Source organism: Petromyzon marinus, chromosome 21 (genome assembly GCF_048934315.1).
Source record: "Petromyzon marinus isolate PM22_M1 ecotype Great Lakes invasive population chromosome 21, UKy_Petmar_22M1.pri1.0, whole genome shotgun sequence".
NCBI classification, from domain to species: Eukaryota; Metazoa; Chordata; class Hyperoartia; order Petromyzontiformes; family Petromyzontidae; genus Petromyzon; species Petromyzon marinus.
In genome coordinates, this window is record NC_133687.1 from 6995613 (window position 1) to 7216197 (window position 220585).

Sequence of the window (220585 nt, forward strand, 5' to 3'; positions counted from 1 at the left end):
TTTGTCTCTGTATGTGTGTTCACGCGTCACTTGATTCTCCGTGCTGATCGCTGTAGCCTCGCAATAGCACTGTGGAATTTCCACCACTGACTCAATGATGTCGATCTCTACTTTGTGTCTCTGACTTCCTCAATCTCTCGTCAGAATGGAGTGGCTTGTGTGTGCGTTGTGTGTGTGTGGTGTGTGTGTTGCGTGTGTGTTGTGTGTGTGTGGTGTGTGTGTGGTGTGTGTGGTGTGTGTGTTATGTGTGTGGTGTGTGTGTTGTGTGTGTGGTGTGTGTGTTATGTGTGTGGTGTGTGTGTTGCGTGTGTGTTGTGTGTGTGTGGTGTGTGTGTTGTGTGTGTTGTGTGTGTGTTGTGTGTGTGGTGTGGTGTGTGGTGTGTGTGTTGTGTGTGTGTGTGGTGTGTGTGTTGTGTGTGTGTTGTGTGTGTTGTGTGTGTGTTGTGTGTGTGGTGTGGTGTGTGAAAGGGGGAGCGGTAGTGTATCGGTTAGCGCGCTGCGATATGAACCTGGCGACCCGGGTTCGATTCCCGCTCACGGCCAACACCAGTGACGATTATCTGAACCGGTCCTGGGCCTCCCCTAGGTCGACTCAGCCTCAAATGAGTACCTGGTGCGGTGTGTAAACATCGTCACTAGGGAGACAAAGGCGGTCTGGCGTGGCGCTGGCCACCCACCCCTTCGTGTACCGTTCCGGCCTTCATAGGTGCTCGCTAACAGCACTTGCCCCTACAGTCTGTTAAGGCGATACGGGGGATCTTTTTATCTTTGTGGTGTGGTGTGTGTGAGTGTTGTGTATGTGGTCTGTGTTGTGTGTATGTTGTGTGTGTGTGTGTTGTGTGTGTTGTGTGTGTTGTGTGTGTTGTGTGTGTTGTGTGTGGTATTGTGTGTGTGGTATTGTGTATGTTGTGTGTTATTGTGTGTGTGGTATTGTGTGTGTGGTAGTGTGTGTGTGGTATTGTGTATGTTGTGTGTGTGTTGTGTGTGTGTTGTGTGCGTGTTGTGTGCGTGTTGTGTGTGTGTTGTGTGTGTGGTATTGTGTATGTTGTGTGTGTGTCCATGAAAAGACCGTGTTTTTACGGTTGTGGCCACAAAGACAAAAAAAAACAGCCGTATGTAATTGCTCGACTTTTGGGGCAAGTGCTGTTTCCGTGATCAGCGCCAAAGCGGTTGTCGTGACCATCGCTACGCCCGTCCGCCTTTGTCTCCCCCACCGGCGATGTTCACACAACCCGCTCATTCCAGGCCGACTCCAGCCAACGGCTCAGGAATATTCCCCATCGGTGTTGCCCGCGACCTAGAACCTACATCTTAATTAAGTTGTTTATTGTAAAAGTCCGGTCACAGTCCCTGTGATCACTGTTACGTTGCCATTATGGCTTTATTTTTTGGTGATTTCGAAAACGTTTTCTTTGGTTTGGACATGTTTGTTTTGTTATAGTACGGAGTTAGTCTGATGGCCTTAATCTAAGTTTTCTTGTGGTTGTTGTTGTTATTGTTGTTTGACTTGCATCCCACTGGGATGTTTTGCACGCAGCGTTGGTGTACGTTGCCTTTTTTTTCAGGAATATTTTTGCTGGTTTTTTTTGTCATGGATTTTCTGTTTGCACAGTCACACAAAGTCACTTTAAGATGTTGTTCTTGTTTTTGTTTGTTTGTTGTGGCTGCACCCAATTCAAGAGCCGAATGGCTCACAGGGCTACACCAAAATGAATAAACTGAATGAAGAAACTGCATGCGGGGACCCCCTTTGAGCAGAGAGCGTTGGGGCGAGCGATGTCTCGAGCAGGACCGGGTCACGGCACGTCGGGCTTCAAGGAGCTGCAGCCCGGTTGGCCTCAGGCCAGCTGGACGGGGCCCCTCCAGAGATGAAGTAAAACGTTTTTTTGCCCTTGTAAAAAAACTTTTTTTTACTTTTGAAAATATTACGGGGGGGGGGGGGGTGTGGGTGGGGGAACCTCACGGTACCTGTAGCCCAGGGGTGCCTACAAAAATCTTAATCCGCTCCTGTTAGCGAGCACCTATTAAGGCGGCCCACGGGCACACGATGGGGTGGGTGGGGTGGGTCACCAACACCACGCCCGGCCGCCTTTGTCTTTATCTCCCCAGTGCGCGATCTGCTCGTTTAAGACTGCGTCGAACGAGATGAAGACCCCCCCCCCCCCCACCACCAGCATAACGACGCCGGGTTCCACTTATTGGCGCCGTGAGCGGAGCATGGAAATCTCGGCTCTTCGCCTTGCTCGAGTTCGTCGTCAGCGCCGTTAGCGGCGCTAACCGCTGCGCCACCGCTCCCCCCCGCATGCGCGCGCGTGCGCGCCGATCGGAAGTCACGTGAGCGGCGGCGCGCAGTATAAAGCACGTGGCGCCACGAGGTGATGCGAGTGAAGGGTGAGTTGCTGCTGTTGGTGTTGGTGGGGGGGTGAGCCAGGGAGAGAGTTGAGGAGTTCGCGTCCCGAGTTCCACGGAGGCGAGATGTACAGCGCTCATGAGTTGACGCGCGTGAGTGTTACACTCCTCACTCTCTCTCTCTCTGACGCACTCACCCACACTGACCCACTCACACTCACCCAGCCACTCACACTCACCCAGCCACTCACACTGACCCACTCAGACTCACCCAGTCACTCACACTCACCCAGGAACTCACACTGACTCACTCACACTCACCCAGTCACTCGCACTGACCCACTCACACTCACCCAGCCACTCACACTCACCCAGCCACTCACACTCACCCAGCCACTCACGTTCACTCAGTCAAGCCACACTCATTCACTCACTCACTCACGTGAACTCACTCACCAACTCACACTCACCCAGTCACTCACACTCACCCAGCCACTCACACTGACCCACTCACAGTCACCCAGCCACTCACACTGACCCACTCAGACTCACCCACTCACTCACACTTACCCAGCCACTCACACTGACCCACTCACACTCACCCAGTCACTCACCCAGCCACGCACACTCACCCAGCCACTCACGTTCACTCACTCACCAACTCACACTCACCCAGCCACTCAGTCAACCCACACTCATTCACTTATTCACGTGAACTCACTCACCAACTCACACTCATTCACTCACTCACATGAACTCACTCACCCACTCACACTCACCCAGCCACTCAGTCAACCACACTCATTCACTCACTCACGTCCACTCAATCACCAACTCACACTCGCCCAGCCACTCACGTTCACTTAGTCAACCCACACTCATTCACTCACTCACGTGAACTCACTCACCCACTCACACTCGCCCAGTCACTCACGTTCACTCACTCACCAACTCACACTCACCAACTCACACTCACCCAGCCACTCAGTCAACTCACACTCAATCACTCATTCACGTGAACTCACTCACCCACTCACACTCACCCAGCCACTCACGTTCACTCAGTCAACCCACACTCATTCACTCTCTCACGTTCACTCACTCACCCACTCACACTCACCCAGCCACTCACGTTCACTCACTCACCAACTCACACTCATTCACTCACTCACGTGAACTCACTCACCCACTCACACTCACCCGGTCACTCACGTTCATTCACTCACCAACTCACACCCATTCACTCACGTGAACTCACTCACCAACTCACACTCACCCAGCCACTCACGTTCACTCACTCACCAACTCACACTCATTCACTCACTCACATGAACTCACTCACCCACTCACACTCACCCACTCACACTCACCCAGCCACTCACGTGAACTCACTCACCAACTCACACTCATTCACTCACTCACGTGAACTCACTCACCCACTCACACTCACCCGGTCACTCACGTTCACTCACTCACCAACTCACACTCATTCACTCACTCACGTGAACTCACTCACCCACTCATACTCACCCAGCCACTCACGTTCACTCACTCACCAACTCACACTCATTCACTCACTCACATGAACTCACTCACCCACTCACACTCACCCACTCACACTCACCCAGCCACTCACGTTCACTCACTCACCAACTCACACTCATTCACTCACTCACGTGAACTCACTCACCCACTCACAACTCACCAACTCACACTCACCCAGCCACTCAGTCAACCCACACTCATTCACTCACTCACGTGAACTCACTCACCCACTCACACTCACCCACTCACACTCACCCAGCCACTCAGTCAACCACACTCATTCATTCACTCACGTCCACTCACTCACCAACTCACCAACTCACACTCACCCAGCCACTCAGTCAACCCACACTCATTCACTCACTCACGTGAACTCACTCACCCACTCACACTCACCCAGCCACTCACGTTCACTCACTCACCAACTCACACTCATTCACTCACTCACATGAACTCACTCACCCACTCACACTCACCCACTCACACTCACCCAGCCACTCAGTCAACCCACACTCATTCACTCACTCACGTGAACTCACTCACCCACTCACACTCACCCACTCACACTCACCCAGCCACTCAGTCAACCACACTCATTCATTCACTCACGTCCACTCACCAACTCACCAACTCACACTCACCCAGCCACTCAGTCAATCCACACTCATTCACTCACTCACGTGAACTCACTCACCCACTCACACTCACCCACTCACACTCACCCAGCCACTCACGTGAACTTAGTCAACCCACACTCATTCACTCACTCACGTGAACTCACTCTCACCCACTCACACTCACCCAGCCACTCACGTTCACTCACTCACCAACTCACACTCATTCACTCACTCACATGAACTCACTCACCCACCCACACTCACCCACTCACACTCACCCAGCCACTCACGTGAACTCACTCACCAACTCACACTCATTCACTCACTCACATGAACTCACTCACCCACTCACACTCACCCAGCCACTCACGTTCACTCACTCACCAACTCACACTCATTCACTCACTCACGTGAACTCACTCACCCACTCACACTCACCCAGCCACTCACGTTCACTCACTCACCAACTCACACTCATTCACTCACTCACATGAACTCGCTCACCCACTCACACTCACCCACTCACACTCACCCAGCCACTCACGTTCACTCACTCACCAACTCACACTCACTCACGTGAACTCACTCACCCACTCACACTCACCCAGCCACTCACGTTCACTCACTCACCAACTCACCTAGCCACAACGCATACTTTAACAACGCTTACTTTAACAACGCATACTTTAACAACGCATACTTTAACAACGCATACTTTAACAACGCATACGTTAACAACGTATCGGCAGTGTACATTCCCACCGCATCAAATAGCCTTACTCGAAAATCGTTGATATCCCCGTGGACGGCTGGGCAGCCGAAACGTCGGACCCGTCTCGCTTGCTTCGCTCAGTGTTTGCAACGCGTGACCGTCAGTATATAGGGTACACCACGCATATATATATAGGGTAAACACATATATAGGGTAAACACCACACATATATAGGGTAAACACGACACACATATATAGGGTAAACACCACACACATATATAGGGTAAACACCACACACATATATAGGGTAAACACCACACACATATATAGGGTAAACACCACACACATATATAGGGTACACACCACACATATATAGGGTAAACACCACACATATAGGGTAAACACCACACACATATATAGGGTAAACACCACGCACATATATAGGGTAAATACCACACATATATAGGGTAAACACCACACACATATAGGGTAAACACCACACGCATATATAGGGTAAACACCACACATATATAGGGTAAACACCACACACATATATAGGGTAAACACCACACACATATATAGGGTAAACACCACACACATATAGGGTAAACACCACACATATATAGGGTAAATACCACACATATATAGGGTAAACACCACACACATATATAGGGTAAACACCACACACATATATAGGGTAAACACCACACACATATAGGGTAAACACCACACACATATATAGGGTAAGCACCACACACATATATAGGGTAAACGCCACACACATATAAAGGGTAAACACCACACACATATATAGGGTAATCACCACACACATTTATGGGGTAAATACCACACATATATAGGGTAAACACCACACACCTATATAGGGTAAACACCACACACATATATAGGGTAAACACCACACATATATAGGGTAAACACCACACGTATATAGGGTAAACACCAAACATATATAGGGTAAACACCACACATATATAGGGTAAACACCACACACATATATAGGGTAAACACCACACACATATATAGGGTTAACACCACACACATATATAGGGTACACACCACACACATATATAGGGTAAACACCACACATATATAGGGTAAACACCACACATATATAGGGTAAACAACACACACATATAGGGTAAGCACCAAACATATATAGGGTAAACACCACACATATATAGAGTAAACACCACACATATATAGGGTAAACACCACACACATATATAGGGTACACACCACACATATATATAGGGTAAACACCACACACATATATAGGGTAAACACCACACACATATATAGGGTAAACACCACACACATATATAGGGTACACACCACACACATATATAGGGTAAACACCACACATATATAGGGTAAACACCACACATATATAGGGTAAACAACACACACATATAGGGTAAGCACCAAACATATATAGGGTAAACACCACACATATATAGAGTAAACACCACACATATATAGGGTAAACACCACACACATATATAGGGTACACACCACACGTATATATAGGGTAAACACCACACACATATATAGGGTAAACACCACACACATATATAGGGTAAACACCACACACATATATAGGGTAAACACCACACACATATATAGGGTATACACCACACACATATATAGGGTAAACACCACACACATATATAGGGTATACACCACACATATATAGGGTATACACCACACATATATAGGGTAAACACCGCACATATATATAGGGTAAAAACCACACACATATAGGGTATACACCACACATATATAGGGTAAAAACCACACATATATAGGGTAAACACCACACACATATATAGGGTATACACCCCACATATATATAGGGTAAACACCACACACATATATAGGGTATACACCACACACATATATAGGGTAAACACCACACACATATATAGGGTAAACACCACACACATATATAGGGTAAACACCACACACACATATAGGGTACACACCACACATAAATAGGGTAACCACCACACACATATATAGGGTACACACCACACATATATAGGGTAAACACCACACATATATAGGGTAAACACCACACACATATATAGGATAAACACCACACATATAGGGTAAACACCACACACATATATAGGGTAAACACCACACACACATATATAGGGTATACACCACACACATATACAGGGTAAACACCACACATATATTTTAGGGTATACACCACACACATATATAGGGTAAACACCACACACACATATATAGGGTAAACACCACACACATATATAGGGTACACAGCACACATATATAGGGTAAACACCACACACATATTTAGGGTATACACCACACACATATATAGGGTATACACCACACATATATAGGGTATACACCACACACATATATATAGGGTAAACACCACACATATATAGAGTAAACACCACACATATATAGGGTAAACACCACACACATATATAGGGTACACACCACACATATATAGGGTAAACACCCCACACATATATAGGGTAAACACCACACACATATATAGGGTATACACCACACACATATATGGATAGTAAACACCACACACATATTTAGGGTAAATACCACACATATATAGGGTAAACATCACACATATATAGGGTAAACACCCTACACAAATATAGGGTAAACACCACACACACATATATAGGGTAAATACCACATATATAGGGTAAAGACCACACACATATATAGGGTAAACACCACACACATATATAGGGTAAACACCACACATATGTATAGGGTAAACACCACACATATATATATAGGGTAAACACCACACACATATATAGGGTAAACACCACATACATATATAGGGTAAACACCACACACATATATAGGGTACACACCACACATATATAGGGTAAACACCACACACATATATAGGGTACACACCACACATATATAGGGTAAACACCACACACATATATATGGTAAACACCACACACATATATAGGGTAAACACCACACATATAGGGTAAACACCACACACATATATAGGGTAAACACCACACAATATATAGGGTAAACACCACACACATATATAGGGTATACACCACACACATATATAGGGTAAACACCACACATATATTTAGGGTATACACCACACACATATATGGGGTAAACACCACACACACATATATATATAGGGTAAACACCACACATATATAGGGTAAACACCACACACATATATAGGGTATACACCACACACATATATAGGGTAAACACCACACATATATAGGGTAAACACCACACACATATTTAGGGTATACACCACACACATATATAGGGTATACACCACACATATATAGGGTATACACCACACACATATATAGGGTAAACACCTCACATATATAGGGTAAACACCACACACATATATAGGGTAAATACCACACATATATAGGGTAAACACCACACATATATATAGAGTAAACACCACACATATATAGGGTAAACACCACACATATATAGGGTACACACCACACATATATATAGGGTAAACACCACACACATATATAGGGTAAACACAACACACATATATAGGGTATACACCACACACATATATATAGAGTAAACACTACACACATATATAGGGTAAATACCACACATATATAGTGTAAACACCACACATATATAGGGTAAACACCACACACAGATATAGGGTAAACACCACACATATATAGGGTAAACACCACACACATATATAGGGTAAACACCACACACATATATAGGGTAAACACCACACATATGTATAGGGTAAACACCACACATACATATATAGGGTAAACACCACACACATATATAGGGTAAACACCACACACATATATAGGGTAAACACCACACACATATATAGGGTATACACCACACACATATATAGGGTAAACACCACACACATATAGGGTAAACAACACACATATATAGGATATACACCACACACATATATAGGGTAAACACCCTACACATATATATGGTAAACACCACACACATATAGGGTATACACCACACGCATATATAGGGTAAACACCACACATATATAGGGTACACCACACATATATATGGTACACATATATACATATCATACACCACACATATATACAGTACACACATATATACATATCGTAAACCACACATATATACAGTACACACATATATAGGGTACACACACATATATACAGTACACACATTTATAATAATAATTATACCATATGTATGTGGGATATTACCTTCATAGGCACTTGGGTGAAGTCGTTTGGATTTGGATAGATACACGCCACGTGTCAGTGTTGTACGTGATGGGAATATCGGCGCTTTATGTTTTTTTTTATATTAACGCGAACGCAGTAAGCTCATCCCGTTACAGGGTAAGACCCCGTTTTACGTCGTTTCGCAACTACGTCGTCACTTGACGAACAATAACACCGCTCCGACCCGATATGCGTCGCCACAGCCCCCCACAATCACGGCGCTGACAGCGTCGCTGTCCGTGCTGCCTCGTACAGCGTCGTCTGTAAGTCTTCGCCTCCACCCACCCATCAAACACAGCCGTCAACCCCGTGTCAATGCCCCCTACCTTAGTACAGACCAAGTCAGACCTTACTGGACACCACGTTGCCCCGTATGAATCTCAACGTTCACCCTACAGAGTCATCATCACAAGGGAGGAATAGAGACAAATAGACACTCGCCACTAGTACACTCACCACGAGTACGCTCACCACTAGCACACTCACTTGTACACTCACCACTAGTACACTCATCACTAGTACACTCACCACTAGTACACTCATCACTAGTACACTCACCACTTGTACACTCACCACTAGTACACTCGCCACTAGTACACTCATCACTAGTACACTCACCACTAGTACACTCATCACTAGTACACTCACCACTAGTACACTTGCCACTAGTACACTCACCACTAGTACACTCACTAGTACACTCACCACTAGTACACTCACTTGTACACTCACCACGAGTACACTCACTTGTTCACTCACCACTAGTACACTCACCACTAGTACACTCGCCACTAGTACACTCACCACCAGTACACTCACTTGTACACTCACCACTAGTACACTCACCACTAGTACACTCACTTGTACACTCACTTGTACACTCACCACTAGTACACTCACCACTAGTACAATCGTCACTAGCACACTCACCACTACACTCACCACAAGTACACTCACCACAACACTCACCACGAGTACACCACTTGTACACTCACTTGTACACTCACCACTAGTACACTCACCACTAGTACACTCGCCACGAGTACACTCATCACTAGTACACTCACCACGAGTACACTCACTTGTACACTCACCACTAGTACACTCACCACTAGTACACTCGTCACTAGCACACTCACCACTAGTACACTCACCACTAGCACACTCACCACTAGTGCACTCACCACTAGTACACTCACCACTAGCACACTCACCACTACACTCACCACTACACTCACCACTAGTGCACTCACCACTAGCACACTCACCACTAGTACACTTACTTGTACACTCACCACTACACTCACCACTACACTCACCACTACACTCACCATCCGTGAAACTTTGAAAAATATCTACACACACACACGGGCACGTGATCATGATGAGCTCGAGCAACGCCCGTCTGTCCATCATCAGTGGTCATTGCGTGTGGACCCATCACGTGTCCACGCTGTGTCTGTGTCTCTGTGTGTGCACCAGCCACGTGTCCACGCTGTGTCTGTGTCTCTGTGTGTGCACCCATCACGTGTCCACGCTGTGTCTGTGTCTCTGTGTGTGCACCCATCACGTGTCCACGTTGTGTCTGTGTCGATGTCTCTGTGTGTGCACTAGCCACGTGTCCACGCTGTGTCTGTGTCTCTGTGTGTGCACCCATCACGTGTCCACGTTGTGTCTGTGTCTCTGTGTGTGCACCAGCCACGTGTTCACGCTGTGTCTGTGTCTCTGTGTGTGCACCAGCCACGTGTCCACGCTGTGTCTGTGTCGATGTCTCTGTGTGTGCACTAGCCACGTGTCCACGTTGTGTCTGTGTCTCTGTGTGTGCACCCATCACGTGTCCACGCTGTGTCTGTGTCTCTGTGTGTGCACCAGCCACGTGTCCACGTTGTGTCTGTGTCTCTGTGTGTGCACCCATCACGTGTCCACGCTGTGTCTGTGTCTCTGTGTGTGCACCCATCACGTGTCCACGCTGTGTCTGTGTGTGTGCACCAGCCACGTGTCCACGCTGTGTCTGTGTCTCTGTGTGTGCACCAGCCACGTGTCCACGCTATGTCTGTGTCTGTGTCTCTGTGTGTGCACCAGCCACGTATTCACGCTGTGTCTGTGTCTCTGTGTGTGCACCCATCACGTGTCCACGCTGTGTCTGTGTCTCTGTGTGTGCACCAGCCACGTGTCCACGCTGTGTCTGTGTCGATGTCTCTGTGTGTGCACCAGCCACGTGTCCACGTTGTGTCTGTGTCTCTGTGTGTGCACCCTTCACGTGTCCACGCTGTGTCTGTGTCTCTGTGTGTGCACCCATCACGTGTCCACGCTGTGTCTGTGTCTCTGTGTGTCCACCCATCACGTGTTCACGCTGTGTCTGTGTCTCTGTGTGTGCACCAGCCACGTGTTCACGCTGTGTCTGTGTCTCTGTGCGTGCACCCATCACGTGTCCACGTTGTGTGGATGTCTCTGCGTGTGCACCCATCACGTGTCCACGCTGTGTCTGTGTCTGTGTCTCTGTGTGTGCACGCGCCACGAGTCCACGCTGTCGGTGTCTCTGTGTGTGCACCCACAACGTGTCCACGTTGTGTCTGTGTCGATGTCTCTGTGTGTGCACCTATCACGTGCCCACGATGTGTCGGTGTCTCTGTGTGTGCACCCATCACGTGTTCACGCTGTGTCTGTGTCTCTGTGTGTGCACCCATCACGTGTTCACGCTGTGTCTGTGTCTCTGTGTGTGCACCAGCCACGTGTCCACGTTGTGTCGATGTCTCTGCGTGTGCACCCATCACGTGTTCACGCTGTGTCTGTGTCGATGTCTCTGTGTGTGCACCCACCACGTGTCCACGTTGTGTCTGTGTCTCTGTGTGTGCACGCGCCACGTATTCACGCTGTGTCGATGTCTCTGTGTGTGCACCCATCACGTGTCCACGCTGTGTCTGTGTCTCTGTGTGTGCACCAGCCACGTGTCCACGTTGTGTTGATGTCTCTGTGTGTGCACCTATCACGTGCCCACGTTGTGTCGATGGCTCTGTGTGTGCACCAGCCACGTGTCCACGCTGTGTCTGTGTCGATGTCTTTGTGTGTGCACCTATCACGTATTCACGCTGTGTCTGTGTCTCTGTGTGTGCACCAGCCACGTGTCCACGTTGTGTCTGTGTCGATGTGTCTGTCTGTGTGTGTCTTTTGTCTCACGCAGCTGGTGGGCCTGGATACAGACTTTGAACTCCAGAGATTCTCGGACGAGGTGGATTTATACGGCAGCGGTAGGATCATCATCAGCACCACCACCAGCACCATCACCACCACCATCATCAGCATCACCACCATCAACAGCACCACCACCAGCACCATCAGCACCACCGCCATCATCAGCATCAGCACTATCAACACCACCACCATCATCAGCATAACGACCATCATCATCAGCAGCACCATCACCACCATCATCAGCATCACCACCATCATCAGCACCACCACCAGCATCATCAGCACCACCATCATCAGCACCACCACCATCATTATCAACACCACCACCATCATCAGCACCACCACAATCATCAGCAGCACCACCACCAGCACCATCAGCACCTCCACCATCATCAGCACCACCAAAATCATCAGCACCACCAGCAGCACCATCACCACCACCACCATCATCAGCATCACCACCATCATCAGGACCACCACCAGCACCATCAGCACCACCACTATCATTATCAACACCACCATCATCAGCACCACCACTATCATGATCAACACCACCACCACCATCATCAGCACCATCACCGTCATCAGCAGCACCACCACCAGCACCATCAGCACCACCACCATCATCATCAGCACCACCATCATCATCAACACCATCATCAGCACCATCATCATCAGCACCACCACCATCATCAGCACCACCACCACCGTCATCATCGTCATCATCGCCGCCGACACAGTCCCATCACCAGACAACTCAACACAACCGCGCCTGTCACGTGCTCACACCGCAGCTCCCATCCCCTTGGAGTGCCACGGTGGCTAGGAGATGTTGACTACCTCGCCTGGTATACAGGAGGTCGTGGGTTCGATCTCGACCCTGATGCCTGCTGTGTATTTGGAGTCTGCGTCTCTCTCTCTCATCATCATCACGGTGACTAGGAGATGTTAACTACCTCGCCTGGTATACAGGAGGTCGTGGGTTCGATCTCGACCCTGATGCCTGCTGTGTATTTGGAGTCTGCGTGTCTCTCTCTCATCATCATCACGGTGGCTAGGAGATGTTGACTACCTCGCTTGGTATGCAGGAGATCGTGGGTTCGATCTCGACCCTGATGCCTGCTGTGTATTTGGAGTTTGCGTGTCTCTCTCATCATCACGGTGACTAGGAGATGTTAACTACCTCGCCTGGTATACAGGAGGTCGTGGGTTCGATCTCGACCCTGATGCCTGCTGTGTATTTGGAGTCTGCGTGTCTATCTCTCATCATCATCACGGTGACTAGGAAATGTTAACTACCTCGCCTGGTATACAGGAGGTTGTGGGTTCGATGTCGACCCTGATGCCTGCTGTGTATTTGGAGTCTGCGTGTCTCTCTCTCATCATCATCACGGTGACTAGGAAATGTTAACTACCTCGCCTGGTATACAGGAGGTCGTGGGTTCGATCCCGACCCTGATGCCTGCTGCTGTATATTTGGAGTCTGCGTGTCTCTCTCTCATCATCATCACGGTGACTAGGAGATGTCAACTACCTCGCCTGGTATGCAGGAGGTCGTGGGTTCGATCCCGACCCTGATGCCTGCTGCTGTATATTTGGAGTCTGCGTGTCTCTCTCTCATCATCATCACGGTGGCTAGGAGATGTTGACTACCTCGCCTGGTATACAGGAGGTCGTAGGTTCGATCTCGACCCTGATGCCTGCTGTGTATTTGGAGTCTGCGTGTCTCTCTCTCATCATCATCACGGTGACTAGGAGATGTTAACTACCTCGCCTGGTATACAGGAGGTCGTTGGTTCGATCTCGACCCTGATGCCTGCTGTGTATTTGGAGTCTGCGTGTCTCTCTCTCATCATCATCATCACGGTGGCTAGGAGATGTTAACTACCTCGCCTGGTATGCAGGAGGTCGTAGGTTCCATCCCGAGCCTGACGCCTGCTGCTGCTGTATATTTGGAGTTCGCGTGTCTCTCTCCGCCCGTGATCGCGTGGCGTTGTCTCCGGCTCCTCCGGGTTTCCCCCCCCCACATTTAGAAATCAACATCACAACGCGTTTAGAGTACTGGGCTGCTATAAATGGTCCACGTGACAGTAAGCCACTTCGCTGAGCCAACCTTCGTGGTCGCTTCTGAATACGAGCTACACACCACAGTAGGGCCTTACCTGGCTCGTGAAGGACGCTGCTGCTGCTGCTGCTGCCACTGGGCAGTTGGAGGCAGTCGCCCTCCAACAACAACGGTAGGAGGAGGAGCGACGCTCACAACAACGAGTGGAGCGCCGGGTGGCTAAAGCACAGCAGGTTGGCACAGTAGGGGGCACAGGTGGTGCATCGTCCAGTCATCTCAGTCAGTCGACCCGTGGCACCTGCTGGGTCTGTCACGTGACCTCCTGCCAGCGGGCGTTCGACACTTCACGTGGCCTCAACGTGCACTTAGCCTGGCACAAGCGTCGTGGCGAAAGGGGGGAGTGAAGGGGGGGGAGTGAAGGGGGGGAGTGAAGGGGGGGGGAGTGAAGGGGGGGGAGTGAAGGGGGGGAGTGAAGGGGGGGGGCAAGAGGGCGTTGGGGCAGCCATCGGCGGATAATAATCTCGCCCGCGTTATTTTGCAATTGCGTCAAAAGTTCCCAGGCCTTGGATAACATCGACGCCTGTGTGTGTGTGTGGCACACAGAGAGACACAGAGGGAGAAAACACATAACGGACATCCGGATTCGCGATTTGAGTTTCCCCAAAATGTCTCAACAGGAGAGAGGCGGGATTGGGGGGCGGGTCTGGAGCTTCCTTCCCGTCCGATATGAATCTTACATTTGACTGCTATGAAGTTCCCATGTGGCGATAAGCAACCGCATTGAGCCGTCAGTAACGCGCCTGGCCAGCCACGGTCGCTTCTCAGAAGAGAGACAAAGAGACAGAGAGAGAGAGACAGAGAGACTTTGTTGACTCTTAAACAACTTTTATTGCCGCCAGCAGCAACAGCGCCGGAGGCGATTCCGCATACGAAATACACAAAGTCACCAGCAACACAAATACACAAAGTCACCAGCAACACAAATACACAAAGTCACCAGCAACACAAATACACAAAGTCACCAGCAACACAAATACACAAAGTCACCAGCAACACAAATACACAAAGTCACCAGCAACACAAATACACAAAGTCACCAGCAACACAAATACACAAAGTCACCAGCAACACAAATACACAAAGTCACCAGCAACACAAATACACAAAGTCACCAGCAACACAAATAAACAAACGCTACAAATCCACGCGCTGTGGTGGCGCTAAATGCGCCGCGCACAACTCAACAGAAAAGCCACGTGGTGGTGGTGGTTGTGGTGGTGGTGGTTGTGGTTGTGGTGGTGGTTGTGGTGGTGGTGGTGGTTGTGGTGGTGGTCATCGAGCACGCCACGGTGACGAGCGAGCGCTTCAGAAGGTGAACACGTGGGGTCCCGTCCACGCTGGTACAGAGAGGGGCTTGCCCGGCTCCCCAGCGTTCGAAGAAGACGTGCTGCACATCACCGGCACGTGTGTGTGGCACGTGGCGTGCTCCAGCCGGAGCCGCGCCTTGAGCAGGTGCGGGGGCTGACGCCCTCCCTCCTCCTCCTCCTCTCCCTCCCTCCTCCTCCGCCCCTTCTCGCCAGGCTTTCGCCGATCGAGTGATCGGGCCTCCCTGCGCCAGCGTCCTCTCTGTGGGACATGGCTAGTGGCTGGCTCCCCACCACCTGGAGTTATCCCACACACTCCCCACGTACACCACCACTAATGCGGGGGTAGCTGCGTGTGCGCGCCCCCCCCTCCCTGCTCACCACGGCACGCGCTAAAAATATCCGTATGAATATGCACGCGTCCCACCTCGGGCTTTAATCCGCTGTGCAAACATGCACGGCGGGCAAAACGCCGGCCGGGTTGACGAAAATATTCGCGCGTTCCACCGCCAAGTGGCTATCGTCGCTACGTGAAACACACTGCGTAAAACGCGCTGTGTAAACACGCATGCGAACGAGGTTTTAACTCAACCCTCCCTCGCCTTATTTCTCGCGTGCCTCCCACACACCCGCTCGAATTACGCGTGGGTTCGTGTGGGGGGTGGGGGTGGGTGCTAGGGGATAGCAGCGCTGGCAGTTTCCTCCGTTCCTGTGGCACCACGCAGGCCCCTGAACACTGGAAGCACGGAGCAGCCGTCAGTGTCACCTTGCGGCATCTTTTTCCTCGATCCGTACACAGCCATCTTCGCCCGAGCACAGGCGAAGTTGGCGAGAGGGAGACAGACACACACAGAGAGACAGAGAGAGGCACACAGAGAGACAGAGAGAGACAGAGAGAGGCACACAGAGAGACAGAGAGAGACACACAGAGAGACAGAGAGAGGCACACAGAGAGACAGAGAGGGACAGAGAGAGAGAGAGACAGAGCGAGAGGCTAAGAGAGAGAGAGAGAGACGTAGAGCTCAGTTGGGTGTGGGCTTATCTGGTTAAAATTATACAGTAAAACCTTGGATTACGAGGAGCATAATTCGTTCCGGAAACGTGTTTGTAATCCAAAGCACTCGTATATCAAAGCACTCGTATATCAGTTGTGATCACGTGACGCTCGGCAGACAAAGCGCGTAAACGTTACTACTCGTATTGCAAGACCTCGTTCGTTTATCAAATTAATAATTTATTTAAAAATGTTGCTCGTCTTGCAAAACACTCGCAGACCAAGTTAATCGCAATCCAAGCTTTTACTGTATTTGACAAAAGATATCGTTTTAGTTTATTTTCCTCGATAGAACAACAAAATGTGTGCACCAAGGCTGGGTTGCGGATGAGATGGATCCGTGGGTAATTGTTTGGCGAGTTCCCTGCAAGAGCAACGCAATGTGACTTACAAACTTTAAACAATGACAACAGCAGAGACACAAACATTGCCGAGACAGCGGACATGGTAGTTGTGATAGTGTTCATTAACTGGTCCCTGCAGGGTGGGCTGGTAGGAACATTGGAATTTTGCGCAATTTGATGACATTGTTACGTAAAATTGTGTAAAACATCCCCAAAAGCGAAGTTCGCAAATGAGATAATGTGACTTCCAAATGTTGGGTGCAATAAGACATATCAAGTCTCTGCGCTGTCTATTGCTGATTTTACACCCAACAGCACGAGATTTCACTTCGTTAAAGTATTGAAAGGGGACGGACGGACGGACACATTAATCGATTGCAGGCTGGTACACTCAGTTTACAACTTCGTTCCTACCAGTAATAGTGTTAATTGTAGTAGAGATAATTGTAGTAGTGATAGTTGTAGTGATATTTGTAGTAGTGGTAGCTGTAGTAGTGGTAGTCGTAGTAGTGATAGTTGTAGGAGTGATATCTGTAGTGATAGTGGTAGTAGTGGTATCTGTAGTGTTGGTGTTAGGAAATGGACGACACGCAACGTATTGGTGTTAGTTTATTTTGTTTTTAACATTCTTCACAAAGACTAATTCGCAGTACTGCGGTACCTGTTGTCGTTATTTAATGGTAGGCAAATTATTTAGCGGAAGGCAAATCGCCCACTTCAGCTCGGCTCGATGGCAATGCCGAAAGGCATTCATCAGATCGGGACCCTACCGCTCGCAGATCGTTGTCCTTCGTGTCCCAGCAACGTGCGGCAAGCATTTTGTACCTCCGATAAGCACGGCTGGCGACGTACGGTGCGAAAGAAGTTCAACGTACAAAACACAGATGAACACGGACACATTTAAATATTTTAATTTCTATCGTGGGAGGAAATCACAGCGCCCGTAACAACCCCCACACATACGGGGGTGGGGTGGGGGGTGTTACGGTTGGTGGGAGCACGTCACTCAAATGCCCGCACAGCAAAGGGGGTTAATGAACCCAGCTGAGCTCTTCTGCCACCTCTGTCGCTACCTTGCCACTTGACGGGTTCAGGATTTCGCGAACCAGCAACGCCTTCCGTGACCGGCGCACGCAGTCCCCCGGCGCGCGCGGCTTGGCTACGCACGATGCGAGATAGGTTGAGCGTGCGTGCGTGCGAGAGTGTGAACCGCTCGCGCTAATTGGAAGCGGGCGTGGAGAGTTACCGGTACGGGAACAGCCAGATTGTCACGTGTCCGGCTCCTTTTCACGTCGTTTCGCAACTGCGTCGTCACCGTACTTGGGTCGCCCCGAACCCGCGCGCTCTCACGTCGCTCGCAGCTTCATCGTCATCGTCCCCCCGCCCCGCCTCTCTCTCTCTCGTATCCCGTCGCCTCTCAGCGTTCGCCTCCACCCACTTACCCACCGCTGCCACCCCGTGATAATTATCGTAGTTTCGATGACATTTGATTAACGGCGTTTCGATGACATTTGATTAACGTCGTTCTTCGCGTTCTACAGATGTAGATGCCACTGGTTCTTCACGTTCTGCATATGTAGATGCCACTGGTTCTTCACGTTCTACAGATGTAGATGCCACTGGTTCTTCACGTTCTGATGATGTAGATGCCACTGGTTCTTCACGTTCTGGAGATGTAGATGCCACTGGTTCTTCACGTTCTGCAGATGTAGATGTCATTGGTTCTTCACGTTCTGCAGATGTAGATGCCACTGGTTCTTCACGTTCTGCAGATGTAGATGTCACTGGTTCTTCACGTTCTGTGGATGTATATGCCACTGGTTCTTCGCGTTCTGCATATGTAGATGCCACTGGTTCTTCTTGATCTGCAGATGTATATGCCACTGGTACTTCACGTTTTGCAGATGTATTACTAACTCATTACTTACTAACAACTCATTACTTACACCTCCTGTTGTATTGGGACAAAGGGTAAAAAAAACCTCGTTCTTATTTGTATTCATAGCGGACAGCTCTTACGCAATTGAGACGACGCTCCCGTATTCGTGACGATATGTATCCGGTGAGAGACGTCATTAGAGGTGACGACATCCCCACGTGGTGTCACTGGCGGAGCCAGTGGGGGGGGGGGGGGGTTGGCACGTGCCCCCCCAATGATCCGATCGAAATCCCTAATTTCGATCGGATCATTGGGGTTAGTAATAAATCGGCATTTTGCGACCCCCGCTGCCACTGTGTAGCAGATTATTACGTGCCAAGGACTCTGTGAGATGATAGGACAATAGTCTGGGTCAATAGTTGGCAATAAGTAACGGCAAAGCAGTTATAAGTGACTCAGAATTGTGCGCAGTTGCGTATCCAGTCCACGACTTGCCTGAAGGCATCGACACCTCCAGCGAGCGAGATGCCGATCGCACCACGCGGTTCGAACTCGACACCTCGCCATCGCCGCACACGCGTCGGATAAACATCAAGGGGCAAGTCCTTACTTACTAACAACTCATTACTTACTAACAACTCCTTACTAACAACTCCTTACTTATTACTAACAACTCATTACTTACTAACAACTCCTTACTTATTACTAGCAACTCCTTACTTACTAACAACTCCTTACTTATTACTAACAACTCCTTTCTTATTACTAGCAACTCCTTACTTACTAACAACTCCTTACTTATTACTAACAACTCCTTTCTTATTACTAACAACTCCTTACTTACTAACTCCTTACTTATTACTAACAACTCATTACTTACTAACAACTCCTTACTTATTACTAACAACTCCTTACTTACTAACAACTCCTTACTTATTACTAACAACTCCTTTCTTATTACTAACAACTCCTTACTTACTAACTCCTTACTTATTGCTAACAACTCATTACTTACTAACAACTCCTTACTTATTACTAGCAACTCCTTACTTACTAACAACTCCTTACTTATTACTAACAACTCCTTTCTTATTACTAACAACTCTTTACTTACTAACTCCTTACTTATTACTAACAACTCCTTACTTACTAACAACTCATTACTTACTGACAACTCCTTACTTATTACTAACAACTCCTTACTTATTACTAACCACTCCTTACCTACTAACAACTCCTTACTTATTACTAACAACTCCTTACTTATTACTAACAACTCCTTACTTATTACTAACAACTCATTACTTATTACTAACTCATTACTTACTACTAGCAACTCCTTACTTACTACTAACAACTCATTACCTACTAACAACTCCTTACTTACTAACAACTCCTTACTTACTAACAACTCCTTACTTATTACTAACAACTCCTTACTTGCTAACAACTCCTTTCTTATTACTAACTCCTTACCTACTAACAACTCCTTACTTACTAACAACTCCTTATTACTAACAACTCCTTTCTTATTACTAACAACTCCTTACTTACTAACAACTCCTTACTACTAACAACTCCTTACTTATTACTAACAACTCATTACTTAATACTAACAACTCCTTATTACTAACAACTCCTTACTTACTAACTCCTTACTTACTAACAACTCCTTATTACTAACAACTCATTAATTACTAACCACTCATTACTTACTAACAACTCTTTACGTATTACTAACTCCTTATTACTAACAACTCATTAATTACTAACAACTCATTACTTACTAACAACTCTTTACTTATTACTAACAACTCTTTACTTATTACTAACAACTTCTTATTACTAACAACTCATTACTTACTAACAACTCATTACCTACTAACAACTCATTACTTACTAACAACTCCTTATTACTAACAACTCATTACCTACTAACAACTCCTTACTTATTACTAACAACTCATTACTTACTAACAACTCCTTATTACTAACAACTCATTACCTACTAACAACTCATTACCTACTAACAACTCCTTACTAACAACTCCTTATTACTAACAACTCATTATTACTAACAACTCATTACTTACTAACTCCTTACTTGCTAACAACTCATTACCTACTAACAACTCCTTACTTACTAACTCCTTATTACTAACAACTCATTACCTACTAACAACTCCTTACTTACTAACAACTCCTTACTTACTAACAACTCATTACCTACTAACAACTCCTTACTTACTAACAACTCCTTATTACTAACAACTCATTACCTACTAACAACTCCTTACCTACTAACAACTCCTTACTTACTAACAACTCCTCACTAACTAACTCATTACTTACTAACAACTCATTACCTACTAACAACTCCTTATTACTAACAACTCCTTACTAACAACTCCTCACTAACTAACTCCTTACTTACTAACTCCTTACCTACTAACAACTCTATAATTTGTCATTGCTGGAGGGGTTGCCCCCCCCCCCCCAACCTGAAAATCCTGGCTCGGCCTTTGCGCGGTGGTGTCACGTGGGCGTGTGGGTGACCCCTCCCCCTGTCCCCTGTGCCCCCCCCTCCTCCTCCCGCCCCTCAGCAGTGAGCGACACCCCCGTGCTGTCGGGGTCGGAGGGTCCCCTCTACCCGGGGGTCTCGGCCTTCCTGGGGGACCCCGCCTGGACCCTGGCCCAGTCCCCCTACAGCTGCGGGCCCCCCTCGTGGACGGCCCTCGCCAGCCCCCACCCTCTCACGCAGCTGCACGGCTCGCTGCCGGTACGGGCACGGGGGGTGGGGGGAGGGGTAGTGGGTGGGGGGGTTAGGGGTGGGGGGGTAGTGGGTGGGGGGGTTAGGGGTGGGGGGGTAGTGGGTGGGGGGGTTAGGGGTGGTAGTGGGTGGGGGGGTTAGGGGTGGTAGTGGGTGGGGGGGTTAGGGGTGGGGGGGGTAGTGGGTGGGGGGGTTAGGGGTGGGTGGGGGGTAGTGGGTGGTGGGTTGCGCAGGGAGCACGGGTGGGGGGGGTAGTGGGTGGGGGGTTAGGGGTGGAGGGGTTATGGGTAGTGGGTAGGGGGGTTAGGGGTGGTGGGTGGTTGGGTGGTGGGGGAGAGGGTGGTGGGGGGGTAGGGGGTTGTGGGGGGGGGCAGGGTGAGAGTAGGGTGGGAGGGTAGTGGGTGGTGGGTTGCGCAGGGAGCACGGGTGGGGGGGTTGGGGGTGGTGGGGGGTAGGGTGGTGGGGGGGCAGACTGCAGGAGCTGTGGGCAGCGCCAGGCCAATTTGGGCCGCCCTGCAGACAGTCACCCCTGGACGTGACACGCACTTTGAGAATCCCTGTCTTGCGAGCTGCCTCTCCACAACCCTCTCTGTCTCCACAACCCTCTCTGTCTCCACAACCCTCTCTGTCTCCACAACCCTCTCTGTCTCCACAACCCTCTCTGTCTCCACAACCCTCTCTGTCTCCACAACCCTCTCTTTCTCCACAATCCTCTCTGTCTCCACAACCCTCTCTGTCTTCACAACCCTCTCTGTCTCCACAATCCTCTCTTTCTCCACAATCCTCTCTGTCTCCACGATCCTCTCTGTCTCCACGACCCTCTCTGTCTCCACAACCCTCTCTTTCTCCACAATCCTCTCTGTCTCCACAACCCTCTCTGTCTTCACAACCCTCTCTGTCTCCACAATCCTCTCTTTCTCCACAATCCTCTCTGTCTCCACAACCCTCTCTGTCTTCACAACCCTCTCTGTCTCCACAACCCTCTCTGTCTCCACGACCCTCTCTGTCTCCACAATCCTCTCTGTCTCCACGATCCTCTCTGTCTCCACGATCCTCTCTGTCTCCACAATCCTCTCTGTCTTCACAACCCTCTCTGTCTCCACAACCCTCTCTGTCTCCACGACCCTCTCTGTCTCCACAACCCTCTCTGTCTCCACAACCCTCTCTGTCTCCACAACCCTCTCTGTCTCCACAATCCTCTCTGTCTCCACAACCCTCTCTGTCTCCACAACCCTCTCTGTCTCCACAACCCTCTCTGTCTCCACAACCCTCTCTGTCTCCACAATCCTCTCTGTCTCCACAACCCTCTCTGTCTCCACAACCCTCTATGTCTCCACGATCCTCTCTGTCTCCACAACCCTCTCTGTCTCCACAACCCTCTCTGTCTCCACAATCTTCTCTGTCTCCACAACCCTCTCTGTCTCCACAACCCTCTCTGTCTCCACAATCCTCTCTGTCTCCACAACCCTCTCTGTCTCCACAACCCTCTCTGTCTCCACAACCCTCTCTGTCTCCACAATCGCAAGCGACGACTGAAGCCTAAACCCATAACCCCCGCCCCTACAGTTAACCCCAATCCATGAATCTTTAGGGGATTGCCCGATGCACCGAGCCCTGTGGTCCATGGCAGTGAATGCCAACGGGCTCCAACGATCCAACCACCATCACTACCACCACCACCAACACCACTACCACCAACACCATCACTACCACCACCGCTACCACCACCACCATCACTACCACCACTACCAACACCACAACCACCTCCATTATCACCACCATCACTACTACCACCACCAACACCATTACCACCACCACCATCACTACCACCACCAGCAACACCACTACCACCACCACCATCACTACCACCACCACCATCACTACCACCATCACTACCACCACTACCAACACCACTACCACCACCACCATCACTACCACCACTACCAACACCACTACCACCTCCATTATCACCACCATCACTACTACCACCACCATCACTACCACCACTACCTATTACCACCGCTACTACCACCACCATCACTATCACCACTACCACCACCACTACCAACACCACTACCACCACCGCTATCACCTCCATTATCACCACCATCACTACAACCACCACCACCACTACCACCACCATCACTACTGCCACCATCACTACCACCATCACTACTACCACCATCACTACCACCACCACTACCACCACCGCTACCACCACTGCTACCACCACTACCACCATCGCTACTACCACCACTACCACCATCACTACGAACACCACTACCACCACCATCACTACCACCACCACTACCACCACCACCGCTACCACCACCACTACCACCACCAGTTAGCCGTGGCCAGGAGTCAGCAGCATGCACCACAGGAGGCGCGTGCGGCTGTGGCTCTTTTAACGAGGACCGCCACCGCAGTCGCTTGTAGTTCACCCACAGTGCAGTGCGGCTCTTGTTGTTGTTAGTTATTTATACGGAATTCGACAACAACAACAACAGCAGCGGCTCTTCTTGTTCCTTTGGTTGCACGACCCTGGCCATGACCGACAAATTTAATCCGTGGGCTCTCACCCTGTGTGAGACGCAATTCTGCGGAAGATGAGGCACCAGCGCCGACTATTGGTAGAGGTTAGTGCACGTGTCTATGGCGACTCAATAAACACTACGTAACGCGATTTTTGTTCCTGGGTAGTAAGTGTTAGTTTCAAATTTTTGATTTAAAGCTTTCGTGACTGCAGTGATTCATATTCTTGGTTCTTTCGGTAACGTGACTTTACCGAAAGAACCAAGAATACGTTATTTTCTAATAATGCCTCAAAAGTACAGAAGACGGCTATTATTATTCACAAACTTTGATTTTGGGACCAGGACTTAATGTGTAGGAATGACACAAATGCACACCACGTGTTCTCATTGACAATAGGTACATTTCAAAATATCACTGTCCTGGTCACAAAAGAAAAGTTTGTGGGGGATAATAGTCATTTTCTGTACTTTTGAGGCATAAGGAACTAGGAAAATAACACTTACCACCCAGGGACAAAAAATTATATATTTTTGTTACGCAGTGTTACAATCGAGGCGTTTTTTGTTAATGTGTTAGATCACGTTAAATGTGTCGTGAAAGCCGCCACCACCTGACCGCGCAGCCGATCGGTGATGGTCTTCCACGTGACCAACACGTGGCAAATGTGTTACTAGTTCAGCACACGGGCTGTGTGTTGGAGAGTCAAACCCCCACGGCAACGTCATCAACTCGTAGCTTCGTGACGTTTCGCCAGTAACTACAACAACCAGCGTTATCGGGCGGACAGCCGGGAGTCGTGGAGAAATCTCCGGCTGTGTCGGGTGGTGGCGGGTTTAACGACACAATTACATTTGCGCGATACAACCCCCCCCCCCCCCCAAAAAAAACCCCAACCTCTATTGTGGATTAAAATTTGGTCACGAAAGCCTCCGCTGCGTGTACACAAACTATCTAGGGTACCGGTTTTTTTTGCGTGCCGGAATTCACGTGGTGAACATGCACCACATGCATGTATGGTCAATGCAGACATGATTCCCTGCTAAGGTTTCAGTTTGGTGTTTTAACATCTTAACTCAACTACTTTATTGCCAGAAAGGGGAACCCCCCCCCCCCCCCTATTATCAAAATCCAATACTGTCAGAACGCGATCTAACTCCCTTAAACAAGAAAGACCCTCTATTATGGACAATGTTGGTCGCCAAAGCCCAAATATGACGGCTGACTTAACAGATTGAGCCCCAGCCGCGTCGTTCACGCGCGCGCGCGATGTGCGTCTCGACACGGGGAGCGATTGATTTTTGTTTGTTGTTGTTGTGGTTGTGGTGGCGATGATGGTGGTGGTGGCGGTGTTCAGGACGGCGGCGACCCCACGCTGGGCCTCCACCTGGGAGCCTTCCACTCGTTCGAGGCGTCGCTGCTCCAGGAGCAGATCGTCTTCCCGGCCGCCGCGACCTCGACGGCACCGCCGCCGACGTCTTCCTCATCGACGTCGTCGTCGGCGGCGTCGCCGGCGGCGTCGTCGTTAGCGGAGCGTGCGAGCCCAGGGGCCACGCCGCCTCACCAGCACCACCACCACCACCAGCAGCAGCACCAGCAGCACCAGCACCACCAGCACCACCAACAACAACAAAATCATCACAGCCATGAGCACCCCAACACAACACCGCCGCCCACGTTAACGCCACCGCCGCCGCTACCCCATCACCACCACCACCACCATCATCAACATCAACAACAGCAGCAGCATCATCATCATCATCACCACCATCATCAACGGCACGCGCCACAACCGCACTCCGGGGGGGCCGTCGAGCAATTTGGGAACATCATCGTCGCGACCGTCACAGCCACCAGCTCGCCACCGCCGCAACCGCCGCCCTTCTACTACCACCACCACCACCACCGCCACGATGACGACGACGACGAGCGCGCCGGGTCGCCGTGCACCTCGTCCGGACGCCGAAGCCCCGGGCACCGCGGCTCCCCGGGGCCGCCCGCCGCGCTGGACGCGCGTCCTCCCCCGGCGGCGGCGGCGGCGTCGTCGTCCCCGACGCCGTACGCCACCGTGTGCTACTACCCGCAGCGGCTGCTGCCCGCCGGCTCGCAGCAACAGCAGCAACAGCAACAACAGCAGCAACAACAGCAGCAGCAACAGCAGCTGCTGCTGTCCGACTCTCAGCTGCGAAGCCTCAACGGAGCCGAAGCGTCCCAGCGGCACCCGGGTCGAGGTGCGGGGAAGGGGATGGCGGAGCCGGGGGTCACTTGTTGCGTGCGTCGTGGTGTGCTGCACCCCCTCGCGGGCCACAGTGCCGGCCTTCATAGGCGCTGCTTCGCCAACAGCAACTTGCCCCAGCGGTCTGTTAAGGCTACACGGGGGGACTTTGTCTTTGTTGTGTGTCGGGAGTGTAGCGGTCAGCGCTCTGCGCCGAGTTCGATTCCCGCTCACGGCTACCAACACCAATGACGATTATTTTGAGCCGGTCCTGGGCCTCCCCTGGGTCGACTCGGCCTCAAATGAGTAGCTGGTGCGGTGTGTAGTAAACATCGCCACTGGGGAGACAAAGGCGGCCGGGCGTGGTTGCTGGCAACCTACCGTACCGGCCTCCAGAGGTGCTGCTACTCGCTCAATTGGCATTTCTCTCTCTAACCTCTCTCCTTGACATCCTCCGACCTCTCCCCCATGACCTCCCTCTGACCTCTCCCCCCTGACCTCCCCCTGACCTTTCTCTCCTCTCTCCCTAGCCTCCCCCTGACCTCTCCCCCCTAACCCCCCATGAACTTTCTCTCCCTAACCTCCCCCTGACCTCTCTCTCCCCGACCCACTTCTCCCTCCCTGACCTCCCCCTAACCTCTCCCCCCTGACCCCCCATGAACTTTCTCTCCCTGACCTCCCCCTGACCTCTCTCTCCCCGACCCACTTCTCCCTCCCTGAATTCCCCCTGACCTCTCCCCCTGACCTCCTCCTGACCTTTCTCTCCTCTCTCCCTAACCTCCCCCTGACCTCTCCCCCCTGACCTCTCTCCCCCTGACCTCCCCCTGACCTCCTCCTGACCTTTCTCTCCTCTCTCCCTAACCTCCCCCTGACCTCTCCCCCCTGACCCCCCATGAACTTTCTCTCCCTGACCTCCCCCTGACCTCTCTCTCCCCGACCCACCTCTCCCCCCTGACCTCCCCCTGACCTCTCCCCCCTGCCCTCTCTCTCCCCGACCTCCCCCCCCGCCCCAACAGAGCCGCGTGCCCCGCGTCGCCCCCGTCTCTACGAGTTCCTGCTGGAGGCGCTGTCCGACCCCGCCATGCGTCACGCCGTGCGCTGGGTGAGACGCAGCACAACATCGACACTCACCACCACCACTCACCACCACCACTCACCACCACTCACCACCACCACTCACCACCACCACTCACCACCACTCACCACCACCACTCACCACCACTCACCACCACCACCACTCACCACCACCACTCACCACCACCACTCACCACCACCACTCACCACCACCACCACCACTCATCACCACTCACCACCACCACTCACCACCACTCACCACTCACCACCACTCACCACTCACCACCACCACTCACCACCACTCACCAACACCACTCACCACCACCACTCACCACTCATAACTCACCACCACCACTCATAACTCACCACCACCACTCACCACCACCACTCACCACCACTACCACTCACCACCACCACCACCACTCACCACCACTCATAACTCACCACCACCACTCACCACCACTCACCACCACTCACCACTCACCACCACTCACCATCACCACCACTCACCACCACTCACCACCACCACCACTCACCACCACCACTCACCACCACCACCACTCACCACCACCACTCACCACCACCACTCACCACCACCACTCACCACCACCACCACCACTCACCACCACTCACCACTCACCACCACCACCACTCACCACCACCACTCACCACCACTCACCACCACCACTCACCACCACCACCACTCACCACCACCACTCACCACCACCACTCACCACCACTCACCACCACCACTCACCACTCACCACCACCACTCACCACCACCACTCACCACCACCACTCACCACCACCACTCACCACCACTCACCACCACCACTCACCACCACTCACCACCACCACCACTCACCACCACTCACCACCACCACCACTCACCACCACCACTCACCACTCAACACCACTCACCACCACTCACCACCACCACCACCACTCACCACTCACCACCACTCACCACCCCTCACCACCACCACCACTCACCACCACTCACCACCACCACTCACCACCACTCACCACCACCACCACTCACCACTCACCACCACCACTCACCACCACTCACCACCACTCACCACCACTACCACTCACCACCACTCACCACCCAGCACCACCACTCACCACCACTCACCACCACCACTCACCACCACCACTCACCACCACCACTCACCACCACCACCACTCACCACCACCACCACTCACCACCACCACCACTCACCACCACTCACCACCACTCACAACCACCACCACTCACCACCACTCACCACCACCATTCACCACCACCACCACCACTCACCACCACCACTCACCACTCACCACCACCACTCACCACCACTCACCCACCACCACTCACCACCACCACTCACCCACCACCACCCATCACCACCACTCACCACCACCACCACTCACCACTACCACCACTCACCGCCACTCACCACCACCACTCACCACTCACCACCACCACCACTCACCACCACCACCACTCACCACCACTCACCACCACCACCACTCACCACCACTCACCACCACTGCTACCACTCACCACCATTCACCGCTCACCGCTCACCAACTAATCCGCGCCAGATCACCGCTCACCATCAACCTCTCTCTCACCTTCCACCCCCCCCCCCCCCCCGCCAGGTGAGTATCCACGAGGGAGTGTTCGCCTTCTCGTCGCGGCACAAGGAGGAGCTGGCTCAGGCGTGGGGGCACCGGAAGGGCAACCGCAAGGCGATGACGTACCAGAAGATGGCGCGCGCGCTGCGCAACTACAGCAAGACGGGACGCGTGCGCAAAGTGAAGCGGAAGCTCACCTACCAGTTCGGGCCCGAGGCGCTCTGCTAAAGTGGGGGGGTAGGGGAGGGGGGCAGCGTTGCCCCCCACCCCACCCAACAACTGGAAAGGACGGGGGGGGGGGCGGGCAAGTGGTGTTTGGGGTTAGGAAGGGCAGCGGTGGGTTGGCGGGCGGGCGAGGGTGAGCTGCTGCGATGGGGTTGGTGGAGAGGGCGGTAATGGGTGGGGGGGGGGGCAGCGTGGTGAGGGGGGGGGCAGCGTGGTGGGGGGGGCAGCGTGGTGGGGGGGGGGCAGCGTGGTGGGGGGGGGTAGCGTGGTGGGGGGCAAGGGCAGCGTGGTGGGGGGCAAGGGCAGCGTGGGAAGGGCAGCGTGGTGGAGGGCATTATTGTAGGGGAGCAACATAGTGGTTTGGGGGCAGCAGGGTGGTGGGGGGTGTCAGCATGGTGGGGGGGGGCATCATGGTAGGGGGGCGGGGTGGGCGGCATAGTGGGGGGGTTGGCAGCATTGGTGGGGAGGGGCAGCATGGTGGAGTGGTGGGCAGCATGGTGGTGGGGGGGAGGCAGGTGGTGGGGGGGAGGCGGTTGGGGGGGTGGAGTTCTGTCTCCTGTTCATCGGACTCGAGGGAGCCGTCGCCATTCATCGTCAGGTGGAGCAGTGAGGAGCGAGTCTGTGGGATGTGATGGTGGAGTAGTGGGGAGCGAGTCTGTGGGACGTGATGGTGGAGCAGTGAGGAGCGAGTCTGTGGGACGTGATGGTGGAGCAGTGGGGAGCGAGTCTGTGGGACGTGATGGTGGAGCAGTGAGGAGCGAGTCTGTGGGACGTGATGGTGGAGCAATGGGGAGCGAGTCTGTGGGATGTGATGGTGGAGCAGTGGGGAGCGAGTCTGTGGGACGTGATGGTGGAGCAGTGAGGAGCGAGTCTGTGGGACGTGATGGTGGAGCAATGGGGAGCGAGTCTGTGGGATGTGATGGTGGAGCAGTGAGGAGCGAGTCTGTGGGACGTGATGGTGGAGCAGTGGGGAGCGAGTCTGTGGGACGTGATGGTGGAGTAGTGGGGAGCGAGTCTGTGGGATGTGATGGTGGAGCAGTGAGGAGCGAGTCTGTGGGATGTGATGGTGGAGCAGTGAGGAGCGAGTCTGTGGGACGTGATGGTGGAGCAGTGGGGAGCGAATCTGTGGGACGTGATGGTGGAGCAGTGAGGAGCGAGTCTGTGGGACGTGATGGTGGAGTAGTGAGGAGCGAGTCTGTGGGACGTGATGGTGGAGCAGTGAGGAGCGAGTCTGTGGGATGTGATGGTGGAGCAGTGAGGAGCGAGTCTGTGGGACGTGGCGCGCTCCGCAACGCTCCGTGGGATTCCTGCCATGAGCACCGTGCACCGTAACTCTTGTTTCGAGGTTGGTTACCGCCCTGTGTGTGTGTGTTGAACGTCTTTCGCACCGTACGAAGCCGAACGTGCTAATCGGAGGTGCTGGGCGCGGGGTGGGAGGGGCGAGAAACAGCAAACTAAACGCAAACATCAGTTCTGGAGCGCGTAGCTCCCAGCGGCTTCCAGAATATCGGAAGGGAAGAGCGTTCCAGACGGCCGCAGAAGCGCTTCGGAAAGCGCCGCGCGACAATGGCGACGACGATGATGACGACGACGACGACGATGATGACGATGACGACGATGATGACGATGACGATGACGACGACGACGATGACGACGATGATGATGATGACGATGATGATGACGACGATGATGACGACGATGATGATGACGATGATTATGACGATGACGACCATGACGACGATGAGAGACCACCACCGTCTTAGTTCGGTGGCTTAGCCAGAAGCAGCCCCCTCCGCCGCCGCTGCTGCTGCTGCTGCGAGGATAACGGGGAGGGGTGGCGGTGTGGTGGATGTAACAACGCGGCTGGGGCCGGCTCTGAGCTGTGGTTTGCTTGGAGCAGGCGCAGTTTGCGTCTCTGGCTTTAGCAAGGTCAACTTCTTGCTCGCACCCCCCCCCCCCTACCCACCCATACCCCCACGCCCCCCGCTCTATTCGCCGATATATATTCAGTGCTAAGTTATCGACCCTCCTTTAAGTTATAATTCACTCTGTAACAAAAAAAATTTTGTTATCCTGGGTAGTAAGTGTTATTTTCTAATTTCTTATGCCTTCAAAAGTACAGAACATGGATATTATTCCCCAAAAGACTTTGCTTTTGTGACCAGGACAGTGATATTTTGAAATGTACCTATTTTCAATGAGAAAACGTGGTGTGCATTTGCGTAATTCCTTCACGCAAAGTCCTGGTCACGAAAGCAAAGTGTGCGGGGAACAATAATAGCCAGTGTCTATACTTTTGAGACGTAATCGATTAGAAAATAACACTTACTTCTGCAGGGACAAAAAATCGTGTTACGTGGCGCGCCCAGTTTCGGCGTTGAGAGCGCTCCTCCTCTCTCGCCGTTTGCGGCGTTTCTTTGTCTTGTGGATTCGCGTGGCCTCTCCGGCGTTAGAGGTCGCCAATATTTGTGCTCTCCGAAGTAACTTTTTTTCAGAGTTGATTTAAAAAAAATTGTTATTGTTTTTGTTGTTTTAAAGGAATTTTTTTTAAAAAAATTGTAAGAAGCGCATTCAGTGTTTTAATGTTGCAAATTGTGCAAATCGTATTGAAGGGTGAAAAAGAGAAAATAGCCACAACTAATGTGAATGCCATTCCGTTTGGAGTCTGGAGCAAATTAAGAATGTGCTCGATTAAAATACCATACATACGGCTCGAAGCTGCGCCCACCTTTTTATCGGCGTTATGGTCACACTCCGCTAAGTAGCGACGAAGTCGGCACCGCGCTTGTGCCAGGCCGGGTGCACTTTGAATGCCACGTGAAGTGTCGAAGGCTCGCTGCTGGCGGGAGGTCACGGCACACACCCCGCTTGTGCCAGGCTGGGTGTACTTTGAGCGCCACGTGAAACTGACTTGAGATTCACCACCAGTTTGTGTTCCTCGCTTGTGCCAGGCTGGGTGTACTTTGAGTGCCACGTGAAACTGACGTGAGATTCACCACCAGTTTGTGTTCCTCGCTTGTGCCAGGCTGGGTGTACTTTGAGTGCCACGTGAAACTGACGTGAGATTCACCACCAGTTTGTATTCCCCGCTTGTGCCAGGCTGGGTGTACTTTGAGTGCCACGTGAAACTGACGTGAGATTCACCACCAGTTTGTGTTCCTCGCTTGTGCCAGGCTGGGTGTACTTTGAGTGCCACGTGAAACTGACGTGAGATTCACCACCAGTTTGTATTCCCCGCTTGTGCCAGGCTGGGTGTACTTTGAGTGCCACGTGAAACTGACGTGAGATTCACCACCAGTTTGTGTTCCTCGCTTGTGCCAGGCTGGGTGTACTTTGAGTGCCACGTGAAACTGACGTGAGATTCACCACCAGTTTGTGTTCCTCGCTTGTGCCAGGCTGGGTGTACTTTGAGTGCCACGTGAAACTGACTTGAGATTCACCACCAGTTTGTGTTCCTCGCTTGTGCCAGGCTGGGTGTACTTTGAGTGCCACGTGAAACTGACGTGAGATTCACCACCAGTTTGTGTTCCCCGCTTTAGCCAGCCGTCTCGCTGCGTTGTATCCTCCCGGAGCTCCGTTCGTTGTTGTGAGCGTCGCTCCTCCCCACCACCCCCCGTCGCCGTAGTTGGGAGGTCGGCTGCCTCCAATCCTGCCCCAGCGAGCGTCCTTCACGAGCCTCCTCCAGGAACAAGACGAGACATCGACCCACGGCGACGTCCCCGCGGCGATCTCGCCACGCTCGGTGCACTTTGAGTACAGCGTGGAGGAGCCACGCAAAAAGACGAAGATCCCCCCGGTGTAGCCTCAACAGACTGTTGGGGCAAGTGCTGTTAGCGAGCAGGACCTATGAAGGCACGGCACGGGCGCACGACAGAGGGTGGGTGGGTGGCCAGCACCACGCCCGGGGCCGCCTTTGTCTCCCCAGTGGCGATGTTTACTACACACCGCACCAGGTGCTCATTTGAGGCCGAGTCGACCCAGGGGGAGGCCCAGGACCGACTCAAAATAATCGTCATTGGTGTTGGTAGCCGTGAGCGGGAATCGAACTCGGGGGGCCGGGTTCAATAGCGTAGAGCGCTGACCGCTACACTCCCGACACACAGCAAAGACAAAGATCCCCCGTGTAGCCTTAACAGACCGTTGGGGCAAGTTGCTGTTGGAGAAGTAGCGCCTATGAAGGCCGGCACGGCACACGCCTACATAGACACACAACGGGCACACACAACAGACGCAGGGGGGAGGTGATAGGTGCGTCTTGTACTCCAGATAACGCGAGTAGTATTACCTAGTGATGGTGTTTTTGTCGTTGCTGTAGTAACCGGGTTTCTATGGTGTCACCAGGTCCCCGTGGAAAATATTCAATGTACTTACCAGTGGGGTTTTACCTGTGCCAGAATAGAACCATGACTTAAAGCTTTCGTGACTGCAGGAATTCATATTCCTGGGTCTGTCGGTAAAGTCACGTAGATAGGTTCAAAGAAAATAACAAAAAATATAAAACAAAAAAACTACGACGTTTCGATCGCAACACAAGCAGTCGTCATCAGGAAAAAAAGGTAAAAATAAAGTCGGGAGTTTTTGTTATTTTCATTGAACCTATCTACGTGACTTTACCGACGGACCCAAGAATACGAGCACACCGTATATTATAAATCGGGCCACATGAGAAAGTCAGTTTTAATTACTCGGGAATCCCAGGTGACAAGAGTAGGAGGCACAAGGAGCCCTTATAAACAAAGCTGTTTGTTCTTAATAGAGGGCGGAGATCGCGTAAATATATAAATGTGTCGTTAAACCCGCCACCACCCGACACGGCCAATGAGTGAGGTTTAGTGTCACGTAAACGGAACGTGGCCAATTCGTTATTGGTGTCATGGGTTTCGATTGAGGCGCACACTCAACTTGGAGGCAACACTACGTATTAACACGTAACATTAACACGGACACTACAACATAAGGTGGTGACCACGGTTCCTACTCTCACTACCACTCGGGGAGCATTACACAGCGTGACCCAGGGCAGGGGGACGGCTGCTTGGTCACGAACGACGATCGGAGACTTGAGGACCTCTCACGGCGTCTTCGTACCGGAGAAGAACAGCCCCCCAGCTCCCCGTTCACGCCCCGCACCGGCGTGGCAGGCTCCGCCCCAGGCCACGCCCCCCTTCTCGATCCTTCGGGAAAGCCCGGTTCCCCAACCACGTGACCCCCAAGCTTCCCCCTGGGCTCCCCCCCCCCCCCTTTGTCCGGTCACGTGTCCCGTTGGGTTCACGCAAAGTGCCACGACCTGACACGACCCCCGTGACACCCGACCGCAGAGCCCCCGTACCGAGCCGACACGGTAGTGACGTCATATGTCCCTACGCTCGTACAGTCACGACATAGTAGTGACGTCATATGTCACGAGACCAGTACAGCACACCGGTGTGTTGGAGAGCAAAGCCACAACATTTACAATTGTGGCTGTACTAGTAACGAATTGTCACGTTCTGTTTACGTCACACTAAACCTCACTAATTGGCTGTGTCGGGTGGTGGCGGGTTTGACGACACATTTAACGGCACATAATGACGAGACTTCAAATCTAGATTTAACGACGCATTTATATATTTACGCGATCTAACCCAACAAAAAAAACACCCTCTATTATGGATGATATTGGTCGCGAAAGCCGACTGCGTTTTCCAGCTGTGCGTGCCTCGCTGTGGGTGGAGCGGCGTTCTTCGTTGCAAGGCCCACGGTCCCTGACGTGCGGCCTCCCCTACAATACACAAAGAGTGACAACAACATCAACAACACCATCATCATCGTCGTCGTGCTGCTGCTGCTGCTGTCAAACCGACCCAATGGTTTCAAATGTGTGACGGTCTTCGTCACACTGATGGTGCCTTATCGGCTAATTAAGTGAAGAACTCCGTGCCATGCGAAATACTACTATACACCACTCTATACTACACTATACACTACACTATACACTACACTATACACTACACTATACACTATACTATACACTACACTATACACTACACTATACACCACTCAATACTAAACTATATACTACACTATACACTACGCCACACACTACACTATACACTACACTATACACCACTCTATACTAAACTATACACTACACTATACACTACACTACACTATACACCACTCTATACTAAACTATACACTACACTATACACTACACTATACACTACACTATACACCACTCTATACTAAACTATACACTACACTATACACTACACTATACACTACACTATACACCACTCAATACTAAACTATACACTACACTATACACCACTCTATACTAAAGTATACACTACACTATACACTACACTATACACTACACTATACACTACGCCACACACTACACTATACACTACACTATACACCACTCAATACTAAACGATACACTACACTATACACTACGCCACACACCACTATACACTACACTATACACTACGCTACACAATACACTATACACTACACTATACACCACTCAATACTAAACTATACACTACACTATACACTACGCCACACACTACACTATACACTACACTATACACCACTCAATACTAAACGATACACTACACTATACACTACGCCACACACTACACTATACACTACACTATACACTACGCTACACACTACACTATACACTACACTATACACTACGCTACACACTACACTATACACTACACTATACACCACTCAATACTAAACTATACACTACGCTACACACTACACTATACACTACACTATACATTACGCTACACACTACACTATACACTACGCTACACACTACACTATACACTATGCTAAACACTGCACTATACACTACACTATACACTACGCTACACACTACACTATACACTACGCTACACACTACACTATACACTACACTATACACTACGCTACACACTACACTATACACTACACTATACACCACTCAATACTAAACTATACACTACTATACACTACGCTACACACTACACTATACACTACACTATGCACTACGCTACACACTACACTATACACTACACTGCACACAACACTATACACTACACTATGCACTACGCTAAACACTGCACTATACACTACGCTACACACTACACTATACACTACGCTAACCACTGCACTATACACTACACTATACACTACGCTACACACTACACTATACACTACGCTAACCACTGCACTATACACTACACTATACACTACGCTACACACTACACTATACACTACGCTAAACACTGCACTATACACTACACTATACACTACGCTACACACTACACTATACACTACGCTACACACTACACTATACACTACGCTAAACACTGCACTATACACTACGCTACACAACACGCTACACACTTCACTACACACTATACACCACGATGCACACCACGCGACACACTACGTGACACGCTACAATATACACTACACTATACACTACACACTACACTATACACTACACTGTACACTACACTATACACTAGACTACACACTACACTATACACTACACTACACACTACACTATACACCACGCTAAACACTGCACTATACACTACACTATACACTACGCTACACACTACACTACACACTACGCTACACACTATACACTACCCTACACACTACACACTACACTATACACTACGCTACACACTACACTACACACTACACTATACACACTACACTATACACTACACTATACACTACACCAATGTTGTCCATTGCAACGCCCCCCCCCCGGGCCACTGGTGGCCACCGAGGGTGGCCTTGAGTGCGGCCCCGTGACAAGCCACAAAGAGTGGCAGCACCATCCCCCATCACCGTGGTCATGGTGCAGCTGCCAACCACAACAGCAACGGTGGTTTCAAATGTGTGGCGAAAACCTCAATCACACTGACGATGTCTTATCGGCTAAAGTGGCACCCCCACCTCCTCCCCTGAAAAAGAGTGAATAACACCGCTGCGGGGTGTCGTGGTGCGTTAATCGAAATAAATAATCGATCTCTTAGTTGCAATACGTAAGCAGACGATACGACACTTTTTTCTCCCAGATGTGTTTCCTTCAACTTCAAAAAAAAAATCAGTTTACCGGTAAACTTGACCACGATGGGATTGATAAAAGCGATCTAAGGGGCCGTCCATAAATGACGTCACGCACCTGGGGGGGGGGGAGAGGGGGGGGTCAGACATTTGTGACGATGTGTGACGAGGGGGGGGGGGTAGAGAAACGTGACGTCACATCAAAATGCGCAACTTTAAATAAATATAGACAACACGTTCTACTTAATTAAATAGACTTTTTAATAAATGTTTTCTACCTACAACATCAGAGTGCAGCGCCACATTAAATACGCACTACAATGACAATAGTTTTAAGCGATTTGAAGCGTGTTTCATTTTTTTTGGGGGGGGGGCAATGCTTTGTGACGTAATATTTTAGGGGGGGGGTCTGACTTTTTGTGACGTCGTGTGACGATGGGTCAAAAAATCGTCCAAAATCGCGTGACGTCATTTATGGACGGCCCCTAACTTTTAACTTCATTCAGTGTGTCGCATCGGCAGAATCCAGGCTCGCTTAAACCAAATGCCAGCGAACTGCCAGATGTTTGTTGACCGATGAAACCACTCTGACGCATAGACATCGGATCGAGTTACATTTGAAAATTCCACAACGGTTCCATCTGTTTAGTGAGTTTTTACCCAGGGGGGGGGGGGGTAGAGAGCGATCGTAATTGCGACAGCCGCTTTGGCGAAGGAGTTGGATGAAAATCAGCGCGAAAGGGGAAAAATTGTACAAACTGACGGAAATGTATTCGGCCTCCAATATAAACAAACACTAGACATGTTATCATTATTATTTTTTTTAATATGTTTAGCTCTTTCGGTAAAGTCACGTTGAAGGGAAACAATAAAATAATAAAATATATATATAAAACAATAAAAAAAATTCTCACGACGTTTCGACCATAACGCAAACGGTCATCATCAGGTGTTATTTTTTACTAAATGTTTTATATATTTTTTATTGTTTCCCTTCAACGTGACTTTACCGAAAGAGCTAAGAATATGAATTACTGCAGTCACGAAAGCTTTAAATCAAAATTTATTATTTTTTATTCAAGGATTTGCCAAACTCCAGTCTTTGCAAATTTGAACGCGTAGGCATTTGCGACCGATATTATTCATAATAAAGGTTTGTTATGGGTTTGATCACGTAATTATAATTGTGTCCGTTAACCCTCCACCACTACTCGACACAGCCAATTGGTAAGCCTTGTCACTCAAACAAACCGTGACAAGTTCGTTACGACATCAGCACACAGGCGTGTTGAAGAGTAAGCCGACGCTGTCGGCGTGAATAGAGAGTCGAATTCAGTTTGGGGGTCTCTTTGATCGCGCGCGCGTTGCGCGTTGCACGCTCCGTCTTAGCACGTTTAGCAATTCACTCCCCATTCAAATACAATTTAACTCCTTCGACGCTGCACGCGCCCGATGATTGTTAAGCGCGTCCGAATGATGAGCAGGAGAGAGCCGATAGAGAGCCGATAGAGAACCGATAGAGAGCCGATTCAAATTAATGTCAATTGATTCAAGGTCTCAGTGCGCACGTGCTGCCCGTTAGTGTGTGTGTGTGCCCACGTGCGTAGCGCTTAGCGCTCTGCGCTACGAACCCGGCGACTCGAATTCGATTCCCCGCTCACCGGCCAACACCCAGTGACGATTATCTGAAACGGTCTTGGGCTTCCCCTAGGTCGACTCAGCCTCAAGTGAGTGCCTGGTGCGATGTGTAAATATGACCACTGGGGAGACAAAGGCGTGGTGCTGGCCGCCTACCTCCTTGTGTGCCGTGCCGGCCTTCATAGGTGCTCGCTGATAGCGCTTAGCCCAACATTCTGTTCGGGCTATACGGGTGTTTTGTGTGTGTGTGTCTTTGTGTTCCACGTGACGCAGGCATCGTTTATTACATAGCGCGTCGCACGGGGTGTGTTTAACCATCATCGGGCGCGTGCAGCGTGGAACGAGTTAATTTGGATATGGAGAGTGAATCGGTAAATGCGGAATGACGCAGCGTGGTAGTGAGGTCGCGAGGACTGGAGTTTAGGTAACCCTTATATTTCATTAGACCTTCTTTGCCAGTACCAAAATGTAATAATAGGGTTTATCCACTTTTTTTCTTGCAACAAAACTGAAACCTTTTTACGAGGATTCATTTAGGCTGTACGCCTTTTGGCGTCATCTGGTCGAGCACCAATTGGGTCGAGGCTCAAAATAAAGCCGTCACTTGGTGTGGACCAATCAGTTTCAAGGACAATACATATATTATCATAGTATGTTTTTTTGTTTGCATTTTGACTGCAGGTATTGTGGTTAATGCAGACATGAATACTCGTAAAAAAATATGTTGCTGCAAATGCTATCGCAAAAACAAGGTCATCGTTTAATCGGATCGACAATGGCTAAAAAATGTACGCGGTTTAATACAATAACCGCTGGGCCATGGAATCGTTACATGTCATGGATTGCCTCATGCGCTTCATGCTTTATTTATCGAGGTTTGTTGTTGTTGTTGCTCTCGTCGTTTTCAGTGACCCGGGTCGCTAAATGAGAATCGACCCTTGAGTACGCTTCCAGTGAAAGGTAATACAGGAACTCCTCTACTTACGAACACTCGACTTACGAACGTTCAGAGATGCGAACAAACCTTTGTCCCGGACGCCCAATTGCCTGTTCGGACCGAGAGTCGTTAAGGTCAACCGTCGCGGAATAGACGGCGGTGGTGGCATCTGCATCTGCAGAACGTGAAGAACCAGTGGCATCTACATCTGCAGAACGTGAAGAACCAGTGGCATCTACATCTGCGGAACGTGAAGAACCAGTAGCATCTGCATCTGCAGAACGTGAAGAACCAGTAGCATCTGCATCTGCAGAACGTGAAGAACCAGTGGCATCTACATCTACAGAACGTGAAGAACCAGTGGCATCTACATCTGCAGAACGTGAAGAACGAGTGGCATCTACATCTGCAGAACGTGAAGAACCATTGGCATCTACAGAACGTGAAGAACCAGTGGCATCTGCAGAACGTGAAGAACCAGTGGCATCTACATCTACAGAACATGAAGAACCAGTGGTATCTACATCTGCAGAACGTGAAGAACCAGTGGCATCTACATCTGAAGAACGTGAAGAACCAGTGGTATCTACATCTGCAGAACGTGAAGAACCAGTGGCATCTACATCTTCAGAACGTGAAGAAACAGTGGCATCTACATCTTCAGAACGTGAAGAACCAGTGGCATCTACATCTGCAGAACGTGAAGAACCAGTGGCATCTACGTCTGCAGAACGTGAAGAACCAGTGGCATCTACATCTGCAGAACGTGAAGAACCAGTGGCATCTACATCTCCAGAACACGAAGAACCAGTGTGGCATATACATCTGCATAACGTGAAGAACCAGTGGCATCTACATCTGCAGAACGTGAAGAACCAGTGGCATCTACATCTACAGAACGTGAAGAACCAGTGGCATCTACATCTGCAGAACATGAAGAACCAGTGTTATCTACATCTGCAGAACGTGAAGAACCAGTGGCATCTACATCTGAAGAACGTGAAGAACCAGTGGTATCTACATCTGCAGAACGTGAAGAACCAGTGGCATCTACATCTTCAGAACGTGAAGAACCAGTGGCATCTACATCTTCAGAACGTGAAGAACCAGTGGCATCTACATCTGCAGAACGTGAAGAACCAGTGACATCTACGTCTGCAGAACGTGAAGAACCAGTGGCATCTACATCTGCAGAACGTGAAGAACCAGTGGCATCTACATCTCCAGAACACGAAGAACCAGTGTGGCATCTACATCTGCATAACGTGAAGAACCAGTGGCATCTACATCTGCAGAACGTGAAGAAACAGTGGCATCTACATCTTCAGAACGTGAAGAACCAGTGGCATATACATCTGCATAACGTGAAGAACCAGCGGCATCTACATCTGCAGAACGTGAAGAACCAGTGGCATCTACATCTACAGAACGTGAAGAACCAGTGGCATCTACATCTGCAGAACATGAAGAACCAGTGTTATCTACATCTGCAGAACGTGAAGAACCAGTGGCATCTACATCTGAAGAACGTGAAGAACCAGTGGTATCTACATCTGCAGAACGTGAAGAACCAGTGGCATCTACATCTTCAGAACGTGAAGAACCAGTGGCATCTACATCTTCAGAACGTGAAGAACCAGTGGCATCTACATCTGCAGAACATGAAGAACCAGTGACATCTACGTCTGCAGAACGTGAAGAACCAGTGGCATCTACATCTGCAGAACGTGAAGAACCAGTGGCATCTACATCTCCAGAACACGAAGAACCAGTGTGGCATCTACATCTGCATAACGTGAAGAACCAGTGGCATCTACATCTGCAGAACGTGAAGAACCAGTGGCATCCACATCTACAGAACGTGAAGAACCAGCGGCATCCACATCTGCAGAACGTGAAGAACCAGTGGCATTTACATCTGCAGAACGTGAAGAACCAGTGCATCTACATCTGCAGAACGTGAAGAACCAGTGGGATCTACATCTGCAGAACGTGAAGAACCAGTGGCATCTACATCTGCATAACGTGAAGAACCAGTGGCATCTACATCTGCAGAACGTGAAGAACTAGTGGCATCTACATCTGCAGAACGTGAAGAACCAGTGGCATCTACATCTACAGAACGTGAAGAACCAGTGGCATCTACATCTACAGAACGTGAAGAACCAGTGGCATCTACATCTACAGAACGTGAAGAACCAGTGGCATCTGCATCTGCAGAACGTGAAGAACCAGGGGCATCTACATCTGCAGAACGTGAAGAACCAGTGGCATCTACATCTGCAGAACGTGAAGAACCAGTGGCATCTACATCTGCAGAACGTGAAGAACGAGTGGCATCTACATCTGCAGAACGTGAAGAACCAGTGGCATCTACATCTGCAGAACGTGAAGAACCAGTGGCATCTACATCTGCAGAACGTGAAGAACCAGTGGCATCTACATCTGCAGAACGTGAAGAACCAGTGGTATTCTAAATTTGAAGGTTTCGTGACTGCAAGAATTCATACTCTTTGGTTTTTTCGGTAAAGTCACGTAGGTAAAATAAAATAATATAATAATAAAACAACTAAATTAAATCACGACGTTTCGGAGGCAACACAAGCTTCCATCTTCAGGTGGAACAGTCACAGCAAAATAGCTGCATCAAGTGAGTAGCTCTGAGACACCCGAGACTATATACAGGTTAGGGGGGGGGGGGGGGGCGGAGGAGCCAGGAAGGGAACCATGATGAGGTGGAGGGCTAAGTTAAGTCGCCTTTTGTTATGATGAGGGTTTGGGGGATGCGGTGATTCACTGCACGAGTGCAATGGAAAAGGCTGTACACTTCTAAGGCAGCTATTTTTTAACTTGGTTTATGACATCTTTCCAGTGGTTGCTCAATTTAAAACCATCCTTTCGGTTGAAGTTGTGTCTAAGTTTGTATATCTGGATGCCTTCATGGACAAATCTTTGGTAATAACTGGGAGGTTTGCATAGTAATTTAGTATCGGAGAAAACAATGTCATGAGAACCCGCTGTGTTGAAACAATGATCAGCCACGGCCCAAGAATTCGTTCTGCCGTGTTTCAAATCTGAATTGTGCTCGCGAATTCGGTCAGAAATATGTCGTTTCGTCTCCCCGATATAGCAGTCACCGCAGGTACAACTCAATTTGTAAACACAGGGGTCCTGTAAGTCAGAAATGACATCCTTTATGGAGGGTATCAGATCACGGATTTTGTGTACTGTATTGAACCGAACCTGGATCTTGTGTTTGTTTAGAATTTTGGAAATCTTTTTGGTAACGCCTGCTATGTATGGCAGTGTGATGATTTTGATCGAAGTATCAGGTGGTTGTTTCTGTATTGTGGGAGAAACAGCTTGGCGGATAGTACGGTCAGAGTAACCGTTCATCTTGAGGGCCAGATGTACATGTTTTAATTCACTGGCCAGGTGGTGTTGGTCAGAAATGCAATGAGCCCTATGGTATAACGTTTTGATGAGATAATTATTTTGAGCCGGGTGGTGGTGGAAATCAGGCTTCAAGTAGGAATCTGTGTGGGTGGACTTCCTGTGAACAGAAACTATCCCAAAATGGAGGACGGATGGCTTTTTGGGACAATCTGTTTACAGAAAGTCCACCCACACAGATTCCTACTTGATGCCTGACTCCCACCACCACCCGGCTCAAAATAATTATCTCATCAAAACATTACACCATAGGGCTCATTGCATTTCTGACCAATACCACCTGGCCAGTGAATTAAGAATGTACATCTGGCCCTCAAGATGAACGGTTACTTTGACCGTACTATCCACCAAGCTGCTTCTCCCACCATACAGAAACAACCACCTGATGCTCCGATCAAAATCATCACACTGTCATACATAGCAGGCGTTGCCATAAAGATTTCCAAAATTCTAAACAAACACAAGATCCACGTTCGGTTCAATGCAGTACACAGAATCCGTGAGCTGATCCCATCCGTAAAGGATGTCATTCCTGACTTACAGTACCCCGGTGTTTACAAATTGAGTTGTACCTGCGGTGACTGCTATATTGGGGAGACGAAACGACATATTTCTGACCAAATTCGCGAGCACAAATCAGATTTGAAAAACGGCAGAACGAATTCTTCGGCCGAGGCTGATCATTGTCTCAACACAGCGGGTTTTCATGACATTGTCTTCTTTGATACCAAAGTACTATGCAAACCTCCCGGTTATTACCAAAGATTTGTCCATGAAGCCATCCAGATATACAAACTTAGACACAACTTCAACCGAAAGGATGTTTTTAAATTGAGCAATCACTGGAAAGATGTCATAAACCAAGTTAAACTTTAGCTGCCTTAGAAGTGTACAGCCTTTTCCATTGCTCTCGTGCAGTGAACCACCGCATCCCCCGAACCCTCATCATAACAAAAGGCGGCTTAACTTAGCCCTCCACCTCATCATCGTTCCCTTCCTGGCGCCTCCCCCCCCCCCCCTTAACCTGTATATAATCTCGGGTGTCTCAGAGCTCCTCACTTGCTACAGCTATTTTGCTGTGACTGTTCCACCTGAAGACGGAAGCTTGTGTTGCCTCCGAAACGTCGTGATTTAATTTAGTTGTTTTATTATATTATTTTATTTTACCTACGTGACTTTACCGAAAAAACCAAAGAGTATGAACCAATGGCATCTACATCTGCAGAACGTGAAGAACCAGTGGCATCTACATCTGCAGAACGTGAAGAACCAGTGGCATCTACATCTGCAGAACGTGAATAACCAGTGGCATCTACATCTGTAGAACGTGAAGAACCAGTGGCATCTACATCTGTAGAACGTGAAGAACCAGTAGCATCTACATCTGTAGAACGTGAAGAATCAGTGGCATCAACATCTGCAGAACGTGAAGAACCAGTGGCATCTACATCTGCAGAACGTGAAGAACCAGTGGCATCTACATCTGCAGAACCTGAAGAACCAGTGGCATCTACATCTGCAGAACGTGAAGAACGAGTGGCATCTACATCTGCAGAACTTGAAGAACGAGTGGCATCAACATCTGCAGAACTTGAAGAACCAGTGGCATCTACATCTGCAGAACGTGAAGAACCAGTGGCATCTACATCTGTAGAACGTGAAGAACCAGTGACATCTACATCTGCAGAACGTGAAGAACCAGTGGCATCTACATCTGCAGGAGATTATACAACTTTTTAAAGCCATTCCCCGTGTTTAGTGTACACGCCGTACACCGTGATTAGAATTGACGGGAGTAAAGTTGTACTTATGAACAAATCGACGTGTGAACAGACCTCTGGAACATAACTCGTTCGTAAGTAGAGGAGTCCCTGTGAACGTGACCGTATCAGTACGCCAAACGGCCAACGTAATAAAGATCGGCGTGTTTGCTCACATGACGATTTTATTTATGCGTCCGTACCGGGTGGAGAAGGGTGCACGACACACATTGCCATCTGACCCAAAAAACACCGAATGCGAACGATTTACCGCTGCAAAACTTAAGCACAAGGCTGTGGGACTGATGGGTTATGTGTAGAGACAGACACATATGTGATGGGGAGGGGGGGGGGGCATTTGCTTATCTATTGCATAACTTTTACTCTCTATAAAGAAATGCATTGTTTTTGTGTGTTCTGTATTGTCTAATGTTGGGTCGAGCTAGGACCCATATCTGAAAGAGAGGGTGCTTCTGTATGACATCTGGCAGTTCACCAGCATTGATTCAAGCAAGTCTGACTTCTGCCGATCACACACCGTAATTCGATAATGGTCCAGAGTTTGCCTGTACTGAATGAGTACTGCTGAACCTAAACTACGTTTTTATTTCACGACGAAAGACCCGCTGCGGTATAAAGTATTTTTTTATGAAACGACCTGGCCACAAATTATAGCTCAACAAAGTGGCTTATCGCGTGGAAATGTGTACCAGCCAAATACTCTAAACGCGTGATGTTGATTCCACATGTGAAGGGGGAAAGCCGGAGGACCCATAGAAAAATCCACGCGACCACGTGGTAGAGAGACACCGCAAACTCCAAATACACAGCAGGCTTCAGGATCGTGATCGAACCCACGACCTCCTGTACACCAGTCGAGGTAGTTAACATCTCGCCACCGCGGAGCCCATTATATAACTCACAGAAGGCCGTGTAGTTCATGGGTTGTGTCATTTTTTTGCTTTGAGACAGACTTTTGAAGAAGGCGGTTAAGTATTTGCACATATATTTTATGAGTTATTTTCTCCACACTTACTATTATTTTGTGTTATAGCCTTTCTCCACCAACCCCGACCGAGACACCCCCCCCCCTTCCTGGAATCGAAGGGGGGTCCACAATGGAGGAAAGGCGGGGGGGGGGGTAGTTGGATGGAGAGTAGGGTGGTGGTGGTGGCGGTGGTGGTGGTGGAGGGGTTGGGGTTAGTGGAGGTGGGCAGTGGTGGTGGTGGCGGTGAAGGGGTTGGTGGTTAGGGGGGTGGGCAGTGGGGGTGGTGGTGGTGGTGGTGGAGGGGTTGGGGTTAGTGGAGGCGGGCAGTGGTAGTGGTGGTGGTGGAGGGGTTGGTGGTTAGTGGAGATGGGCAGTGGGGGTGGTGGAGGGGTTAGTGGAGGAGGGCAGTGGGGGTGGCGAGGGGGGTGACAGAAAGAACCCAAAACAAACACCCAGTGAATTCCTTACAGGGAGAGAGGGGGCGGGGGTGATGATTGGTGGTTGTGGTGGGGGGTAAGGAGGGCTGGAGGGGGATAGGTAGTTCCGCCCACATTCCACACCTCCCCCCTTCTCCAATTCAATTTCCCCTGCCCCCCCCACCACCACGTCCCCACGGCAGCCCCAAGACCATTGTGGTGGTGTTCTATGTAAAGCCATATACAGTAATGTTGTGGACCCAAGCGAGAAGACGGGTGTCAAGTAGCGTACGCGCCACTGTGGTGAGCGCGGGTTGTCTCGCACCGGTTCAGAAGTCGCTCATCCGCTGCTGTTGGGTCATTGGTCGGGAATCGAACTGGAGTCGCCGGCTTCACAGCGCAATGTCATAATAAAACCACAGTGTCCTCAATGTGCATTGAGCATTGATTGGATGGTTGTCCGTTCCTTACCCAAGCCAGTAGGGGAATTTCCACATTCACTATGGTGGGATCTTTGAATTCCACTGTGAAGCATACCGACAGTGCAGTAGTTTGTGGTTTATAAACGTGAATTATTAATCAGGGCGGTCTGCCGGATTCGAACCACGAGCCTGTGTCAAGCGGCGAACTCGCTGGGCCAGGTCACTCGCCGTCCCGTTCATCTGGACTCTTGAATAATTATTGGTCTGAATTCACTCTGGGTAATAAGAATGAGTCTGTTTTGGTCATAATAATATCCCAATTACCATCATTCATTGGTCTGAATCATTTTTTACGATGATCTAAACGTTTCGCTGTCAATTAGCAGACGACATCCTTCAAATATGTCTTTCCACATTATATAACATAAACATTTTTTACACTTCCCGTCAATCACGAGGCCTTCTGGGAGAGTATAAGCCACAGCGACACCAATGATTATTCTTCTTTAGTGGTTAAACTTTTTCACTGATTACTCTGATTTCCACCCCCCCCCCCCCCCCCCAATTATTGGTCGTATTATTTCGTTTGTTGACCTTGGAAAGTCTGAGTCTCAAGAGAAGGAAGGTCCTGCCATGTTTTCGCAGTAGGGGACGATGTTGCCATGAGCAATCGAAATTGAGTGATGTTTGCAGCTAAATTTTTGTATGGGGTATTTCTAAGCTATCGGAGGAAATACCGATAATTCAGGGGAAACTCGCTCAGAACAGGAGAGGATCTTATAAAACTCCACACGGAAAGGCAAACCGAAGTCAGGAATCAAACCCAGACCAGAATTGGAATATTTATTAACACGGGAGAAATCCGATGAGCTACAAAGCTCTTTTTACCCCCACAGATGTGTCGTTAAACCCGCCACCACCCGACATAGCCGATTAGTAAGGTTTGTCTCGCGTGATCGATCGGCAATATAGCCATTCACCATCGACGGGTAAAATTCCTTCTCCGCTCTGGGATTTCGAATGCCCTCGATTTTTTCCGAGATTTTTTTTTGGGAGTGAGTTGACTGACGAGTGACGTCAGACGATGGAGAGACTCCGCCCCCCCACCCCCGTCGATTATTCACCATCGAATCGCCCCCCCCCACCTCGTTCTCACCGCCGCCGTTCTCTGATTGGTTGCGCCCCATTGACCAATCGGGTGCACCCAAAACAAACGCGGCGCGCGCGCGCGCTCTTACGGGAAATCGAGCGCCACGCAGAAAATAATCCCGTCTCCTCCTCCTCGCCTGAAGCACAACCTTTTCGCTTTTCGCTCGCAACGTATTTAAAAAATAAATACATTTTTACGTGCGACCGAAAAACGACCAAATAACGTTGCGCGCGGCGCTTTTCTCCCTTCCACCCCCCCCACACCGCACGTGTGGTATCGCTCCGCGGGGTGGGAGGGCTTGCAGACTTGTTAATGTGGGGGGGGTGGGATTGGTGGTGATGTGGTGGGGGGATGTGTGGTGATGTGGTGGGGGGATGTGTGGTTGATGTGGTGGGGGGATGTGTGGTGATGTGGTGGGGGGATGTGTGGTGATGTGGTGGGGGGATGTGTGGTGGTGGTGGTGGTGGGGGGGAATGTGTGGTGGTGGTGGTGGGGGGGATGTGTGGTGGTGGTGGTGGTGGGGGGGGATGTGTGGTGGTGGTGGTGGGGGGGGATGTGTGGTGGTGGTGGTGGTGGGGGGGATGTGTGGTGGTGGTTGGTGGGGTATGTGTGGTGGTGGTGGGGGGGGATGTGTGGTGGTGGTGGTGGGGGAGGATGTGGTGGTGGTGGTGGGGGGGGGATGTGTGGTGGTGGTGGTGGGGGATGTGTGGTGGTGGTGGGGGGGGATGTGTGGTGGTGGTGGGGGGGGATGGTGGTGTGGGGGGGGATGTGTGGTGGTGGTGGGGGGGGGATGTGGGTGGTGGTGGGGGGGGATGTGTGGTGGTGGTGGTGGGGGGGTGTGTGGTGGTGGTGGGGGGGATGTTGGTGGTTGGGGGGGATGGTGGTGGTGGTGGTGGTGGGGGGGTGGGTGGTGGTGGTGGTGGTGGGGGGGATGTGTGGTGGTGGTGGTGGGATGGATGTGTGGTGGGGTGGGGGGGGATGTGTGGTGGTGGTGGTGGGTGGGTGGTGTGTGGTGGGGGGGGATGTGTGGTGGTGGTGGTGGGGGGGATGTGTGGTGGTGGGGGGGATGTGTGGTGGTGGTGGGGGGGTGGGGATGTGTGGTGGTGGTGGTGGGGGGGGGGATGTGTGGTGGTGGTGGGGGGAGTGTGGTGGTGGGGGGGATGTGTGGTGGTGGTGGTGGGGGGGGATGTGTGGTGGTGGTGGGGGGGGATGTGTGGTGGTGGGGTGGGGGGGAATGTGTGGTGGTGGGGGGGAGATGATGGTGGTGGGGGGGGGGGTGGGGTGGTGGTGGGGGTGGTGGGGGTGGGGGTGGTGGGTGGGGGGGGGGGGTGGTGGGGGGGGGGGGATGTGTGGTGGTGGTGGGGGGGATGTGTGGTGGTGGGGGGGGGGGGGTGGGGGGGGTGTGGTGGGGGGTGGTGGGGGGTGGTGGTGGGGGGGGGGGGTGTGGGTGGTGGTGGGGGGGGGGGTGGGTGGTGGTGAGGGTGGGTCGGTGGTGATGTGGGGTGTGGGGGGGTGTGTGGTGGGGGGGGGTGTTGGTGGTTGATGTGCTGGTGGCGGGTTGTGGTGGTGTGGAGGGAGTTGGTGGTAGGGGGTGTGGGGGGTGATGGAGGGGGTGTAGTGGTGGTGGTAGTGGTGGTGGTGTAAGGGGAGTTTGTGGGTGGTGGTGGGGTGGTGGTGGTGTAAGGGGAGTTTGTGGTTATTGGTGTGTGTGGGGTGTAGGGGTGTGTGTGTGTGTGGGGGGTGGGTGTAGGGGTGGGGGGTGTGTGTGTGTGGGGGGTGTGTGTGTGTGGGGGGGTGTGTGTGGGGTGTAGGGGTGTGTGTGTGTGGTGGGGGGTTGGTGGGTGTAGGGGTGGGGTGTGTAGGGGTGTGTGTGTGTGTGTGGTGGGGGGTGGGTGTAGGGTTGGGGGCACGACGACGTCGTGGGGGGGGTGCCAAACGAAGGAGCGGGCCAAGCGGCTCACAAACTTTTCCTCATTTTTAAACCTCTCCCCCCCACCACCACCACTCCCCTCTCCCGCTCCCACTCCGCTCAATATAAACTGAACGGAGCAGACTGCCGTGGACCTCTGCGTTGGGTTCCGCCGCGACCATGGTGGTGTGGCGAGCGTGCGAGCGGTGACGGGAGTCGACACCGAGGCAATGAGTGCGGTGGGCGCACCGAGGCGGAGGCTGACGCCGAGGGAGGCTGCCGCTCGCCGTGTGCTGCTGGGCCGGCCTCCTGTCGCTCTCGGCCGGTAAGAGGCGCTAGGCAAGAGCGGGGGTTGGCCGAGGCGCCCCGTGTTTTTCCTAGGCCCGCGCTTGCTAGCGCAATCGTAAATGAATTAATAATTAAATCTCTGCTTAATGCAGTTGAAGGTGATTATTGTTATTCGCGAGTGTCGGGTTGTTTAAATGTAATATAATAATGGTTATTAGAATGTACTTGCCGTGTGAATGTGGGTGGATGTTATTGACCTGACGGTTACGTTGGTATTTTTTTTGTCATGCAATAGAATGCAATGATTATAATGCTGTATTGCAATTACAATGCGGGTGACAGTAATTATTACTCTAGTATTGCCTGCATTAATATTATAGATAAATAATAATATAGTTACATTTATAACACAGTATAACTATTTTTAGTGAGCTGTATCGACTATGTAAACATCATACTATGATCATACCATGATCCAATTCTGTACGGGTTTTCAATAAATGTTAGCATTCTATGATTGCAAGTGCACTTCTAGGGATAATGATAATTTACGTAATACTTGCATGTCAAATGTCCATGGTTTTGCCCGTTCGTATTAATGATACCCGTGACCACAATCGTGTTACTACTTATTTTAACAGTCGTGACAATCGCGAGGCATTTATCGATCACGGTTAAGATCAATGGCGCATTCATTGTACTGTGTAGGAACCTCCTGGTGACACCAACAGCCCACAGGGGATTATTGTGTCCGTCCGTCCGTCGTGCATCCAAAAATGGGAGGGGTGGGGCTGGGTGGGGAGGGGAGGGGCTGGGTGGGGAGGGGAGGGTGGGGGGTGGGAGGGGCTGGGTGGGGAGGGGCTGGGTGGGGTGGGGCTGGTCACCCCGTGGTGCCCTTATAAAACTCAACGTTTAACCTACTCATTCCGGCTTGTGCCCGCCCCTCAGTCGGGCATATTGTACTGAATGCACCACGTGGTGGTGCCGCCGTTGTTGACCCTGGCCATTGACCGAGCAACCCAACGTTCCTACCAGCTCCTCCCTCCGCAGGAGAATGTGTTTGACGATCAGTGATGTTTTACCTATCTTGGCGTGAATACTGACGCTGGTGGTAACAACCACGGGGATTGTTGGGTGATCGTAACGTGGCAAGACACGTTCTTCGTAGCGTCTTCACAACTTCAGTGAAATCGCGGATGTTTCGCAGTTGTTTGCGGAACAAAAGGTTGTTGTTTGTGTAAGGGATCTTTAGAACGTAACGAGGACCGCTGCCTTTGCAAGTTGAAGGATTTCAGTTTGTTTTAAAGAAAAAAGATGAGTGCTCGCGTTCAGCAGCAATAATAAACAAAATAATCGGGATCGTTACAGATATTGATAATATATAGGTTTTTGGGGTTGGATCGCGTAAATATATAAATGTGTCGTTAAACCCGCCACCACCTGACACAGCCAATTAGTGAGGTTTGTCACGTAAACAGAACGTGGCCAGTTCTTTACTAGTACAGCACACCGCTGCTGGTGTGTTGGAGAGTAAATCCCACAACATTTACAATCGGAGTACGACGTTTCGCCTGTAATTACAACCAGCTTCATCAGGCTGTCGCCTTATTTATTGGCTGTATCGGGTGGTGGTGGTGGTGGGTTTAACGACACACATTTACACGATTTCTAACCCCAAAAAACCTATTACAGATGATTTTGGTCGTGAAAGCCTACCGCGTGTCTAACCGTTAGGGAGATGTTTAAAGTCCTGTCGTGGAGATCTGACACCGTTAAATTCGCCTAATTTGTGACCTTTCCAAGTTTTTGTGATTTTATTTTCTAATTTCCCATACACGGCGGTCGCCAATTGGCATCTGCGGATGAAATACGCCTTTGCAAAATGTCAATTATCATGACGACTAGAAGCTTCTGCATGGGGTGAAATTGTCCCTTTGAGAAGAGGGTGTCCCCCACACTCGCATCAGGATGTTTTTGGTCGGTTAATTTTATTTTCTAAAGTAAATCGGCTATTATGCACCTTTTGTAACGGGCAACAACGAGCGTGATAATGATATTACTTTGCTCACGTGACGTCCGATGGTGTTCTTCCCCTTGAGTGTTTCTCCGTCTTCAACCGCAGTTTAATTTGGGCACCACACAATTTTATTTTCTAAAGTAAATCGGCTATTATGCACCTTTTGTAACGGGCAACAACGAGCGTGATAATGATATTACTTTGCTCACGTGACGTCCGATGGTGTTCTTCCCCTTGAGTGTTTCTCCGTCTTCAACCGCAGTTTAATTTGGGCACCACACAAATCCCAGTTGTATTCGTGCCTGATGGTGAGGAGGCAGCCTCACGAATGTACCAGACTAACCATGCAGGTGGGCTCTGGAAACCAAACGTACACGTTGCGTATATACACCCGGCATTGTTTGAAAAGTGGCTTGTAACTAAATATTATGGACCGCGGTGTCAGCCCTTCGGCTGATGATCATTATTCGGCGCAGATAAAGGGAGTTTGGATCTGTGTTTGTGCGCGGCTGCAAGTGCGGTTCCTTGTGAATGTTGGATTTGAGAAGCGACGTTACAATATTTTCACACTTCTCTCAAACGCAGTAGCACTTTATGTTCGTGTTTTTTTTAGTTTAGTTTAGTGTCGTACGTGCAGGCATGAACAAAAGAAATGAACGCGAGTGACCCTTTTGTTAGCTCATCGAGTACTTTTGAACGGATAGAGAAGAGGTGGGGGGGGGGTGGGTTTGTGCCGCAATAGACGTTGGCGTTATATCACGGCCGGTGAACACTGAGTACGACGTTTTGTCAGTTGTTCCTAGTGACGAATTGGCACGTTCTGTTTACGTGACAACCCCTTACTCGTGGGCTGTCGGCTGGTGGCGGGTTTTAACGACACATTTATATATTTACGCGATCTAACCCCCAAAAAAACCTCTATTATGGATGATATTGGTCGCGGCAGCCTACGTGTTAAACAAATCCTACTTATGCCATTAAAAGAAAAAACCCTAATTTAAACTACAATGTAAATATACAAATATAAGCAGAAGAAAGACCTCCCTCCTGGTTAAGTAGGCTTATTCTGCAGAAGTCAACTAAATAATAGCCACTGGATTTCAAATTACTTTACTGGGCAAGAAAAAATATTATATTTTCACGGGGACATATCTGCAATTTGTCAATCGCTGCACTGCGTAGCATAATAAAGGATGGCTTCATATTTTCATTTTTTTTTACAGAATAACCTTTTTAAAGGTAAATATTTAATATCAAACCTACATTTTAGCAACCTTTACACAAATAAAATATCTTACCACAGCAAAAAAATAGTTAAATACTTGCCAACTAGAGATGAATTGACTGTTTCAGCTGAGTTTACTGACAAATGAACTGGGGTTACTAATTACAACTCACTGCCGACAGCACCAGTTTCTATATTTGAGAAACCAAGAGACATAAAATGCAGCATTTTGCACGATTGGGCCATCAATTTCTGTACTTTTAATACTAAAGGTTTTTGGGTTAGATCGCCTAAGTATAAATGTGTCGTAAACCCGCCACCACCCGACACAGCCAACCAGTAAGGTTTGTAACGTAAACAAAACGTGCCAGTTAGTTACTACTTCAGCCCACCGGTGCGTTGGAGAGTGTAAATCCACAATATTTACAATTTGAGTACGACGTTTTGCTGGCAATTGCATCCAGCATCAGCGGCATGGGTTAACGGCACATTTATACTTGCGCGATCTGACCCAAAAACCTTTATTATGAATAACATTGGTCGTGAAAGCCTACGTGTCAAATTTCTGTACTTGTTACCGCGTTCATTTGTGAGTGAACCAAAGTTCACTTTTATAACAGAAGACAGTCTTAGACGCATCCCTTAATCATCATCAACATAAACAAACACTGTCAAAATATCTTAAGCTGCATGTAAAGTTCACGAGTAGACTAATATTCCACACTGAAGATGGACCGACCCACCATTCGTTCTGTCGCGAAGCTCTCGTGTATGCTTTTATAGCACTTTCCCCTTCGCTTGTGTGGCAGTGTTAATGACGGCAGCAGTCAAAGGTATTTGGAGCTTACACGTTTACACCAGTTCTCGCACAGTCCCTCGAAGTTTAATCGGCGCCCATTTCCATTGCATTCCGATTGGGCCCCCTCTTTTTTGTGTGCCAGCTGTGTGTGTGTTTTTTTTTAACCAAAAACCCCCACCCTCTATATCCGTTTTGGGTCGGTGCTTGTGTTCAGCATTTTGCAAACGCACGCACCACCCCCCACCCCCAAAATTGTCATTTCAACGTGCGTTAAGTTGAAGTGAAAGCGTAATGTTTTTACTCCGTGAAATAATAATTGCATCCACGTTCGGGAGCGAGAGGTTTCGCTGTGCTCAGCTCCCTCGGTGGTCCCAAAACCCAGTGGTGGGTTTGCGTATTCCACGTTCCTACGGTGCTGTAGGAAGGCGAAGTTCCTCGTCTTTTGATGTTGGTTAGTTTCATGCATCATCGGGTTGGATATACGACGGTCGGATACGCGACGTTGTACTCGTACTCCTCGTCACCAATGTGTTCGGCTGGAAATCGAACCCAAGGTTTGCTGAGATCGTGGCGCTGTCATGAACCCCCCACTGTGCCACAGTGTACATAGGACATAGACTATACAGGAAATATTTTAATGGGAAAACCATGGCTCGCTGGATACGCTGAAAATACTTTTCCATTACGGTTATTTAATGCGCTCCATAACAGAAAATTATTTTTTTTTGCCTTTTTTTAAAAGCAGATATTTGGCTGGAGACTTATAGTTGGAAAAGTTGTATGGCTTTTCTGGTAAGATGACATTTTGAGCTGGTTGACATTTGGAGATAATGTTGTTCATATAATGATATAAATATAGTAAATATACAGACCATTTTTTTCAATCCACAGCTGGATGAAAGCCTTCCGAACTCGGTGAATTTTCATGGGAGTCGCTTGGTGGCAATTTGCGCTAGTCAAGTGGGTTTTGGGGAAAAAGGTGGGCGACCCAGGACCGGCTCGGATATCACTCGCCGCTGACGTTAAGTTGTGGCCAGGAATCTAACCCGGCACACTGTAATAGAGGTTTTTTTGGGGTTCGATCGCGTAAATATAAATGCGCCGTTAAACCCGCCACCACCCGACGCAGTCAATGAGTGAGGCTTGTCATGTAAACATGCAAATTAGTTACTGTTTTCAGCACACCGGTGTTTTGGAGTGTATATCCACGTTATTGTTCGCGAAAGCCTGCGTGTGAAAATCGGGACACCATGTTGACAGCTTGGCGGGCCAAATGCCGCACCTCCAATCTACCCCCACTGATGATGTACAACACGGTTTTATAGCAGCATATATAGATTAACAAACTGTAAACAAAAAGTTTTGGTGAATTAACTTTCATTAAGTAAATTGCATGCTTTGTACCTGCGAATTTTAATTACTGTTAGTGTGTTTTATTTGGGCTTTGCTGGTGTTAAGTATACTGCATCTACGTATGTTTTTGTATTAAGTCAGAGATATCTTGGAAAATGTAATATCGCACACGATTTTAGAGCTCTTGCCAACTTCATCATGATCATGCCAACTTCATTGGAACACAATTCCATTTTTCATAGGATATATTGTATCATCTCCCCAAGAGAGTGAATAATTAACTTTTTTTAAATCCAATAATATATCAATTTCCAACAGTACCTTACTTTCTGGACAGTAATCTTTTGTGGCTTCGTACGGTTTCCATTACACTTCTCAAATTGTCAAATGCAGTTCGAGAAACTGGATAGTTCACATATTCCGATTCGCCAGACAATGTCACGTCGCATGTACATCCTGATTTCGGTAACCTTTTACGGCGCCGCCAATTCTCGAGATGTTAATTTGCCTCGCCTGGTATACAGGAGGTCGTGGGTTCGATCCCCACCCTGACGCCTGCTGTATATTTGGAGTTTGCATGTTCTTTCCCCCGTGGTCGTGTGGATTTTTCGCTGGGTCCTCCGGTTTACCCCTCCACATTTAGAAACGTGCTTTCAGAGTAATTGACTGCTGCTATAAATGTGCACGTGATAAGCCACTTAGTTGAGCTATCATTTGTGGCCAGGTCGCTTCTGAAAGAGATCTACATCACTCGGTGGCCATTACCCAGTCAAAAAAATATAGTTGTAAATATATTCTTAGCTCTTTCGGTAAAGTCACGTTAAAGGGAAACAATAAAATAATAAAATATATATTTTATTGTTTCCCTTTAACATGACTTTACCGAAAGAGCTAAGAATATGAATTGCTGCAGTCACGAAAGCTTTAAATCAAAATTTAGTTGTAAATAGTTCAGTTTTTTCGAACAGGGAGATGCTTTTACTTGACTTCTGAATCCATGTGGCAATGATTGTTGACATCAACAATAGCTTGTATTTGTGGAGCAGCAGCATCGTTCTATCATGAAGTGAGGACCCCCAAAGGATTTGACTTGCTGGCCTTAACTTGTACACATCTGTTCGTTAGAATATAGACCATGGCCGGGGTGGAACCTTTTTCTTACTGAGGGCCTAATAGAATCGTTTGCATGCCTCAAGCGTGCAACACACGAGCACGGACTGTAGCGTTATCCACTAATAACTTGAGAAATAATAATTGTGGCTTAACTTTTGCGGGCGAACCCAAAATCCATGGTGTCGCCAGATCGAACACGTTCACCGATAGTGCCCGCCATTAGTGTGGCGAAGATGCTCTCGGTAACGGATAAAAGTAGTTTGGTTAGGGTTTCGAAATGTTTTGCCTCGTGGCCATTGGGACATATTCAATGAAGTCGCGGAGGCTTTGGGTCCCCCCCACCACCCCACCCCTGCTGTAGACAATGGAGCATTCTCCAAGTAAGATCAATGCCCTCGTGTTGAATACAACGAAACTTAGCACGCAGCCGATTGGTATACAGGTCACAAGAGAAGTGTCGATACTCGGCCAATGAGGCTTTCTTTGATATACAAAAAAACAGATATATTTCGTGAGATTATGAAAGGCCAACTAGGCGCAATTGGGATTTTTTGTTTGTTATGTAATAAAAAAAAATTGTATACCTTGCAATAACCACCTTGAACATCTCCTCCAGCACACTCGTGCAGGAACTACCGATTGAGCACGCCTTGATGTCGGAAAACAAGCCGGATGAAGACAGGCCTTTAGGCACTCGCATTCTTTGCATGTGTACGCATGTACGTTCAGAATCTGAATATGTATTTGTACTGGAGGAGGAATCCGATGAGCTATAAAGCTCTTTCACAGATGGCCAGTGGGGGCGGGTGAGAAAGTTGCAACAGGAAACGATACAAAAATCACGATTGGAGTGCAAAGTATAGGAAAGGTCAAATCTCGGTGTTTGCAATGACCTCGTTAAATCCATATCGACTTATCGGCCGATCAGTGATGCTTATCCTTGGGTAGGAAAATCTAAAACGCTGACGCTTGTCCACCAACAGGTGAAGAGGCATTTCAGGTTTTGCTCAGAGTACGTAGCCACGAGAATTTCCATTCCCGTTAGAACAGTAACAGTTGTCGGCGCAATTAGTTTTGATCCCACAGAGCTGGCCTATAGAAAACAAAGCCACACTCGGTGTACTTGCCTAGCCAGCTGTCGCTTTCAGCGTCCGTGGCCACGTCTTAATCTTGCCGCCAAATTCGCGCAACTTTTTAAAGACGCGTAGTATTTTTTTTTCCGCACGCGCGTGGAAAGCGTGGCGGTAGAGAGGTATGAACTCTCCCCCACTCCACCCCCCCCCCCACGTGTTATTTTTTTTCGTTTTGTTTAGCCTGCATCGCGTCACGGTATTTGGGTAAAAGTATGTGTCGTATGTAATGGGAAGCTGAGCCGGAGGTGGTGGTGGTGGCGGCGGCGGCGGCGGTGTACATGTCCTGGGCGTGGAGTTGGTGCATTTTTTTGGACGGGTTATGCAGACGCAGCAGTACAAAGACAAACATCGCCGCCTTCCCCCCCCCCCCCATCTTTCAATTCATCAACTGTTTGAGCTAAGTATTGTTAGGGAGAACTTGTTCAAGTTGACCAGGCACACGAGAGGGTGATGTGGACAGCATTGTGCTATTGCACACCCTTTGTTCGCCCCCAGTACTGTTCAGAATCAGAATATTTATAGATGCCAGGGGGTTGGAATCCGATGAGCTATGAAGCTCTTTTTCGCAGATGTCCAGCAGGGGCCACGGGGTCAGACCCCGTTACATCAACAAACATTGCAAAAACACGGCAGGAGTGCAAAAATATAGGAAAGGCAAGCAAATCACTCCAATAAATATACGAAAAAAACTACTAAACAATTTTATTTTACTAGGGAAAGCCCCAATGAGCTATTGGCTTGTTTTTTTTTTTTCAGAAGCGACCTGGCTATCAGCAATGATAACTCAACGAGGTGGCTTATCACATGGACATTTATAGCAGCCAAATGGTCTAAATAAAATCTCCCTGCGTGTTTTCTTAATGTGGAGGGAAAACAGCCGGAGGACCCGGAGAAAGATTCCACGCAACCATGGGGGGGCAGGGGGGGGGGGGGGAGAGACGCGCAAACTCCAAATTTACAGGCCTCAGGGGTGGGATCGGGATCAAACCCCCGACCTCCTGCAAACCAGGCGAGGAAGGTAACATTCACATCACGCCATCGTGGCGCCCCTGTTTGCACTCATCACATGGTACTCATTTAAGGCCGAATTGACTCTCAAATTTAGGGCGGGGGGGGGGTTGCTCAACGTAGGTTTGTTACCTTTTCCCACTGATGTTATCCGTGGTTGGGTATCGAACCCAGGCGCTGGAATCACAGGGCAGTGTGCTGAACACGGCATCAGCCTATGTCATCCATCTGACTCTGAAAGGCTCGCCAAATCAAAATAAATAAATGTCGCCCACCACTGTTGTGGGATATTCCTGGATTACGTCCATCCCCTTTAAAAGTTATTTAAATATAACCCCTTTTGGCATCATTCTCAAGAATGAAATTAGACATTTGAAAATGACCCCACAGCCAGGCTCAAAGAGCGATTTGACGTAACGAGCAGGGTGACTGCAGAGCGTCTCGTTCTCACTCCTGCTCGTCAACTCTCTCGTCGGTTTTTACACGGGGGTTAAGAGTCGGGTTATCTTTTCTCCGCGTCGCCTGCGGTGTATTTTGACGTCGCCAAGCGTGCCCGTCGGGCGGACGTCGGAACAAGGCCTAATGTGAAATAACTGCAACGTTGGTCAGGGTGCTCGTGTTTTAAGATTTCTCAAACGCACCATTTGCCAATGGAAAGTTCTACCACCTACTTAAGTTAAGGCCTCCTCAAAAGAGACGAATAGTTTAGTTGATGATCGGCGACTGCGCCCATGGTGCCCTGGATTTTCAATTTAACTCGGCGCCCCCCCCTAATCCTTTGCTCAAAGGGGGGCAAGGGGTCCCCACCATCCCTACCTCTCTCCCCCGCCCCCCCCAAACAGTCAAAAAAACGTAATTGATGGGTGGTTTTGAGTTTGCGACTGGAATCGAGTAGTTCCTTTGTCTGTGAGAAGAGTAGCCAGGCTGCCAATGGCAACTGGGCTTAGCGGAGGGGAGCGAGTAAGTTTTTCTAAAAGTAGAAACTGAATGTGCTGAGCATTGTTCGAAGGAAGGTGCACCCCAAGTTCGAAACAATTGTGCGTGTTTTTTTTTTCCCTCTTGCTTATCGCCAAGGAGAGATTGAAACATCGGTTTACGAGATGTCTGAACTCGATTCTCAGGAGATTTCACGATGCTCGCACATTGCGGCTTAATTTGACCTCATCGTAACGTGACCGGGGCAGCGTTCCCTCCGATTAAAAAGGTTGTCGTGCAGACAGGAGAGAGGGGAGCAAACTGGTGGACTGGTGTCGGTGGGAAAACCACGTTTTCTCTGGCACGCTTACGAATTTGAGTCGAGCCGATTGTTATTGCTGCGTACAGCTGGGATGGCAATTATCCACGCGGGCAACGCAGAGAAAGCCACCGGTGGTAATGCTGCGCCTGGTTCACGCAAAGTGGAAGCTTGCCATACCATTAACTTGTGGTGATGCACCAGTGGCTTGTGGAAACCGTAATTATTAACCGTTGCCCGTTCCGAGACGCCTGCAAGTTACGAGGTGTGGGTGTTTTGTTCACCGCTGAATCTCGGAGCGCGCAAACGGTTCAGCGTTAATTTGATTTGCAACGGCGTAGCACCGCTGTTTTTAAAGACGTTCTACTGAACTCGCCGCGGAGAACCTTGGCGACACGACCGCACTCTACGATAGCTGGCTCCAAATTGTGCCACGCGCCCTCCCGCACGACCTTTTACTTCCGATTCTGTTGGGAATCGACTCCGTTCCGACGACGTAGACGTACATCTTGTGACGGCGGCAAGTGACGGGATGGAAACGTGACGGGAGTGCGAGGTGAGACAAAAACAAGAGTTTGTTCTTCAATCGAATCGTGACCCCGAATCGTGACGATGCACCGCCAATGTGAATCTGTTGCCGACTTTGTAATCCACGTTCCGGTACTTGGACGGAGCGGTTCCGTGCTCGAGTCGCATGGAGGAACGTCGTCACAGCGGTCACTTTGTCTGACACTTATTTGGAGTATGAGAAAGTAAATGAAAAACCTAAATTGTTTAGCGGAAAAATATCTATAAACAGAAAAGTTAGAAAAATAAACTCATGCCGGTGCAAAAAAAAAAACCCTCCATAATTATTGAAACAAAGCTGACAAATAAAAATTATAAGATATTAGAAAATTACCAGCATTTAAAAAAAAAACATATTCTTAGCTCTTTCGGTAAAGTCACGTTGAATGGTCGAAACGTCGTGAGAATTTTTATTGTTGTATATATATTTTATTGTTTCCCTTCAACGTGACTTTACCGAAAGAGCTAAGAATATGAATTACTGCAGCCACGAAAGCTTTAAATAAAAAAAAAGAACCATCAACCTTAAACACGACAGCTGAACGTATCTGCGTAGCAAAGTCGAATAATCCCTGAATCTATGAACTGGCCCACTTGCTGGTTTGAGCGTTGCTCGTTTGGAAGTTACTTTCCATTATACAAGCCCCTGACTGGCAGCGGAGTGATTTTTTTTGATTGGCAAGAATCATCAATATATCCTGTTGCTCGTTTCTCGACTCGCTCCTTGGCTCGGGGCCTGAGCACAGATGAATTCGGTGCAGGCACCAGTTACAAAATGGGACGAGGTGTTTTGGACAAGTCTTGATGACTGCAAGCTACATCAAAGTTGATTGGTAACACGGAATAAGGTTTTAATTTCATGAGCCCTCCGCAAACCAAATACATTTAACCTTGGGAGACGACATGTCATTTGCAAGGATAGATGGATAAACATTGAAGACAATGGGCCATTGTGGAATATTTTAACAATTTAGTCGTCACCGCTTAAATATTGCATTTGAAATGTGATCTGGAACACGGGTTATATTACAGTTTTTAACATCCACAATATTGCATGTTTTTAATAATCATCAGCCATGATCTATTTGCTGCTGGATTAAGGCCACACAAAGCTGTCGCCATCTCTCACTGTCTTGCAACGCAACAATCCACGCAGTGCCTTACATCAACTATATTTCAATGCCCCTACCTCCTCTGTGGATCTCCTCACAGGCATCTTGTTCCCTCCTTTTGTCATGACTCCTCCCCTTGCATCAAATCGTTGGTGTCCCCCTCCCCCACCCACAAAAGCTGTGGCTGAGTGGGAATTGCGCACGGCGGTGGGAAACTGGGTTCTCGGCCGTTGTAGCTTATGCCTGCGGGAAGGACACGGAGCTTATGCCAGGCCAAGCTTTTAACCCTTTCCCATTTGGAAATGACTGCGAGTTGCAGGGCGCGGGTGTCCCGTTCACCGCTGAATCTCGTGAACGCGCGAGTGGTTCAGCGTTCATTTGATTTTAAAGAGGCGTAGTCGCGCCGTCGATTTGAAAGAACGCTTCGCCCGGCGTGGAGAACCATGGCGAGGTGACCGCCGCACTCTACGACAGCTTGCACCAAACTGCCGCACGCCCTCCCGCGTGGCCTTCAGTTATAAAGTTATTTTATTTTAGGCTTTCTTCCGGTTCCGTTCCGATGACGTGCACGGACGTACACGGACGTACACAGACGCCACGTTCCCACAGCAAAACCCTAAGAGTGCATTTTCAGATCCCTCGAAAAACCTTTAGGGCCCGCTTCTCTACTCGTTGACCTGAACTGGTCAGCGATTTAAATAAGATACGTGCCGCTTGCGTATATTTAAGCTTGCCAGACGTGTTGATGTATTCTTTTTTTATTGCAGTTTTTATGTCAACTCAACTCGAGCCCGGTAACGAGCATCGATCACAGAACAAGAAGGTGCGGGGAGGGGGGGGCGGGGTCAGAAGTTACGTGAACAAAATCCCGAGATCGGCGCGGCAGGGCTTAGTGAAGTGGGGAGGGGAGATTGGGCTCACTGCCCCACCCAGGTCGGGGACCACTCGCGGAGAAGTGACTGAAAAAGTCTTAAACTAACCATGGACTTACCGCATTCATTGTTGACGAACACCAACTTTTTAAAGGCTGCTGTCTTACCCCCCCCCCCGGCCTCCCCCTACCCACCACCGGGGAGGTGGGGGGGGGTAGGGAGGGGCGGCAGGAACGAAGCGGGAGCCCCGGGGCCAAGCCCCACAGAGCAGCGTGGGGACACCTTCCCGGTGCCCCCCGGGTGCTCGCTCCTGGGCCGGAGCTAGGAGGCAAGTGCTGGGTCCGCAAATCCAAAGTTTCCCAGTGCCCTTGCACGTGCCCATGTTGAACTTCTTTCGCTCCCTGCGTAGCCAACCGTGCTATTCGGAGGTGGTCGCGGGAGATGGGTCGGGCTCGTTTCTCGCCGTGGGAATCTCCGCTCGAGTCGGCTGGCCGACCCAGACGCTGTTATCGTTCGCCATCTGCCCTACGAATTAAATGATTCATTTACTTTGGCTTTTCGCAAGTAGGCTCGCTCACTTATAATAAACTTCGCGCGCCTGTTGCTGTTGCGCTGGGGGCGGATGTGATGGAGTGTGCGACGGGCTGCTGCTGCGGCTGCTGCTGCTGCTGCTCGTGGTTTATAGCTCTGTTTTTGTTTGTTATGGCTTGCTTGTCATGGCTGCCGAAGTGAACATGCTCTCCTCCCCCCCACCGCCGCCACCACCACCACCTCCTCCTCCCTTCCGCACTGACGGATGAGCGGCAGAAGCCCGCTGTTGTGGAGTTTAATGGGCGCACGCAAACAAATACGCACCGCAGGCCAGAAGCCGACTAGCAGATGCCCAACGTAAACATCGCGCGGGACTGCCGCTAGCGGCGCGCAGTTGCGGTTTGCGTGCCCGTCCGGTTTTGTCCGCGGATTTTTCAAGTCGGCGAAGTATTTGGGGGAACGACTTTTAAAAAGGGGAAGAAGCTATTGCCCCGCGGTTTGAGTCGCTCAAAGCGGTGCACGGCTTGGCGTTCTAAACTCCAGAGTTGATCCAAAAATGGAAGCAGGGCCGCGGTGTTGAGGTTAAGTTCGGCTAATGAGGACGCTTGTGATGGTTTCACAAAGTGCACATTTCTCTCGCCTCCCCCACAGCCCTCTCACCCAGCCTGTCCGCATGACCCACAACAGCTGCACTCGCGACCAAATTGAGTCTCTCAGAAACACGCGCGCGCGTGTTTCTGAGAAGGCTACGACTTGAAGTGTGAGAACACCGTTCGTAAAATGCACGTGCACGTGCGTGTGCAATAACAACGCTTGAAACCGTGCACTTGCGTGTATGCAAACTCCCACGCACGCACACTTGAGATGTTTACTCGCATGCGCGCAATTCATTGGTTTTGCTTCTAAACGCTGACAGTATCATTGTCCGCTCGCACACGCACAGAGATCCCTTGTATAGCCACTTGCACACCTAAATTGGGCAGCGTTCATCATTCACGGTTTGAATCCGGCGGCCTGCCTTGGTTATTCCTTGCGGGTGCTGTGACCCGTAATGATACGTGCCGTGTAATAACACACAGCAGTGGATAGGGCAACAGAAGTAACTGACAGGGCGACACCGGAGCGGTGAGCCAGCGCTCGACCGAGATTCTGATTTCAAACCCGGGCCGGCGTCCCATCGTTGCTTCCAGGTTGTCGAGTGTAATGGGAGATCCACAGTTTCTCCGGCGGCATGAAGGAGTTCCGTCTCGTGTTGACAACGGGACAGGTCTGTGTGCGAATGACCAACTCGTGCGCGCGGAGTCACGGCTTTTATCTTCTGGCGAAGTTTCCCGCCGTTTATGCCGTGCCGACCGGGGAGCAGCAGGAGGATCTGTCTTCGTCTCGCGAGTAAACTTTCATTTTCAGCTCATCACGAAAAAATGACAGGCCGCAGCCCCCAACCCTAGCAGTTTTGCAAACCTTCAGACCAGTGCTATCCGTCATGTCAACTGAAGGCATCGCAATAAATGTATCGACCAAAACCGTCGCCATTGCCCTGTCACCTGAACCCCAGGCATAGCCCCGAAACTTCACTCTTACTTTTCCACACGTGATAACGGTCACGAAGCAGTCCTTAAAGAGCCACATACGCTTCCCGGAGCGTCAGGCCGGTGACCCCCTCTTCCAGTCTAAGCGTTAGTCTTTAACCCTACACCAGTAGTTGTTAACCTGGGGGTGCGAGATGCCCTTTCTGGGGGTGCGAGACACGGCCAGATTTTATATTGACGGTAAATCATCGAAAACGCAAATCAAGCACGGGCGACGCAAGCGCAACTACTTTTGTTTCATCAAACCCGATTTGTATTTATTGACGTTATACATTTTTGTAACAATTGAGAACTATACCCCAACCTAACTCTGGGCCCACGGGCAAACTCTCCTGGGCCCACGCCAAACTCTCTTAATTATTTTTTTTTTAAACCTAAGGCAACGAGTGCCTCCTCTACATGGCATTGATTCGTCGCGCATGGCAGAGCGCGCTGGCGTGCCGGAGCGCTTGGAGAGAGAGAGAGAGGAGGGGGGGTGGGGATGACGCGCACACGTACTTTTTTTGTTGGCCACGAGCGTCGCGTCTTGGCGTTTTCTGTGCGGTTAAGCGCAAGCCCGGGGTATCGGCACGGAATAGTATCTTGCCCGCTGGCGCTGTTGCGGCACTTTTTTAACCGAGCGCGCGCCCCTTTGCTGACCAGAAGCACGTGCCATCGTCCGTGGTTGGGTTGCTGGAGCTGAGCGCTTCAGTTTGGGTTTTCGTCTGTTCGTTAATTAGGGAAGCGTTTGGCCAAGACGATGTCTGTTTGTACAACGAGGGGTGGGGGGGAGGGGGGGGTCCCTTGGAGACGGTGGAGGGATGAGAGAGTTCTACTTTTTATTTCGTTTTTTTTTAACTTGTTATTTATTTACATTTTCGATAGGGGGTGGCTGGGGCACCTCGGAGGTCAAAGTGTCGAGGCCGGCACCGCTGAGACCCTGCGTTCGAATCGAGAGGTTTTCATCCCCCCCCCCCCGACCTCCTGTGTGCAGTGAGTTTGAAGGCCTCAGCCCCATTTACAATGATTGCACGCACAAAAAACTCCTTATATTAAATTAGTTCCCCCCCCCACCACCACCACGGCCAGCCATAATTTGGCTGAATTCCAGCTCTGCGAGTTAAACTCTCACTTTGGATGCCATGTGACACACACTAATCTCCCGAGTGGAGTGCAGTGTGGGAAAGTGTGACACTTGTGTAGAGATGAAAAAAAAGAGAGAGACCCACTTGAAAAGGTTTTCCAGAAGAAGTTTAAAAAAAAAAAAATCTTCTCTCCCGGTCCTTCCCGGTCACACGGAGTTGCACCGCTCCGTGAGGTTTCCACATTCGTTACGAGTCTCGCGATACCTTGCCGATAGCGCACCGGGAATAACATTGGCGGGAAGCAATCGAATGCGTCGTTAGACCTGTACTTCTCTGCTTCCACATCTACGTCACCCACCTTTTAACCAACCCCACACTTAACCAGCCTGATGAAGTATGGTCAAATAGCCATAATAGAGGATTTTGGGTTGGATCACGTGACTGTAAATGTCTATTCTGGATAATATTGATCGCGGAAACGTCTACGTGTTCAACTATGGTGAAATAATTACCACAGTTCGCTCCGGTATGGGGAGGCCCTTGTCCAGCAGTGGATCGTCAAAATGGCTGCACATATATACAATAATGCCTGCGTAGCGAGTAGAATAATGTATTTAATATACTTGGATTGTTGCATGCTTACAAGCCACCAGCTGGATTAATTCAACCAGTTCACCCTGCACTGGGGTGCTCGCTATTCAACGTGAAACATGCGTGTGGGTAGCTGCGGCGGGGGGGGGGGGGAGTTCAGTGAGAGATCGCATCTGCCATCGCAGGGCCAATTTGGAATAACAGCTTAATTTTACGACGGGTTCCTGAAATTCGGAACCGCTAGATCGATTCTGAAAGCAGTTACCGCTTTGACCAGTTGGTTGTTTGTTGGTGTTGTTGTTTAACAACCTCCCCCAGTTCAGCCATGATCAGGGGTCTGCAACCAAAATAACGAGCCATTTAAAAAAAAAATCGCTTTTAAAACTCAATCTTTCAGGAGCCGCAATGCACCGTGTGGTGAATACACAACGACGATCCCTTAATAAGTAACTGTCATGGAGCAGCCCTTAAAGATCCACAGCTTGCCAACCCCCCCCCCCCCCCCCCGGCCACGATCAATCCGTTGCTGGATAATGACTTAGTTTGGAATAATGGCTTGATTGGAATACCAGTTCCAGAATTTCAGAACCGGTAATCGATTCTGAAAGCAGCTACCGGTTTGAGCGGTGGTCGCTTAACCCTATCTCAGCCATGTTCAGTCTTTTGCTGGATGTGGGGAAAAAAACCTAAACTAAACTCTTTTTTTTAATTTTAACAGGTAAGGCCCCGCCGAGCCTATGCAGCTCTCTTTCAGAAGCGACCTGGCCGTCACGCATGATAGCTTAGCATATTCGCGAATCATGTTGAAATTTATAGCAGCCAAAATACTCTGAAGCACACGTTGATTCTACACGTGGGAGGGACAAACCGGAGGACCCGTAAAAAAATCCACGCGACCATGGGGAGAACATGCATACTCAATATGCAGGCATCGGGGTTGGGATGGAACCCACAACTCCCTGAATACCAAGGGGAGGGAGTTAACATCTGACCACCGCGGCGCTCTAGGACGACTGTGACTGCCCTCGCCATCACCGTCTCTCGCGGGCCTGCGATGCAACAGTCCACCTCACACCTGCAACACGGGCCAATTCCATCGCTCAGTCTCCATGGTGAGACATCCTCACGAGCATGTTTTCCTTTACTTCCCTTGAGCTGCCATTATATTTGGCTACTGCTAAAATTTCCATGTGATGGATAAGCCACTTCGGTGAACTATCATTTGTGGCCAGGTCGCTTCTGAAGAATGGCTATATAATATTGATTTGAAGCTTTCATGACTCTAGAAATCCATACACTTTGGTTCTTTCGGTAAAGTCACGTAGGTAGAAAAATAAAATAGAAAGTAAGATATCGCGACGTTTCGATCGCAGCACAAGCGGTCGTCCTCAGGCGGAAAAAGTAAATCAGCAGTGGAACTGCTGAACCAGGAAGAAACACGGCGAGAGAGCTGTTACAGCAAGATGTTATATATGTGGCGAAGGGCAAGCAGGCCTTCGGGCTGCCATCAAAGATTTGTCCATGAAGCCATCTGGATATATAAACACAGAGACAATTGCAACCAAGAAGATGGGCACAAGCTGAGTAATCATTGGAAGGACGTTGTTGACCAAGCAAAGTCGTAACTTGGTGTGGTGCTTCCATTCTTCCCTGCCGTTTGGCTGTTATCTCCGACTCCCTGAGTTGCATTGCCCTGTTGGGTGCCTCTGCATTAACGGGCTGGGGTCTCACTAACATGGCCACCTCTGCTCTCTTTTTCTACCTACGTGACTTTGCCGAAAGAACCAAAGAGTATGAATAGCTGTATCGCTCCGTGGGCTTTACCTGGTAAAGTAAAATAGTTTTGTATATTTGTTTACCTTTCCTATACTTTGCACTCCAATGGTGTTTTTCTTATTGTTTGTTGTAACGTTCCGACCCGCCCCTTACTGTACATCAATAGGGCTCCCCACGGCATTCTGGGGGTTGAATAATGGGCGCCACGGTGGCTAGGAGATGTTAACTACCTCGCCTGGTATACAGGAGGTCGTGGGTTTGATCCCGACCCTGACACCTGCTGCTGTATATTTGGAGTTTACGTGTCTCTCTCTCCCCCGTGGTCGTGTGGATTTTTCTCCGGGCCCTCCGGTTTTTCCCCTCCACATTTAGAATCAACATCACAACGCGTTTTAGATTATTTGGCTGCTCTACATTTCCCATTTCCACGTGATGGTGATAAGGCGCCACTTCGTTGAGCTATCATATGTGGCCAGGTCGCTGATTCCAGTGTTCATCTCGATGTGTTCTGTCCAAGCCCACTTTCATAAACCGGAGATATGACGTTCCATCCCTGCGTCGGTTGTTCAATGGGATTCTGTTTCTCTCGATGTGTTACGTTCCACTGGAGCGAGCTTCTCGCGCTTCTTCTTTGTGCGCTGCTTCTTTGCATCGTCGACGTTGCTGTCCGTGTTTTCCCCGATCCATGTTGTCGAAGCGGGGGGGGGGTAAGGTGACGTGCACTTGTCCAAAGTGTCCATCTTCGGGCACAGTGTGTGCACGCGCATTGCGTTTTTCAAATGCAGCGCGCTGGCATTTTGTATTGCTTCCCATCCGCATGATTTGTCTGCATGCATTTGTCACGAAATCCGAATCGGGAAGCATTTAAGTTGGAAGCATACAGGCGGAATATGCAACCACGTATAATTATACTTAATTATTGAGTGCTTCATCGAATTGCCGAGACGACAAGAACATACTATTATTTACCTCGGAACTTGCCTCCAGTGCCGGAGGTATATTTTTAACCATTATTAAATTGTGGTTGCTTTTTAATCGCAAACTTATGTCGTTGCCATTATTATATAAAGACAAAAGGTCCCCCCCTGTTAGTCTGCGTAGACTGTTGGCGCAAGTGCTGTCGGCGAGAACATTAACGTCGGCGCAGTGCACGAGGGGGTGGCATGTCCCAACACTGCACCCAGGCCTCCTTTGTCTCCCCATTGCGGATGCTCACTCGCCGCACCGTCGTGCCAATCAAAAGGGGTTCGGTTGACCAAGCGGAGGCTTGGGACAGGCTCGAGTGCAAATTGTTGTCGAAGTTTCGCATGGTCGGGAATCGGAACTCGGCACGTGCGTACGCACACGCTTGCTGCTGCCCTTCCGGGCTTGACTGTGAATCACAACATCGTATCGCGTTACTACAACTTCGGGCCAATGCCTTGCCAACATTGAGACCTTGCCAAAAAAGTGACTTGGGGCATTTTCATGCCGGCGATCAATCGGTGCCCATCAATTTAGCAGTTTTTTTTTTACATCCCTCGAAATCATTCAACTAAAACCACAGCCACGCGGGTGACCTCGGTGGCGGATGCTCGCGTGTAGGTAATTTCAAATCCCTGCGGCGGCACTACTAAGTTTTTTTCGATTTTTCGAACCCGGGCCGGTGTCCCGTTGTTCTGCCTGGTTGTCAAGTGTAATGGGTTGATGTTTTCATCGAGCTCTGGGTGCATTTTGTTTTTTGACATCGGGGAAAAAAAAAAAAGCGCTCCTCCCGGCGGGCAGGAGTTCACCTAATGTTGACATGAGAAGCCCCCGTTGAATGTGGCTCACCACGTTCGTAGCGCAGCGTGCTGTGCTAAGCAGATCTGCCGCCCGTTCACCACTTTTAGCGATTGTGACCATTGGTATTTGGGATACTTCAATGAAATTCTTAAGATTCAAAGTGATTTGTCAAACAAAAGATGCAGATTCCCCCTGTGTAGCCTTGACAGACTGCAGGGGTGAATGCTGTTAATGAGCACCTAATGAAGGCTGGCACGGCACATGAGGGCGTCGGTGGCCAGCACCATGCCCGACCGCCTTTGTCTCCCGAGGTGACGATGTTTGTATATCACATCGGGTACTAAGGGAGTCCCAGGACCGGTTCAGATAATCGTTACATTGTTGTTGGCCGTGAGCGGAATCGAAGTCGTGTTGCCGGGGTTCGTAGCGCTAACTGCTACGCCACTGCCCTTAACACACACACACAAACCGTGTGCCCCTGTCCGGCAACTTTGAGCCGCCAAAATCCGGCCACCCGAGCGTGCCGAGGGCAAATCTGCGTTCAATGGGTGAGAGAGCGTTCAGTCGTTGGCCGCCCCCGGTCTGAAAGGGACGCTCCGTCAGTCGAGGTTTTTAGGACTCCTACAGAAAACCACGTTTATTGTCTCTTGCGTATCCCCGTCTGTGTAAGGGGGTTGTTTTCTTCTTGGTTTTAACTTTAAGGGTTTTTACTGACTGGGATTGTGTTGGAAAGTGGTGTTGTGGCCTTGTATGAATGGCACTATGTACAACTGAGGTTTACTTGCTTACTAGCAGACCTTTACACCTACCTAATATTATGTTGTTTATTTTTTATTATGCTTGAGGTGACTTTAACATACAGGATATGAAAACAAAAATGTCAATTTGTCCTCTGCACAAAAATATACTCCTCCACTCAATTGTAATAATAATTTAAGTAGATAAAGCGCCCTCAAGCAGTCGTTCTCAGGGCGATTGTGACGGTACGTTCGACCAATTGTTTGTATTTAAAATCACGGGCAGCGCAAGTTCGGAGTGTTTACAAGGCTGTGCCGAAAATGATGAAATCTTGCAGGAAGAAATCAGATTAGTTTTGACGAAAATGCGTGCAGGTTATCTCTCTGGAAAGCAGTTCTATTCAGAATAGCAGGGTCAGGTGCCTGAGATGGAATGCACATTGAAGAAGGGTGTAACGTGTGTGTTACACCTATGGCTAATGCACAGCGAGTGTTCCCCGTCACATCTCAGAAGCTAAGCAGCTTTGAGCCTGGATAGTGCTTGGATGGGTGTCTGCTACGCACAAACAGGTTGTGTTGCAGGGCTATCTGGTGATCAGCAGAGCGCAGTGCAGGAACATCCATTACTGTGCTGTATGTTTATACTTCCAGGTACAGGCTGTTCTCCGATAACGCGTGTTATTGTTTTTTTCATGACGCGAATTGTATATAGTGGCATGATGAATGGGTTGGGGAGCAAATTTTTTACGACGCAGAAGGAGAATTGGATATAACGCGATTGAGCGAACAGAACTATGTCACGTGAGAGGGGGGATGAAGTGGTTGAACGGCTCCCTCGGCGTAGCGTCATCACACAGGGCGTTGGGATGCTGCTGGATGCTTCTGGACGCTACCCACGCGCCTCAGTTGTTCGGCCTGTGTACGCATATCGCGTGTTACCACGGACTGTGCTTCGCCCTATAGTATATATTATTTATTATCGTAACGCGATTTTTTTCCATAACGCGGTGTTCTTCAGGGACGCAACTACCGCCGCGTTATAGGAATAACAGACTTTGTATATCCCGTCCACACCCCCCCCCCCCTTTTGCCAACCCGCACTGACCAACTTGGTGAAGTATGGTCGCAGTAACCCCTCGTATGGCATGCACTGGGCTTGCCCAGTAGTGGATTGACAGCAGGACTCTACGCGCACGGCCGTTGTTTCACTCCCAACTTCCATATCCGTGTGGCACACGGCGGGACGAGGGAGCCGAGTCGAGGGTACAGTGTACGGGGAAAAAAGGTAAGGGGAAACATAAATGAAAATGAATGGGAAATGGGAGAAAATGATGGAAAGGGGGAACGGAGAAGCGGGGTCCCAAGGGGTCGGGAGAGACGAGAAGAAGGGAGAGGTGGCCGCATGAGGGCCTTGACGCTGCTGCACGACTCCCGTCGATTCCTGTGAGAGCAGGGAGTCGGCGGCGGGGACAGGGGCGGGATTCTGAGTGGGTGTAGCCCACACGAGGGAGGGAGGCTTGAGCTGATGCACATCTACAGGCGGACGCATGAAGGCACGGGCTCAAGATTAACGCAGCGGCCGAAAACATTTAATTTCATCGACTTGGCGACCTGCCCCATTTGTTGGTATTGGTGACATAGTAACGGTCTGTTTCGTTACAAATATAAGACGGATAAATATTCGCTGTCACAGGCTCTGATTTGGTAACACTTTCTTCCTACTGTTATTCTCTGACAGTGTGTTTTGCGCGCCACTCTCGAATTAGCATTTCAGGATGGGTGCAAAAGATTGCGATGTAAATGTACGGGTCTCAAATGTTAGTCATGGAGATCAGTGGTTCCCAACCTTGCTGAAGTGCGGACCACCACATGCTACTACAGGGACTCCTCTACTTACGACGAGTTTGGTTCCAGGGAATGTCTTTAAAAGTTGTTTAGTCTCCTGTAGATGTAGATGCCACTGATTCTTCACGTTCTGCAGATGTAGATGCCACTGGTTCTTCACGTTCTGCAGATGTAGATGCCACTGGTTCTTCACGTTCTGCAGATGTAGATGCCACTGGTTCTTCACGTTCTGCAGATGTAGATGCCACTGGTTCTTCACGTTCTGCAGATGTAGATGCCACTGGTTCTTCATGTTCTGCAGATGTAGATGCCACTGGTTCTATACGTTCTGCAGATGTATATGCCACTGGTTCTTCACGTTCTGCAGATGTAAATGCCACTGGTTCTTCACGTTCTGCAGATGTTGATGCCACCTGGTTCTTCACGTTCTGCAGATGTAGATGCCACTGGTTCTTCACGTTCTGCAGATGTAGATGCTACTGATTCTTCACGTTCTGCAGATGTAGATGCCACTGATTCTTCACGTTCTGCAGATGTAGATGCCACTGGTTCTTCACGTTCTGCAGATGTAGATGCCACTGGTTCTTCACGTTCTGCAGATGTAGATGCCACTGGTTCTTCACGTTGTGCAGATGTTGATGCCACTGGTTCTTCACGTTCTGCAGATGTAGATGCCACTGGTTCTTCACGTTCTGCAGATGTAGATGCCACTGGTTCTTCATGTTCTGCAGATGTAGATGCCACTGGTTTTTCACGTTCTGCAGATGTAGATGCCACCTGGTTCTTCACGTTCTGCAGATGTAGATGCCACTGGTTCTTCACGTTCTGCAGATGTAGATGCCACTGATTCTTCACGTTCTGCAGATGTAGATGCCACTGGTTCTTCACGTTCTGCAGATGTAGATGCCACTGGTTCTTCACGTTCTGCAGATGTAGATGCCACTGGTTCTTCACGTTCTGCAGATGTAGATGCCACTGGTTCTTCACGTTCTGCAGATGTAGATGCCACTGGTTCTTCACGTTCTGCAGATGTAGATGCCACTGGTCTTCACGTTCTGCAGATGAAGATGCCACTTGTTCTTCACGTTCTGCAGATGTAGATGCCACTGGTTCTTCACGTTCTGCAGATGTAGATACCACTGGTTCTTCACGTTCTGCAGATGTATATGCCACTGGTTCTTCACGTTCTGCAGATGTAGATGCCACTGGTTCTTCACGTTCTGCAGATGTAGATGCCACTGGTTCTTCACGTTCTGCAGATGTAGATGCCACTGGTTCTTCACGTTCTGCAGATGTAGATGCCACTGGTTTTTCACGTTCTGCAGATGTAGATGCCACTGGTTCTTCACGTTCTGCAGATGTAGATGCCACTGGTTCTTCACGTTCTGCAGATGTAGATGCCTCTGGTTCTTCACGTTCTGCAGATGTAGATGCCACTGGTTCTTCACGTTCTGCAGATGTAGATGCCACTGGTTCTTCACGTTCTTCAGATGTAGATGCCACTGGTTCTTCACGTTCTTCAGATGTAGATGCCACTGGTTCTTCACGTTCTTCAGATGTAGATGCCACTGGTTCTTCACGTTCTGCAGATGTAGATGCCACTGGTTTTTCACGTTCTGCAGATGTAGATGCCACTGGTTCTTCACGTTCTGCAGATGAAGATGCCACTGGTTCTTCACGTTTTGCAGATGTAGATGCCACTGGTTCTTCACGTTTTGCAGATGTAGATGCCACTGGTTCTTCACGTTCTGCAGATGTAGATGCCACTGGTTCTTCACGTTCAGCAGATGTAGATGCCACTGGTTCTTCACGTTCTGCAGATGTAGATGCCACTGGTTTTTCACGTTCTGCAGATGTAGATGCCACTGGTTCTTCACGTTCTGCAGATGTAGATGCCACTGGTTCTTCACGTTCTGCAGATGTAGATGCCACTGGTTCTTCACGTTCTGCAGATGTAGATGCCACCTGTTTCTTCACGTTCTGCAGATGTAGATGCCACTGGTTCTTCACGTTCTGCAGATGTAGATGCCTCTGGTTCTTCACGTTCTGCAGATGTAGATGCCACTGGTTCTTCACGTTCTGCAGATGTAGATGCCACTGGTTCTTCACGTTCTGCAGATGAAGATGCCACTGGTTCTTCACGTTCTGCAGATGAAGATGCCACTGGTTCTTCACGTTCTGCAGATGTAGATGCCACTGGTTCTTCACGTTCTGCAGATGTAGATGCCACTGGTTCTTCACGTTCTGCAGATGTAGATGCCACTGGCTCTTCACGTTCTGGAGATGTAGATGCCACTGATTCTCCACGTTCTGCAGATGTAGATGCCACTGGTTCTTCACGTTCTGCAGATGTAGATGCCTCTGGTTCTTCACGTTCTTCAAATGTAGATGCCACTGGTTCTTCACGTTTTTCAAATGTAGATGCCACTGGTTCTTCACGTTCTGCAGATGTAGATGCCACTCGTTCTTCACGTTCTGCAGATGTAGATGCCACTGGTTCTTCACGTTCTGCAGATGTAGATGCCACTGGTTCTTCACGTTCTTCAAAGGTAGATGCCACTGGTTCTTCACGTTTTGCAGATGTAGATGCCACTGGTTCTTCACGTTCTGCAGATGTAGATGCCACTGGTTCTTCACGTTCTGCAGATGTAGATGCCACTGGTTGTTCACGTTCTGCAGATGTAGATGCCACTGGTTCTTCACGTTCTGCAGATGTAGTTGCCACCGCCGCCATATTGCGTGCCGGTTGAACTTACGGCTCTCGGTCCGAACGGGTGACTCGACGTGCAGACAGGTTTGTTCGTATCTCTGAAAGTTGGTAAGTTGAATGTTCATAAGTAGAGGAGTCCCTGTACGAGTTATTTGAAATTGTACATTTCCTCAGTGAGGATGTTACTATTTATCCTTTCCGCGGGCCCACACCCCCCCCCCCCCCCCCCCCCCGTAGTCTTCGCCTCGCAAGACCGCCAGGCGTCCGCGGAACCAAGGTTGGGAACCTTTGATGTACATTTATTAAATATTAAAACAAGGACCACTCTGTTTTTGGCAGTGATTTGTAACGTAGCCGATAGGATACATATTACAACGGCTGGAAATATCGTGTCCTTCCGTCTCGGCGTGTATTCACAAGGACTCAAACCCTAAGGCCAGCCCCCGTACGAAACTCCGCACACGGATTGTTTGAAGCTCAGAGTTGTGCAAGTTTTTTTTGGGGGGGGGGGGGGGTTGGGGGGGGGATTGGGCAAAAACTTTTTTTTTTACAAAAGGTTTTTTTTATTTTCAGAAAAATGATTGGCATTTATTTGTAAGGCACCGTCCACTAATGTCTCAAGGCGCCTTGTTAGGATAAGGAAAGGGTCAAGAGAGACGAAGCTAAATAAAATAAACTGACTTTGGAACATTTCGCTTTAATGCGTAGGCTTTCGTGACCAATATTATGCAAAGGAGGTTTTTTGTTGGGTTAGATCGCCCGATCTAACCCAAACAAAAACTTCTATTATGGTTAAGAAGATGTGGTTTTAAGACGAGACTTAAGAGTGTCCGAATTATCGGATGAACGAATTTCCAACGGTAGCGAATTCCACAAACCGTGGCGCAGACACGGCGAGTGGCCTCTCACCCCCAGGAATGCGGCCGGGATCGAGGCGCGCACAGAAGGCCCAGAGTCTGCAGATCTTAACGCCCTTGAGAGGGGGTGGTACGGATTAATTGACTCGCGAATGTTTCAAAAGTAACATTACGTTGTCGATCAAGACTATTAGGACACGTATATGTGGGTGTAAATTTAATACTTAGGCTTTCGCGACCAATATCCATAATAGATGTGTTTTTTTTGTGTTAGCTTGCCACCACCAAACACAGCCATTTAGTAAGGTTTGTCACATAAACGTAACATGCCAATTCGTTACTAGTACAGCACACCGGTGTGTTTTAGAGAGTAAACCCACAACTTTCACTTATAATTACTGGCGAAACGTCTTACTCAAATTGTGAAAATGTTGTGTGTTTACTCTCCAACACACAACCGGTGTGCTGAAGTAGTAACTACTTGGCACGTTTTGTTTACCACACACAGCCTTTACTAGTTGGCTGTGTCGGATGGTGGCGGGTTTAGCGACACATTTATGTTTACGCGATCTAACCCAAGACAACCTCAGTTATGTGGGTGTTAAGTTAGTTTGCCTGCCTTGTGCTCATTTGCGTTTCTGGGCGCAGATTTCTTTGCATGGTTAAAAATCCCCTCGAAAATCGGGAGGCTCCCTTAATCGACTGGCCTGCCGACTTTTTTTGTTTACCCAGGGACGATTTATGTTTTTGCAGAATGGCTCGTGCTGAAAGAGCAGGCCCATTTGCCGAACATTCCGAAACATGTTTCCAAGCCGCAGATCTCACCAGAACGTTTCATAATGTGGAAAACTTTAACGTTGAAATGGATCATGTTGAGAAAATGTTGTAAAAAATGCCGTGCAATCTCTTGCAATAAGATAAGTTTCACTATGCTTTCAATTTGGTCTTCATTGGAACATTTATTTACGTAGGGCGAAAGACTTGTCACCGTGTGGTTACTACACAAGGTGACACAGATAAGTGCCAGCAAATACACTCCAATGTAAATTGTGTAAATGATACTTAGTTTAATATTGCCACCACCTCGCATAATTTCACTTTCCAATTGCACAAGAGAGGCGTAACAATTATAAGTGGGCATTGCCACAATCTTTTACGTGCATTTCAAACGTTTTAAAGGTGCGCGTACTCATTATTAACGCTTTGCAACTAAGGTTGAAAAGCGTTGCGGTATTGCACTATAGCTCTGGCTATCCGTAGTGGGTCATTGTAATTGTCATATTGATAATCTCATGGAAATAATCATCATCAAGATCCATGGGCAGATAGCCTGTAGTTGTCCACTGCACATTTCTATATTTGTTTACACTTTCCTCTCTGTCTTGTAGTGCCAATACACTCAAGTAGTGGTCACATCTTTCTGGCACCAATCTCTTATGTCATCGTCATCAAGCCATTCTCTGTCAGGTCTTCCTCTCTTTCCGATTCCTTCCTTATTTACGAACAACAACAACACTTTTATTTTCCTGTTGTTGTTCATCCTACGTTTAGTCCAGTTTTCCTTCTCATCACTGCCTTGCATCATCGGGTCTTCTTCTATGTGCAACATTTTTAAATAATAGGTCGGTATAAAGTTTGCGTTGCTATCAGGAAGTCAACCCAATTGGTTATTGGCCGCTGTTCGGGTTAACCAAAGTCCACCATTATTGCTTTTAACGCCTCGGATGCAAAGCGCAATGTTTATATCTTAACTGGATCGGAGCGGCAACCGCATCAATTTTTTTGGGGCGGATTTTCGTTGGGTTTTGGCCAACTCTGCTTGGCCATATAAGAGGCTTACCCTTTGAGCAAACCAGGTAAAAAAATTATGGCGTGATTATCCAACGTGTCGGCCGCGCTTCATTCGTCACACGGGGTGTTTTCGATTCTGCGTGACGTCGCGCGCCTTGGCTGGTGATGTCACTGATGATGTCACTGATGATGTCACATGTCTCGCGGCGTTACACTCCACAAAGGCCTCAACCGTATTTTACCTTGACAATCGAAACTTTATTCTTGGTTCTTTCGGTAAAGTCACGTAGAAGGGAAACAATAAAATGATGAAAATATGAAACAATAAAATTCTCACGACGTTTCGACTGCAACACAAGCAATCATCATCAGGTTTCCCTTCTACGTGACTTTACCGAAAGAACCAAGAATATGAATCCCTGCAGTCACGAAAGCTTTAAATCGAAACTTTATTCCACGCGACGTAATTCCGTTTGCAAATAAATTATCTTTAAACATCCATGCAGTTGAGGCCTGGTGGCCCCCTAGGGCCAGGCCTGCCTCACCTGGTTTCCCTGCCTGGATCCCCGTGCCTCTGCAAGCAAGGGAATCCCGGGAGAAACCTGGGTGGGCCCACGTCACTGATTGTCATCATCAGCCAGGGTCTCTCTCCGCTGTTGGAAGGAGATCAGTAAATACAATGCCTCCGATTTGTTCTTGTTTCCCGATCCACCGCGTGTTCCTCTTTCTCTCTCTGGCCGTGTAATTCCTTGCATGCATCTCGCCATGCTTGTTATCACCTCCGTCATGCTCTATCCACGGCTTCCTGAACATCAAAATGATGTCGTTAAGCCCTTGTACGTTCTCCAATCCATGTGCTCCGCTTTCCATCTTCAGTGTAATTCAAATTGTTCATCTCTCCGTGCCTCTTTGAACGCTCTCCGTTATCTGCACAATTGCTGTTCTACCTCCTCGATGTCCATGTTTCTGATCCATGTCATAGCAGGAAATATTAATGAATGATAGAAGAAAAACGCATGTGAGTGTTGGATGTACTAAAAAAAATACGTTTCATCCTTGCTGGGATTGTAATGGACATTCAGTTACGTACACGAGTCAAACCATTGACTTGTTCCGTGATTAAAACGGTATATAATCAGGTTTAACTTACACCCAAAATTTATGATTTAGTATTTTGAATGTGAGGTTTCCCAATGTTTGAAACTGGCCTCATCATTATTAAAAGATTTCACATCCTTCACAATCGTACATATGCTCATTCGTGCCTCTGCCAAACATTGAACGCACAGCTGCTGCGGAAATCTCTCGGAACCAAACAGCCATAACCTGGCATTCGAACGACGGCGGCAAATTCATAAACTCGACCCCCAAGCAGTTTGCGATTGTAGCAAAGAAAAACGTTACGGTGTTGCTTCCCCGCCCGCCCGCCCGCCGGTGCGAAGAAAGACAGCATTGTTGGGCGCCTTGCGGTACAGTACCCGCGTAGGTGCGAGCGCGCCGATGCGTTCTTGCGGTGCCCGCTAAAAGGCGCAGGTTTTGGCAACCCGCGGGCTCGCACAAAGCCCCGGGGCTGTGGGAGGCTTTGGCCTGCGATTGCAACGGTCTGATGCGCCTCAATGGCAGCGTGACGTTGTGCGCGCCGCCGCTCTGCTGACCAGGGTGGTGGGGGGGTGCTGGCCCCGGCAGGTCGGGGAAGTTCACCGGGGCAGATGCAGCCGTGAGGTCCTCTGGTGGGTGGATCTTGGTGTCCTCATGAGCCGCGCGCCCGTTTGTGTGTCAGTGTGTGTGTGTGTGTGTCTTGTGGGGAGCGGTAGTGTAGCGGTTTGCGCGCTGCGCTATGAACCTCGGCGACCCGGGTTCGATTCCCGCTCACGGCCAACACCGGTGACGATTATCTAAACCGGTGCTGGACCTCCCTGAGGTGGTTGACTAGGCCTCAAATGAGTACCTGTTGCGGTGTGTAAACATCGCCACTAGGGAGACAAAGGCGGTCGGGCGTGGTGCTGGCCACCCACCCCCTTGTGTGCTGTGCCGGCCTTCATAGGTGCTGCTCGCTTAACAGCACTTGCCCCAACAGTCTGTTAAGGATACACGGGGGATCTTTGTCTTTGGTTGCCGAGGCATGTCTTTAGGTGTGGGACACTTTGGAACTCCCGACCCCTCGCTCCTCACGCTGATTTTGATGAATTGTCACAGGTCGGGGTTGTGACTGGATTTAAAAAAAATTTAAATTAGTAATGGCACGAATCCATCTGGGTCACGTTGATTCAAACCTGAATTTCGGTCTGAATCTTTACTTGCTCGAGTTTAGAAAAGCACAAAAATCAAATCAAGTGACAAATGTTGCGACGATTTTTTTTTTTTTAGCGCTAAGACCCCTACCAGCTATAACTGCAGCCGCATGAACCCAGCGCATTGTATGTCAAGGATACAATGCGCCCCGTAATGTTCAAGCGTGCGAATGGAACCGATACTTCAGTGCATTTGATGTACACAATAAGCTGCATGAGTGCTCGGGAACATTCAAAGTGTAAATTTAAACACGGTATCCATGCATTGATACATCCCCCAGCTGTGATGTGGTGGGAGCTGTTGCCGGGTGTAGCCATGGTGTACGCTGCGCCATCGGCACCACGCTCCTCCTTGCAAATTCGCTTCCGGATTCGCGTGCGCAAATTTTGAGTTTCGTTCAAAACCCGAAATGGGGATCTGTGTTTTGGAGGTGGGGGCTGGTGGCGTGGTGGTATCCTTTGCCGTAAATATTATGTTGATTACCCTATCAATCCAACCGATAATGGATATCCGTTGTAATTTATATGCATACATTAACTCCCGCCACACCCCCCCACATTTATCCCCCCCGTCTATTTAAGACCGAAACAGGAGGAGGATTTCTCCACAACTCTCCGCCTGATGATGCTGGTTGTTGTAATGACTGGCGAAACGTCACAGTTCTCGAATTGTAGATTGTTGTTGTGGCTTTACTGTCCCAACACACCGGCGTGCTGAACTAGGAAGGAAATTGCGCGTTTTGTTTACGTGACAACACCGTGCTAATTTGCTGTGTCGGGTGGCGGCGGGTTTAACGACACATTGTACGCGCCCTAACCCAAAAACCTCTAACTATGGATAATGTTGGTCGCGAAAACCCACGCCTCGAATCCTTTTGCCTGTGCGCACGACAGCTTGGCCGCTTCTCCTCTTCGCCAACCGGCGGGACATCCGCGTGGTGGACGCGGCGGCGGCGGCGGCGTCGGCGTCGGCGCGGGGTGGTGGGCGAACGGCTCGGGCCAACGTCTCCGTGGTGCTGGCCGGCCTGGAGGACGCGGCGGCACTGGACTACGTGTACGATGAGGGCACCGTCTACTGGAGCGACGTCAGCGACGAGGCCATCAAGCGCGCGCAGCTCAACCGCTCGCTCGTGGTACCGCACGCACGGGACGCGCCCCTCGGGGCGGGGGGGCACGCACGGGGGGCACGCACGGGGGGCACGCCAACGCGGGGCACGCGCGGGACACGCACGGGACACGCACGGGACACGCACGGGACACGCACGCGCGGGACAAGCACGGGACAAGCACGTGTGGGACACGCACGGGACACGCACGCGCGGGACAAGCACGGGACAAGCACGTGTGGGACACGGGCGGGACACGCACGCGCGCACGTTGGCCGATGTGTACCGCCGGCATTGTACGGCGCGTCTTGTAATCGCCGCACAAGGCGCATTTAGTTGCCGCCAGGCGGTTTTCATTCTCCGTGCGTGTGACACGCGAGGAGTTGATGTGTATTTGCCCGTTGTGTTGATGCTTTTTGAGATTGAGGTTATTCGATTTGTTGCACGGATGATCGCGTTTAGCCATTATTCCCGGCCATTTTGCAAGGGAGAAGATAAACAAAAGGCAAAGCCGCAAACATTTCAGAGAACGAGTGCAACTAACAAAAAGAGGTGCAGTGTGTAGCATCGTTACCATCATCATTATTATTATTCGTGTTTCACCACAATGTATTTGTATGCACCTGAATCAATCCTTCTGTGTCACCGGAGGAGTTGTCGAACGGCAGATGCGCATCACGTGAACAACTCGGAGCTTGTCGCAGTATCAAAATCGTACACGTGCCGCGCATATGTGCCAGCCATTGCGGTCACGCGTTCGTGCAATTAAACACTTTGGAGCGCTGCTCTTCCGATTATTAGGAAGCTACTGGAGCTACGCACTTTTTAAAATCGTCCAGATTGAAAACCCGTTTCTTTTTAGAACTGCACGTTGTCGCGTTTAGTTTGTTCTGCCGCCACGCCTCTGATCAACTCATTTGGCTACGTACGGTGCGATAGATGCTCTGCATACATACGCGGGTGTACGTATATATGTATGGCATGTCACGCTAACCAATTTATACGTGGTGTTTGTGCACATGGAATTGCAATGGCGGCAACACGCACCGCGTTACATTTCAATTCCTCTGCGTAAGTGTACACTTAAGAAACGTGTATATTGATTTACGGTTGCACACACGTGCATGCCATTCATCGCAACCGTTCGGTTAACTTGGACCGCCCCAACATAACAACAACAACAACAACAACGACGGCCGGCACGACGTGACGGTGATGTCACCATAGCGCATGTGCCAGTCTGCGTGCGCTTTTGAGAGCTCGCGCAGTGTGTAGACGTCGCGCGCGAGCGAGCAGGCCTACGGGACAAGGCCGGCCGTTGTGTGGGTACAATCGACTCGCGCGACTGGCACATGCATCACCTGCGGGCCAGCCCACTTTGCCAAAACAGGCGCGCACAGAGTTCGTCTCATTCATTAACGTTGGGGGGGGGGGGGTCGTGTGAACGGACTCTTGACAACCGGCTCCCTTCACCACAGTTGCCCGCAGAGGCCCGGCTCCTCTCTCTCTCATCGCATGCCCCGCGCCAGCAGAGACAACAACAAAACCAAGCGTCATTGGCGCGCCCCCCACTCCTCCTTCCCCACCCCCCCCCCCCCTTGCTCGACCGGTTTTGGAGACGGCAGCAGGCCGGGGCGCTCAGACAGTGCCGGCCGCCGCTCTTCTCCACTCTCCGTGCCGCCCGTGTTGAAGTGGTCCATGCAGAACGGGGGGCCTCTGTGGCGGCGGGGTGGGGGGGGGGGGGGCGTTGGTCGGGGCGGTGGCGCGCGTGACGTACCCACGTACCCACATACCACGTACCCACGTACCCACCACGTACCACGTACCCACGTACCCACATACCACGTACCCACGTACCCACCACGTACCACGTACCCACGTACCCACATACCACGTACCCACGTACCCACCACGTACCACGTACCCACCACGTACCACGTACCACGTACCCACGTACCCACCACGTACCACGTACCCACCACGTACCACGTACCCACGTACCCACGTACCCACGTACCCACGTACCCACATACCACGTACCCACGTACCCACCACGTACCACGTACCCATGTACCACGTAACCACGTACCACGTACCACGTAACCACGTACCCACGTACCCACGTACCCACATACCCACGGTGCGGGCACGTTTCACCTTACAACTGCTCAATTCATTCATTCCCAGTTTCCCGTGACAAATAGTTTCGCCTTTGATTCCTCGAGGGGTTTCATTTCTGTCGCGGCTTAATGACTCAAAATCAAGTTTATTTAGTTGATGATGTCCCTGATTGCAGCATTCGGTTTGTTTGTGTGCGTGTGTGTTTGTCTGTCTGTGTGCGAGCGGCAGCGCAGTGGTCAGCGCTGCGCTGCGCTACGAACCTGGCCACCCGAGTTCGATTCCCGCTCATGGCCAACACAAGTGGGCGATTTTTTTTAACCGATCCTGGGCCTCCCCTAGGTCGACTTGGCCTCAAATGAGTACCTGGTGCGATGTAAAAACAAAAAAATCGCCACTGGGGAGACAGACGGGCTGGGCGTGGTGTTGGCCACCCACCCCCTCGTGTGCCGTGCCGGCCTTCATCGGTGCTCGCTAACAGCACTTGTCCCTACAGTCTGTTCGGGTTACACGGGGGATCTTTTTCTTTGTGCTTTTGTGTAGATGTCTTGTCCACACTGCATTGTACAGTCGGTGTAAACAGGATTAGTTTGTATTGGCTGTAATTTTTATGTGGATAGGCTGGCTCTGACTGTACTGTGCATAGGACATCTGCACATCTGTGAAAAAGAGCTTTACAGCTCAACGGATTCCTCCAGTATAAATACATATAATGATTCTGAGCTTGGATTCTGGTGGTGGTGACGCAGTGGTTAGAGCATTGTGCTATGAAACCGGTGACCTTGAGTTTGAGTTTAGGCCCCGTTTAATACCATTGCCGAGTTATTTCTAAATCGGTTTCAGGACTTTAACCTATCCGCAGGGAACCTACGTGTGGTAACGTCTGGTCGACAACTACTCCCATGACCCACAACGAAGCTTGGGGAGGTTTTCAAGCAGCAGTGGATTAACGAGAGATGTAAATTGCGGTCAACATAAAGTTAACTTCTCGATCGATGTCAATTAGACGAAGGTTATTCTTGTCGGCAAAGAGAGCATCCAAACATTGATATTTTAACCAAATGAAGAACACCTAGCGGAATTACAGAATGTTGCGGAGTTTCCTTATGCAAGGTTATAGAGTAAGGAAATTGTGATGCAGGCACAGAGTAGGCAAAAACAAATTGCACACATGCATAGCTTGTGTACTGCTTTCCAACATGCATTTTTAGTCGGAAGAAATTAGTTTTTTTTTTTAATGCGTCGAATGCGCTTTACCTACCGTGACACGGATGTGAATGTTAAACGAAGAAAATGGAAAGTGTTCAGATTATCAGGTAGAAGGTACGCACTTGGAGTCGCATTAACAGCGACGGAAAGAGGAACGCGTGGATTAAAGAACCGCCGCTGGCTTTTTTTTTTTCCCCCCCCCTGAATTTTGTTGTTGTGGTTTTGTTATTGGCGCCGGAGCAGGGCGGCTCTCCGACTGTGGTGGTGTCGGGCCTGGCGTCGCCGGATGGGCTGGCGTGCGATTGGCTGGGCCGCAAGCTCTACTGGACCGACTCGGAGATGAACCGCGTGGAGGTGGCCGAGCTGGACGGCTCCCACCGGGCCGTGCTCGTGTGGGGCGAGCTGGACCAGCCCCGTGCCATCGCCCTGCATCCCGTCAAAGGGTACGGACGCGCAGACGAACACGTTTCCCCCGCGCGGCCGTACGCACTGTAAGGGGGGGGGGGGGCAAGTTGCTGTTGGCGGGGCTCGCTTCGTATTCGATGGTAAAGTGTTGGAGAATTCCGCCGAGAGTGGGAACACCCTCGCTTCTCGGGGGCGGTCGAGTTGCCTTTTTGGGAGAAGTATATCGAGCACTTTTTTTTTTGACCCATTTGCTTCGCGGGCTGTTGTTGTTGTTGCTGTGTTGCTGGCTGTTTGGTCATACCCTGCGGCGTCCTCCTAAACGCAGAAATGCCCACCTAAGTAATTTACCCAATATCCCAAGCAGTATCTTCCGGGTGAGGTAATCAGACTGGGTGATGCAAACAAAACTGCTCATTATTATTAAGCAGTTTGTGATGTTTCTGCAGTAGGTTATTGCTCTGCTTTACATTTACTTGACATGTATTTTCATGAACAATACAGACAGGTCTCCCCACTGCTGCGTAAAGCGATTTGAAACGTGTCCTCGAATCGGTCCGTTGACTCGGGTGTTCGGGCACGCCGTTTGTATCCGCTCGCGCACCGCGAAACGATTCGGATGTACTGTACGATGGACGGCGATTGATGCCGTTGGCTGTCACACAGCTTGTTGAGTTAGGGGCGTTGGCGAGGTTGGCTTGTCGGTCGTTTAAGCCTCCGACTGTCGGGGATTGGATCGCATGGCTGTTGCGTCCATACGCATTCGAATATCGGCCTGCAGTGCGACGTGAATGACGTCGCTTCATTTGGAGCTTCCTTAAGATACCGGAGTAACTGGAACGCATTAGTTGGGTGGTGTGATGGTCGTCCTCTTTTACCGTTAAAAAGTTCAACGCATTGAGGCAGCTCCGAGCGCCTCCAGGCAGCTCCGAGCGCCTCCAGGCAGACGCCCAACACGTTACGAGCTGTCGCACTTTCCCGACTTTTCATCTCTCGTCGATTTGGGATAGCACCATGGGGGGGGGGGGGGCGGTGCCCCTTTTGTAGGCCCGCGGTCGAGCGAAAACAACGTTTCCAGCGGCCGATTGGCTCCGTATTGCCGTGCCTTAGCGATTACACCCCCCTCACTTAACCCAGCCGTAAGCATTGGGCTAACCCAGCGCTCACCCCACTCCACGTAGAATACTTTTCCTTTTAAACATAATCATAGGGAGTCCCAACCATTGCCTCTAATGCCTGCTGTCATCCTTCACCCAAGTCGTAAGGGTTATGCTAGCCTTAACCCTACCGCCAACCTATAGTCTAACGCTGCTTGCGAAGGGTAAGTATTATGCATGCAACCCCATCCCGTAACCCCTGGGTTACATTATAGGGTTTGACAGATAGCCAAACAATTAGGTTTTTTTTCTCTCTCTCTCTACACACACTGTTTCTGGTTTGCCGATGGAGTTTTTTATTGTTGTAAACATGTTGTACATAATCACTTCTCCTTGTCCCGCGTTCGATAACGGTTATGGGCGTGCGCACTCGCTCATCGGAGAGGACCTTGCACCCCCGCCCCCCCGCGGCTCCTACCGAAGCCGTGGTCCACGCTCATCCTCGCATGCCGAGCCCCTGTCGCTGGCAGTCCCATAACGGTGCTCTTGTTTAGCCGTCCCTCCCCCGAGGGTTGGTTTGGGTCGGTCGGTCGGTGTGAGAGGGGGGGGGGTTGGAGGCTGAGCCCGGTGAGCTGTGGTGCAGCGTCGGTAGTGGCGGTGTTTGGATCGTGATGGGGAATTGGTGGAATGAGATGATGATGATGTTGGTGACGGGCGTCTGTCGTGAATTGTTACGGTTAAGTTGTTGGTGGCCCGGGGCGGGGGGGTGTGAGGGCATGCCGGGCCCCCCCATTACTCTGCGTTGTATTTTCAGTCGACGCCTTGTATTGGCACAATTTCGATATTTTGTATCGGGCTACATTTTTTATTTTTTTTTCCCCCCCCTGTTGGGCATTTGTTACGTGAACCTAAATTCGAAAAATTACCCCTCCGAATTTTCGAATTTCCCCAATTCGGTGGAATACACGGAGCGATCATTGCTCCCCTCCCCCCTACTGGCAGATCGACGCCCCCCCAGGTCGCTCTTGCAAGTGAGACTCATCCCGGTCTCTTGAGTTCTCACCCGGTTAAACAACTTGAAACTTGGAACTGTTGTTGTTTCTTTAAGTTGAATCCGAAGTGTAAATAAAACAATCACATTTCGATTTAAAGCTTTCGTTACTGCAATGATTCATCTTCTTTGGTTCTTTCGGTAAAGTCACGTAGAATGAGAAGAATGCTGAAATTTGAGGGCGCTTTGTTCCTCTCACACAGCTTAAAGGCCGTGATCTGAACGTGGCTCTTTCACTTCAGCGCTGTCCTACCAGACAGTCTCGCCCCTTCACCTGATGAAGGCCGCTTGTGTTGTGGCGTGAGAATATTATTGTGTTATTTTATTTTATCAATTTATTATTTTATTCTCATTCTACGTGACTTTACCGAAAGAACCAAAGAAGATAAAACAATCACAACCTGAAACTTTAAAATCACCTTTTGGCATCAAGGAGTTGACTAGATTGAGATGTTGGATAGGTCTTTGTGCAAGCCACGCGATAGCCGACACATCAACGTGAGATTTCGTTTTGACGTGGGACGCCAATTGGCGTGGTTAGCGAGTTGCATTCGGACCCCCTCGCAACCCGAGTTGGATTCCTAGCCAAGGCTAGCATCGGTGGCGGGGGTGATATCCGAAGCGCGCTCCTGGTCTCTCCCCCGCGTTCGTAAACCACCTGTCCGTCCCCAAAAAGATTGCCAAAAAAATCCTTACGACTGACATGGCCCCGGGAAGGGCCCCCTCCCCACAGGCTTCCGGAGTAGCCGAGAGATGGCAGTGAAGAAAGTCAGCTTTGTGAGCCCATCTGTGTGGCCCCTTCTGTGTCGTATGCCTGCGTTTTCTCCCCGTACTTCCGCGTGCCAAATGGCCCTTAAAATGGAATTGATCAAACACCCGCCAGAACAGAACTCTCCTGAAATAGGCCCTTCAGATGCAGGCATGCTCTCCTGAATAAATATATCGCAGTTGATTATCGATTATCCGCCTGCTTCCAACATGATCCGGCAGTCCCCGGGCCGATCCAGCAAAACCGCTCCCAAGGCTGTAACTAGTCCGGCGATGAGCAACACGTGCGTGACAAAAACAATGTAGCTACGCTTGAATTCCGTGTCAAGTCGTGTATACAGTACATTATACACTACATACAATTTAAACAGTGAAAATACTGCACGTATATACATCACCCCGTGCAGAGTCTTCGAGATTGGAGTGGTAAGTACGGTGCAGTAAATAGTGTGACTTTTTACACGAGGGTATTTATTTTTGTCTATTTGTATGTTCATGTATGCCAATTTCTAATAGTAAACAAATTTAAAACACACAAAAAACATAACAACAACTAAAAACATAATGTCATTCAAGAATGTGCAAAAATTATCTTTTTAAAATAATAATGTCGTGGTTATCCGGCGTTTTTTAAAATCCGGCACTCCCTCCAACCCGAAGCCAGTGGATATTTGCTCGATCTACTGTAAATTGTATTTTGATTATTAACTTCTGGTGTGGACTCGGTACCCTGACTCAACCACCAGTCCCCAAAGCTTCCCAAGCACTTCCGATTTTACGATATTCTCCTTGGCTTAATCATGGTTTTCTGATTAAGCCAAACATTTCCTGTTTCATCCTCTAGGGCATCACCAGTGGGTTGCAGCTGTGCTCGGCTTAGTCCGAAACTTCCATAACGCTTGAGCGTTTTATTCTTCCTTTTTTTTTCACCAATGGGTGAGTTGCAAGCGAACGCCGCCCCCCCTCCCACCCCCCACAACATAAGTATCCATTTGCAGCGCGCTAATACCGGTGCAATCGGTGAGCACCTATTTGAGGATACCGGCACGTCACAAACTCATTTCTTTAGGACTGCTTTTTGGTGTTTAGTTTGTTGTCCTTCCCCGCGCCTCCGTTTCGCACGGTGGGCTACGTACGGTGGGAAAGAAGGTCGGCGTACATTCGCGTTGCGCCTGGGCCCACCCACCTTTGTGTCCCCGCGAGTTGCTGCGAGCAACAGGAACCTATATCTTAGACCAAGTTGACGTAAGGAAGGCTCGTGCCGGATACAGACACAATTTTGCCGTCGGTGCTGATGACAAGTGAGTGATTGCAAGTCGCTGGGATTTTACTCGAGTGAGTTAGCCATCATTACTCTGTTCCCGTGCGTTTCTCCGCGTGCATCCCCCCACCCCGCCCCGCCCCGCTCCCGAACAAAGACAAAGATCCCCCCCGTATAGCCTGAAGAAACTTTTGGGGCAAGTGCTGTTAGCGAGCACCCTTTGAAGGCCGGTAGGGTACACGAGGGGGGTGGATGGGCAATGCCACGCCCGGCCGCCTTTGTCCCCCGAGTGGCGATGTTTTACACACCGCACCAGGCTACTCATTTAAGGCTGAGTCGACCTAGGAGAAGCCCAAGACATGTAAAAAAAAAATCGTCACTAGTAGTGGCCGTGAGCGGGATTTGAACTCGGGTCGCCGGGTTCGTAGCGCAGCGCGCTAACCGCTACGCCGCCGCTCCCCAGCGAACACAGGTGCACGCACACGCCGGCTTGCACAGGCTATAATCAATCACCGCTTGCGTAGACGCCCAACGATTCCAGAGACGCACACGGACAAACACACGACGATTATTAAATAATTTGGTTTATATTATCCAGCTGCAAGCAAAAAACCTAGAGGAAGGATTTGGCACGTGCGAACGGCAACAAACAAACAAAAAACCCGCCCCGTGGTGCACTTGCGTCTGAACAGAAATCACCGCCGTCTGTCTGCTCGCAGGCAGGGGCAACCTGCTGGCGTTTTTGTTTTTTTAACAGGGCCCCGGGTTTAAGAGCAAAGGGGTAGGATATAGTTACGGCCTTGTGGGACGATCGCCGAAAGGGGGGGCCTGGTGGAGTGGGAGGGAGGTGGGGATTGGGCGGCGGGCGAGGGAGCGGGGGGGGAGGCATTCCGATGGCCCCAGCAGGCGTTGGCAATCACGCCTCATTCATTAGGCCACACGGCGGTGACGGGGAGCGGACAAAAGCTTTTCTGCTGCTGCTGCGACGGCTGCTGTTGCTGCTGCTACAGTTGGCGCTGCCTCCGGGCCCCATCAGTCACACATGTGGGATTGTTTTCCCGGTGTCTAAACATCCGCCTCGGCCACTGCGCCTCTGAGCGGCTGGTTCGTACGTCTTGGGAGGATGGAGGGGTGGGGTGTGGGCGCGCGGTGCACGTGCGCACGAAGATGGTTTTTGTCACGTGCGGTTGGTGTTCGTGCGTGCGACACGCGGCGCGTGTGCTTGGCGTGTGAGCATTGTGCGCTGTAACAAGTTTGTGTTGGTGTTGCGTGTTTATTGTCTTGTAATGGGGGGGGTGGGGGGGGGGGAGCGGGTATTGGCGCTGGCGCAGTAGTGAGTGAACTGCACCATGGCCCTGGAAGCATGAGTACGATTCACCATTTGAATTACTCATCACCCCCCACCCCCCCACCCCCAACCCAGGCCTTCACCAACTAGCACTGACCAGCATGGTCAAGTATGGTCATTGAACCTCTATGAGCAACACAACTTACTTCATGAGTATTCGCGTGTGCGTGTGCGATCAGCAGGAGTGTAGTGGAGAGTGGTAGGGTAGCGTTGGTGCATTGTGCTGCGAACTCGGCGACCCGAGTTCGATTCCCGCTCAGGGCCAACACCAGTGGGCGATTATCTGATGAACCAGTCCTGGGCCTCCCTTCAAAGCAGCCAGGCTTGTTGCTGGCCACCCCACCCCCTCATGTGCTGTGCCGGCCTTCGTAGGCGCTCGCCAACGGCACTTGCCCCAGCAGTCTGTTGGTGCTAAAACGAGGGATCATTGTCTTTGTGTGGGGGGCAGCATCACCTCACAGAAATCTCGATGAGCTTGCTGGGGGATCGAACTGCTAAACCGATGAAAGCAGCCTCGGTGATTACCACGCTGGTCACTATGTCGGGGTTCGGGAGAGCAACTACTCTGAAAGGTTGTTTTTACCTTATCTGCAAGTCTTGTAATAGACTGTGAACGGGGGCTGCCGCACTTGCTTTTGACGGCCCTGGGGCCGCGTGGTTGTGGGGGCGTCTGTTCGGAAATGTCACGGCCTACGTGCGCGTGAGAAAAGCCGCTCAAAAAAGAGTGCCAGATGATAACAATAATAATTTTACGTTAATTTGTAAGAGGGCGCCTTTCCCTAAGGCGCCTTGTAAGGAAAGGGTGAGGAGAGCACGAGGAGCCAAATAGTAGAATCAACTGAATTTTGATTCACATTCTTGGTTCTTTCGGTAAAGTCACGTAGAAGGGAAACAATAAAAATATAAAACAATAAAATTCTCACGACGTTTCGACTGCAACACAAGCAATCATCATCGGGTGTGAAAACCACAGCAAGAAACAAAATTCATAAAAGATTTTTTTTTTAAATTTTCTTGCTGTGGTTTTCACACCTGATGATGATTGCTTGTGTTGCAGTCGAAACGTCGTGAGAATTTTATTGTTTTATATTTTTATTATTTTTATTGTTTCCCTTCTATACGTGGTGACTTTACCGAACGAACCAAGAATATCTAATCAACTGACTTACGAAAATGCGTTTTTAAGAGGAGACTTTAAAGTATATCCACATGATTCGTGTTGGGTGACCGGTTGGGATTTCCCCCCCCCCCACGGAGCAGGAAAATGAAAAATAAAACTAAGTTGAGGACCAAACGTTAAGCGATTTGCTGTTTTGCGTCACCTTTGCCTATCGGGCCGAACCTAACCCCTGCTCGGTTATACCTGGGGACTCGTTTTTTGTTACCGTTTAATGGCACGATTCTATTTTTAAAAAATTGCTAATGCGAACCGAACCGAAATTCACATTGTATGCTTTTTTTTTAGTCATGGGGTTAGGGAAAATTGGGAAAACCCTCAGAGGAAACCGACGCAGAACAGGGGAGATAACTTACAAACTCCACACGGAAAAGGTTCCCGAGTTGAAAAAATCGATGACTCGGGGATTTCTCGTTGCCGTGAGGCTGCAAGTATTACCGCTGGGCCAACCAGCCCGCCCCCCCCCCCGAAAGAATCCGAATCAGATTATTTAGTTGTACTGCAGGGGGAATCCGATGCGCTATGAAGCTCTTTTTCATGGATGTCCAGTAGGGGCATGGGGGTAAGAACATTACCACAAAAAAAATAACACAAAAACACGATAGGAGTGTAAAGTACAAGAAAAATGAACAAATCACCCAAACTCCTTGGTTCTTTCGGTAAAGTCACGTAGGTGTAAAATAAAATAAATCGCGACGTTTCGATCGCAACACAAGCGGTCGTGCTCGGGCGTAAAAAAAAATATCATCCAGCAGTGGAACTGCTGAACTAGCGAGAGAGAGCAGCTACAACAACAAATCGCCCAAACATCTACAAAAAAATTTAACCATCCCCATCCTACCAGGCCAAGCCCACTGAGTTATTAACGTATTTTTTAAGCGACCTGGCCAACAAATGACAGCTCAACAAAGTGGCCCCATCATTTGGACATTTATAGCAGCAACATAAACGCATGTTTCTAAATGTGGAGGGAAAAAACCGGAGGATCCGGAGGGGAAATAAAATCGACACAACCACGGGCAGAGAGAGAGAGAGACACGCAAACTCCAAATATACAGCAGGCATCAATGTGGGAATGAAACCCGCCGACCTCCTGCATACCAGGCGAGCAAGATAACATCGCACCACCGTGGCGCCCTTTAAATAAGTAAAGAGCTACGGGCCGAAACGAAATCATCCAGACTCAATGCGATTGCTGAAAAGTTGATTGTGTTTTCGTCTTGTTTTGTTGTAATAACTTTCTGACCCCCCCCCCCCCCTCCGAGCCCCTACTGCTCATCTGTGCAAAAGAGCTTTATAGCTCGTCGGATTCCTCCGTAACTAAATAAAGATTCTGATTCGACGGCATATTGTGGGTTTGACGCACGCCGCTTAATCCGTCATCTTTGAAGTGGGGTCGGTAGATTCTGATTTTGTCCCTCCACGTTTTAGAAACGTGCATTGAGATTATTTTGCTGCTATACATTTGCACGTGATAAGCAAATTTGTTGAGCTGTGTCAATTGTGGCCAGGTCGTTTCGAAAAAAAATAAGTTAATACCTAGGTGGCCTTTACCTGGTAAGATAAAAAAGTGCTTTGTCTTATTTTTTTTAAGTGATTTGTTTACATTTCCTATACTTTGCACCCCTATCGTGTTTTTAATGCTCTGACCCGCCTCGACTGGACATCTGTGAAAAACTTCTTTATAGCTCGTCTGATTTTTCCAGTATAAATAAATATTTTGATTCTGAATATATATGGAGCTATGACATGCGATTTTGTGTTTCTTTCCTTCCCCACACCCACTGGGTATTGGCAAAATTGCCCCGTCGTTGCCGCGGAAATTGAACGAAGGGTCACATTTTCCATTATGCGAATCAGGCCGTGAACGTGTTTAGTGTGACCAGCTTGTGTTTGCATGCGTGTGGTGCATCTCCACGTCATCTCTGTCGGTCAACCCGTGACACCTGGATCTGTCCTGTGACCTCCTGCCAGCGGGCGTTCGACACTTCACGTGGCCGTAAAGTAGGCAACAGCCTGGTACAAGCGCCGTGGTGACGTCACCGCCACTTAGTGACGAATGGCTGTTGTTGTTGTTGCCGTTGTGTGCGTGCCCGAACAGCTACATGTACTGGACGGACTGGGGCGAGGTTCCCAAGATTGAGCGGGCTGGCATGGACGGCACGGCACGTTCCGTCATCGTGGACACCAACGTCTTCTGGCCCAATGGCCTCACCATCGACTATGAGGCCTCCAAGCTGTACTGGGCGGACGCCAAGCTCAGCTACATCCACCGCGCCAACCTCGATGGCACATTCCGGTGAAGGGGCTGCTCGTGCAAGGGAGACGCGCTCCCAAAAAAAAAAACGCCCAACGCCTTTCGTTGTGCGGTTACCGATTAACCCTTTCCCGTTACAAGACGTCTTCAAGTTGCCGGATGGGGAACTGGGGGGTGGCGGTCCCGTTCGCCGCTGAATCTCGGAATGAAAAAGGGTTAACCAATACGAAAAAATAAGAATAGGCTTTTACCCTCTCTGGCAATAAAACAGTAGGTGTTAAGATGTTCATGCATCAAATAGACAACCTATTTCAAAGCATCAGTCTGCATTTGCCACACTTGCTCGTGGCAAAACGAGTAAAAACGTGCGTCCCAGTATGTCGCCGTGACACTAGTGATGCGTTTTATAATATTTGGCTGCTATACATTTTCCACACGGTAAGCCGCTTCGTTGGGATGCCATTTGTGGCCCAGCTCACTTATGTGAAAGAGCTACAATGTAGCTCGGTGAGCCCTTACCTGGTAAAATAAAAATAGTGTCGTTGAGTTTACCGATACATTTCCATTGAGAAAGCTTCAAGGCCATGCCAGACAAGCGCGGACACACAGCTCGTTTAAGGATTATAGATTCGCGTTCGTTTGGAGAGACCACTTTTCTCCGGTGATAGGTTGCTTTAAACTCGGTTCGGGGGGAGAAGACTGTGGTTTTTTTTTTAGACCACCGGTGAATTTTACGTTGAAGGAAAATAACAGGTTCTGCGGAGACCTTTTTTGCAAGCGTTTCTTTAAAAAGAATAAACTTACATCCCCGGTGGTAGATTATTTTTTTTTCTGCGATTAGCTTTCCCCACTGTACGCAGCAAAGTTTTGCCGATCTGTTTTTTTGCCGTGAACCGGTTTAGACGTTTTCCTTTCATGTCGAAAGTGCCACTATCTCGAGATCAAAACAAGTCACGTTGTTTGTGGCATCGCCCCGGTGTGCTTGCATTGGTCAGCGAGCAACGTCTCGGATTTTAATCACGTGTATATTGTGTGGACCCTGGAAGAGAAATGTCAGCCACATCGCGATGCGCGCCTTGCGGCTTTCCATTGTGGAAAGTGTGGGTGCAATCGACAAACTAAAATCTTGTCCGTTTTTTGGGAGAAATTGCTTCAAACCGTAAGTGCGGTTTGCTGCACCTGTAAAGCTTCGGCAGACAAATATGTTAACGACCTCGCCCGGTATACAGCAGTACGTGGGTTCGATCCCGACCCTGGCGCCTGTGTATTTGGGAGTTTGCGTGCGTCTCTCTCTCTCTCTCTCTCCACGTGGTCACGTGGATTTTTCTCCCGGGTCCTCCGGTTTTTCACCTCCACATTTAGAAACGTCACGCGTTCGGAGTAATTTGGCCCGATATCAATTTGCACGTGGATCAGCCCACTCCGTTGAGCTTATCATTTGTGGCCAGGCCGCTTCTGAGAAAAAAAACCATGTCGGTGGGCCTTATCTGGTCAAAGAAAAGTAATAGTAGTAGTTTTGTCTGGGGCTGGCACCAAGTGGCTGCCCTCTTTACCAGCACGTTTAGAGCAGCCACGACCCACGATCCCTCACGCTTCCATATCGGTACCGCGACGGGGGTCAACGTGGGCTTTGGGTCACCTTGGCCCCGGGAAGACTGTGCCAGAGAACTACTTGTCAAGTCCCTTCATTTGCCCTTCATCCCCCTTCTCATTGACACGCGTTTTTCTTGTTTACGTGCCCTACAAAGGACGTTCGTCGCATGTCAATAAAACCAAAGCTTTCGGTGCCCCTTCATGTACTGTGGCAAAGTAAAAACCTGATGATATGGTTTTTAGGCACAATGTAATATTTGACGGGGCGGCGGGGGGCTGTGGCTGTGTTGGGGGTGGCAGTGGGGGAGAGAGCAAAGCATTTGAGAGCGTGGGATAACCCCTACCGCATCGGCGGGTTTGTGTAGAAGTCGAGGCCTCAAACGTCGTCCCCCGTGGCGCGAGCAGGCAGGTGGTGATCGACGGGTCGTTGTCGCACCCTTTCGCCCTGACGCTGCTCGCCGACTCGCTCTACTGGACCGACTGGCAGACGCGCTCCGTGCACGCGTGCTCCAAGCTCACGGGCTCCGACCGACGGCAGGTCGTCACCGACATGTACTCCCCGATGGACATCCACGCGTACAGCCCTCTTCGGCAGCCCGCTGGTACGTACGTACGTAGGTGGGTGGATGCTTGCCGAACGTCTTTCGCACCGTACGTAGCCAACCGTGCGAATCGGGGGTGCGGGGGAAGGACAGCAAACTAAAGACAAAAAGCAGTTTTATTGAAATTAGTTTGGCAATCTAGATGATTTAAAAGGGCGTAGCTCTTCTTGGTTCTACTCGGTAAAGTCACGTAGAAAGGAAATAAAATAATAAAAATAAAACACGATCAAATGAAATTCTCACGACGTTTCGGCCGCAACACAAGTGGCCTTCTTCAGGTGAAGGAACAGAACTGTTGAGACGACAGCGCTTCAATGAACACTGCTAAGCTTCGCAGCGTCTTTTAAACTGGGTGGGAGGAGCAGAGCGCCTTGACAAGGGAGTTTACATATCAACAGAATAATTTAGCGTTGAAATAGCTGTGTTAAAGTGTTGGATTAGCAGGGTGTTAAAGTCAGAAATGAGCATGTAACTGGGAGATTAGCATGATGTTAATGTGAGGGATTAGCATGTAACTGGTCACGGAAGTAGCTATGTTAAAGTCAGAGTTTACATATCAACAGACGCATTTAGTATATTGACGCTAAAGAACTGCAACTACCCAACTATGATACAAATAAGCCGATGTGAAAGAACTAAGTATTCATTATATAGTGTAGTGTATGCCCACTTACTTTATGTTAATAGCTCAACTTATTGAAGAATATATTGAGTACATTTATTATATTGATGTAGTTTATACTTAGTTTTTTCACATCGGTTTAGTGTATGATAGTTGGGTAGTTGCAGTTCTTTAGCGTCAACATACTAAATGCCTCTGTTGATATGTAAACTTTGACTTTAACATAGCGACTTCCGTGACCAGTTACATGCTAATCCCTCACATTAACATCATGCTAATCTCCCAGTTACATGCTCATTTCTGACTTTAACACCCTGCTAATCCAACACTTTAACACAGCTTTTTCAATGCTAAATTCTTCTGTTGATATGTGAACTCCTTTGTCAAGGCGCTCTGCTCCTCCCACCCAGCTTAAAAGACGCTGCCAAGCTTAGCGGTGTTCATTGAAGCGCTGTCGTCCCAACAGTTCTATTCCTTCACCTGAAGAAGGCTACTTGTGTTGTGGCCGAAAAGTCGTGAAAATTTCATTTTATTATGTTTTATTATTTTATTTCCCTTCTTACGTGACTTTACCGAAAGAACAAAGAAGATGAATCCCTGCAGTCACGAAAGCTTTAAATCGAAAAAGTGCATAGCTCCTCGTGGCTTCCTAATATCAGAAGGAAGAGCGTTCCAGACGGCCGCTGAAGCGTGTTTGAAAGCACGCGATGCGGTGACCGTCTTTGTTCGATGGCCAGCCAAAATCCTCCGCTGCGAGGATGACCGGAGCACGCGTGATGGTGTTTATGCTCCTTGACGAGATCAGCAGCGAGGTGTTGTGGCAGGCACTTTGTGTGCAATGAGTACGACTTCATCATGCGTTCGTTCAGCAACCGGAGGCCGATGCAGCTCAACGAGCGCTGGACGGACCACGGTCGGTACGCGCTGTGCTAGTTGCAACAAGAAAGTGGGGTGGTGGTGGTGGTGGTGGTGGTAGAGGGGGGGGTACGGGGGGGGGGGGGGGGGTACACATTTTGCCGCGCTCGCCGCCGTCTCCTCCCCAGCGGGGGGCCGCCGCACGTCGACGCCCGCGGAATAGACGACGCGGTACCCGAGAATCGGCGACGGTTCGTCAGATCGCGCGCGCGCGTGGCAGACGCGGGCGGGCACGGCTCTGGGTGTGGCGAAATCGTCACCCTACCTCGGTGCCTGGCAAAGCACACACGCACACACACACGCACACACACCGCACCCCCCCTCCTTCTGCGTGCGTGCGTGCGTGCCCTATCCTCCTATGCAGGCCGGAACCCTTGCGGCGACGACAACGGAGGCTGCTCACACCTGTGCCTCATGTCCCCGGCGAAGCCGCACTTCAGCTGCGTGTGCTCGACGGGCGTGCAGATCCTTGCCGACAACAAGACCTGCCGGCAGGGTAAGCGGGCGCCGCCCCCTCCGCCCCCTTCGCCCCCTTCGCCCCCCCCCCACCCCCGACAGACACCCGCTCTCCGCTCTCCAAGCTCGCTCGCCGTGGCTTCCTCGCGTTAGCCCGCCGCGCGTCGGTGTCGTTTGTGCAGCCGCCCCCCCCGGTCATCCGGCCGGTTGGCCTCTTGTGGCTCCGGCAAGTCGGCATGTCTCGAGTTCAACAAATTCTGATTCGGTGTTGTCCCCCAGCCCCATGATCCCTCCCCAGGTGAAGCACGACGATAAGCCGCTTCATTGAGCCATCGTCCGTGATGGCCAGGTCGTGTTACTGAAGAGAGAGAAAAAAAAAAAAAAAAAAAGAGAGCTACACAGATCAGTTGGATCCTTTACCCTGGTCAAAAAACAAAATGCAAATTTTCAGCGGACCCGTGTCCAGCAAGCCTCGCGTGCCGCCGGGCCTCCGCTTATCGCCGGTCGGACACCGAGCCCCCCCCCCCCCCCCCCGCGGCCCGCTCCCGCCCGCGTCCTTGACGTCTCGGCATGCCCGTCGGCAAGCGGAAAGCGCGCCTTGTCCTGGCAGGCGCGCAGGAGGTGCTGCTGCTCGCACGGCGCACGGACCTGCGGCAGATCTCGCTCGACACGCCCGACTTCACGGACGCGGTGCTGGCGGGCGCCGGCGAGGTGCGCCACGCCATCGCCATCGACTACGACCCCGTGGAGGGCCACGTGTACTGGAGCGACGACGAGCTGCGCGCGGTGAAGCGCGCGTCGCTGCGAGCCGCCGGCGGTGGCCCTGCCGACCCCGCGACGGGTAAACGGTCGCCGAGCGTCCCCCTTCCCCGTTGTCGCCCTTTGAAGCGTGACGTCGCATGGTTGAAGAGCTTGTTGATTTTTTTTTTTTTTTTAAATCTGCTTATCAGACGAGAGAGGAGGGGGGGGGGGGGCCCTTGTGTCGTCGAAACGACACCGGGAGAAAAGCTCAAATCGAATCGCTTTATTTTGGTACCGAGGCTCCCCCCCCCCCCCCCACCACCCCCGGCAGGGGCACGCGGGAGGGTGCGCAGCGCCGCTTTTGGCGCCGGCTATCGTCGGGTGCGGCGGTCGCGTCGCTGCAGGGTTTCTCTGCGGTGGGTAACGACGTCTTTTAAAAAAACAACGGGCGCTACGCCTCCCTCTCTCTTTTTCAGAGGCCAAGGCGCCTATCGCAAACGGGGCGACGGTTTCGATTCGAGACTCTACGCTATTTTTTTTTTCGTTTGCGGCGTCTCGTTCGTACTTGGTGGAATAATTTGCGTTGTCCGCATCGGTTACGCCGTCTTTGTTTTAGACGGTGTCTCGTCTGCGCTCTCTCATTCGACGCATAGACTGAACTACTTTTATTTCAGCTGGCCACCCACCCCCTTGTTGTGCCTTACCAGCCTTCATAGGTGCTCGCTAACAGCACTTGCCCAAACAGTCTGTTGCAAGCTATGTCGGGGATTACATGGGCGCTATTCACTAACAGCACTTGCCCCAACAGTGTTTAATAGGCTATCCGTGTGTGGGGGGGGGGGGGGTGATCTTTGTCATTGTTTATCTGTCTGATGTGACCTCTCTGATATTGATTCTTCAACAACATCAACAACAACAACACGAACCAACAGAGGAGACACTAATATGGACGGAGGTGCAGCACCCGGACGGGCTGGCGGTGGACTGGATCGCCCGGAACCTCTACTGGAGCGACACGGGCACCGACCACATCGAGGTGGCGCGTCTCAACGGCTCTTCGCGCCAGGTCCTTGTCTCCGAGGACCTCCAGGAGCCCCGGGCCCTCGCGCTGCACCCGCTCGCCGGGTACGCGCCACGACGTTTGTCGGCCACGCTGCTGGACGAGGGACTACCGCGCCGCGTAGCGGTTGTTACGTGCTCGCGTAGAACTTCTTTCGGCGCCGTACGTTGCCGACAGTGGAGGTCGGGCCGCTTTGCCGTAGCTAGAAGGCAACTACAGCGGCGCCAATGTACAGGCCCATTAATAATAAAAATATATATATAAAAATGACTCTTTAAGTTGAGTTTTGGGGCTCTGCGAGTCAGCGCTGTCTTCTAGGCAACGATGTGTGTGGCCATTACCCGCAAGTCCTCGAAAGGTGAGCCACAAATTTTTCCCCGGTGGTCCTGGAACCTCTGCTCATAGTTGTACGTACGTCGCAAAATCTTTCGCACGGCCAAAGGACAACAAACTAAACGGGCAAAGCAGATTCGAAAGAAATTAGTTCGTCAATCTTAGACGATTTAAAAGTGCGTAGCTCCATCGGCTTGCATAATATCGGTACGAAGGGCATTCCAGACGGCCGCAGGAGCACTTCCGAAAGTGCCAGTTAGTTGGACTTACTTCACTACGTTGGTCAGTGTGGTCGGTGGGTGGTCGGGAACTCGGGACCGTTAAAGTTAACATTCAGTTGACATCAATGAGGCCTTGTACCTTGTACAGTCAACCTTTTGTCAATCCGCTGCTGGATGAGGTTCTTCCCCACGTTTTTTAGGTCGTGGGAGAGGCGGGGCTAGGGGGTTATTCGATCGCAAGTAATGCTGGCCAGTGCCGGTTGGTTAAATTGGGGAGCCGTCGATCTGGGAAGCATAGAAGTGCGGTACAACAACAGCGTGTTTGCTGCTCTGACACCCAGCCTTTTGGCCGTCTCCTGCAGCCTGTGAAACAGCCTGTCGTGCCTAGTGGGCACTCATCCACGCTTGGCTTCCGAGATCTGACGAGATCGGGCGCATTCCCGGGCTGTCTGGCCATAAGCCCAACAGCTCGTAGTTTGTAGGCGCCTACCGTGCTGTGTTGCGGTGTGCCGGTGTCGAGGTTTTGTAAGTGCGAGAGAGGAAAAAAAATATATCGTTGCAAGTTGATGTTTAGGAGCGCCTCTGTGGCCGCGCCCTCTACTGACGGGCGCTGCCACCGTGACTGGCACGCAATTTGAATTCGGCAGCAGTTTGTGGGTCCACGGTGGGAGCTGACCGCTCCATACTGTGCGTCGCAAAACGCGGAGCGCGGTGGGGAGCGGTGGATTGAAGATTTCGTTTTGGGCCTTGGGTTGGTTGGTGGGTTTGGCTGCATCAATTTCCAGAGTCGGGCGAGTTCGCGGCGTCGCCGAGTGAGCTCGCACGCGTGTGCCGAATGGATTGTGAGACGTAACGATGGTTTACGTACGTACGCACGTACGTTTGTTGAGCCTCTTTCGCACCGTGCGTCGCCAATCGTGCTAATCGGAGGTGCGGAGGGAAGGACAACAAACTTAGACACCAAAAGTAGTTCGAAAGAAGCGCGTTTGTCAATGGAGATGATTTAAAAGCGCATAGCTTCCCCCCCAGTGGCTTCCTAATATCGGAAGGAAGGGCGTTCCCAGAGGGTCGCAGAAGCGCATTCGAAAGTGCGCGATGCGGTGGACCGTCTTTGTTCGTCTTTGTTCGACGGCTTAGCCAAAAGGCCGCCGCTGCGAGCATGACCAGAGTTTGGGTGGTTGGTTTATGCTCCTCGACGAGATCTTCGGCAAGGCATTGCGCGGTTCATCGGCTAGGCATTGCCTGGTTCATCGGCAAGGCATTGCCTGGTTCATCGGCTAGGCATTGCTTGGTTCATCGGCAAGGCATTGCCTGGTTCATCGGCTAAGGCATTGCGTGGTTCATCGGCTAAGGCATTGCCTGGTTCATCGGCAAGGCATTGCCTGGTTCATCGGCTAGGCATTGCTTGGTTCATCGGCAAGGCATTGCCTGGTTCATCGGCTAGGCATTGCCTGTTTCATCGGCAAGGCATTGCCTGGTTCATCGGCTAGGCATTGTGTGGTTCATCGGCAAGGCATTGCGTGGTTCATCGGCAAGGCATTGCCTGGTTCATCGGCTAGGCATTGCCTGGTTCATCGGCAAGGCATTGCTTGGTTCATCGGCAAGGCATTGCGTGGTTCATCGGCAAGGCATTGCGTGGTTCATCGGCTAGGCATTGACTGGTTCATCGGCAAGGCATTGCCTGGTTCATCGGCTAGGCATTGCCTGGTTCATCGGCAAGGCATTGCCTGGTTCATCGGCAAGGCATTGCTTGGTTCATCGGCAAGGCATTGCTTGGTTCATCGGCAAGGCATTGCCTGGTTCATCGGCTAGGCATTGCCTGTTTCATCGGCAAGGCATTGCCTGGTTCATCGGCTAGGCATTGTGTGGTTCATCGGCAAGGCATTGCGTGGTTCATCGGCAAGGCATTGCCTGGTTCATCGGCTAGGCATTGCCTGGTTCATCGGCAAGGCATTGCTTGGTTCATCGGCAAGGCATTGCGTGGTTCATCGGCAAGGCATTGCGTGGTTCATCGGCTAGGCATTGACTGGTTCATCGGCAAGGCATTGCCTGGTTCATCGGCTAGGCATTGCCTGGTTCATCGGCAAGGCATTGCCTGGTTCATCGGCAAGGCATTGCTTGGTTCATCGGCAAGGCATTGCTTGGTTCATCGGCAAGGCATTGCATGGTTCATCGGCTAGGCATTGTATAGTCCCAGCGGTGCGATCGATCGTGGCTTACGACGACGACGCCGCCGCCTGTGGAAAACTTTGACGCAGAGCCAAAGCGTCTCGCCCACTGTGTGCTGTCTGCCGCGCGTTCCTGTGCCGCGCGTCAGGTACATGTACTGGACGGACTGGGGCGAGCGGCCGAAGATAGAGCAAGCGAACCTGGACGGCTCGGAGCGCGTCGTGCTCGTTAACACGTCCCTGGGCTGGCCCAACGGGCTGGCGCTCGACCTCGCTCTGGGCACGCTCTACTGGGGAGACGCCAAGACGGACCGCATCGAGGTGAGCCACCCCCCCCCCCCTCCACCGTCACCGTCACCGCGTCCGTCACGGGAAGGGGGGGGCGGACGCGCGGCGCCCGCGATCGAGTTTTTTTTAAAGTGCATAGCTCCAGTGGCTTCCTAATATTTGGAAGTAAGAGCCAATCACTCTGTATGTGCGCGTGTGGGTGTTGTGTTAACGCGACCTACATCCGGCCTGCGTGGCTTTAAGTACAAGTAATATTTTGATTTAAAGCTTTCGTGACTGCAATGATTCATATTCTTGGCTCTTTCGGTAAAGTCACGTTGAAGGGAAACAATAAAATAATAAAATATATAAAACAATTAAATTCTCACGACGTTTCGACTGTAACACAAACAGTCATCATCAGGTGTTACAGTCGAAACGTCGTGAGAATTTTATTGTTTTATATATATTTTATGATTTTATTGTTTCCCTTCAACGTGACTTTACCGAAAGAACCAAGAATACAAGTAGCATGTAATGATCGTTTTTGAATTGGCGCATTCGTGACCCGTTGGCCCAACGGTGATGATTTCATTTTTTTTACTCTTGTGTACGTAGTGCATTGAGCCGTGAGTGTAAGATGCTCGATAGATTATTTGGCGACGCTGCTGCTGCTGCTGTTGCCGAGTTTGCAGCGGTGCACAGGCAGACTTATTGACCGAAGAGACCTTAACACGTTCGTCAATAATGTCGCCTTCTTTTGAAGGCGGCGTTATTGATGAATGCAGTGAGCTTTTACGTACAGATATTGGTCATTTTAGATGAGGTGAACGTTTTAGATAAGGTGAACATTTTTTTTGAGGTTAGTGGAATGAACGCGGCTAAAACGGGGTGGACGGTGCAGGTTATATGGGGTGCCACGATTACGAGATGTTGTCTCCCTCGCCTGATATGCAGGAAGTCGTGGGTTCGATCCCGACCCTGACGCCCTATATATTTGGAGTTTGCGTGTCCTCCCTTTCGTCGCGTGGATTTTTCTTTCCCCGGGTCCTCCAGTTTTACCCTCCACATTTAGAATCGACATCATGCGCTTAGGCCATTTGACTGCTCTACATTTCCACGTGATAAGTCCACTTCGTTGAGCTGTCAGTTGTGGCCAGGTCGCTTCTGAAAAAGAGCGACTGTACAGCTAATTAAAAATTTAAAAAACCCAGCCTGAGTTGAAAGTCGCAAGCTCGTGATTGTGGGTCAAGGGCTCGAATCATTGTCCTCTCTATTAAAATAAAAACTCGGAACCGCTGATGTTTCGAAGTTTGAACTTTTAAAGAGTGAAACGTTACTGAGCGATTTAACGTGGAAGAGGAATGAAAAAAGTAAAAACGGCGGTCACTTCCGTAACACACTCTTTCCTCGCTACTCGCTTCATCTCAATCTCACGACGTGATCCCATAATTAAAAGACATTCAGAGAAAAAAAAAATACCAATTACCAGTTCTTCATCAATCCACTCTGGGATGAGGTCCTCCACACGCGTTGACACTCGTGACGATCTCACCCCCCCCCAAAAAAAATCTCTTTTTTAGATAATATTGTTCGCGGAAGCCCCACGTCGGTGTTGTTTGACCATACTTCACCACGCTGGTCAGTTGGGGCTTGGTGAAGAGGGTCCTAGGACCCCGTCCAGATACTAGCCCATGAGCCCAGATCGGATCCCTCTCTTGTCCAGTACCACTAGAGCTGGCATAACAATTTCTACGTGGTCAATAACAGTAAATGATGCAATAGCAATTTCAAATGGTCAGATGGTTATCTTGTAATTCACCTTCATTGGCGATGTAAGTAAATGGGTTGTACTCAAGATGCGCTACCCTTCGGTGATACCAATTACTGCTCTGACCTACGGACTACTACACCACTCGCTACTCAATGAAAGTCGTGACCCGGGGAACTGAACTCGAGTCACCGGGTTTCACGGTGCAGTGCGCTATCCACTCCGCCAACTCGCCTTCCAAATCACATGAAAGTGAATTTACTATCATTCTGTAATTACAGGAAAACTCCATTCAATTCTGGTGACCCCCCCCCCTACTCCCTACTTTAGAATCGAATTTTTTTCCCTCCAGACTCCCCGCCCCCCACCCCACCTCCCAACCCCCGAAGCTGTGATCACTAAGTGGGATGAGGTTCTGCAAACATACAGCACTGTGCCGGTCGGTCGGTCGGTCGTGTGACGGTTGGTTGAATTTTTGTTTGGCGAGTATTTTTTTCTTTTTTTTTGCCACCGTGATGTGGCACGCCGTTTGAGCCCGTCTGCTGTCTGGCCGCACGAGAGTTCACGCGCTGACGCGACAAAATTCCTGCGTGGTTTCGCAAGCCGGTTTGCTGTTTTTTTTTTTAAAGGATTTAAGAGTGGTGGGGCAGTGATTTTCTTAGCAAACCGGTCCTCGGAGATAGCCAGCCAGCCAGCCAACGCCCCCCCCCCCCCCCACAACGCGTCGTTTTGTTTTTAAGTGAATAATAATCATCACGATGATGTGATGTTAAATTGGCAATAAATTGCTGCGCGACCCATTTGCATGCAAAGGCCTGGTCTTGCAAAAACGCTTAAATCGTCGACATCTTACGCGCTCGTCGGAAAGGACACGTAATCCGATCGATTTTAATCACACTGTCCAGTTCAAAACTCGGTCTCTTATTAATCTCCACACGAGAGAGTTCCCCATCTGAAATGTTTTATTTTTGCCACGAACCGAGCTTGACTGGAACCAGTTGTGCAGTGTGCACTCTGCCACTTATTTGGCGCGGCGTGAGTCGACATCACTGCCAAATCCCCCCCCCCCCCCACTCCCCCACTCCCCCACCCCGCTGTTTTCGAACGTGTGAGATGCATCTAATTTGGACAGTCTGCGAGTTGAACGCTTTCGCCGGTTCTACACACACGCACTTGTGCATCGGCGCCTCGGCTGGACATGTCCGATTTGGTGGACGTATCAACATTGTCCGGTGGACGGTCACAACGACGGTCAAAAACCTTGGCACGCGCAGCAAATAGATTCGAAGCTTTACATTTGATCTCTTTCATTTAACATTTTATTTGATTACATTTTTATTTTATTTTTTGAAACGTGTATGACCCGCCTTTTTTTTTCGTCTTATCCACAAATCCTTTTAATCTTCGGGGTCCAGGGCATCCGCTCTATTTATTTGTCCACAGATGCCACTGGTTTTGTAGACGTTTATTTTCGCCTGCTTCAATTGCTGCACAGCTAGGTTTCCCGTGGCCCGTGGTGGGGAACTAAAAATGTTATCGGTTCGTCGATTTAAAAATTGGTGACTTGGACCATCAACTCGCTTCCACATGCAGCGAGTTCCCGCACCTTTGCTTAGCAAGGTTAGCTACGTCACGGCCAGCTGCCAGGATTCGAAAAACCAGGATTTCATTGGTCCCAGCTCGGCGCTCTGACCCACGAACCACCTGCTGCTCTGTTTGAGCGTGGTTGGCTACGTGCCGTCGCGAAAGAAGTTCAACGTGCGTACGTATACACACACGCACATGCGAACCAAGTCCTGTCATGGCCAGCTTCCAGGATTCCAAAAACCAGGATTTCAACGGTGCCAGCTCAGCACTCGCAAACCCACCCGCGCGGTGCGTTCCCGCACCTGCCGATTAGCACGGTTGGCCACGCGCGGTGCGAAAGAAGTTCAACGTGCATACGCCCAGGGCAGCGACATCCCAAGTCGGCCCCGTGCTTGCGATCGATCTCGTCCTAACGGTGTGTGGCTGCCCACCTCTCTCGTCGCCAGATGATAAAGCTGGACGGCTCTGGCCGCCGCGTGCTCGTGGAGGACAAGCTGCCGCACATCTTTGGCCTCACGCTGCTGGGCGACTTCGTCTACTGGACCGACTGGCAGCGGCGCAGCGTGGAGCGCGCCCACAAGCGCACGGGCGAGCGGCAGGTCCTCATCGACCAGCTCCCGGACCTCATGGGGCTCAAGGCGACCGCCGTCGCCGCTCCGTCAGGTACCCCGCGCCGGAAGGGCGCGCGACGCGGTGGCCGCCTTTGTTCGACGGCTCCGCCACAACCATTGACGCGCTTATTTAATCGTCCGTCTGTTTTTTTTCTTCGGTGTCCGGTGCCCTTCACCGCGCTGCTCTCCCCGCCCGCCTTCGCCCCCCCCACCCTCCCCGCCTGCCACCGCTCGTGCCGCCGCCGGCTACAGGCACGAACGCCTGCGCCGGGGAGGAGAACGGCGGCTGCAGCCACCTGTGCCTGTTCCGCCCGGGGGGGCCCCGCTGCGGCTGCCCCCTGGGCCAGGAGCTGCTGGCGGACGCGCGCACCTGCGTCGTGCCCAAGGCCTTCCTGCTGTTCTCGCGCCGCGGCGACATCCGCCGCATCTCGCTGGAGACGAACGCCCGCGGCGACGTCGCCATCCCGCTCGCCGGCATCAAGGAGGCGTCGGCGCTCGACTTCGACGTGGCCGACAATCGCATTTACTGGACCGACATCGGCCTCAAGGTCGGAGCGCGCCTTGCGTGCACGCAGGGGGGTTCAGGTGTTTTGCGTTTCGCTAAGGCGACGTCCGCCACGCCGGCGGTTCGCAACCTTTTCGAGTGCGCGGAACCCTTTGCTCGGCGCCGAGGTTGCTAGGAGATGTTAACTCCCTCGCCTGGTGTACAGGAGGTCGTGGGTTCGATCCTGACCCCGACGCCTGCTGTATATTTGGAGTTTGCTTGTCTCTCTCTCTCTCATCATCATCACGGTGGTGTTGAGATGTTAACTCCCTCGCCCGGTACGCAGGAGATCGTGGGTTCGATCCTGACCCCGACGCCTGCTGTATATTTGGAGTTTGCTTGTCTCTGTCTCTCTCATCATCATCACGGTGGTGTTGAGATGTTAACTCCCTCGCCCGGTACGCAGGAGATCGTGGGTTCGATCCTGACCCCGACGCCTGCTGCTGTATATTTGGAGTTTGCGTGTCTCTCTCTCTCTCTCATCATCATCACGGTGGTGTTGAGATGTTAACTCCCTCGCCCGGTACGCAGGAGATTGTGGGTTCGATCCTGACCCCGATGCCTGCTGTATATTTGGAGTTTGCGTGTCTCTCTCTCTCATCATCATCACGGTGGCTAGGAGATGTTAACTACCTCGCCCGGTACGCAGGAGATCGTGGGTTCGATCCTGACCCCGACGCCTGCTGCTGTATATTTGGAGTTTGCGTGTCTCTTGCTCTTGCCGTGGTCGTGCGGATTTTTCTCCAGGTCCTCCGGTTTTTCCCCTCCACATCTAGAATGAACGTGCCTTTACAGTTACTGCATTTGGCTACATTTCCACGTGATGAGACACCTTTTTTGAGCTATCGTACGTGGCCAGGTCACTTCTGAAAAAGAGATTACTATATAGCTCAGCGAACCTTACCTGATGAAATGAAAAAATCGTTTGCAGGTTTTTTTTTTTTGTCCCCGCGGACCCCATGTACTAGCCTCGCAGAGCGCCGGGGGGTCTGCGTATCACAGGTTGGGAACAGCTGCACCAAGCTATTGCTCCCGCTCCCGTCGCATCTCGGCATTCTTTTGGCGAGCGAAACCCTACTCTGCCGCACGTGTGTTGCTCCTTCGCAGGCTATTCGGCGACGTAAAATTGATCGGGGCCCCTACTTTTCCTTTGTTGGTTTGTGTTCGGTTTTTTGTTTACGTCATTTGCAATGAAACCTCCGTCGTTTCCGCAGACGATCAGCCGCGCGTACATGAACGGCAGCGCGATGGCGACGGTCATCGAGTTTGGGCTGGACTACCCCGAGGGCATGGCCGTGGACTGGCTGGGCAAGAACCTGTACTGGGCGGACACGATGACGAACCGCATCGAGGTCGCGCGTCAGGATGGGGAGCACCGCGCGGTGCTCGTGTGGAAGGACCTGGACAATCCGCGCGCGCTGGCACTCGATCCTGTCGAGGGGTAACGCCCCGCACGCGACGTTGCCCGCTGTCCCCCACCCCCCCCCACCGCCCCGTTTAATCTTGGGGAGACTGCCGGGATGGAGGGCGCCTGGGCATGACGCGCCAAGGGCCCAGGGGGTGGGTCACAACGGCCCCGTGACTTAATTTCGTGAGCGGAAGGGGCCGTGATTAGTTTCGGGGATTAATTTCCTGCGGTCCGCGCCACGGAACCGGAATATTTATTTGTGCTGGACGAATCCAATGAGCCGTGAAGCTCTTTTTTTTTCTTCGCAGATGTCCAGTAGGTGCGTGGGTCCGACCATTACAACAACAAACAATACAAAGACACGACGGGAGTGCAGAGTAGGGGAAGAGTAAACAAATCACTTTAAAAAAAAATATATACCAATGAAACTAAACTTTTTTAAAGCCCCCCATTGAGCTCGTGGGGGTTATGCAGCTACCGCTGTACTCGAGCTGCAGAGGGAGCCACGGTGGCAAGATTTTAGCTACCCCACCTGCTTTCCATGATGCCTCTTGAGTTCGATCCCGACCCTGACGCCTGTACAGTAAAAACCTTGGATTGCGAGTAACTTGGTCTGCGAGTGTTTTGCAAGACGAGCAAAAATTTTAAGTAAATATTAATTTGATAAACGAGCGAGGGTCTTGCAATACGAGTAGTAACGTACACGCTTTGTACTGCCGAGCGTCACGTGATCACACAACTGATATCGGGTGTTTTGATATACGAGTGCTTTGGATTACAAGCACGTTTCCGGAACGAATTATGCTCGCAATCCAAGTTTTTACTGTATATTTGTAGTTTGCATGTTCTCCCCCAAAGTCGCATGGATTTTCCTCCGGATCCTCCGGTTTTTTCCCCTCCACATTTAGCATCAACATCACGCATTTGAGAGTATTTGACAGCTTTACTTTTCCACGTGATAATAATCCACTTCATTGAGCTATCATTTGTGGTAGCCAGGTCGCTTGTGAATAAATAAGTAATATTTTTTAAAACTTTTTTAAAAACACGCTTTAATGAAATGTTCCCGTACTAGTAATGTCAGAACTCCACGACTCCAGGAAGTGGCCCCGAATCTTGCCATAACGTAAGGGGCCGTGGCCAATTACAGCCAACGTCAGCTGACCGTGGACAATTAGGCCTCAAGCCGAAACATAACATATAACAAAATAATGTTTGAAAATATATATTATTTTTAATGATAGAATATAGTATTGTCATCAGTACGACATACGTATACCAAGTTTGCAGTCGATACCACATTGGGAAGTGGGTTAAAATTGAGTTACAAGATTTGAGGATACGACAACAACAACAACAACGGACAGAGCGAGTTAAATGAAGGCGTGCAAAAAGAGCTCGGTGGATCTTCATCATCAACATCATCACAATCGTAGGTGTCCACTGCGCATTTCGCTATTTGCTTCCACTTCCCTCTGTCCTCGTGCCAAGTGGTGCACCGTCTTTTTGGAACCAGTCTCTTATGTCGTCGTCAAGACATTTGCCAGGCGAGTTGGGGGTGGGGCCTCACCCCCGGTTAAATAAAACATAGCTTATATTTTGGTTTAAAGCTTTCGTGACTGCGACGATTCATATTCTTGGTTCTTTCGGTAAAGTCGCGTTGAAGGGAAACAATAAAATAAATACGAAACAACGAAATTCTCACGACGTTTCGACTGCAACGCAAGCAGTCATCATCAGGTGCGAAAACTGCTTGTGTTGCAGTCGAAACGTCGTGAGAATTTTATTGCTCTACATACATATTTTGTTATTTTCTTTGTTTCCCTTCGACGCGACTTTACCGAAAGAACCAAGAATACGTGGCTTGTGGTTTCACGTGCTGAGGCTTTCTTTGAGCTGCGTGCCCCCGTCCCGTGTGCGGCCCTCTCCCCGTTGGCGCGCGTGTTTCAGCTACATGTACTGGACCGAGTGGGGTGGGCGGCCGCTCGTGGAGCGTGCCTGCATGGACGGCACGGAGCGCCGCGTGCTGCTCGCCAACGTGGGCCGCACCAACGGCCTCACCATCGACTACGCGGCGCGCCGCCTCTACTGGGCCGACCTGGACACCTACCTCATCGAGTCTTCCGACTTGCTAGGTTGTCCTGGCGCTCGTACAAGTTCTCCTAATAAACCAGCAAAGCTTAAATCGGTCTCAAAACCGTTTACCCATAAATGCTCGCCAGTAATGCGTAAATCAGTCTGTTGTTTTCGGTAAAGTCGTGTAGGTAAAATAACATGAATGAAAACAACTAAATGATATCACTTTTTTTAATTGTATTTTACCTACATGACTTTACCGAAAAAAAACAAAGAGTGTGAATCCATGCAGTCACGAAAGCTTCAAATCTAGAATAGTCTGTGTACAATGTGGCTTTCTTTGCATTTCATTGTTTTGATGGAATACTCTTGCCAATAACATCTGATAACCCGGCAGCTTTTTGCTTACAACGGCATTTTTCATTGCAAGGCCACCACGGGCCACTGGCAGCCCCTGGTGGCCTTTAGTGCGGCCCCTTGACGTGTTGCCCCCTGACAACACGCAGATAGTGAAAACACCCCCCATCATCATCATCATCGTGCTGCTGTCAAACCCAGCGGTGGTATCAACCGTGTGGCGGCACCTCACACTGATGATGGCTCATCGGCGAAAGTGGCCTCCCTCTGACAATTAGCGAAGAACACTGATTTAAAACAATCCCGACTGAGAGTAATGATCATTGGCGGTGGTGGTGGTGGCGGTGATATCCAACCAGGAGAAAACCGGGGCGTGATCGCGGACGATCTGCCGCACCCGTTCGGCCTCACCCAGTACCAGGACTACATCTTCTGGACGGACTGGACGCGGCGCAGCATCGAGCGTGCCAACAAGACGGACGGCAAAAACCGCACGCTCATCCAGTCGCAGCTCGACGACGTCATGGACATCCTGGTGTTCCACTCGAGCCGGCAGGTGAGCCGCGGCGAGCGCACTCGCGCAGCCACGGACCGAGCAACCGCTGAGCACTCCGGACAGGTGGACACGTGCCAGACACAGACACTCTCTTGCACAGCAAAGGCGAAGATCCCCCACCCCCGTATAGCCTGAACAGACTGGTGGGGCAAGTGCTATTAGCGAGCACCTTTTTGATGGACGGAACGGCAAACGGTGGGTGGGGGTGGGTGGCCAGCACCACGCCCGGCCCGCCTTTGTCTCCCCAGTGGCGATGTTTACACGCCGCACCAGGTACTCACATTTGATGCTGAGTCGACCCAGGACCTGTTCGAATACTTGTCGCCGACGTTGGCCGTGAGCGGGGATGGAACTCAGATCGCCGGGTTCGTAGTGCAGCCCGCCAAAGTGCCACGCTACCGCTTCCGCACACTTTTTGCACACACACACACACACAGGTGTGTACCGGGGGCAAAACACATGGTTGTACGCACACACGCGGTCGTGTACTGTGAAAGTGTGTAGCCGTACGCACTCGCAGGCGCGAGGACCCTTATCCATAATAGAGGTTTTGGGGTTAGGTAGCTTAAGTATAAATGTGTCGTTAAATACACCACCATCCGACAGCCAATCGGTACGGTTGTGTCACTTGAACAGAACATGCCAATTCCTTACGAGTACAGCACACCGTTACTAGCTGTACTCATAACGAATTGGCATGTTCCGTTTACGTGACAAACCTTACTAATTGCCTGTGTCAGGTGGTGACGAGTTTAACGACGCGTTTTATATTTACACCATCAGACCCAAAAGAACCTGTATTGTTGATGATATTGGGTCGCGAAACTCAACACAAAAAGCAGGTTGTGTAGAAAAATTTGTTTTCAATCTACACGATTTAAAAGTGCCCAGCTCCAGTGGCTTCCTAATATCAGAACGAAGAGCGTTCCAGACGGCCGCAGAAGCGCACCTGAAAGCGCGCTATATGGTTGACCGCCTTTGTTCCAACGGTTAGCCAGAATCGTTTGAGAGAACCTACGTGCTAACTTGTCGCGTCGCGTCGCGCTCGCTCGCTCGGCAGGGCGGATGGAACGCGTGCGTCATGGGGAACGGTCAGTGTTCCCACCTGTGCCTGGCGCGCCCCGGTGGGAGCTACGTTTGTGGCTGCCCGGCTCACTACACCCTCAACGCCGACAACCGCACCTGCTCGCGTGAGTTATCTCCCACTCCCCCCCCCCCTTCCCCCGTGCCCCGGATGCGTGCGGGAACCGTGGTTCGTGATAATGATTTGCCGCCGCGTTTGCTCTGCTCGAGTGTTGCATGTTCCCTCCATCCTGCGATGTCCCGTATGTACGTACGTTGAACTTCTTCCCCGCCGTGGGAGGAAGGACGACAAACTAAACACGAAAAGCAGCTCTAAAGAAATGCATTTTCAATGTGGATGATTTGAAAGTGCATAGCCGCCAGTGGCTTCCTCATAGCCAACTGTGCCAATCGGAGGTGCGGACCGTGCTAATCTGTAACTGCCGCCCGACGTGTGGAAGCCCTAGCGACAGGTCGGCGATGTTGCATTCTCACCGTGCCTTCTCGCCTCCCCCACCGTGCACCGTTGGCCACCAAGCGCCCACGTCGTTCCTGCTGTTCAGCCAGCGCACGGCCGTGAACCGCATGCTGCTCGACGACCTGCAGAGCCCCGACATCGTGCTGCCGCTGCCGTCCCTGCGCAGCGTGCGCGCCATCGACTACGACCCCCTGGACAAGCTCATCTACTGGGTGGAGGGGCGCCAGGGCACCATCCGCCGTGCCCGCGAGGACGGCACCCAGGTGGGTGCTCGCCGCCCCTGTCTTTGCTTGGCCTACAGGGGCTCCCCCGCTTACAGGACATTCGACTTGCGAACTTTCAGGAATGCGAACAAACTAACGTCCCGTTTGCCCAGTTGCCTTTTCGGACCGAGATTCGTAAGTTCAACCGCCGCGCAATAGAATGGCGGTGGTGGCATCTGCATCTGCAGAACGTGAAGAACCAGGTGGCATCTACATCTGCAGAACGTGAAGAACCAGGTGGCATCTACATCTGCAGAACGTGAAGAACCAGCGGCATCTACATCAGCAGCAGCAGCAGCGGCTTTTTGGCGAAGCCACCTGACAAAGACGGTCACCGCGTCGCGCGCTTTCGGACGAGCCTCTGCGGCCGTCTGGAACGCGCTTCCTTCCGATATTAGGAATCCGCTGGAGCTACGGCACTTTTCAATCATTGTCTAGACTGACAAACTCATTTCTCTTAGTACTACTTATTGCGTTCGTTGTTTGTTGGCCTTCTCCCGCACCTCCGATTAGCACGGTGATGCGAAAGAAGCTCGGCATGCGTACAGGTTGCGTGAAGTAAATAAACGAGTGTCGCTGTCGACGGACGGCCGTCCGGCGAAGGAGCACACGGGATTAGCCAAGTTTCCGCGAGGGGCAGAAAGCGCACAAAACGCGTTGCGTGACAGCGCGTTGGGCTGTAGGCCTTAACCGTGTAAGACAACGGTGGCCTTTGCCGTACTGCCCTCTGCTGCCCACAATGCCTACTGCAGCTGTCTTCCAGAACATAGCGGTCACCCATCCAGTCGCTGTCCAGGCTCAAACCTGCTTGGCTTGCGAAGTCTGGTGGGATTGAGCGCATTCGAGTTGTAGGTACAGTATTTATATGGACAGTAGGGATATTTGCCAAACGGTCAAAAAGTGTCGATAGCAGTATAATAGAAATAGATTGAATACTTATGTAATGGGTTCAACTGAGTCACAGATGTAGTAGACTTGGAGGCAACACATGTATTCAGTTCCAACACCCGGGGTAACTTCCCCTTGACAGAATATCAACCTAAGGTGGTGACCACCCGGCTAGCTACACTAGTCACTACGCAACTGGTGTAGTTAACCGGGTGGTGACCACCAGGTGAACTACACTAGTTACCACGTGACTGGTGTGACCACCAGGCTAACCACGCTAGTTACAACGTAACTGCTACTACACTAGTTACTACACTAGTTACTACACTAGTTACTACGTAACTGCTACTACACTAGTTACTACACTAGTTACTACGTAACTGCTACTACGGACCGGGACGAATGACTTCGGCCCCGGTCCACGTGTTGGAGACTCGTTGAACGGAGAACGTAGACAAAGGGTTTCTTCCAGGATGAACAACAACGCCGGTCCCTCTCAGGACCCGGCTGATATTCTCTGCGGCGTGGCTGGCTCCGCCCTTGGCCACGACCACCTTCCAGAATCCTCGGAAAGGATCTGGGTCCCAATCACGTGACCCCCCCCCCCCCCAGCCCCCTCTTGGGGCCCCTCTGTCAACTTATCCGGTCACGTGTCCTCCCGGGTCAACCAGAGTGCCATGGCCTGACATAACCCCATCCTTCGGCGGGCACCCACACACCCTGTCCTGCAGGGTCGGCACTGCATGCCAAGCGTGGTGCCATCTATCGCTATCACTCAGCGCTCACCGGGCCCCTCTAGGGCCGGTACTACACCCACAGTCTGTTGACGTCCAGCCATGTCACTACACTTAGGCAGAGGCGGAGCCAGGATTTCAGGCCGGGGTGACATTTCAACAAATTTTAATTTCAAGAATGATTAGAGAGTCAGGCTGTTGAGCCAGACGCCATCGGTTGGCGACACACTCTGACTAATGCAGTTGCACGGAGGCCGCCAGACCGAGTGTCGTACACTTATACGCAGAATGTCACCCCTGTCACCCCCCCCCTGGCTCCGCCCCTGCACTTAGGCATTCACGACCAATATTATCCATAATTAGAGGGTTTACTCTCCAACACGCCGCTGTGCTGTACTCGTAACGAATTGGCACGTTCTGTTTACGTCACAACCCTTACTAACAGACTGTGTCGGGTGGTGCCGGGTCTGACGACGCATCTATATATTTACGCGCTCTAACCCAAAAAAAAAAAACCTCTGTTATGGATGATATACATAGAGTAAGGCCCGTGGTATTTTACTGCACTTATGCGACATCGCCATGGGTGTTTAAACAAAGTTGATGAAGCTGGGTTTATAAAAGAACTCTGCAATGTTTATTGGAGAAACCTTGCTTTCATTAATCTTGTCAAACAGTTTTGACCGCCTGCCATCCATCTGTGTGCATGTTTGTGTGTGTGTGTGTATATATTTAATGTGATGTACCGGTTATGGGGTGGGGGGGGTGGGCGACAGTGTGTTAATGTTGTATAATATTGCGTGCGTGCGTGTGTGTATATCATGCATAGTGTAGTGGGGAGCGTGCTGCACTACGAACCCGGCGACCCCGAGTTCGATTCCCGCTCACGACTAAAAACCGGTGACGGTTATCTGAACGTGTCCTGGGCCTCCCCTAGGTCAACTCAGCCTCGAAATGAGTACCTGGTGCAGTGTGTAGTAAACATCGCCATTAGGGAGACAAAGACGGCCGGGCGTGGTGTTGGCCACCCACCCCCTCGTGTGCCATTCCGGTCTAACAGCACTTGCCCCAACAGTCTGTTCAGACTATGCGGGTGATCTTTGTTATATTTAAATTAAACCTCGTCGACTCCTGTTTAGACTCGTTCGCTTGAGTCCACTGCTGCAAAACATCCCCGCTGACTTAATCTTGGGGGTGGTCAGCTGTACTGCGAAGAGCCGTGTAAACATTGATTCTGCACCGACTCCTACATCTGGAACCGCGGTAAACATGTATCTGATTTTCAAGTGGTGCGCTTTTAAGGGCATTCTCTTGCATTGAACTGCTCGATATCGGCCATGGGGGTACGCGCGGTACTGCTTGTGTCTGCGCCACGATGTCAAGATGTCAACTACCTCGCCTGGTATGCAGGAGGCCGTGGGTACGATCCTGACCCTGACGCCTGCTGCTGTATATTTAGAGTTTGCATGTTCTCCCCGCGGTCGCGTGGATCTTTCTTTCCGAGTCCTCCGAGTTTTTCCCATGCGCGTTTAGAATCGGCATCACGTGTTGCGAGGATATTTGGCTGCTATAAACGTCCACTTGATGAGCCACTTTGTTGAGCTATCATTTGTGGCCAGGTCACTTCTTGAAGGAAGCTAATAACTCGGTCAGCTTTAACCTGGTAAGATTAAAAAAAAAAAAAAACTGGGTTAGTTTTATTTGTGTATATTTTTTTTTATTTTGCACTGTTTCTGTATTTTTGCATTGTGTTGTTGTTGTAACGTTCTGACCTGTGGCCCCCACTGGACATCTCTCAAAAAAAGCTTCATAGCTCAACGGATTCCTCCCATTATAAATAAACCGCACACACGCGTGCGTGCTCGCTCGCTCGTGCGTGCTCGCTCGCTCGTGCGTGCTCGCTCGCTCGTGCGTGCTCGCTCGCTCATGCGTGCTCGCGTGCAGCTGTGGACGCTGGTGGCGGCGTGGGGTGGTGGCTCACAGCCGTTCGACCTCAGCCTGGACGTGTACAGCCGCGCCATCTACTGGACGTGCGAGAGCACCAACGTGGTGAACGTGACGCGCCTGGACGGGCGCCCCGTGGGGGTGGTGCTCGGCGGCGGTGCCGATCGGCCACGCTCCATCGTCGTGAACCCGGAGAGGGGGTGAGTGTGGCCGGGGTGGGGGGGGTGGATTGGTGGTGGTTGGGGGGGAGTTGGCGCTTGGCAAGGTGGAGCCGAGTGGAATTTCCCGATGACCGGTACCAGCGGTGTCATCAAGGTCGGCCTCTGTGGAGGAGGCTCGTGAAGGACGCTGCTGCTGCTGCTACTGGGCAGTTGGAGGCAGTCGCCCTCCAGCAACAACGGAGGGCCGAGGGGCGACGCTCACAGCAACGATGAACTTGGCAGAGTAGGGGGCACAGGGGGTGCAGCAGCAGCCAGTCATCTCAGTCATCTCAGTCGGCAACTCGTGGCACCCTGGGTCTGTTCTGTGACCTGCCAGCGGGCGTTTGAACTTCACGTGGCCTCGACGTGCACTTAGCCTGGCACAAGCGCCGTGGTGACGTCACCGCCACTTGTTGTCATTGTAGACGAGGTGCACGCGGAAGAGGGGAGCGCGGGTCGTTTTGGCTCTCGGCGTGATTGAGAAAATCCCAAACCTCGCCCAGCTGCGACGTGGCCGGGAAGTGGCGGCACAGCTCCGTGATCTCAGAATTGCGGCGGTGGCAACGCATCACGAACCTCCAGGACCGGGCTCCACGTATCGAGCGCGCCTCCCTGGACGGCACGGAGCGGGAGGTGCTCTTCACCAGCGGCCTGAGTCGCCCCTCCGCCCTGGCGGTGGACAACGCGCCCGGGCGACTTTACTGGGCCGACGCCGAGCTCAAGCGCATCGAGTGCAGCGACCTCAACGGTGCGTTTGACCCCACCCCCCCCCCCCCCCCCCGAGACCCCCCCGCTGAGGCGCTGTGCATAGTGGCCCTTTCTCAGTAGCGACCTGGCGATCACAAATGATGGCTCGACGAAAGTGACGGCTTTTTTTCGTCGTCGTGTGGAAATTTGATGGCGGCCAAATGCTCCAGACGCGCGATGTCGATTCCAAATTGCGGAGGGACAAAACCGGAGGACCCGGAGAAAAATCCACGCGACTGCGGGGAGAGCGCGCAACCTCTAAATATACAACGGGCGTCGAGGTCGAACCCACGACCTCCTTGATACCAGCAGGCACAACTAACTAACCAACTAACCATCCCGCGTTCGTCTGCCGGAGAGCTCGTGTTAAGATCAACACGCGTTCTGCGTGGCAGCATCGTTAAAAGGCACCGGTAACGAGGCCGTGACCGCATTTGTACGTCGAGGATCGGACTCGTCTCCATCCAGAACAGAACAGGGGAGGATTGGGAACATTTCTCAAAATATCCTGCCCGGAGAATGAACGTCAACCGGAAGGAATCGGTGGGATAAAAACACAACTGGCGCGCGCGCGCACACTTGAAACGCTTTGAAGCGAGGTATCATCGCAAAACCGGAGTCCCCAGAGGTAAACCCACGGGGAATGAAGAAAGGCGGACGCCAGTGAAATGTCCGCACGGACGGGCGTCACGGATGTGTGTGTGTTTTTTTTTTTCACTTCACGTGGAGGGGACGGCTATCAGGAAGCCACTGGAGCTCCATAGCTCAGTGGGCCTTACGTGGGAAGGAAAAACAAAAAATAGGAGTTTGGTGCGCACAATATTCCTGAAGCGTCCCGTACTACTCGGTCCTCTGCACCGTCGACGATTTTGTTTTGTCGCTGCGGTGGTTCTCGCGCACCACGGATGTCTCCGTGTAAAGCAGCCGGGCAAGTGGACAAAGAGGACCATGGGCAGTGTGACGAATCAAAATAAACTTGGGACCGCGGCGAGCGCGAGTTGCTGTGCCGGGTCGTCGCCGGGGGGCGTGGGAAAGGATGCGCGGGCTTTGATGTTATTCCTGGCGACGGCGTTGTTGCGACCCTAGCCGCGGCGGGTGGCCACGTGGCACGCCAGGATTTTCCCCCCTTGTTTGTGAAATCAAGAGGTCTTGCAGATATCTCTTAGCGTCAGGAGAGTTGAGAAACCCCCCCCCCCACCCCCCCACCACCTCTCTCTCCACGCCCCGGGTGACGTTGCCAAACTGACGACGCCGAATCGATTCTTACGAACCGCGTTGAATTGTTTGTTGAGGTTTGAGTACACGTCGTTTGTGCGAGTGGTCCCGCAGCTCGATGTTGAACTGTTACGTTAAGGCTGGTTGAGCGGACGAAACCGTACAAACTGACGAGAGAGATAGAGAGAGAGAAAAACATGGGTTGTTGAGGTCTGATCGCATCCTCCACTCGTGATAATTCATTGGATCGTCTGTTGGTGGGGTGGAAGGGGGCCTGGGGGGGTGCGGGGGGGGGGGGGCCGGCCCCGCCCGCCCGCCCCCTTCGTGTGCCCGTGCCGGCCTTCGTAGGCGCTGCTCGCTTAGCAGCACTTGCCCCAACAGTCTGTTAAGGCTGCACGGGTTGGGGGGGGGGGGGGAGACCTTTGAGCTTTGTGTGCGCGTGCGTCCGCCCCTTGCTCTGACACCGCCGCCGCTGCTGCTGCTGCTGCTGCTGCCGCTGCTGCTGCTGCTGCCACCGCCATCGCCGACCGGCGCAGGGGCCAACCGCATCGTGCTGGAGGAGTCGAACATCCTGCAGCCCGTGGGGCTCGCCGTGTTCGGCGCTCACCTCTACTGGATCGACCGGCAGCAGCAGCTGATGGAGCGCGTGGCCAAGGAGGGCGGCGGAGGTCGCACCAAGGTGCAGGGGCGCATGCCCTACCTCACCGACGTGCTGACCGCTCACGAGATGCCCCTCGCCCATTACCGTGAGTGACACCACCCCCCCCCCCCCACCCCACCAACACCCCCCCCCCCATGATCCGTGGATCAAACAAGTCGCTCGAGACGCCGGTGTACAGCAGCGGCAAGGGCAGCTTACGCGAATGCCATCATCGCAAGAGGTCACACGTTTGACTGCAACGGCCATTCGCCGGCATTCCTTCCGCCAGTTCGCCCTCCTCACAGATTCATCCCAGCTCAACCGCGTGACCCTGTGCGACCAAAATGACAAAAGCAACAACAACAAAAAAACTCCCCAAAGTTACACCAGCAGGGTGACGGTCGATTTTACGGACCAAACTCGACGCCCCGTCGCGTGGCTTGGTGCTCCTCCGTCTCCCGCTCGCCGCGTCTCTGTTGCTCTTCGCTCACCCGTTGTGCCACCCTCTCCCCCGCCTGTCCCCCCCGTCCCCCCCGTCCCCCTGCACCCACCCCGTGGCTCGGACCGCAGGGAGCCACCCGTGCTTTGGGGACAACGGCGGCTGCTCCCACATCTGCATCGTCAAGGGGGACGGCACCACGCGGTGCTCCTGCCCCGTTCACCTCGTGCTGCTGCAGAACGAGCTCACGTGTGGGGGTGAGGAATGCCGCTCTCGCTCGCGCGCGCGATGGAACGGAAAGTTCCACACGCAATGATGACGACGGTTCGGTTCTTCTTCCTCTTCCTCCTCTTCCTCCTCTTCCTCCTCTTCCTCCTCTTCCTCCTCCTCTTCCTCCTCTTCCTCCTCCTCCTCCTCTTCCTCCTCTTCCTCTTCTTCCTCTTCTTCCTCGTCTTCCTCGTCTTCCTCGTCTTCCTCTTCTTCCTCTTCTTCCTCCTCTTCCTCTTCTCGGTTAGATCGAGCAAATACGGCAACGCGCGTGGAGCATTAGGCCGCGACAAGGCCACGCCGTGCCGCGCGGTCTTTGGCAGCTTTCCTCCGCTTCACCCCCAAGACAGGCCCCAAGGGCTTTCGCCGGTCTTGAACGGTGCCGCCACCAGGTGGTCCCTCGGCCTGCCCCGCGGTGGGGGGGGGGTCTCTCTCCTTCTCGCGGTGCCCCCCACCGTAGGGCAGCTATCGCTTATGGACCCGGCTTCCCGGCACGTGCCCCAGCCACGCCCGAGAGTCTTCTCTCTGCTGCGTCCCGCGTCGTGCCCCTCGCCCCACAGCAAGGCCTCTGCCGCGCCCCTTTCGAAGCGCACGTGGCCAACCGTTCTAATCGGAGGTGCCCGTATTCGATACACGCGCGCGTGTATATAGATGTAGCGGTGCACGCAGAGCACCGCTACATCTATATACACGTGTGCGTGTGTACATAGATGTAGCGGTGCACGCAGAGCACCGCTACATCTACATACACGTGTGCGTGTGTACATAGATGTAGCGGTGCACGTAGAGCACCGCTACATCTATATACACGTGTGTGCGTGTGTACATAGATGTAGCGGTGCACGCAGAGCACCGCTACATCTACATACACGTGTGCGTGTGTACATAGATGTAGCGGTGCACGCAGAGCACCGCTACATCTATATACACGTGTGCGTGTGTACATAGATGTAGCGGTGCACGCAGAGGACCGGCCGCTGCACCCATCGCTCGCCGCCGACGAACAAATGAGCCCCCCCCCCCCCCCTCTCCCCCCCCCCCCCCCGCCCCCCCCCCGCACGTCGCCCACGCAGAGCACCCGACGTGCAGTGCGGAGCAGTTTGCGTGCTGGACGGGCGAGATCGACTGCATCCCTCTGGCGTGGCGCTGCGACGGCTACGCCGAGTGCGACGACCAGAGCGACGAGCGCGACTGCCCGCTGTGCTCCGACGCCCAGTTCCAGTGCCGCAGCGGGCAGTGCGTGGACGCGGCGCTGCACTGCAACGGCGACGCGGACTGCCAGGACATGTCCGACGAGAGCAGTTGCTACGGTAACGGGCCCCTACCCTCACCTACCCCCCCCCCACCCCCCGCCCGCCCCGCCCGCCGCCATATAGTGTGTGTAGCACGTGTGTGTTGCACGTGTGTGCAGTACGTGTGTGTAGTACGTGTGTGTAGTACGTGTGTGTAGTGCGTGTGTGTAGTGCGTGTGTGTGTAGTACGTGTGTGTAGTACGTGTGTGTAGCACGTGTGTGTAGCACGTGTGTGTAGCACGTGTGTGCAGTACGTGTGTGTAGCACGTGTGTGTGTAGTACGTGTGTGTAGCACGTGTGTGTAGCACGTGTGTGTAGCACGTGTGTGTAGTACGTGTGTGTAGTACGTGTGTGTGTAGTACGCGTGTGCAGTACGTGTGTGTAGCACGTGTGTGCAGTACGTGTGTGTAGTACGTGTGTGTTGCACGTGTGTGTAGTACGTGTGTGTAGCACGTGTGTGTAGTACGTGTGTGTAGTACGTGTGTGTAGCACGTGTGTGTAGCACGTGTGTGTTGCACGTGTGTGTAGTACGTGTGTGTAGCACGTGTGTGTAGTGCGTGTGTGTAGTGCGTGTGTGTAGTACGTGTGTGTAGTACGTGTGTGTGTAGTACGTGTGTGTAGTACGTGTGTGCAGTACGTGTGTGTAGTACGTGTGTGTAGCACGTGTGTGTAGCACGTGTGTGTAGCACGTGTGTGTAGCGCGTGTGTGTAGCACGTGTGTGTAGCACGTGTGTGTAGCACGTGTGTGTAGCACGTGTGTGCAGTACGTGTGTGTAGCACGTGTGTGTGTAGTACGCGTGTGTAGTACGTGTGTGTAGTACGTGTGTGTAGTACGTGTGTGTAGCACGTGTGTGTTGCACGTGTGTGTAGTACGTGTGTGTAGTACGTGTGTGTGTAGTACGTGTGTGTAGCACGTGTGTGTGTAGTACGCGTGTGTAGTACGTGTGTGTGTAGCACGTGTGTGTAGCACGTGTGTGTAGCACGTGTGTGTAGTACGTGTGTGTAGCACGTGTGTGTAGTGCGTGTGTGTAGTGCGTGTGTGTAGTACGTGTGTGTAGTACGTGTGTGTGTAGTACGTGTGTGTAGTACGTGTGTGCAGTACGTGTGTGTAGTACGTGTGTGTAGCACGTGTGTGTAGCACGTGTGTGTAGCACGTGTGTGTAGCGCGTGTGTGTAGCACGTGTGTGTAGCACGTGTGTGTAGCACGTGTGTGTAGCACGTGTGTGCAGTACGTGTGTGTAGCACGTGTGTGTGTAGTACGCGTGTGTAGTACGTGTGTGTAGTACGTGTGTGTAGTACGTGTGTGTAGCACGTGTGTGTTGCACGTGTGTGTAGTACGTGTGTGTAGTACGTGTGTGTGTAGTACGTGTGTGTAGTACGTGTGTGTAGTACGTGTGTGTAGCACGTGTGTGTAGTACGTGTGTGCAGTACGTGTGTGTAGTACGTGTGTGTAGTATGTGTGTGTAGCACGTGTGTGTAGTACGTGTGTGTAGCACGTGTGTGTAGCACGTGTGTGTAGTACGTGTGTGTAGCACGTGTGTGCAGTACGTGTGTGTAGCACGTGTGTGTAGTACGTGTGTGCAGTACGTGTGTGCAGTACGTGTGTGTAGTACGTGTGTGTAGTACGTGTGTGTAGTATGTGTGTGTGTAGCACGTGTGTGTGTAGTACGTGTGTGTTGCACGTGTGTGTAGCACGTGTGTGTAGTACGTGTGTGTAGTACGTGTGTGTGTAGTACGTGTGTGCAGTACGTGTGTGTAGCACATGTGTGTAGTACGTGTGTGTAGCACGTGTGTGTAGTACGTGTGTGCAGTACGTGTGTGTAGCACGTGTGTGTAGTACGTGTGTGCAGTACGTGTGTGTAGCACGTGTGTGTAGTACGTGTGTGTAGTATGTGTGTGTAGCACGTGTGTGCAGTACGTGTGTGTAGCACGTGTGTGTAGTACGTGTGTGTAGTACGTGTGTGTAGCACGTGTGTGTAGCACGTGTGTGTAGTACGTGTGTGTAGTACGTGTGTGTAGCACGTGTGTGTAGTACGTGTGTGTAGCACGTGTGTGCAGTACGTGTGTGCAGTACGTGTGTGCAGTACGTGTGTGCAGTACGTGTGTGCAGTACGTGTGTGTAGCACGTGTGTGCAGCACGTGTGTGTAGTACGTGTGTGTAGTACGTGTGTGTGTAGTACGTGTGTGTTGCACGTGTGTGTAGCACGTGTGTGTAGTACGTGTGTGTAGTACGTGTGTGTGTAGTACGTGTGTGCAGTACGTGTGTGTAGCACATGTGTGTAGTACGTGTGTGTAGCACGTGTGTGTAGTACGTGTGTGCAGTACGTGTGTGTAGCACGTGTGTGTAGTACGTGTGTGCAGTACGTGTGTGTAGTACGTGTGTGTAGCACGTGTGTGTAGCACGTGTGTGTAGTACGTGTGTGCAGCACGTGTGTGTAGTACGTGTGTGTAGTACGTGTGTGCAGTACGTGTGTGTAGTACGTGTGTGTAGTACGTGTGTGCAGTACGTGTGTGTAGTACGTGTGTGTAGCACGTGTGTGTAGCACGTGTGTGTAGCACGTGTGTGCAGCACGTGTGTGCAGCACGTGTGTGCAGTACGTGTGTGTAGTACGTGTGTGTAGTACGTGTGTGTAGTACGTGTGTGCAGTACGTGTGTGCAGTACGTGTGTGTAGTACGTGTGTGTAGTACGTGTGTGTAGTACGTGTGTGCAGTACGTGTGTGTAGTACGTGTGTGTAGTACGTGTGTGCAGCACGTGTGTGCAGTACGTGTGTGTAGCACGTGTGTGTAGCACGTGTGTGCAGTACGTGTGTGTAGTACGTGTGTGCAGTACGTGTGTGTAGTACGTGTGTGCAGTACGTGTGTGCAGTACGTGTGTGCAGTACGTGTGTGCAGTACGTGTGTGTAGTACGTGTGTGTAGCACGTGTGTGCAGTACGTGTGTGCAGCACGTGTGTGTAGCACGTGTGTGCAGTACGTGTGTGCAGTACGTGTGTGCAGTACGTGTGTGTAGTACGTGTGAGCAGTACGTGTGTGCAGTACGTGTGTGTAGTACGTGTGAGCAGTACGTGTGAGCAATGGCGGAGCCAGGATTTTCAGGTAGGGGGCGGCGGCAACCCCTCCAGCAATGAAAAATGATGGAGTTGTTAGGAAGTATGGAGTTGTTAGTAAGTATGGAGTTGTTAGTAAGTATGGAGTTGTTAGTAAGTATGGAGTTGTTAGTAAGTAAGGAGTTGTTAGTAATAAGTAATGAGTTGTTAGTAATAAGTAAGGAGTTGTTAGTAAGTAAGGAGTTGTTAGTAATAAGTAATGAGTTGTTAGTAATAAGTAATGAGTTGTTAGTAATAAGTAATGAGTTGTTAGTAATAAGTAAGGAGTTGTTAGGAAGGAGTTAGTAATAAGTAAGGAATTGTTATGAAGGAGTTGTTAGTAATAAGTAAGGAGTTGTTAGGAAGGAGTTGTTAGTAATAAGTAAGGAGTTGTTAGTAAGTAATGAGTTGTCAACAAGTAAGGAGTTGTTAGTAATAAGTAAGGAGTTGTTAGTAAGTAAGGACTTGTCCCTTGCTTGTTACTCGGCGTGTGCGGCGATGGCACAGCCATCGATCGAGGGTCGAATTCGAACCGCGTGGTGTGATCGATGGCGAGGTGGCGAGTTCGAACCGCGTGGTGTGATCGATGTCGAGGTGGCGAGTTCGAACCGCGTGGTGTGATCGATGGCGAGGTGGCGAGTTCGAACCGCGTGGTGTGATCGATGTCGAACCGCGTGGTGTGATCGATGTCGAGGTGGCGAGTTCGAACCGCGTGGTGTGATCGGCACCGCGCTCGCTGGAGGTGTCGATGCCTTCAGGCAAGTCGTGGACTCTGTAGACGCAGCTGCGCTCAATTCTGTGGTCACTTAGAACCGCTCTGCCGTTACTTATTGCCAATTGTGGACTCAGACTATTGTCCTATCATCTCATAGAGTCCCTGGCACGTAATAATATGCTACACAGTGGCAGCGGGGGTCGCAAAATGCCGATTTTTTTTTTACCAATAAACTCCAATGATCCGATGGAAATGAGGGATTTTGATCAGATCATTGGGAGGGGGGGGGGGCACGTGCCACCCCCCCCCCCACTGGCCCCACCAGTGCGTGTGTGGATGTTGAACTCCTTTCGCCACCGTTGTCGGGGTTGAGCCTGGACGGTGGCGGGTTGAGTGACCCGCTGTGTACTGAACACGTGTGCAGTGGGCAGCAGAGGGCAGCAGAGGGCAGCAGAGGGCAGCAGAGGGCAGCAGAGGGCAGCAGAGGGCAGCAGAGGGCAGCAGAGGGCAGCAGAGGGCAGCAGAGGGCAGCAGAGGGCAGCAGAGGGCAGCGCAACACAGGGCACCGTAGTCCTACACGGTTAAGTCCCGCGCCCACTGCGCTTTGTGCCCCTCGCGGAAGCTTGGCCAATCCCGTGTGCTCCTTCGCCGGACAGCCGCCCGTACGCGCGTTGAGCTTCTTTCGCATCACCGTACGTAGCCAACCGTGCCAATCGGAGGTGCGCGCGGGGGAAGGACGACAAACTAGACGCACAAAGCGGTTTTCAAATTATTGAGTTTTGTCAATCTAGACAATTTAAAAGTGTGCAGCTCCCAAGTGAACCTCCCAATATCGGAAGGAAGAGCGTTCCAGGCGGCCACGGGAGCGCATCCGAAGGCGCGCGATGACGATTGCGTTGACCGTCGTCTCTCGTCGATGATTTGGCCAAAAGCCGCTGCCGGGATGACGACCGAAGTCAAAAGGGGAGGGGTTAGGGGGTGGTATGTATGGATGGCACCCCCTTCACCTCGTGCCGGCGATGGGTGACGGGACGCGCACGATGAGAAGTGATGACGGCGAGAACCTACGAAAGCTGCCACGGGAAACGCGAGAGGAGGTTGGTGCGGCCAACGCTACGCTTCTCCTTTCTGCGCGGAGTAAAAGTAAAAAAAAAAAAGAAGCCAGTAATTGAGTGCCCCCTTTTATTTGGTAAGCCATTCCGCGGCGTCCCGGGTCGTCGCTGAGCGGAGTAGTCCGCTTGGTCAGCATTTAAGGGGGGCCCTGCTTGGTAAAATAACAAGTGCGTCGTATCGTGAGCCGAGTTTCAATTGTCCTTCCACGTGCGGGCGATGTGCCGTGGCCGCTGCGTTGGCGTGCGAGCGCCGCGGTGAAGTCGCCGCCGCTTACTGGCGAAAGACGGTCGACGTTGTCGCTGTGGGCTGTGCTTGTTTGTGGCGGCAAGAGTGCCCAGGGGACATGTTCCAGTGCGGCAGCGGGCAGTGCCTGCTGCGACGGCAACGCTGCGACGGCGCCGCCGACTGCCCGGACGCCTCCGACGAAGACGCCTGCCGTGAGTTCGGTGGCGGGGTCGGCGGCCGCGGTTTGGGGTGCGACAGCAAATCGCTGGGAAGGTTGACGGGGGGGCGGGGGGGGGCTTCTTTGCAGGCATTCTCGCATGCAGTCTCAGGGACGCAAACCACACCTCTACCCTTGCCCCCTGCTAGCGAGATGGGCTGCCTGCCACAAACGGAGCGAGCGCGCGAGCCATCTTTTTCCCCTGCCTCCCTTGATCGTCGGGCGACGGACAGTTCGGCAGCGCTTGCAGGCCACCGCTTGGCCGTCCGCGCGCGAGCGAGCGTGACACCCGTGTCGCTTTCTTTCAGCGCTGACTCCGCTGCCGCCGTCCAGCCACGTGCCGGCCGGCTACACCATAAGCTCGGTGGTGGGCGTGGTGTTCCTCGCTCTCGTCATGGTTGCCGGCGCCTGCTTCGTGTGCCAGCACCTGCTGTGCCTGCGCGGGCGGCGGCGGCGGCGGCGCGGCGGCGGCGGCGGCGTCGTCGGCGGCGTCGGCGGCGGCGGCGGCGTCGGCGGCACCGCCGGGGTCATCGTCGGCGCCGACCTGGGCCCGGGGGGCCACGCGGGTGGCTTTGGGGGCGGCGCGGGAGGGGGGTTGCCCGTCCACACCCCGCTGGCCTTCATGCCCCGCTCGGGCGCTCACGGCGGTTGCCACATGGGTGAGTCGGCCCGGCTCGCTCGCTCGCTCCCTCACGGGCTTTGCGGCCCGCTTGCCGGGCTACGAGTTCCCACGAACTCCCACGAACTCCCACGAACTCCCACGAACTCCCACGAACTCCCACGAACTCCCACGAACTCCCACGAACTGCCACGAACTCCCACGAACTCCCACGAATTCCCACGAACTCCCACGAACTCCCACGAACTCCCACGAACTCCCACGAACTCCCACGAACTCCCACGAACTCCCACGAGTTCCCACGAACTCCCACGAACTCCCACGAACTCCCACGAACTCTCACGAACTCCCACGAACTTCCACGAACGCGCCTTTGAGGTTTTTTTCCCATTAAGCTATCCCACACGCCCGGATAAATGGTAATATCAATTGCACGGCAGTAAAAACACACTTCAATTGTGACATTTAGCCATGCAGTAAAAGGCCTGGCTAGCCAGACCCTGGCTCGCCAGGGATTCTTACTGCATTGCGTGTTTCTTTTTTGTCAGTGATCTTATTTCGTTCAGTGGTGGGGGCAGGTGGGGGTGGGGGGGGGAGCCCCTTCTTCTCGATAGATTAAAACACCTCGTGGCACACCCATTGCTTTACGTGAACCGGCGTACCGTAACGTATGTACAATATGTTGAACCTCTTTTGCACCGTAGTAACTTAGCCAACCGCGTTAATCGGAGGTGCGGGGGACGGGGAACGGCAGCAAATTAAACACAAAAAGTGGAAACGAAACAGGTCCTTGTATACGGGCTCCTCGACTTACGAACATTTGACTTACAAACTTTCAGAGATACGAACAAACCTCGTCCCGTATGTCCAGTTGCCTGTTCGTACCGAGAGTCGTAAGTTCAACCGCCGTGCAATAGATGGCGGTGGTGGCATCTACATCTGCAGAACGTGAAGAACCAGTGCCATCTACATCTGCAGAACGTGAAGAACCAGTGGCATCTACAGAACGTGAAGAACCAGTGGCATCTACATCTGCAGAACGTGAAGAACCAGTGGCATCTACATCTGCAGAACGTGAAGAACCAGTGGCATCTACAGAACGTGAAGAACCAGTGGCATCTACATCTGCAGAACGTGACGAACCAGTGACATCTACATCTGCAGAACGTGAAGAACCAGTGGCATCTACATCTCCAGAACGTGAATAACCAGTGGCATCTACATCTGCAGAACGTGAAGAACCAGTGGCATCTACATCTACAGAACGTGAAGAAACAGTGGCATCTACATCTGCAGAACGTGAAGAACCAGTGGCATCTACATCTGCAGAACGTGAAGAACCAGTGGCATCTACATCTCCAGAACGTGAATAACCAGTGGCATCTACATCTGCAGAACGTGAAGAACCAGTGGCATCTACATCTCCAGAACGTGAAGAACCAGTGGCATCTACATCTGCCGAACGTGAAGAACCAGTGGCATCTACATTTGCAGAACGTGAAGAACCATGGGCATCTGCATCTGCAGAACGTGAAGAACCAGTGGCATCTACATTTGCAGAACGTGAAGAACCAGTGTCATCTACATCTGCAGAACGTGAAGAACCAGTGGCATCTACATCTGCAGAACGTGAAGAACCAGTGGCATCTACATCTCCAGAACGTGAATAACCAGTGGCATCTACATCTGCAGAACGTGAAGAACCAGTGGCATCTACATCTCCAGAACGTGAAGAACCAGTGGCATCTACATCTGCCGAACGTGAAGAACCAGTGGCATCTACATTTGCAGAACGTGAAGAACCATGGGCATCTGCATCTGCAGAACGTGAAGAACCAGTGGCATCTACATTTGCAGAACGTGAAGAACCAGTGTCATCTACATCTGCAGAACGTGAAGAACCAGTGGCATCTACATCTGCAGAACGTGAAGAACCAGTGGCATCTACATTTTCAGAACGTGAAGAACCAGTGGCATCTACATCTGCAGAATGTGAAGAACCATTGGCATCTACATCTGCAGAACGTGAAGAACCAGTGGCATCTACAGAACGTGAAGAACCAGTGGCATCTACATCTGCAGAACGTGAAGAACCAGTGGCATCTACATCTGCAGAACGTGAAGAACCAGTGGCATCTACAGAACGTGAAGAACCAGTGGCATCTACATCTGCAGAACGTGACGAACCAGTGACATCTACATCTGCAGAACGTGAAGAACCAGTGGCATCTACATCTCCAGAACGTAAATAACCAGTGGCATCTACATCTGCAGAACGTGAAGAACCAGTGGCATCTACATCTACAGAACGTGAAGAAACAGTGGCATCTACATCTGCAGAACGTGAAGAACCAGTGGCATCTACATCTGCAGAACGTGAAGAACCAGTGGCATCTACATCTCCAGAACGTGAATAACCAGTGGCATCTACATCTGCAGAACGTGAAGAACCAGTGGCATCTACATCTCCAGAACGTGAAGAACCAGTGGCATCTACATCTGCCGAACGTGAAGAACCAGTGGCATCTACATTTGCAGAACGTGAAGAACCATGGGCATCTGCATCTGCAGAACGTGAAGAACCAGTGGCATCTACATTTGCAGAACGTGAAGAACCAGTGTCATCTACATCTGCAGAACGTGAAGAACCAGTGGCATCTACATCTGCAGAACGTGAAGAACCAGTGGCATCTACATCTCCAGAACGTGAATAACCAGTGGCATCTACATCTGCAGAACGTGAAGAACCAGTGGCATCTACATCTCCAGAACGTGAAGAACCAGTGGCATCTACATCTGCCGAACGTGAAGAACCAGTGGCATCTACATTTGCAGAACGTGAAGAACCATGGGCATCTGCATCTGCAGAACGTGAAGAACCAGTGGCATCTACATTTGCAGAACGTGAAGAACCAGTGTCATCTACATCTGCAGAACGTGAAGAACCAGTGGCATCTACATCTGCAGAACGTGAAGAACCAGTGGCATCTACATTTTCAGAACGTGAAGAACCAGTGGCATCTACATCTGCAGAATGTGAAGAACCATTGGCATCTACATCTGCAGAACGTGAATAACCATTGGCATCTGCAGAACGTGAAGAACCAGTGGCATCTACATTTGCAGAACGTGAAGAACCAGTGGCATCTACATTTGCAGAACGTGAAGAACCAGTGGCATCTACATCTGCAGAACGTGAAGAACCAGTGGCATCTACATTTTCAGAACGTGAAGAACCAGTGGCATCTACATCTGCAGAATGTGAAGAACCATTGGCATCTACATCTGCAGAACGTGAATAACCATTGGCATCTGCATCTGCAGAACGTGAAGAACCAGTGGCATCTACATTTGCAGAACGTGAAGAACCAGTGGCATCTACATTTGCAGAATGTGAAGAACCAGTGGCATCTGCAGAACGTGAAGAACCAGTGGCATCTACAAAATGTGAAGAATCAGTGGCATCTACATCTGTAGAACGTGAAGAACCAGTGGCATCTACAGGAGATTATCCAACTTTTAAAGCCATTCCCCGTGTTTAGTGTACATGCGGTTCAACGTGTTTGGAAACGACTAGAGTAAAATTTGACTTACGAACAAATTGACTTACGAACAAATTGACTTACGAACAGACCTCTGGAACCTAACTCGCTTGTATATATTTTTTTGTGTGCAGTTTTCACGCAGCGACAGTGCCGACCGGCCAGCCGGCCGGCCGATTTTTTTTGTTTTATAAACACCATGGCCCCCTTCGGCTTCCCCCCCCCCCCCGCCCTCAGGTGGCTCGCGTGGAAAGTCCTTGATGAGCTTCGACAGCCTGATGGGGGTGGGCGGCGGCGGCAGTAACGGGGCGCCACCCTACGACCGCGCGCACATCACCGGCGCGTCCTCCAGCAGCTCCTCCAGCAAGGGCACGTTCTTCCCGCCGGTAAAAGCCCTGGGCGGCGGCGGGAGGGAAATCCCAACGGCCGCGCGCTCCAGTGGTGGCGATTCTCCAGCCGCTGTCTCGAATGGGCCGTTGAGGGAATCGGTGCTCGTTATCGCCGGTTGTGATCCCTGCGGGGCCCAGTGCTGGAAGATTCTCCAGCCGCTGTCTCGAATGGGCCGTTGAGGGAATCGGTGCTCGTTATCGCCGGTTGTGATCCCTGCGGGGCCCAGTGCTGGAAGATTCTCTAGCCGCTGTCTCGAATGGGCCGTTGAGGGAATCGGTGCTCGTTATCGCCGGTTGTGATCCCTGCGGGGCCCAGTGCTGGAAGATTCTAACTGGATTATTTCTTATTTTACTTACCAAGTAAAGGCCCAGCGAGCTATATATATATAGCTCTGTATTTTTTCAGAAGCGACTTGGCCACAATTGATAGCTCGACGACACGGCTTGTCGTTACGTGGAAATCAGTGTTGGCCGATTGTTCTAAACGCTTGTTGATGCTAAATCTCGAGGGGGAAAAAAACGGAGGACCCGGAGAGAGAGAGAGAGAGACGCGCAAACACCAAATATACAGCAGGTGTCAAGGTCGGAATCGAACCCATGTCCTGCCAGCCTTGATAGGCGCTCATTAACATCAACTTGACCCAACAGTCTGTTAATGGCTATACCGGGGGGTGGGGGGGGGGGGGGAGGATGGGCGGGAACTTTGTCTTTGTCTTCTGTTGCAGAATCTCAACCCTCCACCCTCGCCTGCCACGGACCGGTCTCGCTACACCGGGATCCCCAACTACAGCAGCACCCCATCCACGTACAGGGCCTACAGGTAGGCTGTCTCCCCCCACCCCCCCACCCCACTGCCTTCACCCTCGTCAAGGCTGTCGTTGTTGCGCCCTTCTGCCAAAGTGTCGCGTGGGTTGGCTTTCGGGGCAGCGGCAGGAAGCGCCTGGGTTCGATTCCCGACCCCCCGGGTGCCCTTTGCGCGAGAGCGGGGTTCGTACGTGTCCTCGCCCCCTCGTTCTGCGTTGCGGCTGTGCCTACTTACGTAGCCAAACCGTGCTAATCGGAGGTTGGGGGATCGGACGTTCCGTTTACCCCCTCCTCCGTGTCATGCGGTTTCGTCCCACGGCCAAAACAAACGGACAGTGTCAACTGGTATTGGCCAATCAAAAACAGTCCTCCCAAAAAAATGTAATATATATATACAACACAGGTAAATTGCCCAATAGGGAATACACACAGGAGCAACGTGGCCCGCCCCCACCCACCCCACCAGACCTCCCCCCCCCCCCCCCCCCCCCCATTAAAGCCATAAGAGCGCCGCATGTGGCTCCGAAGCCGCAGGTTGCCAACCCCTGCACATGGTGAACTGGACTTCCACGGTGAACTTGAATGTGCTGTGTCCAGCTGCGACGGCGATTTCGGTCACGTTTTCACCACCTGTCGTGTGTCACGGCACGTTTGGTTTTGGACGCTGTGTTGCGCAAATGATCCTGGTGTGTGAATTCTGTTCCTGTGGCCGTCCCCCACCTCCTTTCTTTTACGCACCACTGCCACCCACCGTCGTGCAATACACGCACTCGCCGTGCTCACAATCACACACACTGCACGCACGCACACACACACACACACTGCTCCACGCACACACTGCTCCACGCACGCACGCCCACACACCCACACACCCACACACACACACACACACCACACACACACACACCACACACACACACCGCTCCACCCACACACCACCCACACACCACACACACCACACACACCACACACCACACACACCCACACACACACCGCTCCACACACGCCCACACACCCACACACCACACACACACACACACTGCACGCACGCACACACACACACACACACCGCTCCACGCACACACACACACCCACACACCCACACCTACACACTACACACACACCACACACACCGCTCCACGCACGCCCACACACCCCCACACCACACACACCACACACCACACACACCACACACCACACACACCCACCACACACCACACACGCCACACACACACCGCTCCACCCACACACACCACACACACACACCACACACACCACACACACACCGCTCCACGCACGCCTTCGCACGCCAGGCATCAGAAGCCGCACGCCGTGGCCCCCCCGACCACGCCGTACAGCACGGACGTGTGCGACAGCGACTGCCCCGTCGTGCCGCTCGGCCCCGCCCGCGGCTGGCGCCCCGGGCCCCGGCACGCCGCCCACGCCGCCTCCGGGAGCGGCGTGGGCGGCGTGGGCGGCGTCGTCTGCGCGCCGCCCCCGCCGCCCGTCGCTCTACCCGGGCCGCCACCGACGGCGGCGGCGCCGCCGCCTCGCTACTGCGGTGACGCTGCCGCGGCGGCGGCGGCGGCGGCGGCGGCGGCGGCGTACGACTCGGAGCCGTTCGCGCCGCCGCCCACGCCCTGGAGCCAGTACCTGTCGGCAGAGGACAGCTGCCCCCCGTCGCCGTCCACCGAGCGCAGCTACTTCCACCTGTGCCCTCCGCCACCGTCACCGTGCACCGACTCGTCGTGAACGACCGCCCGCCCGCCCGCCCGCCCGCCTCCTACCCGGCTGAACTGATTTGGCCAGCGGTGCGCCTCGGCTAGTTGTGTGTGTGTGTGTAAACTAAAAAGTACGATTATGAGCTATGTAGTGGCTTCTTTTGCGGAAGCGACCTGGCTTGCCACCAAAGACGGCCCAACGGAAGTGGCTTATCGTCGCATGGAAATGTATAGCAGCCAAATCCTCTGGAATTGCACGTTGATTCTAAATGCGGGCGGAAAAGCTGGACGACCCGGAGAAGAATCCGCGCGACCACGGGGAGAACGTGCACGGGCAGGATCGAACTCACGATGCCCCTGCACGCTGGGCGAGGTAGTTAACATCACGCCACCATGTGCGACTTCGTGTGTCGGAGGTTTGCCGGCTGGCCGGGTGTCCGCTTGCTAGTCGCGCGAGTGTGGTTCGCGTGGCCGTGAGCTGTGAATGGCCTCGTTGCGGCTTGCCACGTGCCGGCCGGCTGGCTGGCGAGTTATACAAATCCGGCGGCGGCCGCTTTTAATTTCTATCGGTTTGGTTAGGTGGCTTCTGGTTGGCTAAAATTGAGTTGGCCCCTTTAGCAGTAAATGTTTCGGCGAGATTGGCAAGCGATTTCTCGCCCCGGTTACGAGGTTTTAGCTTGTTAGAACATTACAGAGCTGCCGTGAACATCCTTTTTTTTTTTAAAATACCAACCGATCCCGCGTGCGATCCCGCATGCTCCGAAGTGGGATCTGTTACCGATTCCAGATACTGACTCACGTGGGTTCCTTCGCGACTTTTGTTCGTCCGCGCTTAACAGGTTTTCTTGCTTTTGCCGGTCGTGTGTGTGTTTTTTTTTTTCGCGGGGTTATTGCACCACACCTGAGGTGTAGCGGCCGGCTCTCCCTCTCTCTCTCTCTCTAAGTTTGCGGGACCGTTGATGACGCTGTACCGCTCGGCCACAACTTTTTGTTCGAGCAAGTACGAAAGCACGCCGGTCCACGCACGTGGCACGGCCGCAGCCTCCGTCGTTGCCGGCGACACGGTGGGGGGGGCGGGGGTTGGGGGGGGGGGGATCGTTTTGGTGGTGTAAAGGGGCAGAAGGTCAGCGACATCCCTCGCAGGGGGAGCGACGTTTGGGCCCTGCGGCCGAGCGCCCAGCGGGGAGCGCCGCTCTCGCGACGGAGCACGCGCCGAGCAAGGGCGCCCATCTCTCCGGTTCGCGTCAAAATGTCAAAAAAACCAATCAGGCGGTGGGCACAAATTTGATGGCAACCGTCGTCAGCTGGAAAATCCAATTTCTCGTCGCCCCTCGAAACTGTTTGTGAACATTTTAACGTGAAGAGAATTCTCTCTACTTCAAGCCTTTTAACGTGTTTGGGTATTTTTTTTCCCGCTCGAAATTTTCCGGAGGTTTTTTTTTTTCTGGATTGGATCGCGTAAATATATAAATGCGTCGTTAAACCCGCCACCCTCCGACGCAGCCAATTGGTGAGTTTTGTCACGTAAACAGAACGTGCCAATTTGTTAATAGTGCTTTATATTGCCACGTACTTCCCTCCCCTCGTCTGTCACTCGCCGTCTCTCTAAAGCGAATCAAATAGCCTACAAAGCCCCCTTTTGCCGAATGCACTTACCCGCTATATATTCTCTCGCATAAAGGTGCCAACAATATTTACGTCGCTCCTGACCCGGCGTCCGTTGAGTCGTTTTTTGACGCAGTTGCGTTTCAACTCTTGCCGCTTTTTTTTTTTGCAATCGTGTTGTTGTTGTTGTTAAACGAACGGTGCGGGGGGTTTAGAACTCGGCGGAGATTGTTCATCACCCTCGCCGTGTTTTCTGCCTTATTGCCTCGCGCGCGGGGGGGCGAGCCATCGTTGCCTTCGTGCCCCGCTGCGTTGCCGAAACCGATTTTGGCTTTCGCAACTTTGAAATAAGCATCTCCAAGCCGCTAGAAACCAAAGTTTATGCTCGTGAACGGAGGGTGCGTGGAAAAGTAACTCGGCAGGGGCGGGGGAAAAAAATTACCGCACGTCTTACGTTCGCGTGCCCGGCCATCACGCGTGCCCGGCCCATCACGTGTGCTGTGTCACAACGGTTGGCTAGAGGGGAGTTTAGAGTAGTACATCTCTCTGTGTTATTGCCACTCGCAAAGCAGTGGCTTTTTGGGGTCACCCCTAACATTGCCTCTGTCCAGGAGCGAGCGAGTACACTCCAGCGAGAATGTGTCCCTCTTGCACGTCGACTCACGTACGCATTCAAACCTCCTTGTTGCGCGCGCGGAAGGGTTCGTTATTATAACAAGACCCTAATGCCAGACGATGGGATGCTGCAAGGGCAGTCCTCGAAGGTCAGATGTCGACCCCTCGACCTCTTGTGTGGGGATCAGGCAGAAGGAAGGAGGCGGTGGCGGCGGCACCACCGCCGCCGCTTTCTAACTCCGTCGTTCAAGTGGCGACGTTGAGACGCCCGCTAGTTGGGTCGATCGCCGTTCCCGCGTAGCAACTTTGAGCCCCAATGCGGAGAGGGGCAGCCGTGGGCGGGGGGGGGGGTACGTGAAGGAGCAGCGGTATTTGTGGACTATCCCGCGGGAGAGAGCTGCTTTTGTGGACAGCACGGCCGTATTTTATTTTGTTTGTAAACGATGTCAGATTCTTGTTTTTGTCGTCGTCGTCGTGATTGTGACGTTTCCGACGCTTCCGTTTGCGTCACACCACGGATCGGGGGCGGGGTGGGGGTGGGGGTGCGGGAGGCGATTTTAGCTGCCAAGCGTTTTTCTTGACGGCCGCGTTGAAACGTCTCGGATATCCGGCTCTTTTTTTTTCCCTCATTATTTTGGACGCGTCACCCCCGCCCCCTATCCACCCACCCACCCACCCCCGTCTCGCAAACTCCTGCGGCAAGTTGCGCACCCCGGTCGCGCGGGTCGACGTTCCATGCGGAGTGCGGCGGAGCCCTCGGAGAAGTGGGGCAGCCCTCCCCGTGGCCGCCACCACCACCACCACCACCCCCCTCCAGCCCCCCCACGTGATCCGCGGAGATCAAACAAATCATTCTCTCTGCTTCTATCGGTAAAGTCACGTAGATATAATTAGTGTTTTTTTTTAAAGAAAACACGACGTTTTCGGTCGCAGCACAAGCGTCCGTCTTCAGGTGAGGATAAAAAAAGAGGATCTGTCGTGGCTTCATGTAGACACGGAAGGTGGGGGGGGGGGGGAAGGAGTTTGGTTGTCGGAGTTCACAGGGGAGCGAGGACGGGGGGGAAGGGTTTGTGGCGTGCGTGGACGAGTTGGTGGCTGGAGAAATGAGCAAGTACTTTACCGAAAGAAGCAGAGAGTATGGATCCCCGCAGGCACAGAAGCTTCAAATCAAGATTGAAACGAATCGTTCGCGACGCCGGTGTGTACGGCAGCATGTGGTGGGGACCAGGTTGCTTCGTATGCGAACGCTGCCGCCGCAAGAGGTCGCGCGCTTGGCGCTGGATGGATATCCGTCTCCGTTTAGGAGGAAGGATATTATACAGGAGGGTGCTTCAGAAAAATGTTAACACTCCCGAGAACGTCTCCACAATAACCACCACGTGACACGTGCTGCTGCCTCGGGGCTCTGAAGACCACCCGGAGGGGGAGATTCCAGGCCCACGCGTTCACAACGGTGGCGAACAAAGTTGGGGAGACTCTTTGAAGCTATTGACATGACATTTGTTCTCACGTTACAGTGTTATTGTCCGTTCTTTTTCCCCATTTAATAACGATAGTCCCATAAAAAAAAGTGTTAACATTTTTCTGAAGCACCCCGTGTGTCTCTATATGCACACGCAGATATACCTTGCGTTGGCCGCGTGAATCTTCAGGTCCAACCGTGCACGCGCGTACGTTGAACTTCTTTCGCGCCGTACGTAGCCAGCCGTGCCACTCGAGAGGTCACCTTGACAAAGTGCCGGCGGTGACGTTCAGAGGGACGGCACAATCGCTCGCCTCTGGGCCAGTTAAAGGGGGTGTCGTCTGTGTGTGTGTGTGTCCCCCCCCCCCACACATCCTCCCGCCAGCGTGGGACCATGGTCATATGCTCCGTGCGACATTGACAACGCAACAACAACAACAAGAGTGTACGACGTTAAACAAAGAAAGGTTGGCGTCGAAAGATCGCGGGCGCATCGCTGCTCACGGCGCCTTGCTCCAGAACACGATAGGACAGCGTGCGTGCGTGCGTGCGTGTCGAGCTGTTCATCTTGTACTCTGTTCTGAAGGACTCTGGACTGTCGCCCCAAGCATCATTGTTTTATATTTAATTGTCCTGTTACAGGGGGGGGGGGGCGGGCGGTGGGGTGAGGGCGACAGACAGTGTGTTAATGTTGTATAATATCGCGCGCGCGCGTGTGTGTGTGTGTGTATATATATCATGCATAGTGTAGTGGAGAGCGGTAGTGTGGTGGTTAGCGCGCTGCACTACGAACCCGGCGAACCCGAGTTCGATTCCCGCTCACGGCCGACGCCGGTGACGATTATTTGAACCGGTCCCGGGCCTCCCCTAGGTCGACTCGGCCTCAGATGAGTACCTAGTGCGGTGTGTAGTAAACATCGCCACTGGGGAGACGAAAGTGGCCGGGGCGTGTTGTTGACCACCCACACCCCCTCGTGTGCCGTGCCGGCCTCCATAGGTGCTCGCTAACAGCACTTGCCCCAACAATCTGTTCAGGCTATACGGGGGGGGGTCTTTGTCTTTGTATATCATGCATAGTTAGGCAGTGCGTGGCTACGTCCGGAGCGTTATCTCGTCTCGGCAGGTTTGGCTTTTTGGGGAAGTGCTGTCTGACGTTGACACATTGACCACAGTGGGATTGTGAGAGGGTGGTGGGGGGCTAAATCTTGTACATGGCAAGCAAACCAGCAGCTGTGCAACCGTCTGTAGGCCAACACTCCGCTAATGCTGCTGCTGCTGCAACCATCAATGTCAAGTTCTCAGCCTTGCCAAACACACTAAAGCACGTTTATTGGTCGTCAAACATCGCCGTTAAAGCGCCGCCGCGAGAGAGTACTCGAAAAGAGTTTGACAAGTAAGTATGTTGAACTTCTTAAGTACGGATGTTGAACATACGTACTTAAGTGCGTATGTTGAACGCCTTAAGTGCGTATGTTGAACGTCTTAAGTACGGATGTTGAACTTTTTTCGCTCCGTACGTAGCCAACCGTGCTCATCGGAGGTGGGGGGGGGGGGGGAATGACGACAAACTAAACGCGAAAAAAGCAGTTTCGAATTGTAGTTACGGCAATCGCCATTTTCCAGTAATAATTCACAGCCCCCTTTTCATCAATCCACTGCTGGTTGGGTGAAAGACAAAGCCAGAAAATGGGGTCACGGTGGCTGACCACCCACCGCCGTCCTGGTCATTGTGTCCTTGTGAAGGTCAGTGTGTCCTTGTGAAGGTCAGTGTGTCCTTGTGAAGGTCAGTATGTCCTTGTGAAGGTCAATGTGTCCTTGTGAAGGTCAATGTGTCCTTGTGAAGGTCAGTGTTTCCTTGTGAAGGTCAATGTGTCCTTGCGAAGGTCAATGTGTCCTTGCGAAGGTCAATGTGTCCTTGCGAAGGTCAATGTGTCCTTGCGAAGGTCAATGTGTCCTTGCGAAGGTCAATGTGTCCTTGTGAAGGTCAATGTGTCCTTGTGAAGGTCAATGTGTCCTTGTGAAGGTCAGCGGCAGTGCAGCGTTCAGCGCTGCGCTACAAAACCCGGCGGCCCGAGTTGGATTCCCGCTCACGGCCCACACAACCAGGGTGACAATTATCCGAAGCGGTCGTGGGCCTCTTCCCTTGGTCGGCTCGCCCCCCAAATGAGTACCGTGGTGCGGTGTGTGAACGTCGCCACTCGGGGAGACAAAGGCGGCCGGGCGTAGTGCTGTCCGCCCCACCCCCTCGTGTTGCCGTGTCGGCCTTCACAGGTGATTGCTAACAGCACTTGCCCCAACAGTCTGGCCAGGCTATACCCGGGGGGCTCTTTGTCTTTGGAGTGGCCTCACCGGTTCACCAGCGAAGTTTGTCGTGGGCCAGGAATGAAGCTCTCAGAACGACCCCCGGGTTCGTGTCGTAGAGCAAATCGCTAGGCCACAAACCCCACGGCTCCCTCACCTTAACCCCCCCCCCCCCCAACATGGTCATCATCATTGTGCTGCTGTCACAAACCCAACAATGGTTTCAAATGTGTGGCGGACCTCACGCCGGTGATGTCTTATCGGTGAAAGCGTCCGCTTGTCCACGTTGGGAGTTTGCTTCGACAATGTGAGAGAGAGAGAGAGGAAAAAAAACAATCGTGTAAATAATTGCTATACATACAGATTTTAAATAAAAACTATTTTATTACAGATCGCACCGCGGCTGGTTTCTTGAGACTCGTCCACGTGGGTTGAACGACGCTCCCAGATCTTGACTTGAAGCTTTCGTGACTGCACGAATTCATATTATTTGGGTCTTTCGGTAAAGTCACGTAGATAGAAAAAAATGTATATTTAAAAAAATAACGCCGTTTCGATCGCAACACAAGCAATCGTTTTCAGGTGATTTTTTTTGTTTTTTATAATTTTTTCTCTACGTAACTTTACCGAAAGACCCAAAGAGTGAGAGGATGCTCCCAGATGTTGCAAATGAAATGGAAGAGAGGCGATACTTGCGCCTGGATTTCCAACGCACTCAAAGTTACGCGTGGGGAGATTGTGAATTCGGAATGCGTTGTATTGTTATTGTGTGAGCTTTTCGCGCGTGTTTGTACAATGCGTGCGCGAATATAATTGACGATAAAACATTATTTCTGTTGCGTTAAAACACGTGGTGCCGATATTGCATCTCGACTCAAAAGGTAACTTCCATTCGCCGAATGTTTACGGAGCGGAGGGTGGGGGGGCGCCGCCAGAATTTTTTCCAAATCTCGGGGGTTCTCTTGCTCGTCGTCACCCATTGACAAAGGGAATCTAGTTTAAAATGTTGAGTGTTTATTTGCGTTAGCCCTTGCCTGTCGTCGCCAAACTAAATTCGTCATGTCGCAGGGCATTGTGTAAAAGTGTATCCCGATTTAATCTTTGCGTGCCGAATTACGGTGTGCAATGGCGAGTGAAAAAGCGTAGAATTTATATCTCGGGAATGCCCCAGGCTCTTTAAGGGGCGGCGTGTATCGCACGTGCGTTGAAACTTCTTTGTCGCCGTACATAACCAACCGTGCTAATCGGAGGTGCAGGGATTCCCAACTGGGAGCGGTGATGCCCCCCTACCCCCCACCTTCGATTAGCACGGTATACTACGTACACTGCAAAATAAGCTCAACACACACACGTACATTCCTGGATTGAACAGCAGGACATTTGCAGATCGGCTCAAGACACTGAACCTTGTTTCGTCTCGGAATAAGGAAGAACGTGCGATTTTAATTTTTACATCCAGGTATTGGAAATAATATTGTGACCCTCCCACCAGGTCGACACGGGACTACTCGCAACCACTTGAAGCTAGACGCGGCAAACAAGAGGCCCACAGGCACGCTAGTGGAAGTTGGATAAGTTGAAGACCGAAAACGTGCGAGGTGGTTCTTCTAAAGAAATGGCTCGAGATACCGGGATTGAGAGAAGTGCACCAACAGCTAATATTGTGGCTAACCGTTCGAACAAAGATGGTCACTTTCAGATGCGCTTCTGCAGCCGCCTGGGACGCTCTTCCATCCCATGTTAGTAAGCCACTGGAGCTGGTCTTTAAGTCAGCTAGATTGACAAAACTAATTTTTGTTGCATAATTGCTTGTTTAGGTTGTCTTTCCGCCCCCCCCGCACCTCCGATTTTAGCACGGTTGGCTCCATCCGAAAGAGGTTCCAACGTACGTACCATGGCCGACTTACCACACCCCTACCCAACCCTCTGTGGCATTGATTCTCAGTCCACCGTTTGACGTGCATTTACAATTCCAATGCTGCCCGTCGTCTCATCTCGATGTGTTCCATTGCACCGTCCAGTTCACACCGTCACGGGCACTCCCAAACGAAAAGCAGACATGTTAAAACAATCTCCATCCATTTACAACTTTATTAAAAGCAACGCAAATATTTGATACCACACACATTCTGAATCTGCATTTTTTTTAATTCTCAACTAGCCTTCAAAATTACATCCTTGCCTCCGGGCCATCCGCTCCACTACCTTTATACCATCCAATTAAATCAAAGACAGGGCGCAGGGGTAAACAAAAAAAAACGATTCAGCCAGCAAGCACGTATTGGTGTGTCCAGGAATCACGGCTGGGCCACACACACACGTGACAGTGAAGCAGCACGTCATCAGCACAAGGTGGCGAGCCTCCGCCACGTCGTTCCACGACAAATTAAGCGAGCTGGGGAGGGGGGGGGCAACGTGTGCTCTCGCTGACATCCGGCGACGATAGAAGTTCAACACACACACACACTGCCGTCAAGGCAGAATTGCAAAAGCAGCAAGTCCTTAGGATGTAATGCGTTGGCGACGGTTTCTTTAGCGACTGTAGCTCCCCACGTGGGGAGAGACACTCCCGGTTGTTAAATTCTCACCGTGCCAAGCTTGCCATCGTCAAAACGGGAATTACCATCCCACGAAACGCTCCCAAGGTAATTGTGGCATCGCCAAGATGCAGTGGCATGGATCGCCTAACAGCCACGAGCCTTGTATGTGTTGGGGAAGACGGTGGGGATCAGTCCAACCGCCACTTGACAAAAAATAAACACCCAATGTGGCTTCCAGGCGCAAGATGCCGTCACTGGAAACGTTGCATTTGATTCACAAGCCCAGAAAAATGAACGTGCAGGTTTTAATCGCGGGTACAATGTGCAGCTCGCTTCAAAAATGTCCCAAAGCACGGCAAAAACCACCACCGATTTGAAAAATGGTGAATGAATGAAAACATTTAACAAGAAAAAAACACAGTAGTGCAAAGGGCAGTTAAGGACTTGGAGCCGGATGGGTGGGGCAGACTGTCAACCACATCGCTGTCACAAACGTCCGCGGGACCAAGACAAAATCGGCGTTGCAGAGCGCCGTCCAATCAAGAAGCACTTTGTGGCAGGTCGGTGAGGAACGGCGCACGGATTGCTGCGACACTGAAGGGGTGTCCCGGGCCTGTCAAGTTTGAAGTCTAGCGAGACTGTTTTCATTGTTTTAATCTGTCATGCTACGGGGGGAGGGGGGGTGGGAAGACAGAGAAAGCTCAAGTTGCTTTTCGCTCCATCTCTGGCAAAACCTTCAGGCGACAGCCGCTGGGGGGGGTTGGGTCGAGGCCAGGAAACTAAGCCGTTTTGCGCCAATTCATCGGCATACTTTAAAATCCGAGCGGTGGCCTTAAAGTCAAGTCCCGAGCTCGGAACCGAGACGCACTTTGGCTCAAGGGCCTTTGGTGCAATGCGCCGCTGAACAATAATTGGCGCGTGCTGTGCTCCCGAACCAAGGGCCCGTTACACTGGGTAACCGGACCGATTGTTGCTGGAGTAAATTTTTTTTTGTTCATTCAACTTGTTCACTGGCTGCCTTCCTCGCACGTGCGAAACCGCAACACGAAACTTTTTTTTTCCAAAATTATTCGGTCAAGGGGCACGCGCGCTCTGGAAGTTTACTTCGACCGCTTACCTTCGACTTCGATCAGCGGCTCTTAACCTTTACTGCGGTCTTGCGCCCCCCCCTCTGGTTCTCAATCGATTGTTACAAAAATGCACAATGTTCATAAACACATCGCGGTTTGATGAAACAAAAGTAAGTTCTAAATTACGTTTGCCCGTGCTTAGTGTGTTTCGTTGATTTCCCTTCTAAAAAAAAAATCTGACCATGTCTCGCACGCCCAGGAAGGGTGTGTCTCACACACCCACAGGGAGGGGTTTGGCGTGATGGACCCCCAAGTTAAGAGCCACAGACTGAGCGCGAACATTTGCGGCAATGGAAATAGCGCAACTGTGAAAGACAAAGTCGCGTTTCGTCCAGAAGCGGGCGAAAGCGCGACCGGGAACCAAATTGGAGCCGATTTTCCCTTCTGCCCACCCCCCTCCCACCGTTGCCCACTCACCATCGCCCATCGGCATCGTCGCCGTGGCCAACCAAGAGGTGTGAAGGGCGGCTGTGGGCCACGGAGGAGCCCTGATGGGGCCCCGAATCGGAGAACGTTCGAGAAAACGGTAAGCTGGCCGAGCTAAATGTTTCGTCGTTGTGAGCAGTTTTATTCTGGCGAGTCTCAGGATTTTGCCAGGATTTTCTTTGTAACAACTGAAATGAAAGTCAACAAAAATCTGCCAGGTAAGATATTTAAAAAAAAAATTATGACGCAGAAGTTTCTTATAACATCCGGTTAATCTCAAAATTATGGAATTATGAGCACGGGGGTGAGGGCAGGGGGAGACTGGACCTGATGCATCACAAAATGTAATGGCACAGGGTCAAGCAAGGGTGCGGCAGTACGCTATTACGCTACGGGATTTTTTTTTTGGCGTTCTTAGGTACAAGTACGGTACACGTCGGTACGTCATTACGGAACGAAATCCGAGTTAAATATCGCACTGCCACCCAGGGGTTCAAGTCATATCGCCGAACAGGCGGGGCAGGGAGGGGGCGAGTAGGGTGGGAGACTTGGGGGCGGGTGGGGGACAGGCCTCTGCTCGGTCACACGGCCTCGGCGAATCCCACGCGGTTGTTGTCGCGGTCGAAGACGGTGTAGTAGGGCCCGATGAACACGTCGCCCAGGATCCAGAGCGGGCCCGCCGGCGGGGGGATGTCCATGCCGATGAAGCCGCTCAGGCACACGGTCTGGCCTGCCTGGCTCACCTGCGAGAGAAGGGCACGCCGGGGAAGGTAGAAGGAGGGGGTTAAAGGCCCGCCTGGCTTACCTCATGTTAACTACCTCGCCAGGTATGCAGGAGGTCGTGGGTTCGATCCCGACCCCGATGCCTGCTGCTCTATATTGCCCCCCCCCCCCCCCCCCCCCCCCCCGTGGTCTCGTGCATTTTTAGCTCCGGGTCCTCCGGTTTTTCCCTCCACGTTTAGAATCAACATCACGTGTTTTAGAGTATTTGGCTGCTGCTATAAATTTCCACTTCGTTGAGCTATCATTTGTGGCCAGGTCGCTTCTGAAAAATAGCTACTGTATAGCTCAGTGGGGGCCTTACCTGGTAAAATAAATTTAAAAAATTGTTCAGTTTTAGTTTCGAAGAGATTGGTGCCATAAAAGATGGTGCCACTTTTCGAGCATATTGGCAAACGACAAGGGAGGAAAGTGGAAACAAATGACAACATGTGGAGTGGACGCCTCCGGGCTACCTGCCCCATCTAGCGCGATGGTGAAACGCGCAGCCCTGCAATTTGCTCTGCGCCGGCAAGGAAGTCTCCGCAAGAGGGACTTTTAAAACTTTGGCTCCAAGCCCCCCCCCGCCCCCCCACCAACCCCCGCCCTCGAATTGTGCGTCGCCGTTTCATTCGTCAAGTGTTGCGCGCGTTACGGATTGCTCTTCTTAGCATCCGCACTTGGGAGCGTACGCCTCCTCTGCATGCCCCGAGAAAATATTGCCCCCGTCCGATTCGGCCGCCTGACCTCGGTGATGCCGACGCTGTCCATCGGGGAGAAAGCCTCCCCTCCCCCCCCCCCCCGAGCCCGGCGGCGAGCGCTCACCTTCATGACGTACTGCTCGCCCGTCAGGCTGTACTTCTTGCCGCCGATGGTCAGGACGATGATGGGCAGAGTGGGGACCTTGTTGCAGTTGATCATGTACTGGGGGGGGGGGGGGGGGGGGGTGGGGAGGCCGTCACATTAGCGAAACGGGACTAAAACAAATCTTCAGACTCGGCCACTGGCCTCGCAGTAAGGAGTTAATCGTCCGACTGCGTTAAACAAACAAGGTGCATCTGCCAAAGGCGACTTTATCGCTGTTTGCGGTACGAGCATCATGTCGTGAGACGCAGCAAGCCAATCCACGTTGCGGAATGGTGTCCCCACCCCCCCCCGGAAGCAGACACCATGGAGCTACTTCCGAGTGTCCTATGGGCCACACGTTAGAAGACCGCATTTTAACCACCCGCCCCGCCACTTGAGAGAGTTGTTTGTTGCGTGTCCGTTAAACCTGGTGCTTTTGATCCTCAAGAGCTGGAAATGAATAACCAAATGTAATAAGACGTGGGGTGGGGGGGGGGAGGGGTTTAGTGTTTGTGCTACGCATGCAAGTAAGACCGTCAAACTCGTCTACACACGGACACGGTTCAATCACGAGGTCGCCGCCCAGGTTCGAGCCCAGGCCCTCAAACGGCGCTCTCGACCTCCGACCTACACGTGCACCTCACTGCGACTTGGCATTCATGCGGTGCGACCGCACGCACAGGACGCAGACGAGAATCGACGACTCGGGTCGACGAACTAAACTCCTAGCAAGCGGGGCGGAGCGTCGGTGTGAGGAGCGTGATGTCGGGCCGGGGTGGGGGAGGGGGGGGATGGATGTCAGGGGTCAGGGGTCAGCGCGGGCGACCCACCTCTCCCATCACGAGCGGAATGGCGCCGATGGCCTTCTGCAGTGCCTCCACCTCCTTGGTGGGGCCGGCGATGAGCGAGGTGCCCGTGTCCACGATGGCCGCACAGCCGCCGCTGCACAGCGCCAGGCCGCCCTCCACGTTCAGCCTGCGACACCGACGGCACCCCCGGGGGGTTTACAAAGCTTCCGGGCCCACGCCCCCCTCCCCCACCCAGCGGGGCCTGTTACCCATATACCGTCGGCATTAACAACGCGCGCGTGCGGTAAACTTCTTTCGCGCCGTGCGCGTGGCCAACCGTGCTAATCGGATGGTGCGGGCGGGGTGAGGACAACCACCAGCTCCAAGGGGCTCTTGCGAAGTTACAGAAGTTCGCCAAGGCATGGGGTGTCCGCAACGTACGTTCCCCCCGTTACAATTCCTCCAAAGAGGCAATCACTCTTTTACCGCAACATTTTTTTTTGTTTTTCCCCACCGCGGTAAATGTCGACCAGCCTGGGGACTACACCAGGTGCTGGCACTCACCCGTCCATCTGGATCTGCCAGTAGGCCTGGCGCGTGACGGGCACGTACGATAGCTCCCCTTTGTAGTACTTGGGGTCGGCGCCGCCCAGCATCAGCTCCCCACCCATCGGGGCCTGCGGGTCCCTGCAACGGCAATGGTCACGGGGGTCGGGGGGGCTTACCAAGCAGAGTCTTGCAGCTTCGAATCCGGCAGGCGGCCCTGGTTAATACCGCGGGTGCGTTTTATTACGTAACGCGCGCACGCACGCCGTCTGCATCACAGTGGACGTTAGACCCGCTATTTTTATTTTACATTTTACCAGGTAAGGCCCACTGAGCTATATAGCTGTGACAACACCGCCACTTAAACTAAAACTTCGTAACAATTTTTTTTTTTTTAACCAGGGAAGACTCACCGAGCTGTGTAGCTCTTTCGGCAGAAGCGACCTCGCCATCGCAAACGAGAGCTCGATGAACCGGCTTATCGTGTGGAAATTAATAGGAGCAACCAAACTCTAAACGCGTGATGTTGTTGATTTTAAATGTGGAGCAAAAAACCGGAGCACCCGGAGACAGATCCACGTGACCACGGGGAGAGACACGCAAACTCCAAATATAGAGGTGTCAGGGTCGGGATCGAACCCATGATCCTCTTGTATACCAGGCGATTGTAGTTAACATCTTGGAGATGCAGTGAAATCGTTCAAAGAGTCATGCCACTGCATGCACGCAAATTCTCACAGTGACCTCGCTTGGGTCGCTAGTCGGCAATCCCTTTCGGCACCTTACACAGACGTCACGTTTGGTTCCTGCGAGTTCGCTCGTGACTTAGCAAGGCCGGCGTTTCAACGACACACACACACGCACGCACACACACCCTTCCGCAGCAGATAATCGCACGCACACAGTGGCCTGAAGGTAACTCCTGAGATCCACACCCCGTCTCCTAGCTGGGTGTTTACCTGGGTAACGGGTAGCCGTCACGAGCAACTCCCACGGCGGGCTCGCCGGCTCACCTGTTCAGGTAGAAGGAGAAGACGTTCTTGTCGACCAACTTCTGGGCGATGACGCTGTCGAAGACCGGGGTGACCTGGTCGACGGCGATGGAGGGGTAGGCCATGCCGAGGATTCCGTCGAACTTGGCGGCGATGAAGGTGATGCCCGGCTGCTTGATGGCCTCACCGAACACCTGTTTCTTCACCGAGAGGTCTCCGATCTGCAGCAGCAGGGAGATGCTCAGTCATCTTGTACACGCATATATAGCGTCTTCATTCAGTGATCGAATGCATACATTATAACGGTAAGGCTACGTACGGTGTGAAAGAGGTTCAACATGCACTCGATGCATTCAGTGATCTTCTAAATACATATCGCATTGATTCAGCGATCTAAAACATATCACTCGTTCAGTGATCTAATATATATTAGCACGGTTGGCTATGCATTCATTCAGTGATCGTGTATATATCGTGTTGATTCAGTGTGGGGGGTGGGTTGGCAGTCACCGTGGTGGTGTCCTGACTCAGGTACCCCGACAGGCTGCCCGTGCCGTACTGGATGGCGAAGTCGCGGCCGTCCTTCACGTAGGAGCTCGACTTGGACGAGTCGTACTTGTGGTGGAGCACTGCGGACGCCCGGGGAGCCGGCGAGGCCACGCGGACGCAATAGAAGACGTTCATCAATAACCCGTGGCCCGGGGGGACGGGGGACGGGTTTATCCTCCAATGACGCATACGCACGCCCGCTCGCTCACTCACTCACGTCTGAACTCGCTCTCTCGCTCGCTCACTCGCGCACACCCGCGCACACCCACCCTCGCGCTCTCTCACTCACTCACGTGCCCGCTCTCTCTCCCACTCACACACGTGTGAACTCGCTCACTCGCGCACACCCACCCTCTCGCTCTCTCACTCACTCACCTGCCTGCTCTCTCTCCCACTCACACACGTGTGAACTCCATCTCTCTCCCACTCACACACGTGTGAACTCGCTCTCTCTCCCACTCACACACGTGTGAACTCGCTCTCTCTCCCACTCACGCACGTGTGAACTCGCTCTCTCGCTCTCACTCGCTCGCCCATTCGCAGTCCGTCAGCTCCACTGGGAGCTGCCGCGAAGTGGCGCAATCGGCAAGCTCAGCGAAGGTTCGCGTTTCAGAGTTTACCTGCAGCCGCGGCGAACTATCGACGGATAGAGTAGTAATAATAATAAACAATAATAACAATAATACAAGTCATGAGCGTGGAGCCGCCCAATCGTTCGCTAATTTTGAGGGTGTATGGCGCCGACTTTGTTACACGTCACGTGCTGTTGTTTATTTTTAGTTTTTGTTTTTAAATAAAATCCGCTTTTGTATTATGGCTTTTTGAATGACAAAAACATAAAGTTTTGTTTTAAGCCACGGTTCGTAGCTAACGAGCCGGCCCCTAGCGGTTTCCACTTAAGAACGTTTTGCCCTCGCCGAGTGGAGTGGGGGGGGGGGTGGGGGGGTGGGAGACTCACAGCAGGCGATGTCGAGCAGCGAGCAGTGGATGGACGGCACCCACAGGTTGGAAGAGCCCGTGTCGAAGATGACCGTGAAGAGCTGCGGCGGGGTGCCGATGCCGATCTCTCCGTAGTACTGGGCCTGCACCACGCCGAAGACAAAGGACCACCCGCGTAGCCTTTAAACACCGTCTGGGGCAAGTCCTGTTAAGAGAGCACCGATGAAGGCCGGCTTGGCACACGACGGGGGTGTGTGGCCAACGCCACACCCGGCCGCCTTTGTCTCCCCAAGTGCGCGTGCTTACACGCAAAAACGACGCCCCCATATATCAGGCCGCGTTGACGAATGTCCCTTGGGCACTATTCCTGCCTGCACCTCCCAACGCGTTCTGTTCCGCCGCTGCCCCCGTTCCTAAGGCCGGATCGCTCCGATGTTGTCGATCTCGTTCCATGACGACGACGACGACGACGCACCGCGGATTATTCCTCGCGAAACTCAGCTGGGCACAACGCCGGCGAAAATTTTTTGGGGCGTTTCGTGTGACGCACAAAACGTCGACGGATTTACAGGGGAGGCCCAGGACTGGTTGAAACGTGCGCCACTGTTGTTGGCCGCGAGCGGGAACCGAACTCCGATCGCCGGGTTCGCAGGGCACCAAACGCTTACACGCGCGATTGCACGCCAATTACAGACACAGTGAAACCTCGTCATTTCGGCAATTGATCGTTCGTAATTGGGGACAATTCGGCACGGCTGCACTTTCGGAATATATATATACACATATATACGGCGTGTTAGAAATTCGCCACGAGGCGAATTGCCGTACGGAACGGTCCTCGTGTGGCGAGCGTTCGCGCAGACCCGTCGCTTTGGACTTTAGCTTGTTTGTTGTGCACTCTGTGCAAGCCAACCCTCGCAGAAATGGCGTCTACACCCACATGAAGAAGTAACGGAAAGGGACCAAAGTATAAATGCCTTAGTCTGTGGGGCAAAACCAAAGCTTTGGATAGAACTGATGCAGGGTGCGTGCCCATGTGCATGGTGTGTGAAGCGTTTGGGTTCCCCGATCCCTGTGTGGAGGCCGTGCGGTCACTTCGACCCTTCGACCGTTCTCTCCCCCGCGCTCGTTGGCACGGGTTGGCGAAAGGGGGGGGGGGGGGGGTCAGACTGGACGCGCAAGGATAGAATTAAAGAATTAAGACGTATGATGCAACGGTGGATTTTTCCGCAATGTCCCCCCTACTGCATGCTAACGGGGGGGGGGGGGGCAGGGCACGCACGCCAACACATTCACACGCTCTCGCAGCAGCAGCGGCAGCAGCAGCAGCTCGTGCGTGCCTGTAAACGGTAAAATCACCAAGGCAGCAGGCCCGAAAGCCCTGCCGCCCTCGTGGAAAAGTCCCCGGGACACCGATGGTTGGTGAGCCATTAACCCAGGAGAGATATTTTAATTGCACAGCGACTGGTAAACATGAGCACGCAGTGCAGTCTTCTCAGCGGCTCTATAAACCGAGCCGGAGAATCTCACGGAGGTGGTGGGGGGGGGGGTCACAGAGTTCGGTGGCTGCAGTAAAAGCGAAGCAAATTGTTTTCCCAGGCAATCTCTTCACGAAAGTTAAGCGACCACACGTGTGTGTGCGTGCCGTACGGGGGGGGGGGGGGGAACGCACTAATATCACAGATCCTATTGTCCATGGGGTTATCCGCTGTTGCCTTATCCGTGAGATAAGGTGCAGTGTCACAGGGTAGAAACATGTAGGGACGGGCAGGGTCACAGGGTAGGGACGGGCAGGGTCACAGGGTAGGGACGGGCAGGGTCACAGGGTAGGGACGGGCAGGGTCACAGGGTAGGGACGGGCAGGGTCACAGGGTAGGGACGGGCAGGGTCACAAGGTAGGGACGGGCAGGGTCACAAGGTAGGGACGGGCAGGGTCACAGGAAGGGACGGGCAGGGTCACAGGAAGGGACAGGCAGGGTGACAGGGTAGGGACGGGCAGGGTCACAGGGTAGGGACGGGCAGGGTCACAGGGTAGGGACGGGCAGGGTCACAGGGTAGGGACGGGCAGGGTCACAGGGTAGGGACGGGCAGGGTCACAGGGTAGGGACGGGCAGGGTCACAGGGTAGGGACGGGCAGGGTCACAGGGTAGGGACGGGCAGGGTCACAGGGTAGGGACGGGCAGGGTCACAGGGTAGGGACGGGCAGGGTCACAGGAAGGGACAGGCAGGGTGACAGGGTAGGGACGGGCAGGGTGACAGGGTAGGGACGGGCAGGGTCACAGGGTAGGGACGGGCAGGATCACAGGCTAGGGAGTGAGCGGGAGGGATGGCCCTTACATCCATGTAGTTCTTGAGGGCCTCGGGCGTGGTGCCGTTGCGCAGGGCCGGCGCGCTGTACTTGAGGTGGCGCTCGTCAGCCACAAGCCGCTCGATTTTGCCGCCGGCGCCTGCCATCGTGTGCCGCATCGTCGTGAACTTGCGCAGCGGAATCCTGGGCAGGGATCGCGCGGACGACAACGACGCAACTCGTATAACGACCCTGTCGCTATCGACGGTGGCGAGGTTGATGTTAACTACCTCGCCCGGTATACAGGAGATCGTGGGCTCGATTCCAGACCCTGTGAGATGTTGACTACCTCGCCTGGTGTACAGGAGGTCGTGGGCTCGATTCCAGACCCTGTGAGATGTTGACTACCTCGCCTGGTATACAGGAGGTCGTGGGCTCGATTCCGACCCTGACGCCTGCTGCTGTATATTTGGAGTTTGCGTGCGTCTCTCTCCCCCGTAGTCGAGTGAATTTTTCTCCGTTTTTTCCCTCCACGTTTTGAATCAACATCACACGTTTAGAGTATTTGGCTGATGTAAATTTCAACATGATAAGCCACTTCATTGAGCTATCATTTGCGGTAGCCAGGTTGCTTCTGAGAAAAAGAGCTACGTAGCTCAGTTTGGGCCTCGCTTGGTAAAAAAAAAAAATGTTGTTCATCATCGCCGCCGACTCGTCCGTCACCACTGCCACCATCGCCACCATCGCGACCAACACATTATCTTAAATCGATCTTCTTTCATCCGTCCATCCTCGCAAGTGATTTTTGTCAGGAGACACAATCCGCGGTTGTCATGAGCCGCCTTGCTAATCACGGGGTTTTTACTCTAAACGTATAAAAGTCAAACGGGTCTCCCCCTTGCTCGAGCAGTAGTGAAGCCACTGGTGCTCCCTCCACTCCTGTTTTATACTCCGAGCCAGCGGTGAAAAGTCCATGTTCCTTTCCGATTGGGAACCGCAGGAGGGGAGGGTCATGCTGGCCGGATTATCCGTCACCATCTCTATGCAACGCGAAGTACAAATCGGCAAAAGTCGAATATCCATTACCAAATGCAGGGCAACAAAACAACAACAGCAGTCCCAGACCACACCAACACAACAACAGTCCCAGACCACACCACACCAAGACAACAACAGTCCCAGACCACACCACACCAAGACAACAACAGTCCCAGACCACACCACACCAAGACAACAACAGTCCCAGACCACACCACACCAAGACAACAACAGTCCCAGACCACACCAAGACAACAACAGTCCCAGACCACACCACAACAACAACAGTCCCAGACCACACCACAACAACACCAACAACAGTCCCAGACTACACCAAGTCCCAGACCACACCAAGACAACACCAACAACAGTCCCAGACCACACCAAGACAACAACAACAACAACAGTCCCAGACCACAAAAATCCATCAATGTCATTACTGCTTCAACTACTAAACACTTAAGCCACCCCCCGCCCCGCCGCCACATCTCCTCCCAGGGACACATAACGTGGGAGCTGCTGCTTGCTGAGTCACGCTCAGCTGCTGGCAAGTGAAGCTGACGGCGAGATCGGCAGCTAAACCCTCCCACGGGGTTCTAAGACCACGTGGGAGCGCGTGCGGCCGCGCCCCTCGCTCGTTAAAGATCGTGGCCACAAATAATCACGCGGACCACTTCCGCAAAAGCTGTCCCAGCCAGCCGGACTAATTGGTGTGGGTGGGAGGGGGGGCCGTGGGTTTAAAGCCTCTGCGGTTACGGGGGATGCCGTGCATACTGCAAGCGATTTAAATAAAGAACGTTAAAAATTATATTGTGCATTGACACACCAAAAGGCTTGTAGTAATCATTATAGTAACAGCTGTGTGTTTACGGTTGAATCCGTGACGAATCTCCACTACTTCTTGATCAAACGAACGCCGAAGCCATGAGCTCGTATTCCATTTACAGCACCCCCCCCCCTGCCCCGCGAAGAGTGGAAATTCCAGATTCCCATGGCATGTCGCCACCTCTGCCGTATCTCGCACCGCTCACGCCATCCGTCTGGCTCCTGCGGGCGTCCGTCTCCAAGGTGGCTGCACTCTCAGGCACGACGAGTTCCTTTCAAATCTGACCCCGTACGAGAAACGGTTGAATTCATCTCTTAGGGTTTCATACTGCGCTTGTGCGTGACATTTTTCGGGGAGAGGTAGCGTGACGGCGGTTAGCGCGCGCTGCGCTACGAACCCGATGGCCCGAGTTTCAGTTCCCTGGTCCAGGGCATCCCCTACGTCGACTCAGCCCGAAATGGGTACCTGGTGCGGTGTGTAAATGTCGCCACTGGGAGACAAAGGCGGCCGGGCGTGGTGTGCCGGCCACCCGCCCCCTCGTGTGCCATCCCGGCCTTCACAGGTGCTCGCTGACAGCACTTGACGGCTTGTGCACCAAATCTTAATTATTCACGATGTACTTACAACAAAAATCCGCAGACTACCTGCTGGATTCTAGATTTAAAGCTTTCGTGACTGCTAGGATCCATACTCTTTGGTTCTATTGGGTAAAGGCACGTAGGTAAAAAATAAAATAACAAAAATCACGACGTTTCGGCTGCAACACAAGCGGCCTTCATCAGGTGAAGGGACGAGACTGTCTGGAGGACAGCGCTGGAGTTGAAAAAAGCCACGCTCAGATCACGACCTTCAAGCTGTGCGAGAAGAAACAAAGCTCCTTGACAAAGGATTTAGTATATAATTTAGCATGCTGGATCTCCTCTCTGTTTCAAAGAACAAATTTGACCTCAGGTCTTCGCTCATCTACCAGCTTCACATTCCCTATTGCCGTACAAAAACCGGAGGAAGGGCCTTTGCTATTGATGCCCCCAGGGTCTGGAATGCTATTGCCAATAAACTGCAACTTGAATCACTACCTATGAGATCTTCACTCAAAACTGCTCTAGAGGAGTTGTACACCCCTAGCTGCCACTGCTATTCAGTGGCCTAAAATAAAATAGAATGTTTCGATCCGGATGACCGCTGCAAAGTATTATCTGTATTTTGATTTAGTGTGCTGATCTTAAAGGTGCATTGAAAAATGTGATACTCCGACTGATGCTCCTGTTGTTTGTGGAGTGACTCATGCAGCCAGCTGTGGCTCTAGGGTTTGGTGTTACATGTTATTTATGTAGTTTATTGTAAAAAATTCGGTCACAGTTCCTATGATCACTGTTACATTGCAATTATGGCTTTATTTTGGTGATTTCTAAAAGTTTTTTGGTTTGGCCATGTTTTTGTTTATTGTAGTATGGAGTTAGGCTGATGGCCTTAATCTAAGTTTTCTTGTTGTTGACTTGCATCCCACTGGGATTTTTGCACACATCGTTGGTGTAAGGTGCTATTTCAGGAATATTTTGATATTTTTTCCTGGATTTTCTGTTTGCACATGCACAAAGTCACTTTAAGATGTTTTCTTGTTCATGTTTTTGTTTTTTTGTTTGTTGCGGTTGCACCCGATTCAAGAGCCGAATGGCTCACAGGGCTATACCAAATAAATGAAATGAAAATGAAATGAAACTTTCCCCAAGTTCGTTGGGGCTACACGGGAGAACTTTGTCATCTTTAGGAGCCTCGGGAATGGAAAATGCTCTGCCCCCGTGCGTCTTGGCACGAAAAGTGCTCCGTCAGGATATATCGTCTAATAAAAAATATATATATGCACACCGCCTGTGCGGCAGAGCGACAAGTCAAAAAGCAACACAAGTGAGGCAAGAGAGTGTGGTACACCATGTCACAGTGTCAGCTATGCAAAGCAGAAGCAAAAACAATTGCAAATTAAGCGTTTCCACTGAAGCATAGCGGACACACAAACCACTACACACACAAAAACACCTGATGCCCAATCGCATTTGTTCCGACTGCGCGTTTAAAAGAAATGCGACGCTTGTCGAAAATGCGCACCATGCACGCGCGCGAGCGGGTGCGGTTAGCGCGCCGAGCTACGAACCCACACGGGGCCCTGTGTTGATTCCCGCTCACGGACGCTATGCAAGTTGAACGTCTTCCGCGCCGTACGTGCCCGGCCGTGGCCAATCAGCGGTGACGATCGTCCTGGGCCTCACCGAGGTCGACTCGGCTTCAAATGAATACCCGGTGGCGCGATGTGTAAGCATCGCCACTGGGGAGACAGAGGCGGCCGAGCGTGGTGCTGGCCTGCCCACCGCCTCGTGCGCCGTGCCGGCCGTCACAGGTGCTCGCCAACAAGCACTTGCGGCAAAGAAGTCTGTAAAGACCGATACACGGGGGAATCTTTGTGTGTGCTCAATAATAACACGCACCTCTCTTTGATAGTCTATACGATAGCTGCGTTCTGCACCAAAGGGGAAATTCTTCGTGTTTTGAAATCGTCATGTTGGGTGGAATTCAGACAGGCCAAGATATCCTTATATCAGCGGTACACGGGGTCATTCGTGATTTAAAAGTGGGGATAATGCCGTTCTTAAACAAAGATTGATCTTAAAGGCCTTGAAATGCAGGCTCGTCTGTTTGCAAGGTTATCGTTAAAGGCACCGCGGGGGCTAGGAGATGTTAACTCCCTCGCCTGGTATGCAGGAGGTCGTCGGTTCGATCACGACCCCGATGCCTGCTGTATATTTCTAGTTTGCAAGTATCTCTGCCCGTGGTCACGTGGATTTTTCTTCAAGTCCTCCGGTTTTTCCTTGTACATTTAGAATCAACATCACGCATTTCAATTTCCACATGATAAGCCACTTTGTCGATCATTTGTGGCCAGGTCGCTTCTGAGAAAGAGATGTACAGTAAAACCTTGGATTGCGAGTAACTTGGTCTGCGAGTGTTTTGCAAGACGAGCAAAAATTTTAAATATTAATTTGATAAACGAGCGAGGTCTTGCAATACGAGCAGTACGTATACACGCTTTGTACTGCCGAGCGTCACGCGATCACAACTGATATACGAGTGCTTTGGATTACAAACACGTTTCCGGAACGAATTATGCTCGCAATCCAAGGTTTTACTGTATATAGCTCAGCGGGATTTTGCTGGTAAGATAAAATTTGTTTAGTTTTAATAAGAGAAACAAGGAAGTGGGGATCGGTGGATCGCACGCAACAACAGCTGGTGCGAAACAGAACATCTGGTGGAGACAATGGCACTGTGGGTTCCCGCACTGCGCCCTGAAGCCCAACAACAAACGGATTGATTCCTGGCCACGGCTGACATCAGTGGCGAGTGACATCCCGAAACGCATGCTCAGGAACTCAGCCGTAATATTGAACAGGAATTCGTTTCAAAAGAGAATTCATGCATGCATTCTTCTGATTGGAAGCCGGCAACTTGCTCTCACCCGTGAGCTTCAAAAGCTCATCAGATTCTTCCGGAATAAAGGTTCCGGTTCAGCTTGAACGTCTGTTCAAGGAAAATGAAATGACCCTACGACCTGACCGTGTTGAAACAAACATAAAATAACCCTGTGTGTGTGTGTGTGTCCTGCCTGTTGGGCCATCCGTTAACTATCGTTGGGGTAGCTGCTTACCGTGGGACTCACTGCTGCCATTCGTTGCATTTTTACAAAACAGGTTGTGCGGAGGGCGTGCTGGAGAAGACCGCTTGCTTGCAGGCGACAGTTTGATGTGCGCAACACAAGCAGCGGTAGAGAGTTCGCCGTCTGCAGGCCGCCCTGGTGAACGCCGTGGGTGCATTCACCACAAAATACGCGTGACGTCCGGGCTCCCAATAGAATCCCCGACCCACTGAGACTTTTTTTTTTCAGAAGAGTGGTGCTAAGTTTTTTTTCTAGCAGGGAACGAGGACTGCTTCGTGTGATCCCAATTAAGTAATCCCGCTAAATCTAATTTTTGCCCACTTTGCAGCAAGATGCCGGCACACAACGGCCTTCCCATTCTCTCTTCTCGAGCGACGCCACGGAACGTGTTTTGCGCTACGTCCGTCGCGAAGCGATGCGGCGGGCACAATTTTTAGGCTTAACACCCCCTTGCAGCGTTCACCAGGGTGGCCCGGCAGATTCGAACCGCCAACCTCGGCAAAACAAAGCAGCTCGCGCATCGCCCCGGGGGTTAGCCACGAGGTCTGCCACGGTTGACCGCGACGTAAATATAAATACCCCTGGAGTCAATCACAACCGCGAACCATGAAAATTCAACTGCTAATCGCGGCGATAGCTTACAAAACACAATGTGGCCCGCCATCCTCTTCTAATTCTTCTTCCACGCGTTTGTTCCGCTCATGTGGGAGTGGTCCGCTCTCCACGCCGGCCTGTCTCCACGCCATCTCTTTCCGCTCCTTGGGCCATCACGTCCGATCGTACCATATTCCTCCCCACACCTCTTCTTCCGGCGTCTCCTCTTACCTCATCTTAAAATAATTTACACAGCGCCTTATGCAAGGCACTGTGCACAGAATTAGCAATTGTACATATGAATGCAATGGTGGCGATGAGGTGAATGAAATAGATGGAGAGGAAGTTTTAACAGGCAAATCCGTGATGTGTGAAATCGGTGAAAGCTAAATTTGATGACAATCTATGGTGATCAATGGATTGAATGAATGGGGAATGAGAGTCGGGGGGGGGGGGGGGGGGGAGCGGCTGTGCAGCGGTTAGCGCACTGTGCCAGCTACCCTTAGCGTAACAAAAGGGGCTCAATAAATTGGCTAACAATTCAAATACTGTATAGATAACAAGAGTTGGCACATTTGTGTGTGTGCGCCTGCCGGAATCAATGGTCGAAAATAAAAAAATAAACCCATTTACAAAAAACGGGAACAGCCACGCTTGTGAGGTTTCCTGACTTAAAGCTTTCGTGACTGCAGGAATTCAGATTTTTTTTCTCTGAACCTATCTACGTGAATTTACCGAAAGACTCAAAGAAAATTGTGAGGTTTCCTAAGAAATAAAGCGTTTGTGTAACGAATCGCCGAGATTCGATTAGTAAACAAATCGCGGTTTCGCGATCCGATTCAAGAAACGGCCAGGGCGTGTAACGAATCGCCGCGGTGGAGATCGACGTGTCGCGAAATCGGATCGCGCCATTCGATTTCGGTAAACGTATCCCGCTTCTGGTTTAAAGCTTTCGTGACTGCAGGGATTTATATTCTTCGTTCTTTCTACGTGACTTGACCGAAATACCCAAGAATATGTATCCCTCTTCGTTTGTGTCGTTTCTCGCAGTTACTGGTGGACAGATGTTAACTACATCGCCTGGTGTGCAGGAGGTCGTGGGTTCGATCCCGACTCTGATAATGCCTGCTGCTGTATATTTGGAGTCTGCGTCTCTCTCTCTCATCATCATCACGGTGGCTATGAGATGTTAACTACCTTGCCTGGTATACAGGAGGTCGTGGGTTTGATCCCGACCCTGTCGCCTGCTGCTGTATACTTGTAGTTTGCGTGTCTCTCTATCATCACGGTGGCTAGGAGATGTTAACTACCTCGCCTGGTGTGCAGGAGGTCGTGGGTTTGATCCCGACCCTGACGATGCCTGCTGCTGTATATTTGGAGTCTGCGTCTTTCTCTCTATCATCACAGTGGCTAGGAGATGTTAACTACCTCGCCTGGTACGCAGGAGGTCGTGGGATCGATCCCAGACTCTCCGTGTGCCCGTGCCGGCCTTCATAGTTGCTGCTCGCTAACAGCACTTGCCCCCGACAGTATGTCAAGGCTATACGGGGGATCTTTGCGTGGTGGTTAGCGCTACGCCACGCTGCGCTACAAACCCAGGCCACCAGAGTTGGATTCCCGCTCACGGCCACCAACAGCGGTGACAGCGATTAGCCGAACCGGTTCCTGGGCCTCCTCCCCTAGGTCGACTCGGCCTCAAATGAGTAACCCGGTGTCAAAACATCACCACCGGTGAGACAAAGGCGGCCCACACCCACCCACACCCACCCACGTGTGCCCGTGCCGGCCCTGGTAGGTACTGCTCGCAAACAACGCTTGTCCCAACAGTCTACACTGGTAGGTAGGGCGATCCTTAACTATATATATTCTTAGCTCTTTCGGTAAAGTCACGTTGTTAACTCTAAAGCAGTAGATATATTTACGTGTTGTATGCAATGGCGGGGCCATTCAAGTAGTGGGGTGGGGGGTGGGCAACCCCTCCAGCAATGGAAAATGATGATAGAGGAGTTTCGATTTAAACCTTTCGTGACTGCAAGGATTCATCTTCTTTGGTTCTTTCGGTAAAGTCACGTAGAATGAGAATAAAATAATGAATTAATAAAATAAAACAATAAAATTCTCACGACGTTTCGGCCACAACACAAGTGGCCTTCTTCAGGTGAAAGGAACAGAGCTGTCGGGACGACAGAGCTTCAATGAACGCTGTTGAGCTTCAAATAATAAAAATATCAAACAATACAATCATCACGACGTTTCGGTCGCAACACAAGCAACCATCATCATCATCACACCTGATGATGCTTGCTTGTGTTGCATTCGAAACGTCGCGAGAATTTTATTGTTTTATATTTTTTAATTATTTTATCGTTTCCCCTTCTAACGTGGTGACTTTACCGAAAGAACCAAGAATGTGAATCCCTGCAGTCACGAAAGCTTTAAATCAACACTTGCCCCTTGCTGTTAATCCGACGCGTGGTGTGATCGATGGCGAGGTGTCGAGTTCGAACCGCGTGGTGTGATCGATGTCGAGGTGGCGAGTTCGAACCGCGTGGTGTGATCGATGGCGAGGTGTCGAGTTCGAACCGCGTGGTGTGATCGATGTCGAGGTGTCGAGTTCGAACCGCGTGGTGTGATCGATGTCGAGGTGTCGAGTTCGAACCGCGTGGTGTGATCGATGGCGAGGTGTCGAGTTCGAACCGCGTAGTGTGATCGATGTCGAGGTGGCGAGTTCGAACCGCGTGGTGTGATCGATGGCGAGGTGCCGAGTTCGAACCGCGTGGTGTGATCGATGGCGAGGTGTCGAGTTCGAACCGCGTGGTGTGATCGATGTCGAGGTGTCGAGTTCGAACCGCGTGGTGTGATCGATGGCGAGGTGTCGAGTTCGAACCGCGTGGTGTGATCGATGTCGAGATGTCGAGTTCGAACCGCGTGGTGTGATCGATGTCGAACCGCGTGGTGTGATCGATGGCGAGGTGGCGAGTTCGAACCGCGTGGTGTGATCGGCACCGCGCTCGCTGGAGGTGTCGATGCCTTCAGGCAAGTCGTGGACTCTGTAGACGCAACTGCGCACAATTCTGCGAGTCGCTTAGAACCGCTTTGCCCTTACCTACTGCCAATTATTGACCCAGACTATTGTCCTACAGTCTCACAGAGGCCCTGGCAAGTGCTGTTAGCGAGTAGCAGCACCTGTGAAGACCGGCACGGTGGCACACGAGGGGGGGAGGGTGGTCAGCATCACTCCCGGCCACCTTTGTCTCCCCAGTGGGGTGGGGCAGCATCACTCCCGGCCACCTTTGTCTCCCCAGTGGGGTGGGGCAGCATCACTCCCGGCCACCTTTGTCTCCCCAGTGGGGTGGCCAGCATCACTCCCGGCCACCTTTGTCTCCCCAGTGGGGTGGGGCAGCATCACTCCCGGCCACCTTTGTCTCCCCAGTGGGGTGGGGCAGAATCACTCCCGGCCACCTTTGTCTCCCCAGTGGGGTGGGGCAGAATCACTCCCGGCCACCTTTGTCTCCCCAGTGGGGGGCAGAATCACTCCCGGCCACCTTTGTCTCCCCAGTGGCGAGACGTTCACTTACACACCCGCACCAGGTAACTCATTTTAAGGCCGACCCGACCTGGGGGGGGGGGGGGGTGGAGGAGGCCCAGGGCTCGGTTCAGATTCACTGCCGGGTGCTGGGGTGAGGCTATACCCTGGGGGATCTTTGTCTTTGGGCTCACACAAACACACAGACACACAACAAGGACACTCTTCTTGTTCAACAGCAGTTGACCACTGTGGCGATGTACAATGTATGGAGATGCGGGCGGAGGCGTGTTAACGCGACCTACATAGCAGGCCTACGTCAGCTTCAATTACAACATCGTCCCCGTGTGTGTGTCTGTGTGTATCTTTGTGTCTGTGTGTATCTCTGTGTCTGTGTGTATCTCTGTGTCTGTGTGTATCTCTGTGTCTGTGTGTATCTGTGTCTGTGTGTATCTTTATCTGTGTGTATATTTGTGTGTGTATCTTTGTGTGTGTATCTCTCTGTCTGTGTGTATCTTTGTGTCTGTATCTGTGTCTGTGTGTATCTTTGTGTATCTCTCTGTCTGTGTGTATCTTTGTGTCTGTGTCTGTGTGTATCTTTGTCTGTGTGTATCTTGTGTCTGTATCTTTGTGTCTGTGTGTATCTTTGTGTCTGTATATTTGTGTCTGTGTGTATCTTTGTGTCTGTGTGTATCTGTGTGTCTGTGTGTATCTTTGTGTCTGTATCTGTGTGTCTGTGTGTGTCTATGTGTCTGTGTGTATCTGTGTATGTGTGTATCTGTCTGTGTCTGTGTGTATCTTTGTGTCTGTGTATGTGTCTGTGTATCTTTGTGTCTGTGTGTATCTTTGTGTCTGTGTGTATCTTTGTGTCTGTGTATCTTTGTCTTTGTGTCTGTGTGTATTTTTGTGTCTGTGTGTGTCTGTGTGTATCTGTGTGTCTGTGTCTTTGTGTCTATGTGTATCTGTGTGTATCTATGTGTCTGTGTGTGTCTTTGTGTGTATCTTTGTCTGTGTGTATCTTTGTCTGTGTGTATCTTTGTCTGTGTGTATCTTTGTCTGTGTGTATCTTTGTCCGTGTGTATCTTTGTCCGTGTGTATCTTTGTCCGTGTGTATCTTTGTCCGTGTGTATCTTTGTGTCTGTGTGTATCTGTGTGTATCTTTGTGTCTGTGTATCTTTGTGTCTGTGTGTATCTTTGTGTCTGTGTGTATCTTTGTGTCTGTGTGTATCTTTGTGTCTGTGTGTATCTTTGTGTCTCCGTCTGCGTGTCTTGTGTGTGGGTCTGTGTATAGTTGTGTCTTCGTGTCTGTGTGCGTGTCTGCGTGTCTTTGTGTCTCTGTGTCTCCGCCTGTGTGTGTCTGCGTGTGTCTCTGTGTCTCCGCCTGTGTGTGTCTGCGTGTGTCTCTGTGTCTCCGCCTGTGTGTCTGCGTGTGTCTCTGTGTCTCCGCCTGTGTGTGTCTGCGTGTGTCTCTGTGTCTCCGCCTGTGTGTGTCTGCGTGTGTATTTTATCCACCTGATGAGCGCATCTGCGGGCAGCAGGCAGGCAGCCAAGAGGAGCGATATGGCGGCGTAGCACTGCATGTTGATCGTCGTTTGTTGTTGTTGTTTATATAAATTGTAAACACGCGACTGTAGAGACCACAACAACAACAACCACCACCACCTCGAGCTCACAATGACGACTGAGGTGGGGGGGAGGCTCTCGTCTCCCCTATTTATAGGCGCGCAAGGCCGCGCCGCGTGATTGGTCCCCCGCGCCGGGCCCGAGCTCACATTCCAACCAATCGCGTGCTTCCTCCACACCCCACAGCCACCCTCCCACCCCAACAAAAGACAAAGACAAAGCTCCCCCGTATAGCCTCTTACAGGCTGTTGTAGGGGCAAGTGCTGTTGGCGAGTAGCAGTACCCTTTGAAGGTCGGCACGGGCACACGTTGGGGAGGGCACGGGGGTTTGGGGTCGGGGGGAGGGCAGCAACCACGCCCGGCCGCCTTTGTCTCCCTTCAGTGGCGATGTTTTTTTTAACACACCACCACTGTGGCCCCAGGCACTCGCTTGAGGCTGAGTCGACCTAGGGGTGGGTTTGATCGTTGGTGGCCGCAACGCGCTAACCACTTCCGCCACCGCTCCCTCCGACGGTGAGAGGTCAGCTGGGGGGAGGGGGGAGGAGGGGGGGAAGGGAGGGGGGGGTTGGTGGCTGTGACGTCACCGCGCGCGTGACGGCCTTCGTCATCGCGAGCGCGTGACTGCCGGGCGGAGCACGTGGTCGCCACTGAACACGTGGGGCACGTCTCTTTACATTTGCCAGAGCGCATGCGAGCGGATTCGCTCCTGAGCCCCACAACTTTGCCAGTCCGTCTTGACTAAGCTATTCAGTAATTGGTTGTCACAATGACTATGGTTTTTTTAAAAAAATTCTCATGTACTTATGTGTATGTCCCAGACAGTCCGGTGGCGATATGTTAACTGCTTCGCCTGTTAGGGGCCGTCCATAAATGACGTCACGCGATTTTGGAAGATTTTTGACCCCCCCCCACCTCGTCACACGGCGTCACAAAAAGTCAGACCCCCCCTCAAATATGACGTCACAAAGCTCTGCCCCCCCCCCCAAAAAATAAAAAAATCCTTCAAATCGCTTTAAACTATCGTCATTGTAGTGCGTATTTACTGTGGCGCTGCACTCTGATGTTGTAGGAGAAAACATTAAAAAGTCTAATTAAGTAGAACGTGTTGTCTATATTTATTTAAAGTTGCGCATTTTGATGTGACGTCACATTTCTCACCCCCCCCCCTCGTCACACATCGTCACAAATGTCTGACCCCCTCCCCCCCAGGTGCGTGACGTCATTTATGGACAGCCCCTGATGCAGGAGGCCGTGGGTTCGATCCCGACCCTGACACCTGCTGCTGTATATTTGGAGTTTGCGGTGTCTTATTCTTTGTTTTTTTTCGGTAAATTTACGTAGAAATAATAAAATAACATAATAGTGTACACTAGTACACTATAGTGTACTAGTGTACACTATTATGTTATTTACACTATAGTGTACTACACTATAGTGTACTACACTATAGTGTACTAGTGTACACTATTGTGTACGTAGAAATAACAAAATAACATAATAGTGTACACTATTATGTTATTTTAGTGTACACTATTATGTTATTTTATTATTTCTACGTGACTTTACCAAAAAAAACAAAGAATAATTCCTGCAGTCACGAAAGCTCCAAATTCAAGTTTGCGGTGTCTCTCTCTCCGCGTGGTAGCGTGAATTTTTTTCCTCCAGCTCCTCCGGGGTTTTCTCTCCACATTTAGAAACACGCGTTTACATCATTGTGGCTGATATAAATGTCCACGTGATAAGCCCACTTCGTTGAGCTATCGTTTGTGGTATCCAGGTCGCTTCTGAAAAAGAGCTTCTGTGTCAAGCTCAGTGGGACTTTACCTGGTAAAAAAATATATAGTTTCATTACGGTTCAATCAGATTTTAGAAAATACTGCACTCATGAACTCAAATTACAGCGATGATACACTACCCCCCTGCGCCTGACGCCGCTTTGTCTGCCTTAGCCACGAGAATGAAAAATTGTCGCTGTTGCTCTACATCACGGGTAGGGGAACGGCCGGCCCGCGGGCCGTGTGAGGCCCACGAAATCATTTGGGTCTCTGGCCCTGCCAAGGCAACCCGCAGGCGGGACTCGAAATTCAACAAATTTAGGTGAGCAAACCTGGAATTAAGCAGTTGCGAGTAGCAAGCAACATCGTCAATAGCCGGCTAACATTATCAATACTAGCTAACATCATCAACACCAGCTAACATCATCAATACTAGCTAACATCATCAATACCAGCTAACATCATCAATACCAGCTAACATCGTCAATACCAGCTAACATCGTCAATACCAGCTAACATCATCAATACCAGCTAACATCATCAATACCAGCTAACATCATCAATACCAGCTAACATCGTCAATACCAGCTAACATCGCCAATACCAGCTAACATCATCAATACCAGCTAACATCATCAATACAAGCTAACATCGTCAATAGCCAGCTAACATCGTCAATACCAGCTAACATCATCAATACCAGCTAACATCATCAATACCAGCTAACATCGTCAATACCAGCTAACATCATCAATACCAGCTAACATCGTCAATACCAGCTAACATCATCAACACCAGCTAACATCATCAATACCAGCTAACATCATCAATACCAGCTAACATCATCAATAGCCGGCTAACATCGTCAATACCAGCTAACATCATCAATACCAACTAACATCGTCAATACCAGCTAACATCATCAATACCAGCTAACATCATCAACACCAGCTAACATCATCAATACAAGCTAACATCGTCAATAGCCAGCTAACATCATCAATACCAGCTAACATCATCAATACCAGCTAACATCGTCAATACCAGCTAACATCGTCAATACCAGCTAACATCATCAATACCAGCTAACAACATCAATACCAGCTAACATCGTCAATACCAGCTAACATCATCAATACTAGCTAACATCGTCAATACCAGCTAACATCGTCAATACCAGCTAACATCATCAATAGCCGGCTAACATCGTCAATACCAGCTAACATCATCAATACTAGCTAACATCATCAATACCAGCTAACATCATCAATACCAGCTAACATCGTCAATACCAGCTAACATCATCAATACCAGCTAACATCATCAATACAAGCTAACATCATCAATACCAGCTAACATCATCAATACTAGCTAACATCGTCAATACCAGCTAACATCATCAATACCAGCTAACATCATCAATACCAGCTAACAACGTCAATACCAGCTAACATCGTCAATACCAGCTAACATCATCAATACCAGCTAACATCATCAATACCAGCTAACATCGTCAATAGCCAGCTAACATCGTCAATACCAGCTAACATCATCAATACTAGCTAACATCATCAATACCAGCTAACATCATCAATACCAGCTAACATCATCAATACTAGCTAACATCAATACCAGCTAACATCGTCAATACCAGCTAACATCACCAATACCAGCTAACATCGTCAATACCAGCTAACATCATCAATACCAGCTAACATCATCAATACCAGCTAACATCATCAATACCAGCTAACATCGTCAATACCAGCTAACATCATCAATACCAGCTAACATCATCAATACCCGGCTAACATCATCAATAGCCGGCTAACATCATCAATACCAGCTAACATCATCAATACCAGCTAACATCATCAATACCGGCTAACATCCATCACACGCCTCGCCAAAGATAAGCAGTTCCAGCCCGTCGCATTAGGGAGGCGAGTTAATTAAATGTTTGACCGATTATAACAAGGCTAATTTGTAAGTTAATAATTTTGTATGGCACCGCGAATGACGTTTTATAAATATCCGAATGGCATATTGGCAGAAAAAAGGTTCCCCACCCCCTGCTCTTCATCAACATCAACCACACGAATCAAGACGAGCCCACTAAATGAGGTGGCGTGGGGGGTTATTTCGGGGTACCGGGTGGTGCAGATATCGTATGACCCCCGATTAATTGTCTACAATTTGATATTTTTTTATATAGTAGGATTTATTAAAATGTTAGCGGTCAGTTAATTGGGGGAAGGGAGGGGGGGTCACAGGTCATCTGGACCACCACCCCGTACAATCCTGTTTCGAGTTGAGTCGTCCAGGTGGCGGTGGAACGAGTGGCTCGAACTTGGAGGATTGCGAATTCAAACCCCTAGTTGAGGGGTTCACTCGACCCATCATCCCTGCCTCGGTGATGGTGGGGTCGATAAAACGTGTACCAATTTGCCGGGGGAAACGCAACGGTGAATGTCCTAGGGGCCGTCCATAAATGACGTCACGCGATTTTGGACGATTTTTGACCCCCTCGTCACACGGCGTCACAAAAAGTCAGACACCCCCTCAAATATGACGTCACAAAGCTCTGCCCCCCCCCCCCACAAAAAAACACGCTTCAAATCGCTTTAAACTATTGTCATTGTAGTGCGTATTTAATGTGGCGCTGCACTCTGATGTTGTAGGAGAAAACATTTATTAAAAAGTCTATTTAATTAAGTAGAACGTGTTGTCTATATTTATTTAAAGTTGCGCATTTTGATGTGACGTCACATTTCTCACCGCCCCCCCCCCTCGTCACACATCGTCACAAATGTCTGACCCCCCCCCCCCCAGGTGCGTGACGTCATTTATGGACGGCCCCAGCGTGCCATTAGCCCCACGCCATAGACTTCAGCCCGTTCTTCACACGAAATGTATATGGCATTGTATAACCTACTAAACTGCACGTGTTGTATATTTGAAAGTGTGTGTGTAGACGTGTCCGTTAGGTGTTTTATGTGAGGAGCGGTGGTGTAGCGGTTAGCGCTACGCTGCGCTACGAACCCGGCGACCTGAGTTCGATTCCCGCTCACGGCTAACGCCAGTGACGATTATCTGTACCGGTCCTGGGACTCCCTTAGGTCGACTCAGCCTCAAAACTAGTACCTAGCGCGGTGTGTAAACATCGCCACTGGGGAGACAAATGCGGCCGGGCGTGGTGCTAGCCACCCACCCCCGTCGTGTGCCGTGTCAACCTTCATAGTTGTTCGCTAACAGCACTTGCCCCAACAGTCTGTTCAGGCTATACGGGCGATATTTGTCCTTATGCGTGTGCTGCGTGTCACTCGACTCCCTGGATACCGTCAACTAACAAAGTTCCATCTCGAGGGATGATCCCGGTATAACGTTTTCATCAATAATGAATATCAAATAACATTACAGCATGCCTTAGTCTTTGGTTCTTTCGGTAAAGTCACGTAGGTAGAAAAAATAATAATAGATCACGACGTTTCGATCGCAACACAAGCAATCGTCATCAGGTGGGACAACCACAGCAAGAACAAACTGCTGAGCTTCAGCAGTTTCAGCAGTGTTCTCGCTGTGGTTGTCCCACCTGATGACGATTGCTTGCGTGTTGCGATCGAAACGTCGTGACTTTACCGAAAGAACCAAAGAGTACGGATTCCTGCTAGTCACGAAAGCTTCAAATCAAGATGAGCATGCCTTAGCTTTTGTTGACCGAAAGACAAAGGGCATTGGATTCAATGTAAAATGTGTGTGTATATTTGTTTTCCTTTCTTTGCACTGCAGTTTACCGCGTTGGCTTCTGGTGGGCTGGTGGAGTTCGTTGAACCCATGAAAGTGAGGACAAAACATTGATTCGATGCATACACATGTATATATCTCGTGAGCTAACTCGATTCTGTTCTGCACTATGTTTAACAACAGGGGTTGCGTTTTTTTTTTTGGTCTGTAACTCGCAAAAAATCGCATTTGTTTGAAAAAATAAGAATAGCTTTTACCCTTTCTGGCAATAAAAACAGGTGTCAAGATGTTCATGCACCAAATATAAACCTTTTGCAAGGAATCAAGTAGTGCATTAACCACACACGGTTCTTGTGGTGAACATGCAGACAAATATGCTCTGATAGTGATATATGGCATGGTCTTTGAAACTGATTGGCCGACACGAGAGACAGCCTTGTTCTTTATGGCCCAGTCTCGCTACCAGTGTCAGACCAGAGAACGCCAAAAGGCGAACAGTACCAGTACAATGCCACTATCAGGACTTTCATAGCTCGGTGTGAACAGCTACAAAATGGGACGTTTTTTGCCAGTATCAAAGTGTAACAAATATTTACCCTTTCTGGCAATAAAACAGGAGGTGTTAGGACGTTAACTCGGCATGCACTGTCAAAATCGTTAAGTTCGTAATGTACAGCCCTCTATTGTTATTTTGAACGCTTCAATTACCGATGATGCACGCATTTTCCCCGAGTTGCCGTGGAATTAAATTTAACAATAAACTGCGTTTAGAAAAGTCACAGAGACTGCAGAAGACTGCATTTAGCCACCGTTCCCAAATGTTTATTTGCAATTAAATCCAGCAATCACAAATCCTTGCCCCGTCGCGCTTGAAAATGCCATCTTGCGACTCCAACCATTCCTCCGCCCTCCGTAAGCGCGTACAATCGTCGCTCGCAACTCGAGCACCCGCACTTCTCCTGCGCTCACGCCTCGCTCTTTACACTGGCACCGGGCCCGAACACGCCACCGCCTTCCCAAAGCTCTTCACGTGGACGCAAGACACCGCGTGGCTGGAGATGAGCCACAGGTACGCGAGGCACAGCGTGAGCGTGACCAAGAAGCAAAGGCTGGCGACCGTGAGGCCGTTCGCGAAGTCGAAAGCGCCCAGGGACATCAGCAAGCGCACCGCGGCCCCGGTTGTTTGCCTGCCCCTGCTGACGATGGCGCGGATCGAGCGGCCGGCGCCTCCGGAGCAAAAACGCAGCGGTGCGCCGGTGCCTGACCGGCGCCCGGCGCTGGAATCCGCCGAGTCGCTCGAGGCGAGCTCGCCACAGGAATCGCTGTCGGTGGCGGAGCGCGTCGGCGGAGCGGCCCTCCGACGGCCAAACTGGGCCAACTCCTCTCGGTGGCCGATTTGGCCGCCGGTGCCGAGCGTCCGCGAGCAGGCGAGCTCGCGTGACACGCTCCACCGAGGCCGCCGCCGCCGCCGCTGCTGCTGCTGTCGAGACGCCCGTGAACCTTGGTGGGGGTGAACGTGGTGGCGGAGGCAGTGGAGGCGGTGGTGGCCGCGGCACGCCGATGCGCCGGTCGGCCGCGGACCGCCGGGAGTCGACTCGTTGGCCAGAACGGTGCCGGAGAACGCGAGGCCAACGTTGCAATCCAGTGAGCTGGCGCCGAGATCCTGACGCAGGAATTCTCGGGACTCGCTCTCGCCGTGGCTCGACTGCGACGGGATGACGTTCAGCTGGCTTTCCCTGAGGTCGGAGCCCAGCAAGCCAGAGCTGAGGTCCTGCGGCAGGAGGCCGTGGAAATCGCCGCAGGTGCCTTTGGGCAGCGAGAAGGCGGCGTGGCTGTGGCCGACTTGGATGTAGCAGCCGTCGCTGGTGCAGACCGACTCCGAGTCGGGGATCAAATACCGCCACTTGCACGGTTCCTCTTGCAGACGAGCGCCGGCCTGCGGCGACGGGGGCACGGGGTTAAACGTGCGCCGCACTGACACATCGAAGAGACACTCGCACGCTCAAGACGGAGAATAAAACACGAAGACGGTTAGCTCTAAAGCAGTGGTTCTTCTTCTTAACCTGGGGGTGCACGCCACCCCTGGGGGTGCGAGATGCCCTTTCTCGAGGGTGGCGAGACGCGGCCAGATTTTTTTTTTTAGAAGGCAAATCATCGAAAACACAAATTAAGCACGGGCGACGTAAGTTACAACTTACTTTGTTTCATGAAACCCCTATGTGTTTATTAACATTATACATGTTTTTTTTTACAAGTGAGAACCAAAACGGTGCTAGGCTGTGGTAAAGGTTGAGAACTACTGCTCTACACTATACCCTACTATACACTACACTATACACTACACCACTACTATACACTACGCTATACACTACACTACTACTATACACTACGCTATACACTACACTACTATACACTACACTATACACTACACCACTACTATACACTACACTATACTACTATACACTACACTATACACACTATACTACTATACACTACACTATACACTACACCACTACTATACAGTACGCTATACACTACACTACCATGCACTACACTATCATACACTGCACTATGCACTACACTACTGTACACGACACTATACACTACTAAACACGACATCACTATACACTACTATACACTACACTATAAACTACGCTATACACTACCCCAGTGGTTCTTCTTAACCTGGGGGTGCATCACGCCACCCCCTGGGGGTGCGAGATGCCCTTTCTGGGGGGGGGGGGGGTGGCGAGACACGGACAGATGTCTTCTTTTGAGAAGGTAAATCATCGAGAGCACAAAAATTACGCACGGGGGCAACGTAAGTTACAACTCGCTTTGTTTCAGCAAACCCCTACGTGTTTATTAACATTGTCGAAATGTTTGACGACCGAGAACCAAAAGGCTGCAGTAAAGGTTAAGAACCGCCGCTCTAAACAGCGAATTGTCCAAAGAGTGATGATTGTTTTTTTCCCTCCCCCCCCCCAAGTTATTTCGCACAGTTCAATTACTGATCAAGCACGCATTCCACCCCCCCCCCCCCCACATTACCGTGAAATGTCATTAGCCCATAACTAAGTTGGGAAACCGATACCATGATCCCCCCCACCCACCCGGCAGTGTACAGACTTAGAAACGTGCGTTTAAATTTTACTGTAATGTCCACACGACGATGAGCCACTCCGCCGCGCTATCGTTGGCGATGGCCGGGTCGCTTCTGGGGCCTCGCTTGGTGAAAATGAAATTAAGAAGTAAATCAATGGCTGGGCAACATTTTGCTGATTGCCGATTTCTTTATGGGGGGAAAAAAACCCCTAAATGTACTGGATACAGTGGCTATGGGTCACTGTTCACTGTATAAATTAACATAACAGGTCGGGTGCATTAAAAACTCTACAGAGTCTCTCTGCTTATGAACGAGTTAGGTTCCAAAGGTACTGTTCGTAAGTCCAAACGTGTTGTACGGCGTGTACATTAAACACGGGGAATGGCTTTAAAAGTTGTCTAATCTCCTGTAGATGTAGATGCCACTGGTTCTTCACGTTACGTAGGTGTAGATGCCACTGGTTCTTCACGTTCTGCAGCTGTAGATGCCACTGGTTCTTCACGTTCTGTAGATGTAGATGCCACTGGTTCTTCACGTTCTGTAGATGTAGATGCCACTGGTTCTTCACGTTCTGGAGATGTAGATGCCACTGGTTTTTCACGTTCTGCGGATGTAGATGGCACTGGTTCTTCACGTTCTGTAGATGTAGATGCCACTGGTTATTCACGTTCTGTACATGTAGATGCCACTGGTTCTTCACGTTCTGTAGATGTAGATGGCACCACCGCCGTCTATTGCGCGGCGGTTGAACTTACGACTCTCGGTACAAACAGGCAACTGGACATACGGGGACAGCTTCGTTCGTGTCTCTGAAAGTTCGTAAGTCGAGTGTCCGTAAGTAGAGGAGTCCCTGCAGTGCATTTTTTTTTCACTGTCACGGAGACAAAATGGAACACTTTCACGTTTCGCCTGACTGTGGGACGGTCCGTGCGTGCAACATCGCCAAAGGCAGCGACGCGGACAATGAACGACCGGACATACCGACGCACAAGGCTGGCATTCGTAACGGGCGCCCCCCCCCCCCCAAATCGCCCAATGCCCCATCGACTTCCCAGCAACTTGCGTCATTCCCAGGTGCCCGAGGGTAGAGGGAGCGCGACGATTTTGTGAACGCGACGGTGGTTTTGTTTTTTTTTGCTCTTCGCCATTTCGGTGAACCGGGTCGCGGTTAGCAAATGAGCGCTCGCACCGATCACCCTGAGTCTTCAAGAAGGTTAAAGAAAATAGAATTTAACTCGAGAAGACCGACCAAACTTACAAATGACGCATCAATCAGATTTGCTTACCTATTGGTGTGTGTGTGCGTGTGTTGTGGTAGCGTAAAAGTTAGCGCGCTGCGCTACGATCCCGGCCCACCCGAGTTTGATTCCCGCTCACGGCCAACACCGGTGATGGTTATCTGAACCGGTTTCCGGGCCTCCCCTAGGTCGACTCATCGTTAAATGAGTACCTGGTGCGGTTTGTAAACATCGCCACTAGGGGGACAAAGGCGGCCGGGCGTGGTGTTCACCACCCACCCCTCTCGTGTGCCATACCGGCCATCATAAGTGCTCACTAAAAGCGCTTGCCCCAACAGTCTGTTACAGGCTATACGGGGGATCTTTGCTTTTGGTGCGGTAGCATAGCGGTTGGCGTGCTGCCCTACGAAACCGGCGACCCGAGTTCGATTCCCGCTCACGGCCAACACCAGCGACGATTAAATTATCTGAACTGGTCTGGGGCCTCCCCTCGATCGACTCAGCCTCAAACGAGCACCTGGTGCGGTGTGTAAAAACATCGCCACCGGGGAGACAAAGGCGGCCGGGCGTGGTACTGGCAACCCACCCCCTGGTTTGCCGTTCCGGCCTTCATCGGTGCTGCTCGCCTGTTGTGGCTACGCACGGGCGATCTTTAACTTTGGTGCGAGTCCTTACCAGGTTTTCGGTATCGCGTGCACCCTTTGTGCCTCCTTCGTCCGATCCGGAAGAATCCCAGCCAGGGTACTCGTCATCCTCGCTGTGGAGGAGCGACGCGCCGCACGCGAGTGAGGAAGTTGCAATTTTGGCAAGACGGGAAACTAAAATGCGTTAGGATTTTAAAATAAATTGCGCCGGAACTGATTCGGTTACGTAAAGTACGCGTTCACCCTTGCCGGCCAGCGAAGAGCGTGACAGCAATAACCTCGACGTACAAAGGGGACGCGTTCTCGGAGCGTCGTTACGGATATTTTAGCTTCGCATGTTGAATAACTTCTAACGTTAGTACCCAGTCTTTCGTAATTCGCCATTTCACACCATAAACACACTTCGTAACTGACCATTCGTACTGCAAACAAAGACAATTTATAATGAAAACAATGTCGTGGTTTGTACCGCACAGTATTAAATGAAAAAATAAAATAAAAATAGTGAAGAAATATAATGTAGGACAACACATCGATTGATTTATTATTCACTCGTTCATTCCAGTGTATTAATTTACTGTTTGACTATATTTTATCGAATATATATGCACGCATATCTAGGTGTGACGGACGGGTCACTGAACCGACAAAAGGTTGTTAGCGTCCGTCATACCTGTGCACGTGCCCATGGCGGAGGTGGTGGTGCTGCTGCTTTGTAAGATCATTGCTGAGGTTCATCTGCATCGCCTGGTCGATGTCATGCTTCATCAGGTGGATGGTATTCTCCATCTCCTGCAGCGGTCACACGAAAGACAAAGATTCCCATATAGCCTTAACAGACTGTTGGGACAAGTGCTGTTAGCGAGCACCTATGAAGGCCGGCACGGCGCACGACGGGGAGATGGGTGGTCAGCAACACGCCCGGCCGCCTTTGTCTCTCCAGTGACGATGTTTACACGCCGCAACCAGGTAGTCATTTGAGTACCTAGGGAAGGCCCACGACCAGTTCAGATAATCGTCACTGTGCAATGAGCGGGAATCGAACTCGGGTCACCAGGTTTCGTAGTGCAGTGCGCTAACCGCTACACTGCCGCTCCCCACGCTCAGTGACACTCGCACTGACACACAAAGACAAAGACCACCCATATATAGCCTTAACAGACTGTTGGGGCAAGTGCTATTAGCGAGTAGCACCTAGCAAGGCTGGCATGGCACACGGCGGAGAGGTGGGTGACCAGCAACACGCTCGGCCGTCTTTGTCTCCCCAGTGGCGATGTTTACGCATCGCACCGGGTACTCATTCGAGGCTGAGTCGACTTAGGGGAGGTCCAGGACCGGTTCAGATAATCGTCACTGCTATTGACCGTGAGCGGGAATCGAACTCGGGTCGCCGGGTTCGCAGTGGCTACCGCCACTGCTCCCCACATTCAGTGACAATATACAATCACAAAGTGGCGGTGACGTCACCACGGTGCCAGGCTAAGTGCACTTTAAGGCCGCGTGAAGTGTCGAATGCCCGCTGGCAGGTCACGGGACAGACCCCAGGTGCCATCGGTTGACTGACTGAGATGACTGGCTGATGCACCACCTGTGCCCCCTACTGTGCGACACAAAGATAACGATTCCCGTATAGCCTTAGCAGACTATTGGGACAAGTGCTGTTAGCGAGCACCTATCAAGGCTGGAACGGCAAACGAGGGGGTGGGTGGCCAACACCATGCCGGACCACATTTGTCTCCCCAGTGGCGATGTTTACACATTACACCAGGTAAGCATTTGAGGCTGAGTCGACGTAGGGGAGGCCCACGACCGGTTCAGATAGTCGTCACTGGTGTTGTGCCGTGAGCGGGATTAGAACCCACGCTCAGTGACAAAGATAAAGACAAAGATCCCCCATATAGCCTTAACAGACTGTAGGGGCAAGTGCTGTTAGCGAGCACCTATGAAGGCCGGAACGGTACACAAGGGGGTGGGTGGCCAGCACCACGCCCGACCGCCTTTGTCTCCCCAGTGGCAATGTTTACACACCGCACCAGGTACTCATTTGAGGCTGAGTCGACCTAGGGGAGGCCCGGGTACCGGTTCAGATAATCGTCACTGGTGTTGGCCGTGAGCGGGAATCGAACCCGGGTCGCCAGGTTCATAGCGCAGCGCGCTAACGGATACACTATCGCTCCCCATAACGTGACACACACACTGACACACACACACTGACACACACACACTGACACACACACACTCAACTCGGTAACACACGCACAGAGCGACGTGTGGCGGTGACGCGTCCCGGCGGCAGCACGTTCGCCGCTTGTCGCAGAGAGGTTCGTGGTTCTAAATCCAGTGGCCGCCCTGGTTATCACTTAGCATGCAAATATCCGTAGTTATAATAGAGTTGGGTTTTTTTAGTTAGGTCGCGAAAATATATAAATGTGTCGTCGTTAAACCCGCCACCACCCGACACGGCCAACTAGTGAGGTTTAGTGTCACGTAAACAGAACGTGGCCCAATGCGTCACCGGTACAGCACGCCGCTTGTGCGTTGGGGGACGACGTTTCGCCTGTAATTGCCCCTAAGCTTCATCGGGCGACAGCCACATTGCCCGTGTCGGGTGGTTGGCGGGTTTAACGACACATTCACATGTTCGCGCGACCTAACCCAAAAAAAGAACCCGCTGTGCCACGGACGATATCGCTCGCGAAAAGCCTCCTGCTGCGTGTCAAACGAGCCGTGAGTTGGCATCAGGCGCCGCCCTCTTCGCCTCGCGGTGCTCGCTGAAGTTCGCCCCCCCGCCGCCCGACGTCGTTCGCACGAGCGCGCCGCTCTGCGTGTGCCCGGCAGCGCGAGCGTCCACGTTTGTTTGGGTTTGTTTTTTTTGCTCGCCGAATTCCGAAATTTGCAGCCACGACATCAATCGACCCGGCTTGGGATAATGCAGAGCGGCGGGCGACGCGACACGATGACGCGGGGCAGCGCCGAGAAGGAAACTGGCACCGCTTCGACACATTGCGTCGGATGGACAACAAGAGGGAAAATGTAAAGAGTCGTTGTCGTCGTTGTTGTTGTTGATCGGAAAAATGGAAGGAAGCGGAAAGAGAGGAAGGCCTCGCAGAGAACGGCTTGAGGACGACGACGACGACATGAGGAGATTCGTGAAAAATTAAAGTTAATGCCTCGGTGGGCTTTGACTGGTAGGATGGGGATGGTTTAGTTTTATTTGTACGTATAACAGTAGGTCTTAGCCTTTCTGGCAATAAAACAGCAGGTGTTCAGATGTCCAAACACCAAACATACACCTCCTGCGAGGAGTCACCTGCGGGGTCTGTCTGCACCCGTGGAACGCGACGACGACGACGATGATGGAACAGTAGCAACCATGGGCCCCCCCTACTTGGCAGACTAACGCCTCCCTGTCAACTCTCGCACCACGAGACTCACTAGTGCATCCTGGTGATGGCCTCTGAAGGTTCTCTCACTCGGTTGAACAAAACGCGACCGTTTAACACGCAGGCCTTCGCGACCAATATTGTCCACACGTGACACTCTGAACTCGACACTTTGAACGTGACGACACTATTGAACGTGACGCTTTGAGCGTGACACTTTGAACGTGACACTGAACGTGACACTTTGAACGTGACGCTTTGAGCGTGACACTTTGAACGTGACGCTTTGAGCGTGATGCTTTGAACGTGACGCTTTGAGCGTGACACCTTGAACGTGACACTAAACGTGACACTTTGAACGTGACGCGTTTAACGTGACACTGAACGTGACACTTTGCACGTGACACTTTGAGCGTGACGCTTTGAACGTGATACTGTGAACGTGACGCTTTGAACGTGATACTGTTAACGTGACACTTTGAACGTGACACTTTGAGCGTGACGCTTTGAACGTGACACTTTGAACGTGACAATTTGAACGTGACACTGAACGTGACACTTTGCACGTCACACTGAACGTGACACTTTGAACGCGACACTTTGAACGTGACACTTTGAACGTGACACTTTGAACGTGATGCTTTGAACGTGACACTGAACGTGACACTGAACGTGACACTTTGAACGTGACGACACTATTGAACGTGACGCTTTGAACGTGACACTTTGAACGTGACACTTTGAACGTGACGCTTTGAACGTGACACTTTGAACGTGACGCTTTGAACGTGACACTGAACGTGACACTTTGAACGTGACACTTTGAACGTGACGACACTATTGAACGTGACGCCTTGAACGTGACAATTTGAACGTGACGTTTTGAACGTGACAATTTGAACGTGGCACTGAACGTGACACTTTGAACGTGACACTTTGAACGTGACATTTCTGAACGTGACAATTTGAACGTGACAACTTGAACGTGACACTTTGAACGTGACACTTTGAGCGTGACACTTTGAACGCGACACTTTGAACGTGACATTTCTGAACGTGACACTTTTCACGTGACACTTTGAGCGTGACGCTTTGAACGTGATACTGTGAAAGCGACAACTCTCTGAACGCGACACTCCCAACTCGCGTGCACTCACCCTCGCCTTGAACTCGCCCGCCACTAACTCCCCCCGCTCGCCTTCACGCGGCTCGAAAAATTCAGCACCCAACGAGCCCCACGACTCTGCAAAGTGGCGTTGCAGCGAGACAGCCCCCCGAAGAATGCGGCAAGTCCACTCAGCTCCACGTCATCCTGTACCACATCACTCCATCTCTTCTCTAGCCTGTGCCGCGCCCGTTTAGCCCCCTCGATCCGGCCGAACAAAAGCTGTTTCGGCATGCGGTGGCTGGGCATGCGGGCTACATGATCCAGCCAACGCAGCCTTGCCCGCCAGAGGAGCTCACCGATGGGACCTTGCCCAGATCTTTCAAGGATTTGTGAGCTCCTCACACAATCCAGCCTGGTTCAACCCATGATGGATCGTAGGCAGGCCAGCCAAAATGTTTCTAACCTGCGAAGATGTTCCATTAGGGGGGTCCACGTTCCGCAAGCGTAGAGAAGGGAGGGAATGACCGTGGCCGAGAAGACCTGAAGCTTCGTGCGGAGCGACAGACCAGGTAGCTTCCACACAGCGTTACGCAACCGATGAAAAGATATTGCCGCTCGACTGATTCGGAGTGAGACCTCTGCTGTTAAACTGGAGTCGGTCATAAGCACACTGCCCAGGTATGGGAAACTCTCCACTCTCTCCACAACTGCCCCATCACCGATTGGGAGTTGTGGGGGTGGAGTGTCCGATGGTACAAAATACCCAGGCAGGTGCTTAGTTTTGGTGGTGCTGATGGTTAGGCCCCATCCCACACACCCACGCACCCTCACACACACACGCTGTCACACACACTCACACGCTCTCACACACACTCACACACTCTCACACACCCACACACACTCACACACCCTCACACACACACTCACACACTCTCACACACACACGCTCTCACACACACAACAACCGCCATTCGCCACGAAGTGGCGGTGACGTCACCACGACGCTTGTGCCAGGCTATGTGCACCCTGAGGCCACGTGAAGTGTCGAACGCCCGCTGGCAGGAGGTCACGGGGCAGACCCAGGTGGTGCCACGGGTCGACTGACTGAGATGACTGAGATGACTGGATGATGCACCACCTGTGCCCCCTACTGTACCACCACGGGCTAAACGGGGGCTCTGGACGGGTGCGAGGGGCTGGTAACCCCTCCACCTTCAATTAATTACCACGAATCTACGACTTAAACTTAAACATCACACACACACACCCTCACACACACTCACACACCCTCACACACCCTCACACACACACTCTCACACACACACTCAGAGTTGCAGTGCCGGAACAGCGCGACCGGCGAGCAACATAACAATAAGAGACATTTTCTTGATCGGATTTTGAAAATAAATTAAAAAAAACACATTACCAGAGAGCCGCAATGCACACCGCGGTCAGTGAATAGGAGAGACGGTGGTGGTGGTGGGTGGTGGTACTTGGTTGGTTGGTGGTGGTGGTTGGTGATGGTGGTCAGTTGGTGGTGGTCGGTTGTGATGGTTAGTGGTGGTGGTTGGTGATGGTGGTTGGTTGGTGGTGGTGGTTGGTGATGGTGGTTGGTGATGGTGGTTGGTGATGGTGGTTGGTGATGGTGGTTGGTTGTTATGGTTAGTGGTGGTGGTTGGTGATGGTGGTTGGTGATGGTGGTTGGTTGTGATGGTTAGTGGTGGTGGTTGGTGCTGGTGGTTGGTGATGGTTAGTGGTGGTGGTTGGTGATGGTGGTTGGTGGTGGTTGTTTGTGGTGATTGCTGGTGGTTGGTGGTGGTGGTGGTCGGTTGGTGGTGGTTGGTTGTGATGGTTAGTGGTGGTGGTTGGTGATGGTGGTTGGTGATGGTTAGTGGTGGTGGTTGGTGATGGTGGTTGGTGGTGGCGTTCATAAATCGTCGCTTCAAGGGCCCCCACCCCGGGGGTTGGGGCTGCGAAGCGGTACGCGGTGGGGGGTGGAGGAGGAGGCTCACCCGCACCCTGCCGGACAGCGAGCCCAGAAGAGGCCCTGCAGCCTCCATGTCAAGCCCTCACGCCTGGCGAGCCCCGTGACCACCAACGGTGGTGAGTGCCACGCCCACTCCGGCCCCCGTGACCACCAACGGCGGTGAGTGCCCCGCCCACTCGGCCACCGTGACCACCAACGGTCGTGAGTGCCCCGCCCACTCCGGCCACCGTGACCACCAACGGTCGTGAGTGCCCCGCCCACTCGGCCACCGTGACCACCAACGGTCGTGAGTACCCCGCCCACTCCGGCCCCCGTGACCACCAACGGCGGTGAGTGCCCCGCCCACTCGGCCACCGTGACCACCAACGGTCGTGAGTGCCCCGCCCACTCCGGCCACCGTGACCACCAACGGTGGTGAGTGCCCCGCCCACTCTGGCCCCCGTGACCTCCCACTCCGCCCGTGACCTCCCACTCGGCCCCGTGACCTCCCACTTCACCCCGTGACACACCCCACTCCGCAACTGGATGCACGTACGGTGAGTTCATGATTATAGAACAGTTCCATCACCATATCTCCCACCCTTTAAACCTCACTCAGCGATTGCCCTCAATGCCGATGTACTTGCCCCCGTCATAGAAACGCGGAATTGCCCATCGCCGTCTCCGCGCCGCGTCAATGCTCAGTCCCAGCAGTGCCGTTGCACGTCCACGACTTCAACTTGACCTCTGATGTCTGTGGCACGCGGTCACCAGCAGGTGGCAGTAGCGGCGCGGCGTCCCTGTTCAAGAATCAGAATCTTTATCCGGACTCCGCCTACTTGCAGGGGGAGGAAATCCGATGAGCCATGAAGCTCTTCGTTTCACAGATGGCCAGTAGGGGGGCACGGGGGGTGGGGTCAGCAAGTGACAGCAACAGCAGCAGCTAAGAAAAAAAACACGATGGGAGTGCCGAAAGTAGAGTAAAATGGTAAGCAAGTCACTAAGTATTAATAGATTAGTTTTTTTTTTATCAAGATTGTTCCAGGCAGCAACAACAAACAGCACCCACACCAACTTAACACCGCGAAGCAGCAGCAGCAGCTCCTCAATACTCCGAGCAAAGGGGACGTGAATGTTTTACCAACGCGCCGAGTCAGAATCTTTATTTAGACTTCTTCTGCAAGAGGAATCCGATGATCCATGAAGCTCTTCGTTTCGCACATGTCCAGTGGGGGCGGGTCAGCAAGTTACAACAACAGCAGCAAACGACACCACGCCGTGCTGAACCTCTTCTTAAGCGATAAAAGTGTTGATTAAATTGCTCTGTGCTAGCATTTTGTGGTCAGGTCGCTTCTAAATGCGTTTTTTTTTTAAATCAGAGAGAGCTATACGACTCAGTGTGCCTTACCTGCTAAAATTAAAAATATACGTAGTTTAGTTTATAGTTGAATTTGAGTTTCTGCTATGACACATATCAGACGCGTGCGCTGATGAAAAGGCAATTGATCAAAAGCTGAAGAGTGTGCAGAGACGCTGAGCGACATCAAGGTAACACCGCTCGGAAGCGCACCGAGATTGACAGACAGCAGCACGTGGATTCGACTCCAGGTGAATAACATCGTCCAATCCACGAAAAAAATATATATAAGTTGGGGAGAGGGTCTTGGATCGGACACAGTGGCAAGTGTCAATGCCTCAAGTCCGAGTGGTCGTGAATTCCTTCTCCTTACAACCGAATTGGAACGTGGCCGTTTTAAACAACATTTTGTGGCCTGAGACACGTGGATGTCGTTAGCCGGGAATGATTAGCCTGGCCACTCTCCCGCCTCCAGGCAAGGGGGGGTGGGGGGGGGGACGAACGGTAGTGCGCAATCATCATCGTGATCCTCATCATCATCATCGTGATCAGGGCCGGGTTAAGGCACGGGGGCTTTAGGGGGCTGCAGCTCAGGAACCAGCGCCAGCTGGAGAGGCCTCCAGAGATGAAGTGAAAAGTTTTTGCATTTGTGAATGCTGAACTTGTATTTGTTGTTAGCCTTGTAAAACGTGCATTTTATTTTTCTTTAACTTTGTTTTCCTTTTCAAAATATTACTGTGGGCCTCACAGTTCCTGGAGCCCAGGGGGCCTACACAATCTGAATCCGGCCCTGATCATCGTGATCCATGGTGGGGGGGGGCGGGCAGATAGCACGTTAGGTGTCCGCCGAACATTCCGTCACTTTGTTTCCATTCTGTGGTCGTCATGTGCATTGAACTATTTTCTGTGAAGCGCCTTAGTAAAGGTGCTATATAAATGTCATTAAGATAAGAAAATATTATCTCGGTTTTTTTCTCTCTTTACGGCCGAAGTATCATGCAACCATTTCGCCTTACCCTCTTCCTTTGCGAGAAGTGGCACCACGGTGGTGTTGAGATGTTAACTACCTCGCCTGGTGTACAGGAGGTCGTGGGTTCGATCCCGACTCTGACGCCTGCTGCTGTATATTTGGAGTTTGCGTGTCTCTCTCTCTCTCATCATCATCACGGTGGTGTTGAGATGTTAACTACCTCGCCTGGTGTACAGGAGGTCGTGGGTTCGATCCCGACTCTGACGCCTGCTGCTGTATATTTGGAGTTTGGGTGTCTCTCTCTCTCATCATCATCATCACGGTGGTGTTGAGATGTTAACTACCTCGCCTGGTGTACAGGAGGTCGCGGGTTCGATCCTGACTCTGACGCCTGCTGTATATTTGGAGTTTGCGTGTCTCTCTCTCATCATCATCACGATGGTGTTGAGATGTTAACTACCTTGCCTAGTGTACAGGAGGTCGTGGGTTCGATCCCGACTCTGACGCCTGCTGTATATTTGTAGTTTGCGTGTCTCTCTCTCTCTCATCATCATCATCATCACGGTGGTGTTGAGATGTTAACTACCTCGCCTGGTGTACAGGAGGTCGTGGGTTCGATCCCGACTCTGACGCCTGCTGTATATTTGGAGTTTGCGTCTCTCTCTCTGATCATTATCGCGGTGGCTACGAAATGTTAACTGGTATACAGGAGGTCGTGATTTCGATCCCAACCATGACGCCTGCTGCTGTATATTTGGAGTTTGTGTCTATCTCTCTCTCTCCCCGTGGTCGCGTGGATTTGTCTCTGGGTCCTCCGGTTTTCCCTACACATTTAGAATAAACATCACTCGTTTTAGAGTATTTGGCTGCTATACATTTCCACTTGATGATGATAAGCCACTTTCGTTGAGCTATCATTTGTGATGACCAGGTCGCTTCTGAAAAAAAGCACAGCTACTATATAGCAGCTCAGAGTGGGGCCTTACCTGGCAAAATACAAACAAAAGTTTCTCGTGCCACTCAAAGTACCCGCTGGCATCCCTTCGAGGTACCTACTGCAAGAGTCTTGTCAGCAGAGAGGCTATGGACCAGCAGGGGAGGACTTACACAACACAGGATTTATACAACACAGGATTTATACAACACAGGATTTACACAACACAGGATTTACACAACACGGGACTTACACAACACACAGGACTTATACAACACGTGACTTGTACAACACAGAACTTACACAACACAGAACTTACACAACACAGGATTTACACAACACAGGACTGACACAACACAGGACTGACACAACACAGGACTTACACAACACAGGACTTACACAACACAGGACTTACACAACACAGGACTGACACAACACAGGACTTACACAACACAGAACTTACACAACACAGGACTTACACAACACAGGACTTACACAACACAGGACTGACACAACACAGGACTTACACACCACAGGACTTGCACAACACAGGACTTACACACCACAGGACTTGCACAACACAGGACTTACACAACACAGGACTTAGGGGGTCGGTAACGAACACAACAAGAAGAGCCATTTTCTTCGAGTTCGGTAAAAAAAAGAAGCTCGCTATTTCAAAGTGCCTCGACGTACCGTGTGGTGAGGGCGAGACGACATCCCTTTAACACACAACGATATCCCTTTAACACACAACGTCATCCCTTTAACACACGTCATCCCTTTAATACACAACGACATCACTTTAACACACAACGTCATCCCTTTAACACACAACGTCATCCCTTTAACACACAACGTCATCCCTTTAACACACAACGTCATCCCTTTAACACACAACGTCATCACTCTAACACACAACGACATCCCTTTAACACACAACGTCATCCCTTTAATACACAACAACATCACTTTAACACACAACGTCACCCCTTTAACACACAACGACATCCCTTTAACACACAACGACATCACTTTAACACACGTCATCCCTTTAACACACAACGTCATCCCTTTAACACACAACGACATCTCTTTAACACACAACGTCATCCCCTTAACACACAACGTCATCCCTTTAACACACAACGTCATCCCTTTAACACACAACGACATCACTTTAACACACATCATCCCTTTAACACACAACATCATCCCTTTAACACACAACGACATCCCTTTAACACACGTCATCCCTTTAACACACAACGACATCACTTTAACACACAACGTCATCCCTTTAACACACAACGACATCTCTTTAACACACAACGTCATCCCCTTAACACACAACGTCATCCCTTTAACACGTCATCCCCTTAACACACAACGTCATCCCTTTAACACAACGTCACGGGGCAGTTCTTAAAGAGCCACCGCACGTGGCTCCGGAGCCGCAGGTTGCCGACCCCTGCCTATGGTGAATTGGACTCCCATGGTAAATTGGAACCCCAATAGTAAATTGTACTCCCATGGTAAACTGGACTCCAATGGTAAACTGGACTTCCATGGTGTTCTGGACTTCCATAGTAAACTGGACTCCCATGCCACATTGGACCCCCATGGTAAACTGGACCCCCATGGTGAACTGGACTCCCATGGTAAACTGAACTTCCATGGTGAACTGGACTCCCATGGTGAACTAGACTTCCATGGTGAACTGGACTCCCATGGTAAACTGGACTTCCATGGTAAACTGGACTTCCATGGTGAACTGGACTTCCATGGTGAACTGGACTTTAATGGTAAACTGGACTCCCATGGTAAACTGGACTCCCATGGTAAACTGGACCCCCATGGTGAACTGGACCCCCATGGTGAACTGGACCCCCATGGTAAACTGGACCCCCATGGTGAACTGGACTTTAATGGTAAACTGGACTCCCATGGTAAACTGGACTTCCATGGTGAACTGGACTCCCATGGTGAACTGGACTCCCATGGTGAACTGGACTTCCATGGTGAACTGGACTTCCATGGTAAACTGGACTCCCGTGGTAAACTGGACTCCCATGGTAAACTGGACCCCCATGGTAAACTGGACTTAAAGAGCCGCAGGTTGCCCTGAGCTGGCTGGTGGCTCGTACGGGGGGGGGGGTGGGGGTGGTCACCACAGACCCCCACAGCTCAACCACGCCTCTGCAGGCCTGTGCAGAGACCGTCACCACCGCCGTCACAACCACGGCCACCAGCCGAATGCTTCGCGCCATTGCGACCTCTAAATGGAGCTTCCTTCCAGCGGCATCACAGCACCCGGCCAGGCACCCCCACACCCACCTTGGGGGAGGGGTGATCTAGGGAGGAGGGGTGATCTAGGGGGGTGATCTAGGGGGGTGATCTAGGGGGGTGATCTAGGGGGGAGGGGTGATCTAGGGGGGAGGGGTGATCTAGGGGGGAGGAGTGATCTAGGGGGGTGATCTAAGGGGGAGGGGTGATCTAGGGGGGAGGGGTGATCTAGGGGGTGATCTGAGGGGGTGATCTAGGGAGGAGGGGTGATCTAGGGGGGTGATCTGGGGGGGGGTGATCTAGGGGGGTGATCTGGGAGGGGGGGGGTGATCTGGGGGGGAGGGATGATCTAGGGGGAAGGGGTGATCTTGGGGGGGGGTGATCTGGGGGAGTCATCTGGGGTAGAGGGGGGTGACCGGCTGCGCGTTCCTCCGCTCAGCCCCAACGCAGCCGTCCACGCGCCCTGGGAGTCTCCTCTGCTGCCAGGGGCCTCGGCACCCCCCCGCGGCTCTTCTGAAGGCGCCAGTCTCTCGTGTTCACCACACAGGGCGCCTGGCACCACCCTGCACCACCCTGGCACCACCCTGCACCACCCTGGCACCACCCTGCACCACTCTGGCACCACCCTGGCACCACCCTGCACCACCCTGGCACCACCCTGCACCACCCTGGCACCACCCTGCACCGCCCTGCACCACTCTGCACCACCCTGCACCACCCTGCACCACCCTGGCACCACCCTGCACCACCCTGCACCGCCCTGCACCACCCTGCACCACCCTGGCACCACCCTGCACCACCCTGCACCGCCCTGCACCACCCTGCACCACCCTGGCACCACCCTGCACCACCCTGCACCGCCCTGCACCACCCTGCACCGCCCTGCACCACCCTGCACCACCCTGGCACCACCCTGCACCACCCTGGCACCACCCTGCACCACCCTGCACCGCCCTGCACCACCCTGCACCACCCTGGCACCACCCTGCACCACCCTGGCACCACCCTGCACCACCCTGCACCGCCCTGCACCACCCTGCACCACCCTGGCACCACCCTGCACCACCCTGCACCGCCCTGCACCACCCTGCACCACCCTGGCACCACCCTGCACCACCCTGCACCACCCTGCACCACCCTGGCACCACCCTGGGACCACCCTGCACCACCCTGCACCACCCTGGGACCACCCTGCACCACCCTGCACCACCCTGCACCACCCTGGGACCACCCTGCACCACCCTGCACCACCCTGGCACCACCCTGCACCACCCTGGCACCACCCTGCACCACCCTGGCACCACCCTGCACCACCCTGCACCACCCTGCACCACCCTGGCACCACCCTGCACCACCCTGGCACCACCCTGCACCACCCTGCACCGCCCTGCACCACCCTGCACCACCCTGGCACCACCCTGCACCACCCTGGCACCACCCTGCACCACCCTGCACCGCCCTGCACCACCCTGCACCACCCTGGCACCACCCTGCACCACCCTGCACCGCCCTGCACCACCCTGCACCACCCTGGCACCACCCTGCACCACCCTGCACCACCCTGGCACCACCCTGGGACCACCCTGCACCACCCTGCACCACCCTGGGACCACCCTGCACCACCCTGCACCACCCTGCACCACCCTAGGACCACCCTGCACCACCCTGCACCACCCTGGCACCACCCTGCACCACCCTGGCACCACCCTGCACCACCCTGGCACCACCCTGCACCACCCTGCACCACCCTGCACCACCCTGGCACCACCCTGCACCACCCTGGCACCACCCTGCACCACCCTGCACCGCCCTGCACCACCCTGCACCACCCTGCACCACTCTGCACCACCCTGGCACCACCCTGCACCACCCTGCACCACTCTGCACCACCCTGCACCACCCTGGCACCACCCTGCACCACCCTGCACCACTCTGCACCACCCTGCACCACCCTGGGACCACCCTGCACCACCCTGCACCACCCTGCACCACCCTGCACCGCCCTGCACCACCCTGCACCACCCTGCACCACCCTGGCACCACCCTGCACCACCCTGCACCGCCCTGCACCACCCTGCACCACCCTGCACCACCCTGCACCACCCTGGCACCACCCTGCACCACCCTGGCACCACCCTGCACCACCCTGCACCGCCCTGCACCACCCTGCACCACCCTGCACCACCCTGGCACCACCCTGCACCACCCTGCACCACTCTGCACCACCCTGCACCACCCTGGCACCACCCTGCACCACCCTGCACCACTCTGCACCACCCTGCACCACCCTGGGACCACCCTGCACCACCCTGCACCACCCTGCACCACCCTGCACCGCCCTGCACCACCCTGCACCACCCTGCACCACCCTGGCACCACCCTGGGACCACCCTGCACCACCCTGCACCACCCGGGCAGCTCGCCGCAGGATTTTTCTTTAACCTCCTAAAACTTCACGAGAATTTCTCGCTCCCCCCCCCCCACCGCGTGTTTTATTGCCTGCGTGAGTGCCCTGGTGCGGCGCGCGATGTATTCCAGACCACCACACACGGAAACAGCCATGGACCTCAATAACACAATTTCACTTTAATAATAATGAGACGAATAAATCAGGTACCGCCCCTCTTCCCCGCATTGACCAGAGTGGTGAAGTATGGTTGTTCATTACCAACATGGCCTGGCAATCCGACTCCTTCCCACGTTCATATCTCTCCCGCGTAATAACCCAAACGAGCAACATTCGCTACGCGTCCCATCAGCAACACGTGGCCTAGGGTAGAAGATGAATCCTTGCAGTCACGAAAGCTTTAAATCGAAATTTAACACGTGGCCTTCTTTATCGCCGCACTGTTCGAGGATCACGTGGTCCGACACAAAGCAAATCCCCCTAGGAACCGGTGTTTTGTTTACCGGTTCGGTGTCTCATGAGCAGAGCGCGTGTGGCCCCGCGGCCCCGTGGGCCCGTGGCCCCGTGGCCCCCCGCGAGAACGCGGTGGCATGGGCGGGCGCGTCGTGTCGCCTCCCTTCCAGACAGATGCAGCGGCGAGTGAGGAAGGGGGAGGCGATCACCCTCGTGTTGTCCGTGACGCAGGGCGCTGCACGGAGGGGTGTCCGTGCTCTCGAGTCTCTTGTTGCGTCGGGACATCGAGCGCAGCAGCAGCAAGCAGTAAGAACCACCAGCAGCAGAAGACGTAGCAGCAGCAGCAGCAGCAGAAGACGCAGGAGCAGCAGCAGTAAGAACCAGCAGCAGAAGACGTAGCAGCAAGCAGTAAGAACCAGCAGCAGCAGAAGACGCAGCCGCAGCAGCAGAAGACGCAGCCGCAGCAGCTGAAGACGCAGGAGCAGCAGCAGTCAGAACCAGCAGCAGCAAAATACGCAGCAATAGCAGCAGTATCAACAGTAGAATAAGAAGAAGCGGTAACAGCAGAAGCAGCAGCGGACGCAGCAGGAGCATCAACAGCAACAGTCGAAGGAGCACTAAAAGTAGCAGCCGCAGAAGCAGCAGCAGCAATATCAATGCGCGTGCGTTGAACTTCTTTCGCACCGTGCGTAGCCAACCGTGCTAATCGGAGGTGTGGGGAGAGGACAACAAACTAGATCAGTAGCAACAGGAGCAGCAGTAGTAGCAGGAGCAGCAGTAGTAGCAACAGGAGCAGCAACAGTAGTAGCAGGAGTAGTAGCAGCAGCAGTAGTAGCAGCAATAGTAGCAGCAGTAGTAGCAGGAGCAGCAGCAGCAGTAGTAGCAACAGGAGCAGCAGTAGTAGTAGCAGCAGCAGTAGTAGCAACAGGAGCAGCAACAGTAGTAGCAGCAGTAGTAGCAGTAGTAGCAGCAATAGTAGTAGCAGGAGCAGTAGTAGCAGCAGTAGTAGCAGCAACAGTAGTAACAGCAGTAGTAGCAGTAGTAGCAGCAATAGGAGTAGCAGCAGTAGTAGTAGCAACAGTAGCAGCAGCAGTATTACCAGGAGCAGCAGCAGTAGTAGCAACAGGAGCAGCAGTAGTAGCAGCAGCAGTAGTAGCAGCAGTAGTAGTAGCAGGAGCAGTAGTAGCAGCAGTAGTAGCAACAGGAGCAGGAGTAGTAGTAGCAGCAGCAGCAACAGTAGTAGCAACAGGAGCAGCAACAGCAGTAGTAGCAGCAGTAGTGGCAGCAGCAGCAACAGTAGTAGCAACAGGAGCAGCAACAGTAGTAGCAGCAGTAGTAGCAGCAGTAGTAGCAGCAATAGCAGTAGTAGTAGCAGTAGTAGCAGCAGTCGCGCAACGCGAGTTGTCCTCCTCGTCCTCGCCTCTGCCCTCGATGGCTGCTGGGTCCCGATCAGGCGACCCCCGCTCGGGACTCCGCGGGTCCCCTTGACGGGGTCAGTGTCGGTGGGGGGAGGGGAGGTGGGGGAGCCAGAGGGGAGGGGGCGAGGTGGGGGAGCCAGAGGGTGGGGGGGGGGAGTGCCGCTCGCAAGGACCGCGGAGAGTCGCCGGGAGTAGCGGAGTCTCCGCTCGAGTCGTCGTTCCTCCCCCGACTCCGAGGATGCGGTGAACGGGGATCGAGCGCGCGTCTCGAGAAGTGACGGTGAGCTTTTCGCGACAAGCCGCTCGCAGGCTACGCGGGTGACCTTTGTCTGTGTGGGCGTCTTTAGTAGTGTGTGTGTGTGTTTGTGTGTGTGTGAGTCTGTGTGTGTGTGTGAGTGAGTCTGTGTGTGTGAGTCTGTGTGGTGTTTGTGTGTGTGTGAGTCTGTGTGTGTGAGTCTGTGTGTGTGTGAGTCTGTGTATGTGAGTCTGTGTATGTGTGTGTGTGAGTCTGTGTGTGCGAGTCTGTGTGTGTGTGAGTCTGTGTGTGAGTGAGTCTGTGTGTGAGTGAGTCTGTGTGTGTGTGAGTCTGTGTGTGAGTGAGTGTGTGTTTGTGTGTGTGTGTTTGAGTCTGTGTGTGTGTGAGTCTGTGTGTGAGTGAGTTTGTGTGTGTGAGTCTGTGTATGTGTGTGTGTGAGTCTGTGTATGTGTGTGAGTCTGTGTGTGTGAGTCTGTGTGTGTGTGAGTCTGTGTGTGAGTGAGTCTGTGTGTGAGTGAGTCTGTGTGTGTGAGTCTGTGTATGTGTGTGTGAGTCTGTGTGTGTGAGTCTGTGTGTGTGTGTTGTGTGTGTGTGAGTCTGTGTGTGTGTGAGTCTGTGTGTGTTTGTGTGTGTGAGTCTGTGTGTGTGAGTCTGTGTGTGTGTGAGTCTGTGTGTGTTTGTGTGTGTGAGTCTGTGTGTGAGTCTGTGTGTGTGTGAGTCTGTGTGTGTTTGTGTGTGTGAGTCTGTGTGTGAGTCTGTGTGTAAGTGAGTTTGTGTGTGTGTCGCGCTGCTGCTGGTTCTTGCTGCATCAGCCAGTCGTCTCAGTCGTCTCAGTCATCTCAGTCAGTCGACTCGTGGCACCTGGGTCTGCCCGTGACCTCCTGCCACCATCATCACCATCGTCATCATTACCCTCGCAGCAGCAACGGCGGCGGCTTTTGGGCTCAGCCATCGAAAAAAGACGGCGGTGGTCACCGCATCATCATCGTCATCATCATCACCATATCGTCATCACCATTATCGTCGTCATCGTCATCATCACCATAGTCATCATCGTCATCATCATCGCGCGGCGCTTTCAGATGCGCTTCTGCGGACGTCTGGAACGCTCTCCCTTCCGATGTTAGGAGGCCCACTGGGAGCTATTCGCTTTTAAATAATCGTCTAGATTGACAAACTCATTTCTTTACGACTGATTTTTGTCTTTAGTTTGTTGTCCTTCCACCGGACCTCTGAGTAGCGCGGTTGGCTACGGTACGGTGCGAAAGAAGTTCATCTTTACACGATAATCGTCAATCATAGCGCAGTGCAAACCAAAAAAAACTCCACAAATGCGCCGTGAAACGGAAAAGTAATGCGATAGGCGACGTTTCGAGCGACGTGCCTTCTTCACATCACCCTCTCTGGCCTCCTCAATGCGCCGCGATGAGGCGGCCGTTTTCACTGAAACGTTGTCTACGCAGCACGGTTCGCATATTTCAAACACACATGTTGTTTACGAGTATGTTGTTGCAAACAAAAAAGTTTGACTTAAAACTCTACGCGACTGCAAGAATTCATATTCTTGGTTCTTTCGGTGAAGTCACGTAGAGAGAAAAATAGAAAAATAAAAGAACCACGGCTTTTCGATCGCAACACAAGCGGTCTTCATCAGGCGGAGAGAATTTTAATTGTATTTTTTTTATTTTCTATCAACGTGATTTTACCGAAAGAACCAAGAATATATATTGTTAGCTCTTTCGGTAAAGTCAGATTATGTTGTTGCGTCCTTCACCACTGCTAACGCAGCAGCAGCAGCAACGTGTCGTCACAAGCCACGCCATCACATCCACCGCTCTGTTTGAGTACGCGCCTGATGGTGCCGCTTGTACTTCTCTGGCGAGACGCCGTACTCATAATTGTAAATGCTGTGGGTATACTCTCCCCACACAGCGGTGGTGCTGTACTCGTAGGGGGGCATCCATTCAGTACGTAGGCATGGAGGGGGGATGGGGGGGGGGGTCACCCAAATGTGTACGCTTGCGTATGGGGGGTCTACTAACAATGGGCGCATAGGAAACGGGGGGAGGAGGGGGGGGGGGGTTGGTGAAGCCTCGATAATAATTTGTCTACACTGGCCTTCAAATGAGTTAGATAGTGCGGCGGTGGACGATCTGTTTGCTGAAACACGTTAATATTATTAATCCTTGATCGTTCCTGCGTGGATTAAATATCGGCCGTTCTATAGGATTCGGTGGGGGGGGGGGGGGGGGTACGTCAGGCGTACGTACGCAGGTGGAGGGGGGGGGGTCAGGTTTTGACAGATTTTTGCGTACCTACTAAATGCATGGCCCCTAACGAATTGGGCCACGTTCTGTTTACGTGACACAACCTTGGCAATTGGCCGTGTCGGGTGGTGGCGGGTTTAACGGCACATCATTATATTTACGCGACCTAACCACTCCCCCCCCTACCCCCCGCAAAAAAAAATACCTGCATGACGGAGCAGCAGCATCATCGCCAAATATTGAAACTCGCAAACACTATCCAGACCTGGGCCCGCTTAGCAATTCAAGATCTCGCGTGGTCGTTGACGGGCGAGAGACCCTATAAAACATCACCAATTAACAATTAAAGGCTTTTGGGTGAGATGGCGATCTAAACAAAAAGCCTTTATATTACGAATAATACTGGTCGCGATAGCCTACGTGTTAAACAAACATCACCAAGTTTGGCGTTTAATACATCTCAGTGCGTTGACACAGTATTCACTTTAACACAGCACTCCATACCAACACAAATAGCCCTGCCGTTCGCCACTAAATTACTGTGACGTCACCACGGCGCCTGTGCCAGGCCACGTGCACTTTGAGGCTACCACGTGACAGGTGGTCACGGGACAGACCTCGCAAGTGACATGGGTTGGCTCACTGAGATGGCTGGAAGATGCACCACCAGCTGTACCCCCTATAAAGATCCCCCGTGTAGCCTGTAATAACAGACTGTTGGGGCAAGTGCTGCTAGCGAGCAGCACCTATGAAGGCCGGCACGGGCACACGAGGGGGTGGGTGGACAACACCACGCCCGGCCACCTTTGTCTCCCCAGTGACGATGCTTACACACCGCACCGGGTACTCGTTTGAGGCTGAGTCGACCTAGGGGAGGCGCAGGACCCGTGAGCGTGAATCAAACCCGGGTCGCCAGGTTCGTAGCGCAACGTAGCGCTAACCACTACACTACCGCTCCCCACACACACACACACACGCAAAGCCAGTCTTACATACATATACATTCGGTAAATACAGATTACAAACACCAGAATACGTTCATCTCTTCGCCGTGGAAAATCTCGCGAGGGGCACCAACGTGAACATTAAACACAGACGCGTCCCGTATTTGTACAGAGACTCGCGTTGTAAAAGGCAGCAACAAAATTGATGTTAAGTTATCTGGGGGTTCGTGCCTGCCGCCTGTCATTTTTTGGGGGGGGGGGAGGGCATCTGGCAAAGTCGATTCCACTGCAATATTTTAAACTAAACTATAAACATTTTTTTCTAGTTTTTACCAGGTAAGGCCCCACTGAGCTGCTACATAACTCTTTTCAGAAGCGACCTGGCCATCACAAACGATAGCTCAACGGAAGTGGCTCATGATCATCATCACGTCGAAATTCATAGCAGCCAAATACTCTAAACGCGTGATGTTTATTATAAATGTGGAGGGGAAACCCGGAGAAAAATCCACGCGACCACGGGGAGGGAAAACGAGAGAGACATCGCAAACTCCCAAATATACAACAGCAGCAGGCGTCAGGATCGGGATCGAGCCCACGACCTCCCTGTATACCGGGCGAGGGAGTTAACATCTCCTAGCCATCATGATGATGATGAGAGAGAGAGAGACACGCAAACTCCAAATATACAACAGCAGGCGTCAGGGTCGCGATCGAACCCACGACCTCCTGTATACCAGGCGAGGTAGTTATCATCTCCCGAGCCACCGTGATGATGATGAGAGAGAGAGAGACATGCCAACTCCAAATACACAGCAGCAGGCGTCATGGTTGGGATTCGACCTACGACCTCCTGTATACCGGGCGAGGGAGTTAACATCTCCCCAGCCACCGTGGCGTCCTCTTAAACGCAATTAAATTCTAAAGGCAATGCCGATGGGTCTCTTTGTTGTTGTTGCAAAATGCACAATAGAGCGAGCACGCTTCTCACACGTTTCTGAGCGTCGTTTAAATCTTCTGGGGGGGGGGGGGTGAGGACAAACGTTGCCAAAAAAAAACTACCGTTGCCGTGCGGACCGCCGCTCGCTCCCGAGTGAATTGCGCGACGGGACGACTATTTTTGTCCGCCGATGGAACGCCGCCGACACCCCTTGGGTACCGAACGGTTCGCGCGAGTGCAGAGTAGAGAGAGAGGGGAGAGAGAGGAGAGAGGGGAGAGAGAGCGAGTAGGGAGAGAGAGAGAGGGGGGAGAGAGATAGAGAGAAGAGAAGAGATAGGAGAAACAGGGGAGAGAGAGAGACTTGTTGAATTTAAACAACTTTTATTGCCGCCAGCAGCAACAGCGCCGGAGGCGACTCCGATATGAAACTTACAAAGTCACCAGCAACACAAATACACAAAGTCACCAGCAACACAAATACACAAAGTCACCAGCAACACAAATAAACAAAGTCACCAGCAACACAAATACACAAAGTCACCAGCAACACAAATACACAAAGTCACCAGCAACACAAATACACAAAGTCACCAGCAACACAAATACACAAAGTCACCAGCAACACAAATAAACAAAGTCACCAGCAACACAAGCAAACGCTATAAATCCACGCGCTGTGGTGGCGCTAAATGCGCCGCGCACAACACGAAAGAAAAGCCACGTGGTGGTGGTTGTGGTGGTGGTTGTGGTGGTTGTGGTGGTGGTTGTGGTGGTGGTTGTGGTGGTGGTTGTGGTGGTTGTGGTGGTGGTTGTGGTGGTGGTGGTCATCGCGTACGTCACGGTGACGAGCGAGCGCTTCAGAAGGTGAACACGAGGAGGGTGCCGTGCACGCTGGTACAGAGCGGGGCTAGAGAGGGGAGGAGACAGCGAGATGCCGACGCCGACGAACGGCCACAGACGCGGAGGGGTGGCATTTTTCTTCAGAGAATCAGAATGATTTCGATTGAAAGCTTTCGCGACTGCAGGGATTCATATTCTTGGTTCTTGCGGTAAAGTCACGTAGAAGGGAAATAATAAAATAATACAAAATAAAACAGAATAAAATAAAATTCTCAAGGACGTTTCGGCCACAACGCAAGCAGCCGTCCTCAGGTGAAGAACAGAGCGTCCTAATGAACACTGCTAAGCTTAGCAGTGTTCACTGTCAAGCCAAGCTTAGCAGTGTTCACTGCCAAGCTTAGCAGTGTTCATTAGGACGCTGTCTTTCCGACGGCACTGTTTCTTCACCTGAGGACGGCTGCTTGCGTTGTGGCCGAAACGTCCTTGAGAATTTTATTTTATTATGTTTTATTATTTTATTATTTTATTATTTCCCTTCTCCGTGACTTTACCGAAGGAACCAATAATAAGAATGTTTATTGCTGTGGGACATTGTTGTTGTTATTGTTGCCAGTACTGTACAAAAAAATGACGGAAACATAACAATGGGGTTGTACCGCTTTTCCTGGCAATACAACTGAGAAGGCGTTGAGATATTGGAACACCAAACAGGTCGCTTTTGCAGTGCAGCGACTTTGCGTTCACCACACTTTCGTTTGCATGTTTTGCCACAGGGGTGTGTGGCTAATGCAGACCTGATGCCTAACCCCGGGGGACCCGTGGTGGAGCTGATGGTGATGATGATGGTGGTGGTGATGGTCATGGTGATAGTGATGGGGCTAATGGTGATGGTGATGATGGTGGTGGTCATGGTGGTAGTGATGGGGCTAATGGTGATGATGGTGATAATAGTTATGACAGCGCTGGTGGGGATGATAGTGGTGATGATGATGGTGGTAGTGGTGATGATGATGGTGTTCATGGTGGTGGTGATGGTGATGACGGCGCCGGTGGGGATGATGAAGGTGATGGCTGTAGTGGTGGTGGAGATGGCTGTAGTGGTGATGACTATGATGGTGGTGATGATGGCTGTAGTGGTGGTGGTTATGGCTGTAGTGATGACGATGATGGTGGTGGTGGTGATGATGATGGCTGTGGTGATTATGGCTGTAGTGGTGATGATGGTTGTAGTGGTGAAGACGATGATGGTGGTAGTGGTGATGATGATGATGATGGCTGTAGTGGTAGAGGTGATGATGGCTGTAGTGGTAGTGGTGAAGATGACGGTGATGACGATGATGGTGGTGATGATGGCTGTAGTGGTGATGACGATGGTGGTGGTGATGATGGTGTTGTTAGCGGTGTTGTTGGTGGTGGTGCTGGTGGTGTTGTTGTTAGTGGTGTTGTTGGTGGTGGTGCTGGTGGTGTGATGATGGTGGTGATGATGGCTGTAGTGGTGATGACGATGGTGTTGGTGGTTGTAATGATGGCTGTAGTGATAGTGGTGATGATGACGTTGATGACGATGATGGTGGTGATGATGGCTGTAGTGGTGATGACGATGGTGGTGGTGATGATGGCTGCAGTGGTGATGATGGTGGTGGTGGTGATGATGGCTGTAGTGGTGATGACGATGGTGGTGGTGATGATGATGATGTTGGTGGTGGTGGTGATGATGGCTGTATTGGTAGTGGTGATGATGACGTTGATGACGATGATGGTGGTGATGATGGCTGTAGTGGTGATGACGATGATGATGGTCATGGTGATGATGGCTGTAGTGATAGTGGTGATAATGACGTTGATGACAAAGATGGTGGTGATGATGGCTGTAGTGGTGATGACGATGATGTTGGTGGTGGTGATGATGATGGCTGTAGTGGTAGTGGTGATGATGACGTTGATGACGATAATGGTGGTGATGATGGCTGTAGTGGTGATGACGATGGTGGTAATGATGATGGCTGTAGTGGTAGTGGTGATGATGGTGGTGGTGGTGATGATGGTGGTGATGATGGCTATAGTGGTGATGACGATGGTGGTGGTGATGATGGCTATAGTGGTAGTGGTGATAATGACGTTGATGACAAAGATGGTGGTGATGATGGCTGTAGTGGTAATGACGATGATGTTGGTGGTGGTGATGATGATGGCTGTAGTGGTAGTGGTGATGATAACGTTGATGACAAAGATGGTGGTGATGATGGCTGTAGTGGTAATGATGATGATGGTGGTGGTGGTGATGATGATGGCTGTAGTGGTAGTGGTGATGATGACGTTGATGACAAAGGTGGTGGTGATGATGGCTGTAGTGGTAATGACGATGATGTTGGTGGTGGTGATGATGGCTGTAGTGGTAGTGGTGATGATGACGGTGATGACGATGATGGTGGTGATGATGGCTGTAGTGGTAATGACGATGATGTTGGTGGTGGTGATGATGACGTTGATGACGATGATGGTGGTGATGATGGCTGTAGTGGTGATGACGACGATGATGATGGTGGTGGTGCAACCGCAGGAACGATGCTGGCGCGGGAGAGCATCATCCCGGAGGAGTTCCTCTTGGCGAGGCTGGCGGAGGAGTATGCACGCCTGCCACGCTACAGCACGCGGCCACGGCGTGCCCGCTTTATTGAGAAGGTGCCCTGCTCCATCGCTCGCTCACTCGCTCGTTCACTCTCGTTCATTCGCTCGGATCTGTCGCCGCAGAGAAAAGGCGAGCGAGTCGATCATTCGCATGGGGCGATACTCGGTTCACTCGTTCCCTTACAGGGAAGGTGCAGGTCACTGCTCTACTTACGAACATTCGACCTACGAAGTTTCGGAGACACGAACAAACCTTACTCTTTGGTTCTTTCGCCTTCCTCAGCAGTTGTTTCTTGCTGTGGTTGTCCCACCTGATGAGGACCGCTTGTGTTGCGATCGAAACGTCGTGATTTGTTTTATTTTATTTTTCCACCCACGTGACTTTACCGAAAGAACCAAAGAGTATGGATTCCTGCAGTCACGAAAGCTTCAAATCTAGAACGAACAAACCCTGTCCTGTATGTCCAGTTGCCTGTTCGGACCGAGATTCGTAAGAACGTGCAGATGAAGAACCAGTGGCATCTACATCTGCAGGAGATTATACAACTTTTAAAGCCATTCCCCGTGTTTAGTGTAGAACGCCGTACAAGGTGTTTGGAATCGACGGGAGTAAAGTTGGACTTACGAACGAATGGACTTACGAACTAATCGACTTACGAACGAATCTACTTACGAATGAATGGACTTACGAACGAATCGACTTACGAACGAATGGACTTATGTACAAATCGACTTACGAACAGTACCTCTAGGAACCTCACCCGTTCGTAAGTAGAGGAGTCCCTGGACATGTTAATTAATTCACTCAATCCCTTGAAGGGAAGGTGCGTGAATCATTCGTTCCTAATGAAGACATGTCATGAACTGAGTTTGGATTTCTCCGGGATAAAGATGCTGATTTTTATTAATTCCCTAATAGAGAAGGTTGTTGGTTCGGACATTCACTCAATACACTTTAGGGAAGGTGCATCAGTCATTCATTCGTATCGAAGATATTCCGCGAACTCATTCGTTCCCTTCCAGAGGAGGTCGACCGTTCATTCATTCATTCATTGAGTCGTCCATACCCTCGTGGAGGAGATGCACGCTTCGCTCATCCGCTAAATTAATTCCTTCATAAGGGAAGGCGGCCGCGGGTGATGGCGTCCGGCGTTAAATCCGTTCGTGTGAAGCTTCGACCGCCGGTCGAATCAGCCGGCATTTCTTGTCAGCGCGCCATCACAGCTGAAGGGGGGAAGCGGTTACGGAATCAGAATATTTACTCATCCTGCAGGGGGAATTGCGACGAGCTCTGAAGCCACGTCACAACGACAGACGCGGTGCAAAACAAACACAAATCACGACAGGAGCGCAAAGCACAAGCGAGGGTAATGCAAAATCCCCCAAACGCGCGACTAAAATACGACCAGCGCGACCATCCCCATCCCAGCAGGCGAAGCGCACGAAGGGGGATAGGGGGGGTCACGGAGCCACAGGGGATGACCGAGCAGAGCAAGAGGCGAGGCCGCTGCGCGACGAATCGACGTCAAGCGGTGGATGTAAGCGAGATGCGATGAAGAGAAAGGTGGAGAGAGTTCTCACTCGGGAGAATTTTTTTAGATTTTCACGGCGAGGGCGTCGTCGTGACCTGGACGCGGCCCACTGGCTCGCGGCAATCGCGAGAGACGATGGCGGTGGTTGTGGGGGGGGTAGTGGGGTTGTGGGGGGGTAGTGGGGGGGGGGGGGTGGTGGGGGGGAGACATCCTCATGCAGCTGCGGATAGAGCACGCCCGACGATGAGCGCTGGGCACGGTCGCCCGTTCCGCCTCGGAGGGGTTGCACCGCGCCAGGTCTGTGTAACGCGTTCTGTGTAACGCGTTCTGTGTAACGCGTTCTGTGTAACACGTCCTGTGTAAGGCGTTCTGTGTAACGCGTTCTGTGTAACGCGTTCTGTGTAACACGTTCTGTGTAACACGTTCTGTGTAACACGTCCTGTGTAAGACATTCTGTGTAACGCGTTCTGTGTAACGCGTTCTGTGTAACGCGTTCTGTGTAACGCGTTCTGTGTAAGACATTCTGTGTAAGTCTCTCTGTATAAGTCTCTCTGTGTAAGACATTCTGTGTAACGCGTTCTGTGTAACACGTTCCGTGTAACGCGTTCCGTGTAACGCGTTCCGTGTAAGACGTTCCGTGTAACGCGTTCCGTGTAACGCGTTCTGTGTAACACGTTCCGTGTACGACGTTCCGCGCACCCCGACGATGGCCGTTCGACGCGGTCACCCCCCCCCACCCCCCCACCCCCCACCGCCACCCCCAGAGCGGCGCTTGCAACGTGGCGCACAAGAACATCCGCGAGCAAGGGCGCTTCCTGCAGGACGTCTTCACCACGCTGGTGGACCTGCGCTGGCCCAACACGCTCATCGTCTTCAACATGGCCTTCCTCACCACGTGGTTCCTCTTCGCCATGCTGTGGTGGCTCATCGCGTTCGCGCACGGAGACCTCGCGGGCAGCCCCACGCCGTGCGTCACCGACGTGCGCTCCTTCACCTCCGCCTTCCTCTTCTCCATCGAGGTTCAGGCGAGTGGCGGTAGTGGCGGCGGCGGCGGCGGTGACGGTGGCGGTAGTGGCGGTGGTGGCGGTAGTGGCGGCGGCGACGGTGATGGCAGTGGGCGGCGGTGGTGGTGGTGGCGGTGATGGAAGTGGTGGTGGTGATGACGGCAGTGATGACGGTGGCGGTGGTGCTGGTGGTGGTGGTGGCGGTGATGGAAGTGGTGGTGGCGGTGGTGGAAGTGGTGGTGGTGATGGCGGTGGTGGTGGCAGTGATGGAAGTGGTGGTGGTGGCGGCGGTGGCGGTGGTGGTGATGGAAGTGGTGGTGGTGATGACGGCGGTGATGACGGTGGCGGAGGCGGTGGTGGTGGCGGTGCTCTCTTGGCTCTATCTTTTAAATCATTTCGATTGAAAACTCAATTCTATAAAACTGCTTTTTGTGTGTGTTGTAGTGTTTGCTGTCCTTCCTCCGCACCTCCGATTAGCACGGTTGGCTACGTACGGCGCGAAAGAGGTTCAACAAACGTTCATCTGCTCACCGCGTGGCATGAGTTGTTTTAATTTCTTGGTGCAGGGTGGCCCGTGAACATTTGTCGCGAGTTGGCAGCATCACCAAGGACAAAGGTCCCCTGCATAGGCTTTACTGGTTTAATTTTCGATTTAAAGCTTTCGTGACTGCAAGGATTCATCTTCTTTGGTTCTTTCGGTAAAGTCACGTAGAATGAGAATAAAATAACAATAAAATAATAATAAACTAAAATAATACAATAAACACCTTTGTCAAGGTGCCTCACTTCTCTCACCCAGCTTAAAAGACGCAACGAATCTTAGCAGCGTTCATTGAAGCTCTGTCATCCCGACAGTTCTGTTCCTTCACCTGAAGAAGGCTACTTGTGTTGTGGCCGAAACGTCGTGAGAATTTTATTGTCTTATTTGATTTTATTATTTTATTCTCATTCTACGTGACTTTACCGAAAGAACCAAGGAAGATAATTGGTTTCTTACCCTTTTATCTGGCAACAAAACTGACACCTTTTTTTAACAAGGAGTCATGTTTACATTGACCACAATACCTGCGGTCGGAACGCAAACAAAAAACAACTCTGATCATGTATGCAAAAAGGTGTCAGTTTTGTTGCCAGATAAAAGGGTAAAAAAAACAATTATCATATTTTGTTACTGGCAAATGAGGTTTCCAATGGAACCAAAGAAGACTTTACAGGTTTCTTTGTGGGATACATCGCAGCCCAACAAAGCCTACAACAGCCGGCAATGTCTCATCGAATTCACCAGGCTGACACAGCCTGCTTTAGGCTGTGTCAGATCTGGGTGACCACTGACACATGAGGGCATGCGTTCAATCAATGTTGCTGAGCCAGGATTTTCAGGTAGCGGGCGGGGAGGGGGGGGGGGCAACCCCTCCAGCAATGACACATGATAGAGGAGTTGTTAGTAAGTAAGGAGTTGTTAGTAGTAAGTAAGGAGTTGTTAGTAAGTAATGAGTTGTTATTAATAAGTAAGGCGTTGCAAGTAAGGAGTTGTTAGTAAGTAATGAGTTGTTCGTAATAAGTAAGGAGTTGTTAGTAAGCAAGGAGTTGTTAGTAAGTAATGAGTTGTTAGTAAGTAATGAGTTGTTAGTAATAAGTAAGGGGTTGTTAGTAAGTAATGATTTGTTAGTAGTAAGGAGTTGTTAGTAATAAGTAAGGAGTTGTTAGTAATAAGTAAGGAGTTGTTAGTAATAAGTAAGGAGTTGTTAGTAATAAGTAAGGAGTTGTTAGTAATAAGTAAGGAGTTGTTAGTATGTAATGAGTTGTTAGTAAGTAATGAGTTGTTAGTAAGTAAGGAGTTGCCCCTTGCTTTTTATCCGACGCGTGTGCGGCGATGGTGAGGTGTCAAGTTCGAACCGCGTGGTGTGATCGGCACCGCGCTCGCTGGAGGTGTCGATGCCTTCAAGGAAGTCGTGTCCTGTAGACGCAACTGCGCACAATTCTGAGTCACTTATAACCGCTTTGCCGTTACCTACTGCCAATTATGAAGTCAGACTATTGTCCTATCATCTCGTAGAGTCCCTGGCACTTAATAATCTGCTACACAGTGCAGTGGGGGTCGCAAAATGCTCATTTATTACTAATAAACCCTAATGATCCGATCGAAATGAGGGATTTCGATCGGATCATTGGGGGGGCACGTGCCACCCCCCCCCCCCCTCCAATATTTAAATGATGGTTGCCTGCGGCGGCGCGTAATCTTCGGGGCAAATCTACCCCTGTACAGACAGGCAGCCAGCTCACAGCCAGACAAAGATCCCCCATGTAGTCTTAGCAGACTGTTGGGGTAAGTGCTGTTGAGCGAGTAGCACCTATGAACAACACCACCAACAACACCACCAACAACACCACCAGCACCACCACCAACACCACTAACAACAACACCAGCACCACCACCAGCACCAGCACCACCACCACCAACGCCACCAGCACCACCACCAACAACACCACCAGCACCACCACCAACACCACCACCACCACCAACAACACCACCAGCACCACCACCACCAGCACCATCACCAACAGCACCACCACCGCCAACAACACCACCACCAGCACGGCGCTCCGCTGACGCTGCTGCCGCTGCCGCTGCAGGTGACCATCGGCTTCGGCGGCCGCATGATCACGGAGCAGTGCCCGTGCGCCATCTGCGCGCTCATCATGCAGAACATCGTGGGCCTGCTCACCAACGCCGTCATGCTGGGCTGCATCTTCATGAAGACGGCCCAGGCGCACCGGCGCGCCGAGACGCTCATCTTCAGCCGGCACGCCGTGGTGGCGCTGCGTGACAAGCGCCTCTGCTTCATGGTGCGCGTGGGCGACCTGCGCAAGAGCATGATCATCAGTGCCAGCGTGCGCATGCAGGTGGGCAGGGGGGCAGGGGGGTGTGCCAGTGTGTGTGTAGGGGGCATGGGGGTGCCAGTGTGTGTGTGTAGGGAGGCAGGGGGGGTGCCAGTGTGTGTGTGTAGGGGGGCAGGGGGGTGCCAGTGTGTGCATGTAGGGGGCAGGGGGGGTGCCAGTGTGTGTGTGTAGGGGAGCAGAGGGAGTGCCAGTGTGTGTGTGTAGGGGGCAGGGGGGGGTGCCAGTGTGTGTGTGTAGTGGGGCAGGGGGGTGCCAGTGTGTGTGTGTGTAGGGGGGTGCCAGTGTGTGTGTAGGGGGCAGGGGGGCAGAGGGGTGCCAGTGTGTGTGTAGGGGGCAGGGGGGGTGCCAGTGTGTGTGTGTGAGGGGCGGGGGGGGGTGCCAGTGTGTGTGTGTAGGGGGGCAGGGGGAGTGCCAGTGTGTGTGTAGGGGGCAGGGGGGCAGAGGGGTGCCAGTGTGTGTGTAGGGGGCAGGGGGGGTGCCAGTGTGTGTATGTGGGGGGCAGGGGGGGGGGTGCCAGTGTGTGTGTGTAGGGGGCGGCGCCAACGTCACCCAAATCGTAACGCGAGCGACAAGTGAAGAGGAGGCCCTGGCGACGTGAACCCTCCCCCCCATCCCCTCCCCCTCCCCCCCTCCCTCCCCACAGGTAATCTGCAAGACGACGACGTCGGAGGGCGAAGTGATCCCCATGCACCAGGTGGACATCCAGATGGACAACCCCGTGGGCGCCAACAGCATCTTCCTGGTGTCGCCGCTCATCGTTAGCCACACGCTGGACGCGCGCAGCCCCCTCTACTCGCTGGCGGCCGCCGAGCTGCCCGGCGCCGACGTCGAGGTGGTGGTGGTGCTGGAGGGCATCGTGGAGACGACGGGCATCACCACGCAGGCGCGCACCTCCTACCTGGCCGACGAGATCCTGTGGGGTCACCGCTTCGAGAGCGTCGTCACGGAGGAGGATGGCCGCTACTCCGTCGACTACTCCAAGTTCGGCAACACCGTCAAGGTGCGCCGGGCGGCTCGCGGTTCGAGGGGCGGTGGCGCTGGGGTGGGGGTGGGGTGGGGGGGGGAGGGCACCACGTGAGATTCTAGGCTTGATGTCAAGGGTGAGGTCAAGGGTTTGAACTCAGGGTGAGGTCACGGTGAGCTCAAGGGATTAAGCTCGAGGATGAGATCAAGGTGAGCTCAAGGTGAGCTCAAGGGGTTGAGCTTAAGGGTGAACTCAAGGTGAGCTCAAGGGGTTGAGCCCAAGGGTGAACTCAAGGTGAGCTCAAGGTGAGCTCAAGGGGTTGAGCCCAAGGGTGAACTCAAGGTGAGCTCAAGGTGAGCTCGAGGTGAGCTCAAGGGGTTGAGCCCAAGGGTGAACTCAAGGTGAGCTCAAGGGTGAACTCAAGGTGAGCTCAAGGGTGAACTCGAGGTGAGCTCAAGGCGTTGAGCTCAAGGGTGAACTCAAGGTGAGCTCAAGGTGAGCTAGATAGCAGTGCAAATTAGCCCAAGGTTTGACGGAGGTTATCTCAAGGTCAACCGCAGTTAGCTCAAAGTTAAAGCACGTGTGCTCGAGGTTGGCTCACCCTCCCTACCCCACTCCACCCCCCCCCCTCGACCTCGCGTCCCACCACCGCCTCCTCCCCACCGCTTCCCTCCATCGGGATTTTTGATGGATGTGTAGTGTTGTAAGGACGAGCAGACTTCTTTTGGAGGCACACTCTGTTTATTGTATTATTTCCTTATACAACGCTTAACACGCACAGAGGGATATTCGGTCCCCTCACCCGATACCCTAGGGAGGTACAACCTCCGGACTTGGCGGGACTCACACGTCTACCGCTATCCTAGTCCTCCGGCTAGGACCTAGGGGAGGCTGTCTGACCCACCGCTGGCCCGGTGGGTCCTGACCACTGGGTATGCCGAGCCTTAGCCCTTAGAAGGGCTGGGAGGCTGGTCCAGGGTCCTAGCTAGGCTTCAGCCCAGTCTTCTATCTTCGTGCAGGGAGAGAACTCCCCGAGGTCCGTTGGGTCACCCGTCTTATACCCCTTCGTGGCCAGGTAGAACCAATCATACATTCCCACGTGGAACCGTCTGATTGGTTCGTACCAACCCCTGGCTACGATCCGTTTCACCTCGACTGACCCCAACCGTTGTACCCAGGGGTAATGCTGCACCGCCCTGGTGGCAATGCAGGTTACGCAACAGCGCGTAGTTAACGCCTCTACAGATGTATCCCGGCTGGGCACAACGGCCTGGAGGTGCCAATGTCCTGGTGAAGCAGCATCGGTCCGCGCTGGGCTTGCGGTGCCAGTAGACGAAGCAGTAGAGGGGGCTTAGTTTGATGTCCTCCCCCCACACCCGCCGCACCTCGGATGAGCACGGTTTGGGGCTGCGTACGGTGCGAAAGAAGTTCAGCATACGTACACGGAGAAAGGGAATCCATGCTTGACTCGCACGGCGGATGACCCGTTAAGTGCCCCTTTTAATCCTCGTGTTCATTATCCCCTTTGTAAATAGCATTCCCCCGCACCTCAGATCAGCACGCTTGGTTTACGTGCGGTGCGAAAGGAGTCCAACGTGCACACACACGTGAGACAGAGAGAGAGAGAGACAAGAGACAGAGAGAGAGAGAGACAGAGAGAGAGAGAGACAGAGAGAGAGAGACAGAGAGAGAGAGACAGAGAGAGAGACAGAGAGAGAGAGACAGAGAGAGAGAGAGACAGAGAGAGAGAGACAGAGACAGAGAGAGACAGAGAGAGAGAGACAGAGAGAGAGACAGAGAGAGGGAGAGACAGAGAGAGAGACAGAGAGAGAGACAGACAGAGAGAGAGACAGAGAGACAGAGAGAGAGACAGAGAGAGACAGAGAGAGAGACAGAGAGAGGGAGAGACAGAGAGAGAGACAGAGAGAGAGACAGACAGAGAGAGAGACAGAGAGACAGAGAGAGAGACAGAGAGAGACAGAGACAGAGAGAGAGACAGAGAGAGGGAGAGACAGAGAGAGAGACAGAGAGAGAGACAGACAGAGAGAGAGACAGAGAGACAGAGAGAGAGACAGAGAGAGACAGAGACAGAGAGAGAGTTTGTGAGCGCAAGGCTCCAGCGGGCTCGCCACGCCGGGTCCACGAGTCCGGGTTGCGTCGCACCGCCGCCCGCCCGTGGCTCGCGTCTCCAGTTCGTCTACGGTCACGCCGCCGCACCGGCGAAACGAACGTTCGCGGCACGTCAGGCACCCAGAGCGGCGAAACGTTAAAACGCCTGAAACTTAAAAAACAAACACACACACACGCGGAAAAAACCACCACACAGCCCCCCCCAGCTCCAACTGCCGCGCGTCTCGCCCCCCCAAAAAAGGTACCGACGCCGCGCTGCAGCGCCCGCGACCTCGACCGCGCGCGCCACCCCGAAGCCTTCGGTCCTCCCCAGGCGGGACCCCCCCTCCTCCAGCTCGCCTGCCGCCACGGGGCGGACGAGCCCGCATCCTCCTCCAACTCGTCGATGTCTCCGCTGCGGCGACGGAAGAACCACCGCTCGGGCTGGGGCGGCAGCGGGGACAGCTTTGGCGGCGGTGGCGGCAGTGGCGGCGGCAAGCACCGTCTGTCCGTGCGGTTCGGGCGGCCCCGGTCGACGAGCGAGCGTTCCGACGGCGCGTTCGAGGGAAGGCCCAGGCCCAGGCCCGCGTCGCTGCACCTCGCCTCCGCCTAAGCCGCCGGCGACGGCGAAGAGTCGAGCCGCTCGCAGCGCGACGGTTCTTCGGCCGGTGGCGGCGGTGGTGGTGATTGTGGTGGTGGTGGCGGCGGTGGTGGTGATGGTGGTGGCGGTGGCGGTGGTGATGGTGGCGGTGGCGGCGGTGATGGTGGTGGTGGCGGTGGTAGTGATTGTGGTGGTGGTGGCGGCGGTGGTGGTGGTGATGGCGGTGGTGGTGGTGATGGTGGTGGCGGCGGTGGTGGTGGTGATGGTGGCGGCGGTGATGGTGGTGGCGGTGGTGGTAGTGGCGGTGGTGGTGGCGATGGCGGTGGTGGTGGCGGTTAGCGCGTTGCGCTACGAACCCAGCGACCCGGTTCCCGCTCACGGCCAACACCAGTGACGTTTATCTGAACTGATCCTGGGCCTCCTCTAAGTCGACTCAGCCTCAAATGAGTACCTGTTGTGGTGTGTAAACATCGCCACTGGGGAGAGACAAAGGCGGTCGGGCGTGGTGCTGGCCACCCACCCCCTCGTGTACCGTTCCGGCCTTCATAGGCGCTCGCTAACAGCACTTGCCCCAACAGTCTGTTGAGGCTACACGGGGGATCTTTGTCTTGTCTTTGGGTGATGGTGTTGGTGTTGGCTGTAGTGGTGGTGATAACCATGTTATGTATGCTGATGATCTGGTGATTGCTGCTTACTTGGAGTGTGCCACCTTCAGCCCCACCAAAACTAAGCACCTGCCTGGGTATTTTGTGCCACTAAACACTCCACACCCTCAGCTTCTCATTCGTGAGGGGGCAGTTGTGGAGAGAGTTGAGAGTTTCCAATACCTGGGCAGTGTGCTTATGACCAGCTCCGGTTTGACAGCAGAGGTCTCCGAATCAGTCGGGCGGCATTATCTTTTCATCGGCTGCGTGATGCTGTGTGGAAGCTACCTAGTCTGTCGCTCGGCACGAAGCTTCGGGTCTTCTCAGCCATGTTCATGCCCTCCCTTCTCGATGATTGTGAAACGTGGACCCCCCTAATGGAACATCTGCGCCGGTTAGAAACATTAAGGCCGGTTTGCCTACGATCCATCCTGGGTTTAACCAGGCTGGATTGTGTGAGGAGCTCACAAATCCTTGAGAGATCTAGACACATTCCCATCAGTGAGCTCCTCCGGCAGGCAAGGCTGCGTTAGCTGGGTCACGTAGCCCGCATGCCCAGCCACCGCATGCCCAAGCAGCTTCTGTTTGACTGCAGAGGGGCCTAAATGGACACGGCACAGGCTGGAGAAGAGATGGAGCTGATGCAGTACGGGAGGATGTGGAGCTGAGTGGACTTGCCGATTATTGGTGCCAGCGGTGTCAAGATCGGCCTCTGTGAGCATTTGGAGGCAGTCGCCCTCCAGCAACCACAGAGGGGAGAGGAGCGACGCTCACAACAAGGAGCGGAGTGCCGGGCGGCTAAAATGCAGCAACTTTACACGGTGGTGGGTACAGCTGGTGGTGCATCTGCCAGTCATCTCAGTCAGCCAACCCATGGCACCTGGGGCTGTCCCGTGACCTCCTGTCAGCAGCGAGCCTTCGACACTTCACGTGGCCTCAAAGTGCACCTGGCCTGGTACAGGCACCGTGATGATGGTAGTGGTGGTGGCGATTAGAACATTCCACAGTAAATAACTGTCTGTCTGCAGGGGGCTCACAATGTATGTAAAACGTACGTGTGTTTAACTTCTTTTGTTCACCGTACGTAGCCAACCGTGTTAATCGCGAGAGTCCATCGCTGCGTCGATGATCGCCTAGACCAGGGGTGGGGAACCTTTTTTTTTCTGCCAAGGGCCATTTGGATATCTATAACATCATTCGCGGGCCATACAAAATGATCAACTTAAAAATTAGCTTTGTTATATTTGGTCAAACATTTAATTAACTCGCCTCCCTAATGCGATGGCTGGAACTGCTTCTCTTTGGCGAGACGTGTGGTGATGTTAGCTGGTAATGGTGATGTTAGCTGGTATTGGTGATGTTAGCTGGTGTTGATGATGTTAGCTGGTATTGACGATGTTAGCTGGTAATGATGATGTTAGCTGGTATTGATGATGTTAGCTGGTATTGATGATGTTGCTACTCGCAACTGCTTTTCCAGGTTTGCTCCTAGATTTATTGAATTTCGAGTCCCGCCTGCGGTTGCCTTGGCAGGGCCAGAGAGCCTCATACGGCCCGCGGGCCGGACGTTCCCCACCCCTGGCCTAGACACACGATGGTTCGTCCTGAGATTGGCGGATAAGTTCGTAGGCCGCCTTGCAACGTCGTACGCGTTGCACGGGTCAGGGTCGGGATCGAACCCACGACCTCCTGTAGACCAGGCGAGGTAGTTAACATCTCACAGCCGCCGTGGCGCCCTTTAAGGAAGGGGCAACGTTTCGGGCGACGACCCTTCGCGGGCGCGTGAAGTCGGGCCGTTTGCAGAACCTTCCGCTCAACGGGCGGTGTTTCTGTGGGCCAATGTGTTGAGTCTCGATTGAATGCCGATCGCCCGGGCCAGGTGATGCTGCTGCTGCTGCTACTGCTGCGTACGCACGAGACAAAGGCTTACGACTGATTTATTTTCATCGTCCGTTTGCACAGCAGCGGACGATCATTCATACGACATAGTTCAAAGACGACAACAATGCGTAGCAGTATTTTTGATATATATGCAAAGTAAAATGTATAAATGCTTTTGAAGAACAAAGTTTATATTTATAGAACGTTTGTTGTTTAGAATGTATGTTTTTTTTTAAAAACAACGAATTCAAGTGTATTCTGCAAAGCCGGGGGAGGTAATAAATCGTAAATAAAATATTGCGTGATAACGAGATCACGGTGTCGTTATTGTAGCCAACGCGGGTGCCAGAACCACACACTTGGCACAGAGGAGGGCGCGGGTTCGATCCCCCCGACCCTGACGCCCGCTGCTTATTTTGGAACTTGCAGAAGCGACCTCGCCACAAATGATAGCCCAACGGAGTGGTTCATCACGTGGAAGTTCACTGCAGCCGGAGGAAAAATCCACGCGACCACGGGGAGAGAGAGAGAGACACGCAAACTCCAAAAATATAGCAGCAGCAGGCGTCAGAGTCGGGATCGAACCCACGGCCCCCTGCATACCAGGCGAGGTAGTTAACATCTCACAGCCATCGTGATGATGATGAGAGAGAGAGACACGCAAACTCCAAAAATATAGCAGCAGCAGGCGTCAGGGTCGGGATCGAACCCACGACCCCCTGCATACCAGGCGAGGTAGTTAACATCTCACAGCCATCGTGATGATGATGAGAGAGAGCGACACGCAAACTCCAAAAATACAGCAGCAGGCGTCACGGTCGGGATCGAACCCACGACCCCCTGCATTCCAGGCGAGGTAGTTAACATCTCCTAGTCACCGTGATGATGAGAGAGAGCGACACGCAAACTCCAAATATACAGCAGCAGGCGTCAGGGTCGGGATCGAACCCACGGGGGCTGGGTTGAGGGGGGGGGCTAGGTTGAAGGGGGGGCTAGGTTGAAGGGGGGGGCTGGGTTGAAGAGGGGGGTGGGCTAGGTTGAAGGGGGGGGGCTGGGTTGAAGGGGGGGGCTGGGTTGAGGGGGGGCAGGGTTGAGGGGGGAGGTAGATGATGATGATGGGGGGGGGGTGCTGGTGTGTGCGTAGGAGACGTGGGGGAGCTTGCATCCGCGTCCAGAGTGCCGCGCGTGTTCCGTTCACACGCCCAGGAGTTTCCTGCGAGACCCCGTGGGGGGGTGGGGGGGAGGGTGGGGGGGGGCGGTGTACCGGGGCGGTGTCGGCACGAGTTGGCTGCTCACCGGACTGTTGATGCGAGGAGCGGTGGCGCGATGGTTAGCGCGCCGCACCTCCGCTTGGCTACGTGCGGTGCGAGAGAAGTTGAACGCGCGGACTGCACTTGCGGCGGGGATGTTGGCTACCTCCCCCGGTGAGCAGCAGGCGGCCGAGACTTCGATCCCGAACCTGACGCCTTGTGGGATATTTGGTGATGGGGTGGGGGGGGTTAGGTGATGGGGGGTGGGGGGGTGAGGTGATGGGGGGTGGGGATGTTAGGTGATGGGGGGTGGGGGGTAGTGAGGGAAGGGGGTAGGGCGATAAGGGGGTAGGGGTAATGGGGGCTGTATGTCCACGGGGCACATTCCCATTTAAATGAATGGCTCGGCTTCTCAGCTCACCTGGAAGTGGTTGCTGTAGTGGGGGATGTCATCACTCCCCCCCTCGCCTGTGACCCCCCTCGCCTGTGACCCCCCTCCCCAGTGACCCCCTCGCCTGTGACCCCCCTCGCCAGTGACCTCCGACCCACCGTAGACATCAGAGACAAAGCTCCCCCGCACAACCTTCACCAGGTTGCGCGGGGCCCGCAGAGACAAATTCACAATCACACACAACAGACAAAGATCCCCCGTGTAGCCTTGAACAGACTGTGGGGGTGAGCACCTATGCAGGCCGGCACGGCACACGAGGGGGTGGGTGGCCAGCAACCACGCCCGGCCGCCTTTGTCTCCCGAGTGGCGATGTTTACACATCGCACCGGTTAATCGTTTTAGGCTGAGCCGACCCAGGGGAGGCCCGGGAGCGGTTCAGATAATAATCGTCACCGGTGTTGGCCGTCAGCGGGAATCGAACCCGGTCCGCCGGGTTCGTAGCGCAAACCACAACACCACCGCACTGACACGCACACTGACACGCACACTGACACGCACACTGACACGCACACTGACACGCACACTGACACGCACACTGACACGCACACTGACACGCACACTGACACGCACACTGACACGCACACTGACACGCACACTGACACGCACACTGACACGCACACTGACACGCACACTGACACGCACACTGACACGCACACTGACACGCACACTGACACGCACACTGACACGCACACTGACACGCACACTGACACGCACACTGACACGCACACTGACACGCACACTGACACGCACACTGACACGCACACTGACACGCACACTGACACGCACACTGACACGCACACTGACACGCACACTGACACGCACACTGACACGCACACTGACACAACAAAGACAAAGATCCCCCGTATAGCCTTAACAGACTGTAGGGGCAAGTGCTGTTAGCGAGCACCTATGAAGGCCGGAACGGTACACGAGGGGGTGGGTGGCCAGCACCACGCCCGACCGCCTTTGTCACCCTACTGGCGATATTTACACACCGCACCAGGTACTCATTTGAGGCTGAGTCGACCTAGGGGAGGCCCGGGACCGGTTCAGATAATCGTCACTGGTGTTGGCCGTGAGCGGGAATCGAACCCGGGTAGCCAGGTTCATAGCGCAGCGCGCTAACCGCTACACTACCGCTCCCCACAGAACACGCACACAGACACACACACTGACACACACTGACACACACACAGACACACACACTGACACGCACACTGACACGCACACTGACACGCACACTGACACACACACTGACACGCACACTGACACGTACACTGACACGTACACTGACACGTACACTGACACGTACACTGACACGTACACTGACACACACACAGACACGCACACTGACACGCACACTGACACGCACACTGACACGCACACTGACAAATAAGACAAATATCCCCCATATAGCCTTAACAGACTGTAGGGGCAAGTGCTGTTAGCGAGCACCTATGAAGGCCGGAACGGTACACGAGGGGGTGGGTGGCCACCACCACGCCCGACCGCCTTTGTCTCCCTAGTGGCAATGTTTACACACCGCACCAGGTACTCATTTGAGGCTGAGTCGACCTAGGGGAGGCCCGGGACCGGTTCAGATAATCGTCACTGGTGTTGGCCGTGAGCAGGAATCGAACCCGGGTCGCCAGGTTCATAGCGCAGCGCGCTAACCGCTACACTATCGCTCACACACACACTGACACACACACTGACACACACACTCACACACACACTCACACACACACACACTGACACACACACTGACATACACACTGACACACACACTGACACGCACGGAGAAGGGACTGTCATTGTTCCACTGCTGTGTGTCACTGACACAACGGACTTGATCCTCGTGCCGCCAGCGACGACAGGGCAAGACGAGATTAGAGACAGAGAGGAACACGCAGCCACTTGGGTCTCAAGCGGCTTGATAATTCACTTCTGTTATACTCCAACAACTATGAAACTATATACGGGGTGTTTGAAAACGATGGACCCCATTTCAAACCAGTATATTTCTACGATGGCAACATGTTACAATTACACAAAAAAGTTATCAAGTTTTAATAACCATTTTTATAAATGGTCTATGCGCCCTCCACCTGCTGTATGGACAACATCGAGAGACGATAGTTGAATTCGTCCCAAACGCCTCTCTTCTCACGTTTTCCTCCGAGGTGCGTGGTCGCCCAGTGCTCTTCCCCTTACATAAACAGCCACGTGTCCTCAAATTGTCACTACCAACGACGAACGCTCTTTGACATTGACGGATCAATGCCAAAACGCCGTTGAAACGCACGCCGCACCGCAATTACGGATTCAGTCTTGCCGAACTGCAGAACGCAAAACGCCCCTTGTGTTGCGGGGGTCACCGTCTTGCGAATGACTGAGGCTAGGGGCTGTTTGTGTTCACTGGGGTCACCATCTAGAGAATGACTGAGGCTAGGGGCTGTTTGTGTACTGGGGTCACCATCTAGAGAGTGACTGAGGCTAGGGGCTGTTTGTGTTCACTGGGGTCACCATCTAGAGAATGACTGAGGCTAGGGGCTGTTTGTGTACTGGGGTCACCATCTAGAGAGAGACTGAGGCTAGGGGGCTGTTTGTGTACTGGGGTCACCATCTAGAGAGTCACTGAGGCTAGGGGCTGTTTGTGTTCACTGGGGTCACCATCTAGAGAATGACTGAGGCTAGGGGCTGTTTGTGTTCACTGGTGTCACCATCTAGAGAATGACTGAGGCTAGGGGCTGTTTGTGTTCACTGGGGTCACCATCTAGAGAGTGACTGAGGCTAGGGGCTGTTTGTTCGCTGGGGTCACCATCTCGAGAATGACTGAGGCTAGGGGCTGTTTGTGTGCTGGGGTCACCATCTAGAGAATGACTGAGGCTAGGGGCTGTTTGTGTTCACTGGGGTCACCATCTAGAGAGTGACTGAGGCTAGGGGCTGTTTGTGTTCACTGGGGCCACCATCTAGAGAATGACTGAGGCTAGGGGCTGTTTGTGTTCACTGGGGTCACCATCTAGAGAATGACTGAGGCTAGGGGCTGTTTGTGCGCTGGGGTCACCATCTAGAGAGTGACTGAGGCTAGGGGCTGTTTGTGTTCACTGGGGCCACCATCTAGAGAATGACTGAGGCTAGGGGCTGTTTGTGTGCTGGGGTCACCATCTAGAGAGTGACTGAGGCTAGGGGCTGTTTGTGAGCTGGGGTCACCATCTAGAGAATGACTGAGGCTAGGGGCTGTTTGTGCACTGGGGTCACCATCTAGAGAATGACTGAGGCTAGGGGCTGTTTGTGTTCACTGGGGTCACCGTCTAGAGAGTGACTGAGGCTAGGGGCTGTTTGTTCACTGGGGTCACCGTCTAGAGAGTGACTGAGGCTAGGGGCTGTTTGTTCACTGGGGTCACCATCTAGAGAGTGACTGAGGCTAGGGGCAGTTTGTGAGCTGGGGTCACCATCTAGAGAATGACTGAGGCTAGGGGCTGTTTGTGTGCTGGGGTCACCATCTAGAGAATGACTGAGGCTAGGGGCTGTTTGTGTTCACTGGGGTCACCATCTAGAGAGTGACTGAGGCTAGGGGCTGTTTGTTCACTGGGGTCACCATCTAGAGAATGACTGAGGCTAGGGGCTGTTTGTTCACTGGGGTCACCATCTAGAGAGTGACTGAGGCTAGGGGCTGTTTGTCACCATCTAGAGAGTGACTGAGGCTAGGGGCTGTTTGTTCACTGGGGTCACCATCTAGAGAGTGACTGAGACGAGGGGCTGTTTGTTCACTGGGGTCACCATCTAGAGAGTGACTGAGGCTAGGGGCTGTTTGTGCACTGGGAGAGGCATCTAGAGAATGACTGAGGCTCGGGGCTGTTTGTTCACTGGGGTCACCATCTAGAGAGTGACTGAGGCTAGGGGCTGTTTGTGTTCACTGGGGGTCACCATTTAGAGAGTGACTGAGGCTAGGGGCTGTTTGTGTGCTGGGGTCACCATCTAGAGAATGACTGAGGCTAGGGGCTGTTTGTGTTCACTGGGGTCACCGTCTAGAGAGTGACTGAGGCTAGGGACTGTTTGTGTTCACTGGGGGTCACCATCTAGAGAGTGAGGCTATGGGTTGTTTGTGTTCACTGGGGTCACCATCTAGAGAATGCCTGAGGCTAGGGGCTGTTTGTGCGCTGGGAGAGGCATTTAGCGGTAATCATTTGAAACTCTATGCCCCGCCCTCTCTATGCCCCGCCCTCCTTATGCCCCGCCCTCTCTATGCCCCGCCCTCTCTATGCCCCGCCCTTTCAAGTGGTGAGCGTTTAAACTTGATTTGACGCTTTCGTGAATGCAGGAATTACTCTGTTTTTTTCGGTAAAGTCACGTAGAAATAAGAAATAATAAAATTACATAATAGCGTACGGCGTTTCGATTGCAACACAAGCAATCATCATCAGGTACAGAAGAGCTAAATTTAAGAGAGAGAGGAAACACATAACCGCAGATATATAGACGGAGGAGCACACTAAATCAATCAGGGTTTAGCAAAATTTGGAAACCATATAAAGCAACACAGACGGTCGGTCAAAACACAATTAATGCATGGTCTGGTTGATTACGCTATTTCAAAGATTGTTAAATTGCAAGTAAAGTGTGAAATTTAAGAGAGTGATAGAATACAGACCCACGAACCTCCTGTACACCAGGCGAGGTAGTTAACATCTCCAAGCCACCGTGGTGATGATGATCGAGGGAGAGACGCAAACTCCAAATATACAGCAGCAGGCGTCGTCAAGGTCGGGATCGAACCCACGAACCTCCTGTACACCAGGCGAGGTAGTTAACGTCTCCTAGCCACCGGGGTGATGATAGAGAAAGAGACACGCAAAGTCCAAATATACAGCAGCAGGCGTCGTCAGGGTCGGGATCTAACTCACGAACCTCCTGCACACCAGGCGAGGTAGTTAACTTCTCCTAGCCACCGTGATAATGATGGGAGAGAGAGACACGCAAGCTCCAAACATGCAGCAGGTGTCGTCAGGGTCGGGATCGAGCCCACGAACCTCCTGCACACCAGGCGAGGTAGTTAACATCCCCTGGCCACCGTGATGATGATGATCGAGAGAGAGAGAGAGACACGCAAGCTCCAAACATGCAGCAGGCGTCGTCAGGGTCGGGATCGAGCCCACGAACCTCCTGCACACCAGGCGAGGTAGTTAACATCTCCTAGCCACCGTAGCGCCACTTTTTTTTCATCGCTCCATCTCCGCGGTGGACGTGACCCCGGGACGTGGTTCCAGGCCACGCCTCCCCAGGTCGCGTGCCACGGTGCCGGCCCTCACAAGGCGCTACTCGCTAACAGCACTTGCCCCGACAGTCTGCGAAGGCTACACGGTGGATCTTTGTCTTTGTACGGAGCAGTGGTTCGCTCAGAGCACCGCAGTGGCTATGTACGAAGAGCTCTGTGAGCAGAGTTCACACCCAGTCACGGGTGACGTTGCTGGCACAACGGTATCTGAATGTTTCATGTAAAGAGTCACAGATGATGAAAAAATAAAAGAATGAGGTTTTACCCTGTCTGGCAATAAAACAAGAGGTGTTGAGGTGTTTCAAACACCAAAGAGAAATCTTTTGCAAGGAATCAAGTTCGCATTAACCACAAACATCCTCTGGTAATATGTATGTATGGCATCGTCTTTGGAACTGATTGGTCTACAGCAGAGACAGCTTTCTATAGAGCCTGGTCTCACTATCAGTGTCAGACCAGAGAACGCTAAAAGTCGAACAGTACCAGGACAATGCCACTATCAGGGCGTTCATAGCTCGGGGTTGAGCAGCTACAAGATGGGACCTCTTTTTTGCCAGTGTCAAAGTATGACAAAATAACAAATAGGATTTACCCTTCAAGATGTTCAGTCACAGATTGTGGATCAGCACTGACCCCTCGCCTTCCCAGCTGGCCGTGTTTGCGAGGATGTGACGGAGAAGACGAAGAAGAGAAGGGAGTGGTGGTGGAAGAGGATGGGGGGGGGGGGGAGATTGTAGGGGTCAGGACCCAGCAGTGTCCTGTTTCCGTTGTTGTCCTGCGCGCCACTCCAAAGACAGAGCGAGCGCTGGGCTAGAGAGAGTCGTCCGCTCGCTACGGGCGAGGCACCCCACCCCGTTTGCGGGGACACCCGCTCGCTCCCTCCCTCGCTCCATCCTTCCCCTGCTCCATCCCTCACCCCATCCCTCCTTCGCTCCACCCCTGTCTCGCTCCATCCCTCCCCAGCTCCCTTCCTCGTCCCATCCCTCTCTTGTTTTTTTTTTACAATCAGAGGGAACAAGAAGATGCTCGGTGTAGTCGGCACTTTGCTTCGCTCATCATTTCGTTTTTGTTTTTGTTTTTTTCAATGCTCTGCTTTATGTTCTCCCCCCTCCCCTTTTTAAATGAAAGATTTCACAAAAGATTTCACGCTCTGCTCTCCTCCTTCTTACTCCTTCCCTCTCTCTCTACCCCCTCTCTCTACCCACCTCTCTCCCTACCATATGTCTATGTTCCCCCTGTTTTCTATGTACATATTTGTCCCATCCCTCCGTTGTCCCATCCCACTCTCGCCCCATCCCTCGCTCCCCTTCTCCTTCCTAAATATGTTGGGCCCATTAACATTGGAGACCATCGCGGATTTAGAATTTCCACCGGAAGCAGTGGCGCACTTCTGTAACACGGCAAAATCTTCCTGGCGAGGGTTTGTGGATGAAACAATAGAAAAACGTCTGGAACTCCCACAGCGTGTAAGACAAGCGCTCGGCCAATTGTGCAATTATGCAATGGTCATGAGCAGTTTCCTGAAGAGGTGCATTGTGGCCCTCTTGTCTCAGGAGGCCATCATACTTTAACACGTGGAAAAAACTAAGAATAAGTTTTACCCCTTTCTGCCAATATAAAACAGGTGTTGTGAAGATATTCAAACACCAACATATAAACCTTTTGCAAGGAATCATGCCTGCGCAGTGTTTATAATGAGTAGTTAGCGCCTCTACATCTGCATTGACCACACACGGTACCTGTGGCGAACATGCAAACAAAACATGTTCTGATGATACGGGGTGCTTCAAAAACATGTTAACACTTCAGAGAATTTGCAACAACGGCACAAGAAATGCGCCCTCCGGGCTCTGGAGATCACCTGGAGAAGATTCCGGGCACGCGTTGACGACGACGGCGAACAAGTGGGAGACTCTTTTTGAAGCTATTAACGTGACATTTGTTATCATGTTACGGTGCATTAGAATTATTATCAGTTCTTTTTCCATTAAAAAAGGATAGTACCGTATAAGTGCTGAGATTTTTTCTAAACACCCTGTATATGGCATTGTCTTTGAAATTAATTAGCTTACACCAGCGGCAGCCTTCTTGAGGTCCTCGTCTCACGGGCAGTGTCAGACCAGAGAACGACGCCAAAAAGCGACCAGTACAAAGACCATGCACTATCAGGGCATTTATAGCTGGGGGCGAGCGGCTACAAAACACCTTCATACTGCCCATAAATAAGTAATATTAAAACATACTTTTTTTAAAACACGCTTTTATGAAATGTACTAGTAATGGCAGAACTCCACGACTCCAGGAAGTGGCCCCGAAGCTTGCCACAACGTAAGGGGACCGTGGCCAATTACAGCCAACGTCAGTTGAGCGTGGACAATTAGACCCAAGCAGAAACATAACATTAAAAAAAATATCTTAAAATTTTGTTTTAATGATAGAATATAGTATTGTCATCAGTATGACGTACGCATACCAAGTTTGCAGTCGATACCACATTGGGAAGTGGGTTAAAATTGAGTTACAAGATTTGAGGATACAACAGCAACAACAGGCAGTGAGTTGAATAAAAGCGTCTAATAAAAAGAGGTCCCATTCTCCAACGTACTACATGCGAGCACGTGTGTCAGGCTGACGACGAGGGCAGCAGATGCAGCGAGGCGGAGCTGAACACGAACTGATTTTGTGTGCTCACTTCGTTGTTGCACCCCCTCCGCCCCGCGCACTTCCGATTGGCACCGCTGGCTACGTGCGGTGCGAAGGAAGTCCAACGGACATACAGGACGTAGATACGGAGAGAGGGACAACCGTGGAGCGGCTTCGTCCTCGCTCGGACTCATCGGTGCAGGATGAAGTGTTCACGCCCTGCAGGATGAAGTGTTCACGCCCTGCAGGATGAAGTGTTCACACTGTGCAGGATGAAGTGTTCATGCCCTGCAGGATGAAGTGTTCACGCCGTGCAGGGTGAAGTGTTCATGCTCTGCAGGATGAAGTGTTCATGCCGTGCAGGATGAAGTGTTCACGCCATGCAGGGTGAAGTGTTCATGCCATGCAGGGTGAAGTGTTCAT

At 51.9% G+C, this 220585-nt stretch overlaps 5 protein-coding genes across 7 annotated transcripts; 3 read left to right on the forward strand and 2 right to left on the reverse strand.

Annotated features, from left to right (window-relative positions):
- The first annotated feature begins 2232 nt into the window (after positions 1–2232).
- LOC116944329 (uncharacterized) lies at positions 2233–29903 on the forward strand. 2 transcript variants are annotated; one of them, XM_076068484.1, is made up of 6 exons: positions 2233–2502; positions 12700–12766; positions 22023–22195; positions 26079–26952; positions 27953–28038; positions 29658–29903. In XM_076068484.1, exons 1-6 carry the CDS (start codon positions 2476–2478, stop codon positions 29859–29861), a joined length of 1431 nt encoding a protein of 476 aa, XP_075924599.1. In that variant the 5' UTR covers positions 2233–2475; the 3' UTR covers positions 29862–29903. The 2 variants fall into 2 exon arrangements, with proteins under 2 accessions (XP_075924599.1, XP_075924598.1); XM_076068483.1 differs by having other exon boundaries at positions 2238–2502; positions 22020–22195; positions 29658–29902.
- A 51850-nt stretch (positions 29904–81753) lies between these two features.
- LOC116944328 (low-density lipoprotein receptor-related protein 6-like) lies at positions 81754–141515 on the forward strand. The gene is made up of 25 exons (XM_076068485.1): positions 81754–81992; positions 85536–85735; positions 94498–94695; positions 96652–96848; positions 98750–98881; positions 99452–99658; positions 100515–100707; positions 103514–103685; positions 107436–107652; positions 107853–108148; positions 109359–109585; positions 111503–111687; positions 112345–112541; positions 113602–113731; positions 114142–114344; positions 117911–118110; positions 118644–118858; positions 120609–120818; positions 121283–121408; positions 122492–122728; positions 127955–128062; positions 128376–128726; positions 132466–132614; positions 133343–133437; positions 134735–141515. Exons 2-25 carry the CDS (start codon positions 85632–85634, stop codon positions 135171–135173), a joined length of 4788 nt encoding a protein of 1595 aa, XP_075924600.1. The 5' UTR covers positions 81754–81992; positions 85536–85631; the 3' UTR covers positions 135174–141515.
- A 1683-nt stretch (positions 141516–143198) lies between these two features.
- On the reverse strand, positions 143199–164313 carry CTSD (cathepsin D). The gene is made up of 9 exons (XM_032958064.2): positions 164130–164313; positions 152978–153131; positions 150660–150783; positions 149663–149781; positions 149174–149373; positions 148179–148301; positions 147657–147801; positions 146806–146904; positions 143199–145964 (listed from the first exon to the last, which is right to left on the reverse strand). Exons 1-9 carry the CDS (start codon positions 164195–164197, stop codon positions 145803–145805), a joined length of 1194 nt encoding a protein of 397 aa, XP_032813955.2. The 5' UTR covers positions 164198–164313; the 3' UTR covers positions 143199–145802.
- Positions 164314–170565: 6252 nt separating this feature from the next.
- On the reverse strand, positions 170566–181382 carry LOC116944448 (uncharacterized). Of its 2 annotated transcripts, none has more exons than XM_076068486.1 (4): positions 181257–181382; positions 175421–175539; positions 174779–174860; positions 170566–171695 (listed from the first exon to the last, which is right to left on the reverse strand). In XM_076068486.1, exons 1-4 carry the CDS (start codon positions 181296–181298, stop codon positions 170739–170741), a joined length of 1200 nt encoding a protein of 399 aa, XP_075924601.1. In that variant the 5' UTR covers positions 181299–181382; the 3' UTR covers positions 170566–170738. The 2 variants fall into 2 exon arrangements, with proteins under 2 accessions (XP_075924601.1, XP_032813958.2); XM_032958067.2 differs by having other exon boundaries at positions 181251–181381.
- Positions 181383–191163: 9781 nt separating this feature from the next.
- Positions 191164–208144, forward strand: LOC116944443 (ATP-sensitive inward rectifier potassium channel 11-like). The gene is made up of 6 exons (XM_032958060.2): positions 191164–191309; positions 198837–198958; positions 201201–201461; positions 204075–204344; positions 204985–205341; positions 207677–208144. Exons 2-6 carry the CDS (start codon positions 198842–198844, stop codon positions 208025–208027), a joined length of 1356 nt encoding a protein of 451 aa, XP_032813951.2. The 5' UTR covers positions 191164–191309; positions 198837–198841; the 3' UTR covers positions 208028–208144.
- The last annotated feature ends 12441 nt before the right edge of the window (positions 208145–220585 follow it).

What these genes read in the sequence shown, in the direction of transcription:
- LOC116944328 (XM_076068485.1), top strand. Translation starts at nt 85,632, where the DNA reads ATGAACCGCGTGGAGGTGGCCGAGCTGGACGGCTCCCACCGGGCCGTG. An exon ending in TGTTCCACTCGAGCCGGCAG is followed by an intron (nt 112,542 to 113,601) that starts GTGAGCCGCGGC and finishes CTCGCTCGGCAG; the next exon opens with GGCGGATGGAACGCGTGCGT. An exon ending in CCCGCGAGGACGGCACCCAG is followed by an intron (nt 114,345 to 117,910) that starts GTGGGTGCTCGC and finishes GCTCGCGTGCAG; the next exon opens with CTGTGGACGCTGGTGGCGGC.
- LOC116944443 (XM_032958060.2), top strand. Translation starts at nt 198,842, where the DNA reads ATGCTGGCGCGGGAGAGCATCATCCCGGAGGAGTTCCTCTTGGCGAGG. An exon ending in GTGCCCGCTTTATTGAGAAG is followed by an intron (nt 198,959 to 201,200) that starts GTGCCCTGCTCC and finishes CGCCACCCCCAG; the next exon opens with AGCGGCGCTTGCAACGTGGC. An exon ending in GTGCCAGCGTGCGCATGCAG is followed by an intron (nt 204,345 to 204,984) that starts GTGGGCAGGGGG and finishes CCCTCCCCACAG; the next exon opens with GTAATCTGCAAGACGACGAC.
- LOC116944329 (XM_076068483.1), top strand. Translation starts at nt 2,476, where the DNA reads ATGTACAGCGCTCATGAGTTGACGCGC. An exon ending in GCGCTCATGAGTTGACGCGC is followed by an intron (nt 2,503 to 12,699) that starts GTGAGTGTTACA and finishes TGTCTCACGCAG; the next exon opens with CTGGTGGGCCTGGATACAGA. An exon ending in AGCTGCACGGCTCGCTGCCG is followed by an intron (nt 22,196 to 26,078) that starts GTACGGGCACGG and finishes GGCGGTGTTCAG; the next exon opens with GACGGCGGCGACCCCACGCT.
- CTSD (XM_032958064.2), bottom strand. Translation starts at nt 164,197, where the DNA reads ATGCAGTGCTACGCCGCCATATCGCTCCTCTTGGCTGCCTGCCTGCTG. An exon ending in CCCGCAGATGCGCTCATCAG is followed by an intron (nt 153,132 to 164,129) that starts GTGGATAAAATA and finishes ATCCCTGCCCAG; the next exon opens with GATTCCGCTGCGCAAGTTCA. An exon ending in CCCTCAAGAACTACATGGAT is followed by an intron (nt 150,784 to 152,977) that starts GTAAGGGCCATC and finishes GGCGTGGTGCAG; the next exon opens with GCCCAGTACTACGGAGAGAT.
- LOC116944448 (XM_032958067.2), bottom strand. Translation starts at nt 181,298, where the DNA reads ATGGAGGCTGCAGGGCCTCTTCTGGGCTCGCTGTCCGGCAGGGTGCGG. An exon ending in CGCCATGGGCACGTGCACAG is followed by an intron (nt 174,861 to 175,420) that starts GTATGACGGACG and finishes GCTCCTCCACAG; the next exon opens with CGAGGATGACGAGTACCCTG. An exon ending in CACGCGATACCGAAAACCTG is followed by an intron (nt 171,696 to 174,778) that starts GTAAGGACTCGC and finishes CCGTCGCCGCAG; the next exon opens with GCCGGCGCTCGTCTGCAAGA.